At 35.7% G+C, this 288,358-nt stretch overlaps 1 protein-coding gene and 1 long non-coding RNA gene across 2 annotated transcripts; one reads left to right on the top strand and one right to left on the bottom strand.

Moving 5' to 3' along the window:
* The first annotated feature begins 120,767 nt into the window (after positions 1-120,767).
* On the top strand, positions 120,768-122,440 carry LOC131079791 (uncharacterized). The gene is made up of 3 exons (XR_009114032.2): positions 120,768-121,031; positions 121,172-121,229; positions 121,537-122,440. It is a non-coding gene; the product is annotated as an uncharacterized LOC131079791 (long non-coding RNA).
* A 10,617-nt stretch (positions 122,441-133,057) lies between these two features.
* Positions 133,058-269,150, bottom strand: LOC131079714 (putative leucine-rich repeat receptor-like protein kinase At2g19210). The gene is given in 21 exon segments (XM_059209495.1): positions 133,058-133,183; positions 135,268-135,372; positions 135,534-135,675; positions 136,121-136,148; positions 136,151-136,267; positions 136,366-136,434; positions 136,521-136,623; positions 137,048-137,262; positions 137,369-137,541; positions 137,635-137,715; positions 137,811-137,882; positions 138,248-138,319; positions 138,600-138,730; positions 138,824-139,357; positions 140,446-140,912; positions 141,543-141,614; positions 142,546-142,913; positions 266,529-266,596; positions 267,223-267,728; positions 268,592-268,836; positions 268,987-269,150. Coding segments are annotated over 21 exon segments (3,858 nt in total).
* Positions 269,151-288,358: the final 19,208 nt, after the last annotated feature.

Genomic DNA, 288,358 nt, shown 5'->3' with positions numbered 1-288,358 from the left:
GAGAAGGTATCTCTACTTCGATTTGCAATATTACTTCTGATCCGTATATAAGACAGAAAGATGTGGCACTTGTTGGTGTGCGGATACTAGTACGGTAGGCCCATAGAGCAAGGCTCAGTTGAATATGCCAATCTCTTCCAGCATCATTCACTATCTTTTTGAGGATTTTCAGAATAGTTTTGTTAGATTCTTCTGCCTGCCCATTCTCCTATGGATAATAGGGTGTGGAGAATCTGTGTTGGATCTTAAACTTCTCACATAGCTCTTGTACATCCTGATTTTTGAATGGTCGCCCATTATCAGTGATAATGGTCATTGCTATTCCATAGTGACATATGATGTAGCTCAAGATAAATGCAACAATTTATTTTTCTGTGATATTTGTGGGAGGTACTGCCTTGATCCATTTTGTGAAATATTCTGTAGCTACAAGGATGAATTTGTGACCATTAGATGAGGAAGGATTTATTTTTCCTATTGGATCTAGACCCCATTGACAAAAAGGCCAAGATGTTGTGAAAGCATGAAGTTCTTGTGCTAGTGCATGAATCAAATTCCCATGGATCTGACATTGTTTGCATGTTCTTGCTATTTGAAAACAATCTCGTTCCATAGTCGGCCAATAATAGCCCAAGCGTATGAGTTTTTTTGAAAGGGTAAGCCCACATGAATGAGTGCCACAAATGTCATTATGTACTTCATTTAAGGCATTCTCAAATTCTTCTTGTTTGAGACATCTTAAGAGAGCACCGTCTAGACCTCGTTTAAATAGGGTATCCGTGACAAGAGTAAAATGGGAGGATTGGCAAATAAAGTTTCTCTTTTGGTACTTTGATAAATCAGGAGGTAGGGTGTTATCTTTCAGGTATGTATAAGTTTGGCCATAGCGGGATGAATCATGCCTAACAAGGTGATAGATAGTTTGGGAATCAGGATAATTATGAGTAAGGTAAAACAACTCTTCCACCAGAAATTCATAATGCTCTTTATTTTCCCATGTTTGAAGTAAAGAAGCAAGTGTTATCATGACATATGTTGCTTTGTTGTCATTCCTTGGAATTTTCTCAAAAGTTATTTCTATAGAATACTTCTTGAAATCATCTACCATCTTTTTGTAAGGCATTAATTTGTCATCCTTTGTTTGGTAATCATCATTAATTTGATTGATGATGAGTTGAGAGTCTCCAAAGACTTGAAGTTGTGTAATGTTCCATTCTACAGCCATTTTGATAGCTGTAATCAAAGATTCATATTTTGTTGTGCTGTTGGTGCATGAGAAGCTTATTTTGCATGCTTTTAGAATTGTATGACCTTGTGGTGTGATGAATAGAATGCCTGCTCCTGATCCATGCTGTGTATATGAACCATCAAAGTGTAATTGCCATGTTTTTGTGGTGACTGTTAGGATATCATCATTGAGAAATTCAATTTGCAAAGGACGATCATCTTGAAGCGGTGCCTCAGCTAGTTGGTCTGCAATGACTTGTCCCTTGATAGATTTTTATTCTACATACTCAATATCAAACTCACTTAGAATTATGATCCATTTTGCTAGTCATCTTGTCAATGTTGCCTTGCTGAGCAAATACTTCAATGGATCAATTTTAGCTATCAACTTGATGGAGTGAGATAGTAAATAGTGTCTTAATTTTTGAGAAGCAAATACTACCGTCAAGCATGCTTTTTCTGTTGGGGAATAGTTGAGCTCGTATCCTCCTAGTGTTCTACTGATGTAGTAGATGGCCCACTCTTTTCCTTCATTATCCTATTGTACGAGCAGAACTCCTAATGATACTTTAGTGGTCGATACATAAAGCAATAATGGCTTTTCTGGAATTGGTGACATTAGAACGGGTGGTTGCATGAGATATGCCTTGATCTTGTTGAATGCGTCTTCACATTGATAGTCCCATTTGAAATGAACATTTTTATGCAATAGATGAGTAAATGGTTGATATTTATCTGCTAGTTTAGCCACAAATCTTCTGATTGACTAGAGTCTTCCTTGGAGTGATTTGAGTTGACTTATATTCTTGGGAGATGCCATTTCCATGAATGCTTTGACCTTAGTTGGATCTACTTCGATAACTCTAACTGAAACAATGTAACCCAATAGCTTGCCTTAAGTGACACCAAAAGCACATTTCTTAGGATTTAGCTGTCGCTTGTACTATTCTAACCGATCAAATATCTTTTCCAGTATCTCGTTATGTTCTTCTCTATTGTATGATTTGGCCAAGATGTCATCCACATAGTCTTCCATGAATGTATGCATCATGTCATGGAATATCATTGACATAGCTCTCTAATATGTGGCACAGACATGTGAAAGCTATCTTTTCTTGATCTTTAGGTGCTATTTTAATCTGATTGTATCCAGAGAAACCATCCATTAGAGAAAACATGGAGTGTCCAATTGTTAAATCTACAATGATGTCAATGTTAGGCAAGGGAAAGTCATCCTTTGGACATGAATTATTAAGATCTCTAAAGTCTGTGCACACTCTGATACTTTTGTCTAGCTTTGAAATAGGAACGATGTTTGATACCCATTGAGGATATGTTATAGGTCTTATGAATCCTACATCCAGTAATTTTTTTAGTTCTGCTTTGACCAGGAGAGCAATATGTGGATGCATCTTTCTTAATTTATGTTTGACTCATTTGGCTCCTAGATTGACATTTAAGTGATGCATAATAAGCTCTGGATACAATCCTGGCATGTCTGCATATGACCAGACAAAATTGATTTATCATCGTTTAAAGAATTCCATATATTGTTTCCTTTATTCTTCTGACAGAGAAGTTGTTGGATGTAGGATCTTTGGTTGCTTTGTTGTCCCAATGTTAACTACCTCTATTGGTTCAATCAAAATTGATGACCTTTCTTGATAGTACTCAGGTAAAGTGTCAAATATCCCATCTTTTGGTGCCTCAAGGAGGTTTTCACCATTAGATGTGTCCTTTCTTTTTACTTTTTCCCGATCTAATGTTTCCAAGAAATATTTTCAGCATTATACTTGATATTGTTTTCTTTATTTTCCTTTTTGCGACTAGGAGATTTGGCACCCACTTGACTAAAAGATACGTTGTTGAAATTCCTGGTGGAAGTTGTTGCGGGTACAATTACATTAAGATATATGGATATGGCATGGTCATTCAGAAAGGTATCAATGGTAGTATGTCCTTCATTTTCCCAATCTATAAGTTTGGGGTGGATTAGAGGTAAGGGGTCATTAGGTTGAGATATTTCGATAGTATTTAGGGTCATGATTGAGTTATCAAATTTTTTGATATGTATGTTAATATATAGAATAGTACCCTCATTAGAATGACCTCGCATAAGAAGTTCTTGTTCGTCCTGAATTAAGTCCAAGTCAGCCGAATTTGATTCTAATTCAAGTGAACTAGTTCCTAACATTTTCCCTGCATACATGTGAACTACATCGACTCCTACATCTTCTTCAAAGCAATTTTCTTCAGTTGATTCTTTAGAATGATAGGAATCCCATTCCCATTCATCAAAATCTGTTTCACTTGCAGCTTGCAATCTACAAATTTGTTCATGTAGCTTTTGATGCGTTTCTTCTGTTTGTCTTGCTATATCTTTTCTTCTTTCATATTCAACTTCTTCTGAACTGAGATTGAGTTCTGTCAATTTTACTATCATCTCTCCTTGATTAGTACTAGGTTCATGCTTGTTTTGATTGAGAGTTAATGTTGCTTGGGAGGTATCATTGTTTTGTTTCTCTTTTTGATTTGAGGATTACTTCCTTTTCCATTTCATATTTGTTTGTGCTTGTTGCTTTGCAGATGCTTCTTCCCTTTCAATTGCAAGTTGTTCTTGTCTATTTTCATATTCCTCTTGGTGTTGATTAGAAAATTTATCTTCTGGTAGAGTAACTTGTCCATACCCTAAGCCTACTTTGTATGTGGCCTGCTGAATATGAGGTTGGATAGGTTCTAAGATACCTTATTTTCTTTTTCCTATAGGACCTGTTCCAGTGTATCCCATCCTTTGAAGAATGTTGAATCCTTTTCCATATTTTCCAGTGGGTATTCTAACATTATTGACCTTTTGTTGAACTTCTTCATCTTTGTATAGCCACCGTAGCACATCTTTGTCTTTTGTCTCCTCTAATAAGGTTCCAACACTAATGAATTCTCCATCAAATATTGGAAGATGTTTCACAATTGCTTGTTGTTTAGAGTTTGATGGTTTTCCAAAGGATTTAGGAGAGAGTGCTAATTGTGATATTGAATATTCTCCATTCCCTCGATCTCTTAGTTGCATTTGTTTTTCCATACTTGATAAAATAGAGGCAAATGATTGTTCCTTGGATTGTGTGTTCGAAGATGATGCCTCCCTGCTATGAGGAACAATGACTTCTTGAGCTATTTTTAGATTGCTTTAGTATTGAAATGGATTTGAATCTGCAGAGATTGTGTTTCTTGTCCATTGTAGGGAAATTTGACACAATGATGATATGTTGATGGGACAGCTTGCAATTCATGTATCCATGGTCTCCCCAGGAGTACATTATATGAGAAGTCCAAGTCTAGAACTTGGCATGTTGTGTCTTTCTGCAAAGGTCCCACTCCAATGGGTAGTATCACAATTCCCTTAGAGGAACGTTCTTCATCATCATAGGCTTTTATGGTGATCTTTTTCTAGGGATCAACTGCATCTTCTGAATATCCTAAGGCACAAACAAGACTCAATGAACAAATATTTAGGCCAGCTCCATCGTCTATTAGAACACATTTAACTCACGTTTTGTGAATGAGGACTTCAATATGCAAAGGAGCGTTGTGGGGATGTTGTAAGGACATGTCGTCTTCTTTGATAAATGATAAGCAGTGAGGTGTTGTGAGGTGTCCCACCATGGTTTGGAATTGATCTATATCAAGATATTTGGATACTGTTGTATCGATTAATGCTCTTTCTAAAATTTCTTTGTGTGCAAGTGAAAGCTTTAAAAGTTCTAAGATGGATATTTGTGCGGGTGTTTTCTATAATTGATCCACTAGATTGTATTGTTTGGTAGTGGATGACGTGTTAGTTGTGGGACCTGGAAAAACCACTTTGGCTTTACTTCGTGTGATAACATGAGCGGGTTCTTGATGTTGTTGCTCTTTAACCACGATCACATTTACTACATTGTCATATGTATGAGCATAGTTTACCTTTGCTTTACCTTTACCATTCTACTCTGTTGATGATTAACCCTTCTCATAGTTAGGAAGTAGAGTTTTGAAAGTTGTGTGAGATTCGTTTGTTGTATGTCCATCCACAGTTATTATTCCATTATCAATCAAATCTTGGATGACATGTTTTAATCATTGACAAGCATATGTTTGATGTCCTTTGTTTCGATGGAAATCACAATAATGGTTGTCATCCCACCAAGCAGGTTTTACCTTGGGTTCAATGTTTCTTTCTTCTAGTAAAGTAATCAATTTGTTTGCGATAAGCATTTTTAACGCGGATCCAAGAGATTCACCAATGTTTGCAAATTGTCTTCAAAATAAAATTTTAATAGTTTCTTTTTAGTGATTGTTGTTTTGCTGAGCTGCTGCTGAGTGATTGGATAAATTAAAAACCGATTGCTTTGGTTTCACATTGTTGTTATCCACTATCCCATCATTAACAACATTATGATTTCTACTCCAAAACTTTGGCTTATCATTGTGATTGTTGTTGTTAGTGTTGTTAGGAGGGTGAACTCCTTCTTTGAATATTTTCAACTCACCTTTCTTTATTATGGCTTCCTCCATTTTGATTCCATTATCAATCATTTTTAAAAAACTTTGATTTCCTTGCATTTTTAAGTAATAACTCATTTGATCATTTAAGTTATTGATGAATATGTCCATTTTTTTATACTCTAGCATTGTACGAGGATACCACGAAGCTAACCATCTCCATTGTTGTAAAAATATCATGAAAGGTTCTCCACTCTTTTGTTTGGTGTTACATAGGTCTAGCATTGTTGCTTCATGTTGGATGTTGTAAGAGTATTGTGAAACAAACTTATCCACCAATTCTGAGAATGATCTGATTTCAGGTGTAAGTTTGGAGAACCATTCCATAGCTAGTCTAGTTAAGCTTTTTGAAAATAATCTTACCAAGTAGGTATCCTCATGTGCAAACTCCATACTCATTGTGTAAAATTCTCATATATGATCTTGGGGTCAGTGCTTCCATCATATTTTTCATATCTAGGAGTTTCAAAACCTATAAGAAATGGTCTCATGTTTAGGATTATGTCAAATGGATAAGGACATATTTCTTGAAGTGAGTATCTTCTAACATTTCCTCTCTACATTTATTGAATTTGTGTTTGCAGTGTTTGTATTTGTTGTGCGAGAGTTGTGATAGGATTATCAACATGATTTGTTCTTGCATAACCATGATTTTGTATTCTAGGAGGATCTTGGTCTCTTCTAGTATCATTTCTACCCCTTCTTGTATCCTCATTGGATTGAGCATTATTTAAAATTTCTACTTCATCCCTTGTGCAAATGTAACTTTCCTCATTGGTTCTAGTGTTACTAGGAATTGACGTGTCATTGAGTTTGAGACCAAAAATATCCTCGTATTGTTCATTATTAAGGGGGGTGTCACTTCTCTTTTGTGTCAATTTGTTCATATCAAAATCTTGGGGGAGTTTACCAGATTTTGCTAACATTAGGAAATATTTTTCTTTTTCTCCCTCCAATATGTTCTACATAAGTTTATCGAATTGAGGATCTTTTTTAATGTCTCTGACATGTTGTTCTGTTATTTCCTCTTCAACTTGTATTTCATCTTCGTGTTCCATGTTTCTATAGTCTTCAGTTATTTCAAACGTTTCTATTTCTGTTTCTGCAATCTTTCATCTCTGAGCCCTGGTTAGAACGAGCATACACGTGTTTTAAATGTTTTGTGAGATTTAAATCTTGAGTAATGTGTTGTTATAAATGATCAATTGTTGAGGAAATGATCTTTCAAGTATTTGCTTGTTTGCAAGTTTTTCGATCTTAGTTTTGGAGTGCTGATTTTGTGATTTTTGATATGACCAAGTTCAATAAAAATGATATATCCTATGATAAAGAATGAGGTTATTCTGATCAAGCGTTGTAGTTTCATGATTAAAAGATGATAGATCTTGATGAGAAACTATGTTTGAATGATCAGTTTATCAAAGAAAATGTAATGTTGCACTTTAAGGTGTTTGATCTTTAACTTGTTTGAGGTGAATACTTGAGACCTTTGTATGTCTTGCTCTTGAATCTATTTTGACAAAAGATAACATGATTGAATGACCCAAGAAGATGACCTAGTCTCTATGTTTGGCTATTTGAGAAATGGGTTATTTTTGTTTTTTGATTTTAATGTATTTTACCAGAAACGCTAACAAAATGACCAGGAACTCTGCTATACTGACCAGAAACACTAACAAACTTACCAAAAATGCTGCTATACTGACCAGAAATGTTGCTATACTAACCAGAAATACTAACAGACAGACCAGAAATGCTGACAAATAGACTAGAAACACTAACAAACAGACCAAAAATGTTGACAAATAGACCATAAATGCTAACAAACAAACCAAAAATGTTTTTCTGCTATACAGTGACTCTAAAGTTCAAATAATGATGCATAGACTTAGAAAATTAAGTGTTTCAACTTAGGAGATTGCAATTTTGACCCAACTTTATGATTTTCAGACTCAAAGAACAGATATTTAGACCTATCAAGTACAAACTAGGAGATCTAATGTTGCAACATGAGCAATTTGACATTCAACTCACAAGAATTGTTGATTAGACCAAGGGAGCTGACCTTTAGACCAAGAGAGCTACTTTTTAGACTAAGAACTCTATTGTTTAGACCAGGAACTCTGCTACTTAGACCAGGAACTATGATGTTTAGAACATAAACTCTAATGTGTTGAACCTTGGAGAGTTAATGTTGAAATATGAAAAATTTGACATTCACACCAAGAGAGCTGACGTTTGGACTGAAAATGCGACCATTTGGACCGTAGGTGCGACTGTTTGGACTCTAGATGCGATATTTTAGACTGACAAAGCTAATGTTTGTACCAAAAGAGCTAATGTTTAGACTGTGAATGCGACTGTTTGGACTATAGGTGCGACTGTTTGGACCATAGGTGTGACTATTTGGACTGACAGAGCTAATATGCTGTGAAACTTGTGAATTTGACAATTTGAAGTTTGAGTTTGCAATTTTTGTTGTATTTCAATGGATGAGATATTGACTTGACTTACAAACACAGAATTAAGATTATATTTTTGTCCCAAAGAACACATAAAGTGTATGTTCAAGAAGCTTTAATGAAAGCCCAAGTTTTCACGGGTTTTGAACAATTGAAAACACATCAATTAGTCTATCCTAAGGAGATTGGATTCATTATTAGTTCTTAGCCCACAATTTGGTACCTTCTCAGCTCACATAGTCTTGTCACCCCCTAAAGGGCGCCTGTGTTTTTGCCTTTGCGAGAGATAGTGGAGTCCCATTATGAGCCTAGCAATAAGGTCTCAAAAGGGGAGTTCGCACATATGCTCAAGAGGGACATATGGTGAGTATCTTAAGGAGAGATTCTTCCCCCTCCATGCACTAAGAATTTAATAATGTTCAGAGGTAAACCAGGTAGCTTCTAATTTACTTAGAACTAGTAAAGGATCCATTTGGCACGTCGGGGTATAAACTCAATTAAGAGGTCTCCTAGCCTTGAAAACCAAGGTTTGATATACTCGAAGGTACAAAGGAGAGCTATTCCCGAGCACTTTCATTGACTTGATTTTCATCAAATAACATTTATTTTATAGTGGGTTGGAGTACTTGGCGTTAGTCATTCCCACTTGTGTCATTCCCCTCTCACTGACCTTAAGGGCTTTAAGAGTTATTAGCTCCTTGGGAGAGCAGGCCCGCTAAAGATATGCACTATTGAAAGAAAAGTATGAGTCTAGATTTCTGATCACCTAAGAAAGGTGAGAGCATACTCGCCTATCATCAAAACACATAAGACATGTTTGTTCATTTTCATTGTAATTAGTCTATATGCCTAATTTATCAAAAATAAGTGCAAAATCTTGCGGCTGCAAATAAAGTTAGTAGTTTATATTGCATTCTTTGACGGTGAAATAGTTTATGACTTCAGTCTTTCACAGCAAAATAAGTACCTGCAAAACCAATAATCTGCAAATTAGGTTTGGGAAAGTGACAGTCTAGAAGCAGAAATGAGGAATGCAACATACAATATTTACAAAATTAATAAAAAAAATGAAAACGCCATCAAATCGACCAACAACACCATCATATGTGCCAAGAACGCTACTCTACACTCCAAAAATGTTGTTCTGGACACCAAAAATGCTAAACTACACACCAAAAACATTGTTAAACAGATTGAAAAACACTGATAAATGTGCCAAAAATGCTAAAGTATAGACTAAAAATGCTAAAGTACAGAAGAATATGAAAATAGAGTTGAGAAGTCTCCCAAAAACGTCATTTGAGGTGCCAGAATGCCACAATAGAGACCAAGAATGTGATTCGGGAGCCCAAGAGAGCTAATCTATACTCTGAAAGAGATAATCAACCTGTCAATGAAATTTCCTGCAAGCAAACTTGTTAAAGATCAAAGGGGCTAGGCCCCACGGTGGGTGCCAATTAATGTGATACTAAAAATGAGGTATATAGAAGGCATACACATATAATGAGACAATAAAATGTAATTGAAAAGCTTAATTAGAAACTAGATTAGAAATGCAAACCATAAGCCTTCCTTGAAAGGTCCCATTTTCCTCTATTCTTGAGGACCTTGAAGGTGTTGGATTGATGGGCTCTCAGTGGAGAAATGACCTCTAAAGTGGCAACTCTAGAGTTGAGTAGCTATTTGATCATGATTGACTATGGAGATGATATGAAATGCATGATTTAAGAAACTAGATTAACATGCTAGGATTAATCCAAAATGCTAATTACTAGATAATTGAAATGCAAATTTCCTATAGTAACAATGCCTAAATTGATATGAGATGGGATCCTTATTGCTCCAAAATGGGGGATATTTATAGGATTTCTAAGGCCAAAGCTGAGGTGGCAAGAATCAATGGTCCAAATTTGATCTGAAGATATCAAGGGTCAAGATTGAGGAAGTTGGAGAAGAGGTTGGAGGAAGGGACACTTGTCATCTATGTGGTGACAAGTGTCAAGGAGCCTTGCTCATGAGAGGGCAAGTGACCAAGGGAGGAGACATGTGGCAAAAGTCCCATGTGTCTCAAGAGGAGAATATCCACACCATAGGAGGTTAGGATAAGGAGGTTAGAATGTGCAAGATAGGATAGGGTTAGTTAGACCCAGGATTAGGTGGAATGGATTAGGTTAGGGGATGGTTAGGTTAGGTAGTTAAAAGTCAGGAGCCATGTGCTCATTTGAATTTAGAAATTCAAATAATTGGAAAATGATAATTAATCTAAACAAACTTGATTTTGTTAATCTTAATTAGGGATTAGAAGAATTGAATAAATGAGGAGACATTAATTAATTTAGAATTAATTAATCAAAGAGGGATATGAAATGAACTATATAAATAAATCATGTAGATTTATTTACCAGTAGATGAATAGAGAAATTAATTAAATTGCTTGTGAATTCAATTAATTGGGAAGGGGAATTAATCAAATAACTGTGTATTTAATTAACTATGTTTAGACCATTTTTAGGTGTATACATTACTTATGTCAGTAAAAGTATTTGGATGTTTGAGAGTTTCAAGTTGTTTATTGTTAATCTGTTGTAAGAGTCAATCGGTTTGGCTTGACAATTTTATCTTGACAGTGATATTGCATTAATAGTTCTAAGTTTAATTTGAGAGATTGATTTAGAGATTGGTGAAGTTTATTAGTTTTTGTATCTACTGATTCAACCCCCCTCTCTCTCAGTAGTTAATTGGATCCTTGTTCTTTCATCATACCATCAATTGGTATTAGAGCATCTCAGGTCCTCTAATTTCTAAGCCTAACAACTTGAGGTAAAGATCTTGTAGAACATGATGAAGAAGGAAGGTCTGAAGTTTAATAGAGAGAACTATAGGATATGGAGTGATAGAATGAAAATTTATATGAAGTCTTGGAAATCAATACTGGGAACATGTTGTTACTCAATATGTTGCACTTAGTGGGATTATGACTGATGATCAGAAGAAAGAGTAACAAGAAAACAATCAAGCACTGGAGACTATTATCAATTCTTTGTCTAATGCAAAGTATGTAGATGTCCATGGTCTAGAGACTGCATATGAGGTATGGAAGAAACTTGAAGAGATTTATAGTGGTGATGAACATGTGAAGATTGTCAATGAAGAGAGTCTAAGAGGAAAGTGTGATAACATGCAGATGGCTGAAGGTGAGAATATCCAATAGTATGGTCAAAGGATAAAAGAGATAGTTGGTGAGATAAAGAGTGTAGGTGGTAAAGTGAAAGATGCCACAGTGGTTAGTAAGGTATTGAGAACCTTGTTGTCGGTCTATGCTATCTGAGTTGTAGCCATTCAGGAGTTGAAATCTATTGAAAAAACTAAGGTAACCCTTGACTCCATCATTGGTAAGCTTACTGCTTTTGAATTAAATGGTTATGATGGTAGTGTTTAGAAATATGAATCAAAATTTAGAGGTTTTTTTTCTAACCCATCTATGAGGAAAAGTAGAGATGTCAGTCACAGTTATGAATCTAGATCCAGCAAATAAGTTGATGATGAAGATAGTTTGATTGAGCTTGAAGCATTGTTGGCCAAGTGGTTGCCGAGAGGTACCTATAAATATAGAGGTAAATTACCTTTGAAATGTTTTGCATGCAACAAGATTGGACACATAGTTGCTAACTATCCTAATGGTGATAATGAGAACAAGCAAGAGAAATTCAAGAAGTACAAGGGAAAAGGAAAAAGAGATTGTCTTATTGCAGTTGATGGTGGTATCACTGATGAGGAATCTGATGGTGATGCTAATGAAGACATTGTGTTTGTAGCCATTAAAGATGAAACATTTGATCATAAGGATTTAGTTTCACAAATGGATAGTTCTGATGATTGGATCATTGATAGTGGTTGTTCACATCACATGACTGGTGACCAAAGTAAATTTCTTTCTTTGAAGGAATTTGATGGTGGAGTTGTAAGATTTGGTAATGACTCACCATATATGGTTAAAGGTAAGGGAACTATTTCTCTTAATGGAAACAGAAGTGCAGATGATGTGTACTGGGTTGAATGTTTAAAGCATAATCTTTTGAGTGTTGCTCAACTTGATGACAGAGGATATCCATTGGAGTTTAAGAATGGTGTGTGCAAAATCTATGAGAGCAAAGGCGAACTGATTGCAATCAGCAAGAAGACTAAAGGTAACTTATTTCACCTGAATCCTAAAGTCAACAACTATTTAGTTGCTAAAGTAGATGATAGTTGGCTTTGGCATAGGAGATTTTGTCATATAAATTTTGATAACATTGTTAAAGTGAGTAAGTCAAATACAGTGAGAGGTTTTCCTCAATTGGACAAACTGGTTAATGCTCTATGTAAGGAATGTTAGTTGGGAAAGATGACATTCTCAAATTTCAAGAGAAAATCTTTTTCAGTGGAACATCTGTTAGATTTGGTTCATATAGACCTTTGTGGACCAATAAGGACTAAAAGTATTCAAGGTGACAAATATTTCATGATCTTCACTAATGATTGCTCAAGAATGATGTGGGTCACATTCTTGAAAGATAAAACATAGGCATTTGGTAAGTTCAAAACATTTGGGGCCTTAGCTGAAAAGGAGACTGGTAAGAAGATAAAGTGTCTGAGGACTAATCAAGGCGGAGAATTCCCTTCTGAGGAATTCACTAGATATTGTGAAGAAAATGGTATCAAACGGTATCTATCTGCACCGAGGACACCACAACAGAATGTTATTGCAGAGAGAAATAATTGGTCAGTTGTTGAAGCTTCTAGGATTATGTTGATACAAGCAGGTGTAGAGAAGACTTTCTAGAGAGAAGCTGTCAGCACAACTATCTACACTATGAATAGGATTTTGGTAAAAAGAGGTAAGAACAAGACTCCTTATGAATACTAGTATGGTAGATCACCTAATGTTAGTTATTTCAAGATATTTGGCAGAAAATGTTTTATTAAGAGAGGTGACTATGTTAGCAAATTTGAGGCTAAAAGTGATGAAGTTATATTTCTTAGTTATTCCACCAAGAATAAGGTCTGTTAGTAAGATGAGAGGGGGGGGTGAATCATATAAAGTCACAATACAATCTATTCATCAGATTCAACCTCGGTAGCCTTACTTAATATGCAACTATGACTATAAATCATTCAAACTCATAAACTGGCAAACATAAAACATCATAACACATTTAACACCAGATTTAATGTGGAAACCCAAATAGGAAAAAACCACTGTGGGATTTTGGACCCACTAAGAAAATATACTCTTCTCGAGTATGTTCGGTTAAAAGAAAATCTTGTTAAAGATTACATACACATTGCTAGATGTGACCTGGTTAAGGGATTTCCCTCAAATCTGTTAGAATCTTCACTTTGTTAGAAGTGACCTTGTCAAAGGATTTCAAACACTCATTCAGAATGTTACCTTGCTAGAGGATTTACAAATAAGACTATTAGGTCCACTCGGTTAAGAGATTTCTTGTCACTTACAGAATAAATAATAGTAATAAAATATATCTGCAACTTCACATCTGAAATGCTAAAGCAGATTATATGTGCTCAATGTACTCAAGATAATCTTGTCATAAGACTTATCTTTCTCTTTGCTAGGCTTCTCAATATGTTCTACAATTAGATCTTCAATCTTCTATACTCGGTAATCACCTCTGTAGCATCACTATGCTTCCAGTTTGCCCGCTTTCTTTGTTCTACAACTATTCTTAATTTATAAGCAATTCCTAACCGCTTAATCTCCTTGATCACATTTCCCATGATCAATCTTAGCCATCAGATCATGATACTTAACTAGGTTCATTGAATCCTTTGATCTGAAAAACATTTTATCATGCCTTGGAACTTGTATTCCTTCCTTGGTACTTGTGTTAGGTTATGACTGTTCAATCTACGCTGTAGATCTGACTCTTGTATTTTCATTGTCGTAGATCCTCAACAAACTTCTTGCATGATATACCAATCATTTACACATCTCCAACTCATTGGCATCCTTCATTTAATAATGCTCTTATTTCATCCAATGCGTTTTGTTACTGCTCGGTTGTTACTTGGTTAATACTGAACTTTTACTCGGTAGACATTCTGCCTTCATTAACTGATATCAATAACCTTAGTGTTTACCAACTAGCTCCTTCCTCGGTAACATAGAACGGTATCAAACCTTTACTCATTCTATTGCATGAAATATTTTCTCCTTCTTGTTTAGTCTTTGAATAGGATATCAAAATAATCAAAACAACATAATCTCATCACTGTCTAACTCGTTAATCATTGCCCATTGAATAACTCATTACTCCCCTTCATTCTCATCTTTTCTGTGTCACATACCGACATCTTTATACTCATCAACATACTCATTAAGATATGGCAACATCATACTGAATCAGAAAATCAATTTCTTGACATCAATGACAAAATAATATTATTAAGACAATAATTATCCTTTATCAATTATATCATTTATTTCCAACAATCTTCTCAATCTTATTGTAACGCCAACAATCTCCCCCTTTGGCATTGATGGCAATACCAACTTTAATGACAATACCAACTTGATTCATTTCAATTGATTCAAATTCAGATTATTGTAAAACTATCTGCTATTAAGCTTGAGCTGTAAACATCTCCTGCAAACTTTCTCCCCCTATCATTAGTCTTCTCCCCTTTGACAACAATGCCAAAAAGTAAAACTAATTCATGATTTCTTCCCCTGTGAAGTAATTTTCTTGCTTGATAAAATATATACAAATGTATCATCTAAGTCTCGGTCAGAGCAACTTGTCTTCATTCACTATTTCCTGCACACGTTTAGACATCCTTCTAAAGTGTGTAAAGCAACATCAACTCACAACTAGTATTCTATGGAGTCATATAATTGATGCTTTCACCGAACTCTGTTAGTGAGTAGAAGATAGGGGCAGGACCCCTAACTTACTTCTGAGATACTCAAAAGTGTCCCTTGGCAATGGCTTAGTGAAGATGTCTGCTATTTGTTCCTTTGAACTAATATATTCCAGCACAAATTTCTTCTCTTGAACTTCTTCTCTGAGATAATGATACTTTATAGAGATATGCTTTGTCTTAGAGTGCATTACCGAATTCTTTGAAATATTAATAACACTAGTATTATCACAAAATATAGTTACTGGCTCAATAACTTTCTCATTCATACCTTCCAACAGTTGTTTGATCAATGCTATATTGGTACAATTCAATGCTGCAGCGACATATTCAGCTTTAGTTGTTGACTATGAAATGCATCCTTGTTTCTTGCCAAGCCAACTCACTAGTCTTTCTCCCAAAAAAAAAGCTCCACCGCTTGTGCTTTTCCTATCATCAATGTTTCCTGCCCAATCAGCATCAGTATAGACTTTTAAGTCAAAATCATTCCTCTTTTGATATACTAAACTATAATCTTCAGTGCCTCTTAAGTATCTAAAAATTCTCTTGATTGTTGTCATATGGGTTTCTTTGGGATCTACAGAAAATATTGCAACTATACCTATTGCATGTGCTATATCAAGCTTGCTATGAACTACATATTGCAACTTTCCAATCATAGATCGGTAAAGTGTCTCGTCAATACATGCAGATTCATCATTCTTTGATAGTTTACAATTAGTAGTCATAGGAGTACTTACAGGTTTAGAATCCTCCATTCCAAATTTCTTCAAGATTTCCTTTATGTACTTGGATTGAGTAATGAAAATCTCATTTTTCATTTGCAGTATCTACAAACCTATAAAATACTTTATTTCACCGATTAATGACATCTCAAATTCTTTGCACATTTCATTTCCAAAGTTCTTGCATAAAGAATCATTTCCACAAAAAATAATATCATCAACAAATATGGTTGAAATCAGTATTCCATTGTCCTCATCATTCTTCATGTACATGTTGTTGTTTTCACGTGTTCTCATAAAACCAATCTTGATTAAGTAAGAGTGCAATCTCTCATACCATGCTCTAGGTGCTTGCTTCAGGCCATATAATGCTTTGTTCAACTTACATACCTGATCTTTATTCTTCTCTTCAATAAATCCTTCAAGTTGTTCAATATAAACTTCTTCTTCTAGTATACCATTCAAAAATGCAGATTTAACATCCATTTGATATACTTTGAAATTTTTGTAAGAAGCATATGCCAACAATGTTCTTTCTCTTTCAAGTCTTGCTACAGGTGCAAAAGTTTCACCATAGTCTATTCCTTCTTCTTGAGCATAACCTTTGCAAACTAGTCTTGCTTTATTCCGAATGACTTCACCTTTTTCATTTATCTTGTTTCTGAAAATCCACTTTGTACTGATTACATTTTTCTCTTTTGGTCTTGGGACCAATATCCATGTTTCATTTTTCTTGATTTGTTCAATCTCTTCTGTCATAGCATTTACCCAATCTTCATTGTTAAATGCCTCTTTTACTATTCTCGGTTCAAATTTAGATATCAGACTTGTGTTCTATCTCTGTTTGTTCCTTGTCATCACTGGATCATCCTTATCTCCTATAATCTGACTTGATGCTTGATTTCTTCTCACATATTTGGCTAATATAGGCTCGGTAGGCTCTATATGATCTTCTTCATCACTCGGTAACTGAGTATTTTCTTCATCAGCTTTCTCGGTAAAACTTCTCAATTGAACATATACAAACTCTTCATAATCTTCTATTTCTTTGGAATTTCCTTCATCATTTCTTTCTGCAAATTCATCAATTTTCACATTTGTAGTTTCCACTATTTTGTTAGAAGATTTGATCAGACATTTAAATGCTTTACTTCTAGAAGAATAACCAAGAAATGTTCCTTCCTCACTTTTATGATCAAACTTCCCATTTCTATCATCTTTGTGAACATAACATCTACTTCCAAATATTTTAAAATAACTCACATTAGGTTTCTTGCCATACCAGATTTCATATGGTGTCTTCAAATTTACTTTCTTCAGTTGTACTCGATTCAAGGTGTAAACTAGAGTGCTTATTGCTTCTCTCCAAAATGTTTGAGGTACCCTCTTTTCTATCATCAGGGTTCTGGCATAATCTACAATAGATTTGTTTCTTCTTTCAGCTATCCCATTTTGCTATGGTGTTCTCGGTGCAGACACTTGTCTCTTTATACCATGATCATTGCAAAATAGGTTAAATTCATCAGAAATGAACTCTCCTCCTCTATTAGATCTTAGACATTTTAATTGTCTTCCTATTTCATTTTCAACTCTTGCCTTATACCATTTGAACATTTGAAAGGCTTCTGATTTCTCTTTTAAAAACATAACTGACATCATCCTTGAGTAATTATCCACAAATAATATGAAGTATTTATCACCATAATAACTTTGAACTTTCATAGGACCACAAAGATTAGTCTGCACAAGATCTAGAATTCCTTTAGAAGTGTAGGACTTACTTGTAAAGCTTGATCTTGTCATCTTACCCATCTGGCATCCTCAGCACATTGTATTTTTCAAGTTTTTCCAAGCTCAATAGACCTCTTACAGGATGCTTCTTACTTATTTTGATTAGGTTATCAAAATTTACATAACAAAACCTTTTATGCCAAATTTATATTGTGACCAAATTTGATTTTTTTTTTGAAAAAATGCTCGAATTCATCAGAATTCGGACAGTTATTTCACATTTAGTTTCGATGGAGAAAGCATTAGTAATTAATTTTTTTTATTTTTCAAAAAAGTGCCTGCATTCATCGAAATTCTGACGACAACGGGCATTACTTAAAAAAGAAGAGAGGACAAGTCATTTTTGCATTGCAATCCCACGTAGGCATCTATGTCAACTTCAACCCCTGATAAGATCAAACAACACACTCACCATTGGAGGTAGATTATTCACCTTAATTTCGGATTTGCATAATGAGGAATTGTTGAATCTTCACCTTAATTCATTCATTGGATCTTTGGATTTAATTTGCATAATATTTGCATGACGAATTTCGGACAACTCACACTTTCCTTTATACTTTGTGTACATTGAAGTTGGATTTCCTGTATGTAGAGGAAGAAGTTGAAATGCTTATAGAAAGAAGGAAAGGAAACTTTCTAATTTGGGTGCAGAGCTAGGAACAAGTTTGTGGTATCTTCACACATCCTGCACCTATCCCTTCTCCAACCTTCCAAAGCCTGATATTTTAATTCATGTTGGTGTAAATAATTATTAATCTTGGATATTATTACACTTTACTTAATTTTACTTAGGAAATTCATTTCATAGTAGTTTGGGTATGAGACACTTGGGTGTTTGTACCACATTGGGATACTGTGTGTAGGAGAATTTCCACCTTTTATGGTGTTGATATTGTTACTACTATATCATATCCACTTATTGTAGAGTGATAATTCCACCTTCAGTGGGTGATCCAACTCATGTGGAATATTATATTGTTTCTCCTACCTACCCACACCTATTTCCTACCTACCCTTGTTTCTTATTGAGTTGCATGTCATGTTTGTGTGCTCACATATCCATATAGCCTTTCCTATATAAGAAGGCTCATCTACATTGTTTGTACAGACAATCATGGGCAATTATTGAACATCTTGTAATGATCCAGTTGATTAGTATTTTCATCTTGATAGTGTATGCAGGAAAAATGGTTCAATGAAACTTAATTTGTAAAAATATTCAAAGACTTTCCCACACACCCATGGGACTCTTGGTGCAAGTTATGGAGCCATGAGGAATAGCTCAACTTCCCAAGGAGTGTTCCATGGTTCTCTATCTCACAAGGTCCCTCAAGCCAATGTCTTTTCTCTCAGATCACTAAGCAAAGTGACTTAAGGATGACAAATGCAAGAATGAGGGATACTTTAGATCAAATTTAGTATGAATGCATCCTATCTATGCATGATTCTAACAAATGAACTAAACTAGATGATAAGATGACAAGATTAGTAAAAATACTATCCTAACATTATATACTAATGATATGATTTAATCTAAGATGATAGAAATGCTTCTAAAATGATTATTAGATTTATTTCTATTGCAAAGAGAGGCTAGATGCTTGCTAAAATTGAGTATAAGTATTATGCTCAAGACTTGGATCCTTATAATGGAGGGATGAGGGCTCTATTTATAGAAGAAACAGGGCAATGGATAGTCATAATTAAATGATCTAGCCAAGGGTTAGGATTGAAAGTTATCAATCCATGTTTGTAATTCTCACCAATGAAAAGGTGACAATTGTCAACATAAGACTACTTGAGAGGGGATGCAAGGAGCATTAAATGCTTGAGAAGACCTCATGGTTACCTTAGGAGGTAAGGGTTAAGGTTATCCTTTGGATAAATCTTTTACCTAAGGGTTAAACTCTTGTGCAAGGGTTAAGGAGATAACCATGGTCAAAGCAATGAATGCTTGATGAGACCCCTAGGTTAGATGAGGGTTGAGTTAGGAAAAAAGTCTCTAATCATGCCACAAAGGGTTAGTTAAACATTAATGGTTTGAAAGACTTTGGGGACAAATTTGTAAGAGTCCTTCCAAATTTGGGGGTATTCAACAAGTTATCTTGTTTAAGGCATAAAGGCTTTAATGCCTTTGGAAGACTTTACTCCAAATTTGAGAAGTGACCTCCTCAAATGTAGGGAAAAGGGATAACTGAAGGTTTCGGGTTAATTGATTAGGATTAGATGGATTCTAGAAGAATTTAGGAAGAGGGTTAGGAGGCAAGTGGGAGATGTAGGAAAATGCAAGTGGGTGAGGGATAATAGGTTTTAATTAAAATAAATTACTTTATTTTAATTTGGTTGCAAGTGGGAGATTTAAATAAATTAGATTTATTTATTTGGGGTGAACCTTATAATTAAATGTAAATTTAATCAAAAGTAGAGAGAAGGGATTTAATTAAATAAAATGATTTATTCAATTAAATGATATAAAAGGCTTAAGTGAATTTAAATAAATAAATTGAATAATTTATTTAATTAAATAGAAAAATGTGGATGATTTAATTAAATTAGATTTAAATAAATAGAGGAATGAGAATAAAATGAATATTAAATATTCATTTAGGAATATGGTCATTTTTATACGTCTACATTTTGCCCCTCTTTGAAGTGACATGTGTGCACATGTTGATTCAAAGAAAATAATGTCTCGTCAAAATTTGATCATGATCAGTGTGAGTTTGTGTATTGAGATATTCATGTCGTGCCCCAGATTTGATAAATGATATTCAGGATTTGATGAATGATGTTGATAATGCCCCCTCGGGAGATGAATCAAAAATTTGAAAATTTGATTTGATTTTGATAAATTTAATTGCATTAAAATTTTGTCTATGTTGAATGCGTTAATTTGATTCATCTCTCGATAATGATGTTTGTTAAGGTTAGAAGTGAGACCACGAGCAATTTACATGTTCCACCATGTAACCCTAATTTTTGTTTACCCCATAAAAAGGTAAAAAGTGATTTCTTTTGTATCATTTGTGCTTGTTGACTTTGGAGAAAGTGACATTTGGAGAGAAGACAAAATGTTGGTTCCCCATGCTTCACATCGATTCGAGTGCTTTCGGAGGTATCGGAGGCCGACCATATATGGACCACCAATAAATCATCAATTTTTGCCCCTTTTTTCTTTTTGTTTTGTCATTTTTAGTCATGTTTTCCAATTTTTCACGTAGATTTTAACAGTTTAGCGTGTAGAGTATGTACCCTAGTGCATACGATAAGAAGGTTAGTGCATCCAGGGTTAGAAACTAGGGTAGCATCCGGGTTTTGTTGGGTAGCGCAGCAGGGGGTTAGGATAGTGCATCAAGGTCTTTTAGCACAGCGGGTTAGTAGGCTAGCATGCAGGGGGGAAAGGGTAGCACATAGGTAAGACCTAGCGCATAGGGTCAATAGGGGGTCGCATGGGTAGGTTAGGCTAGCATGTAGGTGTAACCTAGAATATCGGGTTAGGGTTACAATGTAGTGGTAGACTAGGATAGTGCATAGCCAAGGTTTTAGTGCATAGGGTGATTTAGGTGGTGCAACGCTAGATCAGGGTAGCACATAGGTGTAGTTTAGCACTTAGGGTGCATTTGGTAGCGCATGGAGTATTTTTGATAGCGCATAGCGAGCAACTTAGTGCATGGATAAAATATTTTAGCGTGTGGGCAAAAAATGTTGATGAAAATAAGATTTTTGTGAGGGAGTTTGAGATGAATGAAAATAAGTAGGTGTTTGCCAGTTTTTCTGGGATGGGTGCGATAGTTAGTTCGCGTGCCTGCTGTTGTTGTTGTTGATAAATTGTCTAATATGAGTTCGGATATGGTGTTTTGATATGGATTTTAGATATGGATTTTAGATATGGATTTGAGAGATAAATTGATTTGATTTGCAATGTTTCAAGTTGGTATGAATGTGAAACTTGATTTGTTTTTCAAGCTGATATGGATGTTCAACTTGAGTTGTTTTTCAAGTTGATATGGAATGAAAGATAACTTGATTTAATTTGCAATGTTTCAAGTTGATATGAATGTGAAACTTGATTTGTTTTTCAAGTTGATATGGATGTGAAACTTGAGTTGTTGTTCAAGTTGATATGGATTTGATAAATAACCTGATTTGATTTGCGTTGTTTCATGTTGTTATGATCTGATTGTTGATATGGATTTGATATGATGTGAAACTTGATTTGTTTTTCAAGTTGATATGAATTTGATGTTTTGATATGGATTTTTGATATGATGGTGGAACTGATATTGGACATGTTTTGTTTATGATAGGAGTGACTTGGGGTTGTGCAATCACGAGAGCGATTTCTGAGACCATGGTCTTTGATACCACGACTGACACAGGCATACCAGGATATTATTGAAAGGTGTGGACTATCCTCTTTGTTACAGATGCCTCTGTATATCATTAACTGGGGTTTGTTGACAGCTTTGGCTGAGAGGTGGCATAGTGACACCAACACCTTTCATTTGGTGACAGGTGAGATTATAGTGACACCTGAGGATTGCTACCAGATTCTGCAGATTTCTGTGGTAGGTGCTCTTTTTCCATATGAGCAGACCAAGGAAGGTGGCATAGAGGCTCTTTGTTGGATATTAGAGGATGATATGATTTGCAGATACGAGATCCCCTACCAGGAGTTTATTGATTTGGATTATGCTCCTCTACCACCAGTGCTGACAGGATTTATAGGTGGCTTCTTGTGTCCTGACCGTAGGTCGAAGGGACAAGAAGTAGGATGGGGATTAGTCTTGGAGGACATGGTGACACAGGGTCATCAATTTTCATGGGGGTCTGCTATGTTGGCCCACCTATACAGGGACTTGCATCAGGTGGTCTACTTGGGATATGGTAGTCTACCAACTGGGGTTATGGTGTTACAGGTATGGGCATGGGATCATATTCCCGTAGCGAGGCCACTTGCAGATAGAGACAAACATGTTGGGTGCACTTATGCCTATGGATACCAAGGGATAGTTGTCCAGCGTAAGCTGGGCAAACTAGAGCATTCGAGGTGAGTGCTTGATGATATTGACATGATCATTTGGAGACCGTATATGGAGTGTGAGGTGTGGGCAAAGGATGGGATGGAGATGTCGTATGCCTACATGTCCCGATATTTGATAGGGTAGACACCCTTTATTATTGAGAGATTCCTACACAGTCAATTTTTACGGCAGTATGGACGATAGCAAGGTATACTACAAGGAGCATGCTTGTATGCTCAACAGAGGCAGGATGTGCCAGAGTGGGGACCCACCATTGATAGTGCGACAGTGGTTGAGGATTTCTTTCACCTAGCTGGCCAAATCTGGGATTATGCCTATGGGATAATGGATGAAGGTATGACAGAGGAGTTCAGAGTGCTTTTTGCGGCTCATGCTATGACTAGGATATCAGATCCAGCGAAGATGATTCCTTCTTTTGATGATGATGAGGATGAGCAGCCTGAGAGGCTAGGTAGACATGGGGAGGAGTTGGATGAGGGAGGTGGGTATGGTGGAGGAGGTGGTCGAGGTCAGTGTGGGGATAGAGGGAGAGGAGATCAGGGGAGGAGAGGGGATAGAGGTGGAGTTGGTGGAGATAGAGGGATACGGGTTGAGAGAGTAGCATGGCAGGTCGTGGAGGATAGAGGGAGGGGAGGTTTGGCTATTGGAGTTGGTGGTGAGGGGAGGGTAGGAGAGGTGATAGTAGCGGTGGGAGGGACAGATGAGTTCAGATGACTGGCCCAGAGGAGGAGGTCATATGTTTTACCCCCACCAGTGCCAAGGACAGGGAGAGGGATAGGGGGTGCCACTACACAGCTACCCCTCCAAATTCGGATTCCTACGCACCATGAGGATGCTCAAATTAGATCCTTATAGGTGACAGTGCAACATCTGTAGACACGGTTATTGGTGCATCAACGTCAAATTACGTAGTTGACTATCAAGCAGGATATAGTTTTGGAGCACCTGGGTTGAGCGGAGGCTCGAGCAGATAGTTTGGAGAGAGTGGCGACTGGTGGCTCGATGAGAGACACTTTGAGAGAGATGCAATACATAGCCAAGAAGGCTGAGTATTGCCAGTAGCATTATGAGGATCTAGTTTCCATGGAGCACAGAGTTCCTAGTTTCATAGCGATGAGATCTAGTCATTTCAGAGAGACGAGTTCGAGGACAGAGAGCAGATGTGTGACCAAGCCTACTCGTCAGGATCCACCTAGAGATCCAGGTGCTGGGACATTTGTTGCGAGACTGTCACCCTTAGGAGATAGTCATACCTAAGAGATGTTGTCTCTACTGTATTTTGATCATTTTGTTGTATTTGGGATAGACATGACATATTTTGTACACTTGATCATTTTTGAGATATATATACGACACCATTTTATTTGATCCACATGTAATGTGCTTGATGGATGATGCTTTCTATATGAGTGTGATACTTTTATGATGATGATGCAATGCTTATATAGATGCATGTGATTTGATATTTGATGAATATGATGTGATGGTACAGGATGCTTTATATATGATATGTGAGATGTATCTGGAAAATGAGATGTATGATAATGATATGTTGTGAGATGTATCTTGAAAATGAGATGTATGATAATAATATACTGTGAAAATGAGATGTATGATAATGATATGCTGTAAAAATGAGATGTATGATAATGATATGTTGTGAAAATGAGATGTATGATAAGGATATGCTGTGAGATGTATCTTGAAAATGAGATGTATGATAATGATATGCTGCTAATTGTAAATGATATGCAACTAATTGTAAATGATATGCAACTAATTGATCATCCTCATTCTTCATTTGTCATTCCTATATAGTCACATGTTTTTGCTTTCTTTGTAGTTATCATCATTGAGCATTGATTTATTGGGATATGTTGGAAATTTATACAAGCATAATGATATAATTGAACCATAATGACCTGAGAAAATTTTTACATGATTTTTGATTTTGCAAGATGGCACAAGTGTCGAAGTATAATTGAACCAAGATGACCTGAGTGCAGCTTGCATATAAACAAACAAGATTAAACCATTTTGTATGCACAAAGTGGAATCATGCCTTCTGTGATATGCTTTGAATCACGTCTCAAGATAAGTATTTTCACAGTACAAGTGATCGCCTCACACACAGAAAACTAAAGAAGATATTGGAGTCTCAATGAATTTCTCTAGCTCGATGCATCATTGAAGAAATGTAGAGGATCCAATAATTCAAAAAAATTTCAAGTGCAAAAATAGTCAAAACTTCATGCAAAATTTAAACATTGTATACTTCAGAACATCATCCATCATGTGTTGTGAATCTGTTTAAGTGATCAATGTTTTTCTTTCTTGATTGTTGATTTGTTGTTGGACACGATGCTTTGATTCTGCTGCAAGTTTGGATTTAGGATGGAATGTTGATCAATGTTGCCCCTACCTAAATTTACCTCTTGATGTGGATATGTATAGTGATTACCAAGCCATGGTGGGATATGATAAAGTGATATTTGGAAAAACCGGGATAGTGACTACGCTAAGTATATCTAGGATAATGCTTATTTTGATAAAGTTTTGGATGATGGTCAATAGTGCTTGATTGTGGATACAAAAGTTTGAGAGTAAAGATAGATAGAGGAGTTGTCCTCTCACAATTGCATCTGTTGCTAGGTTTTCACTAGTTGTTTTTATTCTACCTTATTTTCTTTTTCGTGATTTTTTTATTTTTTGTATTTCTTGATTTTTCCATGCAGGTAAGTGCACCAAGTTGTGGTACCAAAAATGTGCCACTTCTTAATTTTTCATAAAAATGCATCATTGACATGAAAAGGTTGTCCGAACCTATGGGTTGGATGCCCAAGGCAAATCCAACCCAAAGGGTTGGTATTCTCCCAGGAAAACCATTTGGTGAGTGCCAAATATGGCACTCGCCCTATTTGGCGCTCGCCAAATGAAATTTTTTGAATTTTCACATTTGGCGCGCACCAAATTTGGCACTCGCCAAATGAAAAATTTGAATTTTTACATTTGGCACACACCAAATTCGGCGCTTGCCAAATGTGAAAAGTCATTTTTTTGCATTTGGCGAGCATCAAATTTGGCGCACACCAAATGTTCTGCATTGTCCAATGTGAATGTTTTATGAGTGTGTAGATTTTTCAATCTTGGCACAAGTTAAATCCACCCCCGAAGGAGAATATATACATGAAATATAAAATTTAAGTATAGCTCTATAGGAATTATAATGTAGATTCTAGTTTTTAGAGGATCATATAAAATTTCAAACTTAGTCAAATTTCAATAATCGACATGTCAAATTTTAGTAATCAACATTATCCCATTAGCATTCTTTAGCTATGTATCTCACTCTCTTTATCTTCCCCAAACTCTAGACCTATCTCTCTCCCACTCTTGTCTCTCTCACTTCTTTATCCTTGACTCTCTCCTTCTCTCTTCTCTCTCACTCCCTTATTGTTTCTCTCCCCTCCCACTCCTTTCTCTTGGTTACTACCTATCCCTTTTATCCTCTCTCTCTCCCCATATCTAGGGTTGTCCCTCCCTCACTATTCACCTCACTGTCTCTCCCTCCCTATATTATTACCCACCTTTCTCTCCCCCTCTAGGTTTCTCACTTATCTAATTGTCCACCCTCTAGTTCTCTCCCTCCCTCTCCACCTTTCTCTCCCTTCTCCTTACCTCTATCTATTTATGAACTCTCTCCCTCTCTTCTCTCTCTCTCTCTCCAAAACTTTCTATCTCCTTATTCTCTAGGTCTCACAATCCCTCCATGTCTACCTCTCTATCCATCTCCTCTTACTCATCTCTTTGTTCTTATATATCTTCTATTCTCCCTCCCTTCCCTCTCCAGGTCTCTACCTTCCTTTCTTCCTTTCTTCCTCTCTCTCTCTCTATCTCCCTCTCCCACTCTCTCATCTTCTCTCTTCCTCTCTTATTCTCTATCTTCATTGTCTAGGTCATTACCTCTCCATCCCACCCTATCTCCCCTCTCTATGTTTCTCCCCCCTTCCTCTCCACCTATCTACCTATGCATATAGGTCTCATTACCCACCTCTCTTTATCTCCCTCTATCTATCTCAATCCTCTCTAGCCATCTAGGTCTCTCACCTATCTATATACCCCCTCTATAGTTCTCTATGTCCCTCTCTACCTCTCTCTCCCTCCTCCTTAACCCTATCCCTTTATGAACTCCCTTCTTTTCTCTTCCTCCCCTAACCTCTTTATCTCCTCCTTCCATAGGTCTCTCACTCCCTCCATGTCTACCTCTCCATCCATCCCCTCTTACTCCTCTCTTTGTTCTTCTATCTCTTCTCTTCTCCCTCCCTCCCTTCTCTAGGTCTCTCCCTTCATTTCTTCCCCTCTCCCTCTCTACCTCCCCATCCATACATACCCCCATATATATCTCACTCCCCCACTTTTTTACTCTCTCTTCCTCTTTTATTCTCTCTCTCTACATTCTAGGTCATCAACTCTCTCTCACCTCTCTAGGTTTACCACTTCCTTCTTCTCCACCTATCTACCTCTACATCATGTCTCATTACTCACCTCTCTCTCCCCCCTCTATCTATCTCATTCCTCTCTCTTTTCATGGAGGTCTCTCATCTCTCTTTCCCAATATAGTTCTCTCAACTATCTATTTGTCCCCTCTCTAGTTATCTCCCTCTCTCTTCCCCTATATCTCCCTCCCCCTTTACCCCTATTTATTTTTGAACTCTCTCCTCCTCTTCTCGCTTTCCCCCCACCTCTGCATCATCTCCTTCCCTAGGTCTTGTAGTCCCTCCATGTCTACCTCTCCCTCAATCCCCTCATACTCTTCTCTCTCTTTATTCTTTCATCTATCCTCTTATCCATCCCTCCCATTTATGGGCATCTCCATTATTTTCTTCCCCTCTCCCTCTCTATCTCTCTCTCCCTTCCCTACTAATTCTTATTCTCTATTTACCATCTACATGATCATCTTTCCATCACACCCTCTCTAACCCTCTCTAGGTTTCTCCCTCATTCCCTCTCCACCTCTCTACATCTCCATCCATATCTCATTACCAACCTCTCTCTATCCCCCTCCATCTATCTCAACCCTCTCTCTCTCTCTCAACCTATCTAGGTCTCTCACACCTCTCTCCCCCTCTAGGTATCTTATATCTCTATATAACCCATCTGGGTATGTGCAAGAGCATGGTGGGCCATATAACCCCTTAGGAAACCATTACTATCTATCTTAGGAACCATATGACCTCTTATGACAACATATGGTGTCATTACAAGTCATACGATGTCCTAAGGGATCATATGGTGTCACTACAGGTCATATGGTGTCCTAAGGGGTCATAAGGTATTCTATGACCCCTTAGGATACCATATGATCTCTTTGAACACCATATGATCCCTAACGACACCATATGGTGTCCTAAGGGGTAATTTGGTGTTTTATGACCCCTAAGGACATCATATGACCCATTAGGACACCATATGACCCCTAATGACACCATATGACCCCTAACAACACCATATAGTGTCCTAAGGGGTCATATGGTATTCTATGACCCCTTATGACACCATATGCCCCATAATGACACCATATGGTGTCATTAAGGGTCATATGGTGCCTAAGGGGTCACATGGTGTCATTAGGGGTCATATGATTTCCTAAGGGGTCATATGGTGCCCAAATGGGTCATAGAATATCATATGACCCCTAAAGACACCATATGATCCCTAACGACACCATATGACCCCTTAGGACACCATGTGACTCCTAAGGACACCATATTGTGTCTTGAGGGGTCATATGGTGTTACAAGTGGTCATGTCATGTACTAGGATGTTAAAAGGGGTCATATGGTGTCCTAGGGGGTCATATAACACCATATGACCCCTCAGGATACCATATGACCTCTTAAGACACCATATCATGTTGTTAGGGGTCATATGGTGTCCTAAGGGGTCATATGGTATTATATGACCCATTAGGATGCCATATGACCCCCTGGGACACTTTATGACACTATATGGTGTCGTTAGGAGTCATATGATGTCCTAAGGGGTCATATGGTGTCATAAGGGATCATATGGTGTACTATGACCCCTTACGACACCATATGACCCCTAAGACCACCATATGGTGTCTTGAGGGGTCATATGGTGTTGTTAGGGGTCATATGGTGTCATTAGAGGTCATATTGTGTCCTAAGGGGTCATATGATGTTCTATGACCTTTAAAAACACCATATGACCCCTAAAAACACCATATGGTGTCGTAAGGGGTCATATGGCATCCTTGGAGGTCATATGGTGTTCTATGACCCCTTGAGACACCATATGAACCCTTAGGATATGTCATATGGTGTCCTAAGGGGTCATATAGTGTCCTAAGGGGTCATATGGTATTCTATGACCCCTTAGGACACCATATAACCCCCAACGTCACCATATGGTGTCCTAAGGTGTCATATGGTGTCCTAAGAGGTCATATGGTGTCCTCAGGGGTCATATGGTATTCTATGACCCCTTAGTACACCATATGACCCCATAAACCATATAATTCCTAACGCCACCATATAGTGTCCTAAGAGGTCATATGGTATTCTATGACCCCTTGGGACACCATGTGACCCCTAATGACAACATATGGTGTCCTAAGGGGTAATATGATATTATATTACCCATGAGGATACCATATGATGCCTTATGACACCATATGACCCCTAAAAACACCATATGGTGTCATTAGGGGTCACATGGTGTCCTAAGGGGTCATATGGTGTCATTAGGGGTCATATGGTGTTATATGACCTCTTAGGACACCATATGACCCCTAACAACACCATATGGTGTCATAAGGGGTCATCTGATGTCGTTAGGCATCATATGGTGTTCTATGACCCCTTAGGATACCATATGGTGTCGTGAGCGGTCATAAGGTTTCGTATGGGGTCATATGGTGTCCTAAGGGGACATAGAACACCATATGACCCCTTAGGACATCATATGGTGGTTTTAGGGGTCATAGAACACCATATGACCCCTAAGGACACCATATGACCCCTAATGACACCATATGACCCCTTAGGACACCATATGGTGTCGTTAGGGGTCATATGGTGTCCTAAGGGGTCATTGAACACCATATGACCCCTTAGGACACAATATGACCCCTAATGACACCATATGACCCCTTAGGACACCATATGGTGGTCTTAGGGGAAATATGGTGTCCTAAGGGGTCATAGAACACCATATGACCCCTTATGACACCATATGACCCCTTAAGACACCATATGACCCCTAACGACACTATATGGAGTTGTTAGGGGTCATATGGTGTCCTAAGGGGTCATATGGCATCCTAATGGGTCATAGAATACCATATGACTGCTTAGGACACCATATGACACCATATGACCTCTTAGGACACCATATGACCCCTAATGATACCATATGGTGTCCTAAAGGGTCTTATGGTGTCTTGAGGGGTCATATGGTGTTCTATCATGCCCTAGAACAATATATAACCCATTTTAACATCCTAGTACATGACATGACACTTGTGACACCATATGACCCCTAACAACACCATATGGTGTTATTAGGGGTCATATGGTGTCCTAAGGGGTCATGTGGTGTCGTTAGGGGTCATATGGTGTTACATGACCCCTTAGGACACCATATGACCCCTAACAACACCATATGGTGTCCTAAGGGGTTGTCTGATGTCGTTAGGGATCATATGGTGTTCTATGACCCCTTAGGACACCATATGACCCCTTAGAATACCATATGGTGTCGTGAGGGGTCATATGGTTTTGTATGGGGTCATATGGTGTCCTAAGGGGACATAAAACACCATATTACCCCTTAGGACACCACATGGTGTTTTTAGGGGTCATATGGTGTCTTGCGGGCTCATATAGTGTCCCAAGGGGTCATAGAACACCATATGACCCCTTAAGACACCATATGTTGTCATTAGGGGTCATATGGTGTCCTAATGGGTCATATAACATCATATGACCCCTTAGGACACCATATGTTATTGTTAGGGATTATATGGTGTTGTATGGGGTCATATGCTGTCCTAAGGGGTCATAGAACACCATATGACCCCTTAGGAAACCATATGACCCCTTAGGACACCATATGGTGATGTTAGGGGTCATATGGTGTCTTAAGGGGTCATAGAACACCACATGACCCTATAGGACACCATATGACCCCTTAGGACACCATTTGGTGTTGTTAGGGGCCATATGGTGTCCTAAGGGGTTATAGAACACCATAAGACCCCATGGGACACCATATAACCTCTAACGACACCATATGACCCCTTAGGACACCATATGGTGTCATTAGGGTTCATATGGTGTCATGTGGGATCATGTGGTGTCCTAAGGGGTCATAGAACACCATATGACCCCTTAGGACATCATATGACCCCTTAGGAAACCATATGACCCCTTTGGACACCATATGGTGTTGTTAGGGGTCATATGGTGTTCTAAGGGGTCATAAAACACCATATGACTCTCTAATATATATATTCCTTACTCTCTTATTGTCTCTCTCCATTCTCAAGGTCACCATCTCTCTCTCTCTATTCTTAAGGGGTCATGTGGTGTCATATGACCCCTTAGGATACCATATGGTGTCATTATGGGTCATATGGTGTCCTAAGTAGTCATTAGGTGTCTTATGACCCCTTAGGACACCATATGACCCCTTAGGTGTTATTAGGGGTCATATTGTGTCCTAAGGGGTTATATGGTGTCCTATGAACCCCTAAGACACCATATGACCCCTTATGTGTTGTTATGGATCATATTGTGTCCTAAGGGGTCACAAGTTGTCCTATGACCCCTTAGGACACCATATGATCCCATAGGACACCATATGGTATCTTTATGGGTCATATGGTGTCCTAAGGAGTCATATGGTGTCCTAAGGAGTCATATGGTGCTAGATGAAGGATACCATATGGTGTCCTTTATGGGTCGTATGGTGTGTTAAGGGGTCATATGGTGTTGTATGACCCCTATGACCCCCTAAGGGGTCGTTAGAGGTCATATTGTGTCTTATGACCCTTTAGGACACCATCTGATCCCTTAGGATACAATATGGTGTTGTTATGAATTGTATGGTGTCTTTAGGGGTCATATGGTGTCTGATGGCCTCTTAGGGCACCATATGATCCCTTAGGATACAATATGATATTGTTATGGGTCATATGGTGTCCTAAGGGATCATATGGTGTAGGACACCATATGAGCCCTCATATGGTGTTGTTATGGGTTGTATGGTGTCCTAAAGGGTCATATGGTGTCTTGTGACCCCTTAGGACACCACTTGGTGTTGTTGTGGGTCATATGTTAAGGAGGAGGGGGAGAGAGATAGAGAGGCAGAGAGAGAACTATAGAGGGGACATATAGATAGGAAAGAGACCTAGCTTTCGAGAGAGGAGTGAGAAAGATAGAGGGGATAAAGAGAGGTGGGTAACAAGACCTATATGCAAAGGTAGATAGGTGAAGAGGAAGGGAGGGAGAAACCTAGAGAGGGGAGAGAGGGTGGGTTGGAGAGTTAATGAACTAGACAATGAAGAGAGAGAATAAGAGAGGAAGAGAGATAATGAGAGAGTGGGGGAAGGATATATAAATGGAGAGGGGAAGAAAGGAAGGGAGAGATATAGAGAGGGAAGGGAGAGAGAAGATAAGAGATAGAAGAACAAAGAGATGAGTAAGAGGGGATGGATTGAGAGGTAGAAATGGAGGGAACAAGAGACCTAGAGAATGAGGAGATGTATCTAGGTTTGGAGAGAGAGAAGAGAGGGAGAGTGTTCATAAACAGATAGGGGCAAGGGAAAGGGAGAGAAAGGTGGAGAGGGAGGGAGATAACTAGAGGGTGGACACTTAGATAAGTGAGAAACCTGGAGGGGTAGAGAGAGGTGGGTAATAATATAGGGAGGGAGAGGTAGTGAGGTGAATAGGGAGGGAAGGAGAGCCCTAGATATGGGGAGAGAGAGGATAGAAGGGATCGGTAGTGAATAAGAGAAATGAGTGGGAGGGGAGAGAAATAATAAGAGAGTGAGAGAGAGAAGAGAGGAAGGGATTCAAGGATATAAATTAGGGTACAAGGAAGGGATGAAAGGTAGAGAGGGTGGGATATACCTAAAGAGGGGAGAGAGAACTGAGAGAGACAAGAGACAAAGAGAGATAGGTGTAGAGTTTAGGGAAGATAAAGATAGTGAGATACGGATCTAAAGAATGCTAATAGGAGAATGTTGATTACTAAAATTTGACTAAGTACGAAAGTCAATATGATCCTCTAAAAACAAGAATCTACATTGTAACTCCTCTAGAGTTGAAACCACTCTCAAAAATCCTACCAATATATACATGAAATATAACTTAAAGTGACTTATACTTAAATATTATATTTCATGTATATATTCTCCTCTCATGATGGGTATAACTTGTGCCCAAGTTGAAAAATTTGCATCACAAAACCTTAAAATTGGACAATGCAAGACATTTGGCGCGCACCAAATTTGGCGCTCGCCAAATGAAAAAAATTGACTTTTCTCATTTGGCGCACGCCAAATTTGGCACGCGCCAAATGGGAAAAGTCAATTTTTTTCATTTGGCGAGCACCATATTTGGCACTTTCCAAATGGTCTGCATTGGGAATTACCAACCCTTTGGGTTGGATTATACTTGGGCATCCAACCCAAAGGGTTGGACGACCATTTTAGGCCTGAGACGTGTTTTTAATAGAGGATTACAAAATTTTCACATATTTTTGGCCGTGCTCTCCATCAGGTTTGCATGTGTTTCAATAAAACTATAAAAAAATACCATAGAGACCTTGATCTATCTCTTAGCTATCCAAGCATGTAATTATTTTCACATTTTGATTTTGTTAAGGCTTTCATCTATAATTTCTTTTGTTAGTGTGTTCGTTTTTGGTCAAAAACCAACATGCACTATTTTGGGTATAGTTTTTTACATGTTCATTGGATTTTAAAGAAACTTACATTTTTAGAAACTAGACTCCATTCTACACAATTTTTAAAAAAAAGTTTTGATTTTTGATTAATTATCAATGATTTTAGGGGGGAGCATGCTCAAATTTCTATTTTTCAGGATGTGTCCACTTCAAAAATTAGTAAAAAATCATATACTCATTAAAAAATTAGCTGAAAAATCTAGCATAAACTAAAAGGTGTTAGCTAATTTCTCACTGAAGCAATTTTAAAAATTCAAAAAAAAAGTTAACATTTTTAGGGGGCCACAACAGACGCTATGTTATGTTTTTTGCATAAAAACAGGACCACTTTTTGTGGCCCCCCTTTTTGAAGCCCTTAATCTCCACCATTTAAAAAAAAAATTAGTAGTTTAGAAAGTAGACTCGAAGCACTCTGACTCTTATTCTTGTTGCATCTTCAAATTTGGAGTCTAACTATCTTCAATTTGACGTTGAAGTTCAAACTTTGTTGATTTCAGAAAAAAGTGGCATCTTAAGACCCCCTTTTGGTACCACAACTTGGTGCACATACCCATGCATTAGATTGCTCAAGTATAGTATTTCTTCAAATGGATGTTGTTGGTTGGTTCATCAAGTACCTCTCCTTCTGAATTTGTTAGCTAATAGGCACCCGATCCATAGGTTGATATGATGACATAGGGACCTAACCAGTTAGGTTCAAATTTCCCTTTCTTTTCAAGATCGTGCTGATTTCTGGGATTTTCTTTGAGTACTAGGTCACCAATTTAAAAAATTCTAGGGATAACTTTATGATTGTAGCTTCGACACATGCATTGCTGATATGCTTTGAGGTGAGTATAGGCATGTTGTCTCTTTTCATCTAGAAGTTTGAGCTCTTGGAGTCGGTTTACTCGATACTCTTCATCCGTAATGAGACCTTTTAAAGATACTCTAAGAGATGGGATTTCTACCTCCAGAAGTAAAATTGCTTATGATCCATACACCAATGAATATGGCGTAGCTCCTGTAGGTGTGCAGATGCTAGTTCTATATGCCCAAGGTGCTGGATTGAGTTGCATGTGCCAATCTTTTCCTGCATCATTCACTATTTTCTTGAGGATTTTCAATATTGTTTTGTTGGATGCCTCGGCTTGACCATTTCCCTATGGGTAGTAAGGTGTAGAGAAACGATGTTGGATTTTGAATCATTCACATAGTTCTTGTACATCCTTGTTTTTGAAAGGTCATCCATTATCTGTGATGATGGAACTTGGAATGCCATATCTGCAGATCAAATAATTAAGAATGAAAGAGGCAATTTGTTTTCCTGTCACTGTGGTCATGGGGATTGCTTCAATCCATTTTGTAAAGTATTTTGTTGCAGTAATAATGAACTTGTGTCCATTTTGATATATAATGATGAACAATTAGTACCAAATCAGTACTGAGAGGGGGGTGAATCAATACAGAAAAAAAATTTCTTCACAATTCAAACAACAGAGACTGCACTAACTGCTAAGAAGCATTATCGATCTCAGTCAGGACATTATCGGTAAAACACAGTGAGACTACGAAAAACACAGATCGGTAACTCCTAGATCAATTAAAGACCTAATACCTTATCACAACTTTGCCCAAATGCTTAAGCAAGTAATACATCAGAAAATACTTATGACCACTGAATCAACTTGCATTACCACTTAACATAAAACACTAAACCATCACATGAAAAGAATCACACATGAAACATTGATTTTTCACGTGGAAACCCAACTGGGAAAAACCATGATGGGGATGAATACCCACAAGCTATTCTTTGAACTCTTCTAAAGTCCACTCTATTAGGAGCCTAGTCCAGTTAAAGACTTACAATAGGTTCTGCTAGGAACTGATCCTACTAGGGATCACTCGGTTAAGGGATGGCTAAATACCCGGTTAAAGTTTACCTCGCAAGAGGATTTGAAGAACTCATTGAATTGAGTCACCCTGTTAAAGGATTTACACAAAATCTTGTTAAAGCTACTTGGCTAAGGGATTTTCCAACTGCTAAAATGGTTAGAAGTCAATAGGTAGTACACTAATCTAATAACAGGACACAATGCCAAGGCAGATCCTCTTTAGCTCCTTTTCTTTTGTAATTACACTTTGTAAGTATCAACACACTTCTCCGATCTGGAAAGAATCAAGTATCTCTTCACTTGGATACAAACATAACATTTGCCAACAACTTCAAATTGAAAAACATCATCAACCTTATAGGAAATAGATAGGTTGGTAGCATAAACCCTAAACCCTAAACATTTAGGTTTAACAATTCAGTCAGTTCAATCCTAACCATTAATCATACAATATTGAATGCAATAGTCTTGAATAGATCTCAAGAAATTCTCCAACATTCATTCTTTTTTCACTTCAGGAAGCTGATAACCCATCATGCACTCTCCACCATTTACAAAGACTTCACACATTCCTGAGGTAGATAGGATCAATTTCCATGCAAGATCCTCAAGGAAATCCTTCACACGCACAAGGTTGACGTGGAAACATGATCTAATCTTCATTACAATGCTAACTCATCATAAGATGTCATCGGTTGAATCACACGGGCTTGGAATGCATCAATCGGAAACCCTGAAGCTAAGACTACCAACCGGTAGTCATGCCAAATGAAACCCCGATACAAAACTTCCCATATACCAGTTCTCATTCCAACATACCGGTTCACCTTGAACAAACATGCTACTTCACTTTTTCATATATGTACCAGTTCACATCATCATATCGATTATCTTGCCAATTGCATATATCAATATACTGGTTCATACTTTAGCCTATTGACATCAATGACAACATACAATATCATCATGTCATCAAGCTCTGCACATATGCCAACAATCTCCCCCTTTGGCATTGATAGCAATATACAAAGATATCTCTCTGCTTCACATCTTCTTCTCCCCAATACTACAGATATCTTCTCTGCTTCATATCTTCTCCCGCTTTGACAACAATGCCAAAGTGGAGGCACAAGCAGCTATGTTCCACTATGTTGCTCCCCCTAAGGAGTAGCATCCTTCAACACACCAATCTTGAAAAAGATTTGTCAATGCAATACCTGACTGATATGGAGTACATACCTTTAGTTCACCTCTTGAAGGGGCAACGCCCCTAATTCACCTCTTAAATAGGTAAATGTAGCCTTTGATAGAGGCTTGGTGAATATGTCTGCTAACTACTCCTTACTAGAAACATGTTCCAATATAACCTCTTTTTTCTGAACCTTCTCCCTCAAGAAATGATACTTGAGCTCAAAGTGCTTGGTTCTAGCATGCAAAACTAGACTCTTGGAAATATTAATTGCACTTGTGTTGTCACAGAATATACTCACCGGTTCAGATATAGGAACTTTGAAACCACGTAATACTGTTTCATCTAAATTGTCTAGGTGGAGTTCATAAATGTTGCAACATATCCTGCTTTTGCTGTAGAATGAGAGATACAGCTCTGCTTCTTACTCATCCATGAGACTATTCTACCACCAAGAAAGAATGCACCACCAGTTGTGCTCTTCTGGTCATCCAAATTACCAGTCCAATCAGCATTTGTAAAGATTTTGAGGTTGAATCATTACTGTATGGATACCATAATCCATAGTCAATAGTTCCTTTCAGATATCTAAGAATCTGCTTGACTGATACCAAGTGGGATTCTCTTGGACTTTTCTGGAACCACACAGTAATGCCCACTGCATGTGCAATGTTCAGTCTGCTATGTGCTACATAGTGCAACTTACCAATCATTGATCGGTATTCCTTCCCATTTACCAACGCCGAGTCATCCTCTTTTGACAATTTACAACCGGTCACCATCGATGTACCAACTGGTTTGTTGTCTTCCATGCCAAAGGTCTTCAACACCTCTTTGACATAATTGGACTGAGTGATAAAGATACCATCTTTCATTTGTTGAATCTGCAGTCCAATGAAGAACTTAATCTCCCCTATAAGTGACATCTCAAATTCCTTCATCTCATCTGCAAAATCATGACTCATCTTGTCATCTCCATAAAAAATTATGTCATCAACAAATACTTCATAGATCAGAATCTGATCTCCTTCTGATTTCAAATAGATATTGCTATCTTCACTAGTTCTATTAAATCCAATCTTCACAAGATAGGAGTGTAAGCATTCATACCATGCTCTAGGTGCCTGCTTTAATCCATACAAGGCTTTATGTAGCCTACACACCATGTCACTATCTTCTGATAGCGCAAACCCATCTGGTTGCTCTATATACACCTCCTCTTCAAGTATTCCATTCAGAAATGCAGATTTTACATCCATTTGATATACTTTGAATCCCTTAAAGGTTGCATATGCAAGAAGCATATGAACTCCTTCCAATCTAGCTACTAGAGCAAAGGTTTCTCCATAGTATTCTCCTTCTTCTTGAGCATATCCCTTACACACCAGTCTGGCTTTTTTTCTTACCACAGTGCCATCTTCATTTAGCTTATTTCTAAAAACCCATTTGGTGCCAATGACATTTTTATGCTCAGGTTTGGGTACCAAAGACCATGTGCCATTCTTTTCTATATGGTCAAGTTCCTCTTCCATTGCCTTGATCCAATCTTCATCTTTATGTACCTCTTTAAAGGTTTAAGGCTCGAATTCAGAGATCATGCAAGAGTTTTCTCTGACTTTTCTTCTTGTAAGAATTCATGCATCCTTATCTCCTATGATTTTCTTTGGATCATGATTCAACTTAACATACCTAGGAATGATCTTAATAGATTCCTCTTTCTTTTCTTCTTCATCCTCATCTTCATCAGTATCTGCATCTACCGGTGTAGAAGCACTATTACTAGTACTAGGCTATTTTGTAACTAGTTCCTAGAAGGTTACCACCAGTTCATCTACCACTTGCTCATTGTCAGTTTCCTCAGGTTTCTCAGAAGCTTCATCAACTCTAACATTGATACTTTCAACAATTCTCTGAGTCCTATTGTTGAAACACTTGAGAGCTTTGCTTTTGGTGGAATACCCTAGGAATATTCCCTCATCACTTTTTGCATCAAAATTGCTCTGGTGTTCACTCCTCTTGATATAACATTTGCTACCAAACACTCTAAAGTAGCTTACTACTAGTGTCTTACCGGTCCAATACTCATAAGGAGTTTTACCCTTACCCTTCTTGATGAGTACCTGGTTCATAGTGTAGACTGTAGTGCTCACCGCTTCTCTCCAAAAAGTGTGAGCAACCTTTCCTTGAATCAACTGTTGGCATTATGTGAACCAGCATGTGAACATGATCATGACATTGTATGTTGTCATTGATGTCAATATGATGAAGAAGAGAGAACCGATATATGTGAGAATCAGTATAACACAGCAAACCGGTATATGTGCTAAAGTAAAGTGGTGTTTCTGTTCAAGGTAAACTGGCATGTTGATGGGAACCAGTACATGGAACCTTTGTATGACTACTGGTTGGTAGTCTCAGGGTTTTTGATTGATGAGCTCCAAGCCTGTGTGACTCAACCGGTGACTTTGTGTGAAGAGTTAGCATTGTAATAAAGAACAGACCGAGTTTCCATGTCAGTCTTGTGCATGTGAAGGATCTTGCATGAAGGAGATTGTTTCCTTCTACCTCAAGAATGTGTGAAGTCTGTAAATAGAGAAAATGCGTGATGGGTTATCAACCACCATGGAAGCGGTGGAAAATGAACGATGGTGAACATCTTGGGATCGGATCAAGACTGTTGTGTTTAATGCAATATGCTCAACGGTCAGGATTGAATCATTTGAATTGCTTAACCTAACAGGTTTAAGGTTTAGGGTTTATGCTACCGACCTATCTGTTTCCTATAAGGTCGATGTTGTGTTTCATTCTAGAGTTGTTGGCAAAAATTGTATGTGTGTATCCATGAGAAGTGATACATAATTCTTGCCAGACTAGAGAAGAGTAGTGATATCTGCAGAGTGTAAGTGCAGAAGGTGAAGAGGAGCTAAAGCAGATTTGCATTAACATTGAGTGTTGTTCTCAGATCAATGTAAAACCTGTTGATCTTTAATCACCTCAACAATTGAAAAATCCCTTAACAGGGTAGCTCTAACCAACTTATTGAAAATCCTTTAACAAGGTAACTCAAATTCATTGAGTTCTTTAAATCCTCTAACAAGGTAACCTTTAGCAGGGTTTAACCCTTAACTGGGTATCTTAGCCATCCCTTAACTGGGCGATCCCTAGCAGGATCGGTTCCTAACATAACCTGTTGTAAGAAGTCTTTAACTAGACTAGGCTCCTAAGAGAGTGAACTTCTAAAGAGTTCAAAACAACTTGTGGGTATTCATCCCCACATTGGTTTTTCCTAGTTGGGTTTCCATGTGAAAAATTTGTGTGTTATGTGTGATGATTTTCATGTGATGGTTTAAGTGATCTGTGTCTGATAGTAAATCATGTTGAACTAGCTATTGTATTTTTGATGACTTACTTCCTATTAATTCATAAGGGTGAAATGGAAGTGTAGTACTAGGATTGTATGAGAAGACAAGTGTTAACTGGTTTATGCTCTTCCCAGCTATTCTAGGTTTTGTTGGTTGTACTTTGTTGAAGACTGGTATTACTGTTTGTCTGTCAATGCACAGTGTCTATTGACTAACCGGTTGAAGGAAAGTTTTTCTTTGCCTGTACTGATTCACTCCCCCCCTCTCAGTACTAGTTTGGTACTCACCGTTCATCATTAAGTTATCATCAACATGGTTGTGGCTGCTTCAACTATAGTTCGGTTGTTCCTCTCTGCTAGGCCATTCTATTGTGGAGTCCAGGGGGCACACAGTTGCCTCTTGATGCCATTTTCTTCACAGTACTTATTGAACTCACTAGAAATGAACTCACCTCCTTGGTTAGTTCTGAGGCATTTGATTCTCTTACCACTTTCTTTTCCAACCAGTTCTCTGAAGGCTTTGAACTTTCCAAAAGCTTCAGACTTGTCTTTCAAGAATGTGACCCACATCATTCTTGAGGAGTCATCAGTGAGAATCCTAAAGTACCTATCTCCTTGCACACTCCTAGTTTTCATAGGACCACATAAATCAGTATGCACAAGATCAAGTAAATTGTCTGCAGTGAAAGATTTACCTTTGAAGGTTGAGGAAGACATTTTCCCCAATTGAAACTCTCTGCACAAAGGATTCTCTGGTTTTCTCAGCACAGGAAATCCTCTAACTACCTTGATCTTATTAGCATTCACAATATTATCAAAGTTTACATGGTAGAGTCTCCTATGCCATATCTGGCTATCATCAAACTTAGCCATTAGACATGTACTGATATTTGCATTCAGCTGAAATAAGTTATCTCTGGTTTACATACCAGTGGCCATCAGTTCACCACTCTTTCCTTTTACTTTGCACACTCCATCTTTGAACTCTAGAGTGAGTCCATTATCATTCAACTGGGCAACACTCAAAAGGTTATGCCTGAGACCTTCTACCCAATACACATTATCAGCACTTCTTTTTCCATTTAGAGAGATGGACCCTCTGCCTTTTACCATACATGGTGCATCATTACCAAATCGGACCTTCCCTCTTCATCATTAGAGTAGGATCTTTTCCTCAAGTAGTTAAGCTTACAACACAGAGGACCTGGAGGACACTTTGATACCAATTGATGAATAATGATGAACAATTAGTACCAAACCGCTACTGAGAGGGGGGGGGTGAATCAGTAAAAACAAAAAATTTCTTCAGAATTCAAACAATAGAGACTGCACTAACCGGTAAGCAACATTACCTATCTCAGTTAGGACATTATCGGTAAAACATAGTGAGACTATGAAAAACACGAACTGGTAACTCCTAGATCAATTAAAGACCTAATACCTTATCACAACTTCGTCCAAATGCTTAAGAAGGTAATACATCAGAAAATACTTATGACCATTGAATCAACTTGCATTACCACTTAACATAAAACACTTAACCATCACATCAAAAGCATCACACATGACACACTGATTTTTCACGTGGAAACCCAACTGGGAAAAACCACGGCAGGGATGAATACCCACAAGCTATTCTTTGAACTCTTCTGAAGTCTGCTCTGTTAGGAGCCTAGTCTGGTTAAAGACTTTTACAATAGGTTCTGCTATGAACAGATCCTGCTAGGGATCACCCGGTTAAAGGTTAGAACCCTGTTAAAGGTTACCTCGCAAGAGGATTTGAAGAACTCATTGAATTGAGTCACCCTGTTAAAGGATTTACACAAAATCCTGTTAAAGATACCCGGCTAAGGGATTTTCCAACTGCTGAAATGGTTAGAAGTCAATAGGTAGTACACTGATTTGATAACAGCACACAATGCCAAGGCAGATCCTCTTTAGCTCCTTTTCTTCTACAATTACACTCTGCAGGTATCAACACACTTCTCCGGTCTAGCAAGAATCAAGTATCTCTTCACTTAGATACAAACATAACATTTGGCAACAACTTCAAAAGGAAAAACATCATTAACCTTATAGGAAACAGATAGGTCAGTAGCATAAACCCTAAACCCTAAACATTTAGGTTTAATAATTTAGTCGGTTCAATCCTGACCGTTAATCATACAACATTGAATGCAACAGTCTTGAATAGATCTCAAGATGTTCTCCAATGTTCATTCTTTTCTGCTTCAAGAAGTTGATAACTGATCACGCGCTCTCCACCGTTTATAGAGACTTCACACATTATCGAGGTAGATAGGATCAATTTCCATGCAAGATCCTCAAGGAAATCCTTCACGCACACAAGGCTGATGTGGAAACACGATCTAATCTTCATTACAATGCTAACTCATCATAATATGTCATCAGTTGAATCACACGGGCTTGGAATGCATCAACCGGAAACCCTGAAGTTGAGACTACCAACCGATAGTCATGCCAAATGAAACCCCAATACAAAACTTCCCATATACTGGTTCTCATTCCAACATACCGATTCACCTTGAACAAACATACCGCTTCACTTTTTCATATATGTACAGGTTCACATCATCATACCGATTCTCTTGCCAGTTTCTTATATTAATATACCGATTCATACTTCAGCCTATTGACATCAATGATAACATACAATATCATCATGTCATCAAGCTCTGCACATATGCCAACACATTTGAAGATGAAGGATGTATTTTTTTGACTAAGTCCAGTCCCCACTAGCAAAAAGGGTAGGATGTCATGAATGGATGCAATTCCTATGTTGGTGCATGTATAAGATTGTCATGGATTTGGAATTTAGGGCATTTCTTTGCAAAATGATAAGAATCCTTTTCCATTGTCAACCAGTAATATCCCATTCTTAGAAGTTTTTTAGCAAGAGTAGGACCACTTGACTATGTGCCACAGATACCTTCGTGAAGCTCTTGTAAAGCAGATTCAGATTCATTACGATCAAGACAAGGAAGAAGAGTACCATCTAGACCTCGACAGTAAAGAGTATCAATAGTGAGGGTATAACAAGTGACTTGTCGGATAAAGTTACATTTTTGGTTTCGAGATAGATCAATGGGTAGGGTATTGGTTTTAAGATAGTCATATATTGTTCTATATAATGAAGAGTTGGAACTGGTTAAAGCATATATAACATGGGATGTGAAGTTGTCATAGGATGGGGAAAATAGTTGCTCGACCAGAAACTTGTAATGACTCCGTTGTTCTAGAATTTGTAGCAGGGAAGTGATAGTAGCCATTGCATCGGCTGCTCTATTGTCCAACCTTGGTATTTGTTCAAAGGTGATGTGTACAAAATATTGTTTGAAATCATCCACCATTCGTTTGTATGGTAGTAGTTTGTCATCTTTCGTCTGATAGTCATTGTTGATTTGATTTATGACTAGTTGTGAATCTCCGTAGACTTTCAATTCTGTGATTCTCCATTCCATGACCATTTTGATCCCCAGAGCCAGTGCCTCATACTTAGCAATGTTATTTGTGCATGGAAACATGAGTCTATATGATCTTGGTATGGTATCTCCGTTAGGAGTGATGAGCAGAATGCCAACACCTGAACCATGTTGAGTGTAAGAACCATCAAAGTATAGGGTCCATTGCTTGGTGGTCATAGTAAGAACATCCTTTTCTAGAAATATGATCTCCATTGGTTCTTTATCTAGTAGTGGTGCATCGGCTAATTGATCTGCAATCACTTTTCCTTTGATAGCTCAATGCTTTGTGTAGTGGATATCAAATTCACCGAGAATCATCAGCCATTTAGCCAATCTACTTGTGAGAGTTGCTTTGCTGAGTAAGTACTTTAGAGGATCAATTTTTGCTACAAGCTTGATTGTATGAGCTAGCATGTAGTGTTGGAACTTTTGAGAAGCAAATACCACTATTAGACAAGCCTTCTCAATAAATGTATAATTGAGCTCATATCCATTTAAAGTTTTACTGATGTAATAGATAGCTCATTCCTTACCTTGTTCCTTGCCTTCTTGATTTTCTTGTGCTAATAGTGCCCCCAATGATATGTCTATTATTGATATGTAGAGAATAAGTGGCTTCCCTACTATTGGGGATACTAGAACTGGTGGGTTCATTAGATATTGCTTGATTTGATAGAATGATTCTACACATTTAACTTCCCATTTGAAGGATACATTCTTATGTAGAAAATGATTGAAGGGTAGGCTTTTATCTGCTAGTTGAGTGATGAATCACCTAATTGATTGAAGTCATCCTTGCAAGTATCTGAGTTGACTAATGTTCTTAGGTGGTGGCATCTCCATGATAGCTTGTACCTTTGCTGGATCTACTTCAATGCCCTTTGCTGAGACTATGTAGCCTAATAATTTGCTTGATGTAACCCCAAAGACACACTTCTTAGGGTTGAGCCTAACTTGAAATTTCTCCAATCTTTCAAAAAAAATTGCTAAGACGCCCAGATGTTCTGCTCGGGTAAATGACTTAGCTAATAAATAATCCACATAGTCCTCCATGAAGGTATGCATCATGTCATGAAAGATTGTTGTCATTGCTCGTTGATAAGTTGCCCCGGCATTCTTTAAGCCAAAAGGAATAACATTCCAACAATACATTCCCCAAGGACAGGTAAACGTTGTTCTCTCTTGATCCTTTGGAGCTATCTTGATTTGATTATAGCCAGAAAATCCATCCATTAATGATAGCATTGCATGGCCTATTGTGAGGTCTACAATTATGTCAATACTGGGCGAACGAAAGTCATCCTTTGGACAAGCTTTGTTGACATCTCTAAAATCAGTACATATCCTGATGCTACCATCTAGTTTTGAAACTGGCACAATGTTGGAGATCCATTCAACTTAGTCTATAGGTCGAATAAATCAAACCTCTAATAGTTTCTTTAGCTCAACTTTGACCATGAGTGCTACATGTGGATTCATCTTTCTTAATTTTTGCTTTACTGGCTTAGCTCCTAGAGCAATGGACAAGTGATGCATGATTAATTATGGATCAATCCCAAGCATATCTGCATATGACCAAGAAAAAATGACTTGCTTTTCTTTGAAAAATTGGATAAACATTGAGTTTTCTTCCTCTGTCAGAGATTCTACTAGGTGTATGTTTTTGGTTGCTTCTATTGTACCAATGTTGATTGATTGAGTAGGCTCAATCAACATGGGTGATCACTCCTGATAATGTTCAAGAAGAGTTTCAAGTCTCTCATCTTTAGGTGCCTCAAAAAGGTTTTCACTTGCAAATGCGTCCTTTATTTTTACTTGTTTATGATCTAGTGCTGCCATTGACTAGTTTTCAGCAATAGATCCTTTATTTCTTTCGTTGTTGTGACTGAGAGACTTGGCACTCCCTTGATTGTAGATGTCGTTACTTTGTTCACTAGTAGAGTGTTTCTAGGTTGACAGTACACAAGTAATGGATAATAGATTCATCATTTGGGAAAATTGGTATGTCATGATCTTCAGGTGCATCCCAATCTATGAGGTCAGGAAAGATGAGTGGTAAAGAGTCATTGGGTGGGTTGAGTTTAGCCACTGTAAGTGTTAGGATGGCAGTATCATTTAGGTTGGTTAGGATATTAAATAAGTTAATGATTTTTTTTAGGTCTTCGATGGTATCATCTTCCATGTAAACTTGCTCGTAATATCGCTGCTCGTCATAGATATTTTATGGACCAAATTCAAGTAGTCTAGGCTCTGTGCCTTGTTCTTCTTGAGAAAGGGGTGTATGATTGGTGTTTACAGCAATATCTTCAATAATATTGGAACAACTACCCCATTCATATTCATTTGAATCAGTCTTAGAGGTATTATCCCAGATTCTTTCAGTGTTGTAGATTGGTATGTTGTAGGGTGAAAACAGGTCTTTAATGATTGATACTAATCTGATAGTCTTCTCGGATTCCATATCAAATCCTGCTTCTACTCGTTGCATCTGTTCATATATTGTCTCTCCTCGGGGAGTGATGATGTTGTCAGGGGGTGATTCTTCATTGTTTGAAATAGGTTGCTGAACATGATGTACCTCTGCAAAAGGTGCTTCTGCCTTTTGACTGACTGATTGTTCTTGATGTTTCTCTATTTCTTGGTATTCACATTCCTTTCATATTGTTTCTGTTGATTCAAATAATGTCTCCTACCATGAGTCCTCCTTGTATTTCTTCTTTGCTTTCCACTGAGGTTTTTGATATTTACTTGGTGTCTTCTTTGGGGGTAGAGTGTGTTCATACTCTAATCCCGTTTTGTCTTTAGAAAACCATGAAGGAGGATCTAATGGTTCTATGACACCTTCCTAATGCTAGTCGATAGGTCCTTTGCCATTGTATCCCATTTGTTGCATAATTAGGTAGCCTTTTCCATATAGTTGTGTTGGTATAGCTATTTCCATAGTAGCTTCTTTGTCTTCTTCCTTAATTTGTATAGCCAACTAAGGATGTCCTTTTCTTCTGATTCATGTGCTAGTGTGCCTAGTTGAATAAACTTACCATCAAACTTGGTGAGGGGTTGTGTTGTTTGATGTGTTGATGTTGTAGGTAATCCATGAGATTTAGGCAATGCTGGTAGGTTGACTAAACACAAGGGTTCCAAAGAGTATTCTCCCATGCCTTGTGTTGGGTCTCAAATCAACAGATTGGATAGGTTCTAAGGAAATGCCAACTCCTATGATCAAACCCTCCAATTGACTTGGCCAACTTATAGAGTGAACATATTTGGTTACTAACTCTCTCACTTTAGGCTCTACAGGACCTAGGTGGGTATACCTACTCACTAGTTGTTCCTTCAACTAATGCTTTTTATAGCAGATTTAGTTTCTTAATCTGATATCTGCTACTCTCAGAATGGCATAAGTTTCTTAAACAGATTGATTTCAGATGTGTGTATTGATCTATGTATCTTACAAAAGTATTGTGTGGGAGAAAAAGTGACACTAAGCAAACATGCCCTAATCTCACTTTCAACCACACACTTGTGGAATACGAAAGAGCCTAGAGGTATCACACAATTGGCTACTTCTTCTTGTGGAAGAGGGAGCCACGGGCTACCTATTAGGATTTCTATTCCTTTGTTGCAATTGAAAGATGAAATGATGCAAGTTCAATTCCTAACCCCAAAGTGCAAGTATGAACTACTAACAAGATTGCAGAATCGAACTTAAACAATGGAAAGCTATAAACACAAGGATAGGAAAAGAATGCAAATGCGTACCCGGAGTTAAAATCTGACTGAAAATGTTCGGGACGGGGGCGCGGGCGCCACTGTCCTGATTCTGCCCCTGAAACTGCTCCGAAAACTGCTGTTTTGCACTTTGGAAAAAGCTGTCAAAAATGCTGAAAATGCTATCTGTCAGGAGGACCAGGGCGCCCAGCGCCCCTGTCCCAGGGACCAGGGCGCCCCACACCCCTGTCCTAGTCTTTTCCTCTGAAATTTGGTGGGAAGGTCTGTTTCCATTTGCTTCTTCCGGATCTGCAACTTGCGGCATCGTCCGAGTCCCGAAACCTGCAGTTATATCTGAAAAGGTGTTTGGGCGGCTATATAGGGTTTTTCCTTAGTCAAACCCCCACTTCGGTGATTTCCACCTCCACGAATAGCCAAGTTGTATTGTAAAATGTATTGTGTGTGCAGACCTAGTGTGTGTGCAAGGTCCTAAAATGCAAGAAAGAAAACTAGAGCAACCTAGAAAGTAAACCCTAATTGCTTGTAAATGATAATGTAAATGCTCTAAATCAAGATGCAAAGTGATCTAAAGCATGAATAAAGGATATTTGAAGCTTATGCAAAGACATGAAAACAACATGAAATCATACCCAACCCTCAAGGGAGGAGTACAAGCCAATCTTCAGTCAGTAATCTCCTATTGTTCTTCAATGTCTTCCAAGCCCTAAATGGATGAATGAAATTGATAATGCTTGATAGATGGATGTTGAATGTTGTTGAAGTCTTCCAAGATCTGCTCTTTCACTGCATATGAGGTCCTGAAAATCAAAAATCCCATCCTTTCAAATGAAGAAAGAGAGCTCTTATGTAGGAAACCCTAGATCGAAAATTCATATTTTGGTCGACCTAGAGATTGAATATCCCGCCAATTTCTTGGGGTTAAGCTTTATTTTATGATTGGATCGTGCTCCCAAAATTTCGGGAAAAATGTTCGGGACCATGTGCACCGGGCGCCATGGTCCCGACAACTTTTCACCAAATTTTCAGGGTCGTCAGATATGATGATTTTAGAGAGAATCCCGAAGTTACAGGTGATTTCGAGATGTTTTGACCCCCGAAATCAAGCCCCCAAGCTCGAAATAGGACCTAATTAGGGTTTTTGATTAAATGATGTATTGGAAGAATAAAATGAAAGGGGCACACTTTAATGAAAGGGCCCAACTTTATGATGTGGGAGATGATAAAATAGAACCTTAGACCTAATTAATTTTATTAATTAAGTGCTCAAGGGGAAATGCAATGCAAAATGTAAAATGCACTAAGGCGGGTGCTAAACTAGGTGTGAAATTTTACAACCCTAGCAAGTGCGTACAATTTACGACGCTACATTTAGCCCCCACTTTAGCGGTCATATGAACACTACGTGCATATGCAAGCTAAAGTATAGAAAAGTAAACATTATTTGAAAAAGGATATATCCATAAGTCTGTCGAACGAAGCCCCCAGCGGTATCTGCAGTACACAGTTAGGAACCGCACCCTACAAAACACACGTTAGATCACAAAATCACCTAATGCTTACTAAGGAAGGTGATGAAAATTAGAGGGTAGCGATATGCCCCCCCCTGTTTCGGCTTGCTAATTTTAGTGAGTTGAAACAGGGTATCATGTTTACCACTTCGAATTGTTAAAGAATATTGATGACAAATTCTCACAAGAAGATTTGATATGAGATCAAAAACTAATGGAGAATCATTTGGTAAGAAAGAGGACTAAATCTCAATTCCAACACAACAAAGAGTGTGAGGATTTGAGAGTTCTCTAACACAAGATGAAGGATGTAAATGGAAACAAAATGCAAAGAGAAGAAAAAAAAGGAAAAAAGCATGAATACACCCATTGGTGATCCATGAGGAGAATAGTGAGAGAGAAAACATGGACTTCTCGCCCCTAGATCTTGTCTAGGTGATCCATGGGAAAAAGGACATGGAAAACTAGCCCCTAGAGTCTGTCTAGGTGATCCATGTAAGGGAGGAGAGTGAGAAAGTCTAGCCTTATGCCGCTAGTTCCACTCAACCTCGTGCATGTGTGTGTAAGGGAGGTTAGAAGCACCTCATAGGAGTCTATGCCCGAGTATGCTACAACCTGTATATGTATAGTACAAAAGCGTGACATCTCGCTCTAAGAGTCTGTGCCCTGGTTCCGAGAATAATCACCTTGCATAAAAGAAAAATGGAGACATCTCGCTCTAAGAGTCTGTGCTCTGGTTCCGAGAATGACCCATTTCTCAAAAAGTGTAATGTTTATGTCATAAGCAAAGTAGAACAAGGATACCTACCTTCATCACAAAAGAAGATACCCCAAAAATGCAACAATGTCATAGATCCAAGCAAGAGAGTTTTGCACTCTTTAAGCAAGGATAAGATGGTTGAAGAGGGATATCTTGTAGTATGTGTAAAGGAGATCCTTAGAGGAGAAGAGATCTTTGTACAAAAGACACCTATCCCCAAGAGGAATTGTTTTAGACAAATATAACATCTTCTAGAATAAGACAAAGAAGAGAATAAGAATGCAATACTTCCTTATTTTGCGAGGTGAAAGTGATTCTTAATGAAGGATGACACTCTTTTTAACCCAATTGGGAGAGTGAATTCATTATAGATGTATTTTACCAAGTGCAAAAGAGGTTGTAGTCAAGGACTTACACCTCTTGTAAGAAAGAATCCTTGAACAAACAACAACAAATGCATACAAGGAATAACATCAAGTAATAAAGTTCACACCATCCACAAAATTGGAAAAAGTGGATCCTTAGATAAAAATAAGGAAAGATCATTGCCTCAATGAGAAGGACTTACACAATCTTCTAGGGAGAGATTTGGACATAAGCAAAAGAAGAGATATATGAAATCACTCTTGTCCCCATAGGAACAAGAAAATTAGGCTATTATGTTGCTTCAAAAAATATGATTGCACTTGAAATTGTACCATCATGAATGACAATGAGCCCCCAGTAAATGAGCTACCAATGTCACATAATGATGAGCAACATAATAGCCATTAATGTTATTTAAAGACATGATAGACTAAATGAGGTATTTGAATATGACATGTTAAATGCTCAACTATAAGTGAGATCAAGAAAATGATAAAGATTGAAGAAGAAAAGTCACATGAAATCTTAGAAGAGGGATGAGTGTAATTTATTAGAGCCCTATCCCTAGAGGAAAGGACTTTATGATGAATAGGAGATAAAGATTCATAAGTGGATTTAGAAATTTGAGGGGATTCATAAAGAGATTTGTTCATTGCCAAGATTTCCTTATGAGGGGAATGAGAGTTGATAGAAGTAGAAGATGATTTAGTTGAAGTGAGATCATCATCACTACTAAATATAGCATTCACATTGAGAGATGGTCTTTTAGATGCTTTGGTATGTTTGCAGGGATTATAGCCGAGTCCAAAGGCATAATTGTGAAAATTAGTCTCTAGAGGAACTTTTATCCCTTGTTCATGAGAACCACAACCATTTCCATGATACCCATGCTTAGCAAAAATGCGAAAACCACGACCATAACGATCAGCCATTTCAGGAAGAGAAGGTGGTTTTTCATAAGACAAAGAATCAAATTCTTCAGAATTAGAAGTGTGAGGAGAAGAAGTTTGAGAAGCGGCCACAAAATTATTGTTCATAAGCTTAGGTAAGACTGATTGATCTCTAGTTTCTTCCTTCTTTTTACCTTTAAGATCTCTAGGAGGAACCCTATACTCACCTACAAAGGTGGGATTAAAGTCAAGGGATCCCCAATCGTCTTCTGCGAGAACCTTCTCAGGATCAAAAGCCTTTTCATGTGTAGATTCAAGTCGAGAAGAATCTTCTTCAGGAGCTTTAGACTCATCCAAAGAATTTTGATTATCACAGGGTAATGATTTGTTTATAGGTATCTTGTTTAAAGAGTCATCATTAGAAGAGGAAGATTTAGAAGAACTCCCTTTGGAAGTAGATGTTTGCAAACAAGCCTGAAGATTAGTATCACCTATCAAGGTATATGTCTTATTGTTATAAATGAATTTAACTTGTCTATGCAATGTAGAGGGGACAGCTTGCATACTGTGAATCCAAGGTCTCCCTAATAACAAGTTGTATGTTAGATTTCCCGACATAACATGGATAGGAGTAAGCAAAGTAACCGGTCCCACTGTGATGGGTAAGGTGATAGTACCTAATGAAGACTTAGCCACATTATCAAAGCCTCGAATGGGACGAGAGTCAGGCTCAATAAGGGATGTATCCACATTCATCTTATGCAATAGATTGATGCTACACACATTAAGGCCAGAACCATTATCTACCAGTGTTTGTCTTATAGCCGTGTCATTTATGATAACCACAATCATCAAGGGATCATATTGTTGTTGAATTTCACTAGTAGGCAACTCATCTTGGGTAAACACAATTTGAGCTTTAGGATTCATCACAGAGTTAACTAAAGATGCTATATTACTAGATGTATTCGGTGGAGGAACATTCAAATCTTTCAAGGCATCTTGTAACATTCCATGATGAGCGGAAGAAGTTTGGATCAAATCCCAAAGGGATATCTTAGCAGGGGTAGCTTTAAGTTGTTCTATGAGATCATATTCCTTACCAAGAACTTGTGAAATACGTGGAGCTTGCAAAAGAATTGGTTGAGAAGGAGGAAGTGAAGTTGGGATAACTGGAGGAGGATTAGGTTGCCTATTGTTTCTTGTGTTATAAGTATGAGCAACCGCATGATAACTCTCTCTAGTCAGTTGCTTAGCATACTCATAAGGGCTCTTAGAAGAATAACCTCCTTGCACAGTAATAATAGGTTTCTTAGGCGTGCAAAAAGAATCATTAGCATAACCACCTTGAACCACTAAGATAGGCTTATTTAAAGGTTGAGAAATTTGAGAAGGACAAGCACCTTGGACAGTGAAGAGAGGTTTGTTAGGTGTTTCATTCACATGTATCAAATTGATTGAGGATGGTTTAGAGGAATGAACAAAAGTGTTGGAAGAATTATTGATAGTCTTCTCTTGCACTAAAATCTTATCACGGATCAAATCAATTTTAGGAGAGAGACAAGGGATAGGCATTGATGTTCTAGTAGGAAAAGTAATACTAGGAAAGGTCATATCTAGGAGAAGGATCAACACTACTCTCTAAACTCTCACTTTTGAGAGGGAGATCTTTGAAAGAGATGTTAACCATCTTGCTTTGAACTAGGGTTTCCTTATGAGTAGAACCAAGTTGAGGAGAGGGAGATGCTTTATTTTTAGAGGGAGAATAATTGAGATTCAAGGAAGGGGAGAAACTATCAAGGGAGTTTCCAATCTTGATTTCATCCCCTTTGGCTAGGGGTAGAGAATAATCTATACCTTCTTCTAATGGTTCATCCCAAATAGTGAAGTTGTTGAAAGGAATGTTTGAAGTATTGTCAATTTCGGGAGAGGAGATAACATTGTTTATTAATTCCTCATCCTTAGGAGGGAGAGCATCAATAGATGTGTTAAACTCATCCTCTTTCCTCAAAATACGTTCAATATGATCTTTAGGGGAGAGAGAATTAAGGAAATTGCTTATTATTTCATCTTCTTTCTCTAAGGGATGCTTATGGGTAAGACAAACTTTAGGAGAAGGGTAAGCATTTATCATTAATTCATCATCTCTAGTGGGAATTTTGTTGGAAAAGGAAATGCCATCACTAGGAAATGTAGGGATAATGTCATCTTCTTGCACAAAAGGATCCTCATGAAGGGAGTGTTTTTTAGGAGGAACATGAACATATTTCTCCAAAGATTCATGCTTAGGAAGGAGATCTTTGAAAGAAGTGTTCATAACCTCTTGTTGCACTTACATGCCCCCATTGGAAGGACCGACTTTAGGAGAAAATAATTCAATGTCCATCAATACATTTTCACTTAGAGAGGCATAATGTAGGGAAGGTGAAGTAACATTAAGAAAGGTGTTTATGATATCATTCTCTTCCTCTAGGATAGCTAAATAGGAAGGGCACATTTTAGGAGAATTATCAAGATCACTCTTAAAGACTTCATCCTTAGAGCATGGGAGAGTCTCAAAGGGATTGGTAGAAACTCTTTTAGGCACTAAAATTTTGTTATAGATGGGGGGAGGTTCTTTAGGAAAAACTGAAACAAGGGAAGCTAACCCATTATCACATCTATGGAATGAATGCATCATGACAACAATTTTCCTCTTTCAAATGATAACACATGCAAAATAGAAGAAAATGTTCAATTTTAACCAATGCAAGCACTTAGAATGTAGATTTAGAAAATAAAATTTATGATTCAAATGAGTTCCTAAATCAGATTTAAAATTATTGATCCAAATTAAGCTATCCACAAGTTCAACTTTGAATTGAAAAATTAGGGTTTTAACAAAAATTTCCTCTAAATTTTTGAATCTTGCAAGAAATTGAAACTTGTAAATACAAATTTGAATTTGAAATAGCATAAACAATCAAATTTGAAAACATAAATTAGAGAAGATTGGAGTTCACGTCGGGTTCACCAAAATGTGTGGGAGAAAAAGTGACACTAAGCAAACATGCCCTAATCTCACTTTCAACCACACACTTGTGGAATACGAAAGAGCCTAGAGGTATCACACAATTGGCTACTTCTTCTTGTGGAAGAGAGAGCCACGGGCTACCTATTAGGATTTCTATTCCTTTGTTGCAATTGAAAGATGAAATGATGCAAGTTCAATTCCTAACCCCAAAGTGCAAGTATGAACTACTAACAAGATTGCAGAATCGAACTTAAACAATGGAAAGCTGTAAACACAAGGACAGGAAAAGAATGCAAATGCATACCCGGAGTTAAAATCTGACTGAAAATGTTCAGGACGGGGGCGCGGGCGCCACTGTCCTGATTCTGCCCCTGAAACTGCTCTGAAAACTGTTGTTTTGCACTTTGGAAAAAGCTATCAAAAATGCTGAAAATGCTGTCTGTCAGGAGGACCAGGGCGCCCAGCGCCCCTGTCCCAGGGACCAGGGCGCCCCACGCCCCTGTCCTAGTCTTTTCCTCTGAAATTTGGTGGGAAGGTCTGTTTCCGTCTGCTTCTTCCGGATCTGCAACTTGCGGCGTCGTCCGAGTCCCGAAACCTGCAGTTATATCTGAAAAGGTGTTTGGGCGGCTCTATAGGGTTTTGCCTTAGTCAAACCCCCGCTTCAGTGATTTCCACCTCCACGAATAGCCAAGTTGTATTGTAAAATGTATTGTGTGTGCAGACCTAGTGTGTGTGCAAGGTCCTAAAATGCAAGAAAGCAAACTAGAGCAACCTAGAAAGTAAACCCTAATTGCTTGTAAATGATAATGTAAATGCTCTAAATCAAGATGCAAAGTGATCTAAAGCATGAATAAAGGATATTTGAAGCTTATGCAAAGACATGAAAACAACATGAAATCATACCCAACCCTCAAGGGAGGAGTACAAGCCAATCTTTAGTCGGTAATCTCCTATTGTTCTTCAATGTCTTCCAAGCCCTAAATGGATGAATGAAATTGATAATGCTTGATAGATGGATGTTGAATGTTGTTGAAGTCTTCCAAGATCTGCTCTTTCACTGCATATGAGGTCCTGAAAATCAAAAATCCCATCCTTTCAAATGAATAAAGAGAGCTCTTATGTAGGAAACCCTAGATCGAAAATTCATATTTTGGCCAACCTAGAGATTGAATATCCCGCCAATTTCTTGGGGTTAAGCTTTATTTTATGATTGGATCATGCTCCCAAAATTTCGGGAAAAATGTCCAGGACCATGTGCACCGGGCGCCATGGTCCCGACAACTTTTCACCAAATTTTCAGGGCCGTCAGATATGATGATTTTAGAGAGAATCCCGAAGTTACAGGTGATTTCGAGATGTTTTGACCCCCGAAATCAAGCCCCCAAGCTCGAAATAGGACCTAATTAGGGTTTTTGATTAAATGATGTATTGGAAGAATAAAATGAAAGGGGCACACTTTAATGAAAGGGCCCAACTTTATGATGTGGGAGATGATAAAATAGAACCTTAGACCTAATTAATTTGATTAATTAAGTGCTCAAGGGGAAATGCAATGCAAAATGTAAAATGCACTAAGGTGGGTGCTAAACTAGGTGTGAAATTGTACCACCCTAGCAAGTGCGTACAATTTACGACGCTACAAGTATATATGTTACACTTTGGCTAAATTGCCTACTATACCTACTCTACTGATCCTATGGCGATAAGTTGTAATTTATAAATGGCCAGTGCCTTCTTTGCTATCTGGGCTACAGAGTCTTTATATTTCCTGAGGACTTATTGTGTGATCTTGTGAGACAGTTTTTAAACCCACCCCTTTGTGGATCTGTCAGTTACTATTTCTTATGAGATCAATTGAATGGTTATATCATAAGTTGCTTGAATGAATTTAACCCTACCTTTAAGGGACCACCCAAGTAAGCACTGCAAAGAACTATTATAATTCACAAGCAAAATTTTTATTTCAGCCTTATAACATACAACATGAATTTCACTCAAAGAATATGAAGAACCTTATCTTCTTTAGATAATATCACAAGCGACTGCCAACAACAAATGAAATAATCCACAGCGCATATGGAAAGAAAAGATGACTGATTATATTATTTATCCATCAAAGTTTGTATAACAGGAAGCTTTCTGTTGGATTTTGCCAAGATCAAGAAGTCATTGAAATGTACAAGATAGAGACATAATATGGGACAAGAATAAACTGTATTCTCATCAATAGGAAAATGATCAACCACTGTTATTGTTGTTACATACAATGTAGATGAGCCTGCTTATATAGGCAAGGCTAGGGATATGTATGAGCACACAAATATGACATGTGGCTCAATAAGAAACAAGGGTAGGTAGGAAATAGGTGTGGGTAGGTAGGAGAAATAATATAATATTCCACATGAGGTGGATCACCCACCGAAGGTGGAATTATCACTCCACAATAAGTGGATATGATAGTGTAATAACAAGATCAACACCATAAGAGGTGGAATTTCTCCTACACACACTATCCCAATGTGACACAAACACCCAAGTGTCTCATATCCAAACTACTATGAAATGCATTATCCTAAGTAAACTTAAGTAAGTGTAATAATATCCATGATGAATAATTATTTACACCAACACCCCCCCTTAAGTGCAACTTAGGGGAATGCACTTAAGTCTACAATGCAACTAAGCAATGCAAGATGGGTCCCGGCTACAAGGCCATGTTAGGTACCCATGAACAAATGCAAATGCATGCAAACCAATGCAATGAAATCTCTCACAAAGTGGGGAAAGAGAGAAAAACCTAATGGGAAAAAACCCTCCCCCAAAAGAGAGATGAAAGCTATACAAGAGAACTCTCATAGAGGTATGTGAGGAACAAAACCCCATGTGAGGAAAAAGTCCCCCCCATACGAGAGAAGAAGAGAAGTCAAACTGTGATCATCCCTCAATGAAGAATCTGCACCAATGATAGAAGCTCGATGTATGAAGAAACTGCTCCACGAACGTCGAACAACATTCCTCCCCTTAGGAAGAAACAAAACCAAAGGTGTATCCATGAAGTCTCCCCAATCATGAAGGGAAGATGTATGAAGAAAACTCATGATGAAAGGAATCTCTGAAAACTGCTCAGGTGTCCCCATGTCGATGCTGAAAGATACCCCTTCCAAAGGTGGTGAACTGCTCCACACTGCTGAAAAAGGAACTCCAACATCTAGTGGAGATGGATGTAGAACAATATCCAAAGACTCATGTGTCTCCTCAAAGAGTAAAGAGACCTCCTCCAACTGCTGTACATAAGTATCCACAATCATGTCAACCTCGAAAGAATGATCATGTAGAGAATGAACAAGAGGGTCAGAGTGTGCCCTCGCAACAATCGAAGAAGGATCATCTTCATCAAAGAGAAGATGTATGTCATCAATGATGTCTCCCAAATCTGCAATGTAGGATTCCACAAACAAACCTGCAATATCTGTCATTTAATCATCCCATGAATCTGAAGCTGGAAGACAATGTATATCCTGTTGCACTGAATCACATGAAGGCAAAACTGTCGCACTATCTGCATCATCAGGTGCAATAGGTGATGTGATATCAATATGAGAAGATGAAATACAAGACTCAAGAATGGGGTTACATGTGAGAATCCCCATGTTCAAGTGTCCAAAGTTCTCCTCAAAATCTGAATCATCATAATAAGTGTGATCATCATGTGTGAAATCATCAAATGTGAAATCATCATCATCAACAAAATCTGAAAAGGAGTATAACCAAGATGCATGATCAACCACCCCAGTTGCAATGATTGCTCTAGTCTCCATGTCTCTAATAAAAACTGAGTCAGGTGTGAACTCCACAACTCTCTTAGTTGCGCCATGTGTGATTTGATAGATAGAAAGGAGATTGTTTGTCAAGTGGGGTACACACAACACATCATTGAAGGAGTTATCCCCAATGTCAATAGATCCTTTTCCAATCACATCCATGTATGTATGATTGCCCATCAAAATCTGTGGCATGGTGCAAGGCTCAAATGTAGAGAACATAGACTGTGAAGATGCCATATGATGAGAAGCCCCTGAATCTAAAAGCCATCTCTCTGAAGTATGATTTGTTGTAGCACATAGAGCTTGTCCTTTTCTTGTTCCAAAAGAGTGAGTTTTTCCACTTGTAGAAGCCATGAATGCTTGCCCTTTTCCTTTTGAATGTGAGGAAGTGGAAGTTGATGAATCATCCTTCTTGTAGACTTTAGGCAAATCAATGTTATGCTTTTTGATGATATGTGTGAGCTCATCAATCTTCTTAGTATGGCAACGATGTTCCTCATGACCAATCTTTTTACAATAAGCACAAGTAGGTCTCTCTCTCTTTGGTGAATTATCTTTCTTGGAAGAAGATGAATCTCCTTGTTGTGGAGAAGATGGTGCTTTGTCCTTAGGCTTTGATTGCCATTTCTTCTTGTTTGAGTTGTCCTTTCCTTGATTTCCTTTGTTTCCTTGATTTGCCACTAATGCTTGAGACTTAGAAGAAGCCTTAAGAATGCCCATGCTTATCAACTTAGTTTGTTCCATCATCAACATTTCATTGAAAGCATCAAATGTAGGCATTTTGTAGCTTGAACCCATTGTCATCCTATGAGTTTGGAAACTAGAAACAAATGCTGCATATTCTTGTGGAAGCTTCCCTATCAAGTTGAATATCAATTGAGTATCCTTTTTATCAATGCCACAATCTTTGAGTTGTGCCCTCAACTCATTTGCCTTAGTGACATAATCTTGTATAGTATCAAAGTTCTTGGGATCTAACATGGTGAGATCACTATCAATTTGATATCCCCTAATCTCATCAACTTGACCATACAAGTCTTGAAACTTTTGCCAAGCATCCTTGATTAGAGTACATTTCTCAATATGAAAAATGAGATCCTTTGATACGTACTTTCTTAAGGTACCAATTGCCATAATATTTTTAGTGAGCCAATCTAAGTGACCAACTGGATCAACCTTAGGATCAGCTGGAGCAACAATAGTTCCATCAATGTAATGAGTGAGTCCTTTTTCCATAAGTTTACTCCATGCATCAATTTTCCAAGTAGCATAGTTATGTGGAGTTAAGAGAGGAAACTTAGAAGAACCCATAGCAGCAAAAAGGAAAGAACACAAGAGCACAAAAGCACAAGAGACACCCCCCAAATTCAATCAATCAAAGTACCCCCCCAAAAGTGATGATTTTGGCACTTTATACTTAGTGCGATTACAATGAGCCACTTGCAAAACAAGGCAAAGTGGACTTATGATGCAAATTTTACAACTTCTCAAATGAGATACAAGAGACTTCAATCAATAGTGTAATGAATCTAACTAAGATTCAAGCAAATATGCAAGTACCAAAAGAGCCAAAAATGGCCTAGATCTGAAAGTACAATTTCTACTTACAATGACATCAATCTGATAGCATCATGTGAAAGTAGACGAAAAAATACGCACTTTCAAAAAAAACGGCACCTAAAAAGGAGGTCGGATGACCCCAAACGAAGCCTCTGAAGTTGCAAAAACTGGGATTACTCAGGGACAGTCACCAAAAACTGCATTTTCTGAAAAATCCGTGCATCAAAATCAAAAAATTCTTTCACCACTGCGGAGAGCACGAAAATCTAGCCCATTTCAAAAAAAATTGCACCCAAAAAGGAGCAAAAATGAGCAAGTTATGGCCATTTGAAGTTGAACTGCAAAATCAAAAATGCAAATGAGAGGGGGTCAAAAAATTTTCAAACCCTGCTGATGTGGCGCTGACATCAGCAAAACACTATGTTAAATTTGACGGCCGTATGATCGTCGCCAAAACTTCGCTGCCTGGCTGACTGGGCGTCCGTACCGTACGGACGAATGACTTGGCCTGCTGACTGTACCGTCCGTACTGTACGGAATAGATGACTGTGCAAAGCTGATGTGGCTGTCCGTACTGCTGACTGTGCGTACGGTGATCTGCGTGTCGTACGGATGTGTTTATCCACGGGCCAGTGGCCGCCTGCCACGTGGCGGACGTGGTCCACCGGTCTTTGGACTGGTTGCTGCGTGGCGGTGAGCGTGGAAGAGCCGAGAGGAGCGGCGCTGCTCGGCAGAGCTGCTGAAGGCGGAGGGCGCCGGGAGGCGAGGACGCGGGAGGCGCCGGGGGAGCTGTGGAGGCGAGGGCCAGGGACGAGGCGTCGGGAGCAGAGGACGCCGGGGATGCAGTGCGGAGGACACGGCTGACGGTGGACGGAGCTCGGTAGTCGGAGCAGCGCGTGCCGGGAGTCGGTGGCGCTCGGAATAGAGGACGCAGACACAGCGCGGGCGGAACGAGGTCGCAGCGGGTGGCAGGTACAGCAGACAGACGCAGCGCTCGGAGCGGCGTGTACGAGCGCTGGCAGGCACGGTTGGCGGTACAAACAGGTACGTACTGCGCGGAACCTGCAATCCTGCGCAGGCAGGTGGGTACGGAGCACGAGGGGGGGTCTGCGGACCCCCCAAAAACTCTTTTTTTTTTTATTTCTTTCTGCTTTTTTTGATCTTTTTCGAATTTTTTTTCAATTTTTTTTTTTTGATTTTTTTTTTATTTTTGATTTTTCAAAACAAATTGCAGAAATTTTTTTTTTTGAAAAAATAATGAATATTCGAAAAATCCGTACGATAAGCAAAATTGGGGAAAAAAAATTTTCTCACCAAAATAGGCCAACTTTATAACCAAAATTCATGGAAACGGCCTTCCGGACGCAATGGCGAAGTCGGATCTGGTCTAGGACGCCTCCAAATGACGATGCTCCTCAGATCTGCCTCTTGACGTCACAATAATGCCTCTTCAAGACGAATCAATGAGACTCCAATAGCTCTGATACCATGTTGGATTTTGCCAAGATCAAGAAGTCATTGAAATGTACAAGATAGAGACATAATATGGGACAAGAATAAACTGTATTCTCATCAATAGGAAAATGATCAACCACTGTTATTGTTGTTACATACAATGTAGATGAGCCTGCTTATATAGGCAAGGCTAGGGATATGTATGAGCACACAAATATGACATGTGGCTCAATAAGAAACAAGGGTAGGTAGGAAATAGGTGTGGGTAGGTAGGAAAAATAATATAATATTCCACATGAGGTGGATCACCCACCGAAGGTGGAATTATCACTCCACAATAAGTGGATATGATAGTGTAATAACAAGATCAACACCATAAGAGGTGGAATTTCTCCTACACACACTATCCCAATGTGACACAAACACCCAAGTGTCTCATATCCAAACTACTATGAAATGCATTATCCTAAGTAAACTTAAGTAAGTGTAATAATATCCATGATGAATAATTATTTACACCAACACTTTCAAACTATCATATATTATTATGCCCTTCATTACAAGAAACCTCTCTCATATATATATGAGAGCAAATGCTATCTACAAAAAGATGTGTCTTTTTGAAATACTAATTGTCAATTTGAACATTCCTAACAAACTTAAGTAAAAAGAGATTAAGCATCCCTAAATGATGAATGTAATCATCTTCTTTAAAAGTCTTGATCTTTACGCTCCATTTCTTTAATTCTTCTCCCTGTGAGAGGTATTCGAATATCATCTGGTTGACGGTAGGGGCCATGTCTTTGTTTCGATCCAATCTTGATAGAGCCCGATCCTTGACGCTTATAAGTTCATTCCGCCATTCCTCCATAGATATTAATTCTCCCTCTTTATAAATCGAGGGCATTCCAATAGGGCTCCCATCATCCAATTCTTGAAGATCTCTTTTTAGTGCATCTTCGTATTTAACATGATTCTCCATATACAAAGTCCCTTCTATTTTCTCCTCTGGCGTCATCACATCAACATTGCTTATTATTTCATGCAATCGTGCTTTTAACCTTTCATGCTCTCTTAACGCCTTTATGGTTCCAGTGTACACCCTCCAATAATGTTCAACATTTATGAGCATGGTGTTGAACCTGTGTTCAATGATATCATTAACCAATTTATCCATCTTTTGTTGAATATTACTCACCTATTTGGTAGCCTTTTCTGCTTGGTATTTCCAATACAGAACATCAGAGACATCATCCAAGCTTTGTCCTGTGGGATATGAAGCATATTCACTCAAAGGAGTTCTTGTCTCAAGCTGCAATATCTTTGCTTGTAGCCTCTGATTCTCCTCCTTAGATTTTTCATATAAACCCCTATAGGTAACGTTTTCCCTAACCAAAAACTTTGTCTGATCCAAATTTAATTTGGCTACATCCAAGTTTAATCTTGCAGTGACCCTAGGGTCAGTCTTTCCTACCTAATGGATCATAAGGTGTCCAAAGGTTTCTTCAATATCCACAATAATTGGTCTTTTTCCTCTTGGATACAGTGCCCATTGTAGGAGAGATTTTTGATTAGGATCATATCCTGAGCCTATGAATAATTTATCTATCTCTTGAGACAATACCTGTTGATTTAGGTCTTGCTTCTTCAAGAATCCATCAAACAGAAGTGTTGAATTTATATCCCAACCTGAAAAAATGATAACACCAGCCTCCTTTAATATTTTCCTCCCCTTCTCAAGGGTCATATCTTTCATGAGAGCATCTATCTCATCTTGCAGCCTTCTCATCTACTCTTCTTCTGATCTCCCAGCCATACATCGTCTCACATGAGCCCCCTTGTACTGGTATAAGAATGAAAGGAATTCTCTTGAGGAAGAGAATCCGTCATCCGCAACAAAGTCTTCATGCTCTGTCATCCTTATATCAACTACATCCCTAATATTAAATTCGCCAGTTTCCACATCTACCTCTACTTCAAAACCAGGGGGATAATCTTCTCTAGGGGAGTCAGCAGGGATGCTACTAGCAGTTGATTGTGGTGACATGTGAGCCAATGGCTTACTATCTTTTCCAGTGTTGACAAAATGGAGGAACTGTGGGGGTACTCTATGCATAATATCTACCTCATGCTGAAGTAGTTTTTTGGCTATCTCCAAAGGATCTCGGAGGTTTCCAAGTAGGTCTCCATCCACCATCCCCCTTGCTCTTTTCCACTTGAAAGCTTCCCAAGTCATCTCGCTTCTTTCTCTCAAAACCTTGGCCTCTTCCCTTTCAAGGTTCCTGATTAAATCATCTGGCATCTGAGCCACATGTATTCCAGCTTTTAGTTTCTATGATGCCCTTGTAGCTTTTATATATCCCTCAGGATCAAAGTTCTCTCTAGGATCACCCAGAGTCATGCCATAATAATCTAACTTATTTTGAAGTAAATGATAACTTTTAGAACTTTTGACAATGAAATTAGAAAACATCAGTAACCCTGGCACAATAGATTGTTTACCAAAATCTGTGAGATGTTTGGCACTGGCAGCAGATAATTGTTTACAATCTCTAAACTAGCCACCTGTTTGGCACTGTGATTGGAAGCATGTATGGCTTTCCTTCATACCCGAATACCCTGATTTTTGTATGATTAGGGTGGCAATACCAATCACCCCAGTTGTGATTAATCTGAGACTCTGGAGAGAAGTATTTTGGCCTGAGGAATCTTTTGATTTCAGGAGCAAGAGTATAACTTCTACGTTGTCCGAAGGCTGCACTAAGTGGTTTTACAAAATATTCCTGAAAGTGCCAATATTGGTTGTTTATAAATCTTTGATCCCATGCAGAAACCCACAACTGGACTGGTTTCTTCAAACCATTTTTATCATAAGCTCTAATGCTGAAATCATTTGACCAGAAATTGAAGTCTTGTCCACAATAAAGAATAATGTGCATTAATAAGGAATACAATGAGAAATGAACATTTACAAGGTTTCCTTTTAACTTTTCCAACCCATGATTTAAGGCTTCTGCAACATAAGTGGCATAGTCAAATGGCCTAGGGTCTTTTGATTGTAGATTAGCACAAAGAACCATAACCCCAATATCCATGAGAGGATGAGCTTCTAAGCCTAATACTTGGGCTACCGCATAGTATGTATACTTGAAATATGGATGGAATTGGTTGACATCAAAAGGCACCTTGTCATCTTTACTGAAAGGAACTAAGGATTTTCCCACTTTTGGTCGATGAATGGGTAGTCTCCATGTCCTATAGATGTTCTCTAAATTGAAGAACTCTTGCGACAGTTTCTGTATGTCAATTTTCTCTTCTACATCCCAGTCCAGATCAAACACCATATCAATAGTCTGTTTGTTAATTACCACCATAGGATTTCCTCTGTAGTCATATATGGTTTTGGTTTTTGGATCATAACAATCTACTAGGGCTTTCATCAATTCGACGTCCACAAATACATTCGGAACTACCAATTTCCCTAAATTTTTCTTCCATAGGTTACTCACGGGCTCAGGAGCATCCCTTCTCTTGTAACCAAATAAGAACAACTCATGTCCTCTGATTTCAGTCCATATGTCTCCTAAATGTTCAAATCTATCTTCCAACCCTTCCTCTTCACTTTTGATTTTTTTGGACCTCACACTGAATGTCGGGCATTGGTCTACTAGATCCTGAGCTAAAGCTCTACCCTCCTTTTTCTGTCATTTGGGTTTCTCTTCAGGGTTCAATTCCTTTCCTTTCCTACTCTTTTTAGAAGAAGAAGAGGGTTCCATAACTTTAATCAATACGAGATATCACACTTACTTGGAAGATCGTCGAGCTCCTTTGACTATTGTTTACGAACTTCAGGTAGCTCCTTGTAACTTCCCGTCTTTTGGCAATGATCTGGTTCTTTATGAAAATCCGATCAATTCAGCTGTAATTGTGTGAGCAACTTGTACAATAGTTAATATCTCTATGTTTACAATGGCTACTCAAATGTTCAAACTTAATTGCAGATGTGACATCCTCGAATTGAGCTTTTAATTCCTTCGTGGGAAGTACTGTTGAGCTAATTGTGAATCGGGTTTTCGATGAAACCCTTGTCTTCGATTGAATGCTTTAATCTTTCATCAAAATTTCATTTTCCTCGATATCACCTCATTGGTGAATGGCCCTTGTTGAAAAACCATCTTCTAGTCTCCCCGAAATCATCTTCTCCTCGATGAAATCTTTTTCGATGAGTTATTTGTGAGTTTCATCGAAATCATATTTCGATGAGTTTTATACTTTGGTGAAAGTTCACGCGAGCCCTTCGAAATCCTTTTTCTTCAATGTCCTTCTTTTGTCGATGAAATCTCTCTGTTTTTATCGACATATTGTTGTCGATAAGATTTGTTCTTCAATGAATGCTTTTTAAGTTTCTTCGGTAATTTTATTTCCTCGACTTCACCTTTTGTTTGCCTTTCACTTTTCGATGAAACTGGAATATCAATGAGTGGTTTCTTTCATTTTCCGAAAGAGATATTTTGCCGAAGTCATTTTAACTTAGTGTTTTACACTTTTTGCTTTATTTCGATGAAACTATTCTTTCAGTGAAACTCGTCTTGAGATGCTCGACGTGATATTTTTGGCTGATGATCTTTTAGCTGTCGCGCCTTTGGGAAGATTTTTAAGTTCAAATATATTGTTCAACACCTTGTTCTTTGATTTTCATCATCTGCTTGAAATCCATAGATAAGGATTTTAGGCTTTTCTTGCCAAAAATCTGGCGCTGAGGAAAGTTGTTTTTCTCTGTTATGTGGAACCAAACTACCTTGTGCTACCCCCATAGCATTACAATATTGAAAAGGGTTATGATCTGCTAAAATAGAGATCTCTTGTCCATTGTATGGGAACTTAACACACTGGTGATAAGTTGAAGGTACTGCTTGCATTTCATGTATCTAGGGTCGACCTAATAAGATATTATATGTGAGGTCTATGTCTAAGACTTGGCACATGGTGTCCTTTTGTATTGGTCCTACTTGAATTGGTAACACCACTGTTCCTTTGGATGATCTTTCTTCATTATCATATGCTTTGATAGTGATCTTTTTATGTGGATCAATAGACTGCTCAAAGAAGCCTAATGCACAGATAAGTTTTAAGGTATAGATATTGAGTCCAACTTCTCCATCTATTAATACTCTTTTGACTCGATGTTTGTAGACCAAGACTTCAATGTGGAGTGGAGTATTGTGTGGATGGCTCAATGAAATGTTATCATGCTGAAAAAAAGTGAGATTATGAGGTCTTGTCATGTGAGCCACCATGGCTTGGAATTTGTTAGCATCCAGATCTTGAGGTACATTTGTTTCCAATAGTGCTTGTTCTAAGATATCCTTGTGTTTTGGTGAAAGTTTCAGCAACTCAAGTATAGATATTTGAGGGGGAGTTTTGCGTAGTTGACTGACTAGATCATATTGAATTTTGGGTATGGCATTCACTACTGATGTATGTCCCTTCAAGACATATTTCTGAGCTCTGGTGGTTACATTGATTGATTCATGTTCATGATTGTCATTGATTGTAATAACATTTACTTGATTGTCCTTAGTTGATATGTGATTGATGGTGTTATTGTATATGTGATTGATACGAGCTCCACATGCATCGTTTGAGGGTGAAGTTCCATCCTTGTTGTAGTTTGGAAGAGGATTCTTAAAGGCTCCATGGTCACCATTTGTCTTGAGACCATCAATTGTTAAATGGCCTCTATCAATCATATATTGAACAATGTTTTTCAGTCTCATGCAATAATTTGTTTGATGTCCTTTATTTTGGTGAAAATCACAAAAATGTGAGTCATTCCACCAAGGTGGTTTGAATTGCAATTAAAAGTTGTTGATTGCTGGTAAGGAGATAATTTCGATTGCCAAGAGTTCTCTGAATGCGGACTCGAATGATTTCCCTAATGGTGTGTAGGTGCATTTTGGAAAGTTCTTGGTGTTACCTCATGAATTTGTAGTAGGTCCTTGATTGGTGTTATTGTTTTGGGCATTGTTGGTGTTGTTTGTGTTAGGATGATCTTGATTGATAGTTGGTGCATAAGTGTTAGTACCTTGGTTAGCACCCTTTTGATTCTTGGTATCCTGAGGATTACCCGATAAGGCCAACAATGGTTGTTTGGACTTCACATTATTAGTTTCGTTTCCTCCCTCATTTCCAGTATTTTTATTTCTAGTCCAGAACCTGGAGTTGTCTAAGTTATTGTTGTTTTGGTTATTGTAATGAGAGTTGGATGAATTTGTTCCTTCTTTGAAGAATTTCAATGTTCCTTTCTTTACACATGCCTCCTCTACTTGGATGCCATTTTCAATCAATTTGGCAAAAGATGGTATGCACTGGAGCTTGAGTCTATAACTCATCTTGCTATTCAAGTTGTCGATGAAAATTTCCATCTTTTCCTTTTCAGGTACATCTCGAAGATATCTTGAGACCATTCGTCACCAACATTGAAGGAATGCCATGAATGTTTTGTTGTTTTTCTGTTTGGTATTGTAGACATCCAGCATGGTGATGGTATGTTGAATGTTATAGGAATATTGAATGATGAATTTGTTGACTAATTCATCAAAGGATCTGACATGAGGTGTAATTTTGGATAACCATTCCATCATCTTCCCTCCCAAGCTTCTTGGAAATAATCTCATCAAATAGGTATCATCATGGGCAAATTCCAGGCTCATGGTACAAAATTCCCAGACATGATCATGGGGATCATTTTTCCCATCATATTTGTCAAATTTGGGAACATCTAAATTTGGGGGAAAATGTATCATGTTTAACCTTTTGTCAAAAGGATAAGGACAAATTTTATTCAAGGAATACCATACTGTTGATCCTTGTTGCATGTCTTGCATTTGTTTTTGCAGCATTTGCATTTGCTATGTAAGAGCAACCAAAGGTGCGTTTGTTTGCCGAGGGAAGAATTCTTCCTTCTCATTGTTTCTAGTTTGGAATGGCATGTGTAATAGTATGTTTTTCTCAGGGATGTTTTGCTCGGGTATGTTCTGCTCAGGGATGTTTTTCTCAAGGTCACTTGCATCTTCTTCTCTTTGTTGTTCTTGATAAGTATAGAGTCAAGACCTTGTTCTAAAAGTGTTTGAATCAAAGTCTTCTTGGATCCTAACTCCTTTTCTTGTGAGAATGAGTAGATATTTTTCTTTATCAGCCTCTATGAGTCTTTCCATAAGTCTTTGAAACGAAGCACTTTCTTGGCATTCTTGAAGGAGTCCTTCAGTGATCTCTGTGTCTTCTAGATTTGGATAGTCAAATGGATTTGATAATCATCATCCCATACTAGATTCTGGTTGTTTTTCTCTTTGTTTGTTTAGTTGAGAGTGAGTGATAGCGGGCATCTAATAAAAACTTTCTATGATGAAGGGAACAAATTCCTCTTATGTGTTTTGTTCAAGTGTTGGTGGCTCTACTCGAGGTGTGTTGTAGGTGATGCATACTTCTGGGAAGAAAGCCGGATTGATTTTTCCTCTGTGATTTAAGCGTTGGCTGAATGTCGCCTTTTGACAAAATGCTCTACTCCTCAATGGTTCGTCATCAATTTTGTTTGTTTTGTCTTGAAGATACAAGTGCATATGATGGAGGAATGTTCGATAAGATTTGAAGAGTTGGCGATTGACGTATAAAAATCTATTTCATTTGGCAAGTTTCAGATAGCTAGGTTGTTGTTTCCTCAACTTAGTATTGTGATAAATACTCTTTCTTCTCAGAATGTGAGGATTAGTCATGCATAGCCGATCAATGGTTTCTTTTGGTTTGTTTTGGATTTAGATATCTTGTTTTAAAACTTTAAGTTTTACTTTTATTAAATGAAGGTTTAGATGCCCCCTCATGACCAAGCGCATCAAATGTTATGGAATAAGAGCTTTCTCGATATGGAAACTTGATTTGACAACTTTGAGTTTAAAACAAGTATGTTTTGGGATAAAATTCCATTTGATTGAAGGACCTTTTGATACAAGTGATGGTGTTACACGATTTTGATAGGAGAGATGTGTTTTATCTTTTGACTAGTTTTTGGCTTTTGACAACTTCATTTTAAGGAGAACTTGCTTTGGGAGTAGTTTTGATACTCTGATTTTGATTTTCTGTCTGATAGAGTCTAAGTGAGGAAAAAAAGGCTTCCTAGGCTGTTTTTAGAATTTAAAAAAATGTTTCTATTTTGCTCTTTATTTTCTCAGTTTTGGCTATGTGCTAAGCCAAAAACCAAATGTGCTACCAAATGTTTGCAATGCGCTAAAGGATGATCTCTACGCACTAAGCTGCCTTTCTGACATGCTAACTTGGACTATTTGATTTTGGGTTGGTCTGAAAAGATATGCGCTAATATGTCCTATCAATGTGCTAACTTTTGTCTTCAACACATTGATTTTTGAACTCTATGCGCTAAGTTATTGCTCCGACACACTTGGATGTTTCCATAAAGCGCTAAGGTTCTAACTGTTGACTGATGGCATTGATTATGTGCTAAAGTTTAGAACTTATGTGCCATGTTGAGGCTTGTATGTGCTAAAAGACAGTTCCAAAGCGCTAAGATGTTGCTCTTACACGCTAAACTACCCTGGTTGTTTTGCCTTGGTGGTTTTTCTGTGATTCTTGAATTTTTCTTCAACTATGATAGATGATTTTCTAAAGTAACAAATGAAAGCACAACACAAAAGAGAGAGCCATTTTGCCTATTCTAAACAATGAGTGTATGTTCTGCGAGGATGTGTTCAAATCCTTAGTGTTTTAACAGGTATTGATATAGATAACACAATTCAGTCAGACTCTTTATTCAAGGGTCATCGACAATACTATCTCACTAGTCTCGATACTCCGTTAGCTCAAACAACCTTGTCACACCCTAGGGGGCACCCTTTTTTTGCCTTATACCAGAAATTAAGTCAAAGTGAATTGCTTCACAATTGAGCAGTTATCTTGGGAGATATATGGTGAGTAATCTTGTGGGCGGATTCTTCCCCACCCTTGCACTATGATACTGCAAATGTTTGGATACTGACTCGGCTCAAGGTTTCTAATGCTAAAGTTCGTAATCAGACTTCCTGTTTGGCCGTCAGTGATAAACTCCCTCAGGAGGCTTCCCAACCTTTAGAACAAAGGCTATAGGTATCGTAAATATACTAGGGGAAGGCTGATCATTGCGCACAACCGTTGAAAAGGACTTTCATCACTTTCCACTTTTGATTATAGTGGTTTGGAACACTTGGCTTCAAAGTCGTTCCCCATTTAGGTCGTTCTCCTCACACTAGCCAAAGAATGGCTTTAAGAGTTGTTCAACTCCTCGGGAGGGAAAGCCTGCGAAAGGATTTCAAGCTTAAAAACTCTGAAAGCGTAAGAGTGGTTTGGCTTTTTTATCACCTAGTTAAGGGGAGAGCATATTCCTTCCACTTTCAAAGAAAAGCACATAAGTGTTCTTTTTAGCCTTTTATTGCAATGATTTGTTAAAGCCTATGTTGAGATATTATATTGTTTCTCCTACCTACCCACACCTATTTCCTACCTACCCTTGTTTCTTATTGAGTTGCATGTCATGTGTGCTCACATACCCATATAGCCTTTCCTATATAAGAAAGCTCATCTACATTGTTTGTACAGACAATCACAGGCAATTATTGAACATCTTGTAATGATCCAATTGATCAGTATTTTCATCTTGATAGTGTATGTGGGAAAAACGGTTCAATGAAAATTAATTTGTGAAAATATTCTCAAACTTGCCCACACACCCATGGGACTCTTGGTGCAAGTTATGGAGCCATGAGGAATAGCTCAACTTCCCAAAGAGTGTTCCATGGTTCTCTATCTCACAAGGTCCCTCAAGCCAATGCCTTTTCTCTTAGATCACTGAGAAAAGTGACTTAGGGATGACAAATACAATAATGAGGGATGCTTTAGATCAAATTTAGTATGAATGCATCCTATCTATGCATGATTCTAACAAATGAACTAAACTAGATGATAAGATGATAAGATTAATAAAAATACTATCCTAACATGATATACTAATGATATGATTCAATCTAAGATGATAGAAATGCTTCTAAAATGATTATTAGATTTATTTCTATTGCAAAGAGAGGCTAGATGCTTGCTAAAATTGAGTATAAGTATTATGCTCAAGACTTGGATCCTTAAAATGGAGGGATGAGGGCTCTATTTATAGAAGAAATGGGGCAATGGATGGTCAGGATTGAATGATCCAACCAAGAGTTAGGATTGAAATTTATCAATCCATGTTTGAAATTCTCACTAATGAAATGGTGACAATTGTCAACATAAGACTGCTTGAGAAGACCTCATGGTTACCTTAGGATGTAAGGGTTAAGGTTATCCTTTGGATAAAGATTTTACCCAAGGGGTAAACTCTTGTGCAAGGGTTGAGGAGATAACCATGGTAAAATAAATGAATGCTTGATAAGACCCCTAGGTTAGATGAGGGTTGAGTTAAGCAAAAAGTTTCTAACCATGCCACAAAGGGTTAGTTAACCATTAATGGTTTGAAAGACTTTGGGGACAAATTTGTAAGAGTCCTTCCAAATTTGGGGGTATTCAACAAGTTATCTTGTTGAAGGTATAAAGGCTTTAATGCCTTTGGAAGACTTTACTCCAAATTTGAGAAGTGACCTCCACAAATTTAGGGAAAGGAGATAATTGAAGGTTTCAGGTTAATTGATTAAGATTAGAGGGATTCTAGAAGAATTTAGGAAGAGGGTTAGGAGGCAAGTGGGAGATGTAGGAAAATGCAAGTGGGTGAGGAATAATAGGTTTTAATTAAAATAAATTGCTTTATTTTAATTTGGTTGCAAGTGGGGGATTTAAATAAATTAGATTTATTTATTTGGGGTGAACCTTTTAATTATATGTAAACTTAATTAAAAGTAGAGAGAAGGGATTTAATTAAATAAAATGATTTATTCAATTAGATGATATAAAAAGCTTAAGTGAATTTAAATAAATAAATTGAATAATTTATTTAATTAAATAGAAAAATGTGGATGATTTAATTAATTAGATTTAACTAAATAGAGGAATGAGAATAAAATGAATATTAAATATTCATTTAGGAATATGGTTATTTTTATACATCTACAGATAGAATACAGTTTATTCCTATCATCTATTTTATATCTATTATTTATGTTTTCTATTGCCTATAGATCTTGGCAAAATCTCACATGGTATCAAAGCCATTAGAGTGTCATTGGTTTGTCAATTGAGAGAAATTTGATGTTATTTGGGGTTGTATATTTTGAAGCTTTCTATTGCAGGTTTTTATTGAAGTTTGATGGGTCAAATATGAGGTCACCATTGGATTGAGGAGGTCCAAGAAAGTCAGTTTTTCCTTTTGTTTCATTAAAATCGGACTTCAGAGGCCAAATCTAGAGGCATTTGAAGTTTGAAGTTGCGACAAAAATTTTCCAGAAATTATAATTATGCAGACAATTTTCAAATAGTGATATCTTAGTCATCCAAACTCCCTTTTTAGAGCTTTTTTTTTTGTTTTGGGGTATAATTTTGTGATCTGTATAGTGGTGTGAGAGTTTTCTAATTTTTGGATATAGGTTTTTCTGAAATCGTGAAATCCCAATTTTTACAACTTTGGAGGCTTCATTTGGGATCATATGGACTCCTTTTCAAGTGCCATTTTTTTTTAGAGTGCATAATTTTTTGTCTACTTTTATAATCTGTCATTTGGTTGCAGTTATTTTGAGTAGAAATTGTACTTTCAGTATTTGGTCATTTTTTGGCCTATTTGGTACTTGCATTTTCCTTGGATCTCAGTTTAGATCACTAGCAGTATTTGTTGAAGTCTCTTATATCTCATTTTGAGAAGTTGTAATCATTGAAATTAGAAGTCCATTTTTAGGCTAAGCTAGGAGAGTTTTCCTCAAAGTAAACACTCCTCTCAATAAACACCCCATGTTTCTTAGGATCCATCAATCTATATGCCTTAACACCCTCAGGATATCCAACAAATATGCAACGCCGACTCTGAGGTTCCAATGCCTTGCGTTTCTACGGAGGTATGAAAGCCCATGTTGGACACCCAAAGACTCTGAAATGTCTCACAATTCACAATCCAACTCACCATCAAAATATTGTCCTGACAAACTGAGACACCTAAAAATCGGTTGTTCCAACTCATGTAGCACGTGGAAGAATTATCATGTGGCCCTGCAAAGACAAAGAAGATTAAATACATGATTAATAGGGTCATCCCACTCCTTGACAAGGATTTTAAATGTGGGAATGACCCCCAAACCATTTTCTTACTGTCTCGGTACCCTAGTTTAGGGTATTGGCAGTTTTTACTAAATCTTCTCTATCTTTGTAAAAAATGAATGAAATTGGATGAAACTGAAGGGAAATGACAAAGAATCCACTCCTCTAACACATCCAATGGATCTCCCAAGTTGGTGAAGTAGTTAATACAAATTAAAGTTCATTTTAGTAGAATTTTACGTTTGAGAACACAAGAAATCACTAATACTATTTGGATGGGCTCTTACTTAAATAAAGATAAGCTTGCTTGGTCATCACTTTGAAATAACTAAGAATCCATTATTTTCCATCTACTTGATCAAAATTTTAAACAAATCAATTCAGACTTGGATTTCTTATGGAGGAAGCCTTAATTTGCCTTTCCTTATACTCCTTATAATTATACAAATATTAGCCTAAAGATCTTTCATTTGGCCCATCTATCCATTTGATTCGAAAGTCAACAAATCTAACAACTTTATTTAGTTTGGTAATGGAATTCTCTAAGGCTTTCACCACATTGGCAACATGAGATGTAGCCACAATTAACCCCATACATTCATTCAAGACGTGTTCATCAAATTTACTATTTGGCCCAAACTTCCCTTCCACCTTCTTATCCCATTTAGACAAAATAACTTATATAGTGTCCAACCAATCCTTATCTGATCTAAAGGGATGATCCCCCAAATTGATTGTTATGTATTCATCATAAGCCCGATGCTCAGTTAACATGGGATAATGACACTTTACCATCTTAGTTATTTTTCCTTTTGTGATTTCTAGCTTGAATATTAGCTCATCTAGACTACTTTGAATGAAGCCAATATCTTCATCTCTCAATACATCAGCTTCTTTGATTTTATTTTCACTTAACGTTTTAATTTCACTTCCTTGCATCTTTCTTCCATTGATTAGCATAGGTTGACATTATTAATTCCAACTTACTAGCTTCATCATAAACATTGTAGAACTTAGCAAAGAAGGTTTTGATGTGATTCATTTTCTCCATAACCCATGTATCCATTATTGTTATTTATTTAATTTCTTATTGACTTAAGTAACTAAATAATGCATTTTCCTTCACCCCAGATTAGCATCTCCACCGATAGAATTCAATTACTGAATTATAGCTTTACCCTTCATCGCATACAAATATTCCATTTATTTTTTAGGAAGAAAAGTAGGCATCACTATCCCTGAAACTTGAGAAGCTCAAGGGGCACCAAGATCTTTAAAGAGTTGTTCATGTACTATGATACTAAATAGCCTTCCTTTCTTGTTTAGATTGGTATCATTTTTGCATCCTTACCTTTATAGTCTTAGTAGTTGCATCTAAAGTTGCTACTTCTCCCCATTTAGTTTATTTTCTAAATTTCACTCGAGTTCCCTAATGATCAAAAGGATCCATTTCTCAATCATCCTTATTTGGCATTGGGATAGCGATGTTTGCAACTATCTCTCCTTTTGCATAGTTTTAGGTGGCATACAAGGTCATTTCCTTCTTTGCCTTCCTTGCGGCCTCAACCTCAATAATCATCTTTTGCAAACTTACTTTCTTCAATTCTCTCTTCTTTATCCTTTCAAAGTTGAATTGTAGCCACTTAGGAACATCTAGATTCTCATCACTTTGGATGGATGGTTTCATGGTAGTTACAACCTACTTTGGCCTTTGTTCTTCATCTTGTTGCTTGTGCACCTAAGTTAAAAATTTTGGAGGAGTCATCTTGGGAGTGGGGGCCTAGATAGATCCTCATTTTCTTGTTCTCCATGCTTCTTTGACTCCATGTTTCTTCTCTCTTCATTTTTTTTGGCCTCAGGCTCTGAAAATAAATTTTATTGGTCTTCTATTGTCATGATAATTTTTGAGTTGTCTTGGTCCACACCCATTTCCATTTCTCCTTGTGTTTGAACTTGGGTAGGAGTAACCATAGGTGTATCATGCTAACTTGGGTATCATGCTATGTATCATATTATGTTGTGTGCAAGGCTCCAAATTAGATTTGGTACGTGTTTGGACATGAGGACAGTCTAATATCTCTATGTATCAGACAGTAAAAGGCAGTAAGAGTGAAGAATTTGGTGGGAAGACCAAGTTATTTGTACTTTGAAGTGGTTGATGAAAGAGAGAGGGGTGAGGGGACCCTATGCAACCTTCAGAAGAGTTCATGAATCAAAACCAAATGAAATAGATTAACTTTTAATGACTGTCCTAAGGGTCTTAATTATCATAGTCATAGTTTTACTAGTGATATTATTTTTATTTTGACAAAGTTGTGTTTGTAAACCCAAGTGTGGACATGTAATGGAGTCATGATATGTCTTAAGACTACATCAATACTTAACAACAACATAGTGTGTAGGCACCTAAAATATGAAAGGACTGCATATTGGAAGGAGACAATCATCCATACTTATCACAAGCTTTTGCAGCTCATGTAGACTCAAGGTGAGTTGGAAAATGACCATCAATGAGTGTGAAACCTGTCTTCACAAATTATGATAAGTTTGCATGATACTTGTGATAGTTCTGATACTTAATATAAGTATAGATCCAATAGACAACAAGATGAGAGCGGGGGGGTGAATCATACAAACTTGATCTTCCATAAAAAATATCAGATTCAACCTCGGTAACATATACTTCAGTAATATAACCAAAACTGTTAAACATGCAAACTCAAAAGCATATAAACATCATAAACCTCATAAGACCAGATTTAACGTGGAAACCCAAATAGGGAAAAACCACTGTGGGATTTTCGACCCACTAAGAAATATACTCTTCTAGAGTATGCTCGGTTTAAAGAAAATCCTGTTAAAGATTACAAACACATTGCTAGATGTGAACCAGTTAAGGGATTTCCCTCAGATCTATTAGGATCTTCACTTTGTTAGAAGTGACCTTGTTAAAGGATTTCAAGCACTCAATCAGAATGTCACCTTGCTAGAGGGTTTTACAAATAAGACTGTTAAGTCCACTTGGTTAAGAGATTTTCTGTCACTTTCACAAAATAACAGTAATAAAAATCTATCTACAACTTCACATCTAAAATGCTAAAGAAGATTCTTATTTGTTCAATACAATCTAGACATAGAACTAATCTTGTCCATCTGTTGGGCTTCTATACTCTGTTATTCAAATAGGTCTTCAAGCTTCTGTGCTCAATAATCACTATGTAGCATCCCTGTGCATACACTTGCCCGCATACATTGTTTATCAATAGTTTCCTATTAAAAAACAATTAGCTAACCGCTTAATCTCCTTGATCACATTTCCCATGATCAATCATAGCCATCAGATCTTCAATCTTGTCTAGGTTCAATGCATCTTTTGATCTGAAAAAATGTTTTACCCCACCTTGGAACTTGCATACATTTCTTGGAACTTGTGCTAGGGTATTGTGGTTCAATCTGCGCTGTAGATCTTCATGCCAACTTTCCTTTGCCATAGATTCATTAACAAACTTCATGCATGACATACCAATCATTTAATTAGTTCCAGCTCATCAGCTTCCTTCATTAAATAATGCATGTAACCATTCAATGTATTATGTTATAGCTTGGTTACAACTCGGTAACAACTCGGTAAATACTAAACTTCACTCGGTAGACATTCTACCTTTATTAACCGATAGCGATAACCTTAGGGTTTATCGACTAGGTTCCTTGCTTGATAACATAGTATAGTATTAACCTTACAATTTACAACATATGTATGATGCTAAAACAATCTAAACATCATGATCTCATCATTGTCTGACTCGGTAATAGTTGCCCATTGAATACCTTATCCATCTCCTTATTCATCATAATCTTTCTGTGTCTTTTACCAACATCTTTATACTCTTCAAATCATACTTCTTAAGATATGGCAACATCATACTGAATTAGAAAATCAATTTCTTGACATCAATGACAAAATAATAATATCAAGATAGTAAACATCCTTAATTAGTTATATCCATAATCATCAACAACCTTCTCAATATCCTTATTGAAATGCCAACAATCTCCCATTGTCTGTTATAATGCCAAATGCTAACAATCTCCCCCTTTGGCATTGATGGAAAAACTAATTGATTTGACCTTAGAAGATTCAGATTGATGTGATTCTGAAATGCTGAAATGCTCTCATGATGTCAACAAACTTTCTCCCCCATACATTTAGACTTCTCCTGATTTCTTCTGTTTTCTTTCCAATCTTCAGTCTTCTCTCCCTTTATATTAGTCTTCTCCCCCTTTGACAACAATTCCAAAAAAGTAAAGGACTGAAACATAATTTCTTCATGTATGAAGTGATTTCCTACTATTGTGTATCAACTGAGTCTCGGTCAGAGCATTTTGTCTTCAATTCCTATTCCCTGTAATATTTCCTGTATTAATTCATGTACACCTTTAGAAAACATCCTAAAGGGTGTAAATTAGCATCAACTCCTAAAAGATATTTGATAGAGTCATCGGATTGATGCTTTCACCGAACTTAGTCAGTGAATAGAAGATAGGGGTAGGACCCTTAACTTACTTTTGAGATATTCAAAAGTGTCCCTTGGTAGTGGCTTGGTGAAGATATCTGATATTTGTTCCTTTGTGCTAACATACTCCAACACCACTTTCTTCTCTTGAGCTTCTTCTCTAAGATAATGATAGTTGGTAGAGATGTGCTTTGTCTTAGAGTGCATAATAGGATTCTTTGAAATGTTAATGGCACTAGTTTTGTCACAGAATATAGTTACTGGCTCGGTAACTTTCTCATTTATACCTGCCAACAGTTGTTTGATCCATGCAATGTTGGTACAATTCAATGCTACAGCAATGTATTCAGCTTCTGATGTTGACTGTGAAACACATCCTTGTTTCTTGCTAAGCCAACTCACTAGTCTTTCTCCTAAAAAGAAAGCTCCTCCACTTGTGCTTTTTTTGTCATCAATGTTGCCTACTCAATCAGCATCAGTATAAACTTTTAAATCAAAATCATTTCCTTTCTGATATACTAAGCCATAATCCTCTGTGCCTTTCAAGTATGTAAAAATTCTTTTGATTGTAGTCATGTGTGCTTCCTTAGGATCTGCAGAGAATCGTGCAACTATACCTACTGCATGTGTTATGTCTAGTCTACTGTGAATGACATATTGTAGCTTTCCAATCATGGATCGGTAAAGTGTCTCATCAATAGATATAGATTCATCATTCTTTGATAATTTATAGTTGGTAGTCATAGGAGTACTTACTGGTTTTGAATCCTCCATTCCAAATTTCTTCAAGATTTCCTTTATGTACTTGGATTGAGTAATGAAAATCTCATTTTTCATTTGTAGTATCTGTAAACCTATAAAATACTTTATCTCACTGATTAATGACATCTCAAATTCTTTTCTCATTTCATTTCCAAAGTTCTTGCATAGAGAGTCATTTCCACAAAATATAATATCATCAACAAATATGGCTGAGATCAGTATTCCATTTTCATCATTTTTCATGTACATATTGTTGTTCTCACTTGTCCTTATAAAACCAATCTTAATCAAATAAGAGTGCAATCTTTCATACCATGCTCTAGGTGCTTGTTTCAAACCATATAATGCTTTGTTCAATTTACATACCTGATCTTTATTATTGTCTTCAACAAATCCTTTAGGTTGTTCAATAAAAACTTCTTCTAATATTCCATTCAAAAATGCAGATTTGACATCCATTTGATATACCTTGAAGTTTTTGAAAGCAGCATATGCCGACAATGTTCTTACTCCTTCAAGTCTAGCAATAGGTGCAAAAGCTTCACCATAATCAATTCCTTCTTCTTGAGCATAACCTTTGCAAACTAGTCTTTCTTTGTTTCGAATGACCTCTCCTTTTTCATTTAGCTTGTTTCTGAAAATCCACTTTGTACCGATTACATTTTTGTCCTTTAGTCTTGGGATTAGTGTCCATGTGTCATTCTTCTTGATTTGATCAATCTCTTCTGTCATAGCATTTATCCAATCTTCACTGTTAAATGCCTCTTTCACTATTCTCGATTCAAATTCAGATATCAAACATGTGTTTTGTCTCAATTTGTTCCTTGTCATCACTGGATCATCCTTATCTCCTATAATCTAACTTGGTGCATGATGTCTTCTAACATACTTGGCTAATACAGGCTCGGTAGGCTCTGTATGATCTTCTTCATCACTTGGTAACTAGATATTTTCTTCATTTTCTTCAATAGTTTTCTCGGTAAGACTTGTCAGTTGAACATAGACAAATTCATCATAGTCTTTTGGTTCCTTGGAATTTCCTTCATCATTTCTTTCTACAAATTCATCAATTTTCACATTTGCACTTTCTACTATTTTGTTAGATGATTTGATTAGACATTTAAATGCTTTGCTTTTAGAGGAATAACCTAGAAATGTTCCTTCACTCTTCTGATCAAACTTGCCATTTCTATCATCTTTGTGAACATAGCATCTACTTCCAAAGATTTTAAAATAACTTACATTAGGTTTCTTATCATACCAGATTTCATATGGTGTCTTCAAAGTACCTTTCTTCAGTTGAACTCGATTCAGGGTGTAAATTGTAGTGCTTATTGCTTCTCTCCAAAATGTTTGTGGCACTTTCTTTTCAATCGTCAGTGTTCTAGCACAATCCACAATAGATCTGTTTCTTCTCTCAGCTATTCCATTATGCTGTGGAGTTCTCAGTGCAGATATTTGTCTTTTAATACCATGATCATTGCAGAATAAGTTGAATTCATCAGATGTGAACTCTCCTCCTCTATCTGATCTAAGATATTTTAGTTGTCTCCTTGTTTCATTTTCAACTCTTGCCTTGTACCATTTAAACATTTGAAAATCTTCTAATTTTTCTTTTAAAAACATTACTGACATCATCCTTGAATAGTCATCCATAAATAATATGAAATATTTATCACCATAATAACTTTGAACTTTCATAGGACCACAAAGATCAGTGTGAACTAGATCTAAAATTCCCTTAGAAGTGTAAGACTTCCTTGTAAAGCTTGATCTTGTCATCTTACCCATCTAGCATCCTTGGCACATAACATTCTCAGGTTTTTCAAGACTCAGTAGACCTCTTACTCGGTGCTTCTTACTTATTTTGATCAGATTATCAAAATTTACATGACAAAACCTTTTATGCCATAACCAAGTATCATCTATCTTTGCATACAAACACTTATTCCAAGTTGAGTCAAGATGAAATGTATTACCTTTTGTTTGTGTCTCGGTAGCAGCTAACTTTCCATTCTTGTCATGAACTTTGACAATTCCTTTCTGAAATTCTATTCAGTAACCTGTGTTGTTTAGCTGTGCTACACTCAACAAATTGTATTTCAAACCTTCAATCCAATAAACATCATTGCATCTTGCATTGTCAAGAAGTGTTATATATCCTTTACCTTTCACTAGACATGGTGCATCATTACCAAATCTAACATAGCCTCCATCATAATCTTATAACATAACAAACTTTTGTTTATCTCCAGTCATATGATGTGAGCATCCACTATCTATGATCCAAGAATCATTAGTGTTTATGTGAGATATTAGGGATTTTTCTTCATACCTTTCTTCATCTGATCCATCTTTGATAGCCACATAAACTACTTCCTTTGTATCAGTTTCATCTGATTTATCATCATTGGATTCCTCATCAGCTATTAAGCATGTCTTTCTATCTCTTCTTCTGAAATCTCGGTGTCCTTTGTAATGATTATCTTTTTGTCTGTCATCTCGGTAATATCTCTTTTCAGTAGAATCTTTGTTAGGATAGTCAGAAGCCATATGTCCTATCTTATCACAATTGAAACATTTCAAAGGTAGTTTTCCTTTGTACTTGCCTTGCCTCTTGGTAACCTCCCTGCTAATAGTGCTTCAAACTCTTCTTGCTTTCTGATTTCCTCATACAGTTTGTGTACTTCTTCCATGTTCTTATGAAATCTTTCACTTGCTCCACTGTGATCTCCTTCAGAGTACTTATACTTTCTTTCATTGTAATCATTAGATTCATCAAGATGAAAAGAACTAAATGCAGATTCAACTTTATTTACTGAGGATCCACTGTTATCAAAGTTACTTAACTCAAATGCATGTAGCTTACCAATAGTAGCATCTAAAGAAACTGGCATATTAGGTACATACCTCAATTCATTGATTGCGGAGACTCGGATTGCATAAGCTGGTAGAAGGGTTCTTAACAACTTACTTGTTATATCCTTTTCTTCAATAGTTCCACCTACTCCTTTGATTTGATTGACAATCTCCTTTAGTCTTGTAATGTACTGAGTTATGTTCTCACCTTCATTCATCCTCATAGGTTCAAGTTGTCCCCTTAGACTATCTACTTTTGCTCTTTGAACATGTTCATCTCCTCCATACACTGATATGATCTTATCCCACATTGCCTTTGCATAATTGCAGCCTTCTAGATCATTAAACTCTGAATCGGTCAATGCAAATGTTATTTCATTCATTGCTTGGATATGTTCTTGCTTTGCCTTTATCTCTTCCATAGTCAATGGATAGGTGCTCGGTGTAACAAAATCATTCTCCATATAATATACAACATATTCTCCAACTCCTGATAGATGCAGCTTCATTCTTTTCTGCCATGTAGAGAAACTTGACTTGTTCAACTTTGGTGCATCCCTCTTATACATCTTTGGATCTTTAACTCAAGTGCCTTTAAACTTTTCTTCCAGAGTCCAAAGCTCTGATACCAATTGATAGTTCTAATACTTAATATAAGTATAGATCGAATAGCCAACAAGATGAGAGGGGGGGCTGAATCATACAAACTTAATCTTCCATAAAAAATATCAGATTCAACCTCGGTAACATATACTTCAGTAATATAACCAAAACTGTTAAACATGCAAACTCAAAAACATATAAACATCATAAAACTCATAACACCAGATTTAACGTGGAAACCCAAATACGGAAAAACCACTGTGGGATTTCCGACCCACTAAGAAATATACTCTTCTAGAGTATGCTCGGTTAAAAGAAAATCCTGTTAAAGATTACAAACACATTGCTAGATGTGACCTGGTTAAGGGATTTCCCTCAGATCTGTTAGGATCTTCACTTTGTTAGAAGTGACCTTGTTAAAGGATTTCAAACACTCAATTAGAATGTCACCTTGCTAGAGGGTTTTACAAATAAGACTGTTAAGTCCACTCGGTTAAGAGATTTTATGTCACTTTCACAAAATAACAGTAATAAAAATCTATCTGCAACTTCACATCTAAAATGCTAAAGCAGATTCTTATTTGTTCAATACAATCTAGACATAGAACTAATCTTGTCCATCTGCTGGGCTTCTATACTCTGTTATTCAAATAGGTCTTCAAGCTTCTGTGCTCGGTAATCACTATGCAGCATCCCTGTGCATACACTTGCCCGCATACATTGTTTATCAATAGTTTCCTATTTATAAACAATTAGCTAACTGCTTAATCTCCATGATCAAATTTCCCATGATCAATCATAGCCATCAGATCTTCAATCTTGTCTAGGTTCAATGCATCTCTCGATCTGAAAAAATTTTTTACCCCGCCTTGGAACTTGCATACATTTCTTGGAGCTTGTGCTAGGGTATTGCGGTTCAATCTGCGCTGTAGATCTTCATGTCGACTTTCCTTTGCCATAGATTCATTAACAAACTTCATGCACGACATACCAATCATTTAATCAGTTCTAGCTCATCAGCTTCCTTCATTAAATAAGGCATGTAACCATTTAATGTATTATGTTATAGCTCGGTTACAACTCGGTAAATACTAAACTTCACTCGATAGACATTCTGCCTTCACTAACCGATAGTGATAACCTTAGGGTTTACTGACTAGGTTCCTTGCTTGGTAACATAGTATAGTATTAACCTTATAATTTACAACATATGTATGATGTTAAAACAATCTAAACATCATGATCTCATCATTGTCTGACTCGGTAATAGTTGCCCATTGAATACCTTATCCATCTCCTTATTCATCATAATCTTTCTGTCTTTTACCGACACCTTTATACTCTTCAAATCATACTTCTTAAGATATGGAAACATCATACTGAATTAGAAAATCAATTTCTTGACATCAATGACAAAATAATAATATCAAGACAGTAAACATCCTTAATCAGTTATATCCATAATCATCAACAACCTTCTCAATATCCTTATTGAAATGCCAACAATCTCCCATTGTCTGTTATAATGCCAAATGCTAACAACTTGACCCTATCCTCATGTTGTTGGCTCAATTTATATTAGTTTTCCCAAGCCTAGAAGCCAATTAATGTATCCAAGGGTGTCTAGAAGAATGGACTGTATGATCATTCTCAACAGTTTGATCATTCTCAATTCAATTAAAGGTCCAAAGTGCTTATTCTCAATAGTTTTAGTTACAACTATCAATTCCCAATGCTTGAAAACTCCATATTCTAAGTTCCTTCTAACTTATATTTCATTTTCATGAGTCAACTTATAGTTCTTAATTCAGTTATAGGCTAGTATCTTGTGTGTTGATTGTACCTCTTAGTTTGATAAGGTTTTGGGTGGATTTTAATCTCTAATTTTGAGGAAAAAGTTTCCCTATAAATGTAATTTCAAAATTCATTTTGAGGGTCTAAGAATTGATTATTTAAGGTCCAAGTTTAGTAACAATAATTAGTTTATTTTCTTTCAAAAGACATTTAGCAAGAGGTTGTAGATTGAATACTTGTGCTTTGCTGGTATATTTTGAAGAATTAATGGAAATGAAGTTCATAGTTTGCAATGGTATTGGTAGTCTTTTTTGATTGCTTGGTATTCTTCTATTTCTTTCATTTTCCTTAGTCCTGAATTAATATTTACATTTATGAAACATCTTCTTTGTTATAATAAATTTGTGCATCTTTCATGGTGATTGAGGTTAATAATGAACATGTGAATGAATAGTAGTAGTTGTTCTAGAGATTTCCTTGGTCTCATTTTCATGTTAGAATTGCCAATTTTGGCATGATAAGTTATTTACATACAAGGTTATTTCTAGATTTTGTTGATAATGTGGGTTTAGGTAACACTGATGATTCATTTTCTCATAGCCTTGTTCTATCTTTTGAAATTTATTTTAACCTTTTAGCTTAGGCAGACTGAGAAATCGACATTTCAACTTGATTAGTGGCATTTTATCCTTGAACAAACTGGCCACATGAACACTTTGTTATCTTGTATCATTGTTACCTTGGGAGGTCTAGAATACCTTTAGTTTCTACTATTTTATAGGAGAGAGTAAGTGGTGATACTTAGTCTATGTTGAGTGTGTCAAAAGACCCATCAACAAAATTGGCTCTCGAGGGAGGGAAAGAACAAGCTGGAGCGTATGCCATTGTTCTCTCTTGAGAAGTTCAAGAGGGTTATAAGATTACTCCTAACAAAGGAAAATTATTAGAGCTTGGACTCATCACTAGATCCAAAGGAAATAAAGGAAAATGACTACCCCATATTCATCTTCACAATCAACACCCATTGTCCAAACAACATCCCAATTTATCATGGTCCCTTTGGTGAATAAAAACCATAGTTATCTTACTAGTCCAAACAACATGAACACTTAGTTATCTTGCATCATTGTGACACAACAAAGAGACCTTGGGAGGTCTTGAATACCTTTAGTTTCTACCTCTTTCATATTAGTTTTCCCAAGCCTAGAAGCCAATCCAAGGGTGTCTAGAAGAATGGATTGTATGATCATTGACTTTGTATGTTGAAACCATTATGCATGCCCCTACCTCTGCATCACACACATGAGTCAAGGATGATAGTGTGGTGTGCAAACATCTTATATGGATAAGACACAAGAATTTGATTGATAAACATTTCAATAATATAAAATTCAAATATTATTTGAAGAATTTTATGGTTTATACTCAAATAGAAAGCATTGCTAAAAAAGCCGAATACACATTTGTCTAAGAAAATAGTAATGATCTCAACATATTATTAAATTCCATTATCAAGGATATGGCATAAGTAGAAAAATAGATTTTGGATAACACATAGATAAAAAAATACAAGGAAAGCTTTACACAAAGCACCTATAGACTTTGCTACATGATGTTACTAAAAAGGGGCTTACTAATTAGAGTGTGCATCTCAAATTTTGTTTCTAAATCGACACACTCATTGTAATTGATCTATGGAATAGTTAAGAGAACTTCCTTGACTCAAAATTATATTCAATACCATAACAATTCCTTGACCCTATTCTCAATTTTGGACCACTGGTGTCTTAGTCACTTGACCCTATTCTTAATTTTGGACCACTGGTGTCTTAGTCACCAAGCTCAAGAGATTCAATCAATTGTTGAGAATATCATCTTAATGGCAGTTATAGACAAGAGTTATGGCCCTGACAAATGGGGGTGCCAAATAAATAATTTTCCAACAAACATTTTTCAGTTTTCCATTAGGTTTGTCCTTATTTGAATGCTCATTTCAACTTCCAAGGACACTAGTTAGTACTAGGTGTGATGATTCTTTGGTTCCACCAAGATCCCTAATATACTACTTTTAGTAAGTTTTCCTTTTTTTGAAAGCTATATAGTGACTGAATTTGAATCATGTAATAAGAATAGAAGGCATTCATCTCTACTACAAAGTTTACCCATTTTGTAAACACACTTGATTAAAATAAAGATCATTTTGTTCAGCTATATTGTAATTATCAATTTTGTGTTTTATTTTGTTAAGCTATATTGATATTGAAGAACTAACTACTAACTCCTCGAATTCTTTCAAGTTGTTGATCTAGGTGGCTTGAGGAAAAAAAAGATCAAGGATGATGAACAGATTTGTGTTGATGCTCCGTAGTAACCAAAATAAGCAGTGAACCCCATTGGAAAGGTCATTTGGCAATTGGACTCCCTTCAGAGCCTAGGTAAGTTGTGACATAAGAATGAGAGGAAAACACCTAGATTTGAGTATGAACATCTTGTTTGTCTTCAAGAATTACTTCCCTTCTTCTCTAATTTGGCTTAAGTTTGATCTTCTTCACTAGATTGCATTAATCTCTGCTTGAATTCATATCATGACTGCATATACTTGTTTCCAAAATCCGACGTAGATTTAAATCCATGTCTGTCTGATTATTCACTTAAATTTGCACCTCTTGAATTCTCCTTAAAATCTTATTACCTCAATTCAAATATGAATTCATATCTTTGCCTTGTCATTTACCTATGCTCTCCTTATGATCTGATTTTAAATTTAAATCCCCCAAATGGTATTGTTCATGTGACACATCTTTCCCTTCAAAGGCCAGCTCGTTTATTTCCTAAGTGCCACATCTTACATTGTGTCCTTAAAAAATCTTGTTTGATTCTTCATTTTTGAGTGTGTAGGGCCCAAAAGGATGATATGATACGGTGGAGAGAAATATGAGGGGGCATTGTTGACGATTGTTTTTGACACCCCCGCCAATAGTCAGGTAGCCAGTGTGAACACTCACCACCTCTCCTGAAAAGTAATGAGTTCAGAAAAACTCACTACTCCAAGGTCTCTATAGTCGGGTCTCGACGGTGATGGGCAGCCCAATGGTTGATGTGGTTATACCTATAAAGGGGCCTGCTTGTTGGAACTAAACCTCATTGGTTATGGATAACTGCACTTCCTTTCTTTTTATATTTTTATGGTTTAAGGTTATCTAGGAAATAAAATGTGAAGTGTAAAGGGAAACAAGAAAATAACAATAAAGACTAATATAATGATAAACTTAATGAACTACTCAATTAGTTCCCTACAATCCAAGCAATTATCAAATATTATCCAAGTTAGCATTCAACAACGGACCTCCAAAAAACCTGCAAAATCATCAATTTCACAAATTTATGGAAATGAAATCATCAACAATATGGCCTATCACAATAATTCTCATACACCACTGACGTGCGCAATATGATTCATAAAGTGATAGACAAAAAGATTAAACCACATTGCTAACTCCAAATAATAGACGTTACCAGATTACACAGCACAATTTGGTAGAATATAAATGTAGATCAGGCAATCTACAAGCTACTTCTCATATTAATCTCCATGAATTTATAACAAAAATAACTCAAACTTCTTAACAATTTGGAAAATATTCTAAAAATCTCTAAGTAGGCCACAAATCATCAATTTGGGACCCTTACAAATGAATCCAACTTCTCAATTTATAGAAGTTCTTTACCCTACTATCTAGGAAATAACCCTACCCTAAATTAAGAACTGAAACTAGGAGTCTTAGTTAACTTGCAATTTTCTTCCTTGACACTCCACTTAACAACTACAAAATGGGGACTGCATGAGCACTACGAAAACCATGCTAGGTGAGCCACATTTTCATAATCATGCAGAATTTCTCTCAAAATTGGAACTCGAGTAGGAGTTGCAGTTAAAAATACAATATTTAAGGATTTATATAAAAAGCTTTGCCATCTTTAGCAATTGTGTGCTTATCCTTTATTTCTTGATAAAATCTCTATAATTATCAACTATACATGCAACTTCTTGAACCAGAGGATCTGCTACATGCTTAACTCTAAATTTATACTTCTTCAAAACTTCATCTACATGCGTTCTCCCCTCTTCTAACTCCTTCACTGTGTGTGCCACCTCTTGACACTAAGTAATCAGATACGTGTACCTGTCCATAAGGGTGACATCAAACTAGGTTGCGGGTCCTAGGTGTTGTGCCTCATATGCATCCCACTGATTCAAAACTTGTTGCTGGTCCATTATTCCTATATCAGCTAATTTGAGGCCAAAAGGTCCTAGCATATTCTTTACAAAATTCTCGTATGACAAAATCTCTAAGGAGAGGGTCCCGAATCTCGGTCATATCCTTGATATATTGGTGAAACATTTCAATCTTCATCTCCAAGATGTATACATAAGACTATAAGTTTTTATAGTTGTCACCCCCTGAGAGGTTCTCCTTTATCACCATCTCTTCCCCTAGCCGTAATATCTTCTTCAAAACTTGGAATTGTTTGGTGAAAATGTTCGACTTTCGTTCCCATTGTGTGGAATAGGAAACCAAAGCTCTGCCTACCTGTACCGCCTTACTATACATCCCCATAGTATCTTGCAAAAATAATCTTATTTTGGCCGTATTTACTTGGGCCCATGACTTGGCTGCAAAAATAAGCTTATATTTTTTCCTAGTTGTGCTTTGAGCTCCACGTTGGAAGTATGCTCCTTCTCTACACGTCCTCTGACGACGCTCGTGGCTAACTCCAAAGTATCTAACTCCCCCCACTTGGTTTGTTTGCCCAAATTTATTTGTGATATTTGGTATTTTGGAGAAGCTTTTCGCTCAACCTGAGATGGAACTGCCACATCTGCAATCACTTCACCGAAACTAGTTTTCAATAGGTGATAAACAGTTTTCAGCTTCTTATCCTTTGGTGGCTCCTCAGTGATTACTTGTTGTAGTGACCTTAGGAAGCTCTGCTTTTCTCTTTTTCTTCCCAAAGGTAAATTCCAATCATTGTGGTATATCTTCATCCTTGTCACCTTGATGTGACACTATATCCATAGCTATAACATGAAACTCTACCTGCTACACCTCTTACCTCTTCTTCTGTTTGCTCAGGGTCTTGAGGAGGTATAACTTGACAAGCTAAATTGGTTTGGAGAGCTTGTTGCTTATGTAACTCTCCTAGCTTGCCACTGAACTCCTCATTAAATGCCATTTCTTCATCACCTACCTTTGTTTCCCCTTGCCCAACTGTTATATCCTTAAGAAGGTCCTCTTGATCTTGAGGGGTTACAATCAGTCTTTCATTCAATATGTCTTTTGCCTCATCCCCTTCTTGTTCGCCTTCTAGCGGTCGTTGTTTCTCAAGATCCTCTTCCTCCTGATCCAAATCAGACTTGATGTTTCTAACTTTCATTCCTTCAGTGGTAGACCTAAAGCCTTGCACTCTGGGCTGCCCTGCGAGTATATTGACTAGTGGTGGCATGGGGGCACTGGTGCTTGGAGCATTTGTGGCATCTGTTGAAGGTCGTTAAGTGGGTATCTCCTCGGTAATTTCTATATTTTCTTCTTGTTTTTGGGTACCCTCTCCTTTAGTGTTCCCTATAGCTATCCTCGGTGGGAGAACTTTGGCAAGTGGTACCACTCCCAATCCATCAGTCACTCCCAGGTCCGCAGCCTTCTTTAATAATTTAGACCCCCTCATCTTTTCTTGGAGTTTCTTTAGTAAGTCCTTAGTGCTTTCTTGAGGTTTGTCTTCTTCACTTGGATTGATGGATGTATTTTGCCTCGAGGCTAACCTTGTCTTTCGAGTGTACTCCTTATGGCCCCTTGACTAAGGTACCCCTGAAGTGGACTCCTTCTGTTTCACCTTTGAGACACTGAGCCTTACCCTCTGGCATAACCATTGCTTGGTCCTGACCACTTGGGAGACTTTCTTCATATTTGTGTCTTCACTTGCAGACCATTTTATTGGGGAGAGGGGCCTTTTATCTATCCCTGATTCCCTATAAGATGGATCAAGTAAGTCACCATCATCCCTAAGGTCTTTAGGGAGGTTAGTCTCGATTCTGAAATCTCTTACCTGTGGCACATATAACCTGTTATATTTCTTCTCCCTAACCTCGAAACTATCTTGAAGGTTGGCCCAAAAGTCCTCCAAGCTAGGCCTGTGCCCCTCATATGCCTTAGGCATATCTTGTTTAAGTTTCCTATAGGGATCATAGAACTCCCTAGCATGATCATACTCTATCAAGTTCCAATCTTGAAGCTCTTGTTCTGCTAACTTCGCTACTTGTATTTTGGAACATGCAAAGTATCCAATAGATACTAAGAAATCGATACCTGCTTTGTGTTTTGATGACAAAAGTGACTAGAGGCCCACAAGTTGCCTCACATTCTCTAGCAAAATTATCCTATCATTATAGTATCGGGGTAGCATCATTGGGTTTCTTGTGAATCCGCTAACCCTGATGTAAGTAGAGCATGGGTTTTGGATAGACCAACATGCCCACTCTCGGATGATAGCCATGGCCTTCGGGCTAATCTGATATCCTGCATCTCTTGTCCATTTGATTATTATTGGGAAGACGAAGGCATCATTAACTCTTTTAAAATGATTATTTGCATTGGCTAGAGTGAGCTAAGCATAATACTCCCATATCTTCTTCTATCCTTCCTCCTCTCCCAATTAACCTTCTACTTGTAGCCCTGGAAACTTTCCAGCTCTAGCGGCTACCCAGATGACATATGACGTGAAAAAGAACTTTTTAGTATGCTGAACTTCTTTCATCTGCTTATAGATATTGTCAGAGAGGATCTGTGGCCAATCAAAGTATTGTTTTCCTATTAAAATAGTGCTCATGAATTGGAACATCCAAGGATGAAAATTCTTGCAATCCAGCTTGCCAAAGGCCCTACTGAGCATAATGATTAAGTCTCTTTGAGGCTCTTTGAAATCCGCCCTTAGGATCTTCGTTGCCTTGAGTCTTGTCTTTCTTTCTTCTTCTAACCAATTTGTATTCATGTAACTCTTACTAGCTGATATTTTGTCATTCCATGCCTTTAAGGCCTCTTCTTCGGTTAACATAAATACCTCCTCCCTGGTTGGGATTCCAAAGACGAACCCAAGCATATCTAGAGACAAGTCTATGACTGTCTTTCCTTGTGCATCTGTGCATTTTCTAGTTTCTAGGTTATAAAATGGGGCAATGGTCATTATCAACTCTGGTGCCTGTAATGACTATAGGAAGACAATAGCTTCAACTAGGCCAGACCTCTTGATTCTCTGGTGGAGGGCATCCAGACTAGGATTGTCCAATTGAGCCTTGATATCTTCAATTTCTATATGAACAATTTCAATATCCATGACCCATCTGATTTGATCCTCTAGCTTTGAAACATAGACCTATCCTTGATAATGGTATTTCATGGTGGTTGGGAGTCTATCAATTTCTTTGCCTCTTTTGCTGGAGGATGAGTCCATCTAACCACTCAAACCTACAAGCAGAAAGCAAATCCTCAATTTTTTATAACAAGCATAAAAGTTGATTTACCTCAGGACTTTGGGGTCCCGGAGTCCCGAGATAGGCATAAGTGAAGAAGGCCCAGAAGACTAGGGTTCCAGGGTTTCAAGCTTATGTTAGGTGTAAAAGGAATCCCGGAGAACTCCAAGGGTCCAGGGTTGCAGGCTTATGCCTAAGTGGAAGACACCCGGAACTCCGGGGTTCCGGGTTGAGAGCTACCCAGAACTCCGGGGGTCTGGGGTTTAGAGCTACCTAGAACTCTAGGGGTCCAGGGTTCCGAGGTTACGTCAAATAGCCACCTGGAACTCCGGGGTTTTGAGGTTCTAGGGGCATAAAAACCAACTACCCGGAACTCTGGGGGTTCAGGGTTCTAGGGTTAGGAACTAGGGCACACAAAAACAAAAGAACGCAAAGAAAAACAAAAAAAAACCAACAACCACAAAAAAATAAGGAAAGAAAAATCTAATCTAGAAACCACCAACACGAGCAAGAAAAATCACCAACTTGGTGAATCAAAATGCCCGAAAACACCAAGGAAAACTCGGAGGCCCGGAGGTTCGTGACTTGGAGTTGTGGATGCACAAATGAACTTTAAAAGTCCATCATCTCTATTTATAGCTCCCCCCAAGTCCGTCTGTACGAAGGCCTTAAACATGACCTCGAGTCTCGAGGTTTTGAGCTCGACAAAAAGGAACACCCTACCCTAGAACTCCAGGGGTTCGGGGTTCCAAAGAAAGAAAAAGGAGGCCCCTACCTCGGGACTCCAGGACTCCAGAGTTCTGAAGTAAAAAGCAAAGGGAAAGCAAAGGGACCTCGAGACTCCGGGACTCTGGAGTTCCGAGGTCAAAAATGAAAGGAAAGCAAAAGGGACCTCAGGACTCTGGGACTCCATAGTTTTGAGGTCAAAACTGAAAAGAAAGCAAAGAGAAAACAAAAAGGGGACCCAAATTTTGACTCAAGGAGACTAACGGGGAAATAGATATGTTAGGCATAACAGGAGTGGTAGGAAATGTTCAGGGTAGCTGGTACGTGGAGAAAGAGGAGGGAATGGGATGTGTAGGGAAAGGGGGACATAAGGGATATAAATGATGGAAGAAGGAGATATGTGGGGGGGAAAGAGTTTTAGGATGTGGGAGGTAGAAGGGGTTGGAGTTATGATATGTTGGGGAATAAAGTGGAGTGGGAGGTATAAGGGGGTAATGAAAGGGTAAAGGAGATGTAGGTTATAATGGGAGTTATAAGGGGCAAGGAAAAAGGGTAACGGGGTAGGGTGGTAGGTTAGGATAGGGATAGCTAGGATGGGGGTAGGTAATAAGATGGAAAGGGTATGTTAATTGGTGTGTGGTAGAGGTAAGCTTAGAGAAATAAAGGAAGTAAGACTTATGGGATGTGGGTTAGAATAGGTGATTTTAGGGGAATAAAGGGGTAAAGGGGTAGGTAGTGTGGAGGGGAGTGTGAGATAGAAGGTATGAGGGGAAGGGAGATGCTAGGATAGAATAGGGGTAGGGGTAAGGTGGAAAGGAAGTTAGTGGAGGGAGGTGAGGGTGTAAGATGGAAGGGTAGGTTTAAGTTAAGATGTGAAGGAGGTTAAGGCATGGGGTATGAAAGGTGGATGGAGGATAGAGGATAGGAAGGTAGGTGAGTTAGAAAGTATGATAAATGGAAGTGAATAGTGTTAGGGGAGGTGGAAATGGGAGGAAATGGAAATGGGAGTGATTGGGTTTGGGCACCCATTGACAGGATCAACAAAAGGAAGGGATTATGCCTTTGTTGGGCAAAGGAAATGTTAAAACTTACTTCATTTCAAAGAGAAAGACTTGGCTAGCTCCTGAGAAACTATGAACAAAAGGTTAACAACAAAGATTCGACAACAACCAACTAATCTAAGACGACTAACCTAGAAAGCAAAAATTGGGGGTCCCCATTTGCAATTGGGCAATGTGTGAATACATCACAATAGGATGTCACTCTTTCCACTTACCTTTCTTTTTGTGAATATGCATAACACTATTTTGGAAATGATAATATAGATCCCCATCCATTAAAAAATAATTATAATGGTAAAATTAATAGACCTTGTGTAGGGTCCTCCAAGCCTAGAGTAAGGAGTTTGAAGCATAGATACATTGATTTGGCCTTATGGCCATCAATGAGTGTTGACCCAATAGGAGATGTCTTGAGACTAGCAATTTTGGAAGTGTGGCATTGTTGAGAGCCAACACTTAGGTGTGAACCCTGTCTTCATAAATTATGATCAGTTGCCATGAAACTTGACCCTATCCTCATGGTGTTAGCTCAATTCATATTAGTTTTCCCAAGCCTAGAAGCCAAGTAATGTATCTAAGGGTGTCTAGAAGAATGGAGTGTATGATCATTGACTTTGTATGTTGAAACCATTATACATGCCCCTCCATTGATGGTATTGAGGAAGATTAGGAATAGTGTTTTTTGGTGAAGAAACATGATGTGAGAAGTTTGATGCAAAGGCAAGGGTAGAACTCAATATTTCATATTAGGACAACAACCACATTGCTTAGGCAAGTCAAATAAGGTCTCTCCAATGTTTAGGATACACAAGGGCAGCATTAGTCATGTAAGTATGCATGAGCATGGGAATGGATAATTACTTTCCTTTTATACTAACTTGGGTCTATGACTCTCAATGGTGTTCATCCCAAAAGTATATGTAATACCATTCACTTGCACCCAAGGTGTGACTGAGAATTTTATCTTACTTGTCACCATACTCTCGATGACTTCACAACATTGATAATGAATTCACATTAGACACTCATGGATTACCCCAATTAGACATTAGTCAACTTAAGATATGATACAAGGATTACATACCACAAAACCATTAGCATATCACCTACTCTAAATCACCACAAAGCCATTAGATATGTTTTGAGATGAAAAAGAAGAGTTAAATGGTTTTGGATAAATTTTCATAATTTCTATGTTAAATTAATTTAATTTGGTATATTATACTGAAACATGATTTCATAACTAACATTTCAACTTCTATATAACTAGTTCTATAGCCTAATTTTTTTGCCTGTGAAGAAAGACCATGTCAGACAATATTAGTGAACAACAAAATAAGGAGACAATTGCTAGATTGTGGTCTAAATTGAAAAGAAAAGGTGATGGAAAATGTTATTGTCCCTCAAAATTTGTAAGGGGTTAAAGACTAGAAGACTTCTAATCAAAACAACTAAGAAACATTATAGGCTGCATGGTCACATTGAAGGGGGACATGATTATCATCCATTGGTAAGATTTTCATTATATCATTTTAACAATTTATATACATAAGAAATCACTTGATGATGAGATCATGATCATGGTTTATTTATGTTTATCCATTTTATATAGATCGAGCACCCCAGAGCACATGATATGTATCAACACAACCTGAAGAATATGGTTTTTGAAGTGGAGGAAGATGGAGGTGTGAATATCGAAGCTAAAGATAATGATCTCATGGAAGATGATGATCATGATCCACAAAACACAATTGAAGATGATGGTACAAATACATTGATCCATGACACATTTAGTACTGGCGTAGCTGATCATGATGATGAAGATGACCTTGATGTTGTTCATGATGTCCCTCTACTTGAGAAGGCATCTAAGGCCCTTTACAAAGGATCTTAGATAACTCTTCTCTCCACTATATTGTTGTTGATGAACTTGAAGGTTATGAATGGTTTATCTAACATAACAATCTCACGTATGTTAAGGTATGCCATATATGTCATTATAGTTAATAAATGGTGAGTCATGTACCATTAATATTCTTTATATTAACAAATTATTATTTTTTGTTGTAGATTGATAAGTGAGTTTTTGTTACCACCATCAAATGTTCTATCTTGCTCATACTGAGAATTATCTTCCATTATGAAAGATATTGGAATGGAGTATCAAGCAATAGATGCTTGTCCCAATGATCATATTATATATCACAAACAACATAAATTTAGAATTGAATGCCCTTAATGTCATATTGGTAGATATCAAACAAATCAAATAACAAAAAGGGTGCCTTGCAAGGTTCTTTGTTATATTCCCATTATTCCAAATATGCAACAATTATTCAAGTGTGCTAGCTTGGCATAATTTATGGATTACCATGCATGCAATACAAATCGAGATGACATTATTCGAATGCTTGTGGATGGTTCAACATTTATGGACATAGAGGAAAAGTGGCCACACTTTAAAGAAGAACCTCATAATCTCAGTCTTTCATTGGCAGCGAACGATGTCAATCCATTTGGAGAGCTGAGATCTGTTTACTCAGTGTGGCCTGTTTTTGTTATCAACAATAACATTCCTCCATGGATGTCAATAAAGAGGGAGAACATAATGTTGGCAATGATTGTTCCAGGTATTTTATCATTTAATAGTCGTCTACATTTAATTATAAATATTGCAGTAAAATGGTCATAATAATTATGTAATGTTTTTGTTCATTCGATTAGGTAAGTACCAAGTTAAAGATATGAATTTATATTTTGAGCCTCTTATCGACAAGTTGTTGGAGTTATGGAATGGTGTCACTATGTGTGACGTCTCTAGACCAATAGGACAAAGAAAATTTCAATTCCATACGATGCTTATATGGACAATACATGATGCCCCAAGGCTAACACATTTTTGTGGTATGTTATAGTGTTCAAGTTGTGCATGATAATTATAATTAAAAAAATTAACATATTTAATCCAATTATAAATTATCTTGTAGGTCTTTAAACAAAGAGAAAATTGGCATGTCCAGTTTGTGGTCCAAAGATGAAATCTCGTCATTCAAAAAGTTTAGGAAAATAGGTGTTTGATGAGTACAAGCAATTTCTCCACAAAAATCATAAGTATCAAAAAGCTGAAAAACATCTTTTCAATGGGAAAGAAGAGAATACATCAAAGCCACGAAGAATGACACCTCACCTGTGGAAGTTGGAATATAATAGAATTAATCGTCAAGGTAATGCCATTCCATCTAATGGTTTATGTCATAAAACATCTTTTCTATTATGTTTTGTTTACTAATGATGTGATTGATGATCATGAAGGTCATCAAGGCATAAATGACCACCTTCCTAAGGGACTAAAAAGTTATCCCCAACAATTTAGTAGGTTTCCCTACTATGAGCAGTTACAAATTGTGCATTTGTTTGATATTATGCATATTGGAAAGAATATAACAGAGACATTATGGAAAATATTGGATGGAAGGCGTGACAAAGAAAAAAATGTCAAAATTTGTAGTGACATTCAGGAATCCAATCATGCAATGAAAAATGTCATTCAATCAAATAGCCATGGAGACCAGATTAATATAAGTGACCTTCTTTGGTTATTAATGGACTAGCAAAGCAATGCTATAAAATAAGTCATATGAAAAATTCAATTTCCCACATGATTTGCTGTGAACATAAACAATCTCATATCAAAGAAAAGTGAATTTGGGCTAGGGATGAAAACACATGATTGGCATACCTTCATTAAGGTAATTCATGTTCTTGTATTTTTACTATATATTTGTATACTGCACATGTACTTTTCATTGTATTATGTTAGAAAAAAATGAAAAGATAATTTTATATTTGTTGCAGTACGTTCTACCTCTATCTCTCCCAGATGACTTCGACAATAATGTCAAGCAAGTAATATATGATCTTGGAAAATACATGAGGTAAGTAGTGATATTTGTTCAGTTTGTTGTATAGATATTATATTTGCAATTTTTTTTACTTATTATGTAATATATTTTTTTGTGTCTTGAATATCTTGTAGGTGGTTGTCATGTAAAGAAATCCATAAAGAAGATATAAAATATTGGAAGAGAAAAATTTCTCATCTAATGTGTGAAATGCAAAAGTGTTTACCTTCAGCTTTTTTCAATGCACAAGAACACCACCTCATACACCAAGTTGAGGAGATTGAATTGTGTGGACCTGTACACACTAGGTCAATGTGGATGGTTGAGAGGCACTTGAAATTTTTGAAGGCTTTGGTTCGACAAAGAGAACATCCTGAGGGTTCTATGGTGGAGGGATATGTGGTATACTAGACTATGGTGTACATTTTTTAATATCTTCCTAAGTTTGCAGCAAAGATCCACATGGATCACATTTGGGATCCCAACCCCATTAACAAATTCAAAGGGGAGTAGTTGATGGGGAAAGGTAGATTGAGGAAAGTGAGAGGTAATTATAAGATGTTATTGTAGTTAATTAATTCTTAATCTTCAAAATAAATCGGTTGTAAGACGTCTATTTATTTTTTGTACAGTTGACCAAGAGTGGGATGCACTACATTTGTATATTGCAAACAATCTTGATTGGATGACGGTACGGATTGAACATTGTCAACATTCTAGTTGCACATTAACATGGGAAGGTGTAGCTTCATTGGTCAAAGAATCTCATCGTTATGGAGATTCCAATGTTACGCAAAGGGAAATTGATTTAGCATAGGGTTTAAGAGATAAACAGGTACGTATAAATTTATTAATCACCCATATGTTTATCAAATCACAATGCAATAATTTTTACATGTTTGACATATCACAGATCAAACACCACAATGCTATGTGTTGCGGTCATAAATTTCGCATCAAAAAGTTGGATGACACGAAGAAAACTTGTGATTCTGGGATAACTGCAATCTTTGAGGTGACAAATATTTCATCGAGAAACGACATACATCCTCAAGAGTCTCAAAATCGATACTATGGCATTTTGGATGATATACTTGAGTGTGACTTTAATTCCTTCAAATTAGTTTTGTTCGTTGTCAAATGGTACAGACTACGATTGAATAAAAATGATCTTGATATAACTGTTATTGAACATGATAATGGTTTTACAATGGTTAATACAAGGTCGTTTGAATCAGTTGGGGATGGGCCCTATGTTCTTCCAAGCCAATGTGAGCAGGTGTTTTACTCAGAGGTTCCACATAAACCGGGTTGCTCATTTGTTGTTAGACATGATCTAAGAGGAAGACCGATAAAGTATAATGTGATGGAAAAAGAAGATACTGAATAAGTAGAAGATGATGTAGATGATGATCACAATCAACAGTTACTAGATGATGACAAAGAAGAAGAATTTGTTGTTGTTGATGATGATGATGGTGATGGTGATGGTGATGGTGATGGTGATGGTGATGGTGATGGTGATGGTGATGGTGATGGTGATGGTGATGGTGATGGTGACGATGACGACGGTGGTGGTGGTGGTGGTGGTGGTGGTGGTGGTGGTGGTGGTGGTGGTGGTGGTGGTGGTGGTGGTGGTGGTGGTGATGGTGATGGTGATGGTGATGATGATGACAAAGACGATGATGGTGGTGGTGGTGGTGGTGGTGGTGGTGATGATGATGATGATGATGATGATCATCATCATCATCATGAATGAAATGTATGAGGTATGAGATTAGTATATTATCTATTTAATATTGATTTTTTGATAAAAAAATTATTTGACTTATATGGTTACATAATTAATTCATTATGTTTTGAATTATAATGCCATTACATAATTAATTCATGATGCACCTTTTAATGTTTTTAATTCATGTTCCATGACCTCTAGCAGATCCTTATAGTAGAACTATGCCACCCAGAGGAGACAGAGATAGGGAGAGTGACTATTTATGTGACATTTTTAAAACTTTGTGTTTATTTATGGAATTTGGATTATTTATTAGCTATGTGATGGATGTTGATTTAAAATACATATGTGATGGATTACATGTTTATGATGATACATGTGACATTTTTTGAACTTTGTATTTATTTATAGAATGTGGATTGTTTATTACCTATGTGATGGATGGTGATTTATGATACATATGTGATGGATTACATGTTTATGATGACACACATGTGATGCTAATTATGATGGTCAATTACATATATGATGATACATATGTGATGATTATGATGCTTATGATACATTGTATTTATTGTTTATCAACTTACAAATGTAATGCTTATGATGCTCAATTGATGGTGTTGATTTCTTGTATATATTTTGTGTGATGATGTCACCCTTGGTGGGAATAGGTCATTGACTACAGATATCGTCAACCCTTTAGTTGAGGATCCTGCATAGTATACATAAAGTAAAGGTAAGGAATTAAAAAATTTACAATGATTATGATGACAACATCTTTTTTTTTATTTAATACTCTTTTTGTCTACAAAGTTCATGTTGTTCATGTTGTGTACTATGTAATTTTTAGCTAACATAAGATAATTAAATTACATGTGCAGGAACCTAAACCACCACTTTGACGGGGATCCTGCATAGTCTCATGGATCGATAGGTATAAGTCAATACACCCTATAGAAACGGTTTATTTTTTAAAATTACTTGGAAAACAAACTTCCTCAGTTTTTCAAACCTCGACATTAGTAGCAAATCTAATACAATTATCAACACTTGAGGCCCTAGTTGGACTTATTCAAATTTTAATCTCAATGTCAACTTTAGGGCTGACTTCTTCATTAACATTACCCTCATTTGCAAAATATCTCTCTCATTACCAACTAACTCTCTTATTTGATGGACTGCGGGTACCACCAAATAGGTATTTGTTAGATGTGTCTTCCTTGAGTGAGGGAAATGCAGGAATAGAAAATGAAAGTGAGACATGTAGTAGGTCTACAATATGGAGATCAACTAGAGGTCGAAAGATTAGAAGAAAATTCTATAAACGCATGAAATTTTTCCTTGCTCAAGGGGGGTCATGTTCTTATGATGATGAGACCAAAGACGACATTGAGGTGCCCTTGAGGTACAAACATATACATAAACAATGGGTAACCAAGGAACTTCCTCCAATAAACACCTATTTTTGTGTTAATGATAGGATATATCGCATAGCACCTTCATCGTTACATGGTTTGGGCCTAATTTCTATGGACGACATAAAGGTTTGTTACAACAAAGTTTTTGAATTGATGGAGTTTGCCAGACCTTGTCATAATTACAATAATTGGATGCAGATTGTTCGATATAAAAAAAGTATGTGAAGGTATGCATTATCAGCAAATTATATACAACAGAAAGATAATGATCAAAGTAAATGAGTGGTTGTATACATTGATGGAAGGCCAAAAGCAACAGGGAATATTGCAGGTTTTATAAATAGTACATGACCTGGGTCAACTAATAAATAACCCAATTGCATATTTGAGGCATGTGAGGGAAATCATGTATTCATATGTGCGATAAAATCAATAAGTGCAAGGGAAGAGCTGCTAATTGATTACAATTTGAATCGTATAGATACAAAAACAATTTCTATCATGGGGGTGGTACGTGCTATATACCAATTAATGACTCCAATATACCATTTTATTATGAAGTTTTTTTGCTAAGTCTATTGGTTTAATTTCGCTAACGTTTTTATATTTTTTCTTTGTCACAGGGTGACATGGATCCATCACATAGCGTAGACAAGGATGTAGGTCATGACACTTCTACCGAGCAGGTAAACCTCATTGTAATTATACAAATTAGATAGAAGCATACTGTTACATTATTATGTTCTTTTTTTGACTGTTTTACACTAATTTTGTAATTGTTAATGATATTCTTGTCATAGACAGATGTTCAAGTAAAGAGAAAGGAGTTGCAGTACCTGAGAACCTCTCTAGGGATGTGGACTCAACAGGATTAAGCGATGATAACCCTGCAAATTCCACAAACCCTATGAAATTGATAAAAAAGTCTATTATAAAAATTAGTAGAGAGATTGTTGCTTTGGCATTCATGGAGCCTCAGACTGATGAGATACGAGAGAGGGTGCAAAAATTGATTTGGACAACATAAAACTTGCAAGTAAGTAGTAATGAAAGCTTTAATTATAACAAAAGTTCAATAATGGTTTGTATTTTATACTCTTTTATGTCATTAACTAAAATATGTACGTGTTGTTTTTACAATAATTTATGCATCCTCATAAAAATAGTGGCCATGATCAGGGTGTTGCAAGTAGTTCAGGTGATGATGATCTTCTTAGCTTATCAACCCAAAATACATCGTACTTGATACTGTCAATGTTCATAATAAAGGTTCATCCTTGTTTACAATTCTTGCACTTTTCATAGATTTAATGTTTTATATATGTAATGTATTATTGTTCAGGTGTTGTCAATGTTCCTGTGCAAATGCTATCGGTGCCTCATCAGAGGTTAGCCCCACCTATATTACTAACGGAAATGTCAGCAACATGCAACATACAAACATCCTCTACTGCACATCACATTGGCCCACCCACTGTTGATAGATCCCTCTTTTTCTCTATCTTTTGTTATGTGTTTATTTCCCTTCAAGCGTTCTTCTTGGGGCCATTTCACAATGGATTCATTTTCTATAGCAGGAGATGCACATGAGGATGCACCAAAGGCGACTACTACTGATTACATACCATCATTTCCTGGATCTTCTCGTATTTCTAGTATGGGAATGTTGCAGGCCACATTGGTGGTGAGCGACGAAGAAATGATTCCCTTAAAGATACGGGAGGTTCTAGGTACTTTAAAATTATTATTATATATAGTGTAATTGTAATTTACTTTCTGATCACTCGTTTTGGACTAATGATCCCATGAATGTTTTGCAGGAAGTGATATTTTTTATAAAAATCTTAATGACATTGCATTGCAGATATTTGGGCCCACCATACGTAAAAGGTGGAACATCATATGTGAACTAAGCCTAATCCACTATTTTGATTTCATATCATTGCTAGAATAGTTTTCCTTTGATCCATTTCTTGAATTATACTAAATGTAGCTTCAGTTCATTTGTGAATCTAACAGGTTTGTTTTTGCTTTAAAAGGTGGAATGACCAAGAAAAAAGATTAAAAGATGAATTGAAAAATCGTATGGTTGAGTGGTTTGGAAATGACACCTTCAACAAAACCAAGCTCCTTGAAAAAGTTGGCACATATCTAAAGTATGTGAGGGACCTATACAAGACCCATTTAGAGAACAACGTAAAGTACAAGTGTCCCCACATGATTCCAGAGAGGGAGTGGAAGGACCTAATTTTGGATGCCAAGGAGAGAATTGAAAGGAAAAAAGAAATACACCATCGGACGCCAAAAGAAGGTATGGAATACTATTAAGAATGTACTTATGTACTAATTAATTACTCTTTATATTTATATAATCTAACATATTTCAAACTTTTCATAGATTGAGTGACACGTCAAAGGCAACCAAGGCAAGACAAGAAAAGCACGGGCAACACAAACTCGGCTCTGGTGGTTATATGAAACTTGCCGCACGAATTGTAAGTATCTGTAAATGAAATATCTCATCAAAATATTTATAAATTGCAAAGGATTTTTTTTTATCAAACAATGCAAGCAAAATTCACGATACCAAGCAAAAATGCAGGGCTCTAAATTCAATAGAGTGCCCACAAAAGATGACAAGAGAATTGCCTACCAGCAAGGCTATACAGCTATGGCTGATTGGCTACGAGAATTGAGTGGGCAAACACAAGATTCTGGTGCATTCGTCACATAGGTAAATAAGCTAAATGAAAATTATTTCAAATTGAATACTTTACTTGCAATAATCTAATTGATGTTGAGTTCCAACATAAAGTGACTATATTTGTTTTAAATAAGAAAGAAATGATAATAATGTGCATGACATTGGAATGTAGCCTGCTAATCATGAAACACCACCTACACATGAAGGTCCGAATGTGCATCCCAGTAGTGGAGGCATTCATTTTCTATTCAAATTAATTTATGTCATTATTAATACAATTGAACATCTTAATTTGTAAATAGAGTAGTAGTTAATGTAACCTTTTTTGTTAATATTTTAGAGCATGTAGTCGGTGGTGACCAAGTGGAGCATGATCTGGGTACACAACATCAGGAACGTGATGTTCCCCAATCAGGTAAAGAGGACCACTGTTATTCCTTTAAACAAATTTAATTGCAATTGGTGTTCAACATTAATGTAACCTTTAGTATTTCAACTCCAGAGGATCTAGAAGGTGTTCAACATGTTCTCTAAATTAATGATATACTTGTAATAACAATAAAAAATATTTTTAATTTAACCCATTTCTTTGTTATTGCAGAGGACCCCCCTTCGCTTCCGTGTATAGGACTAGGCATACATCGAGATCACGAGCAGAGGGCAGAACAACTGGAGAGGGGGGAAATGATGAAGAAAATGATGTTCCACTTAGTCTTTTCATAGCTTCAAAGAAAAAAAGAAAAAAAGAAAGGATTGTAATCTACCTTATTTGATAATGACTGATTTTTATGTGTTAATGAATGTAATTATGTTCTAATGAATGGTTATGAATGATATGTGTTAATTACTATTCATGAATGTTGCATGTTAATTAATGTTAATCAATGTTATGTGTTAATGAACATTATGTGATATTAATGAATGAATGTTATATTTTATTAATGGTAGAAAGAATGAATGAATGTTAGATGTTAACGGGAAATTTAGAGTGATGTTGGGGGGAGGGGCCAAATGATCTTCCACCTTCACATGGTTGGCCCTGTTAAGTAGAGAATATTAAACTATTCTCAAAACCAAGCGAAGCTCAATAAGATAACACACTTTTCAATATTTCATTATGTTGCACAGTTAATCTTATTGAATAATGTATATTGGATCTTAATTGCAGGGTCCAACAGAGCCAACATGAACAACAACACCACAAGTTGCTATGTATAATGAACTCCCATATTGTCTTGTATGTTCACTAACAATATGAGTTGCTTCTAGTGTTGATATCCATGGCGGGACTGCAAAAGTTATGAATATGCCTCATCCTTGTAAGTTTTTTTATTAGTTGACATTTTCTTTAGCATTTTTAATTTTTTCTTATCATTTTAAGTCTAACCACTTTTATATGGAATTTATTGTTCTAGTTTTTATTACTTGACTCCATGGTTGCTCTGTGTGAGGATTATTATGACTATATGCTGCTATTACTTGGTGATTTATATGGACTATTGTTTAGGCATTCTCCTTATCACTGTTGATGATCTGCATGGTTGCTACTTATATTTGTCAACCAATCTTAGATTTTCCCTTGATGATCATGTATTTTCTTGCTATTTGTATTCCCCATAATTTGAGTCTTTCTCATACTATTTTTTGTACGCTTTCTCATTGCCTAGACTAATGCATAAAGTTATATCATAAGCTAGATAATCCCTTATCGTTGAAAATAAAACCTTTGAATAGTAGCATACTATTTTACCATCTTATAACAAGATGGCTCCCATGACATCCTTAGTAGCATTTGTGTAAGCTTCAATGAGCAACAAATAATTAGGTAAGGTCAACATTGGAGGATTGTGATGTAGAGCATGAAAATTATATTGTCAAATGTAATTGACAATATTCAAAGCATGATTCTACTAGCCTGTTGGACGAACCTTCTTTAACAACTACTCAGATAGAACTAATGATTCAACCCTTTTCTTAAATAAATCAAAAATTGAACTGATTTGGCCAACATTGCATTCTTATGAGTATGCCTTTAATTGTTAAGTGTCTAATATGTTTTGAGCATGCCTACTCCATGGGTGTTTTATATGTACACTTCCCTCATGTATACCTTGTGCTTGCACCATGTCTGTCAGGTGTTTGGCATATGTGTTTTATATCGTATGCGTATTTGTGTTACTTCATGAATAAGATGTTTTCAGATGTCTATTCCATGAATATCTCTCTCTTGTATGCTTCATGATCGATGTGTCTTCAACATGTCCACTCCATGAGAACCTTTCTCATATATGCTTGTACCTTATGTGTATTTATGTATTACTTCATGGTTTACATGTATGATTCATGCCTTGCATGTATTCATATGTATGGTTTGCGCTTTACATAGCTCATTCATGCCTTATGAGCATTACTTCATGCCTTGCATATATTCATGTATGTTGATTCTTTGCTTACATGTATCCATTATCTTATGCCTTATGTGTACACTTCACATCTTATGGTATTTATGTATACTTTAAGCTATTTCTATGCACATATTATGGTATTTATGTATACTTTATGCTATGTGTATGTTGCATGCCTTAAGTGAATTCATGCGTACACTTCATGCTTTACATGTATTTGTGTCTTATGTGTACACACTATGTTTTGCATGAATGCTTATTGCCCCAAGTATATTCATGTGTACGATCTATATGTATTCTTTATGTTTTATGTGCATACTTCATGCTTTAAGTGCATCCATGTGCCTCATGCATATTTCTCTTAAATGCATGTTTTATGTATATATACCTGATAAATTATGGATATTAATGTGTCTTTTGTGTCTTCAACATGATTTCCTCTTTGTATGATTTATATGTGTACTTTTTCATATATGCATTGTACTTTAGGGGGTATTTGTGTGTATTACTTCATGTCTTGCGTGGATGCTTCATGCTCCTACCTTGTGTGTAACAATATGTATGTTTCACGACTTAAGAAAATTCATGCTCTACATATATTAAAGTGTATGCTTTATGACTTCAGTGGATTCATCCGGATGCCTCATGCTTTATGCATGCTTCCTGCTTTATGGATTCATTCGTTTGTATGCTTCATGCTTTAAGTGCTCATTGTATGCTTCATGCTTCAAGGTATTCATTTAATGTATGCCTTATGACTCATGTGTATTCATTTGTATTCCTCATGTTTCGAGTGTATTGTTCATGCTCCATGTACAACATGTGTGCTTAAGTGAATTCATGGACACTCCATGTGTTACAATGAACATCTCATGCTTTATAAGATACATATATTCACATGTATGATCCTTATTCAAATCATGCCTTAAATATATTCATGTATTTATATGTACTTATTTATTGGTATGATCCAAGATTTATGTTTGATCGATATCTTATGTGTATTCATGTGTCTTGCGCACTATATGTGTCAAAGGTATATTTCATACTTTATGTAAATACTTCATCCTTTACGGGGTTGAATCATGTTGTTGTCCTTTCAGCATGATTACTTCATGGATGTATGGTACTCCCTGATGCATACTCATATTGTTGTGCAATTATTTGAGTTTGCATGGGTATGCTAGGTATCATGTCACCTTGATTTTTTCAAGATCAACTTGAATGGGAGAGTGGTTGATAATGTAACTAAATTTTCATGGTGCCAAAATTTTATTTGTTGAGGTTGGTTTGCAACTTGTGTTGGCATAGCTCCCCAACTCACTTAAAATATTGAATCCTTTAATTGGACAACAACATGTATAGTTGACTGTCTACACTTTTGGAAGCTGGAGGGTCTTATTCAACTTTGTAATGCAATAAATTCTAATATTGGAGCTTGTGTAAAGTAATGTATTACTCAACTGGAAGGTCTTATTCAATTTTGTATTCCAATCAACTCTGATGTTCAACTTTTAGAGTAACATCCCATACAGCTGCAACACTTCAGCATTAGATGAGCTATCAATTACAATACTACTGGCTGGAGTACTAGAATGGCTTGCAGTGAAATTATATTTTCTTAGTTTGTTTTTCATTGTATTTCATTCTTAATTGGTTCGATTACTTGTTATATGTTTGCAGAATGTTGTGCTAACAAATTTGATTGATAAAGGGGGAGAAGTTAGCCCAATGGAGAGTCAAAGAAATGAGTCTGAAATTGTTGGACTTGAGCAGCTCTTGAAAAATTAAACACTCTCGAGGTGGGCAATTCTTTTTAATACAATGTTTTCTGTTTTAAGTTTGTTTTATTCTAGTAGATCTTCGTACGGTTCATTCTTTTATATCTTCTATTATCATTCTTATTTGATAACTTTGGATGTACCTGTCGTGGGAGGGAGATTTATGCTAGTAGACATGGTTGGATATGAGAATATTGATCAATATGTCTTTGTTGGGTTTGAGGCAAAACTTCAGGTATTCCTTTTCTTTATTATCATCATTCATTGTGCACAACATTTATATATCTAAGGTCAGACTGCAAGTATCCATTTTGTAATTCAGAGATTTATAATGCAAGCATATCACACACACAAAAGCCAAATGAACATTACTGAATAGAAAATTCCAAACCACAATATTAGAATTACATCTCCTCCAAAATGATATTTCTCTAAACTTAATAACACCCATACATCTAACTTTACTCTCCTCATTTGGTGAATGCTTTAAATTCCTTTTGAAAGATTCCATGCACTATATATACATATTTCTTTAGTTAATAATTGTAGACTTTATAGATAAAATGCATATACTTTTATTTATTTCTAGTGTTCGGTATCACTTTTCTTTGGCAATCATCAAGGAAAGATTAATGTTTTAAGGTTTTGAATCACTATTTTTGGCAAACATCAGGATAAGTTTATTAGTTTCTAAGGTTTAGATCACTTTGCTTGGTCAATCACAAGGATATTTTGTTATTGGATTGGAGAAAAGTTAAAATATATATACAACTAATTATTTATATATTGTACATGATCTTTTGTTGCCTTAGCATGAAAGATAACAAGAATTCCTTGTATTTTTTTTACCATTTGAATTCATTATCAACTTTACAACTAAATCTAGCCTAAAGTTCAACTCTCATAACTATTTGGGTTGTTAAGATGTTTTTATATTTTCACTACTTGTGTTATACAATTGGGAATTATGACCCACACATTCACAATTTATGGCCAACATGTGCCTTAATCAATACTCAAATTATTCACATGCAAACCCAAATCATATAAATAATAAATGTCAAATCGACTCAAACAAATTAATGGAGTCACCTAATCAATGTCTCCTACTCCCTAATGTTACTACTTATCAAATTGCCATTAGTTTTTATATTCAAAGTCATACTATATATTCTAGTCAGTTAGCATTACCGAATCATGCAGTCGGTGCACACAGAGAAGTCGATATGAACAGTCTAGTTGGTTACAGAAGAAAGTAGTCACAGAATGCAGTATTCACCGAGTTGTTTACCGAGTTGATATTCACCGAGTGAAACGTATTACCAGATACATTGAACTTGGACATACACATGAAAACGTGTTACAAGATCGAGGCACATCTAACCGTTATTACATTGGAAATCGCACTAGAAGATTGTGTATGATTGCAAGGTCAATCTAACCAATGAAATATTTTGTTTAGTTATTCATCCAAGGAATCTTGTTTGTAAGATCGAAGCAATGAATTAGATCATCGCTTTAAGAGATCTATTTATACATCATGGGAAGAGAGTTATATGTGTGTGTATGTATGAAGGAAGACTATTACAGAGACACAGAGAGGTCACCAAGAAGGTTATCAGAGAACAGTCAAAGAACAGAGTAAATAGAAGGGTTTACCGAGTTACAATATGGGTTACCGAGGTATGTTATAAGCAAGGTAATCTTATTCTGAGAACATAGACTCTGCTATAATATTTTAGATGTAAAGTTGCAGATATTTGTAATGATTTTATTGTAATATTGTGAAGTTGAAAGAGAAACCTTTAACAAGGTAAAAGACTCTAACCAAGTCTATAAATTGTAAAGCCTCTAACCAGGTGCAACATTCATATTAATGTTGTAAAATCCTTTAGCAAGGTAGATCTAATAGATCTTGTTACTCCTAACAGGGTAAGCTATCAAAAATAGCTAAATGTAGCTCTAACCAAGCAATCTTTATTATTGCAGTAGCGAAGTTGTGGGTGCCATCCCCACCGCAATTTTTCTCTCTAACCAAGAGTTTCTGTGTGACCAAAATATATGTGTTATGGAGTGAATCATGTATGATTGTTATTTGTTTGTTTTAACTTTATTTTATGTTACCGCACTATTCTGTTTATGCATAACAATAAGGTTATTATCGAAGAAAAGTTTTGGAGTACTGATTCACCCCTCCCCTCTCAGTACATTAGCTTTCCATATTGGGCCTAACAATTGGTATCAAAGCTTGAATCTTGGAAAAGGGTTTAACTACCTAAAGAGAAAGATCTTATCAATGGAAGGCTATAAACAATCTCGGAGGATTGTGTATCTATAGGAAGAGCTGGATAATGCAAATCAAGTGATTGCAGACATGCAAAGGCAAATGCAAAATTCTCTGAAAGTAAGGAGAAGATTATCTGATGACTTGCAAGATTCTCAAGAGTTAGTGGAACAAATCGAGACATCATCTGAGAATAGTATATCTGAAGAGACTGAAGAAATGATTGGAATGTGGAAAGAAAAGAACAAAGCATTCGCTGATCAACTAAAAGAAATGAAAAGAGAACATGAACATTTCAGTACACAAATGACTGAAAATCTTGATGCATTAAGGATAGCTGAGGACAAAGCAAGAGATCTACAAAGAGAGAAACAACAAATTGAAGTCTTAGTATCTGATAAGAATGATGAAATCATAAGGTTAACTGGTATTCAACAAAATATGACTGGTCAAATAGGTTATGCACATCATGAAGCAATTCTAAAGAATGATGAAAATCAATCATTAAAACTTGAAGTATCAAGGTTGATTGGTGAACTTGAAACAGAGAAGAAATCCAAAGAAACATTAGAGAAAAGTTATGAAGCATTAAAGATGTTGGATGAGCAACTGAATACAAGAAGACCCAACAAAGATGCAGGACTCAATTACAAAGGAAAAGAATCAACCGAGAAAGGAATTCATACTACCGAGAGAGGAGAATCATCAAAGCAAGCTGGAAACAGGAATAACATCAAAAGGAAGAAGCCTATTTGCTACTACTATGGAAATCAAGGTCATACTACCAACATATGCAAGATTAGAAAAGGTAAGCAACCGAATATCACTAAGACCAATGGATATTGTTACAATTGCAATAAATATGGTCACACATCTAATCAATGTAGGACAAAGTCTATTAACAACTATCAGAAGGCAAAATTCAAAGGGTTTTGTAGAAACTGCAATAGATATGGACATAGTACCGAGAAGTGCTGGTCTAAGCAAAAGAACTACATGTGGTATCCACACTGAGCAAACACTAGAGGTTACCAAACTCACACAGATCCTTACCGACAATATGCAGCAGTACCATGGGATTACAATACAAGGATATGGTGTGAATGTTGTGGAAGATATGGACATATTAGTGTCAACTGTTTTATAAGGTTTGGAATGAACAACCGAAGATCATGGAGAAATCCTGGTATGGCATGTTTTCATTGTCACAAAGCTGGAAATTTAGCTGGAGATTGCAGAGATCAACCTAGAAGAGACACTGAAGAGATAAAAGAAAAATTCAAGATGATTTGGAAAAAGAAGAAAATCATGTTAGATGAAGAAAGCACCTTACCTACCGAGTTAGGTGCACCTATTTCAAATTAGTCAGGAAAAGGTATGAAGAGATTGCATTCTCTAAAGGTTAAATCATAATAGTTCCTATTCTATCATGTACAAAATTCAAAATCTGCATAGTTAAGATGCAATTAGTCAGTTTGAAATTCTATTAAAAGTACTTTATAGGAAACCTGTCAAGTCGGTTAATGAAGGAAATTTGGTTACTCAGTCAAAAAGAAAAAAAGGAGTAAATTAGTAAAAGGTGAACCGAGTGCATTTAATGTTTTGACCTAACTTGCACAGAGTCTGATAAGGTATTTTTGAGTACTTAAAGGTATTTTCGCAGTCATTTTCATTCACCAAGTTTTTGAGAAGCAGAGCAAAGCGAAACAAGGCAATCAAACTTCATTCAGAGCGAATTTCAAGGTATTTACATCAAATCTATTCACACTGTTAAGCTGGTTTCCGATCTAGTCAAATTGCTATTATTTACTGAGTGTGAAGTGTCAATCATTTGTAAACCCTAAGGATAGTTTGCTAAATTTTACCTGAAACCTACAATGGCGCCCAAGATCCAAGATCCTGTAGTTGTCAAAAATGTGGAGAAGCCCTCGCTAAAATATTCTTTAACTCCCAAAGTTGCCTCTGAACCGGATGACAAAACTGCATTTTCACTCATCCCGGATCGAGTCTTGTTAGTTGAAGATGTTAGATTCTTCACCAAATGCCGTGTTGAGGAACTCGGTCATGTCGAGATTAGTGAAACATATGATGAAATTTGCACTGATGGAAAAATGGATAGAAAATTCAAGCATATCAAAATCAAAGGATTAACTGAAGCCCTAGCCTATCCCCATGTGTTCACACCTCAGTGGGTTAAGTTTGTCTTGAGTAGAGTACATGATGATTCCATGTGGCTACAAGAGAAACCATTTAAGATCACTAAGGAAATCATTCATTTGATCACCGGGTATCCTATCTATGATCATGCACGAGCATAGAAAATGATATCGCAGAAGGAGCTAATCAGTCTAACTAGAGTAGAATCTAATTACCGAGGACTGAAATTGAATAATGTCACTGATACATAACTCAAGTTTGCAATTAGAGTAATTGGTTACTGTTTCTTCCAATCTGCAAGGGAAAACAGTGTACCATGTGCTGCAATTGACTTGGCCTACAAAATAGTGAAGAAGGGAATGAAAGTAGATTTATGTGAAGTGCTACTGGAGAACTTGTTTGAGAACCTGAACACAATAAGGAAGCCGAAGAAGAAAAACTCGGCAAATACACTAAAGTTTGGTTCACTTCTTGTATGCATGTTTTTCTACTTTGAGAAGTTCTTTCCCTCAGTCGGTAAAGTAGTTTGGGAGCTACACCGACCTATCACCCATCAAATCAATGATTTTATCAAGAAACTGGGAGATAACTTTAATGATATCATGGATGACTATTTCTGTAAATTTCAAGAGAAGATGCACAACAGGTATAGGATTCCACCACAGTTGGTAGAAAAATATAAGGATGATATATGTTTTGAGGTAGACACTGATTATTGTTATATGAATGCTATTGAACTGAGGACTCAATCTTTGCCACCAATGGGTTATGAGATTGACTATGATATATCACAACAACAAATTGATGCCTATTTATCATTTCCAAGGCATGCTACCGAACTAAGATATGGAACATATGAAGAGGTGAAGGAAAAAGTAAAAATGAGCATTGTAGTACCTAAGGCTACAAGAAAAGCTACAAAAATGATAAAGGTTTTTTCTGAGAAATTCGAAGAAGAATCCTCCTCTACACCTGTCAAAGGCAATCTTGCCATTACCGAAGAGGAATCAGAAGCTCAAGAGGTAGCAATAACATTAAGTATAGAGTTGCCTAAGGGTAAAGTTTTGAAAAGAAAGAAACAGGACATTTCAAAGGCCCTACCGACTCCACCAACAAAGAGACCCAACACTAGAGCATTAGCTGCATCACCGAGTAAGAAACAAAAGAGTGTTACTATACCCAAGGTAACCAAGACCTATAAGAAATCTACTCAGAGACTCATTTTGGCAAAAGAGTCTAGTGATACAAAATCTGATGATGGGAACAAATTTCAGATTGTAAAAAGCAAAAAGGTAAATATTCATAGTGTTGAAAAATTTTGTGCCAATCTTAAAGAATATGGTGGATTTGCAGGATTTAGATATGTTAAGTATGAGACTAGGAATAATGATGAGAAGTGACAAATTGAAGAAGTTGTCATCTGCACACTTCTAAAGTTTCGGCTAGCTCCATTAGAACTAGTAAAATCACTTCCGAGTGAATTATACTTACATATTGATAACAGATGGAAATATGCAATGGACTCAGAGAGACAAATAAGAGAAAGACGTCTAGTCCATCTATTCCCTGATATGTCTATAGCAAAAATCAAGGAGCATTTGACCACATACAATTCTAAATTTCTTGTCAAACAAAGAGCCTTAAAATTGATGAATGGGCTATACATTGATGTGGAAAATGAGACAAAAGCCAAGTGGTAGGAGATCTTCAAACTAAAGGATGATGGTGAACAATCTCAAATTGAAATTGTTGATGTCACCGAGCAAGATCCAGATGTCACCGAGCAAGGTCCAGACCCGGCTGACACTATTCAAATTGATGAAGATGTTATGGATGAAGAAGCACCGGAGTAGGAAATGATTGAAGGCACTACCTATGCAAAACTTGTATCTAGTGAATCTGTTTTAGAACAAGTTCAGCCTTATCTGTTGGTGAAGCCACCTGTCTCAACCGAAGCTCCTAAGGACACAGATCAAGGCACCAAAGGTAACAAATCTGAAGCAGCAGAAGATACAACCAAAGATTAGACGTCTCAAGCATCGTCAAGCATTGCAAATGTTACAACTGAGACCCCTAGCACCAAGACACCCAAGGACACTACAACGGCTACAGGAACCGACCAAAGTGTTTCATCTATCGAGCAACCTACCGAGGGTCAACAAGTCTCACAAGCACTTGTCTCAGTGCAACCGACCAAAGGAAAAGAGAAGAAGGTGAGAAAGCATAGTTTCAAAATTGATTTGACTAAACCGATAGTGTTGCCCAATGTCGATATCTCAAAAGTAAAAGGGCAAGCACTTATCGATTTCGGTGAACTATGCAAAGAAAAGGCCGAGCAAGAAAAACAATTGGATATTCAAAAGAAGAATAAAGTACTTCAAAGGGTCAAGACACTACTAACAGAAATGCTACCTTCAGCAACAGTGTCAACCGATGCAACCATCCACATTCAACTGGATGAACTCCGTACTCAAATAGAAACATCTGGAGTTGATGCATCTGAGTACTTACGCAAGCTAAAAGATAAAGAGCTTACAACAAAAATGATTGAAGAGGTACAAAAAGCTCTCGCTATAAGAAAAGTAAAGCTTGTCAAATTCATTGCTGAGTTGTCCCCTCAACTCAAGCATATTCTTTATTTATTTAAGAAATTGTGTACATTTTCCTTATTCATTAAAGATATCAAGAATAAAACTGATGCAATTGAGAAAGAGATCACCGATCTCTCAACTAAGTTGACCACCGAGCCTAATTCACTTCAAAAATTTTATACAAAGCTTCAACAACTCATGGCTCAATAGTTAGAACTCAGGAATGAAGAGCATAAAATCAGGATGGACATAATGACCCTTCAAACATTATTCCTTCCTCATCTCTCATTAGTATAGGAACAGATCAATAGAGCTACACGCCTATCAACTACACAAGAGGGAAGCACTCTTGATGGCTTAATATCACTATTAGCTGATATTCAAGCACAAAATCCATTAATGGAAAGTGTAAAGGATTCACTCTCAATCGCCCTCACCGACGCCCGGAACAAGTATAAATCTATTTTTGATCAGTTACCGCCCCCGGATGGAAATTAAATTTTTGATGTTTGTCAAAAAGGGGGAGTAATATTATAATACTACATAGAGGGAGTAATACCAGACAAAGGGGGAGTAATACTATATTTGAAGAGTGATACAGTTTTGCTAACACATTTTTGAGTATCGTATACAAGAGGAGTATACCGAGCAGAATATACAGAGCATTCAGAGCACACAAGCACAGAACATAACCGAACATGAAAAATTCAGAGTTATGTACAGAATAATGATAAGGGGAGTATATCTGCATATACTATTTCATTGACTATTGTATATATTGTCAAGTGTAGTCATTTTGCAAAGTATATAGATTTTTTGAGTTATGACTTTGAAAGTAGTTTTTGTCAAACATCTCAACTAATGTCAAAAGGGGAGATTGTTACTACTTATCAAATTGCCATTAGTTTTTATATTCAAAGTCATACTATATATTCTAGTCGGTTAGCATTACCGAATCATGCAGTCGGTACACACAGAGAAGTCTGTATGAATAGTCTAGTCAGTTACGGAAGTAAGCAGTCACAGAACGCAGTATTCACCGAGTTGTTTACCAAGTTGATATTCACCGAGTGAAACATATTACCAGATACATTGAACCTGGACATGCACATGAAAACGTGTTACAAGATCGAGGCACATCTAACCGTTATTACATTGGAAATTACACTAGAAGATTGTGTATAATTGCAAGGTCAATCTAACCAATGAAATATTTTGTTTAGTTATTCATTCGAGGAATCTTGTTTGTAAGATCGAAGCAATGAATTAGATCACCACTTTAAGAGATCTATTTATATAGCATGGGGAGAGAGTTATATGTGTGTGTATGTATGAAGGAAGACTGTTACAGAGACACAAAGAGGTCACTGAGAAGGTTATCAGAGAACAGTCGAAGAACAGAGTAAACAGAAGGGTTTACCAAGTTACAATATGGGTTACTGAGGTATGCTATAAGCAAGGTAATCTTATTCTAAGCACATAGAATCTTCTATAACATTTCAGATGTAAAGTTGTAGATATTTGTAATGATTTTATTGTAATATTGTGAAGTTGAAAGAGAAACCTTTAACAGGGTAAAAGACTCTAACCAAGTCTATAATTTGTAAAGCCTCTAACCAGGTGTAGCATTCAGATTAATGTTGTAAAATCCTTTAGCAAGGTAGATCTAATAGATCTTGTTACTCCTAATAGGGTAAGCTATCAGAAATAGCTAAATGTATCTCTAACTGAGCAATCTTTATTATTGCAGTAGTGAAGTTGTGGGTGCCATCCCCACCGCAGTTTTTCTCTCTAACCAAGAGTTTCTACATGACCAAAATATATGTGTTATGGAGTGAATCATGTATGATTGTTATCTATTTGTTTTAACTTTATTTTATGTTACTGCACTATTTTGTTTATGCATAACAGTAAGGTTATTATTGAAGAAAAGTTTTGGAGTACTGATTCACCCCTCCCCTCTCAGTACATTAGCTTTCCATATTGGGCCTAACACCTAATAGATAATGGGAGATCAATTACACAATCTATAATATGCAACAGACTTCTACAAACCTTACAAAATGAATCATTAGCTCACTACATCATGGCCATGGATATTGGAGGATCCTCTTAGAATGGTTTAATCTTCTTAAATTCCATTCGATAGTTGAACTATAAGATTTAGTAAACACTCTTGTCCAGGAACTCCAACACCATGACTTGACAGAAGGTAACTTAGGTAACTTTGTCAATCACAAACATTTAATGAAATTATAGAAGTCCTCAACACCCAAGGCTAATCAGAACATGAATAGATTCTTCAAGCTTTTTACCATGGTTGTATATCCTAATTTGCCATACGAAGTTAGATCTATCTCCCCTTAGAACCAAAATGCAACACTTTCCCAACCTTACATAGAAAACTATTTCAACTCTAACTCTCACGTGCAAGCTTCTATCATGTCCCCTCCATGGCAACCAGACTCACAACATCTCAAATAAGGAAAAATTGTCCTGTTTCAAGACTTCACAATTTTCTATAACTTAAATCGTGCCCAAACATCAATCTGACCCTTTGTTAATGCAAAGAATGATATATACACAACAATAAAGGTATATATAATTGTCTTTGAGGAGTGGTCCTATTATCAACTAAGGCAACAACCTTATTATTAGTGTTGCAATCTCAACCTTAGTGGAGGAATGATCTCTATTGTGTGTTGAAAATTATAGCTAGCTCAGATACCTGACTATTGAATTTTAATGTTGTCAATGACAATTAAAATTCCTATGTATTACCTCTCATGCAATCCGAACCACTTAGGGCTGGGCCCAAATACATGTGACTTGTAATTATGTCTTGTTATGAATATTAAGCAAGACCTATATATAATGTAAATTGTGGACAAGACAGGCCCTATAAACGTAAATTGCAATTTGGTCTGACCCTAATTGGGCGATGTAACTTGTGGTCCTATATTGGATGTAACTTGTAACTTGTGAATAGGGTAGGCCCTATCTTATGTATCTTGTAATCTTAACCCTATGTTTTGGCACCAAGTTGAAAGGGATGACCTGTAGTGAATTGGTAGGCTGGGTCACATATACATACAAAGGATTAGTTATTGTATCCACACACTCAATGAATTGTCTTCAATCAAAAAATTATCTCCTTCATTCAACAAATTATTTCTTTGATTCAGTGAACTATAATTTAAGGATAGCGAACCATCTTACAGTGACAACAATATTCATTCTAGAGACAACGAACTATTCTCAAGGGTAGAGAACTTCATCTTGTGGACAACAAGATTCATTTAAAGGCTCTGAACTATCATTGATGACAACGATCTTCATCCTAGAACAACGAACACTATCTCTGGGGCAGCGAACCTCCTTAACAACATATACCCTATGCTTAGAGATAAGTTTATCATTTATATATCCTTGGTTGAAGGAGTTATCCTATTGTGCATAGTTTTCTGATTCTGATTGCTTCAAGTGTTAAAGCCATATTGTAAGATACTTCTAATTATTGGATAATAAGATTTGAGATCTATAGCTGGGTTTTTCACCTTCAAGAGGGAGGTTTTCCTAGGGTATTCTTGGTGTTCGTTGTGCACATTGTTTTGCTTTTTTTTATTGCTATTTTTTGCTACAGTTTGATCTTAAAATTAACATGTCGGTTATTTAGAGATGCATACACGCCAGATAGACCCAATGCTTATCAACTTGTACCAAGAACAACATAAGGTGAGTTGTTTGGGAATGGGCAGGTTGAAGATAAGTTGAAGACCCCATCCAATAGGCTTAATAGCCTTCAATACCCAAGGTCTCAAAACTGAGGTCAAGGTCTGAATCATACCCCACATGCTAAAAGGGAACCAACAAGCATCATTTGTAATTGGCATGTGTATTCTTTTTTTTTTAAAATAAATCGTCAGAATTCTGACGCCAACCCAACTTTGCATCAACGGCCAAACCGTCGGACCAACAACATCCTCATCAGTGAAAAGTTTTTGGCAAGCATCAGAATTTTGACGCCAATTGAAGAAACATCTGACGAGGATGCTGTATGTCCGAAGACACTTTCTTGTTGGATAGTCATCGTAGTCGTAGTCGATGTATATACCTAGTGAGCATCGAAATTCTGATTTCCATCCGATGATATTCTTTGGCCGGATGAGCGATCATGGCCGCCATTGGAAGAGTTCAGGATGTCGTCAGAATTTTGAGGTTAGTTTCAGAGTTGGCAAAGTTTTAGTTGAGTGTGTGGTTGCCGAATCGGATGATGTATCTACTGTTTGAGTAAAGGCAGATAGGAGCATGGAAAGGATTTGAACAAGCAAGTGAAGTGCTATTCAAACAAATCAACAAACTCCTATTATTTTCTAACAATTACAACAGCTAAATCCCCTAACCGGGTAAGCTCTAACAAGCTTGGTGTTATTCAAATCCCCTAACAAGGTGATCCATTAGCTTGGATTCTAAATCCTTTAAAAAGGTTACTCCTCATAGGGTATTGCTTCTAACAAGGCATTATAGTCAATCCCTTAATCGGGTGGTCCCTAACAAGATATGTTCTTAACAAGACTTTTTGCAAAAGCTTTAACAGGCTTGGCTCATAAAAAGGCAAACTTCAGAAGAGTTCAAATAGTTATCTTGTGAGTCTCATCTCACTGTGGTTTTTCCCATTTGGGTTTCCATGTCAAAAATATTGTGTCAAGTGGTGAATGTTTTTGTGGTTGTGTTTTCTATGGTTGATTTGCTTAACTACTTAATCCACTTTGATAAGTCATGATAACCAAGCAACATGAAATGAAGTTTTACTTATGTCAGTTAAAGTATTTGAATGTTTGAGAGTTTCAAGTTGTTTACTGTTAATCTGTTGTAACAGTCAACTGGTTTAGCTTGATAGTTTTATCTTGACAGTGATATTACATTAATAGTTCTAAGTTTACTTTGAGAGATTGATATAGAGATTGGTGAAGTTTATCAGTTTTTCTATCTACTAATTCACCCCCCCCCCCCTCTTAGTAGTTGACCAGATCCTTGTTCTTTCATAATATAAGTGTATTGGTAATGAAGCCAATTATCTTCTCGAATTAGAGGTTTTGTCTTAGTCATATTTTGATCCCTATAAGTAGATGCGTAGTTGATTTGAAACTATCACTTCTCCATTGAGACCCTTGTCGCACACACAATATCATTTGCTAAATAGCTTAGCAATTGATTGCGTGTATTGTATAAAGATATGCAAACAATAGACCAATTTTTTTCTTAATCAACCTTCCACACCTCTTTCGACATGCCCATTGCACACCAAAATACAATTGCTACTATTTACAATTTTTTAAAATAAAAATAACCATCTTCTTTGCACAAATGAGATCCTACTCTCTAATTTATTAATTTAGATCTATTATTTTTTATTGATGTAATCACTACACCTCCTTCTTTTGCACAATTAAAAATAATATTTAAATTACTATTATTAATGTGCCCACCATTTTTAAATATTGATGTGCCCAAAATAAAAATAAAAGTTTGCAGATTAAGATTGACTAAAAAAATGGAGAATCTTTCACCCACTTCCCATCACTCCCAACCCCCTTTTCTTTTCTTTTTAAATTTTCAACGTTGAATTGTGCACCTTCACCCTTTGACCCCTATCATCTCTTCTTAATCAATCATGGTATACAAACTTTCATTTTTCTCCTACATATCATCTCTTCTTAATCAATCATGGTATCCAAACTTTCATTTTTCTCCTACATTGTTATTTACATCTAATAAAGGATCACAAAATAGATAAATGTTGATTCACAAATTTACACATGCTTGAATCCAAAAATTTACTTACAGTCAATATCATATACTCTAGAAATCTAATAAATTATTAATACAATGTGATCAATTTTATCTATACAAAAACTATATAATCACAATAAACTGTAACTACCCGGTTTTATAAACATCTAACATAACATTATAATATTCAAAATGTGGCAGTCTAGAACGTTTGGATGCCAATAGGCTTGGAATTTGACAGGCTAGATGACCGTTTTTTCACTTTTAGATCGTATATGATAGCTTAAAAAATTATTGGACCGTATGTATTCGTTTGGATGCCAGTAGGCTTGGAATTTGACAGGCTAGATGACCGTTTTTTCACTTTTAGATCGTATATGATAGCTTAAAAAATTATTGGACCGTATGTATTGACATGCTATATTTTTCTAAAGACGTATATATGACATTTCAAATAATTAATAAGCCGTAAAAATTTATAATAGATAATATATATTATATAGCATTATAATTTATAATATTGATATATATTATTTTAGAATGTTTTCTATAAAAATACAAATTTATTTAGAATATTTTAAAATGGTAAAATATTATTGTTTCCAATTTTAAAAATATTTTAATATGATTTTTTAGAATAGTTTATATTTTCTTATATGAATTTGGAAACTTGTCATAATTGAATCAATTTTAAAATATTTTAATATGATTTTTTAGATTAGTTTGTATATAGTTATATGAATTTAGAAAGTTAGTAAATTTATTTATTTTTACATATTTTTAATAAGATTGCCCTCAAGATAAATTTATAAACTTGTCATAATACATAAAATTTAAGATTTTGTCATAAATTCATTTTTTCAACAATTAATATTTTTTTAAAAATATTAAATGAAAGTCATCAAAAGAACCAAACTGTCACAAAAAAATCATATATGACAGATAAGGGTGGCCGTCAAATTCCATCATGCCAGTTCATCTTCCCTTGAAAAAACGATAAACCTGAATAAAGTGTACCGTTAGAGTAAAAGACAAAAGGCTACCGTTATAGGAAAAAAGCAAAAAAGCCATGGAAAAGGCAAAAAAAAAAAAAGCTTACCTATATAATCTGTTAAGAGGAGTACAGATTTTGTTCAGCGCTGGGGCGCCAGGGATTTCGTTAGTTCTGTGTTTTGGTCGATTGTTTGTCCTTTCAGTGATTGAGTGTGTGTGAGATCGTTTTATTTGAGCGTGGCCGCGCATTTGAATGTGTCTCGTTTCTTTCTGTGTTAATTTTTGCGCGTGTTTTGTTATTTGTTGTTTTTTTTTGCTTTGTGGGTTTTTGTTGTGAGGGTTACATGGCAGAGATCAAATTTGCGACGGAAGTTTTATTGTAGACGGATGTGGCGATGGGACATCTTTGCCTAAGCTCAAAAGGTTTGAAATTCATTCTGAGCTTATATTTAAAAGTTTCTATTTCGTAGACTTGTATTTAATCAGAAATTCTCTTTACCTATTTATGTAGGCATTTTGTGCGTATTTTTCATGCTTTAAAGCTTCTTCTGGTTTCTATACAGAAGAAGATATATTTGTAGACAGATGTGGCGATGGGACATCTTTGCCTATAATCAAAAGGTTAGTAAATCCATTTTGAGCGCATACATAAAGTTTCTATTTCATAGACTTACGGATTCAGCATTTTGTGCGTATTTTTTAAGAGGGGGGAAAATTTCTGTATTGTAATTGTGTTTGTATAAATTCTAGTTTGAATAATGGATGCATTGTAATATAAGAGTATTAAAATGGTTTATATGATTCTGGGTTAGTTTTGATAAGCGATTTTTTTTTTAAAATTTCATTAATTATTAATTTTATGACTAGACCTCCTTCTAGCTTCATGTTTTGATATTTTAATGCTCGAACTGAAACACCTGAATTTCAGGAATGATTCCATATTATGTTGTAATTATCGAGGAAGAGTTCAAAGCTGCAAGTAATCTGCTTGTTTTACCGCCAACCAAACTGTAATCACTGTTTTCTGCATCACCTCAGACTCCTGCCATGTAAAACTAAGCTAACAGTTAAGAACAAAGAAAAGTGTGCATCTGAATTCAAGCAAGGACAATTAGAAGTTAGAACCATACGCATTTTCTTTCTGCCAACGGCTGCTGCAATGCCCATTTCTAAATAAGGGACTTATGGTAGACTCCCAAAAATAGCCCCTTCTCTCCCCAAAAACCCACACAAAAACTCTATAAAAAGAAAAACTAACCACATTTACTAAATAAGGGACTTATGGTAGACTCCACTACCCTGAGGATGTCCCATTTTAAAATCACCCCCACTACTCCCAGCTGGTGACACTATTTTTAGACTCCCACTAATGCCTTCTGCAGAAAATAAAATTTGAAATTCAAATTTTGGGCTCCTCCACGTGGATGCCCTGCATCATAATCAATACATTTCACACTATGGAATAATGGCCCTCATTTGTTCTTGCTTAGAAAGATCTGCAATACAGAGATTTTTAGTGCCAAAAGGCTGGATGCTCCGCAGCATTTGAGAAGAAATGAAGTATTTAGGACTACTGATTGCATATTGGAGGATTGTAAACAGGGGAATAGTGTGAAGATCGGTGAAAGAGTTTTTATGCTTCCAGTCTTATCCATTTTTTCCCCCTTTCTGGGGAGGTTTGATATTCAGGGACTGAGCAGTAAAAGTAAGATTTTGGTCCAACGTTTTATGTATAACAGAATTATTATGTATAACCATGTTAAGGATTATTTGCAATTTAAGGTAGTCATTTGAAAACATGATTTTACCCAAGTAACGATATAAGCACGGTCTTAACAGATCTACATGAGCAATTTCAATTTGAAGGAAAGTGCATGTTCCTAGCATGATGGGATTTTCACAATTTTTCTAAGCAGTGAAAAGAGTTAGTGAATCTTAATCTTGAAAGGAATTAGATTTTTTGGAAAATTTCTACTGGTCCTCCTAACCTCATGCAAGTGAACCAAACAGAGTCGATTCTAGATATACCTTTCAAAAAAGAGATTCTTGTCTCCTAGAATATTTTCCAGCCAAAACGCAAATATGAACATATTTTTTTATATTTGATTGTGCAAATAACTAAATCACGCATATATTTACCAGGATTGTATCGTCCATAAATAACATCTGCAATTTTGTCATCATCCTTTGCAAATGATATATCGAAAGTACCAGCTATAAATTAGAAAAGTAAGCTTAACAATAATAGATGATCTAACTCAAAAATTACAAAATTTCATGATCAATTAATGTGCGAGATCCGCAGATAGTCTTGAAACACACAAACAGTTGCTTCTGCTTATTTTCTCGAAGGATCAATGCCAACTTAAGAAGGGTATTGCAATTATTTATATTAGCTATATAATAATAGACATTTTGATGGCTGAAGCAATAGCAATCCGTCCACGTTTTGCCAGAGTTCAAAAAGCAATTACATCATTGTATTAAAGTCTAAAGGCAATCAAATAAAGATTTAAAAGTATGTTCTAGAGTTGGATAAAGAGAGGAAACCATGTAAACCAATAGATAGAAGAAATGGTAATAATATCCTCCATAGTGTAAAGTTGCAATTGCACCTTGATGTGCAATGGGTATGCTGAAGAGGTGTGGAAGGTTAATTAGAAATAAAATTGTTCTATTTTTTTTTGCATACATTTGTGCAATACATGAGGTCAATTTGTAGGACATTTACAAGATGATGTTGTTACATGGATCTAAACAAAACTAAAACAGGCCCTATGAATTAGGAAGATAATCAATTTCCATTACTGATAGGCTTATGTTATGTTTGCAAAAGGGGAGAGAGAGGAAGAGAGAGAGATGGGGGGAAGAGCTATAGAGAGAAGAGATAAAGAGGGATAGAGAAATTGATAGATTATAGGGAGAGAGATAGAGATATAGGAAGACATAGGTAGAGAAAGATATGTATATAGAAAGACAAATGGAGAGATAGAAATATGAAGTAGGCAAGGTGCGTAAGCTAAAGAGGTGCAAGAGGTCAATTAGGAACTATTTTGTGCATACATTTGTGTATTACTTAAGGTCAAACTCTAGGCTATTTATAACATGATATTGTTTGTGAAACAAAGGTCAGAATGATGGAGTGATAACTTCTAATAAACTATACATCTACTTTTTGGGATCAAAAAATAAATGAAACAAAACCTTTGAACCGAGAAGATAATCAAACTCCACAAAAGTAGGCTTATGTTATTTTTGCAATAAGGAGAGAGAGAGAGAGAGAGGGGTAAGGAAATAGAGATAGGGGATAATGATAGAGATAAAGATAGGGACAAATATGGAGATGGAGATTGATAGTGAGAGGAGAGATGGTGAGAGAGGTAGAGACAAAGATAGAGAGGCGGGAGGGGGGGGGGGGGTGGAGAAATAAAAAGAGATAAAGATAGGGACAAATATGGAGACAGAGATTGATAGTGAGAGGAGAGGTAGCGGGAGAGGTAGAGACAAAGATAGAGACAGGGGGGGGGGGGGAAGATAAAAATAAAGGTAGGAAATATTATACATAGATTGGAAGAGAGAGGGAGAGACATGTCTAGGTAGAGAGATGGACGGATAATGAGACATAGAGAGAGAGAGAGAGAGATGAAGAAGAAATATGAAGAGATAGAGATAGAGATAAAGATAGAGAGAAAATATATATAGACATAGAGAGGGAGAGAGATGGATGGGTAGAAAGAGATGTCTAGAGAAATGGGAGTAGAAAAATAAAGATAGAGGTGAAGATAGAGGGGGAGAGGAAGAGGGAGAGAAATAGATAGAGAGATGTAGAGGGAAAAATAAAGATAGTTAGAGGTTGGGAGATAGATAGGGAGATATAAAGAAGAAGAGATAGATAGAGATGTAGAGGAAGTTAGAGAGGTATATATATATGGTGGGATAGAGTGGTAGAGAGATTGAGATCTAAGGAGATATAGAGAGAGGGGTAGAGAGAGAGATAAATAAATAGATAGATAGATAGATAAAAACAAATAAAGAGTAGAGGTAGAAAAATAGAGAGAGAGAGAGAGAGAGAGAGAGAGAGAGAGAGAGAGAGGCTATAGTATTAATATTTTATTTGTTGTTAATTAAACAATTATATATGTCACTGAGTTCGTTTTTTCTTAAAGGTTGAATCAAACTCTTTAGTATGCTTGATTTGCTTGTTCACACATCATGGTTGAGCGATGTTTAATTTTGTGCTTGATGATTGTATCTCTCTTGTTATTGTCAACCTTATGCACAAGAATATTAAGCACTCTATAGTGGTTAGGTGCAAATTAGGCACCATTATTGGTATGCTTATTTATGCACCATGGTTAGTGGTATTCACTCTTTTGTACAATAACTATATAGCATTTTGTTAAAGGTGTACTAATTTCATTAAGTTTTATAAATTTTGTTTCAAGTTTACAGGATGAGTGGTAGAGTTGTATGGTATGGGTTTTGTTTCAAGGTTACATGAAAGTCCTACAATATTCCTAATGTACTTATGCTTGGTGATTACATGTGAAGGATTTGAGTCTTATGGGCTTTGTATGAAATTTGTGTAACTAATCTACATATAACCATTATGGAGTGTTTCATGTTCACGTGCATTAAGGTTGGTGATGTTATTGTCTATCATTAATTATATAGCCTTTTATCAATGGTTTGATGGCATGTATGACATTTTATGATGACTTTAAGTGTGCATATGCATTGTGTGCTTATTCATGCATGATGATTATGTGATTTTTTTAAAAAGTTGTATGGATTTTGATTTAAATGATTTTGTACATGGATTCTTTTTAGAAGTTAATTATTCATGCATCATGGTTGAGTGATATTGATGCTTCTACATTATGATTGTATGACATTTACATGAAGGCTCTAATGACACCATTTAGTTTCATGATGGGTTTTGTTTGCAAGTAATAATGACATTTTCAATTGAGTTATATGAGTTTTATTTGAAGGTTGCATCAAAATATATGATGTATATGATGTGTAATGTGTGCTTGTTTATGCATCATGGTTGAGTGATATTGATTCTTTCACATGATTGTATGGATTTTGAATGAAGCACCAAGTGACATGTATCGTAGAGCGGCATGATAGGTTTTAGTTTGGAGGTAGTGATGACACATATGGAATTGGGTTGTATGGGTTTTGTTTGGAGGTTATGTCAAACTCATGCCATGCTTGGTATGTTTGTTTGCATCATGGTTGTGTGGCATTGACTTTTTGTGTGATCGCTCAAATGGAATGTGGAATAGATGGTGTGGGTTAAGGTTGAATGATATGCAACTTTAGTCTACTAATGCCATTAATTTTGTGTGAAACATGCATCACAACTTGTATGTATGTATGTATATATGGATGGATGTATCCAGGTATGCATGCATGTATGTATGTATGCATAATTTAGGCTTGTAATGCATATGTATGCATGCATGGATCATGTATGAATGTATCTATGGATGCATGCATGGATGGAAGGATCATGTATGGATGTATGTACTTGTATGTACATGTAATGTATGCATGTATGTATTTATGCATAAAAATGTAGGCTTGTAATGCATGCATGGATGTATGTATGTGTATGCATGTATTTTTGGATGCATGCATGGATGGAAGGATCATGTATGGATGTATGTACTTGTATGTACATGTAATGTATGCATGTATGTATTTATGCATAAAAATGTAGGCTTGTAATGCATGCATGGATGTATGTATGTGTATGCATGTATTTTTGGATGCATGCATGGATGGAAGGATCATGTATGGATGAAGGCATTTGATGCACACATGTATGTATGTGTATGTGTGCATGAATGAATGTATGGATGTGTGGATGTATGCACACATGTATGTATGTGTATGTGTGTATGAATGAATTTATGGATGCATGGATGTATGCACACATATATGTATGTGTATGCATGTATGTATGAATGTATTCATGTATGATGTGTATGCATGCATGAATGAATGTATGGATGTATGCATGTATGAATGATTGTATGCATGCATGTCCATGTATATATGTGTGTGAATGTATGCACATATGTCTGTAATGTATGCATGCATGGATATTTGGATGTATGCATCTATGGATGGATGCATTGGTGTATGTATGTATTTGTGGATGTACGCATGTATATACTTGTATGTACATGTAATGTATGAATGTATGTATGTATGCATAAATGTGGCTTGTAATGCATGTAAGGATGTATGCATGCATGGATCATGTATGAATGTATCTATGGATGTATGCATGGATGGAAGGATCATGTATGCATGTATGGATGTGTGTACTTGTATGTACATGTAATGTATGCATGTATAAATAAATGTATGCATATAAATTTAGGCTTGTAATGCATGTATTCATGGATGTTTACGCATGTATGTGTATGCATACATGGATCATGTATGAATGTATCTATGGATGCATGCATGTATGCATGGATCATGTATGAATGTATCTATGGATGCATGCATGGATGGAAGGATCATGTACGCATGCATGTGTATGCATGGATCATGTATGAATGTATCTATGGATGCATGCATGGATGGAAGGATCACGTATGCATGTATGGATGTGTGTACTTGTATGCACATGTAATGTATGCATTTATGTATGTATGCATATAAATTTAGGCTTGTAATGCATGTATTCATGTATGTTTACGCATGTATGTGTATGCATACATGGATCATGTATGAATGCATCTTTGGATGCATGCATGGATGGAAGGATCATGTATGAATGTATCTATGGATGCATGCATGGATGGAAGGATCATGTATGCATGCATGTGTATGCATGGATCATGTATGAATGTATCTATGGATGCATGCATGTATGCATGTGTATGCATGGATCATGTATGAATATATCTATGGATGCATGCATGGATGGAAGGATCATGTATGATCCATGTATGCATGCATGCATGGATGTATGTACTTGTATGTACATGTAATGTATGCATGTATGTATGTATGCATAAAAATGTAGGCTTGTAATGCATGTATGGATTTATTCATGCATGGATGTTTATTTATGTATGTATGTGCATGTATGTATGTGTATGCATGTGTATGCATGGATCATGTATGAATGTATCTATGGATGCATGCATGGATGGAAGGATCATGTATGCATGTATGGATGTATGCATGCATGTGTATGCATGGATCATGTATGAATGTATCTATGGATGCACGCATGTATGCATGGATCATGTATGAATTTATCTATGGATGCATGCATGGATGGAAGGATCATGTATGGATGTATCCATGTATGCATGCATGTATGTACTTGTATGTACATGTAATGTATGCATAAAAATGTAGGCTTGTAATGCATGTATGGATTTATTCATGCATGGATGTTTATCCATGTATGTATGTGCATTCATGGACGTATGTGCATGCATGGATGTATGTGTATGCATGTATGTATGTGTATATGCATGGATCATGTATGAATGTATCTTTCGATGCATGCATGGATGGAAGGATCATGCATGCATGGATGTGTATGCACGTGTGTATGTATGCATGCATGGATCATGCAGTGTATGCACGTGTGCATGTGTATGCATGCATGGATCATGCATGAACGAATCTTTGGATGCATACATGGATGGAAGGATTATGTGTATGCATGTATGTATGTGTACATGCATGGATCATGTATGAATGTATCTTTGGATGCATGCATGGATGGAAGGATCATGCATGCATGTGTGCATGCATGGATGTGTATGCACGTGTGTATGTGTATGCATGCATGGATCATGCATGAACGAATCTTTGGATGCATACATGGATGGAAGGATTATGTATGCATGTATCGATGGAAGGATACAAGCATGCATGTATGTGTATGTGTGGATGCATGGATGTATGTATGTGTATGTGTGTATGAATGAATGTATGGATGTATGCACACACGTATGTATGTGTATGCTTGTATGAATGAATGTATGGATGCACATGTATGTATGAATGTATGTATGTGTGAATGCATGCACGCATGTATGTGTGTATGTATTTATGGATGTATGCATTGATGTATATATATATGTACATGTGATGTATGCATGTATGTATGTATGCATAAAAATGTAGGCTTGTAATGCATGTATGGATGTATGCATACATGGATGTTTATGCATGTATGTATGTATACATAAAAATGTAGGCTTGTAATGCATGTATGGATGTATGCATACATGGATGTTTATGCATGTATGTATATGTATGCATGCATGGATCATGTATGAATGTATCTTTGGATGCAGGCATGGATGGAAGGATCATGTATGGATGAATGCATTTGATGCATGCATGTATGTATGCACACATATATGTGTATTTGTGTATGAATGAATGCTTGCTTGGATCGATGCATGTATGTATAAATTTATTCATATATTATGTGTATGCCTGCATGAATGAATGTATGGATGTATGCATGCATGGATGTATGCATGTGTGAATGTATGCATGTGTGAATGTATGCACATATGTATGTAATATATGCATGCATGGATATTTGGATGTATGCATCAATGTGTGGATGCATTGATGTATCTATGCATGTATGCATCTAATGTATGTATACATTCACATGGCATGAATGTATTCACACATGTGTGAATGTATGCACATATGTATGTAATGGATGTATGCATCAATGGATGGATGCATTGATGTATGTATGCATGTATGTATGGATGTATGCATCTAATGTATGTATACATTCACATGGCATGAATGTATTCACACATGTATGCATGCACGTGTGAATGTATGCACATATGTATGTAATTTATGCATGCATGGATATTTGGATGTATGCATCAATGGATGAATGCATTGATGTATGTATGCATGTATTCATCTAATGTATGTATACATTCACATGAAATGAATGTATTCACACATGTATGCATGCATCTGTGAATGTATGCACATATTTATGTAATGGATGTATATGCATCAATGGATGGATGCATTGATGTATGGACACATGCATGCACATATTTATGTAATGGATGTATATGCATCAATGGATGGATGCATTGATGTATGTATACATTCACATGGCATGAATGTATGCATACATGCATGGATATTTGGATGTATGCATCAATGGATGCATGCATTGATGTATGTGTAATGGTGGGAAAATAATGAGTGATAGATCAAGAAGAAAACTAACCCTTTCCCTCAAAGAGAGATGAGAGCTTCACTATTGATTATCCTTCAAGCACTTTTCACCATTACATTATGAAGATAAGGGATAATTCACTAGATTCAATCTCCACACAAAGATGATAGATTGAATTCTGAATGAATTAAGAACGTTAGGATGATCTCTTCTTCCTTTGTTTGATTTGGAAAGGAATTGATTGAATTATGTAGTGCAAAAAGTGACAAAGAGTCGATTATAACTTGAGATCGGGATATGGGATGAAGTTGTGCACTTGGATTTGGCAGTAAAATGTCGAGACGAAGTCGCCCTGCAAATTTGACGAAAAGTTATCCAGACCGTGGCGGGAATGTACACGGTCCTTCGAAAAATCCACGAAATGAAAAAGGTTTTTCCGTCTCTGCAAATGAAGTCCAAATCCGAAAGTACAGCTACGCACCTGCAACCTACACACAAAAAAGAGAGGGAAGTGTGTTGGGATTGGGGGTTTGCCTTTAGGTGAAACCCCAATTTTGGAATTAACCAAGTAATGAAAGAAAGTACTTGCAAGTAGATTTAAATGAAAGACTAAATTGTAAATAACCTCAAGGGAGGTTGTAGTAGAAATGTTGATAGAAATGCTTGTGTGGAATTGAATGTTGAAAGGGGTCTCCTCTTCAATGATTGAATCCTTGACTTGAATGCAACACCTAGCCTTGAAGGAGACTTGAGAATGCTCAATGCTGGAAAAGAATGTTGGAATGCTTGGATGCTTGATCGCTTATGCAACTTGAATCTCTCTGACTTTGACCTATCTAACTTATGCAAATGAGAGAGTGAATGGCCCCTTAAATACATGTTTGAAGGATTTGAATTTCATCACAGGCCGACATCGAGGAGGTTTCCCGCTCGAGGCACAACCCACAAGACAATCTCTAGGAAAGGTCCTGCCCTAAAATATGGCAGGGACAGGGGCGCCATGCCCCTGTCCTGGGAGGACAAGGGTGCCAAACCCCTTTCCGAGGGGGGATAGTAGCACCATGCCCCTGTCCTACCCCTTTCTCCAGGGCAGAATGCAGTCGGGGTGATGCAGAGGCCAAGGAAGAAGCTATTTTCACAAGTCGACAACTCTTTGGTCTCCAATCAGGCTAGAGGATTCGAGATCACATGCATGAGGACCCTAATGCGGTCGTAAATTGCTAGGGTCGCAATTTTATGACACTACATTTAGCCCCCACTTAAGCGGGAATATAAGCGTATGCCAATATCGTAGGTAAAGTACAAGGAAACAAGATTGAAAGACCTTCACCACATCAAAGAGGCAAGATGCACCAAGCCCCCAGTGGAATTAGGATCTTATGACTTCGATTGACAAAGTAAAAGAGAAGATCGAGAAGGGGAGAACCATGACTGCAAGTACCAAAGTTCCCTTCACTATGAGTCATGAAAGCAAGAATAAAAAGATTACAAAGCAAAGTTCGCTAAGTAATTCTAAGTATCACAAGAAGGAAAGTATGAGTGGAGTGTATGCCCCCACATTAAAGCGATCGCACACGCCTTATCAGGAGCGATTGCTTTAAGGTAGGATACACCCAAGAGATAGAAGGAGGGAGCACGTTATCACAAGGATTTAGCCCCCAATCAAGGTATAACCCCAAGGATAATGAACACGAAACATGAGGTACTGTCCCTTTCCTCGGGGTCAGTATGTTGTATGATAACTCATGCATATCATGTATGTATATGCATATAATAATCTTCATTCCCCAAAAAAGGACACTACCTTAGAAGAAAGGGAAGAGAGGATGTCTTTTGAGTCAACATGAAAGAGACCAAAAGAAGATCTCAATGCTATGCATCGTCCCCAAGTAGACATTAAGGGAACAAATAGAAGAATAGGGATACATATAAAAGAATGGTCACAAAAGAGAAAGAAAGGAGAGAGAAAGATCTGTAGTGCTAATATTGCTAATCTAGCACGACATCCGCCTCCTGATCTTGCTGATCACTACTTTGGGAAGGCAAGAAACATGCCAGAGGAGCAATATCAAGCACAATAGATGGAGCTATCACAAGATTCAAACAAGGACTATGCTCATGTTGTAAGTCACTTTGTTCGATTCTAGGAGCTAGGATTAGGGTTTGTGAAAACTCATCCGATAAATACTTGTCCACATCAATACTCATACTCACTATCAGAAGCATTAGGAGTTGTATTGCCATTATGAATAACATTTTCACCCATTTCTTCATCAAAGTTTAAAGCAAGAGGAGCAAGAACACCAATAGGAGTAACACAATCACATATTTTATGCAACTTATGATTTGGAGATGTTGGTTGAATACCTTGCTTAGGAGAAAAGGGGATCATATCAACTGTTGGACTCTGAGGAGATTGAGTATTTTGAGGGATAACTTCACGAGCTCGAACATGGCGTCTTCGTCGATGTTCTCTCGCACAACGATTCTGTTGAGTCTTAGTGGAACGCTGAGAAGGAGGAAGAACATTAGACAAAGGAGGAATGGTTTTCTCCTTTATAGTGGAAGGTTTAGGTTGAGGTCTTTTTGGTTGAACAATAGGAGATGCAGGCCTCTTCTCTCGATAAGAGGAAGGAGGTGGAATTGCGCCATAGAAAGGAGGAATATTAGGTGTAGGGAGGAGAACAAGTCCATCATGGGGAGGAGGGATAGGTCTAACCTTAGGAATAATATCGGGGTTCTCCTTAAGAAAAGGTAAAGTCACATCCATAGGAGTAGGTGGACAATTTTTCAGACATGGATGGTGGAAGACCCAAAAATTCTGGCAGCGACCTAGTTGAGGTTTCGAAAAACCCACCAAGAATTTGTAATTGAAATAAAAGTTTGACTTGATTGGAGGGTTCAAAACCCTTGTCAAAACTGACCGAGACCCTAGGCGGCAAAAATATGTTGCAAAAATGCAGAAAATTGGAAAGAGATTGGGCGCCAAAATACATAGAGCCAGAAAAAAAAAGAAATCCTATCGAAAATAGTTGCAGAGAGCCAAAACAGATCGCAAAAGAAATCGCGAAATAAGCCACAACGTGATTTGGTGTAGAGGCGCGAAAATGAATCGCGCGGAATCATAGAAGCAGTCGTGGCCAATGAACATAAGACAGAATCGCGAGCAAAGGGTTTGCAGGAAACACGATAGCGCAGAAGAAAAAAAAGGGGCACGAAAAAGGTCCTGCTACACATACACAACAACATACGACTCCCGATGACGAACATAAATATAATCGCGCGAAAAAATGTGTGCAACGTCGTTGGGAGTCACAAACAGGTCGCGTGAATTCAAACGCGAACACCCAGAACACTAGAAAAAAATGGATTTCCGAAAGAGAAATTTTTCAAAACTTCAGAAAAATTCACACGAACTTTTTTTTGATAAGTTTTTCCAAAAGAATTCCGGGCTCTAATACCATAATATGCATAAATATTTGGTAAAAATTTAATGTATTTACTAATGATTGAGAAATCATTAAATAGAATTACAAAGATCGATGTTTCTATTTAGAAACAACAATAGAAACAACGGTAACTGAAGCAAGAAAGAAAACACCTAATATTTACAATATTGTACATAATTAACCATTAAATAATAGAAATAAGGATATTCTAATATTGTTGATAGGGGTTTGCCTAGGTCAAACAAGAGGTTTGGAATTAACCCTATAATTGAATTGAAATTGAAATGGAAAGCATGCCTTCAAAAGGTTAGAGGCTAGTTTGGAATTGAAATGTTGAAATTAGAATCTTATGCCTTTATAAAGATGTTTGTCATGTAGAAATGTAGAGATGTCTTCATAATATCTTGATCATGGATGTCATCTTAAATGCTTGAAATCTGAATACTTGACCTCTCCTTCATTGCCTTGATAGTACTTTGATCACTTGCACACTTGAACATGAATATTAACTTGAGAGATAATGCAGAGAGATGTAAGATGGATGTCTTAAATGAGGGGGTAAGGCTTGCTTTTATACCTCACCTTATGAAACGTGTTTGAATTTTCGAAGTAGGCCGACACGAAGAAGGAATTCCTGCCTACATTTTCTGACCATTGAAAGGTCCAAATTGGGCCCTTTTAGGGTGGATATGGGTGCCTAGGGTGCCCTTGTCCAGCCTATTAGTGCTAAACAAAGAAATAGACAACGAGGTGAAAATGATGTTTGCAATTTGAAGTTTGTGTGAGCCTAAGTGAGTACAAAATTGTTTAGGGATACAATTTATGATGCTACACCTATGTTATTTTCATAATTATTGAAGTAACTCTTAGATTTTCAAATTCAAATGTAAAATTGAGTTCTTGCAAAATCCCTCTTACTCAATGTGATGACTTCAATACTGAAGGGGAAAAAATGTTAGCTTGTGTGCTAGCATGTTGTATCTAAGGAAAAATACGAACTCATTTGAAATCTAGAAAGAGGGATATAAAATATAGAGATAAGGAGACTATTATTTATTGCATCATCACAAGTACTTGACATCAACATGGCATCAACATAAGGAAATATTGGATGACTTATTCTTGTTTTTAATATTTGTTCCGATAATTGATTTGGCCTATCTATAAGTTTGACCACGAGATACCATATTTGATTAGAAAATTCCCCAAAAGCAATTATTATTTAGTTTTTGTAGGCTATGGATAGGAAGGTGAGTAGATTCTATGCAATTTTGTACTTGTGGAGATCAATTTTGTAGTCACAAAAGTGGTCTAGAATAAAATAATTTAAAGTGATTATTTTTTCAAGTACCTTATAGGTCCTCATTTTTTGAAATATTGGAAAATCATTTGATAGTATGTTGAGAAGAAAATCAATTTCAAACCTAGTGGTAAGTACACATTAATAGTAGTTAAAAGACTGTTGATGAAAAGCTAAGAAATATCACAAACTATTTTTTGAAATGGTGAAGAACTATGTAGCTACAATGCAAGTGTAAGAACAAATGAGATCAATAAATATGTGGTATGTGGTAATAATTAAAACTATAACTTCTTTAAAAATTAAAACTTTTACATTTTTAATAGTCACAACTTGTGAATATTTTCGATTGGACAATATATATTTTTGCAAAATGTTAATTTTCTTTACAAAAAGTTATGATAGGCTATTGATGTGAATATAAAGAAATAAGTCACAATAGAGGTAGGATTTCATTACTGCTATTTTGATTTCTTGTGAGTGTTCCCTTGTCCATTTTGTAATATCTTCATCTACTTCATCTACCAACTGAATATAATGACACATCTGAGTCCACATTATGAGAGAGGATGCAATTTCATGGAATTCCACATTTGAGTAATGATGTGTTTGGAATCGACTTGCTTCCTTTAATTCTAACGCTACCTCATTCATTGTAGGCCTATTGTTAGAATAAGGTGAAGTACAAACCATTGCCAAATTTGCCACTTTCAACATTGCATCTTTATCATAATTTTCAAGTAAATTAGGATCTGTAATGTTCTCTATGTCCTCCTTTAATAGGAATGCCCTTACCTGACATAAATGACAACTTATAATTTAGTAGTAACAATCAAATTTTAAGATTAGATATTTTGAGTTTTCAAAGTCCATAACTATTTCAAAATATTAATGAAAACAAATTTCTAATTATTCTAAGTTTAATTTGAGACTAAAAAAAATGTCTTTATAATTACCCAATTAATGATTTGTATGTGTTCACTGGTAGATATTGAATCCTCTACAAAGTGATGATGTTTTCCACTAATAATCTCCATCAAAACAACTCCAAAGCTATAAACATCACTCTTTTCTGTCAATCAATTTGTAGTATAATATCTGTAGAAAACCAACTAATAAGTCTATTTTACCATTATATCGAAAATGACCTTGAAAAGAGCCTTTTAACCTCTTCTTTGAAATGTCCAAGGCATAAGTGACTTGATCAAATTACTTTGGTATAAGATTTAGGGCATCTAGCAGCTCAACACCTCCTTATTTATGCACATCCTAAATGGAGATTATACAGATGTTATAAATAGACTCATATACTGTGATTATGCATTGCTCATGCAGCTATGTGAGACCTTTTCCTACACGAGTTTGTTCGTGGTTAATTCCGTTTTTCAAGGGTAACTGGGTGTGAGATAAACAGGTTAGGGGCAAGGTTCTCTACATCATACTTGAATTGATGGACTGTAAGAGTTGAAGGTTTAAAAACCCTTAAATAATCCACATATATAATTGAATTGAGTATCAATAAAGAAAAGAAAAGCATATTTACTCTGGATCTAGATATCCAGTGGTCCCATCCTTGACAACCCAAAATCTGCTAGTTTTGCTTCCATTTGGTCATTCAACAAAATATTGGAGCTCTTTACATCTCTGTGAATAATGATTGGCTTGCATCCTACATGTAGATATTCCAATCCTGGAAAAAGATAAGCACGAATTAGACCCCATGATCTCTTTGAAGATTAGCGCTAAGCTTTTTAATTTTCTTCCCATTCTAGAGTATTTCTTTTTAACCGTGGGCAGCATCTAATGCAATGTTGAGTCTTCTTTCCCAGTCTAGATAATTTTTTGAAGAAGTTTGACCTGAACCCAAGCAATGTATGACTTTGATTAAGTAACCAGAAAACATTCCCATAAATCATAAAATTGAGCAACATTGCAAAGCATACCATCAAGAAAATGTCGCAAGTCTCCATTAGACATGTATACAAGATCCAAATTTTGTTCCTCTTTGCAGTATCCCATAAGTTTTACGAGATTCTTATGGTGTAATTTGGTAAATTATGGTGTAATTTGGAGAGAATTTTTACCTGCAGCAATTGTTCTAAGTTTCGATCATAATAATCAAAGATATTAAAGATTTTATTGTTGCTGTTTCTAGATTTGATTGTGTGACTTTTTTTACATCAATGTTTCCGATCACTAGTAGGTCAGAGATTTCTAATATCCTGTGATGGATCACGGAGTGTGATAGGAAATGTTGACGCAAAAAATAATTCACGTAATCAAATTCAAAAACAATGAAAATAAAATCTCATGAATTGTAGAAATCTACTAACATTAAAGATTCTAAATTTTAATAGTTCTAGTTTTTATTGGAGAGACTAAAGTTCTCAAGTTTTAAATAGAAAATTGGAGAGACTAAAGTTCTCAAGTTTTAAATAGAAAATGGGTATGAATGAGCCCTTGGTTATACCTCTGTGGAAAACTTTATGGCACCCTGATGTTATTTATCAGACAAGATTTTGACGGCCACATCCTTGTCTTGAAGACAACCAAGATAAACAGTTCCATATCCTCCTTTTCCAATCTCCGTCTGAAAGTTGCTAGTCAGAACTCTTACCTCTTCGAAACTGAACGATCGACATCCATCAAATTTGTCAAGATTCAAATGTCCTGTTTCAGTTTTCCCTGCATTTTGTCCCTTTCAGTACAGGACTATGTTCCATTTTATCAAAATGATAACCCATAAGTAAAGAGCAAGTGTCAAATAGGAATATGATTTGAGGTGACTTACCTTTTCGAATTTTTCTGCTTGATTTAATTTTGATAAAGATTAATATTGCAGTAAAGATTATAAGTATTGCAACCCCTGCTACTATTAACCAAACAACTAGTGTTTTGCTAGTCTTTCCTTTTCGGGCATCCTTGCAAATGCCTACTTGGCAAAGCTTTTCATTGCCATAAACACTGCAAAATTTAACAGAATTATTACATATGAATCTTATCATACGCACAACATAATTACTGATTGATTTACATTTTAAGGAAAGAAAAACTTGCCTTAGAATGAGTTTTCCACGTTGCTTTTGTTCAGAGAGACCAATTGGCACTGACCCGTTTAAGTCATTGTCTGCCAAATTCCTATATCTCAAAAATAATTTTTTTCACAATACTGTACATAATCTGAATAATATAGCATAAGTTAGAACTACCCAGATGCATTTGTTTCAACTCACAGTTGTTTAAGATTGGAGAGAGTAGCCAGAGCCTCTGGTATTGAACCACTCAAATTATTTCTTGCCAAGTCCCTGCAATCAGTAATAAGGACATAGTTTTCGGTCATATTGATGGGCTGGGCTTAATCAACACACACTAAGTATTAACTTAGTATATGATTTTTCATGTGGACCCGCTTTAAATGCTATTTGGTTCAGTGTTTCTGTTGGAAGATGACTTGCGGTTGTTTATAAGTATATTTTTCCCATGTCATATACGTGTTGTTTCATGTAGACCCTGACATGCTTTTAGTGCCGGTAATAGAACAAAACGGCATTGAAAGCAGGGCCCACATGAAATGGCAAACACTAAATCTATGCTTAGTGTGTTGTTTAGGCCGAACCCTATACAAGGTAAAAATATAAAGAAGTGTGGGTAGTAAGGATTTTTGACTGACAACTTAACAAGAGCAGAGAGATTGGCAAAGTTTGGAGGTATGGTTCCATTCAGATGCTTGTTGGGTAGTGTCCTGTACGTTCAATTTTAATGAAATTTGATGGTAATAGAGAGGCATATACATAAAATGTACTAACAAAAAGTTTCAATTCCAAAATCTGATCAACTAAAACAAAATGAAATAAAACTTATCTACATATTTAATTAAAAAATTAAATATTGAAAAAATTCTAAACAATACACAATCAAATCAACATACTGATCAAGATACTAATTATTCCTTAGAAGACTTAGTATCACATAAACATTCTTAACACCTATAAATGAAAGCAAATATTTAGGGAGACACTTACACTGCAATAATCCTTGGTGAGGAGTCTTGATTGCAATCCACCCGATCCCAACTATATTTCTGTGGAAGACACAGATCACCCATCCACTCTTTCTCCAGATTGAAGTGCCTCACAATATCGGCAAATGGCATTCACTGTAGAACTAACAGATGTTTTAGAATGCAATCAAATTTACACATTTTTCCCACATATATAACTATTAAATAATTTTCAGCAATACAAACCATCTTCACTTTTAGTTCCATTATTGGGTCACTTTTAGTTCCATTATTGGGTAGCCTGCTATATTGGTAGATATCCAAGGCATTGATAATTGCACCCACGCTCGATCGATTGGTAGGATCAAGAGAAAATTGGACATTTTCCAAGCTATCAGCTTTGATGGGTCCATACTTGACGACAATCAAATCGAGGTAGTCATCTAATGTAACAGTAGACTGGTATGAATACCCATTGATACTTACATTGAACTCCCTTATTGCATTAACGTCAAGTTCTTGTACTTCAGCAAAGCACATCACAAAATAGTATTCACCAATTTCTGGAACGCTCCAATTCCATCTAACATTTCCCATGCTCTTGTTGCTGCCCACCAAGGCAGTTTCTAACACAGCTGATGGTATTTGGAACTCCTCTGTTGAAGGAATGAAATTTATGGTGTTCCTATAAACGGTATCATTTATTTGTCCCTTGACCCATAGCCTATCGAATTCATCATCTGGATATCTGCACAAAACCACTTTGAAGTCAATAGTTATCTATTATATTAAACACTGCATATTCCTTTAGAATAGTAGGGCCTGGCTGCCCTCTTGGAAAAACGAGCCCACCAAAGCAACTAAAAAAGAGGACACACTCAAGAAAGAAAGATGTGGGTATTGATCGCCGTGGTAGAAACATTTTGTTGGTGAAGCAGTCATCAATGTTCAAACCCATGCTAGACCATTAAGCTTGCAGGCCATTGAGCTCACAGGTTTGAACAAGTGAAGTGTTTGAACAAGTGAAGTGTGAGGACTGATGGCCTCAGATTAACTGGTTAAAATGTTCAGTTTTGATTGTGGAAACCCAAGTTCAACTCTATATAAGATCATCTAAAGTGAAATTCTAATTTGTGACTTTGGTCTTCCATAATTGGCTTGTCATATGGAAGTGGTTCCTAAATAAAAGTGTTTTCTATGTAGTGACTCTCGATCTGAATGAAGTAAGGTCACAAGACCTGCCATCACAATAGAACATCAGAAGTGCCTGGTTCTCCTTGTTGATGTTTGTAGCTATGGTCGGATTCCTTCTATGGCCGACATAGCTAATATAATTGTCTAATTGGCCTATGGACCTTAGACAATTATAGGTCCGATTTACATTCATTTGTGTTAAGCATAATTAAGGTCTTAATGATTAGCATCTTGCTTTAATAGTAATCGATTGAGGCCGACTTGGATGTCCGCCACCTCTTTGTATCGAGACGTGTTGCTTAGGAGAGGGACGACTCTTGGAGAAAAGGCATAAGCGGTGTATTTAAAGTGGTGCATTTAAAGGAGATCGAATCTCCATTCATATATATACACTCAATCATATAGCAGATACATATATTGAGAAGAGATGTGCTCAGGGGTGACGATAAGAGCTTATCGTCTATGATTGGGAAGGCAACAGATCTGATATTTGCCTGTGATTAATCGAACATACCAAAAATTAACACTCCTTATATTTAAATGTTGATCCTATGCTTGGTATATTTATTTTCCAAGAAAAATAGTAAAAACCATAGAGAAAGAAACTACCTTACAGGGGCTTCTGACAATTTTCCATAATCCATGTGTACTGTGCTGATTAAAGAGAGATATTATCCTACAACCTCATACATAGCTGGCATGAGCAGGCGAAATTCCAAGGTTGAAATGAAAGGAACATCATCTGTACTGCGAGGAAAACGCACATTAATGGAGGGACCTCTTGCCATGGCGTTTATTCCGTTGCAAAAGGTCTTGTTACTATTGTTTATTACAACAGTGGCCCAAAAATTAGCGTCAACCAGCAATTCAAATTGTGGTTGTGACTCACGGCCATCATAGTTACCATATAAGAAACACGCGCGGATTAAGTATTTTCTTTCCCGCACAGCGGGTAAATTGTAGCAATTTCGCTTGCCTTGAGGAAAACAGCGAAGATGTTTCAATGGCTGGTCCACCTCTGACTGATCAGTCAAAATGCTTCTTTTTTCACCTGAATTAATGTATTGTTCATCTGAGGTCCAGCTAATGCCACGTGGACCATTATATCCACCTTCTGCGCCACAGTCCAGGCTGATGAATCCTGCACATACAAAATCCTCACATCTAAATTCAGAAAGCTCATAGGAGATTTGAATATTTCACTTTGCTTGCCTAGTTGCAAACTAAATTAAAACCAGCAGTTTCAATATTTTGAAAACAAAATTTATAATATTTGAAAACAAAGTTTTCAAATTAAGTGTATGTAAAATAAAATTGTAAACAAAGTTTTCAAATTAAGTGTATGTAAAATAAAATATTATTTTAAATTTATCATATTGATGATATCAGAAAGTTCATAATGGATGAGGTTAGGATTATATTGTGGAAGATTTTATGGATATCTCAGTCCATAATTTATTGAAAGAAGGTAAGTTACATAAGAGATCGCGGTTAAAAAAATTGCAAGAAAAAATGATCAACAACAGAAGAAACTAAAAATTTGCTTTTAATCAAAGAAAACCTAATCGTAACTCAAATACTGAATGATTCAAGATTTGATATAAAATCTCTACAAAAAGAAATTCAATATATATATAAAATTCTAATAATACTTTCACAAACATATATGATAATCAAACAAAACAATAACAATTACAATAAAAGGGGTTAGTTGTACAGAGATATAAATTCTTCTAATATGAAGGGAAAACAATTGTAGTGAATATCTAACCTGGTTGTGCATACAGAACGCTCCAGATTGAAAGAGCCAACAAAAGATTGAAGGTAACTGTCTTTAAAATTGCTCCGTCGATTCCAATTATTGTTGGTGTAAATAATTATTCATCTTGGATATTATTACACTTACTTAAGTTTACTTAGGATAATGCATTTCATAGTAGTTTGGATATGAGACACTTGGGTGTTTGTGCCACATTGGGATAGTGTGTGTAGGAGAAATTCCACCTTTTATGGTGTTGATCTTGTTATTACACTATCATATCCACTTATTGTGGAGTGATAATTCTACCTTCGGTGGGTGATCTACCTCATGTGGAATATTATATTATTTCTCCTACCTACCCACACCTATTTCCTACCTACCCTTGTTTCTTATTGAGCCACATGTCATATTTGTGTGCTCATACATATCCCTAGCCTTGCCTATATAAGCAAGCTCATCTACATTGTATGGAACAACTATTGAACTATTGAATCCAGTTAACTATTGAATCATTTTCTATTGATGAGAATACAGTTTATTCTTGTCTTATATTGTGTCTCTATTTTGTACATTTCATTGAGCTCTTGATCTTGGCAAAATCTAACATGGTATCAGAGCCATTGGGGCTTCATTGATTCGTCTTGAAGAGACATTATTGCGACGTCAAGAGGCAGATCTGAGGAGTAGCATCTTTTGGAGGCGTCCTAGACCAGATCCGACCTCTCCATTGCGTTCGGAAGGCCGTTTCCATGAATTTTGGTTATAAAGTCGGCCTATTTTGGTGAGAAAATTTTTTTTCTCCAATTTTGCTATATTCGTACGGATTTCGAATTTTCCATTATTTTTCTGAAAAAAAAAAATTTCCTTTTCTGAATATATTTTTCCAAAAAATAAAAATAAAAAAAAAAAATTTGAAAAGTCAAAAAAAAAAATTGGAAAAAATAAAAAAAGATCAAAAAAAAAAATTTGGTTTTTGGGGGGTCCGCAAACCCCCCCCATGCCCTGTACCTGCGCGTTGCAGGTTTGCAGGTCCGCACGCGCCGTACCTGTTCGTCCCGCGGCCTGCAGTGTACCGCGCCCGTCGCCGCCACGTCCTCCACCTCGGCTCTGTCAGCTCGCGCACGTACACCGCCGATTCCTGCAGATCTCTCGCCAACCACCGCCCGCAGAGACTTGCCGGACTCTACCGCCGACGGCGCTCCGGCACCGCCTTCTCCCGGGCCGCGCCACCTCCTGCCGCGCCCGTCCACTCGCCTCCGTCGGTGCCCAAATTTGCCGCCGGTGTCTCCTACTTGGCCGACGGTCAACCTAACCCGGAGGACCCGCGCCCCGCCACGTGGCAGGCGGCCACTAGCCCGCGAGTACACCCGTACACGTAGACTGACACGTCATCTCGGAACGCAGACCTGCCCAGTCATCTTTTTGTATGGTACGGACTACACAGTCAGCTGTACAGTCACCTGCCACATCATCCGTCCGTACAGTATGGATGCCCAGTCAGCAGAGGGCAAAGTTTTTGCGACGGTCATACGGTCGTCAAATTTAACCCAGTGAATTGCTGATGTCAGCACCACATCAGCAGGGTTTGAAAATTTTTGGACCCCCTCTCATTTGCATTTTTGATTTTGCAGTTCAACTGCAAATGGCCATAACTTGCTCATTTTTGCTCCTTTTTTGGTGTAATTTTTTTTGAAATGGGCTAGAATTTCGTGCTCTCCGCAGTGGTGAAGAAATTTTTTAATTTTGATGCATGTATTTTTTCAGAAAATGCAGTTTTTGGTGACTGTCCCTGAGTAATCCCAGTTTTTGCAACTTCAGAGGCTTCGTTTGAGGTCATACGACCTCCTTTTTAGGTGCTGTTTTTTTTGAAAGTGCGTATTTTTTCGTCTACTTTCACATGATGCTATCAAATTGATTCCATTGTGAGTATAAATTGTACTTTCAGATTTAGGCCATTTTTGGCTCTCTTGGTACTTGTATATTTGCTTGAATCTCAGTTAGATTCATTGCACTATTTATTGAAGTCTCTTGTATCTCATTTGAGAAGTTGTAAAATTTGCATCATAATTCCACTTTGCCTTGTTTTGCATGTGGCTCATTGTAATCACACTAAGTATAAAATGCCATAATCATCACTTTAGGGGGGGTACTTTGATTGATTGAATTTGGGGGGTGTCTCTTGTGCTTTTGTGCTCTTTTGTTCCTTCCTTTTTGCTGCTATGGGTTCTTCTAAATTTCCTCTCTTAACTCCACATAACTATGCTACTTGGAAAATTGATGCATGGAGTAAACTTATGGAAAGAGGACTCACTCATTACATTGATGGAACTATTGTTGCTCCCGCTGATCCTAAGGTTGATCCAGTTGGTCACTTAGATTGGCTCACTAAAAATATCATGGCAATTGGTACCTTAAGAAAATATGTATCAAAGGATCTCATTTTTCATATTGAGAAATGTACTCTAATCAAGGATGCTTGGCAAAAGTTTCAAGACTTATATGGTCAAGTTGATGAGATTAGGGGATATCAAATTGATAGTGATCTCACCATGTTGGATCCCAAGAACTTTGATACTATACAAGATTATGTCACTAAGGCAAATGAGTTGAGGGCACAACTCAAAGATTGTGGCATTGATAAAAAGGATACTCAATTGATATTCAACTTGATAGGGAAGCTTCCACAAGAATATGCAGCATTTGTTTCTAGTTTCCAAACCCATAGGATGACAATGGGTTCAAGCTACAAAATGCCTACATTTGATGCTTTCAATGAAATGTTGATGATGGAACAAACTAAGTTGATAAGCATGGGCATTCTTAAGGCTTCTTCTAAGTCTCAAGCATTAGTGGCAAATCAAGGGAACAAAGGAAATCAAGGAAAGGACAACTCAAACAAGAAGAAATGGCAATTAAAGCCTAAGGAAAAAGCATCAGCTTCTCCAAAACAAGGAGATTCATCCTCTTCCAAGAGAGATAATTCACCAAAGAGGGAGAGACCTACTTGTGCTCATTGTAAAAAGATTGGTCATGAGGAGCATCGTTGCCATTCTAAGAAGATTGATGAGCTCACACATATCATCAAAAAGCATAACATTGATTTGCCTAAAGTCTACAAGAAGGATGATTCATCAACTTCCACTTCCTCACATTCAAAAGGAAAAGGGCAAGCATTCATGGCTTCTACAAGTGGAAAGACTCACTCTTTTGGAACAAGAAAAGGAAAATCTCTATGTGATACTATCAGTCATGATTCAGAGAGATGGCTTCTAGATTCAGGGGCTTCTCATCATATGGCATCTTCGTAGTCTATGTTCTCTACATTTGAGCCTTGCACCATGCCACAAATTTTTATGGGCAATCATACATACATGGATGTGATTGGGAAAGGATCTATTGACATTGGGGATAACTCCTTCAATGATGTGTTGTGTGTACCCCACTTGACAAACAATCTCCTTTCTATCTATCAAATCACACATGGTGCAACTAAGAGAGTTGTGGAGTTCACACCTAACTCAGTTTTCATTAGAGACATGGAGAATAGAGCTATCATTGCAACTGGGGTGGTTGATCATGCATCTCGGTTATACTCCTTTTCAGATTTTGTTGATGATGATGATTTCACATTTGATGATTCTACACATGATGATCACACTTATTGTGATGATTCAGATTTTGAGGAGAACTTTGGACACTTGAACATGGAGATTCTCACATGTGACCCCATTCTTGAGTCTTGTATCTCATCTCCTCATATTGATATCACATCACCTATTGCACCTGATGATGCAGATAGTGCGATAGTTTTGCCTTCATGTGATTCAGTGCAGCAGGATATTCATTGTCTTCCAGCTTCAGATTCATGGGATGATTACTTGACAGACATTGCAGGTTTATTTGTGGAATCCTACATTGCAGATTTGGGAGACATCATTGATGACATTCATCTTCTCTTTGATGAAGATGATCCTTCTTCGATTGTTGCGAGGGCACACTCTGACCCTCTTGTTCATTCTCTACATGATCATTCTTTCGAGGTTGACATGATTGTGGATACTTATGTACAGCAGTTGGAGGAGGTCTCTTTATTTTTTGAGGAGACATGTGAATCTTTGGGAAATGTTCTACATCCATCTCCACTAGATCTTAGAGTGCCTTTTTCAGCAGTGTGGCACAGTTTACCACCTTTGGAGGGGTTATCTTTCAGCATCGACATGGGGACACTTGAGCAGTTTTCAGAGATTCCTTTCATCATGAGTTTTCTTCATACATCTTCCCTTCATGATTGGGGAGACTTCATGGATACACCTTTGGTTTTGTTTCTTCCTAAGGGGAGGAATGTTGTTCGACGTTCGTGGAGCAGTTTCTTCATACATCGAGCTTCTTCCATTGTTACAGATTCTCCATTGAGGGGGGGTCACAGTTTGACTTCTCTTCTTCTCTCATATGGGGGGGACTTTTTCCTCACATGGGGTTTTGTTCCTCACATACTTCTTTGAGTTCTTTTGTATAGCTTTCTTCTCTCTTTTGGGGGAGGGTTTTTTCCCATTGGGTTTTTCTCTCTTTCCCCACTTTGTGAGAGATTTCATTGCATTGGTTTGCATGCATTTGCATTTGTTCATGGGTACCTAACATGGCCTAGTAGCCGGGACCCATCTTGCCTTGCTTAGTTGCATTGTAGACTTAAGTGCATTCCCCTAAGTTGCACTTAAGGGGGGGTGTTGGTGTAAAAAATTATTCATCTTGGATATTATTACACTTACTTAAGTTTACTTAGGATAATGCATTTCACAGTAGTTTGGGTATGAGACACTTGGGTGTTTGTGCCACATTGGGATAGTGTGTGTAGGAGAAATTCCACCTTTTATGGTGTTGATCTTGTTATTACACTATCATATCCACTTATTGTGGAGTGATAATTCCACCTTCGGTGGGGGATCCACCTCATGTGGAATATTATATTATTTCTCCTACCTACCCTTGTTTCTTATTGAGCCACATGTCATATTTGTGTGCTCATACATATCCCTAGCCTTGCCTATATAAGAAAGCTCATCTACATTGTATGGAACAACTATTGAACTATTGAATCCAGTTAACTATTGAATCATTTTCTATTGATGAGAATATATTTTATTCTTGTCTTATATTGTGTCTCTATTTTGTACATTTCATTGAGCTCTTGATCTTGGCAAAATCTAACAATTACAATGGGATTGCTTTCCAACCCACCAATCTGTGATTGATCTTCAATGTTTGGTATTTGAGAAAAAAAATACGAGTGTAGATTATTGAATAACATTTAACATTTGAGTTGGTTGTTTTTTTTGCTCTTTTAATTTCTTTTCTAGGTTTGTTGTTTTGTTGATGTTTTAGGTTCTGTTTTTGCTGTCGCGTTGTTTTTGGTATTTCATTGCATTTAATGCTATATCAAAACACAAGTTAAGACAACTTTATCTATTTGAGAAAAAAATGATCAACCTAATTAATTATTTGTGGCTAGAAGTCTCCATAATATTTAAAATGATTAAACAAGGAACATAGACTCATCTTTGCAAGTGGGTCCACAATGGGTGTGAAATTTACATGGTATATATCTAGAAGGGAGTAGATTGAAACATCACTAAATTCAATGACTTTAGAGACTCAATTATTTGATTTGTGTTGACTATTATTATTTGTCCCTCTCAAGCTAATTGACATAATTTTGATTATTAATTAATCAACCAATAGAATAAAAGTTATTTTTTATTTAAATTTTGAAAAATATGTTCTATTATCAATCCTTTGAAAGATTGTTATATGAATGATTTGTTTCATGTTTTGATTGGCCTAAATTACATAATGTCCTCTTCACAACTTTTTATTAATTTTTTATCATTTTCTTGTGATGACAATGAAATGCAGGAAATATTTTATTGCTTTTGTTTCACTATAAAATATCGTGTCTTCAAATGGAACATTTTTCATAATCTTGATGTTATTGAAATGACATTTAGTTGGTAAGAGGGAGGATTCATCAATTGTAGAGAGATGTTTATTGATAGGTTGACATAAAATATATTAAAAAATAAAATAAAATCATCATCAATAATTTCTTATGTAAGAAAACTAGAACTATAGAAAGTAAGTACTCCACTATCATCCACAATTTCATGTAAACAAAACTTTATAACTACAATAGTTAGTACTTCACTATCAATCTCACTATCTTTTCTATTATTTTTTTGGTAATTGTAATTTTGAATGAATTAATATGTAATTATAATCCTACCACTGAATCTCTTGTATATTTTTCAAAACCTTCGACAATATTCATGGCTAGGATATTATAAATCCCATAAAACCTTCTAAGAGAGTTGTGTCAGATTTTGCTACGTAGATAAGACCATGTTATCGCTTCAAATTTGATGGACTTTGAATCTAGAAGCCCTTTATGGATTTTTACTATAAAAGCATGCATAAAAAAATTATTCTTTAAAAAGCCCAACAAACAATCACTTCAAACATAAAAAAATAATTTCCTTAATTTTTTGTTTACTCCATCACTTGTATATTGTAGACTAATTTCCTTATTTGAATAGAACTAGTGCTTCTATGTATTTATTTCGCATGGTTGTTATAGGTGTAAATTTGTTTTTAATAAAAAAGGAAATGACATTTAGAAGCACTGGATACTGCGACATTGCTATTGTACAATTGAAGCTTGAAATTCTTCATGCGAGATTGCTACTATACAATTGAAGCTTGAAATTCTTCATGTAAATGAGTATTCTAGAACTTTTTTTTTTTAGATAAAAGTGGATGAAACCATTGAAATTATATTAATAATTTTGTTTTTTACATGTGTTTGGTTCAAAGAGAATTGAAGGGAAAGAACCAGTAAGAAAACCCTTCAGTATTGCTCAAGAAAACATAAGCCTATCTACCCATTACAAAAACCCATAGGCTCCCCAAGAAAAACCCTCCTAGTTACATAACCATCCGCATTAGATATAAAGGAAGCTACCTTAACTGGCATGCAGAAGAGAACTTATCAAAATAGAACAAGTGCCTTTAACCCAGATCAACCAAAAGTGGAACCATCCTGTCTAAGAAGCACATGTTTCCAATCCTATGATTAGAATGAAACTCACAACCAGAAAAGAACCTCTGATAAGTGAACCTGCCAAAACAAAAATGGTGAGCAGACATATGACAATCAAGATAAGGAGAAGAGAGGGATGTTGAATACCCTAAGGAAGCAGAATAAGACCAAGCCATAAGGTAATCCAAAGCAACAACCAAAGGAATAGCAGTAGGATGAGAAACCATTTGAAACACCAATCTATCGGCATTTTCCAATTCCTTAAAAACATCCACCAACCACCAATTTTAACAACTACTCCACAAAGAAAACAAAGCATTTTGTGTTAGTAAAAACTAATGTTAAAGAAGAAATGGATCCCAGAACTATGAGCATCCACAAATATAAATAAAAGAAACTCAAACTATGAAGAGACATCAAAAACATGATTAGCCCTCCAAATCATGAAAAGGCAACTCACAAGAAAAGTAAGCCAAGATAATGAGCAGAAAATGCAGGAGCTCAGCGGATGATGATCAACCAGTGATGAAGCATAATCATGAAGAAGAAACACAACCCCCTCGCACATCACCCCCAATCATGAAACAAGCAACTCGCAAAAGAATTTGAACAAACATGACTTCGGGTGACTAAGAAATGATGAAGCTAGCACAACCCCCACTCATTACCCAAACCCCAGCCGAACAACCACCATGCCTGCACCCTAACACATAATGAGCTAATGACTGTAAGATAATGCAAAAATACGAACACCATAGCAGCCATTATTACTAGACACAATGCCGTAGAGAATATAAGACACAACACCATATAAGCCTGAATCACCTGCCAATCCTAAGCATAAAACATCATCAAATTGAACCCAATCCCAAACCATAAACACATGATCAGAACATAAATTGGACTAAGCAGAATTGCCACCTAATCTCCAAACAGTAAATAAGCTCGAGGCACAAAACAAATGCAAAAACAAAAGGGTACCGACCAAGCAAAAGTATTCTAGAACTTTTAAATGCCAAAAGAAAAGACATTTAAAATAAAAGTGGGTTTACAGTAGATCTAAAATTTACATGGTACTCATCTAGGATGAAATAGATAATAAAGTTTAAGTAATACAAAGGAACTGTTATTTAATGCTTGATGGAGACCCTCATTCCATACATTTTCTTCTTTGAAACATCACAAAATTTTATGAATTTAAAAAATCAACTAATTAATAACTAATCAATAGAATTTTTAAATTAAGTTAATTGATCAATATAATGAAAGTACTATATTTATTTTTTATTTTTTTATATATTTTTTATTATTATTTTTTAAATATATTACTATTGTTTATTGCAATAGTGATCCAAGGAATGCCATCAACTAGCAAAAAGAAAGTTCACAAGGGATGATGTTAGATTAAAGGATTTATTTGTTATCAAATAGAAATTCAAAAAAACATAAATAATAAAATTCAGACACAACAAAATGTACAAGACAAACTTACACAATTAATAAAAAATAAACAAGAAAGTTGAAAGATTTGTGACAATTGAACTTCATAGCTAAATATAAATGAAATAGATAATAAATTTGAATGAAAGAAAATATTGCGTCTACAACGATATTGAAATTTATATGGTACACATTTAAAGAAAAAAGATAATAAAGTTCAATTAAAGAAAAGGTTGGATCTATAACAATATCGAAATTTACATGATACACATTAAAAGAAAGTAGATAATAAAATTGAGGTAAAGAAAAGTTTTGGTTCACAATGATTCTTGTACGCGAATAAAAGACATAGATAATAAAGTTGAAGCAAAGAAATAATCTTTTTATTTAATGTTTGATGGAGATATGTCAGAGACACACATCACTATTTTTTTTTTGTTTGAAATGTCATTAAAGTCATTTTATTTGAAAATTTGATATTTAACTAATGTTGACTATTATTATTTGACTCTCTCAAATTAATCCATATAATTTTGAAATTAAGTTAATTTATTAATAAATTAAAAGTTTGTTTTTATTTAAAATTTGAGAAATATATTTTATTATTAATCTTTAAAGAAAACATATGAGTGATTTGTCTCATGTTTTGATTGGTCTTGACAAAATTAAATGATAGGTTTTCATCTTTTCTCCATCAAATTTTTATTCAATTCTATTATTTTCTTGTAATGCTCATTAAAATGCAAGAATGATTTCAATGCTTTTATTTTACTAAAGTTTATATTTATGTAATGAATGTTGTGTTTTTAAATGTTGACATTTTCTATAATCTTGAAGTTACCAAAATGAGATTTTTTGGGTAAGAGGTAGATTCAACAATTTTTAAGTTGTGACATAAAAATATATAAAAAAACATTATAATATTTGCAATTTGTTATGTTAAAAAATCTAAACCTTAAAAAAAGTGAGTATTCGACTACCAACCACAATTTCTTATAAGTAAAAGAAAAAATACAAAAAGGTTAGTACTCCACTACTCACCTCACTATTTTTTCTATCAAATTGTTTGTAATTCTGATTTTGAATGTATTAATATGTAGTTATAAGCATGCATATGAATCACTTGTACAATTCCCAAAGCCTTTGACAACATCATGAAACTAGAATATTATTTTTGAGGATTTCACTTAGTCATAAAGCCTTTTATGAAATTTTATGTTAGGTTTTACTACGTAGTTAACACTATGTTGTTATCGATTCAAAGAGTTCATGATATATGAATATACAAAAAACATGATGGATTTTACTATGAAAGTATGCATGGGACATGACTTTCAAGAAAGCTAAACAAACAATCACTTGAAATAGAAATTATTTTTTTCCTCGAGTTTTGCATGCCCTTCATCATTTTAGACTTTTGACTGCATAAGTAAGTTTCCTTATGTGAATATCATGGGTGCCTGAGCTTTAAATATTATTGTCATAACAAATTAAAGTGCATTTAGTAGCATTGTACAATGAAAGATTGCTTTTACATTTCCATAAGCCTTTGACAACATCATGACTATAACATTGTATTTTAATATTTTATTCCATAAAGCCTTCTACAAGTGTTGCATTAGTTTTTTCCATACAATTAAGGTCATGTTGCTATCACTTTAATTTTGTTGAATTTTATTATGTAAGCATGTGTAGAATATGACCATTTGAAAAAATCACACCTATATTTAGAGAATGCAAAAAAAATTCAAGAGATATATTTCAATTATTTTATTTAACCCAAATAGAAGTCTAAGTGAATCTTTATTGCACCCTATATATAATTATAATTTTAATTTTACCATAACCATAATTAAGCCCTAAACATAATCTTAATTAATTTATAACATTAATTAAACTATAACCCTAATCCTAGGCATAATTGATCTCTAATTGAACCCTAACTTAAATTCAAATGTATTTATAACTGAATGGTTAGTTATACCTAACCAAAACATAATCTTAATTGAACCCAACCCAAATTGAATGGTAACTCCAACCCTAATCCTCATTGAATTCCAAGCCTAAATCACTTTGTCAACAATTATGAAATGCAATCAATATGATGGAAACAATTTCAAATTTTTTTCTTTTCCACTATGATTAAACCTTAGGACTAGTCTAAGTATATAAGAATGAATAAATTATGTTCTGCATGAGAGGAATTTATTGATGCTAGTCTTTAACATTGTAAGAGCAATTGAATCCAACTGAACATACAACATTATATAAAGCACATAAAACTTAAACTTTAAATTTCCTCAAATTTGATCCATAACAATTATCTAAAGGATAATAATAATGGAAAACGTTGTGATGCTTGTCGTTGCGCATGTGTTTCATACTTATGGGAATTCAAAAGTTGTTGCACTCTTCATTTCTATTATTTCTAGGGGTTGCCCTTTTGCACCTCACCTTTCTGTTGTGTGTGTTCTGCATAGGGATGGTCTGGGGTTGCGTCCACTTTACTCGGTGTAACTGACACTGCCTCTGGCCTTCTTCAGGGTTTGCTACCTCCTTGGCTACTGGTGGGCTTGATGTTGCCTCTGATGTTGGTGGTCCTGTTAGGGTTAATGCAAGTGCTAGTGTCCCTCTTGGACCTTTTGGTGAGCGGAGCATCGCTTATGTTACTAGATCTATTGCTACTCTTCCAAGGGGAAATCTCACCTTCTTCCTTGTGCCAAGACTTCCCCTATGGTGGTTTGTGCTCAAGATGTGGTGGAGAATGTTGCCTTTTACCAATGTTGTGGGCTGGTGTGCATAATTGTGGGGCTTTGGCCTTCCCTACTTGATCTTCATTGTTAAGTGAGTGATTCTTGGAAACCTTTGGTTACTAGTTATGAAGGCCTCCCCTTTTGTTGTCACTGGATTACGAAGGCCTCCCCTTTTATTGCCGTAGATGTTTCTCAATTGGTCACTTAGCTTTAGACTGTTCTCTCTCTCATTGTAAAGGTGTTGCTACTTAGTGGAAAGATGCCAATGTTGATCACTTGACTATCAAGACTTTTGATTCTGATTACTCTTCAAATGTTGATGTGAACTCCTCCCAGAATGAGGTTGTGCCTCTTATTGCTATTGTGGCCTTTTTTGGCCCCTTGGATGCTACTGGTGTACCCCCATGGCATTGCAGTTTCTTCTCCTATTGCTCCTAGAGAATCTACTCCAAGTGTTGTTTTGCAACAACAATTTGCTATACGTGTGGATGACTTTTCTAAGGGGGTTTCCCCGCTTGATCTTATTGAAAATGATGTCCCTAGTAATAGTATTGCTTGGACTATTGTTTGTCGAAGGCATAAAGGTAAGTACTCCCCTTCCTAAACTTTGTGTTGGGTTGGGGGTGATTCTCCCCACACTTTAGTTGGGTTCATATCTTTTTGCTATTGTCTTATTGTTGGTTTGATAGGCCTTTTAGCGATGGTCCTCTGACCTATTGTTATTGGCCTATTTGACCTAAACTTGTATAGTGTCAACACTCTTGTTTTGTTGCCTTCTTTTTGTGGTGGTAGCTAATCTAGCTTGAAAAACACCATGATTTTTGCATAACACGAGGGTAAGTCAAAAATTACAAATCTCGGTTATGCTCGGCAGAACTAGCTGCGTCTTTCATTTTTCAGCTGTGTATAACACTAAGGTTAGTCAGCCATTTTGGAGCCAAATTAGTGGTGTCCTCTTTTTGCCACCTATGGGTTGTTTGTATACAGGACCAACGCCCTTGTTTTATTGCTTATTTTAATAAAAACAATTATCTAAAGGACAGTAAACTTAAATTTAAAATTTCCTTAGATTGAATCTATAACAATTATTTGATTAAAAGAAGTCCTAACAAAATATTAAATACATTCAATAACTGAAGAAGTTTTGAGGCACGTGAATTGTTTGATAGAAATCCTTCGTGACGTTCATAATTGTCTAAGACATGGGATAAATTGGCTCTTTTCCACTAATGCACCAAGCTAATTTTGATATTGGTTAATAATATGATCAGCTCAACCAAAAAGGATATGCTATAGTATATTAATTATTAGATTCAATAGTCAATATCTCATCAAAATTAATATCATTAATTTCTTTTTTTAAATATAAATAATTAATATTATTTGTATCACCTATGAACTTAATAAAGAATAAAAGCATGTTTCACTAAAGTCTTTAGAACCCTTATTAAGGGTTAAGAAATAATATTAAACCTTAACCGTGAACCATTATAGAGAAGATGAGTGATTAGTTTCTTGTTTTTTGGTAATCAAAGGTATATATTCATTTTTATATAATAGCATGTTCAAGTTCTTAAGATGTCAGCTAATTTATTTTATCACTTGCTAGTATATATTATTAACTCAAAATATTTTTTATTATATAAGTAGGGGAAGGGCTTTGATTCCATAAATAACCGAATAGTTTAGAACATCAACCCAAACTAGCAACTAGCCCAAAAACTACCAGAAATATCAAACAAAGCCTCCCCCCAAACAAGCTAAATAAATATAACCAAAAACCGTAGAAGTATCAACCATATAGTTAGAGTTCATGATCGTAGACATTATACTATAACTAACACTAAACTTATGAGTCATAAGCATAAGGAGGCACACAAGCCAACTTAAGTTCTTAAGAAGGCAACAAACCTAATTATTGGGGTTAGAGATAAATCCCTAATTTTTGACCAACTTTTGTAGGTTCTCCTTACAATCACCAAGTGAGGGATTGTTGTCTTGAGTGTCTTCCAGCCTATCCCCTTGGTGTCCTTCATTATTCTTGATCCTATTGTTTATCTTGCTCTATTTTGAAATCACACCCATCACTGTCCTACACATGATCCCATAAGTATTCAAAATAAGGGAATTAATTGCCTTCTCCATTTGTATCTTAGTTGCTATGTAATCCTCAACTTTGGATTTAACATCTTTCAACCTAACCTACATGTCAACCACCTAAACTTTAAGGTTGGCCTCCAAATCATTCTTATTTCCATTACGTTGAAGCTCATCAAGAGTCTCATTCGTAGAGTCATATTTGTCAACAATAAAATTAGTATCCTAATTGGCATGGGTCTCCTCAGTATCATCAACATCTTCAAAGATAGGATTATCCTCACTCACTTCCTTTGTTTCCTCTTTAGGAGCACTGTTATCCTTGAACTCTGACTCCACACTATTGTTATCTATTTCAGGCAAAAATTCTTCTTTTGAGGGGATATCCATGTTGGCCCAGCTTGTCGTTGTGTCAAAAGATCGATCTATCAAAACCTGATACAAACTATAGAGATATGGATCGCACGGGAGGCAGTTAGTCCCTTGCCATGAATCTCGAGGGGGGCACTAACCATTTTTCCAACAATCTCCCCCTCAGCATTATCTGAGGGGATTCAAACCCGTGACCCAACACTCTGATACCATTTGTTGGCCTAGCTTGTCATTACATCAAAAGAATGATCTATCAATGCCTGATACAAACTGCAGAGATATGGATTGCATGGGAGGCTATTAGTCCCTTGTCACGAATCTTGAGGGGAGTACTGACCATTTTGCCAAGAATCCACATTTTTCTCTTCCTTTAAAGTTCATTTTTCTTTATTATTATTTTCCTAAAGTCTCACCAACTGGCGACCACCAGGATCAATCTCCTGTTTTGGTATCGCCTTCTTGTTGTTTTCTTCCTCAATCTTTTCTAGGTCAAGGTCCTCTAAGTCAATAGTAATGTTTTTAGCTTTGGAGGTCTTAGAGTCTAGTTCCCTAACTTTAGATTGACCAAGTTTAGAGCTCAAAGTCTTTCATTTCTCAGGGGTGGCTTTTAACAATGCAATTTTAAGAACATCATTTGAAGAGATTTTTGTATTTTTACCTATTTTCTTACTAGAAGCCTTAGGTTTCTCTGGGCTATGGGGTTTTCTTTCTATAAGCTCAATCTTGATAGAGATACCAGGGTTGTCAAGGTTTTCATTATAGGTAAGCATCTTACTATTATGGGGATACAAAGAAAAAATATGTTAGTACAAAGCAAATATCAACCCTTGATGTAGAGGACGAGACACATCCTTCTCACTATTAATATAGAGAGAAGAAAATAGGTAATAGGGTGTGTTGATAAACTCTTTATACGTAATTTAATATGGGGAAATGATAACCATGCACAATGGTAAAGCTTTCTTCAAGGGTAAAATAATGCATGATATGGTGGCTAACAAGAGCATAAGGGGAAGGAGGAATAGACCTATTATACTCATTTTGAAGTCTAATCGGTTTCTCTCCTGAATCCAAAAATTTTCTTGATAAACTCTTTATAGTCCCTTGAACTTTTCTTTACAACCCTTGAGCCTTCACATTGCAATCCTGCTGCTTCCACAATTAGTTGAGGAGTGACTTTAAAGCTAATGCTTCCAATTGAGACCTCATACTTCTACCAAGTTTTGCAGAATTTTGTGGTAAGGGTGTGGTTATACCCTTCCATGGCATAGAAGAAGGGTACAAGACCATTTTTTAACAAGGCCCACAAATCTTCATTTTGTTTTAACTCTTCACAATTTCTTAGCTCCAAATGTTTCATGACACCAACCATTTTCTCTCCCTTAATCTTGTAGAAAAATTTGGAAAACTTGATAATCTAAGGTGCTTGAGCATAATGAAATTGACCACGTCATGAGAGAAGGAATGGAGATCATAAAAATAAAGTTGACAATTGTTAAGGCATGAAATGGTTTTTATAGTACCATGCCTCAAATAATCAAATGTGACAAGAATACTTATTAAATTAACATCTTTCCTAATAATGCCTTTCCACATCCCATCATCAACACAATTCCAATTTGAAGAATTGATAATTAATGAGCTACCTTTCAAGACATATAAAATCTTAGCTGCCACCAAAGATATGACAATGCCACTTGTGTTGATAGGACCAATCCAAATATTAAAAAACCACCTCATCTTTAAAGAATAATCAAAAGAGAAGCACTCCCCCTATGAGTGCTATATTATGACATTTAAATGTTTTCTAATTTGCAATCGTTGATTAGTTAAAATTTATTTTAATTTAATAGGACATATTGTAATTCAAATACTACCATTCATTATAGCCAATAACCAACTTGGACATTTCATCAGTAGCTCTATTGTTTTTCGTACATACATGAATAACTTTGGATTGAAGGAAACGTCAGAGAATAGATCTACTTTCTTTCATCATACTTCTAATTTCCCAAGGCCATACAACCTCTTCATTGAGAATAGTGATAACTAAATTTGAATCCCATTCCATAATAACTTTTGAAAACTAGCTCTCTTTTAATCCCTCTCAAGGCAACAATTGCTTCAGCACTGTTATTTCAGCCGACTCCCAAATTTTTTTCATAGCATTGAATTGATCTCCCATTGACGTCCCGTATAACTCCACCAACATCAAAGATACTTGGGTTTCCCTTAGAGCATTCATCAAAATTACATTTGATCCAACCATCATCAAGAGGGTGTGACTTATTCATCTTCTTGATCAAAATCTTAAACCAATCAATTTTGGTTAACTCCTACTTAATTCCCCAAACTTGCTTGATCCTTAGTTATTTATAACTTGGCATAATTTTGGAACAACCATAGGAAGTATCATTTATATGCTCTTGGATTTTTTGTTTGGTACACATGAATAATTCCTTGCTAGTTCTGCTTTGGTCTCTAAGATTCTTGTTGTTTCTTTCCTTCCATAATCCCTAAGAGACAAAGCGGGGATTCACCTCCAAAGTTTCATGATAACAAAATGAGAAAATGTACAACAACTCCAGTTATTCATAAATTATCTTATTGTACCTGGAAGAACTTAGGTAACAAATAAGGTGGACAAAAAATAGACCAATCATCCTTGGTATAAGGACATTGAAACAAAATATGATCAATACTTTTAGAGTTAGCATTAATATAAAGAGCATCTGTTAACAAACAAGAACACTCTCCTATTGAGGTTCTCAATATTGAGAATATTGTGATGAGTGCTAAGCCACTAGAAACAGTTGATTTCAGGGGTTAGCTTGGGAATCCAAACTTGGTTCCAATTAAAAAGGTCTTGGGAAGGGTTATCGAGCACTGAATAAGCATGTTTAACATGGAAAGTCGCAAAAGAAAGGAACTTCCATATTTACTCATCAAATTTGTCTTTTGAGAAACAAACTGTAATCCCCAAGATGTTGCTCGAACTTAAGTAGATCATTTTCCCATCTCCTATGATTACTAACACTTTGATCCCAATTACCAATAAGCCACATTCTGAAGTTTTTCCAAGAAGGTTGTTTTCCCTCCCAATTGATATAATCATAGAGGAGTTTACCATTACTTCTTATGAGGGTTTTTTTAATAATTTGAAATTTTAATAGATGAAAGAGCCACATCTTTATGCCACACATCCTCCCAAAACATATTATTTTTTTCCATTTCCTACAAGCTTACTAACCCCAGTTCTAATAACATTTATGTTTTTTAACAGATTATTCCAAACAACAAAGCCATTTGGCAAGGTCAGGTCATAGATGAATTGTTTAGCATGACCATTTCTTAAATATTTAGCTTTTAGAATTTGAATCCAGTCCTTAACCCCTTCAACAATTTACCATCCAATTTTGGGCAATAAAGCTTTATTGAAGAGTTTAATTTTCCTAATTTTTAGACCTTGTTTCTTTGGTTTGCAAACATTTCCCAGTTAACAAAGGCAATTGTTGACTTATCTTGAGTACCTACCTAGAGAATTTTTCTTTGATTTTTCTCAATCTTATCAATAATATTAGCAACGATTTTAAAAACAGAGAAACAATGCATTGAGATATTTCGTTATGAAGCTATAAGGAGTTGTGATTTTCCTACTTGACTTAAAAGTTTGTCTTTCCAGTTTAAAAGTTTGTCTTTCCACTTTGCTAGCTTTTTCTAGAAACCTTTCAATAATATCATTCAATATTTTGGTTGGTTTCTTCATAATTAGAGGAAGACCCAAATAAGGGGCAAGAAGAACAATAGATTGGAAATAAAAAATATTGGTGATTGTGATCTGGAGAGGAGGAATCACATTAAAATAATAGAGCTTACTCTTGGTGTAGTTAATATGTTGACCCAATGCCTTAGCATAATCATTCAAAATCTCCTTCCAACGTTTAGCTTCCAATAGAGGCTTCTCCAAAGATAATAGTGTCATCCACGAACTTTTGATGGGTGCAAGGAGCTAGAGAGGAAGGAACTTTGACACCTTTCAATAGCTCTAGGAGGTTTCTTCCCAAAATCTCGACCATAATAATGAAAAAATATGGGGAGAGAGGCTCCCCTTGTCTCAAACCTCTACACATGAGAAGTAGCCCTTAGGAGACCCATTGAAAAGAACCAAACAAGGAGTGATAACACATTCAATTGACATTTTAAAATCTTCTATTGAAACCATATATTTTTAACACCTATATAAGAAATAGTCAAGAGACCCTATCATAACCTTTAGACATAAAATTTTAGCGTCATCCTCGCCTTTTTATTAAAATCCATAAAATAGATAAGCTCATGTGTGGTAAGAGAAAAATCCAAAATATATCTTCCTTTGACAAAACCTTCCTAATTCTGAGAGATTATTTTACCAAGAACATCTTTGAGTGTATTCATAGAAGCAACACTTTTCTAATTTTGGGATAAGGGCAATGAAAGTAAAGTTCGCCTATTTTAGCAATGTACTAGACCTGAAGAAGTCTCTAACCATATTATAGAGATCATCAACAACCCCATTTGAAAAGTCCTAAAAAAAGACAAGCATAAACCCATCTGGCCCAGGGGTTTTAACGGTGCCAAAGGAAAACACAACATCCTTAACTTCTTGGATAGAAACAAATTTTACCAAATTTTTAAGGTCCCCTTCATCAATAACCTTGGGGATCACGTCTAAAAGATCTTTATAATTTTTATTAGAGTTGGAGACATTATTCTGAAAATCAGCAAAGGAAGAAACAACAATAGCCACAATCTCTTCTCACTCTAAAACAATCGTACCATCATCCTTCTAAAGACTACAAATTCTATTTTTGCTCCTATTTTTCATGGTAGATTGATAGAAGAATTTTGTGTTCCTATCCCTTTATGTTAACCATTGGATCTTGGACTTCTACTTCTAAAAGACTTCCTCTTCCCTAGATAATTTTATCCATTGGGCTCTTAGGTTTCTCTATTTATTATAGAGATCCATGTCATTCTGTCCTCCTTCCATTTTAAGTTGGACCTCCTTGATTTTGCTAGCTAGTGAATTTTTTCTATTAAAAATATTTCCAAAAGATAACTTATTCCATCTTTTCACCTTGTCCATAAGTTTAAGTTTTTGAACAATTTTAAACAAAGAGGTACCGACAATAGAAGTATTCCACCAATTCCCAACTAAATTTTTGAAATCAGGATGATAGGTCCACATAATTTCATACCTGAAAGGGTAGGGGCCCTTGTAAGCATTATCTTCCTAATTCAACAAAAGAGAATTGTTGTCTGAACCCATCCTTAACAAAGCATCTAGGGTAGGATTAGCTAGAATATACCATTTTTTTGAAAGGAAGAAGTGATCCAGTTTAACTTGAATAAGTGGTTGGCCTATCTCATGTTGGACTAGATAAAAAGAGTTCCTTGAAGATCAATATCAATCAATCTAACAACAAAAATAAAATCGACAAGGTCCACCATGTTGTCCATGAAGTCTTTAACAACGCTTTGTTTTATAGAGGTGAACAACTAGGTATTAAAATCACCCACTAACATCCAAAAATCAGCAAGATAATTAAGAATAATAGAGGCTAAGGAGTTCCAAAGAGCATCTCTTGACAACCTAGCATTTGGAGCATATATATTTAATACATTCTACTCTTGCCCAATAACTAAATCACTCATCTTTATAATGAGGCCATTTTTAGTAACATGCCCTTGAACCCCAAAGAATCTAGAAGGGTTCCAAAGGATAGCCAAACCTTCAAAAGAACCATCAACATCACTAACACATGATTGAGCCATATGCTATATTTTTTTAGTACTACTCTAAAAAATTCCTTCTTTCACCCGAGTCTCTTGCATGAGTAAAATATCAACTTTTTGTTCCATAAGGGTGCATTTTAAATTGCATTGTTTAATAGGGCTATTCAAGCCTCTAATGTTCCAAGAGAGGATCTTCATTGACCGAGGATTAAAACAAAACCTCAGCTCTACCTAGAGTTGATAGTGGAAACACTTCAGGAAGAGGGCCACCAAATAAATCTACTTTTTCTTCTTTGATTTTGAGAGGCTATCCAAAAAAATTTGCCTCCCACTAGCCACTTCTTTTGTTACATCTCTCTTTCTTGTTTCTCTTTGAGATGGTCACCTCAGTTTACCTTCTCCTCCAACATCTGCCTTCTTTTTCTTTTTATTCTTACCTCCTACTTGAGTCCATTCAACTTTTAATTCATCTTCCTCCAACCAATTTTATGTTTTGATTAGGAAGGGGTAGAAGCAAACCCCAAGAGCACTAGTTTATCCTTAAGATCTTTAAGCCCCACCACCATCCTTGGAAAATATTCCATGAGAGTTTCATCATTTGAATTTTTAGAGGAAAGATGAGAACTTTGATGAACGATCCCAAACAAATTTGGAGTCTCATTTTACTTATTTCATTATGTAATTGTTGGATTATCAACTGTCCTTTGATCTAAATTGTCCACTTTATAAGCCATCTTTGACACTTCTTCCTTATTACCTTCTAGAAGTTGATCCTTATTAGTACTTACAAAATTTTAAGCCTCAATTATTTCCTTCTCATTTTCACCTTCCATAATTTATTTTCCTTTATTTTGATCAATCTATCCCTCACTAACCTTCAAACTTTCTAGTAAATTTGAGACTACCAATTGCTTAATAACCTCTTTATCTTTCTGATCTTGAACCTTCTTAGGAACAAATAAAGGTAAAGACTCGTTAACCTTTTGATTGTTCCCAATATGCTCAATTTTATTTGAATCTATCATAACCCTCTTTCTAGACCTTGATTAAACTTCTATTATTATTATTTTATATTTTATGAGCAATGTTAGTTAGAAATTATAAATTGAATATGGTTGGAATTTTTTTAAATAAAAAGAATTAAGTAGTAGTGACACACTCATGATGTCATAAATTTATCTGGAAATTTCTTATTTACTCAATATATTAATTTAACACATGTTGTAGGAGAAAATGAGAAGGTTCTAGAAGAGAATCTCAAATTCAAAATTTTTGCATGTAACCCCCACTATGACAACAATCATTTTTGCATGGAATTCATTTCAGAAAAGAGTCTCAAAATCAATTAATTTTCTTGGTAGTGGGAAAATGACTCTTATTTTTATATATTGAGTTCTAGATTTTCCAAAATGGGGAGTTCATTTGTTTTGTGAAAAGTAGTTTTGAATTCTTGCAAATCATGTTAGTTGTAGGGGGAATTTGGTAGACGTATTATTTTTTATAGGAGATATGAATTTCTAGGGGTTTTGGAGAAGATCTATGTTATCTTTTTATTATGCTTGATTAACCATGGGCAATAACTCTTATTGCCCTCCCAACCATAGATAATATATTCATCTCCCCTGAGCACTCTAATTTATATTGATCTACATATTTATCTTGTTGTGTCCACCTTTGAATGAGATCACACATCTCATTATGTATATGTGAGAGATGTCTATACACCAAGGGTTGCCACTCTTCCAAGTGGCACCAATTATTACATTATTAATATAATATAATAATTATTGTATTATCATATAATATAATAATTATACATTAAATAATTATAATTATATTATATTATCACATAATAAAATAATTATAATTATATTATAATACTATCTCATAATAATAATATAAATATAATCAAAACCTTTGTGATATCAATTTCGGCATGTGGATTTCGACCATAGCTACAATAAAATCAACACTCCCTCTCAGCTAGGGAGGAATCCTACTCGATATTTATATTAATGAATCACTTCTTCATTAGGTCGGCCCAAACAAGGATCCGACTTTAGCTATAAACATCAACACTCCCTCTTAGCTACGGAAGAACCCTTCTTAATCTTTAATAAGTTACATCACTTCTTGTGATGATTGTCCACAATGGCTACATCCATATGTGGAAAGGAAAGATATCACCTCACTGTGATATCAAGCATTATGGCTTATCCACGGATATCACCTCACGTGATATCAACCATAGATATCTCCTCATGTAATATCCACCATTATGGCTTATCCATAGATATCACCTCACATGATATCAACCATTATGGCATATCCATAGATATCACCTCATGAGATATCAACCATTATGACATATCCATAGATATCACTTCACGTGATATCCACCATACTAATATATACAACCATTATTGTGAGATCATCACCTTACAATAATGGTGAGATGTACAAGTGTTCATCATTGTGAGATCATCACCTCACAATGATATTCACCATGGCTCATCCAGAGGGTAAACACACAAGTGCAAGAAAATCACCACAAACTCTCTCACGTGGTATTGTCATGGTGTCAAACACATGACACCCCACCATGAACCATATCAGAGGGTGGAAATAATGGCTTTCACCTCAAGTCTCCCTCAAAGAGAAATGCATTAATCAAGAGTTTACACTTTAAACATCTTTTGAAAAGAAAAAGAATACATTAGTATAACTTATAACTAAATCAATGATGTTGAGACTCAATCTCAACTAGGGCTTCCCAAAGGCAACATAAAGGCCATGGGACTCCATCCCATGAATCATAGTCCTTTAACTGATCACTAGAGAAACCATGTTGACATGGTCCACTCTCTCTGAACCAATATGACCAAGATCCTCGAATGTTAATCGAAGCACATCCTCTTAGCTACTCCCTTTGAAGCTGAAATGTCAGGCTCCCTTTGATTGTTGATTCTTCCTCTTCGAAGAGAGGTCTCCAGCCACCAACTCAATTTCATGGCAGCAACCTATGATGCTTCCTCACAAGATGTATCAAGCTCATCCACCCTTGAATGCAATCTTCATCCTCATCATTAATCAAACTCTTTGTATTTTGTTTATAATTAATATAAACAATTCATCTAGTAAACTTTAAATATTTATTTTAATTTATATTTAAAAAGAAAAAAATTCAGGTTATATTTGTTAATTAATTTATATTTGAGATTATTTAATTATTAAAAAATCATTTATAATTTTTTTTGGTTTATATTGTTAATTATTAATTTATACTATTGATAATCAAAAAAATTATTATTAATGATAGAGGAATATTTAAGTTTGAATTTTTTTGAGAATTTATTTTCATTGAAGACTTTGACAAAAGGGGATGTAATAAATTGATTTATTTTAATTAATGACTTCATCCAATCCATTTTTATGGAGAATGCCAAATGGAAAATTTTAATTTACAAATTTAAACTACCTTTCAAACAATTATTTTCTAAAGAATTTATTAAATCCTCATGATGGGAAAATAGATTCTTTTGGATTTAATAGATCTACATCTCAATTTACCAAATCATTAGTTAACATTTATAGATACAAAGGATAATTAACCTCGAATTAACTATTCTAAGGATGTTAAAATATTTAAAAAGTAAAGAAATAAAAAAATTAATTAGCCAAGTCTCCTTATGAAATAAATTAGCTTGCTTTAAGATAACAAAGGGAAAGAAAAATAGTAGTCCTTGGAGGAAAAAAAGAAAAAAGCCTGTCCACAAGTTAAACAAAGGAACTTATTTCAAAGTTTTGGTTCTTTAGATTAAGTATCACTAGTTAATAATAAATAGATTCTCTTCGAGACATTCTATACTTTGAATCACTTAAGTTCTCTATATATTGGTCAACCATTTAGAATCCTTCATTTAGTACAAGTATTAAGGATTAAGAGAATTACTTCTCCAAGTAAATGAGTTAGATTTATAGCTTTCTTTTAAATAATTTATATACTTCATCAAGGTGAATTTTTGTTTATACTTGTTTCTTATGTAAAGTTACCTTTCAAGTAATTAGACCTACTAGTCTTTTCCTTTAAAAAAAATAAAACCAATAATTTCTAAGTATTTGCTTTATTACTTTCATTCTCAAGCAAGTGTTCCTTTCATTTTATAGAATTAGAATCTTAGTTAATTTTCAAGCATTAAATTCCTTGCATGAAATAGTTCTATTTTCATAGTTGTATTAGTATAATGTTTATTTAAGTTTCATAAATTTATAGATGAAATTATTAGCTAGACAACTAAATAAGAGGAGTTGAAACCAAAAACCTTAGCAATATTCGGTATCTATGGTGCCTCTGGGTCATACTTACGAGTAATGTCATCGTGTTGAACTACTGCACTTAATGCCTAATAAAGTTGCAACAACGACGTCTGTGGCATCATCCCTATAAATCACCGGGGAGAAATAAGGGTAATTGAAAGTTAAAATCCAAGGGGCGGGTAATCCCCCTTGGATCGATAATCTAAAAAGATAAATTTTAAATGAATTTACATATGCTCAGTTAAACCTTAGAAAACCCCATTAGGGTTGTTTGTGTGTGACATTTTGGAATTTATTTTATCTTAATGGTTTTCGACAGATGATAATGGGTCAAGGGTGACACATATGATAGGAAATAAAACTTAGTTGTTTTAGGCCACAAGAAGAAGGCTGCCCTGAGCCTATTTTCTATAGAGCTACCATCGTGGGTAGCAACTACAGAGAAACTGTTTGGGACATTGACCCTAGAAAGGGTTGCGTACCCACCAAAAAGTTTACACTAAACCATAATTAGAAACCAGAACTACATACTTTACGACTTGATCTCGTGTCGAAACGGGTATGTAGGCAGTCTAGGGACGAAGTTGTCCCCAGTACTCAGGTGTTTGGGGATGGTGTAATGCCCCGCCAGGTTCCCTAAAGGAAAACAACACAACTAGGCAACTAAAGGGTGAAATAATATTTTTTTGTTAAAGACTAAGTGCACTAACTAAAATCATTGCACGTTTAATAGCACAACGGAAGTCCAACATATGTTTTCCTAAGGGTTACCAACGAAGATTAATTCATAGATTATATTAACACCACAGTTAATCCATTTAATTAGATAATTAAAAGCTTAAGTTTAAAACTACACATACATCTAAATTGCATAATCAAGAAATGAAAGTACTCCAATGTATCCAATTTCCATAAAATAATTTAACATAAGATCAAAGCAACTGAAATAACATACATTCCACTGACATACTATTACAATATCCATAAATACATGGCTTCCAATAATGCCACTGATTACAAAGTTACAATATCAAGGTTACATAAAAGTCTGATACAACGACCACAAGGTCTTAACTGAACAATGATCTTGAACAAGAGTTGGTACATATACCACGAACCAAGAAACACTAGTGAAGCCTTTCCTCACCTGAAGATACAATCCATAAGATCCGATAGGAAGTGGCACTACCACCCGACCATGTGATCTCGAAATGGAACCACCCCACTGTGCTAGGAGATAGTAGAAAACCCTCAAGCAAGCAAAGTAAGACAACTATGAAAGGACTACAAGACTCTGCAAACATCCATGTAACTCAACTCACAAAACACAAGTGACTCTAAGGAGAGAGTGTCATCGCATGTCTTACGGTGGATACTATGGTACAACCTCCATAGGTCCTGGCCCCCATCTTGGGTTTCTCCTGGTAACCTCTCCCGAGCCTCCGGTTCCATCTAAGTCTCATGCAGACCCTACCAATCCTTTTGTGAAGACAAGGTGGTAAGTTTGCCATTCCAGGCCTTCTCGTAACATTATGAGCCCTATACAAGCACTCACCTATGCACGAGGTACACTTATCTTAATTAATATTTATCTCACTCCCCCCCAAATATATTATTATGTTATCACTTTTTAACTAACTTTCGACGGGTTATCCTGTCATCCACTTCGGGCACAGCCTCCGCTCAAAAGCCACTCTCTCTCATAGGACACTAACAGGAAATCTCTCTCTACGAGAACTCTATGGCGTAACAGACATCCATAACCAATCCTGACAAAGCACAGGTGAAGGATACATAATCACTAACCCAAGATTGACCATTTGGACAAAAACACACAATGGCTCATATCAAAAAGGTTATACAACAACACCTAGTCAAGGAGAAATAATAACATAGGACACAATGACAATTCAACCAGAATACCAATGAAATTTAAGCTTGACTGAAAACACCATTTACACAAGATCCTAATACAGACAATCTTTTCTTAAAACAACCAAAGCATAAATTATTTGCAATAAAGATTTTCCAAATAATAAGAAAATACAACTACTTAATACAAATACATCCATCTTGTCATTTGTCCAAAAAGATTTAAAATAGAAATAATTCTCCTAATGTATTTTAAACATAATTATCAATTATATAAAAATTATAAGCTTTTTATGAAACATTCAAAACTATAAACTGATTTTATGACTATAATATAATTTTATGCATATATATATACATCGTATATACATACATATATATACATACATATATATGCATACCTATATATATATACATCGTATATATATATATATGTGTGTGTGTGTGTGTGTGTATACATATATATATATCTATATACATATATATATATATATATATAGATATATGTATATATGTATATAAATAGATATATGTATATTTATATATATGTATATAAATAGATATATGTATATTTATGTATATTTATATAAACTGATTTTATATATATGTATATTTATATATATATATATATACATACACACACACACACATATATATGTATGTATGTATGTATGTATGTATACATACATACATACATACATACATACATACATATATATGTGTGTGTGTGTGTGTGTGTGTGTGTGTGTGTATGTGTGTATATATATATATATAAATATACATATATCTATTTATATACATATATATAAAATAGAACATAATTTATTCTATTTACCAACCCCTGGGTACGAAACCCGAAACATCCATATCGCAGTACACACAGGGGTAAGAAAATAATTAAAATTAAAAACATTATAATTTTCGGCCCTTGGCACGGTAGCCTAAGCTATCGCATGACAGCCTATGCTACCGTCCAGTAGCACTGCTACCATTGATAGTACTGTGTACTACCACTGGTAGTGGATGCTACCGTAGGTAGTTTGCCACTAAATTAATTTCCAAATCCATACAAATCATTTTACAGAATTTCCATAGAATTTAAAACTCATTCACAGAATTTATTTCAAACACATTCCTTTTTCTTTTTTATTTAGATAATCCAATAAATTTAATTCACAATTAAATTTATTTCTAAGAACCCACAAAGATTTATTTAAAGGACTATCAGAACAAATCAAACCAGAGAGAATAATTTTTCCCCTAATAATTTTCTCAATGTTCTCAAAATTACATTCTTCCCATAAACTAGAAATACACGTCAGGCATGGATTTTTTAAAACAAAACTCGAATTCACCAAAAGAGGGTTTGTATTCGACAATAATTTTACACACACACATCAATTAGAGAAAAATAGAAATATTTACTAAAACCCCACAACTAAGAATTCATCCAACCTGGTATAGCTTTCATGGAAGAAATCTGTAGAAGCGCCCTAACTTTTTCAATAAGCTTCCAATAAATTCCTTCACCTAAATTCCTAACCTGTTCCTGTGTGTCTAAAACAATGAGCTATTCCCCTATTTAAACTAAAATTCTAGGTTCAATAGCTTTTTCTCAAAAACCTAAATTTAGAATAAAAGTAATTTTATTTTCTTTTCTAATTTTATAACAAAAGATAAGCTAACATGCAATAATTAAAAATCATTATTCTTTCTTTTCTTTTCTTATGCAAATTAATTAATTTTCTAAATAAAGAATTAAAACAATACTTTAATTCCAATTAGTTCTTTTATTCATTCATTTATTTATTTTTATTCTTTTATTTATTTATTTAATTATTTATTTAAAATTCAAGGAAACAATAATATAATTAATCTAATTTATTTTTCCATTTAAATAAAAATATATTTCTAATATCATGCAGCTTGCAACTTAATTTAATAATTTCTTTTAATTAACTAAATTTATAATCTCAATGCATAAACAATACAATTATGAGATAATTCCATAAACTTAATTAATTAATTAATTAAATCTATTAAAACACTCAAATTAAACAAATCTCAAGCAATTATCTATAAAAGATCAAATGACAAATACGAAGGCCGAACAAACTAACAAGATGACCAACTAACGACACTCACACGAGTGTAACTGAGTAAAATAGGGTCAACTACTATCTCCTCCACTTCCATCGGGAAATATAAGGCACGCTCAGACCTGTGAAGCCAGGTGGAGACAATACCCCGTACCTACCCGGTACTTGTACCTGCAATATCCTGCATCACCGAACCACACATGCATATATATACAATATAGAAAACACGACATACACACCAATGAAGGAGAATCACGATGTTCCCTGTCTCACTGAAATGAGTGAAGGAAAATCATCTCCTTGCATCCAATACACTCACAAACACACAACATATAATTTCACATTGCTTAGGTAAAGTAAAATGTCAATACATAGCAATAATCCATAAAATGCCATAAATCACAAGTACTGAAATACTGCAAATAAATTATACATCTCATCTCCAGATAAAGCATAATGTCATAAAAATCTGAATAACATATCATGGTAATGTATTCACTGAAAAGAACCAATAATAAAATATAAGTCTAATGAGTTCAAACAAGTAGGGGTACTACAAATGGGGTCTAGGATTTTGGTTAAATGCGAGTAGTTGGTTTTCAAAGTTCCTTGGGTCCTCAATTAAAGGGTATAGAAATATTAATCAAAAGATAAAATAAATATTTCAATGCATATTCGGAAGGAATTCTGTATGGATTCACTTGACTTCCCAAGGCTTTAGGCCAAATTCTGAGGCAAAAATCAAGCTTATATTATTATTTTTTATTTACTTCTAAGGACGGTGACCTCAGTGCACTCCTAGTAGAGGACTGTAGTCTTTAGAGAGTGACTCAAGACCTGGATGGTCCCGATGAGTCTAAAGTCTCTGGCCAGAGAACTCCCTATTCTATATGAATAGATGCCTACCCCATTTGGGTAGATGTCTATCCCAAATTGGATAGATGAAACCCCCTATCCCACATGGATATATGCCTAACCTGTATGGTTAGATGGCCATCTCGGTTGGATGGATACCTATCCTATTTGGATAGATGTACCCGAGTATGCGATTGAATCAAATACAACTAAGAATAAATGATTTAAAAAAAATTTAGTCAATTTTTTTGGGTTAAGTGGGTTATTATAGAATCAAGGGTAGTCTAAGGGGATGCACCTTTCAAAAGACGAGACTTAAAAATAGGCTATTTTTTATATTTCATTGCTATTTTTTACAATCTACTGCTTCCAAGAGCCAAATTTTGACCTCAATAGTGATACTAGTAGGAAGGACCGAATTCATAGTAACATTCAACACATTTCCTGGCAAAAATCAAATGAGGCTTTTGTTAGGTGACTTTATCAATAGCAAGAAGGTGACTAAAATTAGAAATCCCCCTAAAAGCCCCCATATTCCAAAATTCCAAACGTAAAGCAGGGAGCCATATCCATGCAGAGGTTGTAGATCTAAGATCAGTAGATGAGTCAAATCTTGGCTTTCACTTACACAGAGACAATTGTTTTTGAAAATTGCTACCATAGGTCCATGAACCTCCTATGAGTACCTTAATAAGATCTTCCTCATTAAAAAAGATAAAAAGAAAGAGACTATTAGGCATTACACTGATTTTGACACTACCTTTCAACTTTCAGTGTAAATCAACCCAGTGCCTAGCTTGGTCAATATTAGGTCTATAGGTGAGAAACTTACCTATCAGAGATAACCTTAGTTTAGAGATGAGTTAAGCATTTCATCTAGAATAACTACCTTTAGGCCATTAACCTTAAAATAGGCTTCTGGGGTCCAATGATTTGTTATGATTCATCTAAGTAGATCTATCACCAAGTGTATTATCCACATACAACGTGGGATCTTCCTCAACAAAGAAGGAACCCATTGTATAGAGGGGAGGTAGGGAATATGATAAAATATCTATGATAACAAGATTTTTGCCTTTATTAGTAGTAGAAGCATTGGATGGGAGGCTTGCAACACCCCTCCCCCCCCAACCTACTATTCCCATCCCTAGCCTTGTAGGAAACAATAGTAGACTATATAACCTCCAAACCCTAAACCCTAGTTGCAGATGTGCTCCACATATAATTTTTTTAAGAGAATGACATAAAACATTGTGATGTGTATCTTTTAAGATTGATTATGATTAAATTGGTATTCATAATAGAACATAATTATCATTTAATTATGGCTTGGAATGTTCCTTTTCTATACATAATCATCAAGTAGACTGCATTGTATATGCTTATTCATGTGTGTGTAATTGTGTGAAGTTTGATGTCGTATGTGTGTCATATATGGAGCGAAAGAGAAGGGTAAGTTTCTACAACAAACTTATATACTAATAGTTGGCCCAAAAATATGCTTTGGCTAAAACTTATTAATCTTTTAGTATATTCTTTTTATTTGATCGTTATGTCTCATACTCTATCATATCATGATATTGTTGCATTAGCATCTAGAATGTAGTTATATCATATTGCACTAGATTTTATATTTCTTGCCATATTTAGATTGCTAGACATCCCTATGTACTATTGGGTATTCTTCTTTAAAGAAAATTTGGGTAAGCATAGTGCTCCGAGGTTGGGTGGTAAATTGTTCTAACAATGTTCTCACCTGTATTGTTTTTGTGTGGAGGTCTTAAGTTAGGAGTACATGTCATGATTGTTTTCAACCATGTATTCATTTCATTTGACCTTGTAGTCTCATGTAAAGGAAACTATTTCCTTTTATTTTGGCTAATATTTGTGCTTATATATGTAGACATTATCTCAAAATCTAATTATATATATTTATTTTGTGCATGTAAAATTAATTAATGAACTTATTATCTATATTTTGTCTTATATGGTAATTTTAATAATGTGGATGACCTTACAACTTTTAGATCAGTCAAATTTATTAGGAGATTGTACTGAATTTGTGATACCATGATGTAATTGTCAGAACCAAGATAATCTTGAATAATGATGGGGCTTTGTTGAGCCATGAAAGATGGACATTGTACACACTACAAAAGTTAGAAAAATGGAAGTATGCAAAATAAAGAATAAGAAAAAAAAGAAATGAAATAATACATGATGAATAAACTTGTAATAGATTTACATATTTATAGTGCAAATGAGAGTAACTTCATCTGATAATCATGGTGAAGGGGTTTAAGAATAGGCATAAAAAACAAATTTTCTAATAGTGGAGGTATGTAAAATTCAATGCAACTATAAATTATTGAATATAGTGTTGTCATCAATATCAAAGGAGTTAGTAGATCAGTGAGAATTAAATGTAATCGTAAGTGATTTCTTGTGTATGATAGATACAACAATTTTAATTGCTTTTGACATGATATGATTGAGCATTTGAGTTTCGAAGGGATTGTGACAAGCTATGGTTGATAGCTCTCTTAATAATATCATTATTTTTTGGTTCTAGTAGTTCTTGTTTGTCTATTTCATGTGTTGTTTTATGGAAGTATCTACACTATGGTTTTAAGGTTTGTTGCTTAGAAATAGTGTATACACTCATTTGTATTGTCATGGTTTTTTGAGTTTGCATTCTATTGTAGTTGAGAGTTATAGCTTGTGGTTTGGAAGTAAAGTAAATCTACATATGAAGTATCACACTCTAAAGTTTTAGAGGTTGACCTTCAATAAATAGAACATTAGGAGTGATAAAATGTTCACTATGTTAGTTGGCCAATTGCGTTGATGTTTCAAATTGATGCACTAGAGAAGGATAGCATGCACCAACTAGAGGAAGCATGTGAAGTTTATTTGGGACCATCACAGTCTATGTTGGGAACTACATATTGTGTACCTTCTCCTAGTAACATGTGGGCTTTTGGACTTGGCCTACTACATGTTTAGTTTAAGGTTTAATCTTGTGGCCAACTTTCTAATATTGTAATTATGTTCTAGGCCAACATGTGAATGTAATCATGATTGTATCAGAAAATTGGGAAAAGTCAAAGAAGCACACAATAATATTATAATAGATAATCTATACTCCTTTCATGTAAATATATAATACATATTTATAAGAATTTCATATCCTATTATTTAGGAAAAAATATTCCTAAATAGACTGAGTTGTTTTAACAACTCAACATACGACCACAAATAATATAACCTGTTAAATAAAATATATAACTAATAATTTTAACAAATATGTGAACACTAATAATAGTTTTCCCAACATTCCCCCCTTAGTGTGAACATAGTAAGAATTCACACGCCACCTATAGTAAGTCCAACTCTTCAGACTCATGATCTTGATTCAAACGAAAGGTACCTCCCATCAACCTTTCATGGTTTTCACACAGGCTTACCACAAACCTGGACATGAATAGGAACCCACTCATCTGTTCACCTTGTGTGGTTTTTTGGATCCTCCCACAAACCCTTTCAAGATCCATGAACTGACTTACTCTGGTGCTTTTGTTCGTCACTATGCTTGCACATTAGGAAAGTTACATATCACAAATTTGAAAAACCCATACTAGAAAAGGTTTCACACTACATTCCATAAGAACGCAATATTCTTATTTGTAGTAATTTTTATCAACTATTGCCACTCAATCTTGAACAACATAGACAACTACCACTGCCACTGGAAGATGCCCTTGACTTTAGTCATTTTGGCATGAAATGGGAATGGAACATTGGTTATTATCCCCCTCCCCCACAATGTGAAATTCCACTTATTCACACAACCAGAAACACTGAAAAGAAAATCATTTCATGTTGCATACTATTATCTGGATCTTGTTGTCTAGGTCTTGCTGGACATGATAACCATTTCCAATGAATGTATTAATTGAATGATCATCTTCATACAAAGTACAACAGTTAGAGGATCGCCGTAGTCAGAGGACCTCTGCAATCATCTGCTCTCTAATACAATCATTTTTCTATCATTCACACACAATACTAAAAAGAAGAAATTGAAATGCCACCAAAGCTAATAAATGACCTCATCGTTGGTGACTGACGAGAGGATGCTTGATAATATGATAAAACTATAAGGATCCGATCAACTATAGAGAGGGGGGTGAATCAATAGATAGAAAACAAACTAAACTTTCACCAAACCTAATTCCAACTCAAAAACAACTTGGTAAACTAACTAGTTTAGACACTGTATCAAAAACTGCAACTACATTGTCAAACTTTACCGGTTGACCAAAACATCAAAGATATAATGTAATAGATCTGAAACTCACATACCATTTAACCAAAACATTAAACCACTTTACTAACATCAATAATAGCTCATTTCAAATCATTTCCAGTTATCTAAGCATATCTAAGTGGTTTTACTAGTTAATCATATCAATTATATCAAAACACATCCACAAAATCATTCACCACTTGACACAATGATTTTTCACATGGAAACCCAAATGGGAAAAACCATGGTGGGGATGAATACCCACAAGTATTTTGAACTCTTCTGAAGTTTGCCCTATTAGGAGCCAAGCCTTGTTAGAATCTTTTTACAATAATGTCCTGTTAAGAACAAATCCGGTTAGGGACCACCCGGTTAAGGGATTGACTACAATGCCTTGTTAAAGGTAATACCCTGTTAGGAGTAACCTCTGTAGAGGATTTCAAATCCAAACTAATGGATCACCTAGTTAGAGGATTTAAACAACACCAAGCCTGTTAAATCTTACTCGATTAAGGGATTTAACTGTTGTAATGGTTAGAGAACAACAGGGTATTTGTTGATCTGGAAATAGAACTACCTTGCTTAGTTAGATCCTTTTCTACTCCTATCTACCTTCACAACATTCTACAAACACTCCTTCTAGCTTAGCAACAATCACACTACCACACTCAACCAAATTACCAACACAATTACAAAACAACTCATCGACCTTATAAGGAAATACAATAGGTCGGTAACACATCAAAAAACCTACAAATCTCATAGAGATTACAAACATATTGATTCAATCATAACTGTTGGATTATATAACAATCAGCTACACATTGTTCTAGACAGCTTCAATCGCTCCTGTATCACCGCACAATGGATCCTGTAGCTCATCACACGTTTTCCACTTCATGTTATGCATTTTCTCATTCCCAAGATAAATGGTTATCTTCAGGTGCCAAATCCACTTTGAAACTCATCACGTGCATCATGCTTACATGGCATCTCCATCTTCAATCATCATTTGGTCATAGATCATCACAACTGATTCACCAGGCTCCATCAGTTAGGGTTCTCCTTATCAACTGGTTAGGGTTACCGGTTGATCACTCTGCTTCAATAATAATACCGATATCATTTTCCTACACTACTTTACTATCGGTTTCTTTGCTGCATCATTACCGGTTGCAATACAACTTCATTACCAATTACTATTGACATTAATGACAACACTATACTTCATCAATGCAATCTTCATGCAATGCAAACAATATCCCCCTTTAGCATTGATGACAATACAAATATCAATACCCTTTGATTGTGATGATTAAAAGTAAAACACATACATAGGTATAGGAATCCCAGTTTACATTTTTCCCATATACTCTCCTTCAACTGTATCTCCATGTCTTTAGCTGGTAACTAACTATTCAATCATATAGAGTTCGTCTCCCCCTTTGACAACAATGCCAAAGTGAAGGTTAACGATTATATGCTTCATCTATCTGCAACTAGCTGCTCTCCCTGTGAAGTAGCTCCACTCTACACCAATCCTGCTTCAAGATTTTCAATAATCTATGGAACTTAATTGACTTCATGTAGGGGTACAACCCCTAGCTTGCCTCTAAGATACTCAAATTTAGCCTTAGGTAGAGGTTTATTAAAGATATCTACTATTTGTTCTTTAGTAGATACATGCTCTAGTGACACATATTTACTTTGTACTTTCTCTCTCAGGAAATGATACTTTAGTTCAATATTCTTTGTCCTAGCATGCAACATTGAGTGCTTAGAAATGATTATTGCACTAGTGTTATCACAAAAAATTCTTACCGGCTTTGATATCTTCAACATGAAACCTTCCAAAATGTGTTTCATCCAAATTTCTTGGGTAGAAATCATACATGTTGCAACATATTCAGCTTCTACAGTTGATTGAGAGATATAACTCTATTTCTTGCTACTCCAAGATACTGGTCTTCCTCCAAGAAAGAATGCTCCCTTGTTGTACTCTTTCTGTAATCAACATTGCCTGCCCAGTCTACATCTGTATAGACTTTTAATCAAAGTATCCTACATATGGATACCATAATCCATAATCATTTGTGTCTTTCAGATACCTTAAAATTCTTTTAGTTGCTACCATGTGTGTCTCCTTCAGCCTTTTCTGAAATCTGGCAACCAATCTTACTGGATGAGCAATTTCCGATCTATTGTGGACAACATAATGTAGTTTACCTATCATTGATTGTACTCCTTTTATCCAATAATGCAAAATTATCTTCCTTAGATAGTTTACAGCCTGTAACCATTGGTATTCCAACTGGTTTATAGTCTCCCATTCCAAAAGTCTTTAATACTTCTTTAACATATTTGGACTGTGTGATGAAAATGCCTTCCTTCCTCTGTTGGATTTGCAAACCTATAAAACAATTTATTTCACCTACCAGTGACATCTCAAACGCATTTTTCATCTCATTAACAAAATCATGATACATATCATCATTTCCTCAAAAAATGATATCATCAACAAATACCTCACTTACCGGTATCTTATCTCCTTTTGACTTGAGATATATGTTGTTGGCATTTGCATGAAGATTGCATTGATGAACTATTATGTTGTCATTGATGTCAATTATAGCCGATAGTGATGTTGTTATGATGTTGTTTTGCAACCGGTAGGTGAGCTAGTGAAGATAACCGATATTACTTGAGAAGCAGTGAGATCAATCGGTAACCCTACCTGTTGATGTGCCAAACCCTAACCGATGGAGCTTGGTGAATTAGTTGTATTGGTTTATGATCAAATGATGAGTGGTAATGATTATACCACATATGCATATTCTATGTGAAGAGTTTCAAATGGTTTTTGGCATGTAGAGATATTGGTTTTATCTTGGGAATGAGCGAGTACATTACATGAAGTGGAAACCACGTGATGAGTTATATGAATCGATGAAGTGGTGATCAAAGAGTGATCGAGGTTGTCTTAAATCATGTGCAAGTGATTGCTATGTAATCTAACGGTCATACTTGAACCGAATTATATGTAATCTCTATGAGATCTCAGGTTTGTGATGTGCTATCGACCTATTGTTTTGCTTATAAGGTCAATGAGGTGATTTATTGTAGTGTTGGAAAATTTGGTTAAGTGTAAGTGTGATTGGTTGTTGAACGAGAAGGTGTATCTGTAGTATGTGTGAAGGAAAATAGGAGCATGAAAAGGATCTGATCAAGCAGAGTAGTGCTATTCACTAGATCAACAAACCCTTGGTGTTCTCTAACAATTACAATAGTCAAATCCCTTAACTGGGTAAGCTTTAACATACTTAGTGCTATCTAAATCCTCTAACTAGGTGATCCATTAACTTGGATTTCAAATTCTATACTGAGGTTACTCCTAACAGGGTATTGCTTCTAATAGGGTATTATAGTCAATCCCTTAGCTGGGTGGTCCCTAACAGGATCTGTTCTTAACATGACTTTTTGTAAAGCTTTAAAAGGCTTGGCTCCTAACAAAGAGAACTTCAGAAGAGTTTAGAATACTTGTGGGTATTCATCCCCACCATGGTTTTTCCCATTTGGGTTTCCACGTCAAAATTATTGTGTTAATTGGTGAATATTTTTGTGGTTATGACTGCTATGGTTAATTTGCTTAATTGCTAAATCCACTTAGATATGATAAGATGACCGAAAACAATATGAAATGTGCTTTTACTATTGTTAGTAAAGTATTTGAATGATTTTGTTAAAACATTTTGAGAGTTTCAAAGGTGTTATATTGTTATTCTATTATTACAGTCAACAAGTATACTTGATAGTGATATTGCAATTTGTAGTTCAGTGTTTGAACCAATTAGTTTTGAGTTTGACTAGAGAGGTTGTTTTTGAGTTTGGTAAAATTTTAGTCAGTTTTCTATCTATTGATTCACCCCCCCTCTCAGTAGTTGTCCAGATCCTTATTGATTCATCATACCATCAATTGGTATCAGAGCATTTTAGGTCCTATAGTGTCTAAGCCTAACAGCTTGAGGTAAAGATCTTGAAGAACATGATGAAGAAAGAAGGTCTGAAGTTTAATAGGGAAAACTACAGAATATGGAGTGATAGGATGAAAATCTATATCAAGAGTCTAGGAAGTCAATACTAGGAACATGTTGTTACTCAATATGTTGCGCCTAGTGGGACTATGTCTGATGATCAAAAGAAAGAGAAACAAGAAAATAATCAAGCATTGGAGGCCATTATCATTTCTTTGACTAATTCAGAGTATGTTGATGTCCATGGTTTGAAGACTACTTATGATGTGTGGAAGAAACTTGAGGAAATCTATAGCGGTGATGAGCATGTGAAGATTGCCAAAGAAGAGAGTCTAAGAGGTAAATTTGATGACATGCGGATGGCTGAAGGTGAGAATATTCAACAGTATGGTTAGCAGATCAAGGAGATAGTTGGTGAGATCAAGAGTGTTGATGGTAAAGTGGAAGATGCCACAATGGTCAGTAAGGTGTTGAGAACCCTTCTACTGGTCTATGCTATCCGAGTTGTAGCCATTTAGGAGCTAAAGTCTATTAATAAAACTAAGGTAACTCTTGACTCCATCATTGGTAAACTTACTGCATTTGAATTAAATTGTTATGATGGCAGTGCTTAGAAATCCAAATCTTCATTTAGAGCCTCAGTTTCTAACCCACCTATGAGGAAAAGTAGAGATGTTAGTCACAGTTATAAGTCTAGATCTAGTAGAGAAGTTGATGATGAAAACAGTTTGATTGTGCTTGAAGCATTGTTGGCCAAGTAGTTGCCCAAAGGTATCGATAAGTACAGAGGTAAATTACCTTTGAAGTGTTTTGCATGTAACAAGATTGGACACATTGTAGCTAACTATCCTAATGGTGACAATGAACATAAGCGTGAGAAGTACAAGAAGTATAAAGGAAAAGGCAAAATAGATTGTCTCATTGCAGTGGATGATGGTATCACTGATGATAAATCTAAGAGAGATGCTAATGAAGACATTATCTTTGTTGCCATTAAAGAGGAGACATCTTATTAGAAGGCATTAGTTTCTCACATATATAGTTCTAATGATTGGATCATAGATAGTGGTTGTTCACACCACATGACCGGTGACTAGAGTAAATTTCTTACTTTGAAGGAATTTGATGGAGGAGTTGTGAGATTTGGAAATGACTCACCCTAAATGGTAAAAGGAAAGGAAATCATTTCTTTTAATGGAAAGAGCAGTGCAAATGATGTCTACTGGGTTGAAGGATTAAAGCACAATCTTTTAAGTGTAGCTCAACTCAATGATAGAGGTTATCCATTGGAATTTAAGAATGGAATGTACAAAATCTATGGGAGAAAAGGTGAACTAATTGCAACTGGCAAGAAGACAAAGGGTAACCTGTTTCACCTAAATCCTAAAGTCAACAACTGTTTAATTGCTAAAGTAGATGATAGTTGGCTTTGGAATCCAAGATTTTGTCATATAAATTTTGATAACATTATTAAAGTCAGTAAGTCCAAGTCGGTAAGAGGTTTGCCTCAGTTGGACAAACCGGTGCATACTCTGTGTAAGGAATGTTAGTTAGGAAAGATGGCATCCTCAAATTTTAAGAGAAAACCCTTATCAACAAAACATTTGTTAGATTTGGTTCATACAGATCTTTGTGGACCAATAAGGACTAAAAGTATTCAAGGTGATCAATATTTTATGATCTTCACTGATGATTGCTCAAGAATGATGTGGGTCACATTATTGAAGGACAAAATAGAAGCCTTTAGTAAGTTCAAGGCATTCAGGGCCTTAGCTGAAAAGGAAAGTGGTAAGAAGATAAAGTGTGTGAGGACTGATCAAGGTGGTGAATTTACTTCAAATTAATTCACTAGATATTGTGAAGACAGTGGAATTAAGAGGCAACTTTCTACACCGAGGACACTGCAATAGAATGGTATTGTAGAGAGGAACAGCCAGTCAGTTGTTGAAGCTGCTAGAATGATGCTAATACAAGGAGGTGTAGCAAAACCTTTCTAGAGAGAAGTTGTCAGCACAGTTGTCTACACTATGAACCGGATATTGGTAAAGAGAGGTAAGGATAAAACTCCTTATGAATACTGGTATGGTAGATCACCTAATGTCAGCTATTTTAAGATTTTTTGTAGTAAATGTTTTATCAAGAGAGGTGACTATGTTAGTAAGTTTGAGGCTAAGAGTGATGAAGGCATATTTCTTGGTTATTCCACCAAGAGTAAGGGCTACAAATGTTACAACAACAAGACACAAAGAATCATTGAAAGTGTTGATGTCTAAGTGGATGAGCATCCTAAAGTTTCAAGAGAAACCAGTGAGGAAAAGAAGGAAGATGAACCTTTCATTCTGATTTTGGAACCAAAACCGGTGAAGCCAGAAGTTGGTGAAGTGAATGTTGTAGTACCAGTTCAACCAGAATAGGTAGATTCAAAAGAAGATGATGATAGTGAGGAAGAAGAACCTGAAGATACTGATCATGTTATTCCAAGGTATGTGAGACTCAATCTTAATCCTGACCAGATTATTGGAGATAAAGATGCTGGAATGTTAACCAGAAGAAGAGTTAGAGAGAATTATTGCATAATCTCCACTATTGAGCCTAGATATGGTAAGGAAGCATTTGGAGATGATCACCGGATTAAAGCTATGGAAGAGGAGCTTGAACAGATTGAGAAGAACAATACATGGACCCTAGTACCTAGACCGGTAAATAAAAAAATTTATAGGCACTAAATGGGTATTCAGGAACAAACTGAATGAAGATGGAATAGTAGTTAGAAACAAAGTTAGATTGGTATGCAAAGGTTATGCAGAGGAAGAAGGAGAAGACTATGGTGAGACATTTGCACCAGTTGCTAGATTAGAAGGTGTTAGGACTCTACTTGCATTTACAGCATATAAGGGATTCAAAGTATATCAGATGGATGTGAAGTCAACATTTCTAAATGGAATATTGGAAGAAATTTACATTGAGCAGCCAGATGGTTATGCTTTGACAGATGAAAAGGATATGGTATGTAAACTACACAAGGTACTATATGGTTTGAAGCAAGCATCGAGAGCATGGTATGAAAGACTACATTCACACCTGATGAAGATAGGTTTTTAGAGAACCAGTGAAGACAACAATATATATCTCAAATCTGAAGGAGATAAGATACTGGCGAGTGAATTGTTTGTGGATGATATCATATTTGGAGGCAATGATGACATGAGTGATGACTTTGCAAATGAGATAAAAAATGAATTTGAAATGTCTCTAGTAGGAGAGATAACATTCTTCATAGGTTTGCAAATTCAACAGAATCTAAGTATGTGAAAGAGGTATTGAAGACATTTGGAGTGAGTGACTATAAACCAGTTGGGACACCAATGGTTACAGGTTGTAAACTATCTAAGGAGGATGATGCCACATCTATTCATGAAAAGGAGTACAAATCAATGATAGGGAAATTGCATTATGTTGTTCACATCAGACCAGATATTGCTCATGTTGTTGGTTTAGTTGCCAGATTTCAGAAGAATCCAAAGGAGACACACTTGATAGCAACCAAAAGGATATTCAGATATTTGGAAGTACTATTGACTATGGACTATGGTATCCATATGTACGTAACTTTGATTTGAAGGTTTATATAGATGCAAACTGGGCAGGTAATGTTGATGATAGGAAGAGCACAACTAGTGGTGCATTCTTTCTTGGAGGAATACTTGTATCTTGGAGCAGCAAGAAGAAGAGTTGTATATCATAGTCCACTACTGAAGCTGAATATGTTGTAGCGTATGTGAATTGTACCCAGGCAATTTGGATGAAACACATTCTGGAAGGATTCAAGCTGAAGATTACAAAACTAGTAAAGATTTTATGTGACAACACCAGTGCAATAAATATTTCAAAGAACCTGGTGTTGCATGCTAGAACCAAGCATATTGAGCTGAATATCATTTCCTAAGAGAGAAAGTGTAGAGTAAAGATGTATTATTTGAGCATGTATCTACCAAGGAGAAGCTAGCAAATATCTTTACTAAACCTCTACCTAAGAGTACTTTTGAGTATCGTAGAGGTCAGCTAGGGGTTGTGCCCCTAAATGAGGTCAATTGAGATGATGTGGAATACATCAGTCCCAGAGCTAATTGAAGAATCTTGTAGCAGGATTGGTGTAGAGTGGAGTTATTCCATAGGGGGAGCATCAAGTTGGAGAATGTTGATGCAGAACAGTGAAGTATGATACTGCATGTTTTACTTTCACTTTGGCATTGTTGTCAAAGGGGGAGAAGAACTATATGATTATGGGGAGAAGAATTATATGATTGATAGAGAGAAGATCTATAGCCAGTTACCAGATGAAGACATGGAGACTCAGTTGAAGGAGAGTACATGGTAAAATGTAAATAGGATTCTTATACACAATCAAGGGTATTGATATTTGTATTGTCATCAATGCCAAAGGGGGAGATTGTTGGCATTTGCATGAAGATTGCATTGATGAACTATTATGTTGTCATTGATGTCAATTATAAGAGATAATGATGTTGTTATGATGTTGTTTTGCAACTAGTAGGTGAGCTAGTGAAGGAAACCAATATTACTTGAGAAGTAGTGAGATCAATTGGTAACCCTACTTGTTGATGTGCCAAACCCTAACTGATGGAGCTTGGTGAATAAGTTGTATTGGTTTATGATCAAATGATGAGCGGTAATGATTATGCCATGTATGTATATTGTATGTGAAGATTTTGAAATGGTTTTTGACACATAGAGATAGCGGTTTTATCTTTGGAATGAGCGAGTACATTGCATGAGGTGGAAACCGCATGATGAGTTACAGGGATCGATGAAGTGGTGATCAAGGAGTGATCGAGGTTGTCTTGAATCATGTGCAAGTGATTTCTATGTAATATAATGGTCATACTTGAACCGATTTATATGTAATCTCTATGAGATCTTAGGTTTGTGATGTATTACCAAATTGTTTTGCTTATAAGGTCGATGAGTTGATTTGTTGTAGTGTTGGTAATTTTGGTTAAGTGTAAGTTTGATTGGTTGCTGAACCAGAAGGTGTATCTGTAGTATGTGTGAAGGCAGATAGGTGCATGAAAAGGATCTAATCAAGCAGAGTAGTGCTATTCACCACATCAACAAACCCCTATTGGTCTCTAACAATTACAATAGTCAAATCCCTTAACTTAGTAAGTTTTAACAGGCTTAGTGCTATCTAGAACCTCTAACTAGGTGATCCATTAACTTAGATTTCAAATCCTCTACTGAGGTTACTCCTAATAGGGTATTGCTTCTAATAGGGATTATAGTGAATCCCTTAACCGGGTGGTCCCTAATAGGATTTGTTCTTAATATGACTTTTTGTAAAGCTTTAATAGGTGTGGCTCCTAATAGGGCGAACTTCAGAAGAGTTCATAATACTTGTGGGTATTCATCCCCACCGTGGTTTTTCCCATTTGGGTTTCCATGTTAAAATTATTGTGTCATGTGGGGAATGTTTTTGTGGTTAATTTGCTTAACTGCTAAATCCACTTAGATATGATAAGATGACCGACAACAATCTGAAATGTGCTTTTACTATTGTTTGTAAAGTATTTGAATGTTTTTGTTAAAAGGTTTTGAGAGTTTCAGAGTTGTTATATTGTTATTCTGTTATGACAGTCAAATGATATACTTGATAGTGATATTGCAATTTGTAGTTCAATGTTTGAACCAATTAGTTCTGAGTTTGACTAGAGAGGTTGTTTTTGAGTTTGGTGAAAGTTTAGTCAGTTTTCTATCTATTGATTCACCCCCCCCCCTCTTAGTAGTTGTCCAGATCCTTATTGATTCATCATACCATCATATGTTACTATCTTCACTGGTTCTCTGAAAACCTATCTTCACCAAGTGAGAGTGCAATCTTTCATACCATGCTCTAGGTGCTTACTTCAGTCCATATAATGCCTTATGTAATTTGCACACCATGTCCTTTTCTATTGTTAAAGCATAACCATCTAGTTGTTCAATGTATATTTCCTCTTGCAGTATTCCATTTAGGAATGCTGACTTAACATCCATCTGATATACTTTGAATCCTTTGTATGTTGCAAATGCAAGTAGAGTCCTTACTCCTTCCAATCTGGCAACTGGTGCAAATGTCTCACCATAATCTTCACTTTCTTCTTGTCCCTATCCTTTGCATACCATTCTGGCTTTATTTCAGACCACTACTCCATCTTCATTCAGTTTATTTTTGAATACCCATTTTGTACCTATTACATTCTTGTTCTCTTGTATGGGTACCAATGACCAAGTATTGTTCTTCTCTATCTGGTCAAGTTCTTCTTCAATTGCCTTGATCCAGTCTTCATCTACAAATGCTTCTTTAGCGGTTCTAGGCTCAACGGTGGAAATCCTACAAGAGTTATCTCTAAGCCTTGTTTTTGTTAGCATACTTGCATTCATGTCTCCAATAATCTGATCGGGGCTATGATTGAGTCTAACATACCTTGGAATGACATGATCTTATTTTTAAAGTTCTTCTTCTTCACTTTATTCTTCTTCTTCTGATGGACCTTCCTATTCCAGTTGAACTAGGGCTACTCTATTCTGTTCTCCAACTTCTGGCTTCACTGGTTCTTGTTCCAAAAATAGTGTGTAAGGTTCTTTGTCTTCCTTCTCTTTACTAGTTTCTCCTGATTTCTTAGGAAACTCATCAACTCAGACATTAACACTTTCAATGATCTTCTTGGTCTGGTTGTTGTAACACTTGTAGCTTTGCTCTTGGTGGAATAACCAAGAAATATGCCTTCATCACTCTTGGCATCAAATGTACCAACATAATCACCTCTTTTGATAAAACATCTGCTACCAAAGATCTTAAAGTAAGTAGCATTAGGTGATCTACCATAGCAATACTCATAGGGAGTTTTATCCTTACCTCTTTTAACTAGTATCTGGTTCATTATGTAAACAACTGTGCTAACAACTTCTCTCCAGAATGTCTTAGCTACACCTCCTTGAATTAGCATATTCCTAGCAGCTTCAACAACTGGCCAAATGTTCCTTTCTGCAATGTCGTTCTGTTGTGGTGTCCTAGGTGCAGAAAACTGCCTCTTAATTCCATTGTCTTCATAATATCTAGTGAATTCATCTAAAGTAAATTCACCACCTTGATCAGTTCTTAAGCACTTTATCTTCTTTCCACTTTTATTTTCAACTAAGGCTTTGAATGCCTTAAACTTGCTAAATTATTATGTCTTATCTTTCAAGAATGTGACCCACACCATCCTTGAGCAGTCATCAGTAAATTCATGAAGTACCGATCACCTTGAATACTCCTAGTCCTCATTGGTCCATAAAGGTCAGTATGAACCAAATCTAGCAAATGTTCTGCTGAGAAATATTTGCTCTTGAAGGTTGAGGATGTCAGTTTCCCTAACTGACATTCCTTGCACAAATCATTGACCAGTTTGTCAAATTGTGGTAAACCTCTTACTAATTTGGATTTACTGATTTTTACAATGTTATCAAAATTTACATGACAAAATATCCAATGCCAAAGCCAACTATCTTCTACTTTTGCAATTAAACAACTATTGACTTTAGAGCTTAAATTAAACAAGTTACCTCTAGTCTGTTTGCCAATTACAATCAACTCACCTTTGCTTCCATAAATCTTGTAGACTCCATTCTTGAATTTCAGTGGGTAACCTTTGTCATTGAGTCTAGCAACACTCAAAAGATTGTGTTTTAGTCCTTTAACCTAGTAGACATCATCTGCACTACTTTTACCATATAGAGAGATGGATCCTTTTCCTTTAACCATGCATGGTGAGTCATTCCCAAATCTCACAACACCTCCATTAAACTCTCTCAAAGTAAGAAACTTACTCCAGTCACCGGTCATGTGGTGTGAACAACCACTGTCTATAATCCAGTCATCAGAACTATCCATGCGAGAGACTAATGCCTTTTGATCTGATGTCTCTTCTTGAATAGCAACAAAGACAATGTCCTCATTTGCATCTTCTTCGGATTCTTCATCTGTAATTCCTCCATCAACTGCAATGAGACAATCTCTTTTACCTTTGCCTTTATACTTCTTATACTTCTCACATTTTTTCTCATTATCTCTATTTGGACAGTTAGCTGCAATATGTCCAATCCGGTTCCATGCAAAACACTTTAAAGGTAATTTACCTCTGTACTTACCAGTACCTCTGGGTAACCGCTTGGCCAACAATGCTTCAAGCTCAATCAAACTATCTTCACCATCTACCTCTCTATTGGATCTAGACTCATGACTGTGACTCACTACTTCTATGCTTTTCCTTGTCGGTGGGGTTGAAACTAAGGCTCTAAATGCATATTACGATCTAGAACACTTCCATCAAAACCATTTAATTAAAATGCAGTTAATTTACCAATGATTTAATCAAGAGTTGCCTTTATTTTATCAATAGATTTGAGTTCCTGAATGGCTGCAACTCGGATAGTATAGACTGGTAGAAGGGTTCTCAACACCTTGATAACCACTATGGTATCCTCCACTATACCTCCAACACTTTTGATGTCTCTGACTATCTCCATGATCCTCTGACCATAGTGTTGAATGTTTTCACCTTCAGCCATCCGCATATCATCAAATTTACCTCTTAGACTCTCTTCTTTAGCAATCTTAACATGCTCATCATCACTATAGACATCTTCCAGTTTATTCCATACTTCATAAGAAGTCTCCAATCCATGAACATCAACATACTCTGAATTGGACAAGTAACTGATAATGGTCTCTAATGCTTGATTATTCTCTTGCTGCTTCTTCTTTTGATCATCTGACAAAATTCCACTAGGCAAGTTATATTTAATAACAACATGTTCCCAATATTGACTTCCTAAGCTCTTGATATAGATATTCATCCTATCACTCCAGATTTTGTAGTTCTCCCTATTGAACTTTAGACCTTCTTTCTTCATCATGTTCTCCTAGATCTTTTCCTCAAGCTATTAGGCTTAAACATAAGAGGACCTGAAATTCTCTTATACCAATTGATAATATGATGAAACTATAAGGATCCGATCAATGACTGAGAGGGGGGGTGAATCAGTAGATAGAAAACAAACTAAACTTTCACCAAACTTAATTCCAACTCAAAAACAACTTGCTAAACTAACTAGTTTAGACACTATATCAAAAACTGCAATTGCACTGTCAAACTTTACCGGCTAACCAAAACATCAAAGATACAATGTAACAAATCTGAAACTCACATACCATTTAACCAAAACACTAAACCACTTTACTAACATCAGTAATAACTCATTTCAGATCATTTTTGGTTATCTAAACATATCTAAGTGGTTTTACCAGTTAATCATATCAACCATATCAAAACAAATCCACAAAATCATTCACCACTTGACACAATAATTTTTCACGTGGAAACCCAAATGGGAAAAACCATGACGGGGATGAATACCCACAAGTATTTTGAACTCTTCTAAAGTTTTCCCTGTTAGGAGCCAAGCCTTGTTAGAAGCTTATACAATAATGTCCTGTTAAGAACAAATCCGGTTAGGGACCACACGGTTAAGGGATTGACTACAATACCCTGTTAAAGGTAATACTCTTTTAGGAGTAACCTTGGTAGAGGATTTCAAATCCAAGCTAATGGATTACCTGGTTAGAGGATTTAAACAACACCAAGTCTGTTAAATCTTACCTAGATAAGGGATTTAACTATTGTAATGGTTAGAGAACAACAGGGTCTTTGCTAATATAGAAATAGCACTACCTTGCTTAGTCAAATCCTTTTCTACTCCTATCTGCCTTCACAATATTATGCAGACTCTCCTAGTTCAACAATAATCACACTACCACACTTAACCAAATTTCCAACATAGTTACAAAACAACTCATCGACCTTAAAAGAAAATACAATAGGTCGGTAACACATCAAAAAACCTACAAATCTCATAGAGATTATAAACATATCAGTTCAATCATAATCGTTGGATTACATAGCAATCAACTACACATTGTTCTAGATAACTTCAACCGCTCCTGGATCCTGTAGCCCATCACACATTTTCCACTTTATGCTATGCACTTTCTCATTCCCAAGGTAAATGTTTATCTTCACTCACCAAATATACTTTGAAACTCATCACGTCCATCATACTTACGTGGCATCTCCATCTATGATCATTATTTGGTCATAGATCATCACAACTGATTCACCAAGCTCCATCGATTAGTGTTCTTCTTATCAACTGGTTAGGGTTACTGGTTGATCACTCTGCTTCAATAATAATACCAATACCAGTTTCCTACATTGCTTTACTACCGGTTGCTTTGTTGCATCATTACCAGTAACAATACAACTTCATTATTGGTTACTATTGACATCAATGACAACACTATACTTCATGAATGCAATCTTCATACAATGCCAACAACGTTGAGTGTCCTCCTTCCTCTGTTCTCTCCTACCTCCAATAGATTTTCTACTTAATTAAAAAAAATTGTCTCATGGGCTCAAAGTTACAATTCCCTCTATAAGATGGACATCGTATACAAGCAATAATGCGTCCAATTACAATTTTTCATTTTTCATTTTTTAATTATTTTATTTTTTTGGGACACTTTTGAATTGTGATAGACACACTTTTGATGATAGGAAAATTAATAATGCTTGAAAAATGGACCGTTTTCTAAAATAATATGACTTGATACACAATATTTTTATAAACACTAAATGACTAAAAGAAAAGTTCTAAGTGGAAAATGCAAAAACTCAAGATTTTGTCTTAACACAGGATACTTAAATAACTACCCAACTATTTTAACTCGGTATTGGATCAAGGATACTATTGCAATCCCCACATTTGAGTGTGGTCGAGTGTAGATAAGAACCTATGTTTGTTGTGCCCATGTGGGTTGGACTTTAATCACAGAGAAGATGGCAAATGATCCTTGACCTCCAAAGAGAGAAAGGTGGGATGATGTTCACATAGATCTCTCAACCTGGCTTCTTCTTCTTAGCTATTCTATGATAGTGGTTGTGCAAATTTAATGTGGTTTCATTGGGAGAATTTCACACATCTAGAACCAACAATTCATAATAGATGTAAATGGTTTCATTGAGAATTCAGGAATTAATCGCACCAGATGGGCCAAAGAAGTGAGTATGCTAGTTTCAACATGGGTCGATAACAAAATATCAACACGCAAATTGCTACACCCAATTAAGGACCTCAATCAATGCATAGGGAAAATGAATATATTGATTGTCACCATCATTCCTAAGTTCATTCCTAAAGTGTTTGCTTGTTGCATATTCAAAAGGGATGGTTAATGCGTGAGTATGTGGATGATGATATATGAGTGTAACAGTGGAAAATAGGGTTTCACAAATTAGCTATGTAAACTAGGAAATCCACTAACTTTTGCATGAAACATTACAAGGTGAAATGAATTAATTGATCCAATCTCATTTTTTATACGAAAAATAGATTGAACGTAGATTCACCTAAGCTTGAAGGTTGAATGAGTATTATTGAGTTTGAATGCTAAATCTAAGGCAAATGATAAAAAAAAATGACATAAAATAAGATGAATAGTAAGTTTTAGGTGTATTATGCAGTCACAAAGCTAGATTTGAGTAGAAGTGATAAAGAGGAATTTATGCCACAAAATCAAACCCAAAAGTATGGGATTCTTGGGCTGACCTAGTCCTCTAGCTATCAAATATGGACAAACAAGAAAATTTTAGAATCAAAATGTCACACAGAATCTTCTCCCAATAGCATATCAAAAATTCATAGGACCGAGATGCCTAGGGCATATTAGTCCTCTGCTTTTTGCTCCTACAAAATTCAGATATGATTGTCATCATCTCATCTACCAAAATCTTTGTATGTAGATTTTGAAACTATTATCTACACATAGAAAGAAGTAAAGATATTTTTTTGATAGGTGTTTACTTAAGTCAAACCCCAAGTTTGGAATCAACCCTTGAAATTGAAATTGAAGAAATGGAATTGAACTAAATTGAAAAGCTTGTATTTTGAGGACAAGGGTAGATTTGAATTGAAATTATTGAATTAGAATTTGATACCTTGTTGAATATTGTTTTGAAGTATTTATGCAAAGGTTGATGATGTAATGCAAAGTGTCTTCATCATTGATAATATCTCTACCCTCCACCATCACTACCATAAGTATACAAGAGAAGGCCTCATATGAAAATCTTCATTATCATTATTCTTCAATACAATATTATTAGCATCATACATGGGGAGACATCAACACCATACTAATGTTGGACATCCAACCAAGGACATTATCTACAGGTTGTGTGCAAGATCACAGGGGGTCAAAACTAGGCCCTTAAGTGATGATGGAAATTCAAAATATTAGTTAGGCAATGTGACATAAAAATTTAAATAGTTTATTAACATAATTTGAAAAATATATACAAAATTTTTTTGTAGCGAATTGAATCTACTTTTTAAGCTATTAGTTGTTTTTTTGAAAATGTAAATCTATTTGAAAAAAAATTAAAATTTCAATGCAACAGTACACAAATTTTAGGAAAAAAATAAAAAACAAGTGTATGTTTGCGAAACCTAAGTAAAAGCAAAAAATAATCTTTTTTTCTATAACCTTCAATATAAGTAGAGGATACATGCTCATATATGCCACTTTTTTTGTAATTTTTTTGAAAGCAAATAATTAATTATGAATTTTTTATAAGAATTTTTAAAACTAAAAAAAATTGTATGTCTACACACCATAACATGGTCATGAAATTCATTGTTTTATCCTATAGTACATGAAGCGCAAAATGTGTAGCATTTTTTGGATTTGAAAAAGGTATAACCATTCTAAAGTTATAGATGTTTTTCAATCAACCTATCAACTAAGACTTTAGTCATATTGTATGTAGAAAATCAATAATAGTTATTTATTAAATTCAAAATAAGGTTAAATTTATATTGGTAGAAAGCTAACAGATTTCTAATTAACCCTTTTCATTTCATCAAATTCAAATTAAAAAAATTGTTAGCCACATGGTCAAAGTCTAAAAAAACCAAGGAAAACTTCCAATTACATTTTTTGTGTTGACTTTCTAGGTTTGGCACACCCAAGCCAAATACCAAAGCAATCTTGAGGGAAAAATGGAGGGAAAAAATTCTGAAAAAAAACTGGATATTTGTTAGTAACAAATATTAGTTTTTTAAATGTGAAAAATAGATATCTATTTTCTCAAGTTGCTTTTTTTTTTAATTTTATGTTTTCAAAATGGATATCCATATTGAAAAGCCTAGAAAAACATATTTTAGTCAGATGGGTACAACTTTTACGTTTCTTATCAAAAATTTGATTTTTTATAGGCATTGGAAAGGTGAGTGAAAGCTCTACACAATGGAATAGGTAGTGATTCTATATTATAAATAAAATAATAATTATAACTAATTTAAATTCATCCTTGATTTTTAAAAAATCAAATACTCACAACTTCTACATATGAATTCCCTCTTTCATGATTTTTTTGTAACAATCATCTTAAAATACTTGAAACATTAAATGAATAATTAATAATAAAAAATTTAGGTATTTTACTAAGGAGAGTAATAATTTTTTAGAAACCATCATATCTCTTTGTGTTCCTTTCTCTACCCCTCTCTCTCTCTCTCCTAAAATCTAAAACTATCACTCCACCTCCCCTTGCTCCTTCCATCTCTTTTTGTCCCTCTTGTAGAAGCAAATATAAATCACCAGGAGACAACTGACCATTGAAGACAGAGATACAAAATAAATACTTGATTGCTTTATTATACAAAGAGTACAAAGGCCTACTTATATAGGCAAGGCGAATGAAAATGAACAACATAGATAGAGACATGTGTCCCAATCATATGCTAGAGTAGGTAAACTACGCCTATTGACAACTATCAAGTGCAAATAATAATGCACAATAAATGATAAATACAACTAATAAAATATACCTATGTTAAACTTAAGTACGTAAATAGAAAGTACGTAAATAGAATTAACTATTTACTTTAACACATCACCTTAAGTGCAACTAGGCCATGTTAGGTACCCATATAATATGTAATTCAACTAATCTCTTTGTAATGTCCCCACTTTGAAATAAAATTTAATAATAAATGATAATAATAAAATTAAAATATTTAAAATTAAATTAAAATATAAAATAATATAATTAAATATGATTAATTAAAAATTAATTAAGTTAATGGAAAGTCAAAAGACATGAAAGGAAAAGTTGTGACTCCCTCAACAATGAGATATAAAAGGGAGAAGAGAACCTCACATGAGAGGGGGGATAATTTGGAAATGAGAAGTGCAAATCTAATTTAAATAAAAAGTGCAGATCTGATTATGAGAGGTTGTGTCTCTTTCAAAGGGTAGAAATAATGAAGAGTTTGACTCTATCAAAGGGAATGGTGAAAGGGTGTGTCTCTTGCCAAAGGGCATACATGATGAAGAGGTGTGACCTCTCCCTCGCATTGAGAGATATAAAGGAAAGGAATCAAAAGCATCTAGTAAGAGCAACATGGATCAGATCATATCAGAACTGTTATTAAGTTACAGGCAGTAACATCCTTGTTCTTGGTGGTATGCATTGGGATGTGTTTAATAAGTATCCTTAATATTAAATATTTGAATCCCAATAATGTTCTTATGCAGAATTAATAGTAATACTAATATGGACTGCAATATGTATGATAGTCATACTTAATTTCATATACGTATTCATAATACATAAGAAATATATATACTTATAGTCTAAATCATGTTATTACTTTCCATATTTAAGAAGATGGGATTGAGATGCTCCAAAGAGGGGCAGTCTAAATCCAAGAAATAGGTTAAGTCCCAAGATAGGGTGGGGATCAGTGACCAATAAGCATTGAGGGTATAGACCCAAGATAGGTAAGGGCTTGGATCTGTAAACTTTGAGGGAACCTATTGTAGTTGGTCTTTAAGTGCTTTGGTAACATATGTAAACCCTTCTCCCTTAAAACTAAAGTAGTAGCAGGGTTTGATATCTATATTAAGAACTATGAATAATGAAATTAATCAGCTAATGAGGAAAATAGACAAGCACTTGTTAATAACTTATTGAAGAAAACCTATCAATTTTAATATATTTAAATAGATCAGGTAGGGGACATTACAAATGGTATCAGAGCCTTGATCTTGCCATCCTGCAGCGTAAACATGAATCAATAAAACATTCCAGTTGATAAGAAAGAATCTAACTATACATGTATTTGTGTGTATGCTCCATGTTTGTATATATCCATGTGTATGCTCCGTGTTTGGTTCACGCCTGATGTTTCCAGCACTTTCATTTCATATTGGGAGTCATTTTGAACACTCCATGATCATTGCTTGAGGACAAGCAATCTTGGGTGGGGCAGACTGTAATGTCCCCACTTTGAAATAAAATTTAATAATAAATGATAATAATAAAATTAAAATATTTAAAATTAAATTAAAATATAAAATAATATAATTAAATATGATTAATTAAAAATTAATTAAGTTAATGAAAATCAAAAGACATGAAAGGAAAAGTTGTGACTCTCTCAACAATGAGATATAAAAGGGAGAAGAGAACCTCACATGAGAGGGGGGATAATTTGGAAATGAGAAGTGCAGATCTAATTTAAATAAAAAGTGCAGATCTGATTATGAGAGGTTGTGTCCCTTTCAAAGGGTAGAAATAATGAAGAGTTGCACTCTATCAAAGGGAATGCTGAAAGAGTGTGTCTCTTGCCAAAGGGCATACATGATGAAGAGGTGTGACCTCTCCCTCACATTGAGAGATATAAAGGAAAGGAATCAAAAGCATCTAGTAAGAGCACCATGGATCATATCAAATCAGAACTATTATTAAGTTACAGGCAGTAACATCCTTGTTCTTGGTGGTATGCATGGGGATGTGTTTAATAAGTATCCTTAATATTAAATATATGAAGCCCAATAATGTTCTTATGCAAAATTAATAATAATACTAATATGGACTGCAATATGTATGATAGTCATACTTAATTTCATATATGTATTCATAATACATAAGAAATATATATACTTATAGTCTAAATCATGTTATTACTTTCCGTATTTAAGAAGATGGGATTGAGATGTTCCAAAGAGGGGCAGTCTAAATCCAAGAAATAGGTTAAGTCCCAAGATAGGGTGGGGATCAGTGACCAATAAGCCTTGAGGGTATAGACCCAAGATAGGTAAGGGCTTGGATCTGTAAACCTATTGTAGTTGGTCTCTAAGTGCTTTGGTAACATATGTAAACCCTTCTCCCTTAAAACTGAAGTAGTAGCAGCGTTTGATATCTATATTAAGAACTATGAATAATAAAATTAATCAGCTAATGAGGAAAATAGACAAGCACTTGTTAATAACTTATTGAAGAAAATCTATCAATTTTAGTATATTTAAATAGATCAGGTATGGGACATTACACTCTTACAAAGGAAGAAAAGGAGAAAACCTCATATGACAAAAATCATCTCCAAAAAAGGGAGATGAAAATAACATAATGATGAATGAAGTGGTGAATGGAGGTCTCCACAATACCCCCCAAGAATGACATTAATATTGAGAATATAGTAAATTGCCCCTCCAATGAAGAGAGAGATAGAGACAACATTGCACACCATGATGAAGTATCCTCAAAAATACTAAATCATGTTCAAAGCCTAAAACATGTCCATGATGACTACCAATATGTCTCCCCTTAAAAGATGAGGATCTAATGGTACAGGTAGTATCCATGAAAAAATGAGAAGGAAGAAATGTCACAAATTAAAATGTGGAAGAAGAATCAAGTGCCTCCAAATGTGTCTCATCAAGACTAGGAAGATCCTCGATCAATAAAGAAACAATGGATGTAAAAGATGCAAGATCATCCTCCAATGAACACTTTGCAAGGAGGAGTGATGCCTACTCAACCATGCTCTCCAAATCTACAGTAAAAGAATGAGAAGCCAAGTCGAATAGACCTGCAATGAAACCATTCTCAAACAACAAATTTGAAAAAACAATGATGTCTTATTGTGTTGAAGTATTGGAATCTATGTCAACTGTAACCTTTGATGTAGCAAGAGATGGAGGAGACATGATTAAGCCCACAAACCTATGAAGTGTATTTTAATTAGTCCTCTCACTCAAAGGAGTTAGTGGAACATAAGGATCATCATCATCATCAATGAAGTGATGAATTTACACCTTGGATTAATGATCAACTCTATCAACTACAAATTTATCTCTTATCGGACAACGAGTGAACATTGAATCTCAAGTGAACTTAATTGTGTTTCCTTTCTATGTAATTTGATATACTAATAGGATATTATGAGAGATGTCAAGAATCAAACGAACATTATTCATTGTACCTAAATCCAAAAAAAATGTCACTAGTGGCAATAACATGAACAAATTGATTGTTTGCAATCAAGACTCTATCTTGAAATGATTCTCTAAGAGAATCCAGAATCAAGGTATCTCTTGAATGGGTGATGTGAATTGAAGCTCCTAAATCAATGATCCATCCAACATCCCTAGGTGCATGAGTGCTAATAAAGGAAAGACCCTTTCCAAAATTATGAGGAGATGTAACCTCATGATTGGTTGAAGTAGAAGAGGGTGAACTAGATGAATAAGGAATGTAAATATGATGCTCCTTGAGTAATTGTTTCAACTCATGGATTTACTTCTTATAACAGTTTTATTCACCATGTCCAAGCTTCTGGAAAAAGCTACATGTAAGTCTTTCCTTCTTTCGATTATCCTCTTTGGAAGAAGAGAGGGAAGTCTCATGAGAGTATTTATTAGGCTTAGTTTTCTTGTTTTTACCTTTTCCATTGACTTGAGGTGAAGTAGCAACTAATGCATGAGACTTAGTGACATCATTTTGGCAAAGTTTGGATTGCTCCCTAGTCAATCTTTCACAAAAGGTCTAAAATGATGACATTACAAATTGTGTACCCAATTCATCCATAGTAGAATAGAAGGAAGTAGAAAAGTATGAAAAGACACCCGTAATCTTAGACAAAATCAAGAAAATACATTCCTTCTCTAATTTCTCATCCCATGACACTTCAATTGAGAATGCAAGGACTAAAATTTGACAAAATAATTCTCAATAGAAAGATATGTTATTTCTACTTTTAACTATATATCTATAACTTCACTAACAGAACCAAAAAGGTACTGGAGTTTGTACCATACCTCTTTTGGTGTAGTGAAATCTTCGATGCAAAAGAGCAAGGATTCTAACACATGAAGTGAAATCAATCCCATCACCTCATCACACTTACTTCGATGTGTGAACTTCTCAAACTCCTTAGTGATATTAGGTTGAGTCTCACCCAAAGTTAAACACAACCCCTTTGACCAAATCAAGTGTTGCATGCTCACTTTGCAAGTGTAATAGTCATATAGGTTGAGAATATCGAACCATGATTGAGCCATATGAGCCACAACAAAGCGAAAAAAAAGCCAAAAACTGATCTAAAACTTCTAACTAAAATGGAAGTCCCTCACAAAGAGTGACTTTAACATGAAAAAGTAGATAGAAAAAAAAAAATTGAGGTGGATTAACCTAAACCATGATGAAGTTGATTAAATTGACTTTCCAATGATATATGGAGCGCAAAAAATTGATATTCAAGGCTCAAGATATGCTCCATCGGGGAAAATAGCCAAATTAGGCTAAAAAATGGGCAACTACAACTACTAGCACACCATCCCATGCACATGCAAGAGGATCAACCCACTATGTGAGTGTGGCATAGGAATTAGGAATCATCAAAACAAGTAGATCAAAACACTAGACATGAATAACTCAATCAAAAGAAGACTCATTGAAATGAACCTAATTCCAAAGCACATTCAATAGAGGCATAAAAACAAAGCATTCAAAAGCAAATACTATGCAAACCATATAACAATTCGGATGCTTCTTCCATGCGGCTCCATTGTTGTTCTTTCCTCTTCAATGGGTTTGTGGATCTCACCTACAAGTGCACACACAATTTGAAAGCAAGATTGATGAAAAGCTCAAGAGTACTAGAAGTGTAAGTTCGGTAGTTTGATATGAATTCGGATTCAGGGATTAAGGGAATCATCCAATTTATAGAGAAATTGGAGAAAAGGACAAATTAGCATGAAATAGATTCTAATAGAAATTCAAATCAAGAATAGCAAAGTTATGACATGTTGCTATGCAAAGAGGCTTATGACAATTTTATGACAGATTTTATGACAAATTGCTATGTCAAGACAAATTCTATGACAAATTGCTATGTCAAGAGAAACTCTATGACAAATTGCTATGTCAAGAGTATGACGCATGAAGCACACAAATAGGGAGAACTAGAGACAAGATAATTAGGTGGAAATTGCAATTAGGAAATTAGAAAATAGGTGGAAATTAGGAATTAGGAAATAATGAAATTAGGAATTAAGAATTTGATGGAAATTAGAAATTAGTGAATTAATCAATAATTTTTCATTTATTAATTAATTCATACACAAAGAGGAACAATTAGCCAATTAAATGAATATTTAATTGTAATGAGAAGACTTAGGATAAATAAATAAATTATTTAATCCTAAAGGAAGAAAATGATAAGCAAGGTTAAATGACTAAATCATGAAACCCTAGAAGGCGAATTAGGTCTTGAAAGATAATTGACTCGATTTGATTTGATTTTGGATTGATAAATGACCAATGTGATAAATAATTTGATTGAGATTGGTTGACAAAAATCAATGACAAATTGACCAAATTGACATGATTGAAAAGGACAAGGATCGATGATAAATCGATCGCAATATGACAAAATTGACAAGGACAAAGATCGACCAAAATCATGACTGAAGATTGCTATCGACAAGACCTAATTCGAAAGTGAGACAGATGAAGAATGTAGAAGAATGACTCGATGCTCGCAAATGATAAAAACCAAGTGCGTGACATAGGAGAAATGTTAATGCGATGCAAAAACCTAAAATGAGGCAATGCGCAAATGTTAAAGTATGACTCCGCAAGCGTTGACCATTTTTAGGTGCCTACATTTTGCCCCTCTTTGAGACAATGCGATTTTGAGCGTTGTTTCAAAGAACAATAATGAAAATGCCCCAGACAATAATAATGACATATGCATGCCCCCTCGAGGAATTGGCCGGAAACATGCGGAAAAGAGGCCAATTGATCGATAAGAATGATAGGAGACGATAGGATTGAACGGACTGCCAAGACTGACGGAAGAAATGTTAGTAAGAAGAAATTAGACAGAGGACAGTTAGAGATGAAGAAAAACTTGCTTTCAGTAATGCACTTTGTAGGTGAAAACCTTTATTTTTATGTAGCAAAATGGATGCGTAGCATCATGGCATGGAAGGCCAGAGCTGAAATGCAACCCTTTTTGCGAAAGACAGACACATCACAGACAAACGACAATCACAAAAAAGAAAAGGATCATGAACCATCCCGGTCATTCTAAATCACTCAGTGACATCATCGAGTAACATAGGAACATGATCGAAGCCAAAGATAAATCAATTAAAAAGATAAGATACACAAATTCAAGCAAATCAGACAAACATCTTGATCTTCATTGTCAAAAGTTGAAAGTGCTGATAGGACGATCATGCTATCTGGTTTCAGGAAATGCGGTACCCCGTCTAAGACAAGACACAGTCCGGTTTCTAGTATACCACACCCTGTATAAGACCCATGATAATAGGAACAAGGACAAAGGATTTGGATACTGATATTCGATTGAGATGACAATTGTGAGCAGTTTGAATGTTTGGTTTTGATTGAAAAAAAAGTTCATCTGTTAATACGTGATTCCATTAAAGCACAATGTGAAATGGATTGCGAGTCGTTGGAGGAATGCTCAGTGATTTGTCTTATGCACAAAAGGAATAATGTATTGCAAAATGTTTGTTTTTGTTTTTGGAGTTTTATAATTTTTTTGTTCATTTTTTCAGGACTTTATTTGAATTTTTTTAGGGATTTTTTTCAGGACATTTTTCGATTTTTATGAATTTTTTCAGGACATTATTTGATTTTTTTGATTTTTTTAAGGACATTTTTCAATTTTTATGAATTTTTTCAGGACATTATTTGATTTTTTTGAGATTTTTTCAGGACATTTTTCAATTTTTTTTTTTTTTTGCATGACATTTTTCAATTTTTTTGGATTTATCTCAGGACATTTTGCAATTTTTTTTGGATTTATCTCAAGACATTTTTCAATTTTTTAGGATTTTGCCCCCAGTGTCTAGCAAGGCAAGGAATATGACAGGTGAATAAATAGGCTTGCTGAAATGATGGTGGATAGAGGGAAGACAAAGGCCTTTTATTATGGAGACAATGCAGATGCAATTTCCAAGAGCTATTGTGTGATGGTACAAGAGACTGGATATGACAATGTATAGCAGTGACATGGCATGAGGGACATGTCAAGAGGTTTTTGAAAAATATGTTTTGCATTTCATGTCCTTATGTCAGATCAAGATCAAGGGACAAAAAGAGTGTATGGATAGCGATAAGATATGGATAGGATAAGCAAGACCAAGAATGGATAAGGGACAGGGACTGAAGGTCAGGATTGGCTAAGGGATAGTGGCAGAAAGTTGCAATAAGACAGGGAATATGGATGAAAAGTTATAATAAGCAAATGGATAAATGACCAAAAGCTATGATAGACTAAAAGCTGCAAACAAGATGCATGATGCTCATGAAGATCGTCAGCCTTGTCAAGATCAAAGGTGGAAAGGGAAATTGGACATGAGAGACAATAGGATAATGGAGGGTAATGACAGGGGTTCGATAGGATAATGAAGGGCAATAGGATATGGAGGAAACCTGCCCCCAAGTGTGGTGTGCAAGAAGTTCATAGATTACGCATGACACCTGTTTGCCAGGTTTTCATCACGGTACTTGCCCAAGGCACCTGTTTGCCAGGTTTTCACCAGTGGACGAATTATTTTTCCTTTATTTTTTTCTTTTGTCTTTTTCTTTTTTTTACTTTTTTTTTTTTTTTTTTTTTTTGTATTTTGAATTTTTCAATAGAAGATGGACACATGATAGGGGATGGAAGAAGGACTCAGGCATCTTTTTGGTTGGATAGTAGCCTTAAAAAAATTGGACCATGACCTTTAAAAGTATGCTCAAAGACGTTGGGAGGATAAGGACATGGAAAATGAGATGAAACTAAGGCAAGGATTTATGCAAAGGATTGGACCAGAGGGATAGAAGGATGGAAAATATGCATTGGATAATGGATAGGGTACTGGAAGAATTGGGCTTCACTGGATGGAAATGAAGGCAAGATCGACATTGGCACACACCTTGAGGGGTGATGGACTGATGGAGGAAAAATGGATTTTGGATTTGGAGATTTTGATGAAGGAATAGCTTGGGATTTTGGGACATAAGGGCCCAAAATGGAAGAAGGAGGTGGTGGAGGAATAGACTTGGAAGGTTTGGATGGCAAGTTGGATGTTTCCTTTTGTGCTTCAAGGAGCCGCTTAGGAACCCACATGGTTTTTGATTTTTCATGCTTTTGTGGTTCCTTGGAGTGCATTGCTTGCACAAGGGATTTAGGAACCCATATATATTTTGACTTTGCTTTATTTTGCTCAGTGGGCCTTTGTGGCCTTTTGGATATTTCTTTTTCTTTATAGATCATATTGTTCTTTGTTTTGACATGTCGATTATATTGGACATGTTGATCCCTGAATACATGTGGATTTTTAGACTTATGACTTTTATGCTTGGCATCCAAATTGCTTGGAAGAGGGAATGAATGTCGGTGTGGATGGGAATGATATGGAGGCATGTGGGATTGATGGAAAGTTCTCCAAGATGTGTGCCTTTGCTGATGTTGCATAGGAGATGGAGGGATATAGGGACCTAGAATGGATGGAAGCGATGATGGAGAAGGTGGACATTTGGATTTTGACTTTGAAGGGATACCAACACCTTGAGTGTGAGCTCTGTAGCCATGACCATTAGTATACTCTTTGATATGAAGGGGTTCTTTCTTGTGAAGGTCTACCCCTTTGCCTTTATCAATATTTTGACTTGTAGGATACTCTTTTCTTTGGGAAGAAGACGCGAGCCGATTATGAGGTGGATGTGATATGAGAGAAATAATGAGATCTTGAAGTGGATCAAATTGCACCAAAGTGGAAGAACCCATTATGCATCTCGAGGGTTCATGAACATCTTGCACTGACACGTTAGAATCATGATGGGAGTTAGGATCATGAGGGGGATTAGGATCATGTAGTGGACATGGTTCAATGATAGGCTCTTCAAGAGATGGAATGGGAGAAATAATGGGATCGTCAAAAGAAATACGATCTTGGAGTGTATATGGAGCATTAAGACAAGGAGATGGAGGAACAAGTGGATCTTGTGGAGGATCTAAAGGAATAATTTGATCTTGACAAGGAGGAAGATCATTAGAATCTTCTTTAAAGGTGTTGTGCTCTTGACTTTCAATGGGATCATCATAAAGGATGGAAAGGATATCTTGAATGTCAATGGGATTTGAAAGGACATTTTTTTCATGAAATGAAAGGGGATCGTTTGGGATTGGATGAATTGGGATATCTTGACCTTGCCTAGGGAATGGAGTGTCAATAGGATTTTGGATAGGATGGACAAGAATAGGGGAATCATCGTGAGTGTCTGGGAACATGAGATCTCGGTCAACAATTGGATGGGATGATAAGGTTTCACGATCTTGATCTTGATTTTCTTTAGGACTCATTTCTTCATGCTCTAAATTATCCTCTTGACATGAGGTTGGACTTTGGATATGCATGGATGATTCGGACAAGAAATCAATGTTTTGGGATGAAGGAAATGCACTTTGAACATTTGTGATGGATTTTGGCAAGGAATCAATGCTTGAACATGAGGAAGAGGGACTTCGAATGGGGTCCTCTAAAATAGGTAATGGCAATAAAGTGCATGGTGGCATTGGGTCTTGTATTTCTGAAACATGACAAGGATGTGCATCATGAATTGGATTATCATGGTAATCAATTGTGGATAGCTCTTGGATAATTGCATCCTTGGGTGTATTATTTGATGAGGACAATATAGAAGGTTCTTGTGAAACTTCTAAAGGTGTAGGGATAGATGCCACTGGAGAGTCAATTTGCTTGCGAGGGGATGAAGCATTGCTAGACATAGGTGTATTATTTTGATCTTCCTCAATAAACTCACTTGGTAATTTCCTTAAGAACATTGCAAGAAAGCCACCTTTCTTTCGAGGTTTTGACATGATTGTATCTGGAATTTGAACTTGTTTTTGATTTGATGTCATGTTTTGATTTCGAACTAGATGTTCATAATTTTGGTTTGACATGTTCAAAATTTGGCTTGGTGTGTGTTGCAACCTTTGTTTTTGAAAGTTTGGTCATGGTTGTTGACATTGATATGTTGATTGAACTTGAACTTGTTGATATTCTACCATCGGTTGGACTATTTGTGGACATTGTATAGTTGGTTGGACATATTGTTGAAATTGGACCATTGGTTGTGTTGGTTGCATATGTTGGACCATTGGTTGTGTCTGTTGAAAATGTTTGAACTGTTGAACAATTGGTTGTGATGGTTGAAAATCTGATTGATAGTAAATTCCTTCTTGTTCTTGATGTGGAGGCACATAATGTTGAAATTGATGTTGTCTCTTTTCTTGAAATTGTTTCATCATCTCTATTTGTGAGAGGAGAGCTGGTATGTCTGGGCGTTCAAGAAGAGATCTTACATCAATTGGCTCAATATTTGGATTTTGACCTGGAAATTTTTGAAACACTTTGGACATTTGTGATCTATTCTTCACCATGTTTTTCTTTGAAAAATGCAACCTAGGATGAACCTAAATGTAAGTGACATGAATGTTAAGACAAGTGTTTGAACAATGTTGGATAACCATGTTGGAAGATGTGCTTTGAACCTTGTTGAATGTTTGTTGGATGAATGTCTCTTGTGTTTAATCTTGTTTTGATTAAGGTGTTTTGCTTTTGAAGTGGGATAACATTCAACTTTTGACAATCAAAGAATACAAGATGTTACAACTTAGACTCAAGACAATCATGCTCATTTCCACATTCCTTAGGGTAGGCAAAGACATTAGGTACTTGAGAGGTAGACTCATTATGAGATTCAAGGAGAATACATAGATGCTTGACCCCACAGGCTCCCCTCCATGACACTCACTTCTCAGGGCAGCCAAGCATCAGTCCCCATGGAATCTCCCCATGGCGAACTTAGTATCTCTTCCAAGTATCCGAATTTTTCCTTCTCAAGCAACTAGAAGGATTTTTGGCCTCTAAAAACAAGGTATGTAGTAAGGATTTCTGTTAAGCATTACTCCTTGATGTCATGCAAGCATGATTGAGACATTAAGCCCATCAAGATACCAAACAAATGTAGTCACGCAAGCATGATTTAGACCAAGAGGCCCTACTTAGATGTTGATATGAGAAAGAGTTCAAGGGTCATCACTTCCCAAGTAACTGCAATTCCCACGTAACACTTCCTTCAAAGCTTTCGCTCATCGGGTATTTTTTAATAGTGAGTTAGAATGCCAAGGAATTCTAGCCGTACTCACTTTGGGTCGTTCCCTTCTCACAATTATCACTTGCTTGCAAAAGCAAAGTGGTCGGGAAGGCAGGCCCTCTAAGGGTGACAAACAATCAAAGACATGAGCATGGTATTGAAGATCTGGATTTCTGATCACCCTAAAAGGATGAGAGCATACTCTCCTACTCCAATGTCACACTTAACAATCAAAGCAAACAAAGGTTCATTTCCACCTATTTATAAATCACTAAGTGCCTAATTAAAAATCTCAAACACACAATTTGGTTGTTTCTCCAAGGCAACCTGCAAAACACATGTCAGAAGTTTGATTTGTTGTCTTTGACCATCGAATCTGCATAACACATGTTAGTAGTTTGATTTGTAGTCTTTGCCATGCGTATGCCAAGATCCTGCACAAATATTTAGTACCAAAATCCAAAGCATAGAAAACAGAAAGCAAAAACACCAAAAATTATTTGCATGAATGCATGATTAATTTGCCAAGCTAAATTAATCTAGATGAAGGTTGCATGATTTTGTTTTTTTCAAAATTTTGACCATTTACAGCAGCATAATTAAAAATGTCATAACTTTCTCAATATTTATCCAAATTACAAACCGTAAAATGATCTGGAAAGATAACAACGTGATCTAATAAACCCAGAAATCATTTATTTTAATTCTGCACGCATTTTTTTACGTTTTCAATTGATTATGACTGTTTTTTTCTTCGAAGAAAAATCTGCAATTTCTCCACAAAAAAATCTGCAACTTCACAAAACATTCAAAAAGATATTAGATCCAAGCATGTTCACGTCGGGTTCACCAATTAATGTGGCATAGGAATTAGGAATCATCAAAACAAGTAGATCAAAACACTAGACATGAATAACTCAATCAAAAGAAGACTCATTGAAATGAACCTAATTCCAAAGCACATTCAATAGAGGCATACAAACAAAGCATTCAAAAGCAAATACTATGCAAACCATATAACAATTCGGATGCTTCTTCCATGCGGCTCCATTGTTGTTCTTTCCTCTTCAATGGGTTTGTGGATCTCACCTACAAGTGCACACACAATTTGAAAGCAAGATTGATGAAAAGCTCAAGACTACTAGAAGTGTAAGTTCGGTAGTTTGATATGAATTCGGATTCAGGGATTAAGGGAATCATCCAATTTATAGAGAAATTGGAGAAAAGGACAAATTAGCATGAAATAGATTCTAATAGAAATTCAAATCAAGAATAGAAAAGTTATGACATGTTGCTATGCAAAGAGGCTTATGACAATTTTATGACAGATTTTATGACAAATTGCTATGTCAAGACAAATTCTATGACAAATTGCTATGTCAAGAGAAACTCTATGACAAATTGCTATGTCAAGAGTATGATGCATGAAGCACACAAATAGGGAGAACTAGAGACAAGATAATTAGGTGGAAATTGCAATTAGGAAATTAGAAAATAGGTGGAAATTAGGAATTAGGAAATAATGAAATTAGGAATTAAGAATTTGATGGAAATTAGAAATTAGTGAATTAATCAATAATTTTTCATTTATTAATTAATTCATACACAAAGAGGAACAATTAGCCAATTAAATGAATATTTAATTGTAATGAGAAGACTTAGGATAAATAAATAAATAATTTAATCCTAAAGGAAGAAAATGATAAGCAAGGTTAAATGACTAAATCATGAAACCCTAGAAGGTGAATTAGGTCTTGAAAGATAATTGACTCGATTTGATTTGATTTTGGATTGATAAATGACCAATGTGATAAATAATTTGATTGAGATTGGTTGAAAAAAATCAATGACAAATTGACCAAATTGACATGATTGAAAAGGACAAGGATCGATGATAAATCGATCGCAATATGACAAAATTGACAAGGACAAAGATCGACCAAAATCATGACTGAAGATTGCTATCGACAAGACCTAATTCGAAAGTGAGACAGATGAAGAATGTAGAAGAATGACTCGATGCTCGCAAATGATAAAAACCAAGTGCGTGACATAGGAGAAATGTTAATGCGATGCAAAAACCTAAAATGAGGCAATGCGCAAATGTTAAAGTATGACTCCGCAAGCGTTGACCATTTTTAGGTGCCTACAGTGAGTATAAGCTCATGTAAAAATGAGTTGTGAAAGGGCCATTTAAATAGCCAATAAACTTCCCACCTTCCCAATGTGGGACTAATGGTTCCAACCACCATGGGTCCACAAAAAACTACTTCTGTAAGATAAAACCCTAAGCGGTAATGCAAGTACGAGAAGATATAAGAAAGCCACCAAATTTGCAAAATAAACAAACCGTAAATAGAAAAAAATTGAGGGAAACCTTATAGCATAATAAATTTTGATCAATTAAATCAACCAATGAGAGAAATGCTTATCATAAATTGATGCATGTGCTTCAAGCCTCAGCTACACGAAACGACTTAAACCACACACACTAAGTTGATACTTTTAGAAAGAAAAATGTTAAACACTCAAGAGTTGACTGAATTTTTTTAGGCTTAATATGTTTCTTAATCTGTGTGGTCACACTAAGAATACACTTCTAGGCTTAAAAGTGTTAAACACTCAAAGTTGAGTAACATTCTCTAGACTTAATATGTTTCTTAGTGTGTGGTTTAAGACTATTCCTACTACACAAGTCAATAATTAGTTTGATCAAGGCACACAAAAGATCTCCAAACTCAATGGAAAAATCTCAAGACAAAAGATAGAAGCAAGTAGAGTCGATAGTACGACGAGGTGTGACACAGGCCCAATGAATGAACATGCAATGACTTCCCCAATGAATTTGCAGCCATTGAAAAGGAATAGAAGTGTTGCCACTATTCGATGAAGGATTAATAAAAAGTCTTAATATGTGCAGTGAATAGAACACCACTAAATTCTATAAGTAAATGTGCAAATACTTCACACAATATTATCACCTCCGACATGAATGAAATACAACTAAAAATCCTTGAAACAATAATGAAACTTTTCACTCTAAATAATAATTCAAAGGCTTTGAAGAAATACAATCCCAATAATGAAGTGATGTTGCCAAACGATGATATCGACCTAAGAAAAAATGGCAAAATAGAATTTTTGAAACAAAAACTCAAACACTAGAAGATATCATTCCTCCACCAATATATGGAAGAATTGCCATCACACGGATTGTTGTGCATAGAAATCAACCAAGGCATGGATTGATGCCACGATCTCAGAAACTCAGACTTCTTAAAACGGGTTGGAATCTCATTGAAACTGTTTTGATACCATGTAGAAGCAAATAGGAATAGTCACGAGACAACTGACCATTAAAGAAAGAGATGCAAAATAAATACTTGGTTTGTTGATTATACAAAGAGTACAAAGGCTTGTTTATATAGGCCAGCCACCAAATTTGCAAAATAAACAAACCCTAAATAGAAAAAAAATTGAAGGAGACCTTATAGCATAATAAATTTTGATCAATTAAATCAACCAATGAGAGCAATGATTATCATAAATTGATGTATGTGCTTCAAGCCTCAGCTACACAGAATGGCTTAAACCACACACACTAAGTTGATACTTCTAGAATGAAAAATGTTAAACACTCATAGTTGACTGAAATTTTTTAGGCTTAATATGTTTATTAATCTATGTGGTCACACTAAGAATACATTTCTAGGCTTAAAAGTGTTAAACACTCAGAGTTGAGTAACATTCTCTAGACTTAATATATTTCTTAGTGTGTGGTTTAAGACCATTCCTACTACACAAGTCAATAATTAGTTTGATCAAGGCACACAAAAGATCTCCAAACTCAATAGAAAAATCTCAAGACAAAATATAGAAGTAGCTAGAGTTGATAGTACGACGAGGTGTGGTGTAGACCCAATGAATGAACAGGCAACTACTTCCCCCATGAATTTGTGGCCATTGAAAAAGAATAGAAATGTTGTCACTATTCGATGAAATATTAATAACTAGTCTTAATATGTGTAGTGTATAGAACACCACTAAAGTCTATAAGTAAATGTGCAAATACTTCACACAATATTATCACCTTTGGCATGAATGGAATACAACTAAAAATCCTTGAAATGGTAATGAAACTTTTCACTCTAAATAATAATTCAAAGGCTTTGAAGAAATACAATGCCAATAATGTGATGTTGCCAAACGATGATATTGACCTGAGAAAAAATGGTAATATAGAATTTTTGAAACAAAAACTCAAACACTAGAAGATATCATTCCTCCATAAATATATGGAAGAATTGTCATCACACGGATTGTTGTGCATAGAAATAAACCAAGACATGAATTGATGCCATGATCTCAGCAACTAAGACTTCTTAAAATGGGTTGGAATCTCATTGAAACTGCTTTGATACCATGTAGAAGCAAACAGGAATCATCACGAGACAATTGACCATTAAAGAAAGAGATGCAAAAGAAATACTTGGTTTCTTGATTATACAAAGAGTACAAAGGCTTGTTTATATAGGCAAGGTGAAAGAAAATGAACAACATAGAGAGAGACATATGTCCCAATCATGTTTTGGAGTAGGTAAACTACATCTATTGACAACTATCATTTGTAAATAATAAAGCACTCAATAAATGGTAAATAAAACTAACAAAATATATGCAAATACAACTTATTTTTGTACATATTCATCATGCCCTCCTCTATCTCACATTTCTTCTCTAAGATTTAGACTTGTCTCTCTACCTCTCCCTTCCTCCCTACTTCCCTCCCACGCGAGCTTCACTAGCTAGGCAATATTATATCAATTGCATTCATATTGGGGGGTTAATATCCCAAAAATTGAAAATAATATATTGCCTATCTGGTGAAAATAGGGGGGGTTTAATTTGAACTGTGTATTGAGAGGGGGTGACAAAAAAGGAGTCTAGGGCAATATTTTTTGAAAATATGGAGATTCTTTAGTATGTCATGAATGCACGTGACACTAACACATTTGGGTTCATTTTCCGATGAACTATTGTTGTAGATCCGACAAAACGGTGAAAGGATTTTTGTCTCTCAAATTTCATTGGGTTATTCAACGAACAGATTTTCGTTGGAATTCCTATGCCTACTTTGTCAGAAGTTGACACATAATGTGGCAGTCTAATTCGTTGGAATTCCTACACCTACTTTGTCAGAAGTTGACACATAATGTGGCGGTCTAATTCATTGGAATTCCGACGAAGTTGCCAATCTTCTGATGAACCATGCTTTGGGGTTTTTGTCAGAATTCTGACAAAAAAGGGCATTATGCTTCGATGAAAATGGTGCACCTGCAACAAAAATTTTCATCGCAAGTACAACATTCCCATTGGAGCATAGTACTCTTTTGTGTCTTAATTCTGACAACAAATGCAAGGAAGCTTTGATGGGAATGGTGCACCTGCAACAATTTTTTTTGTCACAGGTACAACATTCCTGCCGAAGCATAGTGTTGTTTGTTGTCGGAATTCCAACAACAAATGCAAGGAAGCTCCAGCAAGAGTGTTTGCCTACGATGCAATATTTCATCAAAGATACAACACTTTCGTTGGGGCCTATGTTGGGCATGTCCATCAAAATTCCGACGAACAGGCTATATTAAAAAAACAAAACAATTTCCATCAGGGAATATAAAGAATTGCAAATATGGAATATGATTTGATAAGCTTTCATCGATCAGAACACTTTCGGGATAATTTTACACTGTTGAGATAGCTATACTCTATCAGGATTAAGTTTACACTATCGAGATAGCTATACTCTGTTGGGATTACAAAATCTTACTATTTCACCTTTAGTGACTATTCTGATAGGCATCTCATTGTTTGCGTTCAGTATAACTATGTCGATAGCCATGTTCAATATTGACTTATTAGATTGGGTCAGCTATCTCCATATATACATAGAATGTTACTTAATGAGGGTTATTTTGCTGATCTTTCTTAGGTCTATTAGGGATTATTCTTATGTGATTTTAGCTATAGTATGTGAGGTCTTGTATTGAGTTAAAGAAAACTTTTGTAGCTTCAACCTTTCACCTATGTCAAATACAAAAGCTTGGTGATGACTAACATGCTAGGGGTATTAGGTATTGTTATTAGATTTTGGGATATCAACAGTAGGATAGAAAAATAAGGATCTAATAGGAGCTCTCAAATGAAAAGGAAACATATAGTGATTATTTTCACTGTCAAAACACAATCCTCAGACCCAAGCAAATAAAAAATTGTCTCCATAGTGAGGAAAGATGAATAGAAGGTCCAATGACCAGCTAAAGTGATATTCAATAAATCTTAATAAAAACAGTCCCAAGCATCAAAGAGTTGATAACTTAGAGACAATGATGTGTTAAGGCAAAATGAAGAATCCATAATAAGCTCCAATGAATTCAAAATTTCATACTACTGAAAGGACACCTACAATACATAGTCAAAATAGTAACATCATTTAAACAAAAGGACAATTCATAGTTATATAGACTATCAAGAGTATTGGTCACAACATAATGCAACCATTGTCACAAAATGTCAAAGATCAAGCTACATTGATAGTTTAAAGCCTCAACATAGAACCAAGATAAGCTTTAAAGTAATTAAGAGGTGTATGAGCAACTATGATGGTTAGGAAAGAAAAAACACTAGACAATGTATAGCATCACAGAATCCAGTCATATGATAAAGGCATTAAGGACAAATTTCAACATCAATGAAGAAAATGCCTTATCAAGGGAGAATGATATTCATAAGATTGAAAGTAGTCACTAGGATAAAAAATGTGATCCTTGGAGTTACCAACTAAGTTGAACATCTAGTGAGCGTGATGGAACTAGTTCCTAAACAAGATAGATTGAAACCTAAGATTGAACCTAATATCACCTTTACCCAAAGTGGTAACTTAAAGCATACACTTGATGGACCATATACATTACTACTATAACTAATGACAAACCCACATGTAGGGTGCTTATTGATACACTAGATATGGTTAATATGAATACAAAAGAATATATTTTCACATATGCATTATATCAAGACAATTATGATAAATCTAAAGTCTTGATTAAGGTGCATGATGGTTTCACTTGTCCCATCATTGGTTCCATCACCCTCAAGCTAAAGTTGAATTTAAAAGCTTAGATGCTTCCTTTACCATTATTTCTACCTTAGACCAATTTCATGTGAAGTCGGCTCATTTTTTAAGGTAGTGCCCTATGTAGTCCATTAAAATGTTGAAGTTCTCAGTTCAAGGACAAGTGTAAACTATATTTTATAGTGGGTTCTAGCTCTTGTTTAGGCATGGAATTCTCATATTTGTATCTTTATTCTTCTATATGTTGTATACATGTGTTGTATATTTGCTTTTGTGTTATCTTTTGGTGATGATGCAAAGCATTGATGCTTTTCAGTCTCTTCCATGTTGAACTAAAAGGACCCTTTTCTCCTCATGTATTCTTCCTCTAATAGTTTTCATCATCAAAGTTCAGGTATTCATGAACAAAAGAATCAAGAAGTAGCCTCAAGAGTATAGGAGAGATCTGAGCAAAAAAACATGAAGCAATACAAATTGTAAAGTGACTGATTTTGTGTCTAAGACTGCTAAAGACAAAAAGATTGCTAATCTTTGATCTCAGAGTTAGACAACTATTTGGTTTATTTGGTGACTGCCCTTTTAAAAAGTTAAATGCATATTTGCCTATGTAATCAACAATATGAATATAAACAACAAAATCTATTTTCTATAGTCAGCAATATGAATATAAACAACAAAATCTTAATCAAGGACCTTACCTTTGATGATCTCCACTAAGTAACTTGTTGTGTTGTTGTTTGTGTTGGCTCTGTTGGACCCTACAATTAAGATTCAATACATATTATTCAATAAGAATAATAGTGGAACATAATGAAATATTGAACAGTGTGTTACCTTATTGAACTTCTCTTTGTTTCAAGAATAGTTTAATATTCTCTACTTAATAGGGCCAACCATGTGAAGGTGGAAGATCCTTTGGCTCTCCCCCCCCTAACATCACTCTAAATTCCCCGTTAACATATAACATCCATTCATTCTTTCATCCATTAATAAAATATAACATTACATTCATTAACAAATAATACGATTACAATCATTTTTTATTTATTTTTTAAGCTAAGTAAAGACTAAATGTTGCATCGTTTTCTTCATCATTTTTCCCCTCTTCTGTTGTTGTGCCCTCTACTTATGATCTTAATGTATGCCTAGCCCTGTACTCATGACGAGGATGCCTAGGCAAAAGAACGTCCGCTACAATAACAAAGAAATGGGTTAAATTCATAGGATTTTTTATTATTGTTACAATTATTTGATTAATTAAAAGAAAATTACATGAGTGCTCTTTACCTGATGGGGCCACATCATCTTCCTGATTATTTTGTCTAGCCTCATCCTTAACATGTTGAACACCCTCTAAATCCTCTGGAGTTGAAACACGAAAGGTTACATTAATCAATACACCAATTGCAATTAAATTCGTTTAAAGGAATAACAATGGTCCTCTTTACCTGATGGGGGCACATCACGTTCCCGATGTTGTCTACCCTGGTCATGCTCCACTTGTTCACCATGCTCTAAAATAAAAACAATAAAGGTTACCTTAATTACTACACCAATTTCAATTAAAGATGTTTAATTGTATTAATAATTACATAAAAAAAATTGTATAGCACATGAATACCTCCAGTACCAGGATGCACACCACGACCTTCATCATGTGCAGGTTGTGTTCCACCCTTAGCAGGATGCATTCTAATGCCATGCGAATTGTTATCATTGCTTGCTTATTTAAAACAAATATAGTCACTTTATGTTGGAAATTAACATTGAATAGATTATTGCTCAAGTATTCAATTTTAAATCATTTTCATTTAGCTTATTTACCTATGTGGTGGATGCATCGAAATCTTGCATTTGTACACTCAATTCTCTTAGGTGTTCATCCACGAGTCCATAGCATTGCTAGAAGACAATTTTCATGTCATCTTTTGTGGGCGCTCTATTGAATTCAGAGCCCTATATTTTTGCTTAATATCATGAATTTTTCTTCTATTGTTTGATTAAAAAAAATGTTTGCAATTTATTATTTCGGTGCGATATTTCATTTATTGATACTTACAATTCGTGTGACAATTTTCATATAACCACCAGAGCCAAGTTTGTGTTGCTCGTTCTTTTGTAGCCTTGATTTAGTTGCCTTCGATGTGTCGAACAACCTATGAAAAGTTTAAAATATGTTAGATTATTTAAGTATAAAGAGTAATTAGTACAAAATTACATTGTTAATAGTGTCACATACCTTCCTTTGCCTGGTGGTGTATGTCCTTTTCTCTTTTTCATCTTTCTCCTTTCCATCAGAAACCAGGTCCTTCCACTCCTTCTCTGGAATCATGGGGGATGCTCGTACTTTATGTTCTTCTCTAAATGTGTCCTATATTGGTCCCTCACATACTTTAGATATGTTCCAACTTTCTGAAGGACCTTGGTTTTGTTGAATGTGTCATTTCCGAACAACACAACCAAATGGTTTATGAGTTCATCTTTTAATTGTTGATTTTGGGTATCCCATCTTTTACGTATGGTGCACCCAAAGATCTCCACTATAATATCATTTAGATGTTTATAAAAAACATCATTGACTATAAAAAAATCATGGGATCATTAGTCCAAAATGAGTGATCAATAAATAAATTACAATTGTACTATATATAATAATAATTTTAAAGTACCTAGAACCTTCTATATCTTTATGGGAACAAGATCATCGGTCACCACAAATGTGACTAGCAATGTTCCCGTACTAGTAATATGGGAAGATCCAAGAAATGCTGCTAAAATATCACCACTATCGGCCTCTACATCCCTAGGTACATGTCATGCTGCACAAGTCAGTGTAGTACTCGATGATTGCTTGTTGCGTGTTGTCGACATTGCAGTCGGCAATATAGGTGCAAATGATGGGGTCGAATGAGGTGGTGAATGCATATGAACAAGGACAACACCTAAACATTAATAAATTAAATATATGAGCAATAACACATTAACGAAAGGACAAGAACATGTAAAAATATGAGTTGGTGTATGCACAGAACATGGTCATCACTTGAACTACCTGGAGTACCCTGATCATGGCCACCAGCTTGATGAGGACACAAAAATTCCTATAAAAACAACATGTACATATTTTAGTTCATGACATAAAAGAGTATAAATATATAAACCATGAATGAACTTATGTTATAATTAAAGATTTCACGACTTCTTACTTGCAATTTTTATGCTCTCTCTCAATTGTTTCACCCTCTCTTGTATTTCATCAGTTTGAGCGACTATGAATAACAATTTAAGAATTTCTTTATTAAATTTTTTTTGTGTCTTTCTTATCATTTCAGCAGGGCTTGTGGAATATGTGATGTCATCATCTCATAATAGTGAGTCCACCTCTCTATCGATGTTCTCAACTAATGTGGGTGCCTTTCCCCGAACATCTATCTATGACAATAATATTAGTAACATTATCAAAATTAATCCAAAACCCTAAAGAAAAGAACATAATAATATAACATTTTGCTTGTATCTAATTTGTACAATTAGAATGAGGTTTACATACTTTGTAGAATTGCCCAGATCTACATCCCGGTTTGTGCTATGTGTTGGATTAATGTCACACTATGACAAAAATTAAATATAAAAAAAACATTAGCGAAATGAAACCAATAGACTTACCAAAAAAACTTAATAATAAAATGGTATATTGGAGTCATTAATTGGAGGTTGGTTTAAATGGTATATATAAGTATGTACCACCCCCATGATAGTAACTTTGTTTGTATCTATGTGATTAAATTCTAATTGATTAGCAGCTCTTCCCCTACACTTATTGATTTTATCACACATACGAATACATTTTTTTCCCTCACGTGCCTCGAATATGCAATTGGGTTGCCTATAAGTTGACCCAGGTCGTGTACTGTTTACAAAAATTGCAATAATCCTTGTTGCTTTTGGCCTTTTGTCAATATACATAGCCACTCTTTTACTTTGATCATTATCTTTTAGTTGTATATAATTTGCTAACAGTGCATACCTACGCATACTTTGTGTATATCGAACTAGCTACATCCAATTTTTGTAATTGTAATAGGGTCCGACATACTTCATCAATTCAACAACTTTGTTGTAATGGACCTTTATGTCGTCCATGGAAAATAGGCCCAAACCATGTAGTTACGATGGTGCTATGTGATATATCCTCTCATTAACACAAAAATCAATGTTTATTGTAGGAAGTTCCTTGGGTACCAATTATTTCTATAGATATTTGTACCTCAAGGGCACCTCAATGTTGCCTATGCTCTTGTCATCATAAGTACATGACCCCCCTTGAGCAAGAAAACATTCCATGCGTTTATGGAATTTTCTTCTAATCTTTTGACCTCTAGTTGATCTCCCTCTTTTAGACCTACGATATGTCTCGCTTTCCTCTTCTCTTTCTAAATTTCCCTCGCTCGAGGAAGACACATTTGACAAATACCTATTTGGTGGTACCTACACTCCATTAAATGAGAGAGATAGTTGGGAGAGGGTTGATTGTTGTTGTGAGAGGAAATAAATTTTATGATTCCATGGAGAGAGACGACAAGAAGTTGTAATAGATGGTTCACCATATCTTGTTGATTTTTTGCAAATACTGCAAATAGATTTGAGGGCATGTTGTCAAAGGTCCATTGCATGGATTGATAAGAATGATTGATGTTTTTTCCCCAAATTCATCATTGAGGGTAATGTTGATGAAGAATTCAGCCCTAAAGTTGATGTTGAGATTTAAATTTGAATAAGGCCATCTGGGGCCTCAAGTGCTGATAATTGTATTAGAGTTGCTACTAATGTGGAGGTTTCAAAAACTGAGCAAGTTTGTTTTTCTGGTAATTTTGGAGTTTCAAAAACTCAGAACAATAGTCTTCCTTGTCACTTAAAGCATATAGGAGGACCAAGAAAGTGGAATGAGCTATACCATGTGGATGACTTATACTTGCCAATCCATGAGAAGAATCGTCACCTTGCCTTTATGTAGACTATGCAGGATCCTCATCAAAGGGGTTCAGGTTCATGCATATGTAATTCATTTATCTTATATTAGCTTACATCTTATATGAAGGTCAATCATAATAATATTTGCATAAGTCACATGATACGTATGCTAAAAATTGCATAGTTGACAACATGAATAGATTTATTTCTTGTTACAATATGAAGTCATCATAGTTTATACAAATATAGGAATGAATGGTAAAGAGTATTCTTCAGGACTTGTTTATACAAATATTGGAATGAATTAGCTTTTTTTTAGATTCTTGCCATTTCAAGGGATCATAAGGCTGAGGTTAAATAGAAAGGCAAATCGAGCAATGAATGTAGGAGGAGGTCTGAGGGAAAATGGTCCATCACTTTTGGTTGAGTTGCCTATGTGCAGAGGAGACATTTCAATAGCAATGTAGGAGACTCTTTAACTCAGATGAGGTCACTTGGGATGTGTTGTGGCATCTGGCCAGGGGTAATTTGGTCGGGGATAGACACTGGTGTGATGGTTTCATCTATGAGGCAATTTTGTGCCCAATGGTTGACATCCTTGATTCCAAGGAAGCATACATACAGATGATTGATGGCTTCGTAAGATAGATCTATGGGCAAGTGGTAGCAAGTTCTATTCTAGACTTGGATTCGGGCAACTGGACTAGTGGTTTGGACATGTACTTCAATTCAGAACATTACATAGTGGATCCACCGGAGGAAGAGTCTGAGTCGGGGGATGAAGATGCTCAAGAGGCTACAGTTGTGCAAGAAAGGAAGAAGGATTTCATGGAAGAGGCTTGTGAGGTGTTCTAGGTGGGTGTTAGAAACTGTGACTTGGGGCCCTTTAGGAGATTCGTGAACTCAAATGATAATTGTCTTAGTGCGGCCTCAGGTGTGTATGTGGTGGACATTGGTGAAAGGATCGCTGCAACTTTTCATTATTTAGAATAGTTTGTTTTTGTTTCTGCTACTATGTAGCCTGCATATCGGATGTAAGGGAGCTATCCCCTTCGATAGCACTTAATAATAATAATGAAATTATGTAATTGCAATACATGTCTGAGTTCTGATCTTCTAGTATGCTTAAGGTTCCTAGTGACAAGACGTGTTAGTCGCCTCACACATCACATATGATGTCTTCCCCTAACTTTCAATTTACTATCCATATACAAAAGAAGTACTTGACACAATCCAAACATTCAAAGAACATCCTTCAAAGACTTCATAAAGCATAGAAACCCTTGCAATACCAAGAACAAGTCCCTAGAAAACCCTAGAAGATCATTTAAATGCACATAAGATGAAGCTAAGTGATTGCTCACTTGTAAACTAATTTCCTCCTCTCCTGCACACAAATAAACTCTTCATTCACCACCGTATGTGAATCTCCTCTGCTGCTTTGCCTTGCAAGAATGAAGTTTTTTGAAGTCTTTTGCTTTGCCTCGCGGGAATGAAGTTTTTCGAAGTCTTTTTCTTTGTAGAGTAATTTGAATTTGAAATTGACCTATGGGATATTATAATTATATGTAAATGTGATATTTCAATTACATAATTAACTGGGATAATATATGGGTGATTAAAACTAAATGAGATATTATAGTTATATGTAAAAATTAAAATTGACCTATGGGATATTAAACATTTCTATATTAAAAATTATTTATGATATTTTTCAAAGGTCTATTGCTCACAACCTATTAGTACATTGATGCAATATTTTGTACCCCATTCTACCACTATGTTGTTTTGAGGCTTTTAGTTTGAAATTAAGTAAGTCTAAACATAAAGATAAATCTATTCAAATTTTATAGGGGGTGATCAAGAAGGAAAGTTAATGTTGACATTATGCTTACGATGACTAGTTCGTAGTTTGTTCTAGGGTGTTCCAAATAAATGCACTAGACTATTGTGCTATGCACTAGCTAGACAAAGTGTGTGGACATCCATTGGACCAAGTATAGTGTGGGCTGGTTGACATGTAGTTCATGTCCCCACTCTTGGAGTAACGTGTGGGTTTTAGGACCTAGTTAACTAGACATTGTGATTGATAAACTAACTTGTGGATGACTTGTAGATATTATGAATAATCTCTCTCTCTCTCTCTCTCACACACACACACACACACAGATGTCTCCATCCCATTTTGTCCATTCTCTCCTTGTCCTCCCTTTCTCTTTCTCTCTCACATCTCTCTCTTTGCCTATTACTCTCTTTCTCTCTCAAGTATCTCTCTCCTTCCCTCTCTCCCTCTCCCCCTCTCTCTTTTCCTCTCTCTCTCTCTCTCTCTCTCTCTCTATCTATCTAGCTTATATTCATCCATTCATCTTAGATGAGTTTATTTTAGATACATTTAGTTAATTATATGCATTAGGGATCTACTCTTGTTTCAATTTGATTACTTCTTATTCATGTTCTCTACTTCTCTCTCCTACTAACATACACATAAATATGAAAATGATTTGTTTGATCTTGAATTGAATTGTATCTGCAAATAGACCAGTGCATTATTTCCTTTGGGCAATAGAGTTATTCATTTACAAAACCAATGTATAACTTTGAGAGACAATTTTTTTAATCCCCTTTCAGATAGATCTGTCAGCTACCCAACCTCCAATGTTATATAGCTAAATGATACATTTCAAGGGTAGTTTAATTGAATTTAACTTTCCTTTGAAAGACCAATTAAACAAGACACAATAGGCAAAATGATTCTCAGATGTATCTTGATAATCCAACCATGTAACATCACATAACTTCTTCACACAAAGATTTAGAGTAGCAATTATCAAGCATGGATACTAATAGCAAAAAATTGTTTTGAGCCTTCATTAGTTTTTCACAATTTTGCACCACATCCAGATCTGCTTCATCTCCACTTTGCAATTCCTGGGACCTTTCCTGTAGTCATTTATCCAATCACTCATGTTCTTCAATGACAGTTTGATTCTTATTGTATATGTCCCAATAATTATCTATCCATTTCACCAGATTAGTGAATCTCTTTTATATCAACACTGACATGGTTTCACTCTTTGTTTTTATTAATTACACCTATAGCTGATAATTTTCTTCTTTCAATTTGTTGGCCTTGGTCTGAGGCTATGATCTTTCACCCTGTATCAATAATCTATGTGGCTCTTTCTATTTTAACATTTCTTTCAACTAATCAATTTCTTTATTTAACTTGACTATTTCAAGTTTACTAGATTGACTTCTTTTACGAAAAATTGAATTTGTGCTTTGTTCAATTTAGCAATATTCACCCCTAAATCAGTTGTCATCATGGGGTCTGTTTCACCAAAATTTAGGGTCATGATGTGTCCAAAGGCCTTTTGTGATCCCATGTATACACGGGTCACACCCTCAGGAGACAATTTGTGTTTAACATCAATGTCATGTAGAAAACTATCAAATACTAGAGATGAATTCAGATACCATCCTGGAAATATTAACACACCTGCATCTTGAAGTAGCTCCCTTCCTCTATTAGGGGTCATTAGGCTCATTTCTTGTGCTACTTCATTCTCTAGGGTGGCTAACAATTGTTGTTCATTTGAGGTGTTTACCTCTCCAACACCCTCTCTGATTACTTTACCTTTCACTCTATACAAGAAAGACATAAATTCAGGAGTCCTTATAAAATTATCATCAGATACAAAATCATTGCATGCCAATTACCTCGGGTCATCTTCCCTAGGATTCCTTCATCATGATCCCTAACAAGTGACACCTGCTCTTCAATTAGTATCGTAGAGAATTGTTCAAATGAAAGCTCTTCTGATAACTCTTCTTCATCTGAGGATGATATTTCAACAGTTTTCTTTTCTCTATCTTTTTGTTCAATCTCCCTGTTATGATTGTCAATGGCTAGTTAGGCCTCCTTCTCATCCATATTCCTTATTAAATCATCCCTTAAATATGGTATGTTCTCATAATCACCAAGTTTCTGCTTCTTTTTTACTGAATGAATACATCCTTCTAGATCAAAGATCTTTCTTGGAGCACCCAACTTCATATTATAATGGAACAATTTTTTCCATGTGATCTCTTGTCCTCTTTCATTCACAATGAATTCTCCAACACACAAGGTCCTAGGTAAAAATTATTGTTTGTCATGGGAAGCTAGATGCACGTGATTTGATTCTCCCATCCACCTTGTGATCTCCAAATATGCTATCCTATCAGGAACCATTTTTGATAATAATAATGGGGCCCCTTCAAAGACATAAATCCTAATCATGGTTACATCGAAGAAACAATACCAATCTCCCTAATTGTGTCTAATAGTATCAGGCCCTCCAAAATCTACAAGCCTTAAAAATCTCTTCACATCTTTTGAGAGTGCAAAGTTACAAGGGTGACCAAAAAATATGTACAGAGTTTAACAAATAATTCCTCAAAATGAATATAACTAGACCTAACAAATCTGCAGTCCCAAATTGAGGTCCATAGTTAAATTGGTAGAGGCTAGTTATCACCACCATATTTTCTTACCCTCATTTCCTCAGGTCAGAGCCCCAATCCTTGTCCGTAAAACAACAACATATGCATGAGTAAAGAATAATGTGCAAAGTGATTTTTGGAAGAGTACCTTTGGGTAGCAGCAAGTTCTGCTCTAAGTTACTCAACTACAAATGTAGCAAAATCAAATTCTCTAGCTTTTAGGGATTGAATATCTGCTGCAATGATCATGGATTCTATTCTCATAAAATCCAGAGTGTTCAACCCCAGAACCTGACCAACTGAGTAGTATGTATACTCAAAGTAGTCTTTAAACAAATTTACATGAAATGTCAGGCCCTCCCTTGTCTCTAATGGCACCTTAGGATTAAGCAAGTGAAAGGGAAATCTCCATCCAGAGTAAGTGGTATCTAATGTACAATACTCTTCAAGCAAATCCCCAAGGATAATGGGATGATCATAAATCCCAGGCAAATCAAAAGCTTCCGAAATTGCCTCCCATGATACGAAGAAACAAGGATTTCCATCCTAGTCACATATCCCCTCTTTTTGGATCAAAGTTTTGTGCCAGCGGTTTTAGAAAATCCACATTGACATAGACATTGGGAACAACAAGTTTTCCTAGGCTCAACTTCCATGGATTGTAGATTGGCTCAGGCTTCTCACACCTGTGGTAATGAAACATAAATAGTTCATAGCATCTAATAGTTGTGTATACATCTCCCACATCAACATAGTTATCTTCTAATTTCCACTTTGTAGACCTCTTAGGTTTGGGGGTGGAACCTGACAATTGATCTCGCAAATCCTGATTCAATCTCCTTTCTTTTGCCCTGGTTTTTGGACTTGTTTCCTCTATTTTCTATTTCTTCCCCTTGCCCTTGCTTGTCTCCCCTCTTTGCCTTTTTGCAGAACCACTAGGAGTTTCCATTTTACAAGCAATTGAATGTATTACTTGAAACAATCATATAGAAATCGATCATAGCACTTACTTGCTTTCTTCTTCTATTTTTTTGGTCTGCTTGAATGTCTTCTTAATATGTTTGCAATTCTAGTGTGAAAATCTCCTGGATGTGTTCCTCAGAGAATTTTGTTTGTGCAGCAATAAATGTTTCAATCTATAAATCAATGAGTCATCTTTTCAAAATTTGAATTATCTGATGACGTATGTCATCGACTTAACTCTCCCTATCACTGCCTCTAAGTTTGGTGTCTTTCTGAAAAATTAATCGCGGTGGATAAATATGGAGATATCGATAATTGTTTCCTTTTTGCATCATTTCAGCCTAAGTTATACCGATAAGAAATCATTATGATGTCCATCGACATTACTTCTACTATCGGCATATCCAAAGATTGTTTTCCCAACTTCATAAGTCATTCTGAAAAGGGTCTCCTCATTTGTTCTCCTTTTATCGCTATTGGTTTCTTAGTTTATAATTGTTAAATCAGGATAGTTCTCTTGATAGTACTCTATTTGTAAATCATCGAGATAATTTCATCGATCGGAACACTGTTGATGTGTTATCTCGACTTTGTATGTTATCGCGAACTCCTCCTAGATGATGCTTATCGACATTATTTTCATCATTGACAAAGCAAAAAGGTATTATCTCGGCTTCACAAGTTATACCGATAGAGGTTTTGTCCTTGAATTTGCTATAAGTTTACACTGTCTGGATAGCCTTTTGCACCTACCCCAATCTTATATGTTATTCTGATAGGGCCTGCATTGTTACAACCTTCCCATAGATGTGTGTTGGGGTAGCTATACTCTATCATGATTACAAAATATTACTATTCTACCTTTAGTGACTATTCTGATAGGCATCTCATCGTTTGTGTTCGGTATAACTATGTCGATAGCCATGTTCACTACTGACTTATTAGATCGGGTTAGCTATCTCGATATATACATATAATGTTACTTAATGAGGGTTATTTTGTTGATCTTTCTTAGTTCTATCAAGGATTATTCTTATATGATTTTAGTTATAGTATGTGAGGTCTTGTATTGAGTTAAAGAAAACTTTTGTAGCTTCAACCTTTCACTTATGTCAAATACAAAATCTTGGTGATGACTGACATGCTAGGGGTATTAGGTATTGTTACTAGATTTCAGGGTATTAGGTATTGTTACTAGATATTTTAGACTCTCAGATTAATTTTTAATGAAAATGAGATAGTGGCTTGTTCTCCTTTGCACTTTAGGCTTTGCTAGACGTAAGGGGTATCCCTTACTTCAATATCTAAAATATGAGTCTCTACATATTGATATATTGATTAGAGCATAATGTTCCCCCATTTATAATAATGATTGAAATGATCATAATAGGAATCATTGTGTTATTTCATAACAAACCATTAAAAGGATTCATCCATTAAATTTTCCTTAAATATATCAGCAGGGAACACAACATGATGCAAATATTTGTAATGTAAAAGTATAAATGACTTGACATGTAAAGATACGTGTAAAGATAATCACAAAGTACAAGTCCTCCCACATAATTACAAACAAGTCCTCCCATGTAATCACAACATTTAGATTTCACCAAAAAATATCAAGAAATCAATATCAAATAGATAATATACTAATCACATACCTCATACATTTAAATCATGTTATTGATCTTCTTCTTCATCCAACTCTTTGTTTGTATCTTCCAATCTAGAATCAACATTGTAAGGATTGGTCATATCATCATCATCATCATCTTCTTCTTCATGAACATTAACTCCTACTTCTTCGTCTGACACATCATCAACTAACTGTTGATCCTGATTGTCATGTATATCATCTTGTAGTTCTTTTGTATCTTCTTCTTCCATGACATTATACATTATCGACCTTCCTCTAGGATCACGTCTAACAAAAAATGACCAACCTAGTTTATGTGGAACCTTTGAGTAAAATACCTGCTCACATTGGCTTGGAAGAACATAGGGCTCATTTCCAGCTCGCTCAAATGACCTTGTATTGACCATTGTAAATCCATTATCATGTTCAATAATAGTTCTGTTAGGATTATTTTCATTCAATCGTAGCCTGTACCATTGGACGATGAAAATAACTAATTTGAAGGACCTAAAGTCACACTCAAGTATATGATCCAAAATCCCATAGTATTAAACGACGAAAATAACTAATTTGAAGGACCTAAAGTCACACTCAAGTATATGATCCAAAATCCCATAGTATCAATTTTCTATGACTTGAGGATGTATGTCGCTTCTAGATGAAACATTAGTCACTTGAAATATTGTAGTTATCCCAAAATCACAAGTTTTCTTCATGTCATCCTACTTTCTGATGCAAAATTTATGACCATTGTACCACATAGCCTTGTGGTGTTTCACCTGCAATATGTCAAACATGTAAAAATTATTGCATTGCTAGTTTATAAAAATATTTATTCTTGGTCAATTGTATGCAAAAATTAACATATATATATATATATATATATATATATATATATATATATATATATACATCAATACAATTGAAAAAAAATTAAATAATATGAGTGATTAATATATTTATATGTACCCGTTTATCTCTTAAACCATATGCCAAATCAATTTCCCTTGGTGTAACATTGGAATCTCCATTACGATGAGCTTCTTTAACCAGTGAAGCCACACCTTCCCATGTTAATGTGCGACCAGATTGTTGACATTGTTCAATCCATACCGTCATCCAATTAAGATTGTTTGGGATATACAAATGTAGTGCATCCCACTATCGAGCAACTGTAGAAAAAATAACTAGAAATTTACAACTGATGTATATTGAAGATTAAGAATTAATTAACTACAATATATATAAAAACCAAATGTAAAATGTATTCATATTAATGTCCATGAACATCCAATAATTACCTCTCACTTTCCTCAATCTACGCTTCCCCATCAAGTACTCCCACTAATACATTTGGCCTAAAAATTCGATGGAGGTTTCCGACGGAGAAGGTATATTGTGACCAAATTTGATTTTTTTTTTTGAAAAAATGCTCGAATTTGTCAAAATTTCAACGATAATTCCACATTTGGTTTCAACGGAGAAGGAATTGCCAATGAAATTTGTGTTTTTTGAGAAAAAGTGTCTGCGTTTGTCAAAATTCCGATGACCACGAACATTACTTAAAAAAAAATAGAGCAAGTCATTTGATAAATCATTAATCCCGCCTAGACTTTGTCCCATCGATCTCTGACATCCACAAAGATATTGGGCATTACAAGGAGGGAAATAATACATCCTCCATAGCTAGGGGTGGGGGGTGCCACCAAGATCCGGTTGAAGAAAAAAGGTAGGTTAATCAACCAATTCATTCACAAGATGTTTTCTCAACTAAAAATCTTCTATTAAGTTGGCAATCCACTTTTAGAGTGAATAATAAAATTTTAATGAATTGCTTACAAATATAATGCCCAAAATCTGTTGTTCACTGATCAAAATTTTGGTGCCCAAAAATTGTTATGTTTGTGACAATGTGTCGAATTTTCTTGATGTAGTGATGAAATTGTTTGAATTTTACATAGGAGGTTGCATTTGTCTTGGTTGATGATCAAGTTGTATCCTTCTTATAATGAATTTTACTGCTCATAATTTTTTTTCCCTAGCTCATATTCATTGTCTGGTAGAAAAAGAGATAAATAAGATTGAATTGGATGGTTGATCAAATGAAATGATCAATTGTCCTCTTTATAGGCATAACCTCTTTCTTGTCTTCCTTTCTCCTTGAGTAGTGTACCCTTATGATATCTAACTTGCTTTAACAAACAAAATATTTTATCCCTTCTCCTTGAGTGGTGTACCCTTATGATAGCCGACTTAGCTATTGATATGTTTATTATTTAAAAAAAAAAAGGAATTTTCAACAGCTGTGCTTGAATACGATTCTCCTTTTAGATCCATGTTAGCCTTCATTTTCTTTTAGCTAGCGCCGAGCTCTTTCAATGGTCATCATTTTTAAGATCCACATATCATGAGCCAAAGGATCATATTCGAGAGTTGCTTCATCTCCAATCCTCTAGATTTTTAAGATTCACAAATGGGGTTGAGGCTAAGTCTTGGTTACTTAGCTTGGACTTATGCTTTGGGTTACATCTATATGTGAGCAACCTAAAGGCATAATTTACAATACAATTTTGGAGAGGACTTGCTTCCACCTTGTGGTACTGGGAGGATAAAATGCACCAACTCACTTTGGAAACCCTCTCATGAGATACCATTTTGGAGTGCTTCAAAGTGTGTTCTATTTCAAAATATTTTTTATAGAGATGCATAGATGAGTTTCACAATTTACATAATGAGGTTTCATAGTGGCTCAACATGAGAGTTAGTTTTTGGATTTCTTGTAGTTTGTAGATTACATTCAAGACAAGTTACTTGTCAATTATTTCATTAGGGGTGGAAAGCCCAAAATTTCAGTTTTCCTACACATGGCCAATCCAAATGACTTTAGGGTTATGGCAATGTCTCTTATAGAAAAGGAGGTACATGGGAGGACACAAGAGGCATGAGAGAAGTTTGTAACCTTGATCAAGGGACTAAAGTGTCCATAGGCCTCCCCATCCTTCAAAGGAGAATTTAGACTTACTATAGGATTTCAAAGAAAAACCAAATAGTATCAATATTAGGAACAAAGGTCTAGAGCATATTAGGGGCCATAGGGTAGTCACATGTGACCATCATCGACATAAGGATATTTTAGGTATGAGAGACTATAGGGCTATCAAGCTAGGCCTTCTATAACTCAACAACCTTTTAGGGGAGAATCTAGTGTTTTTAGTAGTTAGGATCTTCTAATTATGGTGGGGCCTAGCCAACATAGGTTTATATGAGAGGCAAATGTTATGTATATGTTAGTATCAGACAGAGAGTGCCCACAAGGTTTTAGAGTAAGTGGACACCATCCTAGGATGTCAAAGTAGATAGTTGATATGTGGGTCTTTACCCTCCCAACCACTCAACATATACCACCATGGGTCTTTACCCTCCCAACCACCCAAAGGTCAAAGGAAGATTCACTGCTGCAACACTCACTTTTTGTGACAGTCTCAAGCACTTAGGACAATCACTCCTTTCATGGCCATTCTTCTTCACAACACTCTCTAACATTAATAATGATGATAGTGTACCTCCTTAAACCTTCCACCAACACCAAACTCAATACCAAACTCTTTCCCAATATTGCTAATGGACTAAAAGGCATGAACAAAGGATCAACCAAACTCTTTCTCAATCTTGACTAATCTAGACTTGTAGCAGACCTTATCAATTTTCTGCTTTTTCATAAAGATCTTGAAAATGATGCTCACTATTTTATATCATTGACTATGCTCTGAATTTGACTGCATCCTACATTGTTCACAATAGCCATAGATCGTCATCTTCACACAACAATGATATTTTATCAAATAGACTATCATTATTCATCTTGTATGCTCTCTAAACATGGGCATTAAGGTTGTCCTATGCATTATCACATGACTATTTTTTCTTGTTCTTAGGGTTGTCTATTGCTCTAAACATGATTAGGCTTTTTCACTATGTTGACTACCACCTTTAATGGACTTTCATCATGAAGACTTATTACTATTTCCCTATTTGACTGTCACAAGATGACTAAAATGTTTTCTTAGGTGACTAGATCTATTCATGTGAGTTCACTTCATAATATTGGTAATTGTCATACTTTGATCATAAGGATACCACCTTACCTCTTTATGTCTTGACATGATTATTTGTTCACATAGTTATATTTTTGTCATAAATTCTTGTTGCCTCATACCATTTGGATGATAAAAAAAATTCTACAAGTTCCAATGCCTTTGTCCTTGAACTATCTTGGACTACATAAGTACCAACTTGGCATTGTTCCCATATGCTTGTGGTGAATTTCTTTGTTATCCTTGGAATACTTGCTATGATTTATATTATTGATCTTTTTTTTTTTTTCATTTATATTAAACTTCTTTTGATTGGATCCACTTTCTCCTAAATCTCAACTATTACCCTTTGATATTTTCTTTGCCAAAAAGAGATCTACAAATCTATCATTGGATTGTCTTTTGATGTTGTGACTACTCTGACATTCATGCTTATATTCTTATGTTCCTAAGAATATCATATTCTCCATTATTGGTTCTTTATACAAACCTATATCTTTTATCATTGGCAATGGTTTGCATGCATTCATAGGAATTCAAGACCAAGAACAAATATCTACTCCTTGGTGTGAATGAAATCCCTCTAAGCATGTGTTTTCTTCATCTCTAAAACTTTTCATTCCACTCTTGTTGTCTGTAGCACTTCACACCTATTGATGAGCCTAAATAATGGCTCTATTTTGATAGATTTTTGATATAATACTCCTGCCTAGGTCTTGTGATTAGATGACATTTGGATTATAATACTCTCCTAGTCGATACATTTTAAGTGTTTTTGAAACTGGTTTGACTTATACTTAAGGATGTCATATAATGGTTTTAAATGATTTATCTATGCAAATATCTAAAATCGATTTTAAATATGGTTTACATTATTTCATGTTAGCATTAGTATATACATATGTTTGTTGTGCACATTAATATCATGATGTAGGGTCGACAAAGGTGAAGTAAAGACTAAGTGGTGGTTTAAAGAAGCACCAAGTATATAACCGCAATGTAGACCCAGTCAAAGAAATGCAGTAATGATCAAAACCACTTGAACGGTTCTTCAACAAAATGATTTATGAAACATTTATAACTGCTCTTAGTGGAGCTTAGATCTAGGAAGCAAGTCATGCTATATTTTCTCAGCTGCAGGATAGATGTTGTTATGTTTTCCTGCGCTGACTTCTTCTTCTTCTTCTTCTCTTGTTAATAAATCATGTTCACCTATTTTGTAGGAATGCGGTCGATCAATTAGGAGTTTGTTATAAGTTTTCTTATAAATAAAGGGATCTCTCTCCTCTCAAGGATAGTGGAAAACAACCATAATATTTGTAATACACAGTCTTCTGGTATTTTATGTATTTTTCACAGTCAAGATAAAATAAAGAGATCAATGTGATTTTGAATGCTTAAACAATTGTAATCTGAAGTTCTGGAGATACTCAATCAAGGGGGCCCACTTGGTGAGTAACCCTTCATATGTTCCAGTTAGTTTTCATAATTCTGTAATAGTTATTTCTAAAATTGTTTATTCCTGCAGCCACAATAGCAGAGTAGTTCTTGTTGCTTGCCAAAAATTTATAATTTAACAGTAGTTGTTTAAAGTAATTTCTAGTTGTGAGATTAAGAACCAGTTGTGAGATTAAGAATTAGTTCATTGAGATTTTGCGTGTTTACTTTAAAAGAATTTCCTTTCCTCCAGTAATATAGAATGGTTGTGATATGAACTTGGTGCACATATAGTGTTGGCCCATTTTAAGTTTACATCCTTGGTTGATAAGTAAATGAGCCTTTTCCACAGGAAAGATAGCTATTCAAGGATATTCAATCTTTGAATTGTGTTTTATTATCTAGTTGCCATTCGAGTTGTGAGGACCAACATTTTTGGTGCCATTGCTGGGGATGGTGCCAAGCTAAGAACCTATTGTAACCATTAGTTTCTAAGTTTTCTTAGTTATCTCTTTGAATTTTCTTCATTAATATGCATGCATAGGAGGAGAAGAGATACATTAGGAAGATTTCTTCCCTCGCATTCCACTCAAGATATAAGATCAGATCAAGCACCTGAAGTAAACCCTTTTGTAGAAACTTATGTGCTAAATAGAGGTGTCTTTAATTTGTTAGAAGGAGACCTAGACTTCCTAAATGAACCCCCTAAACAAAACATTTTACCTCTAGTCCTTTATCAGGGACCAATGGCAGCAAATCCTCCACCTTCGCCTACAAACCCAAAATTTGAGTTTCCCATTCCTGACCAACATGATAATGCAAATTTGAAGAACATACCAGCTTCTTCGCTCCCAAAATTTCATGGACTGGTAACAAAAGATCCAAATAGCTTTTTGTTTGAATTTGATATCCTTTTTAGAAGTTATGATTATACCACTGATGCTCATAAACTCAAGTTATTCCCCACTACTTTGAAAGAAGCTACCTTGAGATGGTTTATGAGTTTAGGAAGAGATGTAATCACTACCTAGGAGGAGATGAACACAAACTTCTTGGAAAAGTATAAAGACTATTGCAAGAGAATGGACCGACAAGGTGATGATATCTTCAGGATGACACAAAAAGAAGATGAAAGCCTGGAAGACTATTTGGAGAGGTTTATATTTAGTGTCAGGAAATCCAAGCATAGTACTCTAAGTGAAGATTCTATGAAGTTGATGTTTCTAAGGGGTATCAATGAGGATTATGTTGACTCCTTCAATCTAATGGGAGGAGTAGATATTATTGAAGTTCAATGGGATGACATCATACAAATCTATCAAAAGTACTCCAGAGCTGCAGCCAAAAGGGGAAGACACTATAGGCCTGGTTCTTCAATTGCAAAGTCATCTTCAATAGTTTCAAGAATGGAAATAACTCATCCATTGAATGACTTTAAAGAGGATATAATTAATAATATGGCTACCCAATTGGATACACTTCAGGCAAAGAAGTATGAGGAAGTAGAGGCTATGCTTGCTGAATTTTGTCCTCATTGTCGACAAAAGAAGAAAGACTGTTGATGCAAACTGTTAGCTAAAATTGATAGCCAACAGAGTTCCCCATATTTCAAGCCTGTCTATGGAGATGATGAACAACTCTTTTATGTTGCACAACGAAGGCCTTGGCCTCCAAGACAAGGTATGCCACAAGATCCATTGTCATTTTCTAATCCTTATATGAACTTCAATGCACAAAACAATCAGTGGCAACCTCCATATTCCCAAAATTTTGGAAATTATACTCCTCAGTCTTGGAATAACTATACACATATCTGGGAGAGAGAGGTATATGGAATAACTGTACAAGAGAGAGAGAGAGAGAGAGAGAGAGAGAGAGAGAGAGAGAGAGAGAGAGAGAGAGAGAGAGAGAGAGAGAGAGAGAGAGAGAGGCATATGTAGAGAAATAGAGGTAGGGAGGGAGTGAGGGGAGGTGTATAGAGAGAGGAGACAAAGAATAGAGAGTCAAGGATTTGAGGGAGAGGTAGAGATATAGGTCTATATTTTGGGAGAGAGAGGAGAGAGTGAGATAGAGGTAGAAAGGAGATATAGGAAGAGTAATATGGAGAGAGATAGGTCTAAAGATCAAGGGAGATAAAGAGTGATAGTGTGTGTGTGTGTGTGTGTGTGTGTGTGTGTGAGAGAGAGAGAGAGAGAGAGAGAGAGAGAGAGAGAGAGAGAGAATGTTGATAGGAGCCTACTAATTATATGACATCAAACTAGAGACAATTATATACACATTAAAAAAAAGAATTAAAAAAATGATAAGTTTAAGTCAAGTTATGCTTGTTGTACATGTGGGGTTTTCAAAATAGCAATTATGCCCAATAAAAAATTAACAAACAAAAAATCTTTAGAAAAAAATATATAAAGTTTTAAAATTGAAGGATCAACTTCAAGTCATTATAATTAATTTTTAATGTATAATCTAATAAAATTACCTTATCCACTTTGTAGGTCTCTAAATCACCTTTCCAACACTTGTAGAAAATCAAAATTTCAATAAGAAACACACAAGTTATGCCCATTTTACTAAAGTGTGCTTTTTAGGCTAAATAAAATGGATATCCATTTTTGAAATGACTGTTTGTTTTTTAAAACATGACATCACAATAATGATGTTAGGAAATGGATATTATTATTAATAGATATCCATTTTGGTTTGGTATTTACACAAACCAAATTTAAATTTTACTCAACCTGGATGTAAAATGTTAAAGTAGAATTTGGCATGTTTGACAAAGAAAAAAATGTGTTTTTTTTCTCACTGCCACTTTTTGGCCCCCCATGATCTTGCACTCATCGAACATCTCCCCACAACTGCATATCTGACAAAACAACTTTCAACATCATCATCATGTGTGGACAAGTATCAACACCAATTTTCTCATCGACACACATTTGACAGAGGAACTTCCAGTCACTATTTTTGACATAACTTACCATCAATCATGACATCATAGCTAGCTGGGCATGGATATCAACTCCAAGACTGTGATCTTCAACCGTGATTCATCTACATTCTATATTAATGGCACCACACATATGATAGAGCAACCAACAATTTGATCATATGCAATTCTTATATGTGACAACACCTAATATTGAGTGTAGACATCAACACAAAGAAGGTGGACATCTGCAACAAGGAACACTTTCAACCATCAACCATCTACACATTCATCTGGATCAATAATCACCTTATTATTATTATCTAAGATACCAATCTACACCATATAAACAATATGCACTTCCATCATCAACATAACATCAATAACAACATCTAGTCATCAAATATAATAACCAATTGTCTCCATCATAGCTATGCACACAATTGAACCATGTGACAATAATGACAACAAATACCAACAATAAACAATTGACAACACCAATAGACACAACAAAATACATAAACAACATATCCATCACTAAAGGGTTGACACCAATAAACAACATCATAATTGTACTAACAACAATCTCCAATATCCTCCTAAACACTTAGTCAATAATCTCTCCACAATCTGACAATCACAAGACAATACACAAGTTGATGGTTGACATCAATGACAACACCAAGTCATCAATGATAAAAAATACCAACAAGAAGGTCGCTCTAGTGTTTTTTTAAGCTAAGCTAAAGAGTAGCGATGACATCCACATTTTATGAAATTATTCCCTCAAATAGATTATACATCATTTTCATTTGTTATAAAAAATTAAAGAATGAAAACATCTCAATTACTACAATTAGATTGTGGATGAAAGCCCTTCTCTACCATTGAGCAATTGTACATAGGGATTATGCTTTAGGTTTGATTACCTAATATTTGACAATTTCTGCAACACATGTTTCTCTTAGTTTTAGGAGGATCACTTTGTACCTAGGGTTTGTAAGCATGTGGTGGCTCCTTAAGCATCTATTGATGTTAGTTTGTGACATTTCTTTCAATCATAATAATAATTTTAATCATTCCAACAAATATGTTAAAGCTAAATTCATTCAAGTTAACATCACTATTGAAATTAATAAAGAGTAGTTGGGTTGTGGTTTTGTGTTATTCTTTAGCATTTAGATGACATTCTCATCCATTTCTGCATATTCTTTTGAGAATAATATTATCGTATTAGATATGATCTTGAAATAAATATGGACATTGTGTTGATTGACATTAAACCTTGTAGAAATATACTCTTAAGGATATTACAATAATATCTTAGATTATAATACTAATATCGCAGGTGTTGTTACTTTTAATGCTCCAAATCAAACGTTCTTAAAGTAAATGTTCCTTCTAGTGTTGAAATCATAAACAATTGTGTGACAATCAAATGATTCCATGATGTATTTAAATGCTTAAGTAATCTCTTTAAATAGTACTTTGACAATGAATTGTTGTACAAACATGTAAAAAGTTATCAACTTTAAAATGGTTAATAGAAAAATGGAGGGAGTTAAACATATTAATTTTCATTTAGATTGAAATTATACAAGATTTCTCCCACACATTACATAAAAAGTAATAAAAGATGGCTTTATTTTGCCAGTTGAACAAGATTGTCAAATGCTTTGTTTGTGTAGGGAAATCAACCAAAAACAATGTTATCTTAATTAGGATGCCCTGTTGTTAGGTCTACTTCTAGGGCTTTGTCATAGGCTTCCTCTAATTGTATCATGTGCAGTTTTGTGGGGACTTATTTGTACACACATGCTTTTCTTCTCAATAAACAAGAATTAGCAAGCCACCACGTGGTCGATCTCTATCAAACAACCAAGAAAAGACAATAATATCTGTGAACTAACAGAAGGTCCCTTGACACCCAAGAGAGCCATAATGTGTCACCGTCATATGGATGCTTCCATATTCTCTATAATAAGTTTAGAAAAGAAAGTAGAAGTGCCTTCCACCAAGCAGGTTCTATAATCTACTCTTGTCAACCACAGGCTATTTTCTAGTTCGATAGTCAGTACAGGCATTCATTTCCTTTCTAATTGACAAACTAGTTTTAGAAAAACAAGTACATGGCAGGCTCTGCAATCTAGTCTTGCCAACCATAGGGCCATATTTAGAATGCCTCTCTAATTTATGGATTTAGTAAACTTATTAATTTTAATGCCAAACCAGGCTTAGAAAACCACAGGGCCATTTTTAGAATGCCTCTCTAATTTATGGAATTAGTAAACTGATTAATTTTTGTGACAGACCAGGCTTAGAAAAACAAGTAGATGTGCCTTCCACTAGGCAGGTTTTGCAATCTAGTCTTGACAACCATAGGGCCACTTTCCATCTCAATAGTCAGTATAATACTATAAAGCATTCTTTTTCTTTTTAATTTATGGATATAGTAAACTGGTTAATTTTCATGACAAACTAGACTTAGAAAAATAAGTAGATGTGCCTTCCACCAAGCAGGCTATGCAATCTTCTCTTGTCAACCACATGCCATTTTGCAGCTCAATAGTCAGTACAGGCATTCTTTTCTTTGTAATTTATGGATTTAGTGAAGTGGTTAATTTTTTAATGAAAATCTATGCTTATAAAACAAGTGTAGATGTGTCTTCCACCAACTAAGCTTTGCAATTTACTATTGTCAACCACAGGCCATTTTGCAGCTCAATAGTTAGTACAAGCATTCTTTTCCTTTGTAATTTATGGATTTAGTTAATTAGTTAATTTTAAAAAACAAGAAGATGTGTCTTCCACCAACTAGGCTCTACATTCTACTGTTGTCAACCACAAACCGTTTTTCAACTCAATAGTTAGTATAAGCATTCTTTTCCTTTCTAATTTTACAGATTTAATAAACTGGCTACTTTTTATGACAAACTAGGCTGAAAAAACAAGTAGATGTGCCTTCTACCAAGTAGGCTTTGCAATCTACTCTTGTCAACCACAAGCCATTTTGCAGCTCAATAGTTAGTACAAGCATTCTTTCCCTTTCTAATTTATGGATTTAGTAAACTGGTTAATTTTATTGATGAACTAGGCTTAAAAAAATAAGTAGATGTGCCTTCCAACAAATAGGCTCTGCTATCTACTCTTGTCAACCAGAGGCCATTTTGCAGCACAACAGTCAGTACAAGCATTATTTTCCTTTCTAACTTATGAATATATTAAACTGGTTAATTTTTATGACAAACTAGGCTTAAATAAACAAGTAGATGTGCCTTCCACCAACTTGGCTCTGCAATCTACTCTTGTCAACCACGAGCCATTTTCCAGCTCAATAGTCATTACGAGCATTCTTTTCCTTTCTAATTTATGGATTTAGTAAATTGGTTAATTTTCTAACAAACTAGGCTTAGAAAAACAAGTAGATGTGCCTTCCACCAACTAGGCTTTGCAATCTACATTTGTCAACCACAGGTAATTTTGCAGCTCAATAGTCAGTACAAGCATTCTTTCCTTTCTAATTTATGGATTTAGTAAACTGGTTAATTTTAATGACAAAACTAGGCTTAAAAAAAACAAGTAGATGTACCTTCCACCAACTAGGCTCTGCAATCTACTCTTGTCAACAACAGGCCATTTTCCAGCTCAATAGTTAGTACAGTCATTCTTGTCCTTTCTAATTTATGGATTTAGTTAACTGATTAATTTTTATGATGAACTAAGCTTAGAAAATCAAGTAGATGTGCTTTCCACCAAGCAGCCTCTTCTGCAATCTAGTCTTGTCTGCAATCTAGTCTTGTCAACAACAGGCCATTTTCCATTTTCCAGCTCATAGTCAGTTCAGCTATTCTTTTCCTTTCTAATTTTTGGATTTAGTGAACTAGTTGATTTTTATGATAAACTAGACTTAGAACAACAACAAGCCATTTTCCAGCTCATAGACAAACTAGACTTAGAACAACAAATAGATGTGCCTTCCACAAACAACTTCTTCAACCTGCAGATTACGTATTTTCTCTTGCAGATTTTGCAAACTCAGGTAAGTTTGCCTCACTTACATTGATACAATCGTACTGTCCCTTTTAAAGTTTTTGACTCATTTACCTCCTCTATTCGCATATTTACAGAAAAGAGATAAGAAAACAAAACACAATTACATTAAACCGCTATATGACGAAAGCAAGAACATTGAGGGGAAGGAGTATCCCATTTACACTGCTAAATGAAATCTATACATCAATTCCAATCGATTATTAAACTTAGTGTTAAATTTTTAAGGTCATTCTAAGATTGTTGCTTTTTTTATTAAGCTACTAAAATGAATTGCATGAGGGAAATTCAATCGATAGAAATGGAAGATATAGATAAATAGATGTATAGAAAGGTAAAAGTTAATCTGGGGTGTGGGAGTACTTATCCCAAATGCTCGGGCCTCTTCCTCCTTCCCTTGCAGCTCCTCCATCCTGATGTGAAGCAGAGGCTGTACCGAATATGAGAATCCAGTGGAAATTCTACTGTTACAAGAACCACCTACCACATACACACCAGTACAGAAGCTCTCCATCCCAGTAAACTATAATGAATGCTATTCATTATTCTCTGCATTGGATCTGAGTTTCAGTTCCAATACAGAGAATGCAGTTATGCCATGAGGATGATTAGAATTAATATTGAATAAAATTACGGATCAGTACTTCTCCAACGTGTATGGTGGAGGCCTAGAAAAATACAGATGCATTTTCAGTCTCCATACAAGCTTTTTCTTGGAAATGCTAAAGAGATGATGAAGATGATGCAGCAGGCCAGTTCTAATAATATGCGATAGTTTTCTCATTCTATCATCAGTGGACCAAAATCAATGGTGCAATCTTGCAATCTTGATACGAAGCAGAGGCTATAAATTAGAAAAGACTTGAAACTAAGCAATAACAGATGATCTAACTCAAAAATTACAAAATTTCATAAACAGTTAATGTGAGATCCGCAGTTAGTCTGAAACTTGGCAATAACACTCAAACAGTTGCATCTGCTCATTGTCTCAAATGATCAGTTGCAATTTTATATTAGCTATATAATAATAGACATTTTGATGGCTGAAGCAATATCAATCCATCCGCACCTGTTGCCAGAGTTCAAAACTTCCATGAATATCTATCGTATTTTTTATTGCATGTTGTGATTTTGTGTAGGAGTATTTTTAGCTTCGTCATTCTATTGTTCTTCCCGTGTACTTCTTCTGGGATTACATGTGAAGAATTTGAGTGTATTTTTATAACTAATCTACATATAATTATTGTGGAGTATTTGGTGTTCAGGTGCATGGATGATGTTAATCGAGTGTCACTAATCATATAGCTTTTTTGTCAAAGGTCTAATGGCATGTATGTCACTAAATTTTATGATGACTTTTAGTGTGCATATGAATTAGGGTTAAATGAAATTTGATTAAACGATTATATGATGCTTAATGTGTTTGTTCATGCCTCATGGTTGAGTGACATTGATTCTTATGTTTGATAATTCTTATGGAATAGACATATGGGGTGCATCACAATATAATAACATATATGAAATAACATCCTACAATTGTTTTTGCTTTTATGACAAGTCTACATTGTGACTAGTTTTTATCAAATGCATAGTGTGCTTATTCATGCATGACTGATATTTATTCCTCAAAATGATTGTATGTATTTTGATTGATACACCGAGAGGCATATATCATAGAGTTGCATAAAGGGTTTTAGTCATTGGGTTGGTTGTATGGGTTTTGTTTGGAGGTTATGTCAAATTCATATGTCATGCTTGGTATGTTTGTTTGTGCATCATGGTTGTGTGGCATTGACATTGTGGAATGTGGCATAGATGGTGTGGGTAAGGTTGAATGACATATATGGAATTTTATTCTATTAGTGTCATTCATTTTGTGTGAAGCATGCATCACAACTAGTATGTATGCATGTATGCATGAATCTATACATCCATGTATGTATGTATGCATGTTTGCATGAATGCATACATCCATGTAGGTATTTATGGATGTATCCATGTATGCACGTATGAATGAATCCATGCATGTATGTATGCATGGGTGTATCCATGTATAGATGTATATATACATGTATATGTATGTATGAATGAATGGATGGATGCATGTATGCATGGATGTATATATGTATGCATGCATGTATCTATGTATGCATGAATGTATGAATACATGGATGCATGTATACATGTTGCATGCATGGAACATGTATGCATGTATACATACATTCATGCATGCATGCTCATATGTATGTGTGCATGTGTATGGATTTATGCATGAATGGATCATGTGTGTATGTATGCATGCATGTATCCATTTATGTATGTAAGTATGCATGTGTGCATGTATGGATCATGCATGCATGTATCCATTTATGTATGTATGTATGCATGTGTGCATGTATGGATCATGTAGGTATGCATGCATGCATGTGTGCATGTATGGATCATGTATGTATGCATGCATGTGCATTGATCATTTGTATGGATGGATGTGCATGGATCATGTGTGTATGTATGTATGTGCATGGATCATGAGTCTATGTGTGCATATGCATGGATCATGCATGGATCATGCATGGATGTATGCATATATGTATCCATGTATAAATGTATGTATGTATCCATGGATGCATACATATAGGTAATTTTATTCTACAAATGTCATGAGATTTTGTGTGAAGCATGCATCACAACTAGTATGTATGTAGTAGGTATACATGGATGCATTCATGTATGCATGTATAATTGAATGCATGTATGGGTGTATGAATGAATGGATGAATGGGTGTATGCATGTATCCATGTTTGGATGCATGTATATGTATGTGTATGGTTGTATGGATGTATGCATGCATGTATGGATGGATGGATCTATGCATTGCACATAATGCATGCATGTGTGTGCATGTATGTATGTATGCGCATGGATCATGCGTCTATGTATGCATGCATGTATCAATGTATGAATGTATGTATTTGTGGATGCATGCATATATGGAATTTTATTTTACAAATGCCATGTGTTTTGTGTGATACATGCATCACAACTAGTATGTATGTAGTAGGTATGTATAGATGCATCCATGTATGCATGTATGAATGAATGCATGTATGGGTGTATGAATGAATGCACACATGGGTGTATGCATACATGTATGGATGCATGTATATGTATGCATGTGTATGGATGTATGGATGTATACATGGGTGTATGTTTACATGTATATGTATGCATGAATGAATGCATCCATGGGTGTATGCATATATGTATGCATGTATCCATGTATGGATGCATGCATGGGTGTATGCATGTATCCATGTATTGATGCATGCATATGTATGTATGTATGTTTATGGTTGTATGGATGTATGCGTGCATGGATCATGTGTATATATGGATGTGTCCATGAATCCATGTATGTAGGGATGTATGTGTGTATGCATGCATGCATACATGTATGTATGTATGTATGTATGTATGTATACATGCATGTATGCATGTATCATGCATGTATGTCTGCATGGATGCATTAAAAGGGGTGAAAATAAAATTATTTATTGTTTGTTTTGATTTTTTTTTAATAATTTTTAAAAAATTTATTGGGGTTGCAAGAGTATGCACAATCACAATGTAATTAAATTCTTTGGTGTGTATTTAGCAGTAAGGTAATGTAGAAATAGAAATATTTTAATTATTGTGAATTACTTTTTGCATTTGTGAATTTTTTATTTAAATTTTATATATACTTATTATGTGTCTATAAGGGTTGAATTACATTGGGTATGGTAAGATTTGTACACAATTTAAAAATTTATTAGATTTTGTGTGAAGGGTCTAATGGAAATACAACACATCAATTTTATGAGATTTGTAAAATTTGCATGTTTATATGCATCTAATGGTTGTTTAATGCGCAAGTGTTATTGTGCATTAGGATTGAGAAAGGACAAGGGAAGCTTACAACTGATCCACAATTGAAGCCTCCCGCAAGATGATTATCTTCCCATGATCACAAACTTGCACACAAATGAGAAAGAAAAATGTTGGGGGTTGTGTTTAGAGGCTTGCCTTAGTTAGACCCATGTTTCTGTGTTTCCACCTCCATGGACAACCCAGATAGTAGTGACGATGGAAGTGAAATGCTAAAGATAATAGATAAATAATTGAGATAATAAACAAGCTAGATAATAGATACTAGATAAATAAGCTAAGGGAAGAGAGTGGACTCCCCTCCAACACTTGTGACAACAACATCATGAGTGTTCCAAGAAGCTGCAAGAATGGTGGTCTTCAAATTTGGAAAACCTGTGTGTAATAAAGAGAAATGGATGCCAAGACCTCAAGTGACTTACAAAATGATCAAGAATCCTCAAGAAAGTCTCAAAATGCAAGAGATATAGCCTCCAAAGTGAATCCCAATGCTAATAGTGGCAAACAAAGGCATTACAAATTCTTTTGAGCGTAGGCATAACTCTCAAACAACCACTTGCAAACTGACAGATTCACGGGACACTATCATGACACACTAGAGTCCATTGGTCAAACAAGTGACAAATGTTCCCAATCAACTTGAAGTGAATATGCTTATGTGACGTGGAATTGCACGGGGTGCAATTTATGATGTTACATTTTGCCCCCACTTTAGGGAGCATATTTTTATCGAGAAATGCAAAGCTAACATAGAGATGATATTGAGATTTGTGTAGAGGAAGCATAATTCGTTGATAAGACAAAGTTGCCTCGAACTAGTTGAACTTGAGATAGAGTTAGATTTTGCTAAGCTATTTCATGAGAAACACCTCAACTGCAGTCCAATGTGTTAGATGAAAAAGAAGTCAGACATTGAGTAGATAAGATAGCATAAACCCCACTTAATGAAGGAAAACCCCTATTACAAAAGTTAAGGAATAGCAGTTGCCATGGTAAAAGAGAGTGTCGATATGGGTAGCAAGTTGTGTTATGATAGATGTTGGCATTGTGTTGTCATTGATGTCAACTGGTATAGGATGGCAATCAGTATGGGATATGTATGTGAAGTACTGTCATTGATGCATGCAAGATGTGATGTCGCTAATATCATCTAGCATAGCAGGTCACTGGTAAGGAAGACTGTGTCATTCAACACAATGGCCATTGGAGTCACCGGTACACAAGTTAGTGTTGACTTGTGTGGAAGACATAAGGACTGCAAATCGGGAAGAGACATGTTGGTAGTGCATGGTTGTCACCAACAAGAGAGCAAGATGTTGGGTGGTTGATTGTGATGAAGAGGGGGAATGTTACCTAAATCACATCAACACCGGAGGTGAATTATGTGTTGCCTATCGGTATGTTGTGTGGATGTCAAACATCAGGACTCCCACCGGATAAACATGCAGTCACCACTTGCAGAGATGACTGACAGTGAATGTGCCCAACCGATTCACATATGCCTGTTTGAAGATATGTTGCTCAAACATGGAGGCCACATTGGTACATTGCAGGATGCAGATGACAAGGATCCACTCTCACTTGTAAGTGGAGATTATCTCCTATTATACATGGAATGCATCATAGTTCTTGGAGATAAGACAAAAGAGTTAAAGGCAAGTGATTGAAGGCTCACACCAGATGAACTGGTGAAACACTAAGTTACCTTAGGTGCATGAGATCAAGGATGTGCATCGGATCAGTCAAGTAGACATGATGAGTTGTTGGTATAGAGAAGGAAGGGTATGTTTGTCACTTTGGTAAACATGTTAACAGTCCAGTAGTGAAGAAATATTTTACCACAGATGCAGATAGATGGAGGCATGTTGAAGGTTGATGACATGATGTCATCAAGGTGTTTATTGGTAAGTATGTCCACTAGTAATGTTGACAAAGTGCGAATGTAGAAGGATTCCCATCTGATGAAGATATGCATGGGGTAGGTTGGCATGCATGCTGACCGGTTTTGGTGTTCCACCAGAAGAGAAGCAAAGTGCAAGGTTGAAGGCAGACTAGTTAGGGTATAACCGACAGGGTCTGGGAACCGGTAGATGAACTCGGTTGAATGGTTGGTCGGTGATCTTGTTTTAACCGACATAGAAGATCTAGCAAAGGCAAATGCTGATAAAAGGGGCCACGTGGAGGTGAAGTGGCATGCATGCACAAGTCGGTATGATGTGTCGATGAGGTCGTTGGCGACTGGTCCAACATTTATGATGACTACGAAGATCGAGGAAGAAAAGCAGAGGATTGCGACCTGAGATAAAGGAAACAATAGAGAGCCAGTAAAGACTAATCTTGCAGATCGAAGAGGATAAAGGAAACCACATCACTCATGTGATCAATCAAACAAAAGGCCAAAAAACATGCTACAGATGAAAAAAGAGAGAAGACGTGTTTTGCAAGGTAAACAAATGGGCGATGCTCATTTATTGAGTGTTGAACATCGATCAAGGACAGGATATCAGATTGGATTTGATATGTCACGATGATTGGATCGGATGTAGATTCAGTGCATGGCGGAAACCCTAGCATGTCATTGTTCAAACTCACGTTTAGGAGGGAAAATCTGGCTATAAGAGTGCGAGACAAAGATATTGTTCGTGTTGCTAAATGATAGAGTGTTGCTACTACATGAGAGAGCAAATCAGTCAAGTACTCAATGAGAATCAGAAAAGAAACTGCGTGTGTGAGTGAGAAACGGGTTGAAGATCTCAACTGACAACAGTGAGGCAACTGGTAGATGACCATTGAATCTGACAGAGGAGTAAACCAGTGGTGACCAAATTGACAAAGAAGGCAAGCTGAGAACTGACATGAATCAAATGGTAGACATCTGACTAAGTTACCAAGACCGGTGGTGGATAGCAGCAGTGTGACAAAAAGAAAAGAGAATCGACAGAGAGTAGAATCGACATAGAAGAAGAAGATGTTGAACCAGTAAATGTGCAACAAAGAGTGGGTTGCAGTAGGAGATAAGGTTCCTGCAGAGAAAAGGTGAAGAGAGAACCGACAAAGATCTGTAGAGAGGAGAATCGATGGAGAGATATACATGAGAGTTACAAAGTTCTTTTGTAATAAGAAGATAACTTTTGTATTCAAAATATGATTTTGTAATCACTGAGTTGGAGCTTGATGCAGAGGTTAATGTTCCTTGGGTTGGTGCCCAAAAGTAGGAGTGGTACTCCTTGGGTTAGTGCCCTAAATGTTGTAATCGATGTTTTCATTGTGAGGCTGGATTGGAGCAGTAGTCTCCAACATCACTTCTCACCAATTTTTTTCCCATCTTGGGTTTTCCTCATACATTTGGTGTTATGTGATGTCCCTTTTATGTGTGGTTGCATTTGTGTTAATCTCCCATCTAACCGGTATGTCTGCTTTATGTTAGATCTGTTAGTCGACATACACACATAGGATAGAAAAGGGAAAAGTTTGGAAATCACTGATTCACCCCCTCCTCAGTGACATCTAGTGTTCAACAATTAGATAGCCATACGATAGGGTGAGACTTCACTGGCATGAATAACAAAATGCTAGATAGTCATGCAATTGGGGGAGATTTGGCCGACATGAATATAAAAATGCTAAATAGTCATGTGATTGGGTGATCGTAAATTGATTTGATAAGCAGTGGATTGGCCCTCACAAAAGGCGACAATATAAAAATAGATCGAGTGGTTTGGCCTCCACCAAGGCAAAAGAGTATGCTAAGCTAAACAGATACAAAAGACAAATGTAGATTATGTAGATATGATAGTCCCCCCTTAGAATGGCATGCATGAAAGGCATGCCATTTTAAGGAGAAAAAATGTTGTGGCACATCAACATATCGAGATGTTTATGTGGAATGTCATCTTTGGTGGATGACACATAAGACCCACAACATCAACCTAAATGCAAGAGCACAGTAGAATCTGATTATTTGGTGTCAATACCCATGATAGTAGAGGGATAAAATGTGTAATAGAACTGCCAATGGGTGTTTCATCATAATGCCAAAGTTCTCAGATCTGAAGAAGAGCACATGAAGACAGAGAAAATAAAAATTCAGGTCAACATGAAATAAGACTTAAATGCCCCCAATGCTTTACATCGTCCCAGAATGTCGAAAAGAAAAATACAACAGATGGAAGAAGTAGATAATTGATAGAAGAAATTGTATGATAGAAAATCTCCTATATTTGAGCACTTATAGAGTAACTTGAGTCCTTCAAGAGAGCACAACAAATAAGGACAACTTCAACCTCCCGTTTCCAAGCACCTACGAAGTAACCTGCATCCTCTAGGAGGGAACAAACATGTAAAGAAAGCACGAGAGAACACAATCATGATCATATGGGGAAGGAGGGTGAGATCGAAGCGGAACAATTGCAGGGGCAACACTAGGTACCTCACCAACAGTGAGGGTAAGGGATGAGGCCACGACAACATCCGTGTCCACAAGCTCGGAAGAGGCAAGGCTCAATGACCGCGTGACAATCGTGGATAGCGTCAGGATATCCTCTAGAGAGTCAAACATGCATGCCTTCATAGAGGAAGTAGGTGACTCAGAGTGACAAGGCGAGACAAGAGTTGGGCTGTCAGCATCAACAAGAGGGGCAATGAAAAATTCAAGAGAAGGTGGGGCCTTTTAAACAATGCAAACAGAGACATGCACAAAAATACTCATTGAAGAAGACAAAGAGATAGGTGAGGAGCATACTTGAGCCGATTTGCACAGACGAAACTCCGGAACAGGGCCCTACTCAAACTTGTGTTTAGGTTGTGTAGGAGGCATAGGTTGCTTGTCAATTGTGGTAGGTTTCAATACTCCATGAAAGCTCTATAGGATGATTAGATAAAGTTATAGTAGACACCACCTACGTGTGTTGCATATCCAAAGGCTAGGACTACGGAAGGATAATTCAACATCGAGGTGATAAGGATTGGCTCCAAGGAAGGAGCAATGAAGAATTGCACCCATTTAGGGGGAGGTTCATTGATAGGTCCTGAAGCAGTCAGGAGCAACACTGAAGATGTTGTAGAAACTGGAACATTCAAAGAGACGGGATCTGGTGCGACAAGAACGAGAGCCAAAGGTGCATCTCTAGATTACAAAGCAACATCATGTTCTCGAGCCATGGCCTACTACTGTTATGGTCTGTTATTAGGATTGGGTGCAAGTTGAGCTGGTAATTGAGTAGGCTTGGGTGCATTGGTATGTGCATTTGCATTCACATTTGTATGCGACATAATAGCTGGTTGATTAGGTGGGGCTTGTCATTGTAGGTAACTAGTTGATTGATTGGACCATTGTTGTCCCCCTCTCCATTGCGATAGTTGCTACCAGTTTCTTGGTGGTGACTGCCACTGAGGAGGAGGATTAGGATTACGATAATTGAGACAAGGATTTTGTTGGTAATTCCATTGTTGAGTTCTCAAATTACCAAAGGTTTGAGGGTGTGAAAACTACCATTGATTATTAGGTGCATAGGAACTTGAATAAGGACCATTGAAAGATAAAGGATCAAGAGGTATACCTTGTCTTTGAGCCCATGGCCTCCTTTGTGCAATGTAGAAGATTTGTCCCCCATCATCTTCAATTGGATTGAATTCTGGTTACACTTGCTTGCTTTGTATACCGGCAATCTTCTTACACCTATTGTCTCTCTTTGTCTGTCTGCAATGAGGACAATACTAAGCCAACATTGCCTCTACCTCATCATGGTTCTACTTGGCTTGAAATGTGTCTAATTGTGTTGCCATGTTGTTCATGATATCCTATTTAAAATCTTTTAGCAAATTTGTTATCTCCATTCTTGAAACTCCTAAAGCTGTCTTGTTTATACCAGGTGTATAACCTAAAGTCTTCTTGTGAGCAACTCTAGAATAGTTTTGACAAAGCTTCTTTATATCACCTGGTGTAGGAGCACCTAATGCAAAATTGGGTCAATATTGCATTATGTGTATATGATTCATGGCTTATTTATATCTATGTGTGTGATTCATGCCTTACATGTATTAAGATGTATTCATGTGTATGACTCATGTCTTACATGTATTCATGTACGATTCATGCCTTGTGTATTCATGTGAATATTTCATAGTTTATGTACCAAATGTGTTTCAAGGCAGTAACTCCAAGTGTGCTTCATATGCATACCCTTGTCATGTGTGCTCGGTTACTTGTATATGTGCTTCATATCTTATATGTATTTATGTAATTGTCTCATGTTTGTCATGTTTTTTAGCACAAATAGTTCATGTGCCTTCCCAATGTTGGCAAGAGTCACTGTATGTATGTTGAGATGTTGTCATTGATGGCAACTCATATAAGATTTAGCATCTGTAGTTCATGTTTTCATCATTCCAGAAGATTGATTGAAGATTGATCAAGTATCTGTTTGGTCCGATGAGAACACTATATCCGACAGAGCATTCAGTTTGTTGGTTAGCGTATTATTTTTCTTTGTAGATTTGGGAGATGTATTGTGGATATGCAATTTACTTTACTCCAGGTTTGTGGCCTCTGGTGTTAAGTTTTGTGTTGGTTGGTAAGATCCAGTGGATTGGTTTTTGGCTAGAACAACAGTAACGTGTGGAAATTCAGTATGTGGATCTTGTGGATCAGTTTTGGTGAATGTTTGTGTTCAAGTTCGATGAGCCAATATGTGGGAAGTGTGTGGTCATTTTTTTTTGTTTTAATAGTTGTTTTTGGATTGATTTGAGGCAACTTGAGTAACACATTTCATGTTGCGTGTGATGCGGATTTTTGGGCAGACATGAAATTGACCTAATTTGATGTTGCAAATATATAAGACCGATTGATTTGATCATTTTTTATATCGATGGTTGTGTGTGGTGCATATATGATCAATTGTGCCCAGTTTCACATGTGCAAGGTGAAGATTTGTGCTTAGGTATGTTGCAGAATATCAGAACATAGGAGACTAGCAAAGCAGAGTAATTTATACTTAACCAGAACTATACTCAAGCATTTGTTGATGCTATTAAATAGTTTGAACTCTCTTGTATCTCTTATAATCATTTTGTAAGGCAGTGAGCCTTCTGGGTTGTAGCCCTTATTGCAAACTTTGAGTAGTGAGCTCTAGGCAATGTGTCTAATTGCATGTGCATTTCCTTATGTAATATTTGTATACTTCTAACAGAGTATATTAATATTGTGGGTTTGAATCCCACCGTTGTTTTTCCCTTAACCAGGTTTCCACATAAAAATCTTGGTGTTATGGTGTTGATGATTTTTGCTTTATGTTTCTAAACTTTAATTTCCTTCATATGCATTAAGTGGTTTAAAAAACATATTGACATAGTTAAAAATTGCAGAACACTGATTCACCCCCCCTCTCAGTGTTCCTTGACTCCATCAATTGGTATCAAAGCCTAGTTGGTCAGAAGAAGCCTAACAGCTTGAGGAATATCCAGGAAGGTAAATCAATGGGTTCTAATAGCCTTAGAAAGCAGCTAGTTGTTGCTCTTGAAGATATTGATCATGCACAAAATGAGAATCGACAAGTGAAAGAAAATTTCAAAGATGCTGAAAAATACATTGAAACATTGAAAGATCAGTTGAACAAAGGAAAAGAGAAAGGAACTTGTTGATCAGCTCAAGCAAAAAGAAAAGCAGAGCATTGATGAAGAATCCTTGAGGGAAAAGACAGAAGAATGTGATAGACTTGCAAGAGCTAATATAGTCCAGAAGAATGAAATGGAAGCCATTTTGATGAGATTGATAAAAGAGATTGAAGAGAGGAAGAAGAATGAAGAGAAGCTTGCTTAGTCCCTAAAAGACAAATTTGAAGAATGTTGCAGACTTGAGAGTGAGAATGGACAACTGAAGCTTGACCTACAAGATGTTAGACAACATGAGGAAGATCTTGAAAGACAAATCATTCTTATTAGATATTATCTTGATGTTGCAAATGAATACAAGAAGTTCTGGATGTTAGGTGTCCCACAGATATTGAGAGGGGGGCGGGGCGGGGGTGGGGGGGGGGGGGGGGTGAATCAGTATCTAACCGATAATGAGAATTTCTTAAGTTAAAACATGCAAAACATAATATAACAGTGTACCGGTATGCAAGAAATAATGCAATAAACAGAATCAAGAAATCCACATGAAAAGTACACCATAACACAAGATATTAATGAGGAAACCCGGTGTGGGAAAAACCTCGGTGGGATTTGTGACCCACAATATTCACTTACTGGCCAATAAGAGAATATTACTTACAATAGGGGCTTGCACATGCAGGAAGGCCAACTGCCTAGAGCTCACTGCTCAATGGGAAGTCACACTAACTTACAATAAGGATTATATTAATCCAATGACTTGTACTGCTTTACAATAGCATCTCCAATGCCAGATTCAGTACCGGTTCCTGCTCTGTTCTTTACATATACCCTTGACCTATAATTTGCACATTAGGTCTGCCTAATAATTTTCTTTTATGCTCACTACTTCACTCCTCAAATGTCTACAATGATCTCCTTTATATACAAGAGTCATTTTACAATTTGCCAAGTCGGTTTACAATAATAAACAAAATATTACATAACAAAAATCATGTCGGCCTCTATGCTAGTATACATGTTTTCTTCTATGTCGGTGTCGGTGTCCTAAGTGATCTTCTAATGCTGGTGCACTGTCTTGCCTATGTTATACTTTGCTGGTATGATGTCTTGCCAGTGCCATAGGATTGCAAGGTTGCTTGTGTAATGCTTTGCCGGTATAATGTCTTGCCAATGCCATAGGATTGCAAGGTTGCCTGTGTAATGCTTTGTCGGTATAATGTCTTGCCGGTGCCATAGGATTGCAAGGTTGCCATCAATGACAAAACCTTCAATCACATACAATGTCTCATTGGAGTGTCCATATGCCAACAATCTCCCCCTTTGGCATTGATGGCAACACTCATGAGAAATTTCAAAATGTATCCAAAATGTGTAGTCCAAAAATGTTACCAAAAATGTGAGAGCTCCCCCTGAACATATGATTCCTGTGTTTTGAACTTTCTCATCCCACTACTCCCCCTTTGGCATCAATGACAAAGGTTGTCAAGATGTCAGTAGAGTTTGTAGGTTCATCTATCCATATCCTCAACCTTGTAGCTGGGTAGTTATTATCTAAAAAAGGTCTCCCAAAATTAAGTTTAAACTATTTATAAACTTCTTACTATCTGTTATTGTTGTCTCTGTTCTTTTTACTGTACCGGTGAGATGCTGCAAATGCTCTGTCGGTGTTTTGCTTCCCTATGTTAGTGCCTCTGAAATTTCCTTCCGCAGAGATGCTAAATAGTCCAATCTTGGACTTAGTTTAGATCTCAGATGTTTTGTCTTATTTATTATTCTCTTTTTTTCTCTTTCCAGTTTGAGTAATTCTTCCTCAAAATTTGCTATCTTCTCTTCAAAAACTGATAATGAATCAAGTGAGTTGACAAAATTGTCTGCAAGCTTATTTATCTCATCCCGTGCCTTGCTTATTTTCTTGTCAATATCTACAGTCAAAAAGTTTGTTTTACATGTATCTTTATACCGATTTTTGTATTCTTTCAACAAACTACATAGTTCCAGTAGAAGTGTGTCAAAATCTCTGTTACATTTCTTTATTTCCTCATCAAAGAATTTCTGTTTTTCTTTTTCTACCTTATCCTTCACTGATTCTTCCTTTATTTTCTCAATATTTTTAGAAATATATTTACACAATGTATCCAATTGTCCTAAAGAATCTTTATTATCTATATTACAGTTGGGAGCTATTACCTTCAAAATTGGTATGAAATCATCAATTGCTTTATAAGCTTGTGAGCTGCAGTCAGTTATTTTCTTGATAGATTCAAATAATACCTCAGTCACATTTGTTGACTTGAATGTTGATGATGATCCAACAATTTGAGTACCGGTGGAAGTAGCCATGCTTGTATTTACCTTTGGTAGGTCAGTTTGTGTCTACATTTCTTTTAGCACTGGTTTTCCTGCTTCACTAGTTACCGGTGGCATTGTTTCCTTGTGTACCTGTTCCGGAGCCTTTAGCTCTGTTGGTTTCTCTGTATGTTGTGTTGTCTCTATCTGTGCCTCAGTCTTTGCCTTTTTCTCTGTATCCTCTGTCGGTTTCTCTGTTTCCCCCGCTACCGAAGGCTCATTAGCCATATCTGACTTCTCAGTTGTATCTTTGTCCAATATTATGTTGATCTTCTGAGTATCAACATTTACAATATATAGGACTTCAGAATTAGGATTAGTATCCTCTGCATCCATACTTTCTGCTACCGGTTGATCTTCAGTAGTTGTTATTTTCACTGGTGGGGGTAGGTTGTCTTTAACTTTGATGCTTGGTGGCCCACCAACTTTGCCTTTCCCCTTGTCTCTATCCTTCTAATATACCTTTATTGGTTTAGGATTCCTGTACTCTTCTTTCTTTTCTTTCTCAACTAGGAATATATCCCATCCATCTTCTATTTCCTCTGTCACTTCATTTACTCTTCCTGCCATTAGTGAGATATGTCGGTGTGCAGTAGAGAATACTGACCAGTTTGCTTGAGCAATCAAATTATCAATTTCTTTTTGAGAGTTTACTGGATATACAGCAAGTAGCTTCTCTATTTTTATTTTCTTATCTAATTCTATCACTGTTTGTCTTATGGCCTCAAGTCTTTTAAATAATTCATCAGGAATTTCATTTATTACCTCCATCAAAAATTTCTTGTACATGTCCATATGTAGTATAACACTGTTCTCAACTTGCTCTTTCTCATCAGCAGATAGAGTGTCATAAATTTTCTCTATGTTTTTCAGTTTTCCTTCCTCTGTGATTTCATTTAACAATATATCAAGAGGTGCCAAGTCACTGTTTGTCCTTTTCTTTTTCTTTGGTGTCAGCTTCTTCTTGGGTGTGGCCTTTGTAACCAAAGATCTCACTGCTTGTTGCTTTTGCCTTGTCCTTCTAGGTGAAGGAGTGGTTGCCGGTGAGGGATCTCTTTTTCTAACAACTCTTTTAAAATTTGTTGGCATGCCACCTTCCGAAGAAGTACCTACCAGAGATAGATGAGTTTTAGGTTGTGGGGTTGCCAACTCATCTTCTATTATGTTGGTTTTCTTTAATACATCTTCTTTAATGGCCTTTACTTGTCTGGATCCTTTCCTCACAAATGCCTCAACCTTCTTTACTCTTTTCTTTGATTGTATTTGGCTTTCTATGGTCTCAACACTAGCAAATACTTCTTCCTTAGGTTCATTGGGGGCTTCCAGAAGTGCTTTAGCATAAGTTTCAACTATGTGATCATCCGTCTCATAGCCCATCTCGGTTACCCAAATTGTTCTTAGGATGACCGCTTCCATCCAGATTTCTTTCTTAATAACAAAGCATATATCATCTTTGTATTTGTCTACTATATTCTAGGATAACCTTATTCTTTTCTTCATTTTGGTCTTCAATGTTGGAAAAAGTCGTGAATATTGTTCTCCTTGTTCTCACCCATGGTATTGAATAGTTCAGTCAATTGTTTTCCTACCGGTATGTCATATCCAAGTTCTTTATAACCTATACCAGGAACCTATTTTGTTATGTGTAGCATTAGGCATACTAACAGATTTCCAAATCTGAAAGTTCCTTTCTTGTCCTTCTTTATCTTTCCAAGATTGTCTATTAGTTCATCCTTTAACCATTCATAGATGTCAATTTTTGCATTGTCTGTTACCATATCATAAGCACTCTTAATGCATAAACTTGAAACTGAGTTAAGTCTATTAGCATGAGTGGCCTTGTAACCTAATATCATACTTATGAATCTCACATTGATATCTTTTACATCATTAACCCTTAAAGACCTCTTGTCAAATGTTGCACCAGTTAGTTTTATAACTAGGTCATTGGGAACCTTCTTGGATTTATCTGGTCTCTTACCGATGGTCGGTAACCCTGTGACAACTTTCACTACTTCCTTGATGATCTTATGGATTGCATCTAACCAGAAAAATTCTCCATGAACTCTGCTTAACACTATCCTAATCACATCCTTAGGGAATTCAAGAATGCTAAGGATTTATGTGAATCCTAGGGTTTCAATAATCTTGTGTTCATCTTTAACATTGCCGGTGTCATCACATATCACAATTTTATACATGGTTTTGATTTCCTCATCTCCCGACTCTTCAATGTTGCAGTGGATGTACATTTTGGGGTCTTCAACATATACAACTCCCTTAGGGATTTGAGAAAAAGCACCTAGAGTATCATCCTTCTTTGCTATCTCGGGAACTAACTGAAATATGGGCCTTGGTCTTTTAATAACTTCAACAACAATAGGGTTTGCTATGTATTCAATTGTAGAGGTGGATGCCATGATTAAATACCTTTTTCTGCCTTGGGTGGATGATTGCTTGGAGTGTTCTTGCTTCTTGCTCGAAATGCCTTAGCTTGGAATCTTTGCGCTCTCTGAAAATTTGAAATCACGATGAAATGAAATGGAGCCAAAACCTTATTTTATAATGTTTTTCACCATCTACCACATTTATTGCATGCCGGTTAAGTATTCACTTAACATTGTCTGCCGGTAAAAAGTAATTTTCAACTTCTTGTCTCTAACCGAGGGAATAATTAGCACATGTGTCATTTGATTGCCAAACCCTCAAGGAAATTTTCTTCAATTAGATGAAGAACTTCCTGCCGGTGGAGCACTGGTCTGTTCTGTCAGTGAAGCATCACTCTGTCCTACCGATGAAGCATTGGTTGGTTCTACAGGTGGAGAAGTATTCCCAATATTTAGATCAACTTTTCTAATCCATTGTTTTGAGAATTCTTGTTTAACCTCTTCAACTTTTTCTTTACTTTTCAAGCTAGCACTTTTGTTGTTTACCAGTGTTCCTTTACTTCTACAAAATTTAGCAATATGCCCAATCTTGTTACATGCATAACAAGTCACATTATTCTTCTGAATAGCTTTTCCATAACCTATGTCGGTTTGTGTTCTGCATTGGTTTGATAAATGTCCAAATCTTCCACAAACATAACATCTCACATTCATTTTGCAGTTTTCAGAGTTGTGACCAACTTTGTTGCATTTTGAACTTTGACCAGTGGGTGTATTGATATTCTAATAATTCCTAGATCTACATTCATTTGCTCTATGACCATACTTATTACAGTTAAAGCAGTTTCCATTGAATTTATAAGCATTAGGTTGTCTTACCGGTTTGCTGTGATCCTAAGTACTTGGAGTACTGAAGCTTTCACCAACTTCAAAGCCAATTCTAGAAGTGTCACCTTTAGGTTTTTGATTCTTCAACAAGGTACCAAGTTCCTCTGAGCTTTTCTTGAATTTTTCTTTGTGTTGATTTGCAGTTTCCAGTTCTTTTTCCAAGATTTCTTTTTGTCTCATCAATTCATTTGAGTCATTCTGAGTATGCATCAGATCTATCTTCAACATGTCATTCTGAGTAAAGGTTTTTCTCCATTTGTGAAGTTTGTGATGGCGTACGAACAAGAGTGGATTCAATACATCCTGAGTCATGTTCACAATGAATTCATGTGGTAGTATAAGCCGCATAAAATTACTAAAGGTACGATTCAGGCAATAACATCCTTGTGTGCATCAGGTGCGCTGTCATCTCTAAAACCGGTAAAGAATGACATTGTAACCAACACAACTGGGTGAAAATTCAATAAAAGAGTGATGACTATTGATGACATTTAGTTTGCATCCATGGTGATAGGCTATAAGATTTACTACTCCAGCCGAATGAACTTTGTCTTTGGTACTATAGTATATGTTGCATATGAAATGTTAAGGGAAATTAAATACAATACCCTACTTTTGTGCACATTATTATACTTCAAGAATGAGATTCTAAGAGTTGGTGTGGTATAGTGGGCATTTCATAGTCCAGTAGGAGTGTAGTTTCAAGAGTATCTATACAATTTTGGTGACTCCAAAGCCCGAAACAAGAATCTATGGGGATACTTCAAGAAATTTCAGGAGGAGATGCATGAGAGGGAGATAATCTCAAAGTTTATTACGGAGAAATATGTTGACACCATCTGTTTCATGGTTGACACAGACCAATGCTTGATGGAAGAGGTGGAGCCCCAAACTTCATGGATTCTACCAACGGGCTATGAGGTTGATTAACATATTTTGGAGCTATATGCTCAACATTTGCAGAGTCAATCGGTGGACCCCAATGAAGATTGGTTTGGAACCTACAAGGAGAAGAGCCTAAAACTACATCAACAATTTAAGAAGTCGATCATTTAGAAGAAAGTCCGGAAAGAGGTTGAAGGTCTTGCCAAAAGCATAGGGATAACCAAGTAAGTTGTGAGAAAAGCTAGAGAGGAGAATATCCTTTCAGAGGAGCAAACTGTCAAGGTGGAGGCTACTAAGCCTAAGTCAAAACAAACCAGTAGCACAACCCCCTCCTCTGGTCCTGCTAAGCCAACAAACTAGCCTAAATCATCAGTCAAATCATTCGAGGTGTACAGAGGAGGAAATCAGTCAGATTTGTAGTGGTTGATGATGAAGAAACTGAATTAGATGAGGCAGTTAAAGAGCTGAAGGCTAAATCCACTAAAATCACAAAGGAGAAGCCTTCCGACAAACCTAGATTTAGTAAGAAGTTAAAATCTTAAATTTATGAGGCATTGAAACAAGGTAATTATACTATTATACCTCCTATCACATTAGATCAAATTGTGAAAGCAACTATTAAGGATGCCAATTTGAAACCCCTATCTGAGTGGTATGAAATTTTTTATGGATCCGGAAAGAGAACTTTAGAGAAAGGAACTGTAGAATACCTAAATGTGTATAGTAAATCTTTAACGGAATTAATGCCAGTCTTACCTAAGAGTTTGTATGACATTTTGGATGCTCAAAGACTAACAACAAGTTAGGAAGATGAGAAATTGAAGGAATATATAGTAGTCAATTTATGTTCACTTATTACTAAGGAGGAGATAGATACATTACTCCAGCTAGCCAAGGATAAGTTTTGAAGTAAGCACATAGTAAATAAGGTCATGATCGGTAAAATTGATGAAGTTGCTAAGGAAACAAAAAAAAATTAGACAAAAGTTTTGCAAGAAAATCAATATGAAATTAATTCAGCAAAGGAACAAAATGACACTCATCTGGAAACTGAGTAGACAAAGGTGGATATACCTTCAATTTTGAAAGTGCAATTAGTTGAGTAGGTAGTGGATGACACTTTTGCTCTAGAAGTTTAATCAACAGATAATGTAGAAGTCAATATTCTAGAAGAAGGTAGAGTGAAGAATGATGCAAGTGTGGGTGAAGTTGATAAAATAGATAAAGTTGTGATCCCTCCAACACCTTAAAAGGAAGCAATTGCAGAAGAAATTATGGAGAAGATAGAGGTCAAGGTTGAATTTAGAACTGAAGCAAGAGAAACTGAGATTGTCAAAGGTAAGCAGGTAATAGATGATCCTGAATTCATTCAAGGATCGATCAAGCTTGTTTCCCTATCTCCCATACAAAAGCTTCAATTCCAATCTTTTTCTCAAGCCAAAGCCAATGAAGATCTTTTAAAATCTCACATTGAAGATAGCTTGTTGATGAACATGGAAATCAACACTCTAGAGAAGTTAATGCCCTCATTCCAAAAAGATATATCTAATACTCCATTCGGGCAATAGAAAAGCCTAATTGATTATGATGATTCCCACTTTGAATCTTTTGAAAAGTCTGGAGAAGAAAAGGTCAGAAATGAATTTGAGGCTAGAAGGCTTTGCACCTGGAAGAAAATGATCTCAAATGATAGAGCCACATTAGGTAATTGTGTGAAAAGCATGCAAGATGCAATGACCAATTGTGGAAACTTGTATAAATCATGCTTATCCCTAAACAAGTTCATTGCGACTATTGAGAAAAAGTCTCAGGAGTAAAGATCGGGAAAGGTTGATCAACAAAGTTGGAGTACTTAGGAGCCACATTGTCCCTAAGTTGGATATAATGCTAAATGCTCTTCAAGATGCCCAGAATGCTCTGAAGACAGATGATCTAGATGGTCTCAAGACAACAGAAGAACAGTCTTATCTTATCAGTGGGTTTATAATAGTTTTTGACAATTTGCAAAAGGGTTGGGATAGTCATTTGGACTATTTGAAGAATCTATATGCAGATATTTTGAAGTTTTTGTGAAGTTTGTATGTACATGTGTATAGTGTATTTGACTTCATCTTTTGATTTTCGGTGTCCAACCTTTGCCATTGATGTCAAAGGGGCAAAGTAGAGAAGTGAAAAATGTTGATCTTAGGGGGAGTTCTTTGATTCTTTGATTCTTTGGAATCCAGTGATTAGATTCTTGGTTATAGAGTGTACAGTATTTTGGTCTTGGTCTGACACTTAGTCATTTTTCACTAAGTGTTGTCATCAATGCCAAAGGGGGAGATTATTGGCAAGTGTCACTTCATGTACGTTGAGATGTTGTCATTGTTGGTGTTGGTGTAAATAATTATTCATCTTGGATATTATTACACCTTACTTAAGTTTACGTAGGTACATGCATTTCATAGTAGTTTGGGTATGAGACACTTGGGTGTTTGTGCCACATGGAGATAGTGTGTGTAGGAGAATTTCCACCTTTTATGGTGTGATCTTGTTGTTACACTCCACATTCAGTGGGTGATCCACCTCATGTGGAATATTATATTGTTTCTCCTACCTACCCACACCTATTTCCTACCTACCCTTGTTTCTTATTGAGCCACATGTCATGTTTGTGTGCTCACATATCCATATTGCCTTGCCTATATAAGCAAGCTCATATTTATTGTAATTGAACAATTGATGATCCAGTTGATCAATATTTTCTCTTGATAGAATACAGTTTATTTCTATCATCTATTTTGTCTCTCTTATTTGTGCTTTCCATTGCCTCTTGATCTTGACAAAATCTCACATGGTATCAAAGCCATTAGAGTGTCATTGGTTTGCTAATTGAGAGAAATTTGATGTTATTTGGGGTTGTGTATTTTGGAGTTTTCTATTGCAAGTTATTATTGAAGCTTGATGGGTCAAATCTAAGGTTACCATTGGATTGAGGAGGACCAAAAAAGTTAGTTTTGCCTTTTGTTTCATCCAAATCGGACTTCAAAGGCCAAATCTAGAGGCATTTGAAGTTTGATGCTGCGGCGGAAATTTTTTAGAAATTATAATTTTGCAGGCATTTTTCAAATAGCGATATCTCACTCATTCGGACTCATTTTTTCGAGAAATTTTTTTTGTTTTGGGGTAGAATTTCATGATCTATATAGTGGTGCAGGATTTTTCTGATTTTTGGATACAGGTTTTTCAAAAAGCACAAAATCCCAATTTTTACAACTTTTGAGGCTTTGTTTGAGATCATATGGACTTCTTTTTAGGTGCCATTTTTTTTGAAAGTGCATATTTTTTAACCTACTTTCATAATCTGCCATCCGTTTGCAGTGGTTTTATGTAAAAATTGTACTTTCAGTATTTGGCCATTTTTGACATATTTGGTACTTGTATTTTGCTTGGATCTTAGTTTAGATCACTAGCAATATTTGTTGAAGTCTCTTAGATCTCATTTTGAGAAGTTGTAAATTGAAATCAGAAGTCCACTTTGCCTTGTTTTGCAAGTGGCCCATTGTATACGCACCAAGTATAAAGTGCCAAAATCACCATTTTGGGGGGGTGTCTTGTGGGATTGTGCCTCTCTCTATCTTGTGTTTTTTCATTTTGGTGCTATGGGTTCTCCTAAATTTCCACTTTTAACTCCTCATAATTATGCATCATGGAAAATTAAGGCATGGAGTAAACTAATGGAAAAAGGACTCATTCATTATGTAAATGAAACTATTACAACACCACCTAATCCTAAGGTTGATCCTAATGCTCAAATTGAATGGCTTACTAAGAATGCTATGGCACTTGGAACACTTAGAAAATATGTATCAAATGACCTCATTTTTCACATTGGTAAGTGTACAACAATTAAAGAGGCTTGGGATATTTTTAAGAAATTGTATGGTCAAGTTTATGAGATTAAGGGCTACAAGCTTGATAGTGAACTCACAACTTTGGATCCCAAGGATTTTGATACAATCCAAGATTATGTCACAAAAGCCACTGAGCTAAAAGCAAAGCTAAAGGATTGTGGAATTGACAAAAAAGATGCTCAATTGGTTTATAACTTGTTGGACAAGCTTCCTTCAGAGTATGCAGCCTTTGTATCTAGCTTTCACACCCATAGGTTAGCTCAAGGTTCCTCATACACTTCTCCCTCATTTGATTCATTCACAGAGATGTTGATACTTGAGCAATCTAAGTTGACCATGATGGGGATTCTCAAATCTTCAAAGTCACAAGCTTTGGTGGCTAACAAAGGGAATCAAAGTAATCAAGGAAAAGACAAGAACCAAATGCAACCTAAGTCTAAACCACAACAAGATGGAGCACAATCTTCCTCTCCACAACAAGGTGATTCACCATTCTCACCTAAGAGGAAATCATATAAGGACAATTTTTTTGTGGATATTGCAAGAAGTTAGGACATGATGAACATCACTGTTATAAGAAGGATATTAATGAGTTGAAGAATCTTCTTGAGAAGAATAGTATCAACCTATCTTCTAGAATGTCTACATCAGCTTCTTCTTCCAAGGATAAAGGAAATGATCACTCTTTTGGGATAGATAAAGGAAAGGGACAAGCTCTTTGTGCTACTACAAGTCATGATTCATGGAGATGGCTTCTAGATTCAGGGGCTTCTCATCATATGGCATCTTTGTAGTCTATGTTTTCTACATTTGAGCCTTGCCACATGCCGCAGATTTTGATGGGCAATCATACATACATGGATGTGATTGGGAAAGGATCTATCGCCATTGGGGATAACTCCTTCAATGATGTGTTGTGTGTACCCCACTTGACAAATAATCTTCTTTCCATCTATCAAATCACACATGGGGCAACTAGGAAAACTGTGGAGTTCACACCTAATTCAGTTATCATTAGAGACTTGGAGAGTGGAGCTATCATTGCGACTGGGGTGGTTGATCATGCATCTCGGTTGTACTCTTTTTCAGATTTTGGTCCTATTGATGAGGTTGATTCTTCCTATGTTGATGATTCAGATTTTGAGGAGAACTTTGGGCATTTGAACTTGGGGATTCTCACATGTGACCTTGTTCTTGAGCCTTGCATTTCATCTCCTTCTACTAATATCACACCATCTATTGCACCTGATGATGCAGCTAGTGCGACAATTTTGCCTTCTTATGATTCAGTGCAGCAGGATATTTCATGTCTTCCAACTTCAGTTGATTGGGATGCCTACTTGACAGACATTGTAGGTTTGTTTGTGGATTCCTACATTGCAAATTTGGGAGACATCATTGATGGCATTCATCTTCTGTTTGATGAAGATGATCCTTCTTTGATTGTTGTGAGGGATCACTCTGACCCTCTTGTGCATTCTCTACATGATCAATCTTTAGAGGTTGACATGATTGTGGATACTTTTGTACAACACTTGGAGGAGGTCTCTATATCTTTTGAGGAGACACGTGAGTCTTTGGATATTGTTCTACATTCATCTCCACTAGATCTTGGAGTCCCTTTTTCAGCAGTGTGGCATAGTTTACCACCTTTGGAGGGGGTTACTTTCAGCATCGACATGGGGACACTTGAGCAGTTTTCAGAGATTCCTTTCATCATGAGTATTTTTCCTACATCTTCCTTTCATGATTGGGGAGACTTTTTGGATACACCTTTGGTTTTGTTTCTTCCTAAGGGGAGGAATGTTGTTCGATGTTCATGAAGCATTTTCTTCATACATCGAGCTTCTATCATTGGTGTCGATTCCACATTGAGGGGGGGCTTCCTAGTCTCTCTTCTTCTTCTTCTTCCTCTTCTTTTCTCATATGGGGGGGACTTTTTCCTCACATGGGGTTTTGTTCCTCACATTCTTCTATAAGAGTTCTCTTGTATAGCTTTCATCTCTCTTTTGGGGGAGGGTTTTTTCCCATTGGGTTTTTCTTTCTTTTACCGCTTTGTGAGAGATTTCCTTGCATTGGTTTTCATGCATTTGCATTTGTACATGGGTACCTAACATGGCCTAGTAGCCGGGACCTATCTTGCATTGCTTAGTTTCATTGTAGACTTAAAGTGCATTCCCCTAAGTTGCACTTAAGGGGGGGTGTTGGTGTAAATAATTATTCATCTTGGACATTATTACACCTTACTTAAGTTTACTTAGGTACATGTATTTCATATTAGTTTGGGTATGAGACACTTGGGTGTTTGTGCCACATGGGGATAGTGTGTGTAGGAGAATTTCCACCTTTTATGGTGTGATCTTGTTGTTACACTCCACATTCAGTGGGTGATCCACCTCATGTGGAATATTATATTGTTTCTCCTACCTACCCACACCTATTTCCTACCTACCCTTGTTTCTTATTGAGCCACATGTCATGTTTGTGTGCTCACATATCCATATTGCCTTGCCTATATAAGTAGGCTCATATTCATTGTAATTGAACAATTGATGATCTAGTTGATTAGTATTTTCTCTTGATAGAATACAGTTTATTTCTATCATCTATTTTGTCTCTCTTATTTGTGCTTTCCATTGCCTCTTGATCTTGACAAAATCTCACAGTTGGCATTTTGAGTTTGTTGGTATTTTGCATTAAGATTGCATTAATGACATGTTGTCATTGATATCAATTGAACCGGTAAATGGTATTCATGTTATTGCTGATATTGTTGTTTTTGATATTGGCTAGTAACTGGTAAGAAGAGATTTGTGGAAGATGTTGTAAACCTATATGTTAATTTTGTGGGTTGAACCGGTGTAAAGGGTTAAACCTTTCTATGTAATGTAATCAGTAAACCCTATCAGCTGTTAAACCCTAACCGACCAAGTTTGATGGTTTGTTATCTGATAAGCAGTAATGATGGAGACATGTTTGATCATTTGATTAAGGAGATATTCAAATCATTTTGGCACGTTTGTTCTTGTCTAGGGAAGAAGCAAAGTGGATTGCATCTAATGCACACTACGTGATGAGTTACAAAGTCCAATAGAGCGGTGATCATGGAGTGGTTGAAATTGTCTTGAAGAATGTGAAGAGATTGTCATAATTTCTAATGGTCAAGATTGTACCGACTTGTTTGTAATCTCGATGATGAGAATTAGGTTTTTTGCCGTGTTATCGACCTAATTGATTTCTATTTAAGGTCGATGAAGTTGTTTGTTAAGGTTGTTGGCAATGTTGGTAGAAAACCTATTGAGTGCATAGTTGCCAAACCGGTGAATGGATCTGCACTTTGAGTGAAGGCAGACTAAAGGTTATAGAAGGATCTGATCAAGAAAAAGTAGTGCTATTCAGATAGATCAACTAAATTGTTGTTTTCTAACAATTACAACAAAAGTTAAATCCCTTAACCGGGTGAGCTCTAACAAGCTTGGTTACTCATTAAATCCTCTAACAAGGTGGTCCATTATCATGGATTCTTAAATCCTCCAACGAGGTTACTCCTAATAGGGTATTGCACTTCTGACAAGGCATATTTGTAAATCCCTTAACCGGGTGATTCCTAACTGGAATTAGTTCTTAACAAGACTTATTGTAAAGCTCTAACAGACTTTGGCTCCTAATAGGGCAAACTTTGAAAGAGTTCAGATAGCTATCCTTGTGAGTCTCATCTCAAAGTGGTTTTTACCTATTTGGGTTTTCCACGTATAATTGTGTCAAGTGGAAAATGCTTTTGTGGTTGTGATCTTATTTGTTGATTTGGTTAATCTTTGATAAGGCATGTTAAGTAGAAGCATTAAGAGATGAATATGTTGAGCTAAGATTAATCATTGTTGATATTCACAAGATTGAAGTTGTTTACTGTTAAAGTTGTCATAACAGTTAAATCGGTTGATGTCAAGTAGTCTTATGAATATTGATCTTGACTGAGATATGATTACTTTGTTTGACTGAGTTTGAGTTTGGGAACTTTGTATCAGTTTTTCAATATACTAATTCACCCCCCCTCTCAGTATTCTACTGGATACTTATTCTTTCATCATACCATCAGTCATTGATGGCAACTCATATCAGATTTGGCATCCGTAGTTAATATTTTCATCATTCCAGAAGATTGATTGAAGATTGATCAAGTATTTGTGTGGTCCGGTGAGAAGAGTGTATCTAATTGAGTGTCCAGTTTGTTGGTTAGCGGATTATTTTAGTTGAGTATTTTTCTTTGTAGATCTAGGAGATGTATTGTGGATATGCAATTTACCTTATTCCAGGTTTGTGTTCTTCGGTGTTAAGTTTTGTTTTGGTTGGTAGGATCCCGTGGATTGATTTTTGGCTAGAACAATAGTAACGCGTGGAAATTCAATATGCGGATCTTGCATATTGATTTTGGTGAATGTTTGTGTTCGAATTCGATGAGACGATATGTGGGAAGCATGTGGTCATTTTTTTTTGGTCCACTTAGTTATTTTTGGATTGATTTGAGTTGACTTGAGTAACATGTTTCATGTTGCATGTTATGCAGATTTTTGGGCTGACATGGAATTGATCTAATTTGATGTTGCGGATATATAAGACCGATTGATTTGATCATTTTTTATATCGATGGTTGTGTGTGGTATGTATATGTTCCATTGTGTGCAGTTTCACGTGTGCAAGGTGAAGATTTGTGCTCCAGTATGTTGCAGAATATCAAAATAGAGCAGAGTAAGAATAAGTGTTTTATTCTTAACTAGGACTATACTTAAAAATTTGTTGATGCTATTAAATAGTTCAAACTCTCTTGTATCTCTTATAATCATTTTGTGAGGTAGCGAGCCTTCCAGGTTGTAGCCCTTATTGTAAACTTTGAGCAGTGAGCTCTAGGTAGTGTGCCTGAATGCATGTGCAATCCCTTATGTAATATTTTTATACTTCTAATAGAGTATATTAATATTTTGGGTTTGAATCCTACCATGGTTTTTCCCTTAATCAGGTTTCCACGTAAAAATACTGGTGTTATGGTGTTTATGATCTTTTCTTTATGTTCCTGCACTTTAATTTCCTTCATATGCATTAAGTGGTTTAAATAACAGATTGACAAAGTAAAAAATTGCATCACTGATTCACCTCCCCTCTTAGTGTTCCTTGATTCCATCACCCAATGTATGTGTTGTGACTTAAATATGCCCATCATTAAGTTTGATATGTGTCTGACCAGATTATTACATAAATACTTAGGAATGTTTCAAAAGACACATTCTCACACTTAGATTAAATTAAGAAACGTGTTTTAAAATTAACCAAAGCCATCTTTCTATGAACATGAATCTCACAAGTAACCTGGTAGAGACAATAAATAACATAAGGATTGTTGAACATGACAATACTATGTATACCAAAGGATAGGAAGGACGAATGTGTGAGAAGGCAAATACTATGAGGTAATATTAGTAGTCCTCTTTTCAAGAATCAACCTGATTAAATCCTTATTGTCAAATTTGAAGTACATAGCTCAAATAGTTATAGAATTTGTTGTCACTAGACCTCTCTTCTCTTAATTCAAATGATAATTTAAGCACATATCAAACATCTATTAGATGTAGCCTCTATACATTTTAATTTGTTTTTATCTCTCATTGTCATAAGACCTCTAAGAAATGAATCTCATCCATTGTCATAAGATCTCTTAACTCTGAACTTGAACTTAATCACCCCACAACTCATCACATAACACAAGTATTAGCACAATAAAGATCAAGTTCAAGATAAATTCATACTTGCAACATTACAAAACCACAAACAATAAGATTACAAAAGGAAGTCAAATCAACTATTGGCGAATCAATTGACACAAGAAAAAACATGAAATCATAATAGAGTAGTAAACATTGCTCCTAACTTGGGCACTATTTCAAAAGTTTGATTCCATCAATAGTATAGCTAACACCAAGCTATCTCCAAAGTGGTTAGTCATTATGTGCACAATGTGTTCCCTTGTAGGGAAATAATAAGGACAAATACCTTCATTACCTACTGGCTGAGGAATATAATAGGTAGGTCTCACTACACTTAGCGAACATGTTAGACAATATTGTTCAACATCTTGTGGACCCTAATAATATTTGAAAAGAATGAAGAACCCATGAATTCCCTGAAATCATCTAATCACTACAACCTTTTCGAAGATTTATCTAAAGGTTGGCATTGGTTAAACTCTCACTCTTTAGACTAGCAGTTGTAGGGGAAGTGCCTGCAATAGGAAGCCGATAGGTGTGTTTGTTACGAAGAATGCGTGAGCAATAAAGTTTAGTTAAGGGTAGAATTCTTTAGTAGAGTTATACAAAAATAGGTGAGTAGCATGGTTTTTTGAATTACTTAGTTTTCACTTTGTATTTATGTTGTAGAGTGACATGTATTAAAAGTTGTGATATTGAGCAGTTTATTGTAGTTTTGAGAAATATATTTTATCATATAACTGAATAAGAAATTTTTATTAAAGTGAAAGATTTAATTGTTTGCGTACATATCCCAACCAATAGTTGTTCCCAAATTTTAAAATTACCACCCACCATCCCCCATGCTATTGTATGCACCATGATGTACTTGAAGAATATGTTATGAATATAGTTATACATTTTTTTTTGTAGGCTATATTGTTCCCAACCAAATTTTTTTGTTGAACCCAGAGTCTTGTTGTTATCCACCCTCCGTCCCCCATTCTGGTAAGAGCAGCATGTTATATAGCCTTTTGTTGAAATGCATGTGATGTATATGATGAAAGACCTACATTAGTTTTTCATTTATATATGTTATTTTTGGATAATATATAGAATTGGTGAAGTTAAAAACTTTGAAATCCTTGCAAATTTGAAAGAAAGTATTTTTTAGTAATATAATACCTGATGAATGTGTAGTTGCAGAATTGGAATTTCCTGTATGATTCATGTGAGTAGTTGTTTGTTGTGAGGCATTTTTTTGCAGTGAAGAGAACCTGAAAGTGGGAGTGGCTGGTAGAGAGAGAAGGGAGTTAATGTTGAATTGAATAATAGTTATAGATTTAAAACCTTGAAAAAGCATACAGGTACTTTACAGATTGAAAACAAATAGTAGAAGAATCTACCTTGCAAAGTGAAACCTTTCACTGCTTGAGTAGATGGAATAGCCTTGAAAATTGCTTGCAAAGTGCAAGTTGTGACTCCCACAAATAGTTAAGTAACAGAAAGAAAGCAGGAATGTTGCAAGTACATGATAGGAGTAAATAATCAGTTTATAAAGAAAAGGTAATACGTAACAAAAATGTTTTTAATTAAAACGGAACGTTACCTTGCAACTTTAAACTATTAGCGATGGTAAGTTTACAACAAAGGCAAGTAACCAGGAAAAGAGTCACAATGATAACAAAATTGACCGATCTATGTAATTAAAGAAATCATTAAAGGCAACATGTCTTGGGAAGCGAACCATAAAACAGTTATAAGTTAATGCAGAATTTAATTAACAGTACAATGCTCAAAACCTAAATACCTGTCAAAGTACCATGACCAAAGTTACAATCTTGCAAACACAACAAACCTTAAAATAACAAATAAATGTGTCAAATTGAACAGGTCTGTTGGAAACTGGAAGGGGTGAAAACTATGAACAGTTAGAGAACATGAACAAAGAAAGAAACTTGAAAGCAGAGGACAGAATATTTGAAGAGTGTTACATACCTTCAAATTATTGAAGTTGATGTATTGGTTGTTGTTTTTTTTGAAAGATGATGTTCATAAAGTGTAAAACCTATGAAATGGAAGAGGTTCAGTTAAAGAAGAATCACGTATTTGTACATTATTAGTTAATATTAAATGTATTGAACAAGTGAAATGGTAGAGATAAGTTGTATTAGTACATAGTATAATGCTTACCAATTGCAAATAGTGTTGCAGTGAGGGAATAGCATGACAAACTATTATAAGTGTTAACACCTGTTAAAGAATAATATCTGTGAAGAATCTTGTATTAGTACATCATTGGTTAATATAAAATGCATGGAACAAGTGATATGGAAGAGAGAATCTTGTAATAGTACGTGAAAGTAATGATATTGTTGAATAGGGTGTAGCTATTACATTTGTACTATTTTTGTTGGAGAGTTGCAGCATGCAAAAGGGCTCTCCAGTTCTGCAGTAATTCATTGTGTTGTAAATCCTAGAAAGTAGAAATATAGTTTTGTGATTGGTGAAGAGTTAGAGAACATGAACAAAGTAACAAGCGTGAAAGTAGAGGACATGAAATTTGAAGATTGTTACATACCTTTAAATTACTGAAAATGGTAGAGAGAATGTTGTGTTGGTATATTCCATAATACTAACCAATTGTAAATAGTGGTGCTGTGAGTAAATGGCATGACAAATCATTATGTGCGTAAAACCTGTTAAAGTACAACATTAGTCAGTATGAAATGTATTGAACAACTGATATGGTAGAGAGAATCATGTAATAGTACATGAAAGCAATGAAATTTGTGAACAGGGAGTAGGTGCTATGTGTGTGCCTTTTTACTTGCAAACTTGGGCCTTGGAAAAGGCATCTTTACTTCTACAATCATTCATTGTGTTGTGGATCCTGAGAAGTAGAAATATTGTTTTGTTGTGATACAGTGAAAATAAGATATACAACAGATGAAAACACGATAAAGATTAGATTTGCATACCTGATTCTGTTTGTTCTATAGGTATGCTTGTTCTGTGCTGTGTGAAAGCTCCTGCAACCGGGCTTCCTCTGTCTTTCGAAGTACTATTGATGTTGCACCTTTCAATCGGGAGTACCTTTGTTAGCTGAAGTCTAGTTGTATACGTAGATGTTCAAATGTTTCTGTTGGTTGAAGTGATTATTTTCATCAAGTGACAAAGCATGGGTTGACCACAACTGGAGGATTCCCAATCTACTTGCAATGGTGTTGAGTTACGGATGTTAAGTAATATTTCACAAAATCTTATGTGTGAAGAACTTGTGCCTTGTTGACAAAATGGAATATCCAAGGTGAAAGTAGTATTGAATGTGTGCCATAGAGCTAGTGCCATTGAGTGAGATGCATATAATGGCCTATCCATAACCGGTGGAAGTTGTACAAGATCACCAACCAAAATGACTGAGATACCTACAAATGATTCATGTTGTCTGGTGGGAAAAGCTTCTCGCAATCTTTTATCAATCTTAATGAGTAATTGAGGGCCAAAAAAGCTCATTTCATCTATTAAAATGTAATGTAAGTGTTTGCATTGCTCTTGGAACATTAATAGGGAATGGCCTGTTAAGGGTTTGTATTCCTGAATGGGTATACGGAGGGCAGCATGAATTGTGGTTGCTTGGATATTATATGCGGAGACACCTGTTGGTGCTAGTACAAGCAAGGGGCATTGTGCATGTTCTGTCCTTGAATTTAACTGTTTGCATATGCAGTCAATAAGAAATAATTTTCCAGTTCCTGCAGTGCCTTGAATGATTAACCGCAATGGTGAAGAATGTAGGTTGTGGTCAGCATGAGATTTGATAATATCAAGTGCAATCATTTGGTTTTGTGCAAGCTCATAGTTAGCAGGTGCATTAAAATGTGGGTTCTTAAGATTGTGGGGTGCTTGGCTTTTCTCTGTGAGAATAAAATTAAATGCTTTTGAATGCAGTGGTTCATCAGGTATAGAAGCAGTCCAATCAAACTGTAGATCAAAATCACATTTGCCAAGTAGTTGAAGAGCTGCAACATTGAAGTTGTTTGATGCTCCCATTTGTGACAAAAACTCCCATTCGTAGAGCCCTTCTTGAGTTGATTGATGAATATCTTCTGGTTGTAGGTCTTCACCATTTTCTATGGTAATGTGTTCTTGAAAACCATTCACATGCCATCGTATGTAATCTGTACTTTGAAGAGCTTCCAATTCATGATAATTTCTTTAGGTGAGGTGCCTATATGTAGAGGAATAATTCAAAATGGTTTGTAAAGAAGCAATTCACTCCAATAGAAACTTTCAAAACTACTGTCCTCTTCTAAAGGTAATGATTTGTGTTGTGGGTAGACATTTACAATTGCAGGTACCTTTCTTTTCATCCATTTACATGATTTACGGTGCTCAGAGAATGTATATAGCTAGGCTGAATGAAGTAGAGTCAGGTTTGCTAATTCTGATGGTTGTTTCATGTAGTTTGAGATATAAGAGATTGAGGTTTGAGATTCTTCATCACAATTAGCTATGTGTTGGAAGATTCTTTTACCGACATTCAGTGTTACAAATTGGCATGTACAAGACATCAATGGGAGTTTAAGTAGCATGTGACAAGTTTCTTGTGTGCTAATGTCCCTATCCACAACTATTCCCATGAGTAGCCTTTGGTATGCCAAAAGGATTGTATCATCTGAATTCGTTGATTCAACTATACGTTTCAAGATATCAATATAACTTTCTGACTTTTCTTCAGTTTTTTATGCGTACTTTGAAATATATTGTAGAACTGCTTTCTTGGAGCAGACAGGTTGATAGTCAACATTTTCTCTCCAAATGGCAAGCATTGTAGGGTTGTGTACATTTAGGCAGCTATCATTCCTTACTGGTTTGTATGCTGGGTTATTGTTGTGGTCTAATATTAGTGAGGATTCAGGTTGTTCAGGCCAAGGAGCTTTGTATCGGCATTGAAGGATTGTGTTCTTTTTCCTCAAGAAGGTATACTTTGAACACTTTGTATGTCGTTGAACAACATTGAGTAACTCAGTGTAATCAGTACAAGGATCTAATTTGGATATGGTCTCTGTATCTACAAGGCATGGATCTGAAATTGTAGGCATATATTGCCTGTTCAAGCGAGCCTCTTCACAACGTGGATTCCATGCTGTGATGTACTGGTCAAAGAACTGTTTTACTGATTGGACATTTGCATGATCTGACCAGTTAAGGTTATCAATATTTGGTGCTTGTTGCAACCAAAGAAAGCCATGTATATGTGCAGAGCCTCGGTGCTGCCATTCATATCTGTACCAGTGGTCAATACTTTTCAGTTCTTTCACAATGACTTCATCACGAAAGATTTGAAATCTTAAGTGCAAGTATAAAGCTTTAATGTGAGGATTATTGATTAAATTTTCAATAAATTGTCTTATGTTGTTAGGTGTAGTAGCTGACTTTGACTTTGGTAATAACTTATGCAAGTCTGGCCATTTTGTGTTAGCTGAGCTTAAGGTGAAGAACAATGTAGGAGCACCTAACTGTTCTATCATTGATGTAAGGTCATGTCGGGACTTGCTCCAAAAAGCCCATGTACCACGCAATGAGGCTGCATATCGCATGATATGGTTTGGTAATTCACTTGATGATGTGTTTTGCAAGTATTCCTTTAGGCCATATAGATTGTGGGGAAGATTATCTTGCAGATTAGTCTTTATGAAGACAAAAGATGATTGTTGGAATCGATGTCTCATCATGAGATTGTAGATATAATATCTAAAGTGAACATGTTGCCCAAATCCTTGATCATAGTATTTGATCAAGTGTAAAGCATATTCATGTAAATGCACTTGGTTTGCTCTTTGTTGTAGTGGTAAAGCTATTCCACTAGGGAAAAGCGTTGGGAATGCCATGGAAAGGAGGCCCTCAGTATTGTACTCATTGATAGGTGATGCACTAATTTTTGGCCAAGGAATAACGTTGTCGATGGTTTTATCTAGATGGAGGATGTTTTTGATTGCATCAAGTTCTGGTATTGATGATGGTAGTTGTGGGACAAATGAGGAACTATTCTCCCTGATTTGTTCTTCGATGTCAATAGCCGATTCAGTAGAGGCATCGTCAACAACATCTTCTTGTGGTGAATGTACTGAATGCAGTAGCTCTGTAATGTCAGTGGTTTGCTTTGGCAATAGAAGCACTGCATCTGGATCAATGACTACATCCTTGTAGTATTTATCATGTTTGATTTTGTAAGCCAATGCATTCATGACGTGAAATCTATTCACGTAACAGTCATAAGTTAAACCTTGGGAATTTGTTCTTTGGACAATTAGAATTTCTAATTGGTTAATATGTCGAGGCAATGTTATCGCAATATCAGAAATATCTTATGGGAAGTTTATTGTATGGCCAGAATATTTGTATTGGCCTCCCCTTGCATGTGTTACTTGTAAAACAAGGGCAATTCTTGATATGAGCATTTCTTCTACCTGAGAGAGAGACTTTAAAATAGAAGGTTGCTCACCTGGGTCCATATTGTTCGATAATGAGAAGCGGTGGAGGCCTTTTTCACCATAACATCTCATGCACACAACTACATGATCAATTTTTTTAATAGTCATGCCCACATACGTTTCTCTGCAAACAGAACATGGCTGTGTGACCTCCAACATATCAATCTTTTTGCGGAAATTAGACAATGTATTTTGAAATGAAGCAACCTTCATAGCAAGTTTAGGAGTAGTAGAAAATGTTTGAAAGAGATTAATTTGCTCAAAATCAGTGTCTTCTATTTCTAATAACTGTCTTGAGTTATTGGAAGGTCTATGAAGTGCACGACACTTCAGTTGTCGTTTCTTGGAGATATCAGCTCTGTTCTTTGCATAATAAGTTCTATTGGTCTCACTTCTCCTCAATTTGATAGCATCAATTTCTTTAGGGAAATGCTCGATAGATATCTAATACTTTAAAGAGAGAAGAGGTATGTTAGAATTTTCATAATTGAAGGTAGTTAACTTTGAAGCATGTATGAAGAATGTATAAGAATTGAAAATTGCCTTATGTATGCTTATGTGATTTCAGAGGATTTGTTCTGTATGTAAACTGCTTTTGTTGTGATTATTTGTATGTGTAATTATCTGTTCTATTGTTTTGTTTCTCTCGTTGGCTCAACTTATATGTACAACTTTACTTGAAATATATGGGTTGTGGAAAACCATAAATTGACTATCTAGTGTTGAACTGCGTAAATATGCTGCTGCTAGCAAGTTGGTTTTGCAAAAGGTAGCATTGTCATATAGCTATGTATAGATATAGTATTTTTTGATAATTCATGATTTTAAAAGCATGATTGTAATATAGGTATGCAAAACTATAGTAAATTCTGATACATATAGATGTATGTATACATATACACATGTACATATACATATAATTCAAAAATTCAAGGTTTTGTATATGAACATATGCACATATATAAGTACATGTATATATCAAAAATACTATAACTATGAATGCTTATATATGGTTATGTATTGTATTGTTAAACAGATAGGTATAAGACCATAAAAGAGCAATATACGTGCATATATGTCTAGTTTATGTGCAAACAACATACTGTCAACACATTTAAAATTAAAGACTATGACTGAAAATAACTAATGTCAAGAGGAAAAGCTTTCAAATAGATAATTGGTAGATGTAAGAAATGTCCATATAGATTTTAAAAGCATGATTGTAATATAGGTATGCACAACTATAGTAAATCCTGATACATACAGATGTATGTATACATATACACATGTACATATACACATAATTTAAAAATTCAAGGTTTTGTATATGAACATATGCACATATATAAGTACATGTATATATCCAAAATACTATAACTATGAATAGTTATATATAGTTATGTATTGTATTGTTAAACAGATAGGTATAAGACCAGAAAAAGAACAATATACGTGCATATATGTCTAGATTATTAGCAAACAACATACTGTCAACACATATAAAAGTAAAGACTATGACTGAAAATAACTAATGTCAAGAGGAAAAGCTTTCAAACAGATAATTGGTAGATGTAAGAAATGTCCATATAGATATTTATAGAAGCACCCTTGTCTTTGTAAAACATGCTTGTTTGTATATGTAAAAGTACTAAATATGAAAATTAGGTAATAGTATAATTGTATCGTAAACTGGAAAGTTTAATAATTACAAAAGATGCGTTATAATTTTAAGTCTCTATACTTAGGCAAGCAATTTCTGCAAGTAATGCATGGCACTCAGCTTTGAAGTCAACTGGAGCAACTTTATTGACTGTGACTTTCATCTTCGTTTCTGAATTATATGTCTCAGTATAAACCAGCAGTGTGAATGAATAGTAACATGACATTACTCTCTTGATCACTGAGGAAGGTGTTTCTGTTGTTGTTCCATCGTTTTGGAGTGCATAGGGCTATTTTGCAGTTTTGTGTAGCAAGTGAATGCTACCCTCGTCAAATGCAGATTGCCCATAGAGTACCTGTAGCATCTTGCAACTTTAGAGGCAAGAGGTAAGTATAATTGCAGTCTTGCATAGTCATTTGACATCTAGAGTAGAACCAAGAGTCATCAATGTGCTGCGTACACTTTTTCTTGCAAGGCCTTCCATTCACTATTAGTGGGCAAGCTGCGTAATAGAATTTTTTGTCATTGACATTCACAAAGCATAGAACAGCTAGCAATATTGTCTGAATTGTTTCTGGTCTGATGCTCATTCACTCACAGATTGAAGAAATTGTCATTCTAGTATATCTGCCATCTATGTGGATAGTTTGTGCAACAAAAGGTACAGCAAGCAAAGGGTCCTTTCCTCTTAATGTTAGAAGCTCTGCTTCTGGAAAATTTGGGTTGCTATGTAATGTTATTGCAGCTGTTATGTTTATAAGCTTCCCATTGAAATAGCCAACACGAGCATTACGTAAAGCAAGGATAAACATACTATCATTGGTAAACATATTTTTCAATTCCAGGCCCTTTTGTTCTGCAATTGGACCTCATAAGTTGATGTCAATTGTTGAACCAGAGAGATAATTAATTTTCACCACACGTATTTGTGTTTGACTGCCACTTTCCTGTGTATAGGAACGATATCGCCAACATATAGAACAAGACCAATTATGTCAACCAGCGTGTTATTTGTTAGATGAAACAATTCACTAATGGGTGTGAAAGGAGGACTTTGTTGATCTGGTTGTTCTTCGTTGGTGCAGCGTTTTAGTATGGATGTATCAGACAACGTGATTTCTAGATGGCTGTTTAGTTTGTTGTACCTTGCATTTGCCTCCTTAACAGATCCTTTTGAAATAATATAATGTGAACCTATGTCCACACAGTTAGAGTGTAACTTAGTTATCTCATCAAAACATGTAATTCTAATTTCAGAACCATCACAAATGACAATGTCAAAGCTAAAGACATGGCCATTTTTGGTCGATGTGCTATATGCCTTAATAGGCCGTTTATGAGTGACTCTCCCTTTGATAGTCCATTTATTTTGGTATGGATTCAAAGTTTTGATAGGGCTTATATTTGGAGAAGTTGTTGTTTGTGGGGATGGCAATTCAGTTGCAAACTGAAGAGAGCGTTTAGATGTTGATGGTCTATCATCAGACATAATTTCTGGTTGTTGTTCTTTGAATAGATATTCTGGTTTACCAAAGAATGGGCAATCAGTTTGTTTCACTTCCAGACTAAGTATTACAATAGTCCTGTGGAAACAAAAGACTTCTTCTTAAATCACTGCTCATTATACATAAACGAAATTTAAAAAAGATGAAACATATTGTATTTAATAATCATAGTTGATTTCCTACCTTTTGTTCCATATGTATCGGCATGTATAGCTCGATAACTGGACTATTGTGCCTATTTTTAGAATGTCTAAAAGTATCAGAGTAGCATATTTAGAAGGCAAGATTGCCAACTGCATGTATGTGCCATCAGATAAGACTAATTTATGTCTATCAGTATCATCTTTGCTATTCTGCATTTTCTGAAATGACAAGACTTGTAGCAATGCTGAAGGAAGGTCATCCCTAGCATTGATAGATTGAATTGCAAAAGGGGTAGGGACATACTCTTGGTTTTTTGCCTACAAAAAATAATATGAATATAGAGGATTTAATTTTAACGACAACCAACTCATATATTTCCTTACTTGTTAATGTAAAGCTTGTCTTAGTAAATGATGTAATCAAGCTATGTTATGTATACAGTATGCATATAGTTTTTTACTATGCCATCCAAAAAGTATGCATGCGGTAATGAAAAGGATGGAATGGAAAAGACCAATGAACTGTTCAAAAAAAGAGCATAAAAGCTTTCTATATTGAAAAGTTTTCATAATATAGCTTACCAAATTATCAATAGTGGAGTGCTCTATGGGTTCAGAGGTAGCTGCTGAAGATGCCATTGTGCATATATACCTTTTGAGAATTAAAAGTAAATTATAACCATGATGAATTGTATTTCTTATATCAGAATACAATCACAACATGATGCAAGATTATCAAAGGTATATATGCACAAGCAGTGTAAAATTAAGTGACCATAGACTAACGTTGTTACAGTTTTTTTATTTATTCCATATGGTAAGGAATTGATCATAATGTGATTGAAACATGCATTGAAAGCGATAATTGGTCATATGCTCATAAGCTTGGAAAACATTGAATATGATATAATGATTTATATATTTGAGAGTATATTAACAAAATATGACTTTATCTAATCAAAGATCTTTGAAAATACAGGATACCTCTGTCTGTTTCAAATGTTAACCAAAAAAATAATGTAACTTTCCAAAGATTGAATAATCAAAACAACATAGGATCAACCCAAGCAACCCATCCAAGCTCGTTACTCCATTTAAATACTTTGTCTCCCAATGTGAAAATAACCATGGGATCAACTAACTGTTCAGTAGTTGGTATTGGGAAAGTTGCTTCTTCAGTATGATCTATGGTTGTTACAACACTAGAAGATGTAGAGGATTTATGTTCATAGTGGGCAATTATCTTTCTGAGGTTACTCTTTAGCTTGTTGCTTTCTTGCAACATGCTTTCAATTACAGTGTTGATGTCCTTTGTTGCTTTCAAACTTGTATCCATTGTTGAAATTTGATGGTGTTAGTGTCGTTCTTTTCTATTTTAATGACAAAGTGGAAATGCATCACTACAAAAAGTGAACATACAAGAATAATAGAGCAAATCTTTAAGTAGATCACTTTTTTTTTTGTCAACCATAATGAATTTACTATTAACTAACTCTAAAAACTTGTAATAATAACGACAACACATTAAGTTGTGTAAATTGTCATCTATATGTATACATGCATATATATTTAAGTATGAACATGAATGCTTTCAGTGTGCAATGTAAGTATGCAATTTTACAGTTATCAGAAAACTAGAATTATAAATATCAATTACAATATATTAATTTTCTAAATATCGAACATTTGTCAGTGGTTACTTAACTTGGAGATTAAAAGCCTTCATGTGCACAAAGTCAATTATCTGATTTGTGTTACCTTGACCAAATATTTCGTGATTCAACGTTGTCTTGTGGTCATCTCTGTATGTGGGCTCTGTTGGCAAAGCAATGCTATCGTTAATGATTTCATGTAAAGGTTGTGCATGAAAGTTGGCGTTCTCTATGGCTAGTTGCAACCTTAAATGTAATTTGTGACTGTCTTATTCTCTGTTTCGCAAGTCATACTATCTTTAATGATGTCTTTAATGATTTTATCCTTGAGGCTGTGCACGAATGTTGACATTCTTTATGGGTGTTTGCAACCTTAAAATGGAATTTGTTTTATTGTTGTTGCCAATATTTCGCTCTGTAATTTTCGCTCTTAAAATGTTCACATAGATTGTTGGGTTTGGTTCTCGTTGTGACTATTTTATTGGCCTTCCTTGTGAGCTTGACACCGTTAACAGTTTGAAGTTGCAAGGTAAGGTTCTATTTTTTTTAAATATGTTTTTATTTTGTATTGCATTTTCGTTTATAGACTGTTTTTTTTCTTGTTCCATGTGCTTGTAGGGTTGCTGCTTTGTTTATGTTATTTAACTATTTGTGGACGTGACTACTTTCAAACTACAACATAGAGTACACTATGTACATATACATACTCACATGTCTATATGTACATACATGCATATATATATGCGGACATGTGTGTATTGATATATATGTATAGATGCCTACACATGCATGTATCTATATATATGTACATATGCGTATGCACATATATACAATTTTTTTATGTTTTTTTACAAACTTTACAATGGAACCATAAAAACAGAGAATGAATAAAACCGTATATATATATATATATATATATATACACACACATGTTTATATATATATATTGATACTCTAACAATTTCTTAATCTCTACACACATAAAGAATGTCGACAATCATGCATAGCCTTGGGAACAAAATCATTAAAGGCAATGTTGTTTGAGAAATAGAGCACATGCATGGAGATGACCACAAGAAAACATTCTTGACAAGAGCAAATGAAATTAGATTTTAGGGATCTAACCAGCAACCTGTTTCATTCGGCTCCTTTATGAGCTTTACAACTTGAGGTTTGTTTATGTTGTTTAACTGTTTGTGGTTGTTGTAGACAATATTTTGTTGTGTAAATCTTCGCATAAGGTTGTATATAGTTGTGGAGTTAGTTTTTGTTGTGGTTATGACAGTTTGATACGGTTTGCTTGTGAGCTTGACGCCATGAATGGTTTGAATTTGGAAGGTAAGCTTGGGTTTAATTTAAACTCTTATTTCTTTTGTAGTGCATTTTTTGTATGGTTTGCTTATTTTCCCCTTTCCTCTGCTTTCAAGGTTGTTTTATTGTAAGTATTTTGCTCTATAATTTTTCATTTAGTCTTAGGTTTTGTTTTAGTTGTGAGTATTTATTGCTCTGTGCACATGAAGGCTTTTAATTAGTAAGATAAATTGATAAAATGGTATATATATGTAGATCATGTGTTTTACACTGTAAAAATTCTCAGACTACAACATACAGTACTCTATGTACATATACATACGCACATGTCTTTATGTACATACATGCATATATACATGCATACATGTGTATTGATATACACACATAGATGCCTACACATACATGTATGTATATATATGTACATATGTGTATGGACATATACATATAACAGTACTTCAATGTGTTCTTATATATATACAGTTTGTGCTGCATTCACACAACAGTGTAGTCTTGCATCGAGAAATATATATATGTACATGTGTATATGCACGCACACACACACACACACACACATATATATATTGGTACTCTAACAATTTCTTAATAATTGCACACATAAAGAACGTTGACAGTCATGCACAGACTTGGGGACAAAATCATTAAAGACAACATTGTTTGAGAAACATACCACATGCATGGAGATGGGCATAGGCAAATATTCTTGACAACAGCGAAAGAAATTACATTTGATGGATCTAACCAGCAAATGCGAAAAAATCTAACATAAGGTAAAATTTCATTAGTAACAGAATGGTCAAAATCTAAATACCTAGGAAAGTGAACATAGACGATGCAGATTGAAAGTAATCACGTTCACAAACATTTAAATAACATAACAAAAGTAAGAATCCTGCAAGCAGAGCATACGCAAAAATAAGGATTGTATCAAATAGTGCATTACAAATTTTGAAAAATTTAATAACAAAATAAACAAGTACCTGGCAATGGAAAACCATTAATGCTAACAACCTCAGAAACAAGCCCTATAAAAGAGTCCGCATTGGTGCACATAACCAGGCACGAAAAGATTAAAACAAAGTAATAAACTTAAATGACTAAATATCTGCAAATGGCAAAAAGCAAACTAAAACCCTTTTAACCTACAACAAAAGACACAAATTAGCAACCTTGCAAGTACACTAAATTGAGAAATAACCAGAGTATAGAAAAATGGACTACAAAACAAAAAAGAATCTAACCAAAAGAAGAACTTACCTTGCAAATTCAAAACATGCACCGAGAGTGACAACAAAATCTAAGTCAACAAGTATATCCAAAGCAATGTGAAAGTGCCTAGGAAACTGAAAGTAGTCAGGGCCACAAACAGTTAAATAACATAGATGAAGTAACCCCTGCAAGCAGAGCCAAGGAAGAAATAAGTAGAGTATAATAAAAAAGCATTACAAAACCAATTAGATTTTAGGGTACCAAGGGCGCATAAAGAATCTAAATAAAACCAATTAGATTTTAGGGTTCCAAGTGTGCATAAAGAATCTAAATAAAATGGGAAGTAATGCGCACAACACACAGAACCACAAAATAAACAAGCTATAAACAAAATGGAATACAAAATGAAAAAGTATTTTAAAAAAATAGAAGCTTACCTTGCAACTTCAAACCAGTAACGGTGCCAAGGTTAGAAGGAAGCTTATCGACGACAACAACAAAACAAACAACATTTTAGGTTTGCCAACACGCATAAAGAACGTCGACATTCGTGCACAACGTCGAGGACAAAATCATTAAAGACATCATTAAGCACAACAATTTCAATGGTCACGGCCACAAACAGTTAAATAACATAAACAAACAAAGAATGCTGCTAGGACATCAAAGCATTCAAGGCATTAAGCTCATAAAGGAGTCTAATAAATTAGGCATGACCACAACAAAACCTAACTGCACCACTACATACAAATGCATGCGAAGAATAAAAGAAATTAAATATCACAAACCAACACTTCTGTAAGCACACAGAAGGAAAAACTAAGTAAAATGCATTACAAAAAGGAAAAGCAAACAAATAATACAGAGAACTACCTTGCAAATTCAAACCTTTCACAGCTTGGAACAACCTCAAAAATTGCTTCCAAAGTGGAAGGACAGAGGCCCACAAATAGTTAAGTAATAGAAACAGAGGAGCAACCCTGCAAGCATACGGAAGCACAAAATAAATAGGCGATAAACATAATGGAATATGAAAGAAAGTCATATCTCAACAAAACAGAACCTTACCTTGCAAGTTCAAACCATTTACGGTGTCAACCTCAGAAGGAAGGGTAGTAAAATAGTCACAATGAGAAGCAAACGTAACTATCAAAACAGTCAAAATGAGAACAAAACCCAACAATCTATGTGAACATTTGCAGAGAAAAAATTGCAGAGTAAACTATTCGAACAAAACCCAACAATCTATGCGAACATTTCCAAGAGAAAGTTGTAGAGCGAAATATTGCCCACAACACACGGAACCACAAAATAAACAAGCTACAAACAAAATGGAATACAAAAGGAAAAGGTATTTAAAAAAAATGGAAGTGTACCTTGCAACTTCAAATCAGTATTGATGCCAAGAAACAACCCAGCAAGCACATCAAAATATTCACCTGCAAGCACATGGAAGAACCCAACAACCTATGCGGACATTTCCAGGGCAAAACTTCGAACAGAACCCAACAACCTATGCAAAGATTTCCAGAGCGAAAATGGCAGAATGAGATATATTCGAACAAAGCCCAACAATCTATGCCAACATTTCCACACCGAAAATTGCACAACAAAATACTCAAACAAAAGGCAACAGTCTATGCGAACATTTGCAGAGTGTAATTTCCAGAGCAAAATATTGGTGACAACAACAAAACAAACAACATTTTAGGGTTGCCAACACGCATTAAGAATGTCGACATTCATGCACAGGCTCGAGGACAAAATCATTAAAGACATCATTAAACACAACATTCATTGCGAAACAGACTGCAGGCACTGAGAGGACACACGCACACACATGCACCAGAGAATAAACACCGCCGAAAATATATTCCAGCGGCCGTCAGAATGTCTTGCAATTTTCCTGCGGCTTTCTCAAACTAAAAGCCTATCGGCTTAACTATAAAAATGAATAACTTCATAGAGTAGTTAACATACATATCTACATCTCAAGTAAAACTCATGTCATAGTGAAAATATGTGATCAATATTCTATAGCTCTTCTAAACTTGGTGGCGCCAAACTAAAATGAGAAGCTCAAGATGAGTTAATAGGGAGCTTTTGGTAGTGAGGAATACAATGAGGAAGATCTAGAAGCAAGTTATCTGATAGATAAGAACTGATCTCAATAATAAATCTTGAAAAATGTCAACTTGAAATCTCTCTATAAAACTCCTAAGGTTCCTTGGACAAATGAAGGAAAAACATATTTGTAGGACATTTCATGGATGTGTGTCATGCTTCTAATCTTCATATATAATTCCTTGCATTAGCGTTGAGAGATATTATGTAAACCATTTACAAAATGATGCAAAATGGAGGTGAGAGAAGTTACGAACTTTGCTAATCTCCAACTTGAGATTACGTTGTTGCAAGTTTTAGTTCAAAATTGCAAACTTAAGGTAATATCAGAAACTAAACACAACGAAGATCTAAGGGTTACATATCTCCAAGGGTTAGTTCAAGAACCCTCACGTTGAAAAGATTTGGTTAAACTATCATTGCTCGAGGACAAGCAATCTTGCAAGATGGACAAATTGTAATGCCTCTACCATGAAGCTTCTCAAAACTCTCCTTAAAATAAAAATGAATACATAATAGATACTTAATACATTAAAAAGAACTATCTTATTAAAATAAGGCCTCACAATTTTTTGAAGTATTGAACGCAAGGAAGTAATCATTCCCTATGGCTATTATGACCACCCAAGAATGATAACACAAACAAGTAAGAGCAAGCCATCCCATTGCTAACATATGAACCATATGCAATTCTTCATACCACAAATTAAGGAATGGTTTTTTAAGTTAACAAGTGCATGGGATTAAGGGAACAAACACTCATTAAGAAATAAAAAGGAAAGGGACATGTAGGAAGGAGTCACCAATTATAGGAAGGTTGTATTGGTTTTGTATGAAGGTTATATCAAACTCCTATGATGTGCCTAATAAATTTATATGTTCACATGTCTTTCTAAAATGAAGCTTGAAGCTGTAAAATGGAAGAACATATAAGGCATATGAACATTTTTTAAAGAATACTCACAAGGTTGTCATCTCACGGTATGCCATGATTGCACAATATGCATAAAATGAACTTGTTGAAAAGGCTTTAGAATCTTATAAGCAAAAGCAACTGATGGGTGTGTAGTTAAATTCCATTATCTTTGCTAGCATCCTTCTTGCCTGTATGGGCATGCATTACACCAAAGATGATTGAGGAATTTAGTTGGAAATGCTATGACGACTACAAAACATTTTCTTTGAAAAGGTTTTAGAAATTTTCAAGAGAATGCGAAATCAAATTCCACGGCCTCGCCACACATGCACACTTAAAAAAAAGCTTGGAAAAAAATTATGAACATTGATAGAAGCACGTTAACTATTTGACAAAACTCCTTAAAGACACATGGTCTTATAGCTATGCATGTTAAGATAGAAGCTTAGACAAAGCACAAGAACTATTTTAGACAAAGCATGAGGTCTTTCGGCATGTTGTGATTGCGGGTTGTGCACAAAATGGATTTCGCAAGGAAGCTCTTAAAATCTTTGAATTAATGAAGCACCGTTGAATGCAATCTAACATTGTAAACTTTGTTTACATATTTCAAACACACAAATTGTAATTCCATTTGCACCTGCGAGGGATGTATGGATGTGTTTTCTTAGTGCACATATGAATATGGGATGAGTATTGCCACTACTATTATGACTACTACTGTTTTGCCACTACTAGCATGCAAAATATGGAAACACAAATAAGGAAAATTTAGAACCATAAGCTATGTGCATGAACTATTTGTCAAAATGCCTCAAAGGCTTTTTATCTCAAAGAGCGAAATGTAATGCTAGCACGATATGTACCAAATCATATAAAAAATTTAAAAAAATAAACTTCAAAAAATTTTAAGCACCAAACTCCATGACATATGCAAACTGTATACAATGAAAATAGAATGTTAAAGTATTATAAAACCAAACAAAGATCCAACCACATAAAAACCCTAGTTCTACAATTAAAATCCACTATACACTAATGAAGAACCTAAAACATGAAAAACACATAAAATATGAAAGATTATATCATTCACATGCTTAGTAGGGTTTGATCTCCATTTTTCCTTATTTTCATTAATCTTGCTTTGATATGGCTGCTCTCATATTTTGTATTGTGCACAAGAGCTCAACAAATAATGGATTGTGGTTGTGCAGTCTCTTGATTGCTTGATCACATGAAGGTTGATTGAAAATTGATTCGCTTGTTAGAGATATAATCGCATTAGCATTAGAATTAGCATTAGCATTAGGATTGGGCAAGGATGAAAGAATCCTCTTATATAGAGAACACCTTATAAATGGAGGGATAGGATTAAGAGGTGAAAAGGTAAATGGTTGGCTAGGATTAAAGCGTAGGTATAGAAAATGATAAAATATGAAGGGAGTGGTTAAAGGTAAATTAAGAGATGAATGACAAGTGTCATGAAGGGAAAAAACTAATGAATTAATTAAATAAATAAATATATATTTAATTAATAAAAGAAGTGGGGCCAATTATATAAATTAAATATTTATTTAATTTAGGGAAATGATAATTTAAATAAATAAAAAATAATTATTTAGATTGCGAAAGATATAAAAGGTTAAGTGAATCAATTAAATAAATAAAAAACCATTAAATTAATAGAAGACTTGGCATTTAAAATAATTAAATAAATAGGCTAGGACAATTTTAGGTGTCAACACAAATATTTTCCAACCAACAACTCAATGAAGCTAGTAGACTTATGTGAATATTGTTGTCATTGATGTCAAACTAGCTATCCAGATTGGACCAGATAGTATGTGCAATTCTGTGTTATCCGGATTGGTCCGAACACTATATGTAGTCGGTATGTGAAGTTCTTTTTGATGGACATATGTTATAATGTAGTCAGATGGAGGTGATATGATGAGGTAATCTTTTGAAGATCCTCGTTCCAAAATTTTTGAGTTCTCATTAGTCTCGATATCTGTTATGAGTTACGGTATTAGCTATTTTGGTCATGGCATTAGTATCTCATTAAGTTTCGTGTTGCAGTATTCTTGGTATACACAGAGTATATTTTTGAAAGATTGGAGATGTTATGCTTTATTTTGTAATAATGGCTTAGTATCTCTACACGCAGTCTAGCAGTGAGCCACCCAATAGTGATCCACTCCTTTGTAAACACCATAGAACTAGTGTTATTTTCTTGAGAGTTAATAGTCTTCGTGGTTTTTCCCATTTGGGTTTTCCATGTATAAAATATGGTGTTTCTCTTATGGTTGTGTTCTTCATGATTATTCTACTTTTGTAGTTTTATACTTGTTAAGTAAGATAGATGATGTTTGATATTTTAGAGAAAGTTTAAAGTATAATTACTAAAAGTTTCTTTATATTTATATATTTGCGGGAATATTGATTCACCTCCCCCTCTCAATATTTCAATCCTTTCAACCTAGTTAATGATTGGTATTAGAGCTTTGGTCCCTTGCCTGCAATCTTAACCATTTGAGGGAGATCCATGTTGGTTGAATCATGGCGCCTATATGCATGACCAGAGGTTTCCAACTAGATGAAGATTTGATGACAACCCTTCAAGATTTTGGAAAGTGTTGAATTAGAGATTGAAGAATTGAAAGAGAATACATGAAGATAGAAAATGAATGTGTGCAAAAGCTGAGAGAGAAAATCCAAAAATTCAAATTGAGGGATAAGGAGGTTAACAATCAATTGAAACAAGTGAATGAGACTATTAAAGATTTGATGCAGAAGATTGAGGAGAAAGACAAGATAGAGAAATATCTGATATAAACAATAAAGCAGATGTCTAAAGAATGTGAAAAGCTAGAGTAAGAGGTGAAGAATCTGGAGGCAAGAAATAAAATCCTCGACAATAGCAAGCTCCTGGAAGATTTGATTAGCATGCAACATGTTAACTTGGATAAAACCAAACTTGGCTTTCAACCTGGTATGTGTTCAGATCAGAATGACAAAAAGGAAAATAAAGGTCAAAGCTGAAGTTGAGAAGAAGTTAGAAGATGAGCAAAAATCTAGTAATCATAATTCTATTGCAAGAAGATCACTAATTCGATAGCCTAATGCAAAAAGGTACTCATCTTTTAATGGCTATTGTTTTCAATGCAATAAATTTGGACATAAGGTAGTAAACTAGTAAGGAGTAGAAGCGTTCAGTGTTATAGTTGCAAGAGGTTTGGTCATAAAGCAAATCATTGTAGAAACCATGGTATGAGTCAGAATCATAATCTAGTTGAAGTGAGTAGGAAGAGTTACATCTTTCATGGATACTATTATACTTGTAATAACTATGGGCATAAGGCTAATGAATGCAGACATAGATTACATCCGATAAGATTAGAAAGAAAGAACATTAGCTGTTTCAAATGCAAACAACCCAGACATTATGCCAATCAAAGTAGAAATGGAAATATAGAGAAATTTGTAGAAAAAAGTGTAATGAAGAATGATGAACAAAAGAAAAAAGAAAATTTGGTTTGGAGAAAGAAGAGTGAAGGAAGTTATTCTGATGTACCAGAATCCAGTGCAGGCACCTCTTCCTTTGGTAACTAAATATAGTGCTTTGGGTTAGGGGGAGTTCTTTTTGAAAGAAAAATCATCTATCCTCCCCATCTAAGTGGATCATGTCGTTGTTCCAACATGACTATGCTTTAATTTCTTTAGAGGCTATCTGGTAATCAAACGAATTTTGCTGACATCATCGATAAGATAGTTCAAGGCTATAAAATCCTAAGGGAAGTGTTTTAGACATGATAAGTATTGACTTTTTTAATTCATTCTTTCATTATCATTTATTCAAGATTAAAAAATATTGAAAGCAATAGAGGAGTAGCAAAACAAGAGAGGAGTAGCAAAACAAGAGAGTTGTGTGAGCAATCATGGAAGGAAAAATGATCATCAGATAATCTACGAGTGAAGAATTTTAGGTTTTGAATCAGGTGTTCCTAGATGAGTCTAACCTAGAGAAAATCGTAGATGTTGAAGCTGGTTTGAGTGATGTTGAGTTGCGAGGAGTCAAAGGATTGGAAAGCGAAGGTCTGAATCTTTGGAAAAAATTTCCTTGGTTTGATAATCCAGAGGTTATCAGGATGACCCTTAGCCATGTACGCGATGACAACATTATGTTGATTAACCTACCCCATCTCGAAAGAGGTTATCTCTGTGATCACTGATTTGTGCAACAGTGGAGGAGTTCTGATAAAGAAGTAAATCTTGAATAGAGAAGTGGAAGCCCTAACCGACGTGAAGGATGATTAGTGAGCATTGATAATTAACATCATCATCAACTCTGTGGTGAGGTATGTAGCCTACAACATTTTATATAAAATCTATTTCAAGAATAGGGAAGGTGCCACCTCACCAATTGTAGTATATATGGCACATATGCTTGTGATGAAAAAAAAATCATTCAACTTCTATGAATTGTTGAGAGCATTGTTGTTAGAGAATATTGAGATGACAAAAAAAAAATTATCCTTTCCGGTTTGGTTCATTGCTTGTGAGTTTGGTTATGTATTGTTTGGGATCCCTTCCGACAAAAGACAATATTATATGGGGGTTTGGTTTTCCTATTGCAAGACAATTATTTAGATATTTGAGAAGTCTAAACAATAAAGAGGAAGTCTATGATGCTTATTTCAATCCTTTCTCAACACAAGGAGTGTTGGCCCGATATCTTTTGTTTCTAGTTTTGGAGGTTCTTCCTTCAAAAAGAAGAAAACAAGACAATTTGTTCTCATTAGTATTTTGAAGTCAAAGAAAAGAAAAGAAAAGTAGAGAATATTGTAGTGATTGAAGATCCAGTGTCTCTTATAGCTAGAGGAGATTTGGTAGTTGTAGAGTAGGAAGCTGGAGAATCAGATGATGAATCTAATTTGTTGAATTTTGTGGACAGTGTGGATGGAATTATGAAAATTGGTGTGATGTTGCTGACTTTAGTTGAGTCAGATATAATTGAAAGAATTTTGTTGAATCACTTGATCCAAAATAACATGAGCACTAAGAATATCAATAATTTGCTTCTGAAATCCCTAAATGAGGTTCTAAAGGAGATGTTCTCTAAGAAGTCTATTGATCGAAGAATGTCTGAAGAAAAAGGTTTGGATATGCAGAATCTACTGAATGAATGTGTTGATGCACAAAAGATCTTATCAACATGTATTGAGGAGTTGAGGAACTGTATCTGCAATGCTAGTAGAGTCTACAAGTATTGTATCTCTTGGCCGATAGCTGCAGTGAATAACAAAAGAAAAATTGATTCTATTGAAGATGAGTTGATAGCCTTAGGAAAATATTTTTATTTTTTGGATGATAAGGATGTTCAAGTGAGGAAAAGAATCAACTTTCTTCAAGTTGAACTCTTATTCTTGCAAAGGCAAAAAGAAGACTTTGTGAACATGTTTTGGAAGGTAAAGGAGATTGTTGAGGCTAAATTGGAGCATTATTTAGCATTGCTTGGAAGTGCAGTTGAGTATGAGTAGAACCCATCTACTTTTGTTGGTGGAATGCAGAAGCCTTTCAACCAGTATTAAAGTGGCCATAAATTCTTAGGAAGTTCTTCCGGATTTGAAGGAGAAATACAAGGTTATGTTTCCAAAGAAGAGCAACAGAAGGTTCCTTCTGGTGTAGTATTTAGTTTCAAGATATTTTTGTACTTGTACATATTATGTCTTCTTCTTCCTTTTTTATTTTTTCATCAAAGGCATCATTTGTCCTTGATGTAAAAAGCGGGATAAAGGAATGTCGATTTTGAATTTGAGGAGCTACATGAGTAAGGGGGAGTTGTGTCATACACGTAGATATGTTTTTGATATGTTTTTCCATCAATGACAAAGGGGGAGATTGTTAGACTTGTGTGAATATTGTTGTCATTGATGGCAAACTAGCCATCCGATTTGGACCAAATAGTATATGTAGTTCTATTTTATCCAGATTGGTTTGGATATTATATGTAATCAATATGTGTAGTTATTTGTGATGGACAGATGTTATGATGCAGTCAAATGGAGGTGATATGATGAGGTAATCTCTGGAAGATCCTCGTTCTAGAATTCTTGAGTTCTCATTAGTCCTGGTATCAGTTATGAGTTCTGATATTAGTTGTATTGGTCATGACAATAGTATCTCGTCAAGTTTTGTATTGCGGTATTTGTGGTATGCATGGAGTCTATATCTTTAGAAGATTGGAGATGTTATGCTTAATTTTGTAATAATGAGTCAATGTCTTTGGGTCAAAAAGACTCTACCCCATTCTAGTAATATCAGTATATGCATTGGCAAATGAAGCATGAAAAAGGAAGCGTGTAGAGATATTGCAGACGCTGATGTGAATTTCTTATTTATGTTGGATATTGTGTTGGGCTTGGCTAACACACTATTTCATGTTTTTATCCTTTGGTATATATATGTAGTAGCATGTGTAAGGTAGAGAGTGTGTTTGAAAAAGAGATTGAGAAAGTATATGAGGTGTGTATGCAGAAGATAGTAGAAAAGAAGAGTGTGTAGTGTGATTTGCATACAATGAAGGTAGATAGTGTTACAGTGATGAAAAAGTTATTCACCTAGCCTACTGAAGGATAGTTGTACAAAGATGTTTAATCGGATCTACTGTAGGGTTTGTGAGTTGCGATCTCAGCTTAATCGTAGAACTGATCTCATGCATTTGGAGATGCAATCCTTTTCAGTTCAACCTTTTTCCGTTGCAGTGAGCATTCTAACAGTGAGTCATTCTTTTGTATCTTTGCTTTGAGCAATCTAGTAGTAAATCATTTTTGTAATATGGCAGTGAGCCACTCCTTTGTAAACACCATATAACTAGTTATATTTTCTTGAGAGTTAACACTCTTCATGGTTTTTCCCATTTGGGTTTTCCACGTATAAATCAAGTGTTTCTCTTGTGGTTGTGTTCTTCATGATTATTCTACTTTTGCATTTTTATATATGTTAAGTAAGATAGATGAAGTTTGATATTTCAGTGGAAGATTAAAGTATTGCTAAAAGTTTCTTTATATATATATCTATGGGAATGTTGATTCACCCCCCCCCTCTCAGTATTCTTGTCCTTTCAACCTAGTCAACAGAAGTTGCACACAATGTGTGTGAATTCTTCTTCAAGGGTTCATAGAGGAATAAGGTCCATATGGAACACAATGATTGCAAATATTAAATAAAATGAATTGATGAAAGGGATTTCAAAATTTTAAGCAAATGTATTTAGTAGTTGTAAAAAAATAGTCCACGAGATTTGTTGCCATCCTACCTTGCCTACTAGAATATGAAAGAATCTTGGAACAACTTATGGACACTATCAAGTCTTAAATTGATGAGGATTTTTTTAAGATATTATGATTGAAAATGTTTTAGAAAGCTTGCATATAAAATGTGGAAATAGGGCCAGTGCATATGAACTGTTTGTCAGAATGCCAAAGAGATAGTCTTAAGGATTGAAATGAAATGATGGCAGGAGGTACACACAAATGGTCTTAAAATATTTTAATTAATAAAGCGCTATGGGATGTATCCTAGAATTGTAAGAAAGATTTGCATTTTATGTCCTGACAATGTGGAAGCACAAATAATGCAAGACATGTGAACAGTTTGAGAAAATACTTCAAAGAAATATGGTTGCTAGGAATACAATAGTTGCAAAATGTACATAAATAGATTTGTTTAATCGGCTTAGAAAAATTCAAACAAATACAGTGGTAGTAGCAAGTG

The sequence above is a fragment of the Cryptomeria japonica genome, chromosome 1 (genome assembly GCF_030272615.1).
Source record: "Cryptomeria japonica chromosome 1, Sugi_1.0, whole genome shotgun sequence".
NCBI classification, from domain to species: domain Eukaryota; kingdom Viridiplantae; phylum Streptophyta; class Pinopsida; order Cupressales; family Cupressaceae; genus Cryptomeria; species Cryptomeria japonica.
The sequence above is the reverse complement of the archived record's forward strand: the minus strand, read 5'-3'. Positions and strand labels throughout refer to the sequence as shown.